The following is a 232,989-nucleotide window of genomic DNA, read 5'->3' on the forward strand; positions in this document are numbered from 1 at the left end:
AGGTAAAGAAATGTGAAGTGTTGATTTTAGAACTCAACCAGAGGGACAGTATTGATCACACATCGAAAGAATTGCTCACTGCATGGGTTAGGGGAACTTAGCTAGGCAGGGAATGGGTGATTCCAATACAGTCTAATTATACCAAGTATGTGATGCAGGAGCCCCCCTGTGTCTATCTAATTCAGACAACAATTTTAAATTTTGCATACTAGTCACGACAATGATTCCTCAGAGGAATGTAGCAACAGCCAAGTTAATGGCCCCAAGCTGCACAGGCCTTTTGGGAGGGCGGGGTGTTGGTAGAAGTAGATTTGTGGTCGGAGATTTGGTAAGGAGGCAGGTGGAGTCATAGTTGTTGCCTCTGTGACACTAAAGTCAAGCATATTACCATGCTGCTATATCTTCTGCTAATGCACTGGAACAGGGGACTGAGGACATCATTCTGCACCCAATCTGCCTGGAGGCACTTAGGTATGCTGCTGACATCATTGATCTCAGTCTATTGAACACCCTCCAATCAGTTGCTCAAAACACCCACTCTGCAACACATTTGCCACCTCTCTGGTTTCCCCACTCACTACCTCCTGGGCTACCCCACAAGGGAGGACATTCTTCTCACACCCACCTTATGAAGTCCCCTCAAGTCTTGTATATTCCACCTGTAATTCTCCTGAACTCCAATACAAACCTGGCCTATCTGACCTAACCTCATTGGATGATTCCCGCAGTTCAGGCACCAGTCAAGGGAACCTTCACTAAATTGCTTCAACCACATTTATAGCATTTCTCAAATAAAGAGACTTATAACTGCACACAATACTCGAGATGTGATCTCACTAATACATTGTACAATTGTAGTCAGATATCCATACTTTTATATTCCATTCCCTTTGCAAAAAGGAACACTCTCTTTCTCTTCCTAATCACTAATGCCATTTAATGTCACGGAGGTGTTAGTTGGATTCACTCTTTTTTAAAGATGGTCATTACCTGGCACTTGAGTGATTTGAACGTTACTTTCCACTTACCAGTCCAAACCTGAATATTAACCAGATCTTGCTGTTTATCAAGATGGACTGCTTTCAATGAGGGGATTTGTGCAAAGATCAATCATCCCCATTTCTGTTCTTATGATGGAGGGAAGACCATTGATGAAGCAACTGAAGATGTTTGGGTCTAGTACACTACCCTGAGGAACACCTGTAGAGATGTCCTGGACCTCAGATAATTGACCTCCAACAACCACAACATTCTTCTTTTTTGAGTCCAACCAGTGGATATTTCCCCTGATTCCCACTGACTTCAGTCTTGCTTAGGTTTCTTGATGCCACACTTGATCAGATCATTAGCACCATTCAACATGTTCTGTTTGTTTATGTTTGGATCAAGGTTGAATGAGATCAGGTGCTGAATGGCCTTGGTAGATCCCAACCACATCACCAATGCGCAAATTTGTAAGGGCCTCATGACAGCACTACCAGCATACCCTGCTGATGATTGAGAGGAGGCTCACACAGTGACAAGTGACCAGATTGGATTTATCCTGCTTTTTGTGCTTTTTCACATTATTTTGTGGATGCCAGTTTTGTAGCTATGCTGGGACAGCATTCCAAGGGACTTTAGCAGTTCTGGAATATAAGACTTCATTACAAGGACAAGGATGTTATCATGTTCCATAGCCTTTCGACTTTTCTTCATGCTATGCAGAGTCACACTGATACAGACCATTTGACTCAACAGATTTCTGCTGTTATTTAGCTCCATACTGACCTCCTTACTCCCAACTCAACTTACCCTCCCAGCATTTGCTTCTTGTCTGTTCTCACTCCAATTCTCATGTGGCGATCTAGCTACTCCTTAAATGTTTCTTCAATATACACCTCTTTGGGAATAAATTCCACATTTTCACAACTCTGTGAAAAAATGTTTCTTCTGAATTTCTTACGAGATGTATAGGGATTTTCTTTTTCTTGATAGCCCATATCACTGGATTCAAACACAACCAGAAAATTCATCTCCCTATGTACTATTCAACCTCCTGTATTTTCACATTCACGGAGTAAAAAGCCACTGGTGATGCAGCCTTTCCCTATTTGATAGTTTACAAATTTGTTATTGTTAGTGAACATGATAACATTTGTTCAAAGCGAATGATTTTAAGTATCCTACGTGCCCACAAAGTAATTACCGTTGTTTAAATATTAGCAATATTAACTCTCATGCCTCCTGGAAATAGGTAACACTCTCAAAATACAGTGAAATCCACATAAAAACAAGTCAGGTGTGAAACCTTAACTCATGGCTAGCTATTGTCCTCAGAAGTGATGGTGTTCTGTCACTAGCAGCTGCTCCAGCTCCCAGTTTCACTCTTGTTAGAGGCTTCAAACTGCTCAGATTGACACCTCAAAGACAATCCTTGAGAGTTGCTCCCTGCAACGAGATTCAAACTCTAAATTTACCCAGTAAACCATCTTGGACCCTGATGACAAACTTCATCCCTCTTCTGACAGACTGTTGAGATGATGGTAGATTTATCAGCTTTTGCTCCCAAGTTCAGAATGGCACAGATAATTTGCAATAACTGTGACAGACATTTCAGAGCTCAGGTAGCATGCTTGCTATCTCTGCTTGGACAGATTCCAAGATGATTTTTGAACCATGATTGTATCAAATGGCATTGCAGGCTCCAGGGGCTGAATTGCCTACTCTTGATTCTAGTTCTTATGACATTCCTTCTTCATCCTTTTTAACAGGTCCATCCGTGCAGCATTCCCCATCCCAAATGATAGCCAAGAAAATAAATTATTTTTCTTCATTCATGATGGCGTTGCTGGCTGTAGCACTTATTGCCCAACCCTAATTGTTCAAAGGGCAGTTGAGAGTCACCCACCTTGCTGTTGGTCTGGAGTCACATGTAGGCCAGACCAGTTAAAGAGAGCTGTTTCCTTCCTTAAAGAACATCAGTGAGCCAAATGGGTTTTTCTGACAGCTGACAATGGTTTTGTGGTAGAATGCTAATTTTAGATTTTTACTGAATTCAAATTCCACCATCCATCATGGCGGGATTTAAACCTGTGTCCTCAGAACATTACCGAAATCTCTGGATTAATAGTCCAGAGTGCTTCCCGGTATTCTTGTTGTGTACAAAATAGTGCATTTCCTGCACTTCATGAGGTACTTAATTGGCTGTGAAATGTTTTGAAATGGTCTCAACTGGTGAATTAGAATCATAGCTTTATGCAGCATCGAAACAGACCCTTGGATCCAACTTGTCCATGCCAACCAGATATCCCAAATTAATCTAGTCCCATATGCCAGCGCTCGGCCCATATCCCTCTAAACCCTTCCTATTCATAAACCCATCTAGATGCCTTTTAAATGTTGTAATTGTACCAGCCTCCACCACTTCTTCTGGCAGCTCATTCCATACACGTACCACCCTCTGTGTGAGAAAGTTGCCCCTTAGGTCTCTTTTATATCTTTCCCCTCTCACCCTGAACCTGTGCCCTTTAGTTCTGGACTCCCCGACCCCAGGGAAAAGACCTCGTCTATTCACCCTCCCGCCCCCACCATGATTTTATAAAGCTTTATGAGGTTACCCCTCAGCCTCTGATGGTCCAGGGAAAACAGTTCCAGCCTATTCAATCTCCCAATATCGCTCAAACCCTGCAACCCTCGTAACGTCCTTGTAAATGTTTTGTGAACCTTTTCAAGTTTCACAACATCCTTCGTCCAGCAGGGAGTCCAGAATTGCATGCAGCATTCTAAAAGTGGCTGAAACCAATGTCCTATAGAGCTACAACGTGACCTCCCAACTCCTCTTCTCAATGCACTGACGAGAAAGGAAAGCATAGCAAATGTCTTCTTCACTATCCTGTTTCCCTGAGACTCTACTTTCAAGGAACTATTAACCTCCACTCCAAGGTCTCTTTGTTCAGCAACACTCTCCAGGACCTTACCATTAAGTGTATACGTCCTACCCTGATTTGCCTTTCCAAAATGCAGCACCTCACATTGATTGAAATTAAACTTCATCTGCCACTCCTCAGCCCATTGACCCATCTGATCAATATCCCGCTGAATTCTGAGGTAACTTTCTTCACAGTCCACTGCATCTCCAGTTTTGATGTCATCTGCAAACTTAATAACCATACCACTTATGTTCACACCCAAATCATTTATATAAATGACAAAAAGCAGTGGACAACATCGATCCTTGTGACACACCGTTGGTCACAAGCCTCCAGAATGAAAAGCAACCCTCCACCACCATCCTCTGCCTTCTCCCTTTGAGCCAGTGCAAGTGGAAGCTCATTGTTTACCATTGCTCTCTTTGATGCAGCCTGTGTTTGTAGGTAATTTATTCGAACAGAGGGAGAAGTAATGCAATGTGTGCTGAAACAGTAAACATTTGTAACCAGTAAACTGCTATAATGAATGTCAGCTAAGCTGTCGATGATGTTGAAGGGCCTCCTCCAGACTTAGGAGGCAAACAGCTCACTGCTCTTGGTGAATGGACTACAACAAAACCTGGTTTGGTGAGTCTAGATAGGCACTATCTTCAAATCTTCACACGTGGAAATTGACCCAGTGATTTTTGTATGTTCTTGGAAACCATTGTGAAGTGGTAGAAAGATTTGAAGGCTGTTTTTTCTCGTAGTCAGTTACTCTGGTTAGGGGATGACATCTGTTATGCTGAGATGGCTGATGAGACCACTGTGTACACTGCAGAATCTCCCAGAGGTCAGGTCAATCTTGAAAGAGTTAAATTAGTTGTTTGAAGGTTTGTTCGGTCTTGCCTCTGCACGCCCTTTAAAAAGTCTCTTGTGTGTTTGATGCCTTTTGAATGAACCTTCTCATTTTAGACAGTTACAGGTCATGAAGTTTGGTGTATATTTTCACAAATAACTCAGATAGTATCAGTGCATTGCCAGTCATTTCACATTATCACCAGATGCAAAATTGCCTAAAGTGTAGGATTAAATCTTTTCACAACAATTTTGTGACACTGATTAGCATCTGTCTGTTGTTTAGTCTTTCCCCTTCACTTTCAATTTGGATGTGGTTTTACAAATAGTATTCTTGATCACCCAAACTTTTGCTTCCCAGTCAGTGCAGCCTCTCCAGCAGTGTACCTTCCCTCAACACTGACTTTCTGGCAGTGCAGCTTTCTCTCAGTTCTGCACCGGAAGCATTCCTGTTTATCTAGAAAAACGCAGTATGCAGACAGTAGGGGAGGATCTTACATTGAGTCGCTTTGGAAGGAGCATGTATGAACTTGGACATCTTGTTGTCTGCATTTAAATGAGGACTGGCTAAAAAAGCAGGCCAACCCTTTCACAGGTCCTGCTGCACATATTCCTTGGGATAGCCTGTCCCCATCTGAGAGTTTAAATTCACCCAATTGTGTGTTTATAAAGCAGTCTTCATCTTAACAAAGTTTGCAGTTTGTATCTGACCTCCCACGCATTGCTGTGGTAGCTCATGTGATTTATGGGATTCCTTGCTTCAATATCTACATTTTTATCAGACAGTGTAGATATTAAAGCAGGAAAAGAAGCCAAAGGCAGGCTCACCAATCTCTCACAAACTGCCTGACTTACAAATAACCCTGAGCATATGCTCATAGCTTGCCTCAACCGGGGTTTTGAGAATCTTCAGTTACCAGGATATTTTCTGTGAAAACAACAATATGCATTTTTGTAGCAGCTTTAACATGCTAAACTATCTAATGGTGCTTTATAAATGCAATTAAGAAGTGAATTTGAGTGAGTCTAAGAGACAGTAGGACAAGGTTTATTAGTGAGTACAATGGATTCTTTCTTGATTATATGTTTTTGGAGATAGGTCTCTTGATTAAGCTTAAAATATAAGCCATAGCTATTAATTTAACCTGGGGCAGTGTTTGTAGAGGAATAAGACGGTGCTGTTTTCTGGGTCTGCAGATTGTGAAGGAGCAAAAATGGCCTTTGCAGTGATATGTACTTCTTGTCAGATGTGGCAGTTTAAAGAGAGTTTAAGGGTTACTGCGGATTATATCTGCCATAAATGCTGTTGGATGCATATCTTATCAGATCGAGTGGATCGGTTGGAGAGACAGATAGAAGCGATGAGGAATTTGCAACAGCAACAGTATGTGATGGATGGCAGTTATAGGAAGAAGGGAAAGTCTCAGGTACAGTCACACAGATGGGTTAACTCCAGGAAGGGTAAGAGAGGTAGGCACCTAATGCAGGAGGCTTTTGTGGATACACCCATTTCAAACAGGTATGCTGTTTTGCAAAATGTAGGGGGTGATGGATTCTCAGGGGAACATAACACGAACAGCCAAGTTTCTGGTATTGAGACTGGCTCTAATGCAACGAGGGGTACGTCGGCTTCCAAGAGATCAATTGTGTTAGGGGATTCTGTAGTCCGAGGTACAGACAGATGTTTCTGTGGCCATCAGAGAAAAAGCTGAATGGTGTGTTGTTTCCCTGGTGCCAGGATCAAACATTTCTCAGAGAGGGTGCAGAATGTTCTCACGGGGGAGAGGGGCCAGCAGGAGGTCATTGTCCACATTGGAACCAACGACATTGGAAGGGAAAAGGTTGAGATTCTGAAGGGAGATTACAGAGAGTTAGGCAGAAATTTAAAAAGGAGGTCCTCAAGGGTAGTAATATCTGGATTACTCCCAGTGCTACGAGCTAGTGAGGGCAGCAATAGGAGGTTAGAGCAGATGAATGCATGGCTGAGGAGCTGGTGTATGGGAGAAGGATTCACATTTTTGGATCATTGGAATATGTTTTGGGGTAGAAGTGACCTGTACAAGAAGGACAGATTTCACCTAAATTGGAAGGGGACTAATATACTGACAGGAAATTTGCTAGAACTGCTCAGGAGGATTTAAATTAGTAAGGTGGGGGGATGGGACCCAGGGAGTTAGTGAGGAAAGAGATCAATCTGAGACGGGTATCAGCTGAGAACAGACGCGAGTCAAACAGTCAGGGCAGGCAGGGCAAATGTAGGACTAATAAATTAAACTGCATTTATTTTAATGCAAGGGGCCTAACAGTGAAGGCAGATGAACTCAGGGCATGGTTAGGAACATGGGACTGGGATATCATCGCAATTACAGAATCATGGCTCAGGGATAGACAGGACTGCAACTTAATACTCCAGGATACAAATGCTACAGGATGGATAGAAAGGGAGGCAAGAGAGGAGGAGGAGTGGTGTTTTTGATAAGGGATAACATTACAGCTGTACTGAGGGAGGATATTCCCGGAAATACAGGGAAGTTATTTGGGTGGAACTGAGAAGTAAGAAAGGGATGATCACCTTATTGGGATTGTATTATAAACCCCCCAATAGTCAGAGGGAAATTGAGAAACAAACTTGTAAGGAGATCTTAGCTACCTGTAAGAATAATAGGTTGGTTAAGGTCGGGGATTTTAACTTTCCAAACATCGACTGGGACTGCCATAGTCTTAAAGGTTTAGATAGAAAGGAATTTCTTAAGTGTGTACAAGACAATTTTCTGATTCAGTTATGTGGATGTACCTACTAGAGAAGGTGCAAAACTTGACCTACTCTTGGGAAATAAGGCAGGGCACGTGACTGTGGTGTCAGTGGGGGAGCACTTTGGGGCCAACGACTATAATTCTATTTGTTTCAAAATAGTGATGGAAAAGGAAAGACCAGATCTAAAAGTTGAAGTTCTAAATTGGAGAAAGGCCAATTTTGACGGTATTAGGCAAGAACTTTGAAAAGCTGATTGGAGGCACATGTTCGCAGGTAAAGGGACGGCTGGAAAATGGGAAGCCTTCAGAAATGAGAGAACAAGAATCCAGAGAAAGTGTATTCCTGTCAGCGTGAAGGGAAGGCTGGTAGGTATGGAGGATGCTGGATGACTAAAGAAATTAGGGTTGGTTAAGAAAAAGAAGGAAGCATATGTCAGGTATAGGCAGGAGAGATTGAGTGAATCCTTAGAAGAGTATAAAGAAAGTAGGAATGTACTTAAGAGGGAAATCAGGAGGGCAAAAAGGGGACATGAGATTGGCAAATAGAATTAAGGAGAATCCAAAGGGTTTTTACAAATATATTAAGGACAAAAGGGTAACTAAGGAGAGAATAGGGCCCCTCAAAGATCAGCAAGGCGGCCTTTGTGTGGTGCTTCAGAAAATGGGGGAGATGCTGAACAAGTATTTTGCATCAGTATTTACCGTGGAAAAGGATATGGAAGATATAGACTGCAGGGAAATAGATGGTGATACCTTCCAAAATGTCCAGATTACAGAGGAGGAAGTGCTGGATGTCTCGAAACACGTAAAGATGGATAAATCCCCAGGACCTGATCAGGTGTACCCGAGAACTCTGTGGAAAGCGAAAGAAGTGATTGCTGGGCCACTTGCTGAGATATTTGTATCATCACAGTCACAGATGAGGTGCTGGAAGACTGGAGGTTGGCAAACATGGTGCCACTGTTTAAGAAGGGCGGTAAAGACAAGCCAGGGAACTATAGACGGGTGAGCCTGACCTCGGTGGTGGGCAAGTTGTTGGAAGGAATCCTGAGGGACAGGATGTACATGTATTTGGAAAGGCAAGGACTGATTAGGGGTAGTCAACATGGCTTTGTGTGTGGGAAATCATGTCTCACAAACTTGATTGAATTTTTTGAAGAAGTAACAAAGAGGATTGATGAGGGCAGAGCAGTAGATGTGATCTATATGGACTTCAGTAAGGCATTTGATAAGGTTCCCCTTGGGAGACTGATTAGCAAGGTTAAATCTCATGGAATACAAGGAGAACGAACTATTTGGATGCAGAACTGGCTCAAAGGTAGAAGACAGAGGGTGGTGGTAGAGGATTGTTTTTCAGACTGGAAGCCTGTGACCAGTGGAGTGCCACAAGGATCGGGGCTGGGTCCTCTACTTTTTGTCATTTACATAAATTATTTGGATGCGAGCATAAGAGGTACAGTTAGTAAGTTTGCAGATGGCACCAAAATTATAGGTGTAGTGGACAGCGAAGAGGGTTACCTCAGATTACAACAGGATCTGGACCAGATGGGCCAATGGGCTGAGAAGTGGCAGATGGAGTTTAATTCAGATAAATGCGAGGTGCTGCATTTTGGGAAAGCAAATCTTAGCAGGACTTATACACTTAATGGTGAGGTCCTAGGGAGTGTTGCTGAACAAAGAGACCTTGGAGTGCAGGTTCATAGCTCCTTGAAAGTGGAGTCGCAGGTAGATAGGATAGTGAAGAAGGTGTTTGGTATGCTTTCCTTTATTGGTCAGAATATTGAGAACAGGAGTTGGGAGGTCATGTTGCAGCTGTACAGGACATTAATTAGGCCACTGTTGGACTACTGCGTGCAGTTCTGGTCTCCTTCCTATCAGAAAGATGTTGTGAAACTTGAAAGGATTCAGAAAAGATTTACAAGGATGTTGCCAGGGTTGGAGGATTTGAGCTACAGGGAGAGGCTGAACAGGCTGGGGCTGTTTTCCCTGGAGCATCGGAGGCTGAGGGGTGACCTTATAGAGGTTTACAAAATTATGAGGGGCTGGAGAGGATAAATAGGCAAAGTCTTTTCCCTGGGGTCGGGGAGTCCAGAACTCGGGGGCATAGGTTTAGAGTGAGAGGGGAAAGACATAATAGAGACCTCAGGGGCAACTTTTTCACGCAGAGGGTGTTTACGGGTATGGAATGAGCTGCCAGAGGATGTGGTGGAGGCTGGTACAATTGCAACATTTAAGAGGCATTTGGTTGGGTATATGAATAGGAAGAGTTTAGAGGGATATGGGCTGGGTGCTGGCAGATGGGACTAAATTGGGTTGGGATATCTGGTCGGCATGGACGGGTTGGACCGAAGGGTCTGTTTCCATGCTGTACATCTCTATGACTCTATGACTCTAAGTAAATGAAAGGTCAGTGAGTAATGTCTGTGCTGCTAAATAAGGGGACTAGCAGGAATGGCAATGCAGGGACAGCAATGTTCCTCCTGCATGATGTTTGAGGTGAAGGATGCTATTAGTGTCCCAGCCAAGTACATTTGCAGCAAGTGCACCCAATTCTACCTCCTCCAAGACTGTGTTTGGGAACTGGAGCGGGAGCTGGATGAGCTTCGGATCATTTGGGAGGCAGAGGCTGTGATAGGTAAGAGTTACAGGGAAGTAGTTACTCCTAGGCACGAAGAAAGCTGGGTAACTGTTCGAAGGGAGAAAAAACAGTCAGTGGAAAGATCCCCTGTGGTCGTTCCCCCGAAAAGCATGTGTACCGTTTTGGATACTGTTGAGGGGAACAACTTACCAGGGATATGCAGTGGGGCCCAGGTCTCTGGCACAGAGTCTGTCCCTGTTGCACAGAAGGGAAGGAGGGAAAGGAGGAGAGTGTTAATCTTTGGGGACTTGACAGTTAGAGGCTCAGATAGGTTTGTTGGGAACGAACGAGATTCACGGTTGGTGTGTTGCCTCCAAGGTTTCAGGGTCCGTGATTAGATTAGATTACTTACAGTGTGGAAACAGGTCCTTCGGCCCAACAAGTCCACACCGACCCGCCGAAGTGCAACCCACCCATACCCCTACATACACCCCTTACCTAACACTATGGGCAATTTAGCATGGCCAATTCACCTGACCCGCACATCTTTGGACTGTGGGAGGAAACCGGAGCACCCGAAGGAAACCCACGCAGACACGGGGAGAACGTGCAAACTCCACACAGAGTCGCCTGAGTCAGGAATTGAACCCGGGTCTCAGGCGCTGTGAGGCAGCAGTGCTAACCACTTGTGCCACCGTGCCACCCAATGTCTCGAATCATATCTTTGGGGTCCTGAAGGGAGAGGGTGACCAGCCTCAAGTCATTGTCCATGTAGGTACCAACGACATGGACAGAAAAACGGATAGGGATGTAAGGCAGGATTTCAGAGAGCTAGGGTGGAAGCTGAGAGCTAGAACAAACAGAGTTGTTACCTCTGGTTTGTCACCTGTGCCATGTGATAGCAAGGCAAGGAATAGGGAGAGATATCAGCTGAACACGTGGCTGCAGAGATGGTGCAGGGGGGAGGGTTTCAGGTTCTTGGATAATCGGGGCTCATCCTGGGGAAGGTGGGACCTTTACAAACAGGACGGTCTTTACTTGAGCCAGAGGGCTACTAATATCCTGGGTGGGAAATTTGCTGGTGCTATTCGGGTGGGTTTAATCTAGCTCAGCAGGGGGATGGGAACCGCAGGTGTAGTTGCAGTGCACAGGAGGATGAGAGTAGGGAGGGCATGGACAGGATTTCAGGGTCACAGGAATGTGCTGGCAGACAGTGAAGTCGTTTGAAGTGTGTTTATTTCAACACTAGAAGTATCCAAAATCAGGTTGGTGAGCTTGCAGCACGGATAGGTACCTGGGACTTCGATGTTGTGGCCATTTCGGAGACATGGATAGAGCAGGGTGAGGAATGAATGATGCAGAATCCAGGGTTTAGATCTTTCATTAAGAACAGGGAAGGCAGTAAAAGAGGGGGAGGTGTGACCTTGTTAGTCAAGGATAGTATAACGGTGGCTGAGAGAACTTTTGATGAAGACTCGTCTACTCAGGTTGGGTTAGAAACAGGAGAGGAGAGGTCACACTGCTGGGAGTTTTTTATAGGCCTCCGCAGAGTTCCAGGGAGGTGGAAGAGAGGATGAGCAAAATTATTCTGGGTAGGAGTGAAAGGAACAGGGTGGTCATTATGGGGTCTTTTACTTGCCCGACATTGACTGGAATGCTATAACTCTAGTACGTCGGATGGATCAGTTTTTGTCCAATATGTACAGGAGGGTTTCCTGACACAGTATGTCGAAGGGCCGACAAGAGGGGAGGCCACACTGGATCTGGTGCTTGGTAATGAACCAGGCCAGGTGTTTGATTTAGTTGTGGGTGAGCACTTTGAAGAGAGTGACCATAATTCAATGACGTTTAGTTTAGCGATGGAAAGAGATAGGTACATGCCACAGGTCAAGGGTTATCAATGGGGCTAGGGCAATTATAATGCAATTAGGCAAGAATTAGGATGTATAGAATGGGGTAGCAAAATGTAGGGGATGCAGACAATGGAAATGTGGAGCATGTTGGGTATTGGGTCCTTCATCCTGGTGAGTTGTTGTCTGAGAGTGGCTGTTGGTTTGTGTGCTGTTATGAGTCCTCATGGTCGCAGTAGCCTGGCTGTCAGTTTGGAAATGCTCCTGATGTATGGTAGTGTGGCTAGTCCTTTGGGCTGTGGCATGTCCTCATTCCGTTGTCTTTCCCTTAGGCATCTGTTGATGAAATTGCGCGGGAATATATTCACCATTCTCAGATAACAACTCAGCAGAACGAAGGACCCAATACACAGCATGATCAAAACCAATGTCGTGTACAAAATCCCATGCAAGGACTGCACAAAACACTACATAAGACAGACAGGAAGACAGCTAACGATCCGCATCCATGAACACCAACTAGCCACGTAACGACACGACCACTACTAGCCACTACTAAGCTATCCTTAGTAGCCACACACGCAGATGACAAGCAACATGAATTCGACTGGGACAACACCACTATTATAAGACAAGCCAAACAGAGAACAGCCAGGGAATTCCTAGAGGCATGGCACTCATCCACAGATTCAATCAATAGGTACATCGACCTGGACCCAATAAACCGGCCACTGCAACGGACAGCTGGAACTGACAACCGGAGGCGGCAGATTCAAACCACCACAAATGCCGGAGGAAACATCACAGAAGCGCTTCACAGGAGGCTCCCAAGCACTGAGGATGTCACCTAGACAGGGGACGAAACGTGTGTATGGAATGAGCTGCCAGTGAAAGTGGTGGAGGCTGGTACAATTGCAACATTTAAAAGGCATTTGGATGGATATATGAATAGGAAGAGTTTAGAGGGATATGGGGCGGGTGCTGGCAGATGGGACTAGATTGGGTTGGGATATCTGGTCGGCATGAACAGGATGGACCGAAGGGTCTGTTTCCATGCTGTACATCTCTATGACTCTCTGACTCTATGACATGCATCAGGAAAGACCGGGTTTGATTAGGAGCAGACAGCATGGCTTTGTGAGTAGGAGATCACGCCTCACAAAATTGTTGGAGTTCTTTGATGAAGTGACCAGGAAGGTTGATGAGGGCAGAGTGGTAGACATAGTCTATATGGATTTCCGTAAGGCCTTTGATAAGGTTACACATGGTAGCCTGCTCTGGAAGGTTAGATCACATGGAATCCAGAGGGGGCTGGCAAATTGGATACAGAGTTGGCTTGGTGATAGGGAGCAGAGGGTAATAGCAGAAGGATACTTGTCAGACTGGTAGCCTGTGACTGGCGGAGTGCTTCAGAGTTCCGTGCTGGGCCCTTTGCTAAATGTTATCTATATCAATGTATCGGATAAGAACATACAAGGCATGATTAGTATGTTTGCAGATGACGTCAAAATAGGCAATATCATGGACAGTGAGGTAAGTTGTCAGTAATTGCAGCAGGACTTTGATCAGCTGGAGAAGTGGGCCGAGAATGATAAATGGAGTTTAATACAGATAAGTGTAAGGTCTTGCATTTTGGAAAGTCAAATCAAGTTAGGAGTTTCATGATGAATGGTAGGGCCTTAAGGAGTGCAGTGGAACAGAGGGACCTTGGAGTTCAGGTGCATGGTTCTCTCCAAGTGGAGTCCCAGGTAGACAGGGCAGTGAAGAAGGCTTTTGGCACACTCGCCTTCATCAATCAGGGCACTGTGTATAGACATTGGGAAGTCATGTTGCAGTTGTACAGGATATTGGTGAGGCCACACTTGGAGTATTGTGTTCACTTTTGGTCACCTTGCTGCAGGAAGGATGTTATTAAACTGGAAAGGAGTGCAGAGGAAATTTACAAGGATGTTGCCTGGAGTCAATGGTCTGAGTTATAGGGAGAGGTTGGACAGGCCAGGACATCTTTCTGTAGAGCGTAGGAGACTGGGGGTTGGGCGGGGACACACCTTTTTGAGGTGTTCCAGATCATGAGAGGCATGGATAGGGTGAATGCACTCAGTCTTTTTCCCAGGGTTGGGAATTGAGGACCAGAGGGCATTATTTTAAAGTTAGAGGGGAAAGAATAAAAGGGAACCTGAGGGGCGACATTTTTACACAGAGGGCTGCCAGAGGAAGTGGTTGAGGTGGATACATGAACAGCTTTTAAGTCATTTGGACAGATATATGGATGAGATTAGGTGGGTTAGCGTGAACAGACATTTAGGTTGGCATGGACCAGTTTAGGCCGAAGTCTCCCTGCTGTATGACACTAGACTCAAAGACCCTGGGTCTTACAGCATCTCTAGAGAGGGAATAAAAGAATGAACATTTCCCGTCAATTACTTCTTATTCGATAGTGTCTGGATTTGTCACTCAAGAAATGCAATTTCTGTCTTTCAGTTGGGTACCCTTAATTTGCATCCATTTACATCCACTAACGTTGATTATTTAACTGTGACTGTGTAATGACCTCAGCCACATGCTTGGTTCCATTTAGAGTTTCGATCAAGATCAGACGCATATCAAACTCCAGTAAAATAAAAACAAAATACTGTGGATACAGTGGCTTAAGGTGAAAGGGGAAAGATTTAAAAGAAACCTTAGGGCAACGTTTTCACCCAGAGGGTGGTGCGCATATGGGATGAGCTGCCAGAAGAAGTGGTGGAGGCTAGTACAATTGCAATGTTAAAAGGACATCGGGATGGGTATATGAATAGGAAGGGTTTAGAGGGATATGGGCCAAGTGCTGGCAAATAGGACTAGATTAGGTTGGGATATCTGGGCAGCATGAGTGAGGTGGAGTGAAGGGTCTATGCATCTCTATGACTCGATGACTGGCATATAAAACAGAAAATGCTGGAGAAACAAAGTTAGCATTTTGGGTCCAGTGACTTTTTCAGACTATTTCTGAGGAAGAGTCATAGGGGATTGGAAACGTTGACTTTGTTTCTCGCTCCACAGCTACTGCCAGACTTCTCCAGCACTTTATTTTATTTTTGTAAAACTCCGACTGCAAGGGCAGTTTTAGCTTCTACCATCCCCAATGCTACCTCTTCAATTCTCCTCCACAATCCAAACCTGACACAACACCGTTCTCTATCCTTGTCAACTCAATCCTTTCCTGTGCCACCGCACTCTGCTGGCGCCCACTCCCCTTCCATCACTCTCTGAGCCAGCTTTGGAGTTGGCAGAGGGAAAGATTATAATTTCCTGACCAATTCCTGGGATCAGGAACTGGTCAACAAGAGCATTTTTTATATAAAAAAGAAGAAGCAACATTTTGGCATGTGTTTGAGGAAGTAAAAGGTGACTGTTTTAATTCTGCTTGCTTGGTGATTGATGTGTGGTGCCACTTTCATCGATCAGAATGCAGAGCTTTTGTTGTGAGGCTTATCAACTGTTTCAGCAGACATGCAGGCTCCGGCACACAGATATCAGGGCAGCGATCACCTTCCAAGTCTGTGACCTCGTTTTGGAAAGACACCTCGGGGCTCTGACTGACTCGATAGGCATTGTTTGTACCTCCACACATCTTACACTGGCTGTATGAGAGGACAGCCTCTATGTAGCAGATCAACAGGTAATTGTAGCGTGGCAGATTATTGACTACATTCCATGCAACTCAGTGCCAGAGAATAGATTGATAAAGACAAGACCTTCTGTTCTCTTCAGTCTTGTTTTTCTCATACCTTAGTGAGTTTAGCCAGTAACTGTATTCCTGCAGGCTGCTAAGTCTTAGAGATAGGATGAGATTACCTTTCTGAATAATGATGGTTCCATACTGATAAAGGCAGTACCATGATCTCCCACCTCCAACCGACCCTCATTTGACCAAACAGCTTCATAACTTTTCTCATTACTAAATGAAAGTGTCAAACAGCTGAGAAAAAGGATACTTTCTCCTCAGCTTTTGCCTTGATGCTTTCAGCAAGTTAATCTCTAATGCCTTGGGACATCAGGACAATCTCAGAATATTGGTGACCCTCAGCAGAATCCTGGCACACAGAGATGGATTTGTTCTCAAGTGAACGACTGCTATTATGTGTTGTTTTGTCACTAAATGCAATCAACTCGAGTGTACACCTCAATTGTACAAATGTCAAAAGTGTAGACATCTGTCAGCACTCTGCCTTGCAAAAGCTTAGGAAGCTTAATTGACAGAAGGGTGAGTGTTATTTAGCAGACATAACACAACAAAGTGAGGCTGTAAATGCTTAATGATGGTCTTTGAAACCTTCTGACGTAGCTCTGTCAGCACCTCTTGTTGCAGTGAAGTGAAATCTCTCTTTTATTATGTACACAGTACATCAAACATCCTGTTGTACAGAGCAAATTGGCAGAAAAATAAACTTGCACCAAATCGGGCGCGTGCTTTTTAAAGGGGATACACCACCACATCAGCACTGCAAGTGACTTTTGAATTTGAAATAAAGCAAGGACACATTGCTCTGGGTTATAGCAGCTTAAGAACAGGAATAAATTGCATTTCCATAGCACCTCAAAACATCCTAAGCACTTTATGGCCGATTAAGTTCATTTTGGAGTCGGGTCACCATTGCAACAGAAGAAATGCAGCAGCATATTTATGGATAGCAAGATGCCACAATCAGCAGTGTGATTGTGACCAGGCTGTTATTTGTCTTTGTGATGTTGGTTGAGGGATGAACATTGAACAGGAAATTGGGGTGAACACTACTGCTGTTGATAATTTGATTAGATTAGATTAGACTTACAGTGTGGAAACAGGCCCTTCGGCCCAACAAGTCCACACCAACCCGCCGAAGCGCAACCCACCCATACCCCTACATTTACCCCTTACCTAACACTACGGGCAATTTAGCACGGCCAATTCACCTGACCTGCACATCTTTGGACTGTGGGAGGAAACCGGAGCACCCGGAGGAAACCCACGCAGACACGGGGAGAACGTGCAAACTCCACACAGTCTGTCGCCTGAGTCGGGAATTGAACCCGGGTCTCAGGCACTGTGAGGCAGCAGTGCTAACCACTGTGCCACCGTGCCGCCCACGGTGGATTAGTTTACAACTGCTTTGTTTAAAATTGTTCATCAGCATCTGTTCCTGATCATTTTACTGCCCTTCAGAAAGAGGAGCACATTGATTAGAGTCCATTTGGGCACCCTACCAGGACTCTGACAGCCATGCTGTCGAGTTGGGCTCGTGCAAAGCTTTTGCTGGGCGCCAAGCAGAATATTTAGAATCTCAACATTTGTTGAGTTGATAGAAGCTGTGCATTATTGTCAACTCAATTAGTCTAGTAGCAAGTTTTTCTTTGAGTCTGAACAAAACAGATGATATTTATGGAAGCTTGCTGCGCATGAATGGACTGGTAATATTAAAGCAACCATGACACTTCAAAGAATTTTATTAGCTAGAAAACTCTTTTCTGCTTCCTGAAGTCATTAGTGGTTCTATATAAATGCACATCTTTCTTTTGGAGCACAACGACTCCAAGAAATGCTGCGTCCTTCTCTCTGCTCGCCAGCACCACCACCAGTCTTGAAAAGGGATTATTTGGTCTCTGGGTTAGCTCACCCACTTTCCCAGCTAAGAATATCACTCGGGGCACTCACTTTCAGCAAACACAATGGCCACCTCACCATGCTGCATTTCTGGAGACAGCCTCTATCAACAGACCCTGCCTATTCACAAAGCTATGGCTGTGGGTTAGTTGACAGCTTTGAAGAGGCCTGGGCAAGTGCAAGCATGTGAGAGAGGTTGTTTACTGTGGTCTTGTGAGATGAATGCAGATGTGAGAAATCCGTGAAGGGCCGGTTTCACAACCATCCGTGTAGGCTGCTCATTATAATCCTGGCTGCACAGGTGATGTTTGAAATCCTGGGAGTTACTTAGTGTCTATCTGTCATTTCAACAAGTAAGGAACAAATAAAGATTACACTTTAATCCTATAAAGGCAGTAAACTATTACAAGTCAATCATATTATGAAAGCTTTTTGATTTCATTCAACAAAAGTCCAAGAAGAAAGCAGTCTTTCTGATTAAACTGACAAGGTTTTGAAATCTCCTGTCTCATAAATTTTCGAAACAAAGACTTGTATTGATGGAGAGTCTCAGGAACATGCCAAAGTGCCTCACTAGCAAAGATTTAATGGCATGGAACTGCTACAAGGGCAAATGAATGGCTATTGCAAGATGCCAAAAGGCAGCACTGATTATGGTCAAGGTTAAGGAATACATATTGGCCAGTGCACAGGGAACAACTTCCTTTTTGTTCAAATCGAGTTGTTGGATCCTTATATTCACCCGAAAAAGGAATGGTTTAACCTTTCAAACAAGATATAGTTTCTGCTATTGTGCACCACTCTTCAGTATACCCCACATCCCCCCACCCCCACAAACCTCTGCAGTGCAATGGTCCCTGAATATTGCATGCCCTTCCCCATATTGCATCTGTCCCTCAATATAGCCCCTTTCCTATGGTACAGTGAATTGAATGCATGATTTTCTGACTCTGGGACCAATACTTGCACTGAGCCACAGATAGCAACATACAATTCCTCTGTATATGAGTCATTAGCTTGTGTTAATTATTTGGCAGGAAAGTGGATCAGATACGACACAGCACAAAAAACTCAACTCAATCAATCATTAAAGTTCTTTTTGTTCTTGTTAACAAGCTAATAGAGAGTGAGAGAAAAAAAACAACATTGGAACACCTCAAGCACTTTTTAATTCATCTTATTTGTAATGGTAAATGATTAGCTGCCAGGGAATTTTGTTTTGGCTTTACAAACTCACAATCTCATTTTTTACCTTAACAAATCAGTAACTCATGAATTCATCAGTGTAATTGCTTGAAGATACTGGAGGGGATTAGCTTGCAGAGGAGATTGCAGAACATGGGTCTGCTCAGAAAAGGTCCAAATACAACTACTCATGCAGTAATAATAAGGCCAATTTTTGGGAAGAATTTCTCTTACTCCTACATGTGGTTCTGTTGAAATTTAGGAGAGATTTGCAGGCCTGTCAAGCTCACATGCTGCTTTGAACTCTGGCTGCAATGTCAAGGGAGGGTATCAGCCATAACTCAGCTCTGATGTTTATTATGCAGGAACAGGGGCCAGAGAGCATGTGCCATTGGGGGGATGGAGCTGTGTTTGAAGTTTGAACTCATGGTGATACCAGATACCTTTCCAAAGCTGAGTGGGTAAGTTCACTTATAGGCGTGCTTTTGTCTTCTGATCCCACTTATTACTAATTACTCTGTCACAATGTCGGTTATTCCTCTTATTTTGTTTTTAAATTAGAATCCCCAGGTAGTTTGCCTGCATATTTCTAATGCTTTCTAAATTGCTCCATCCAACTTCATACACCTCCCGTGCCCTCCAGCCATTTATGACTCAGATGTTCAGGGGACCACATACCAGTGTGGGGTTATTGTACCTGGGAGGAACCAGAGCCAATCTAATGTAAATCTAATTCAGGCATAAGGGCATGAATCTTTTTTGCATTTTGTAGTATTTCTTTAGATTATGAATATTGCTAGCAAGGCTGGTATTTATTTCTCGTCTTTATTGCCCTTGCAGAGAAGCTGCAAGGTGACTTTCTTCTTGAAGACTTGAGTGACATCTCAGGCAGGGCTTGAAGTTGCAGCAACATAAGGTGACACAGGAGTCAAAGCAATAATGAGCTGATTACCTTACCTTCTAAATTCAGAGGATTAGATATAACTTCAACAGATCAGAGAGCGTAATGGAGAAAATGTAGAGAACCACCAGGAGACGCAGAGAGTTCTTCAAAAAGTAGGTCTTTTATTTGCAAACAAAAAACCATGACACTGAGAAAGCAGATTCTCAAATGCCCCCGAACCTCAGGGTCCATGATTTTTCATTTTTTTTTATCATGTTTCTGTTAGCTTATCAGCAAGTACCAAAGTACCTTACTGTAGCTACACAATAAACCAGTGATGTTAGTTCCCATTGTCTCTTTACTTGATGTTATTCTAATGTCACGGTTAGATATTTAGTGTCAGCTTTTGTAACAATTGTCTTTCATTCCAGACCATACTTAATATTTTCCTAATTTCATGATTAGATATTTATTGTCATGTGCCAAATATTTATGGTTCCAGTCTTGTTATAATGATACTCAGCAGATGAGGCTAATTTTACTAATTGTGTTTTCTCATCTCACCATCGTGACCTTTCAGCCTCACCCTACTCTGCTCACTGGTGTAAGAGCATTCCACTATTCTTACCCCATCTTTCCTTCCATAGACCCCTTGCAACAGATCACCATGCCTTAACCCTTCCCTTGCTTTCATGCTCTTTATTTTCCATAAGAGCTACCAAAGAAGACTCCAACCAGCTGCTCATTGCCACGATGCCCTCAGTGTCCCATAGTTTACCATCAGGTTTCTGATCAAAAGCAATGCAGGAGCCAAGATATATTGGAGCTCAGGCCATTAAACAGAATTGTATAGTTCACATGGTTCAGTGTATTTCACTGTGCAAGTTTTTGTGGGAGTTGTCCAAGACACTCCACTCCCCTTATCTGAGCACAACTTTCCTTTTTAACCATCACTCGCTCACGTTTCGAAAGTTACCATCGCACCTGTTTCTGCCATCCTTTCAGACAATGAAGTCCAGTTCTAAAGAATTTGCTTCATCCAAACATTTCCTCATCTTCTCAATTTCTTAGACCGACCATGCTGTTCAGTTACATCATGGTTGATCTGCCTGATGTGCGTTGAAGCACCTTGTCCCTGAATAACTATACGTGACAAAAAAATGGTCATACGTTGAGAAATCCAAGTGCACCCAGCATCCATAGCCTTTTAATTCTCCAGAGAAAGAGACTATTCCAAAGAAAGTAGCTTGAACTTATACACTGGCTTTAGCAGACTAAACATGCCTTTTAGTGGATACACTGAAACAAAATTTGACACTGCTCTACAAAGGAGATATTAGGAAAAATGTCCAAAAGCTTCATCAAAGAAGTTTTTTGGACTGGCTTAAAGAAGGGAAGAAAAGTGAAAACATTTTGACAGTGAATTGCAGAACTTTGGGCCCAGTCAGTTCAATGCATAGCTACAAGTGTTGGAGTATTTAAAATGGTGAAGCTCACAAGGTCAGAAATGGAAGAGTGTAAATGTTGCAGATTTCAACACTAGGAAAGGATCATGGAGTTTTTTAGCATGAGAATGAGATTTGATAATCGCAACATTGCTAGATGAAGACTCAGTGAGAGCAAAAGGGTCATGGATGGAAGGTTAAGCAGAAAAGATGTCTCTGCTTATGTTTTCCAAGAAGCTCTTAGTAGATTAAGCTTCTCAGAGTAAGATTTGAACTTATTATCCTTAGTTGCTTGCTTGCAGTCATTAGTCTAGATTAGAGTGGTGCTGGAAAGGCACAGCAGGTCAGGCAGCATCCGAGGATCAAGAAAATCGATGTTTCGGGCAAAAGCCCTTCATCAGGGATGAAGACATGGAGCCTCTGGGGTGCCTTCATCCCTGATGAAGTGCTTTTGCCGGAAACGTCAATTTTCCTGCTCCTCGATTGCTGCCTGACCTGCTGTGCTTTTCCAGCACCACTCTAATCTGGACTCTGATCTCCAGCATCTGCAGTCGTCACGTTTGCCTGCTTGCAGTCATGACACTGTTTCATAGTATATTGACTATTAGGGTAAATATGAACTGTCAAATTATAACTTGCATCTTCTGATTGTAATATCTGAGACTTTTCATGGACTAAAACTTTATTCAAAAGGAATAAACTTTGAAGCACTGGTGGTATGGTCCGTTATTTATATGTGTGTTTAGGTTTCCTTGGGTTGGTGACGGATTGCCTGTGGTGACGTCATTTCCTGTAGTGATGTAATTTCCTGTTCTTTTTCTCAGGGGGTAAATGGGATCCACATCAATATGTTTGTTGATAGAGTTCCAGTTGGAATGACACGCTTCCAGGAATTCTCAGGCGTGTCATGTTTGGCTTGTCCCAGGCTGGATGTATTGTCCCAGGCGTAGTGGTGTCCTTCCTTATCTGTATATTAGGATGCTAGTGAGAGTGGTTTATGTCTTTTTGTGGCTAGTTGATGTTCATGTATCCTGGTGGCCAGTTTTCTGCCTGTTTGTCCTATGTGGCGTTTGTTACAGTCCTTGCAAGGCATTTTGTAAATGACATTAGTTTTGCTTGTTGTCTGTATAGGGTCTTTCAAGTTCATTAGCTGCTGTTTTACTGAGTTGGTGGGTTTGTGGCATCATGGCAGCCTACAAACCCATCAATAAAAATCAGGCCATACTACCAGTTCTTCACCAGAGGCTCACTGATGATGTTACCTTGTATGGCGATGAAACATCTGAAAACAAACTTCCCAGCTCACGAGCAAACTTACATCCAGATACCAGTTAACAATTAAACAACTATAGTCTTAGATTTGACACTGAACTGATCAGACTTTGATCTGTGTACCAGATCCATTTAAACTTATCACTGTGTTTGTGCACATGTTTGCTGCCACATTGTTATTACTCTTTTTTGGGGTTAGTAGGGTACACAATTCATCCCCTTTCATTAAACAAACATTAGTCATTGGCTCCTTCATTTTCTTGTGAACTAGGATTTAATTGTAGTATGATAGCAGTATGACAGACAGAAATAAAAATATTTGTTGTGACCAGAAGAGAGGAGTTTAAAAAGAAAGGATCTGATTCCTCCTTTTTGATTGTAACAGTGTGCCTGTTTGTACATGGGCCATCACCAGCTGTACAGGATCAGGTATACTTGACTGTGAGCAAGAATATTACATCCAGATGTGCTCCAGGTGTTTCTTATTTACAACGCTTGTCTGTGAAGCAGTAGCCTCCGGCATGAGCCTGAGATTTACAGATTAAACACAGCATAGAGGTGTTTATATTCTGAAATGCAGAGTGCGCAGAATCACAACAACAGGAAAACCTTACCAGAACTTCTCCTGTCTGACTTCTTCAGCTCACTTTCAAGGAATTTGAAAGGGGAGGAAAGCAGTGAATTAATTCGAAAGAGTTATATCTCGCCAAAATTAGATGGGACTCAAACAAACACGTTTAATGTTATTCATTTCTCTGTCACTTTTGGTTGCATGTCATTTATCCGCTCCATCTGCGTAAATCATAAAGAAGCTTCAAAATGAAGGATCTTACGGGACAACAGCCAGTTGGACCTTTGTGTGAATGATGTCAATGAGCCATCCAATTAATCCCATTCTTTTCCCACTGCTGTCCAGCATTTATTTACAGCAAGTCTGACTTCCAAGTGGAGCAATACAGAGTGAAAGACTTCAGACTTAAAAGGAATTCATCCATATGGTAGACCTACCGGGGAAAACCACATTGGTCAGGTCTCTGGCACTGAGCCTGGTTCTGTGGCTCAGAAGGGAAATGGGGAAAATAAGAGAGCAATAGTGATAGGAGATTCAATGGTGAGGGGAACAGACAGGAGATTCTGTGGCCTTGAACGAGACTCCTGGCAGGTATGTTGCCTCTTGTGTGTCAGGTCAGGAATGGCTCAGATCGAGCCTACAGGTGAGCAGCCAGAAGTCGTGGTACACATCGGTACCAATGACATTGCTTGGAAAAGGGATGGGGACTTGAAAAGTCAATATAGGGAGTTAGGTTGGAAGCTAGAAAGCAGGACAAACAGAGTAGTAATCTCAAGATTGCTACTGGTGCCATGGGCTAGTGAGGCTAGGAACAGAGAGCGAGTGCAGATGAACATGAGGCTGCAGAGTTGGTTTAGGAGGGAGGCTTCAGATACGAGCATCATTGGGATACCTTCTGGGGAAGGTGGGATCTTTACAAGGAGGACGGGTTGCACCTGAACTGGAGGGGCACCAATATCCGAGGCAGAAGGTTTGTGAGACCTCTGCGGAGGGTTTAAACTAGTTAGGCAGAGGGGTTGGGAACCAGAGCTAGGGATCAGAGGATGGGGTAGCTAGTGAACAGGCAGATACAGCGTGCAGAGAATCTGTGAAGAAGGCTAGACAGTTGATAGGGCAAAGTTGCAGTCAGTGTGATGGGTGTCAATTTTAACACAAAAAATGTCAGGAAAAACGGGGAGGGACTTAGAGCATGGATCAGTTGTGGCCATTGTGGAGACTTGGGTATCACAGGGGGCAGGAATGATTGTTGAATGTTCCGGGGTTTAAATTCAAAAGTAATAGGGAGGGAGGTTAAAAAAGGTGGGGGAGTGGCATTGCTAATCAGCGATAGTATCACAACTGCAGGAAGGGAGGTCATCAAGGAGAGTTTTTCTAGAGAGTCACTGTGGGTGGGAGTCAGAAACAGGAAAGGCGCTGTCACTTTATTGGGAGTTTTCTATTGAACCCTCAATAGCAACAGAGACATGGAGGAGCAGTCTGGGAGGCAGATTTTGGAATGGTGCAGAAATAACAGGGTTGTTGTCATATCACACTTTCCTAATATTGATTGGAACCTCCTTAGTTCAAATACTTTGGGTGGAGCAGTTCTTGCCAGGTATGTCTAGGAAGGGCTCCTGACTCGGTAGATAGGCCGACGAGAGGGGAGGCCATGATTGCATTTGGTACTTGGCAACAAACCAGGTCAGGTGTCAGATCTCTCGGTGAGAGAGCATTTCAGTGATAGTGATCACAACTCCCTGACTCTTACTATCGTCATGGAGAGGCATAGGAGAAGACAGTATGGGAAAGTATTGTGGTGGGGGGATTACAATCCTATTAGGCAGGAACAGTGGAGCATAAATTGCAAACAGATATTCTCAGAGAAAGGTAGGACAGAAATGTGGAGGTTGCTTCAGGAGCACTTGCTGCAACTGCTGGATAGGTATGTCCCACTGAGACAAGGAAGGGATGGTAGGGTGAAGGATACTTGGGTGACAAGAGATATGGAACTTCTAGTCAGGAGGAAGAAAGAAGCTTACTTAAGGCTGAGGAGGAAAGGATCAGTCAGGGCTCTGGACAGTTGCAAGGGAGTCCGAAAGGAACTGAAGAGTGGATTTAGGAGAGCGAGAAGGGGGCATGAAAGAACTTTAGCAGGTAGGAAAACCCCAAGGCCTTCTACACTTATGTGATGAAAAAGAGGATGGCCAGAGTGAGGTTAGGGCGAATCAGAGATAGTGGAAGGAACTTGCACCTGGAGTCAGAGAAGGTAACAGAGGTCCTTGAGGAATATTTTGCTTCAGTATTCATTACTGAGAGGGACCTTGTCATTTGTGAGGACAGTGTGGAACAGGCTGATCTACTCGAACAGGTTGATGTTAAGAAAGAGGATGTGCTGGAAATTTTGAAAAACATGAGGCTAGCTAAGTCCCTTGGGCCAGACGGGATGTACCCAGGAAATGAGGGAAGAGATTGCTGCGCCTGTGGCAATGATCTTTACGTTCTCACTGTCCACTGGAGTAGTGCCAGATGATTGGAGGGTGGCAAATGTTATTCCTTTATTCAAGAAAGGGAATGGGAATAGGGAATTACAGACCAGTCAGTCTTCTGTCTGTCTTGATTAGAGTGATGCTGGAAAAGCACAGAAGGTCAGGCAGCATCTGAAGAGCAAGAAAATTGATGTTTCGGGCAAAAGCCTTTGGTTGGCATTATTGGAGAGGATTCTGAGATACAGGATTTGTTATTGCTTGGAAAACCATAGCTCGAATTGAGGTAGTCAACATGGCTTTGTGAGGGGCAGGTCATGCCTTAGAAGCCTTACTGAATTCTGTATGGATGTGACAAAACACAATGATGAAGGTAAAGCAGTGGCTGTGATGTACATGGATTTTAGCAAGGTGTGTGATAAGGTCGCCCATGGTAGGCTTATTCAGAAAGTAAGGAGACGTGAGGTACATGAAAATTTGGCTGTCTGGATACAGAATTGGCTGGCCCATAGAAGACAGAAGGTGGTAGTAGGTGGGAAGTATTCAGTCTGGAGCTCAGTGACCAGTGGTGTTCCACAGGGATCTGTTCTGGGACCTCTGCTCTTTGTGATTTTTACAACTAACTTGGACAAGGAAGTGGAAGGTTGGGTTAGTAAGTTTGCCAATGACACCAAGGTTGGTGGAGTGGTGGATAGTGTCGAGGACTGTTGTAGGTTGCAACAGGACATTGACAGGGTGCAGAACTGACTTGATAAGTGGCAGATGGAGTTCAAACTGGAAAAGTGTGGAGTGATTCATCTTGGAAGATCAAATTTGAATGGAGAATACAGGGTTAAAGGCCGGATTCTTGGCAGTGTAGAGGAACAGAGGGATCTTGGGCTCCATGTCCGTAGATCCCACAAAGTTGCCACTCAAGTTGATAGGATTGTTAAGAAGGCATATGGTGCGTTTGATTTCATTAGCAGAGTGGTTGAGTTTAAGAGCCATGAGGTTATGCTGCAGCTCCGAGAACCGTGGTTAGGCCACGCTTGAAATATTGTGTTCAGTTCTGGTTGCCTCATTATAGGAAGGATGTGGAAGCTTTAGAAAGGGTGCTGTCTGGACCGGAGAGCATGTCTTTTGAAGAATGGTTGAGGGAGCTAGGGCTTTTCTCATTGGAGTGAACAAAGATGAGAAGTGACTCAATTGAGGTGCACAAGATGATAAGGGGTATAGATAGAGTGAATAGTCAGGGACATTTTCCCAGAGCAGAAATGGCAATCCCAAGGGGGCAAACATTTTAAGGTGATTGGAGGGAAGTTCAGGGGAGATGTCAGAGGTTAGTTCTTTACACACAGGTGTCTGCACGGAATGCACTGCCAGCAGTGGTAGCAGAGTCAAACATATTAGGAACATTTAAGTGACTCTTGGATAGTCACATGGATGATAATAAATTGAAGACTATGTAGGGTTAGTCTGATCTTAGAATAGGATAAAAGGTCATCACAACATCAAGAGCCGAAAGGCCTCTACTGCATTATACTGTTCTATGTTCTGTGTTCTAAAAGCTGGAATATGAAATGTTCTGTCAGTAATTTTAGGTAAATATGTTTTTTTTTAATCTAATTCTTGTAACGCAAGGACTGCTGACAATGTCAACATTTATTGTTTCATCCAAGTTGCCCTGAGAACGTGGTGTTGTGACTCTTACCTCATCTGTGGTAGTCTTCGGTACATCTTAGTGACTTGTTCGGCCATTTCACAGAACAAATGAGAGTCAGCTATGTAGGTGCAAAATTGGAGTTTTGTATAGGCCCAGACTGCTCAAGGATTGGCAGATAACTTTTCTGAAAGGGCATAAGGTACAGTTGAGCTCTTTTACAAAATGAAGAATTTCCATGGTGCTAATTTTGCACAATATCATCCTTTCAAAGAGGCAATCCACTCCACAGACAATTCTTCATGCAAATATTTCCATGTCTGACTGTCAGTTTTAACTCTGCTTTGCACAGTTCTGAATTGGCTTTCTTTTAATTAGTGTTAATGTGTTCTGAACAAGTAATTTTATCTTGGGATGAACATTATTTCTCATGAGGACAATAACACTAATGATAGATGGATGGTTTCTTGCCAAATTTCAGTGGCTTTATTTTCATTGACAGTGAGATCCCAATATATTTCTTGCACATGTGTGTATTACACGATTCTTCTCTTGAGATAAACATAGTCATAGAGCCAGACAGCATGGAAACAGACCCTTCAGTCCTACTCATCTATGCTGACCACGTTTCCCAAACTAAACAAGTTCCACTTGCCTGTGTTTGGCCCATATCCTTCTCAACCTTTCCTTTTCATGTACCTGTCCAAATGTCTTTTAAGTGTTCTAACTGTACCTGTATCTACTCCAAAGGGTAACAAGGGAGAGAATAGGACCCCTCAAAGATCAGCAAGGCGGCCTTTGTGTGGATCCGCAGAAAATGGGGGAGATACTAACTGAGTTTTTTGCATCAGTATTTACTGTGGAAAAGGAAATGGAAGATATAGACTGTAGGAGAATAGATTGTGACATTTTGCAAGATGTCCAGATTACAGAGGAGGAAGTGCTGGATGTCTTGAAATGGGTAAAGATGGATAAATCCCCAAGACTTGATCAGGTGTACCTGAGAACTCTGTGGGAAGTTAGAGAAGTGATTGTTGGGCCTCTTACTGAGATATTTGTATCATCGATAGTCACAGGTGAGATGGCGGAAGACTGGAGGTTGGCAAACGTGGTGCCACTGTTTAAGAAGGGCGGTAAAGACAAGCCAGGGAACTATAGATTGGTGAGCCTGACCTCGGTGGTGGACAAGTTGTTGGAGGGAATCCTGAGGAACAGGATGTACATGTATTTGGAAAGGCAAGGACTGATTAGGGATAGTCAACATGGCTTTGTGCGTGGGAAATCATGTCTCACAAACATGATTGAGTTTTTTGAAGAAGTAACAAAGAGGATTGATGAGGGCAGAGCGGTAGATGTGATCCAAATGGACTTCAGTAAGGTGTTCGACAAGGTTCCCCATGGGAGACTGGTCAGCAAGGTTAGATCTCATTGAGTACAGGGAGAACTAGCCATTTGGATATAGAACTGGCTCAAAGGTAGAAGACAGAGGGTGGTGGTGGAAGATTGTTTTTCAGACTGGAGGCCTGTGACCAGTGGAGCGCCACAAGGATCGGGGCTGGGTCCTCGACTTTGCAGCATTTATATAAATGATTTGGATGAGAGCATAAGAGGTACAGTTAGTAAGTTTGCAGGTGACACCAAAATTGGAGGTGCAGTGGACAGCGAAGAGGGTAACCTCACATTACAACAGGATCTTGATCAAATGGGCCAATGGGCTGAGAAGTAGCAGATGGAGTTTAATTCAGATAAATGCGAGGTGCTGCATTTTGGGAAAGCAAATCTTAGCAGGACTTATATACTTAATGGTAAGGTCCTAGGGAGTGTTGCTGAACAAAGAGACCTTGGAGTGCAGGTTCATAGATCCTTGAAAGTGGAGTCGCAGGTAGATAGGATAGTGAAGAAGGCGTTTGGTATGCTTTCCTTTATTGGTCAGAGTATTGAGTACAGGAGTTGGGAGGTCATGTTGAGGCTGTACAGGACATTGGTTAAGCAACTGTTGGAATATTATGTGCAATTCTGGTCTCCTTCCTATCGGAAAGATGTTGTGAAACTTGAAAGGGTTCAGAAAAATTTCCAAGGATGTTGCTAAGGTTGAAGAATTTGAGATATAGGGAGAGGCTGAAGAGGCTGGGGCTGTTTTCCCTGAAGTGTCAGAGGCTGAGGAGTGACCTTATAGAGGTTTACAAAATTATGAGTGGCATGGATAGGATAAATAGGCAAAGTCTTTCCCCTGGGGTCAGGGATTCCAGAACGAGAGGGTATAGATTTAAGGTGAGAGGGGAAAGATATAAAAGGGACCTAAGCGGCAATGTTTTCACACAGAAAGTGGTACGGGTATGGAATGAGCTGCCAGAGGAAGTGGTGGAGGCTGGTACAATTGCAACATTTAAAAGACATCTGGATGGGTATATGAATAGGAAGAATTTAGAGGGATATGGGCCGGGTGCTGGCAGATGGGACTAGATTGGGTTGGGATATCTGGTCGGCATGGTCAGGTTGGACCGAAGGGTCTGTTTCCATGCTGTACATCTCTATGACTCTATATGACACAATATTTCACCATGCCTTTGCAGATCAACACAGATTTCATGGGCACTGTAGATTGAGAGCAATTATTGGAGGGTAAATCTATGTCTGGCATGTGGGAGGCTTTTAAATGCCAGTTGATTAAAGAGCAGGACATGCATGTCTCTGCAAAACATGAGGATAGGGATGGCAGACTTCAGGAACTACGGATGACAAGGGAAATTGTAAGCTTGAGTCAAAAGAAAAAAGGAAGCTGACGCTAGGTCTCAGCACCTACAAACTGATGGAGCTCTTGTGGGGTATAGAGAAATGAGAAAGGAGCTTAAATATGGAATTTGGAAGGCTAAAAGGGGCCATGAAATGTCTTCAGCAAACAGGTTCAAGGAGAATCTCAGTTTTTTTTATGCATATATCAGAAGAAAGAGGGTAGCAAGGGAAAAAGTAGGCCCACTCAGGGACAAAGGAAGGAAGTAATGTGTGGAGCCATAGTAAAAGTGTGAGAGATCCTTAAGAAGTACTTTACATCAGTATTCACCAAAGAGAGAAGGTCATGACTGGTATTGAGATCAGGGATGAATACTCTAAAAATGTCAATATATTAAAGAAGGAACTTTTAGATGTCCTAAATTACATTAAGGTAAACAAGTCCCCTGAGCCAGTTGGGATCTGTCCCAAGTTACTGCGAGAGGCAAGGGAAGAAATAACTGGGACATTAGCAGGTATCTTCACATCTTCATTGACAACAGGTGAGGTTCCAGAGGACTGGAGATTAGCTAATGTTGTTCCTTTGTTTAAGAAAGGAAGCAGAGATAATCCAGGAAATTGTAGGCCACTGAGTCTGATTATGTGGTAGGGAAGCTCGAGGAGAAGATACTAAGGCTGAAAATGTGTTGCTGGAAAAGCGTAGCAGGCCAGGCAGCATCCAAAGAGCAGGAGAATTGACATTTCAGGCATGAGCCCTTCTTCAGGATACTAAGGGACAAGATATGTGCACATATGGAAGAAATTGGACTAGTTCGTGACAGGCAGCATGGTTTTGTATGAGCAACCAACCTGGTTGAATTTTTTTGAAGTGGTGACAAAGATAATTGATGAGGGAAGGGCTGTGGATATAATTTATATGGACTTTAGTAAGGTGTTTGATCAAGTCCCATATGGCAGAGTGGTACAGAAACTAAAGTCACACGGGATTCAGGGTGGTCTGGCTAGATGGAAACAAAATTGGCTTGGTCACAGAAGACAGAGGATAGTGGTGGAAGGGTGTCTTTCACAATGGAGACCGGTACCTGGTGGTGTTCCATAGGGGTCAGTTTTCGGTCCTCTGTTGTTTGTTGTGTATAGAAATTATCTGGAGGAAAATGTGAGTGTCTGATTCATAAATTTTCAGATGACACGAAGATTAGTGGAGTTGTTGATAGTGCCGATGATTGTGAAAGGATACAAGAGAATATAGATTGGCAGCTTGCACACAGAAATGGCAGATGGAGTTTAATCCAGGCAAATGCAAGGTGATTCAGTTTGGATGATCAAATTGAAGTTTGAATTCTCCTGTAAATGCAGAACCCTTGGGAACGTGAACATGCAGACGGACCTGAACATGCAGGTCCACGGTTCCCTAAAAGTGGCAACCCAAGTGGCCAAGGTGATGAAGAAAGCAGACAGCATGCTTGCCTTCATCGGCCAGGGCATGGATACAAGAGTTGGCAAACCATGTTGCAGCGATATAAAGGTCCAAGAGTGTGGTGCTGAAAAAACACAGCCAGTCAGGCAGCATCTGAGGGATAGGAGAGTTGATGTTTTCGGCATAAGCCCTTCATCAGCAATGAGGATCTGATCTCCAGCATCTGCAGTCCTCACTTCCTCCTGCGGCTATATAAAACCCTTGTGAGGCCGCATTTGGAGTATTGTGTGCAGTTTTGGTCACCACACAACAAGACAGATGTGGTAGCTTTGGAGAGAGTATAGAGAAGATTCACAAGGATGTTGCCTTCTCGAGGACATTGGGTTTGAGGAAAGGTTAAACAGATGAGGATTGTGTTCACTGGAAAGATAGCGGCTGAGAGGAGACCTGTTAAAGGTCTACAGAGTTATGAAAGGCATAGATGGGGTGAATAGTCAGAGGCTTTTTCCCAGGGTTTAAGTTTCAATTACAAGGGGGCAGAAGTTCAAGATGAGAAGTGGAATGGTTAAGGGAGATGTGCGAGGGAAGTTTTTCATGCAGAGAGTGGCAAGTGTCTGGAACACACTGCCAGAAGAGGTAATGGAAGCAGATACATCGGTGACATTGAAGAGGCATCTGGATGGTTACATGAATCAGGAGGGAATACAGACCCAATCTTTTAGCTTAGTTAGGGTTTGGTGATCGTCACAGACTTAGAGGGCTGAAGGGCCTGTTCCTGTGCTGTACTTCTCTTTATTCTTCGTTCTTAACTGCTTAAAAAGTTCCCAGTCTCATTGTAATTGTAAAGATCAGACAGGTCGAAGATCGAAGTAAGTAAATAAAGAAGTGTTGTCAGAATTTTATTGGTTAATGGTGAGAGAAACACAAAAATGGTTGCAGTAGATCTGCTGCCAGACCCATATGTAATTATCATGAAAAGTTCACTCTAGAGCAGTTTCACCAGATCTTTGGTCATCTCTGGATTCCTCAGCTATAGTTTCTTCACCAGATTTTTGGTCTTCTTTTGATTGTCTGCTCTTGTTTTCGCTATTAGATTGTGTTATCTCTAATTGTCCAGTGACAATTTCTTCATGTATTGAATCTCTTTCGAAGCTTCCAGCTGTGGTCTCTTTGTCAGGATTTGGTGGCACCTCAAACAGTCTCACCAATGAGGTTTCACTGGATTTTGACACATCCTTTGATCGCTCAATTGCTGTCATGTTAACAGATTTAGTTTTGTCCTTTGGATGCACGTGCAATTCAGTCGTTCTTTTGAAATGTTTCCACTGGTCAATCACAGCCCTTTCCAAAGTTTTTAACCTGTTTTTGGAGGCACTACTGCCTTCGAAAACTCTTTCTGTGCTCAAAATGTGCCTGTCCTCAATTGGTTTCTCCTCATCTTTGACGAATCTATTCTCATTCTCAGACTCATGACCATCCTTTGGAATCTTTGTGAATCTCATGGAACTTTTTCTGGTCAATGTGTGCAATGGAATAAACTTGGAAGAGTAATTTCTGTGACAGTAGGTGGAAGTAGCCATGGTTTGTGTGTCGTGGAAGGGCACAGTGCACATGATAAAGTCCGTCATATTAAGTTCAAATAAAGGGGAGGGATTTGTGATGACAAATCTGGAAGAGAATAGCACAAATCACTTAGAATCAGAATGATGCAATACAACTGGAGATTATTCAGCCTGCTGAACGTGTGCTGGCTCTTGTTCAGGCTGAAAATGTGTTGCTGGAAAAGTGCAGCAGGTCAGGCAGCATCCAAGGAACAGGAGATTCGACGTTTCAGGTATAAGCCCTTCTTCAGGAGATTCCTGAAGAAGGGCTTATGCCCGAAACGTCGAATCTCCTGTTCCTTGGATGCTGCCTGACCTGCTGTGCTTTTCCAGCAACACATTTTTCAGCTATGATCTTCAGCATCTGCAGTCCTCACTTTCTCCTCTTGTTTAGGCTGTACAATCTGTCCCATTTTATTGCCCCTTCCCAAAGCCCAACACGTTTCCTTTTAAATTATTCACCTCATTCGCTTTTGAATGTTATTTTTGATTGTTTTTTGCACTTTCTTTAAAACAGCTCACGCCAACTTCGCTCACAGAGCCAAAAGTGGCAAATTGAAGCAGTGGAATTTGGTGCCATGGTTTGGTTATCTGTCCAAAAACCTTTCTTTGGCTTGTTTTTGTTTTACACTCCTGTGGAGAACTTGAGGATATTTCTTTTCTTGAAAGATATCAAACTAATGTGTGCAGTTCACTTCCGATGAGACTTTACCCAGAAGGAAAAGCCAGTAATAATACTTGGAAATGGACATCCTGGTCATCCCAGGTTTCCAATTTTTAGAATATAAGACAAGGTGGACCAGTATGTTTTACTGGATTTTCTTCCTGAACCATAAAGATTCCACAGCATCATTCTGCAGAAGGGCAGTGGGATTATATCCAGTGTCCTGGCCTCAACTAGCCTCACCAACGAAGTAGATCATTTGGCCATTGGATCAGTGTTTATGTCTGTAGCTATGTTTGATTGTTTGTCACAACGTCTGTGTCACAACAATGATTTTGTATTAACTCAGCTGCCCGAGATGCAAAAGAATTGCAAATGTTTCTTTTTTTTAGGTTAATCCTGACTGATGTTTTGAGTCAGTGCAACAGACTGATGTATGTAACTGGTACATGCAACTGAGGTAAGTGACTAAATAATTTATTTTTCATAGTGGCGTCAGTCAGTGTAGTGTTGATGAGCACAAAAGCAATTCAGTTTTCCTTGCACTAAATCATGGTGCCTAACAGAACATATGAGTGACGTCTGAATTACGTTAATGGCTCAGGCAAACGCCACCTCCCATAATACTCCACTAGGGAGTCTCGGTGAAGTTCTCAGCTCCCTGGAGTGGACCATGCAATCCATCAGCTTCTTAGCTTAGGCATTACCCACATGAGTGAAGTTGACAGTGAGATGTTCATTCTGGCTTCCATGCTTTAGCAAGGGGATTTTGGCCTTAATTTGGGTATAAAGTATATCCAGCTGAATGATACAGGTCTAAAGGGTGAGGTTATAGGATTGTTTGTTTAAATTAGACTTGTATTGCCCTGAGCATAGATTATAGAGTGCACTAATTCCAGTGTTTAATTTTAATAAAAAGTTTTTAATTTCACCTCATTTTCTCATCAACCTGTTCAAAGATGTTATTGCACAGGTTGAACTTCAACCTGAGTATCCTAGTCCAGAGGTAGGGACACAATCACCATGCCACAAGAGGGCCTCCAATTCCAGTGTGTTCATACAATTTAAGATATATGAGAGTACATGGAGGTAATTTACTTTGTCTTGTGCTGGAGGATGTTCAAAGCAAGCAAGAGTAACCATAAAATCGTAACTAAACCAGAAATTGCTGGAGAAAGTCAGCAAGTTTGGCACCATCTGTGCTGAGAAAGCAGAGTTAATGTTTCATGTCCGGTGACCCTTCTGCAGAATATTCCGATGACAAGTCGTTGGAATTGTACATTAATTCTGTTTTCTCTCCACAGATTGTTCAGCACTGGCAGTTCTTTGCTTTACCTTAAAGTTATAGTGTGCTCATTTGAGGACACAGTCAGCTCTGCTGTAACGGTTATGTTATTGTGTAATCTGGTGTTATAAGAAAATCTTCATAGCAGCACTATTTAAACTAATAGGGGCTGGAGTCATGTTAGAACTAAGACATGCATTGAAAGTTTGTGCTTTAGATACATAGTCCCCAATTCATCAATTGCATGTTATCAAAGTTGTGTGTTATCGCAGAGGACCTCTATTTTCATGCACAAAAGCTAGTGGAAATCCAGAACTCTCCTTCAAAAAGCTGTTAAGGTTGAGGACCAACTGAAAATGTCAAAAATGAGAGGGGTAGCTTTTTGTTGGATAAGGGGATTAAGTGTGACAGGTAAATGGGAGAATTACAATACCAATCAGTCCTTCAGGTTTTAAAAAAAATCATCTGTGGGTTGTAAGCGTCATTGGCTAACCAGCATTTATGGCCCATGTTGAGTTGCCTTTGAGAAGGTGGTGGTGACCTGCCTTCTTGAACTGATGCGGTCCACATGCTCTGAGTTGACCCACAATCCCATTAAGGAGGAAATTCCAAAATATTGACCCAGCGAGACACTGAAGGAATAGCAATATTTTTCCAAATCAGGATTGTGAGTGGCTTGAAGTGGAACTTGCTGCCCTTGTCCTCCTTGATGGAAGTGGTCATGGATTTGGAAGGTGCTGTCTCAGGATTTTTGCTGCATTTCTGCAGTGTGTCTTGTAGATCTGCTGCTGCTACTGAGCATAGCATTCTGAGTTATGATTTGGAGATGCCGGTGTTGGACTGGGATGTACAAAGTTAAAAATCACACAACACCAGGTTATAGTCCAACAGTCTAACTGGAAGCACGAGCTTTCAGAGCGACGCTCCTTCATCAGGTGTTAGGGGAGAACACAATTGTAAGACAGAATTTATAGCAAAAGTTTACAGTGTGATGTAACTGAAATTATACATTGAAAAATACCTAGATTGTTTGTTGAGTCTTTCATCTGTTGGAATACCATGATAGTTTCTCTTCTTTCATCTGTAAATCACAAAACCTTTTTATAAAAGTTACATTCTCAGGTTAACTGTAACAATTGGTGTTAGCCGGATAATATGTTGAAGGTGTTAGCCCCCTGTGTTCCCTGTCTGTGCCATAATGTTTAGACTGATTCTAAATAAAAATTGAGTTAACAGAGTCTTACATGAATTCATGCAGTTTTTAAGCAAAGTACAATGTAACTCTGCAAATACAAATTCACCCCACAAACGTATGTGTGTGTGTGTGTGTGTGTGTGTGTGTTCTTCGTGACCTGCAACACATTACCAATGAGGATGAGCACCTCGCCAAGACCTTCCCCACACCTCCACTGCTCGCCTTTAAACAACCGCCAAACCTCAAACAGATCATTGTTCGCAGCAAACTGCCCAGCTTTCAGGACAACTCCATACAACCCTGTCACGTTCGGTGCTGCAAGACATGTCAGAGTGTGGACATGGATACCACCATTACACTTGGGGACACCTCCCACCATGTACATGGCAGGTACTCATGTGACTCAGCCAACGTTGTCTATCTTATATGTTGCGGGCAAGGATGCCCTGAGGCATGGTACATTGGGGAAACTAAGCAAAGGCTACGGCACGGATGAATGGGGCGCCGCCCAGCAATCAACAGACAGGAGGGTTCCCTCCCTGTTGGGGAACACTTCAGCGGTCCAGGACATTCGACCTCAGACCTTCGGGTGACCATCCTCCAAGGCAGACTTCAGGACAGGCAGCAGCGAAAAATAGCCAAGCAGAGACTGATAGCTAAGTTCCGCACCCGTAGGGAGGGCCTCAACTGGGACCTTGGGTTCATGTCACATTACAGGTGATCACCATTGCACTACACACACACAGATACTCCACATACACACACACACACACACATATATATACGTTTGTGGGGTGAATTTGTACTTGCAGAGTTACATTGTACTTTGCTCAAAAACTGCATAAATTCATGTAAGACTCTGTTCACTCAATTTTTATTTAGAATCATTATGGCATAGGCAGAGAACACAGGGGGCTAACACTTTCAACATAGTATCTGGCTAACACCAATTGTTACAGTTAACCTGAGAATGTAACTTTTAAAAAAGGTTTTGTGATTTACAGATGAAAGAAGTCAAACTATCATGGTATTCGACAGATGATAGACTCAACAATCAAGGTATTTTTCAATGAATAATTTCAGTTAATCATACTGTAATCTTTTGCTGTAAATTCTGTTTTACAATTGTGTCCTCCACAACCACCTGATGAAGGAGTGTCACTTTGAAAGCTCGTGCTTCCAATTAGACTGTTGGACCATAACCTGGTATTGTGTGTTTTTTAACATTCTGAGTTGATTCACTGGAAATGCTGAGTTCTGTTTTGTTCCTATATTATGATATTCCTGTGACAAATGTCAACAAATTAAAATGCAGTGCTCAGTGCTCTGAATAGATGTGCTGCGTACATCAAAATTACACAATAATCAAAAGAATTACCGCTTCTTTGATTGCTTTTCTGGATCTTGCAATCGAAATATTCCAAAGCAAAGTATCCCATAAACATTCAGTGCTTTGCAAAACAGATCCATGTACCTTCCTCCATCCTAGTAAAACCAAAATATCTGTTACAGATGATAAAAACCATCTGATGATACATGAATAAAATGAACAAGGACAAATCATTACATTGCAATTGTAACCTATCTCGTGAAGTTCTTTTTCGCAGAACCTTGAAAGGTGAATGTTGGGACAACTGAAACAAGGTGTTGACCTTGTCTTTCACAGGCACACACACCATGCCTGCCTTAATGTCCCAGTAGCTCTCACATTGAAGTCTGCAAGCTTAACACAAGCCATGAAAAAATGTACTTACGTAGTCATAGAGATGTACAGCATGGAAACAGACCCTTCGATCCAACTCGTCTATAATGACCAGACATCCCAGATGAATCTATTCTCATGTGCCAGCACTTGACCTATATCCCTCCAAACACTTCCTATTCATTTATCCATCCAGATGCCTTGTAAATGTTGTAGTTGTACCAGGCTCCACCACATCTTCTGGCAGCTCATTCCGTACACATACAACCAACTGTGTGAAAAAGTTGCCCCTTAGGTCCCTTTTAAATCTTTCCCCTCTCATCCTAAACATATACCTCTAGTTCTGGACTCCCTCACATTAGGGAAAAGACCTTGTCTATTTAGCTTATCTATGCCCCTCATGATTTTACAAACATCTGTAAGGTTACCCCTCAGCCTGTGACACTCCAGGGAAAACAGCTCCAGTCTGTTCAGCCTCTCCCTGTAGCTCAAATCCTCCAACCCTGGCAACATCCTTGTAAATCTTTTCTGAACCCTTTCAAGTTTCACAACATCGTTCTGATAGGAAGGAGAGCAGAATTGCATGCAGTATTCCGAAAGTGGCCTAACCAATGTCTTGTACAGCCACAACATGACTTCCCAATTCCTATACTCGATATTCTGACCAATAAAGGAAAGCCTACCAAATGCCTTCTCCACTATCCTGTTCAACTGCGACTCTACTTTCAAGGAACCATGTTCTCTTTGTTCAGCAACAATTCCCTTACCATTAAGTGTATAAGACCTGTTCTGATCCTGCTGTAGTCTGCGGTAACCTTCTTCGCTGTCCACTACACCTCCAATTTTGGTGTCATCTGCAAACTTACTAACTACATCTTGTGTCCACATTCAAATCATTTATATAAATGATGAAAAACAATTGACCCAACACTGATCCTTATGGCACCCCACTGGTCACAGGCCTGAAAAGCAACCCTACACCAACACCCTATGTCTTCTACCTTTGATCCAAATGGCTAGCTCCAACTGTATTCCATATGATCTAACCTTGCTAGCCAGTCTACCATGAGTAACATTGTCAAACGCTTTACTGAAGCCTGTAGAGCCCTGCCCTCTTCAATCCTCTTCATTACTTCTTCAAAAAACTCAGTCATGGTAGTGAGACGTGATTTTCCACACACAAAGCCATGTTGGCTATCGCTCACCAGTCCTTGCATTTGATGGACAAGCTGCTGCTCTAAGCAGTCCCAGCTGATAGACAGAACATCCTTATCTTACTAAAAGCTTATCTTGACAAAGTCATTTACTGGTGTTGCCAAATTTTGTTGAATGTTTGAAACTTTCCTTATCCTAAGCACCCACCTTCACATTTCCAGCATTGATTCCTCGACAGTTCTACACTCAGACATAGCCACTATCTTTTACCATGGCCAGTTGAAAAGCAAGCCAACACTGTCAGTAAAATTATCTTACCTTTTTCATTAGCATTGTTTTTTGCAGCCAGTCCCACCCGCTCCTGATCCGTGTCATAACATGTAAGAATAGGTTGATTAAAAATATCTACACAAGTGATGAAATAAATGTATTATTTTGGGAAGTCTTCAAAGAGTCTGCAGATTGAGTAACTTTTTGAAGGCTCGTACTTGTCTTTGCAACCAATGTATTTATGTACATTGCGCAGTTAAGAGTCTGGTCACTGATGGCCTCCAGGATGATCAATTTATGAGACCTGGCAACAATAAAACCATTGAATGCCAAGGGAAGACTGTTGAGTTTCTCTGCCTGGACATAGGCAATTCTTGTATGGCCACTCTCAGACCCGGCCTGAATGATGTTAAGTTTTGCTGTATTTGGGCACAGACTACTTTCATGATCTGAGGACTGGAACTGGAACAGGGAAACCTGAAAGAATTCTGTCCAATGGTAGGGAGCAGAAGAGATATTTCCCAGATGAAACTGTAAAACAGTCCCAAAACAATCCATGAAGAAATTTGGGAGAAACATCTTCATACAGAGAGTGATGAGAATGTGTAGCTCACTACCACCTGAGATTCATAGAGGTATTTAAAGGAAGCAAAATAAATGCAGGATGGATAAAGAAATGGAAGGATGATGGTGTGGATCAGAGGAAACTGATCTAGATAATGAATGTCAGCTTGGGCCAATTGAGTGGATTGGACTATTTATGTACAATAAGTTCATTGACATCTTTTGTCTTTAATTGTGCCAATTTTTGTGATGGAGCACAACTTTGATGCTGCACTGAGATGCCATGTGAGCTGAGTTTGAATCTTCTGACTCAGTGGCTTGAGCCAGGAATCACAGCCCCTTTCACAGGTTGACAACCTTGGCACGTCCTTTTGACACAAGCAAAGAAGACTCAGACACTACCTAGTGTGGGATCGTGACAGATAACCTACAGCAAACTCTGCAAAGCGCTCGTCACACAGGGTGATTCGTGCTAGCTTGCAACGGTTCCGCTGCTCTGCTTTGTCCTGAGCATGGATGCTACCCCTCAGAGAGTCCTCATCAGCCAACTGTTCTTCGAGCTCCGGTGTCCCACCCCCAGTAACGAGGGTACGTATCAGCATCAGAATGTTGTCATTGAAGTATGTCTGGAAAGCAAAACATTACAGTTGCTTGTGAGGTTCATGGAAGACAGATTCATTTCTGATGAATCATGATTTTTCAAAATTTCTTCTGGCCAGTGTCTGACCTTGCTCCCTTTCATGCTTCAACACATTCAAACTCTGACACTCACTCCATCAAATTCCATCAACCTGTTCTCTTTGACCTGCATTTGTTCCCAATTCACCGAGACCTCTATTTTTAATCTTTCTTCCTTGTGTTCAAACCTTTCATGGCTTCAACCTTTTGCATCTCTGAAAACCTCTTAGCCCTCAAACCCTCAAACATTTCTGCACCACTCCATTTCTGATCTCTTAAGAATTCCCACTGTGGACCATTATTCCACTTGGCCTGGGCCCGAATCTCTCGAATTCTTTTCCTAAATCTCTTCATCTGTCTATCTCTCCTGCCAGCTTTCCTCTTTGATCAAACTATTAGTAACCTTTGTAATATCTCTTTTGGTGTGTTAGCTGTTTGAAGGCACAAAATAAATGCAAGTTGTGGTTAGATGAACTCTGATAATCAATTCTGTCCGGTTTCAAAAGGGCCTGAACGCAGGAGCTCCATTGCCACCTCTTTGAAAAATAATTTCAGGCATTTTTTTAAAATTTCACTTGTGGGTTGTGGGTGTCGCTGGCTGGAGATGGTGGTGCTGAGCTGCCTTCTTGAACTGCTGCAGTTTATGTGCTGCAGGTTGACCCACAATGCCCTTAGGGAGAGAATTCCAGGATTGTGACCAATCAACACTGAGGGAATGGCGATATATTTCTAAGTCAGGATGGTGAGTGGCCTGGAGTCAAACTTGAAGGGGATGATATTCCCATGTATGCCATGCCCATATTCTTCTAGAGGGTAGGGGTTGGGGGTGGGGGGAGTTGAAAGTTGCTGCCTCAGGATCTTTGGTGAAATTCTGCAGTGCATCTTGTAGATAGTACACACTGCTGTGACTGAGCATTGGTGGTGAAAGGATTGGCTGCTTATAGATGCAGTGTCAGTCAAGCAGGCTGCTTTTTCCAGGATGGTGTCAAGCTTTTTGCATGTTGTTGGAGCTGCACACATCCAGGCAAGTGGGCATAATCCATTACACTCCTGACTTGTGCCTTCTAGGTTTTGGGAGTTAGAAGGTGAATTACTCGTTGCAGTATTCTTAACCTCTGACCTGCTCTATTGCCATTGTATTTATGTAGGGAGTCCAGTTGAGTTTCTGGATGTTGAAAGACGGGGATTGTAACACAATTGAAAGTTAAGGATCAGTGGTTAGATTGTCTCTTATTGGAAATGGTCATTGCCTAATATTTGTGTGGCATGAATGTTACTTGCTACTTGTCAACCCAAGTCTGGATATTGTCCAGATCTTGTTCCATTTGAACATGGACTGCTTCAGTATCTGAGGAATCACAAATGGAGCTGAACTTTGTGCAATCATCAGCTAACACCCCCACTTTTGATCTTATAATGGAGGAAAGATCATTGAAGAATCAGCTGAAGATGGTTTAGTTGTAGAGTCATGGAGTCATGCAGCATGGAAACAGATGCTCCAGTCCAACCAGTCCATGCCAACCATAATCCCACCTGCCTGTACTTGGCCCATATAGCTCCAAACATTTCCTTTTCATGTACCTACCTAAATGTATTTGAAAAGTTAGCACCACCCTCAACCACTTCTTCCTCTGGAAGCTCATTCTGCACACAAACTACTCTCTGTATAAAAATATTGCTCCTCATACCTTTTTTAAAATCTTCCATTAAGTCACTGAAGTCCCCCTGCACCTCACAAATCTCATTCCTCACCTCCTTGCAATATTTTTAATGAACCTATTCAGACATATTACGACACTCCTCTAAAGCAGGTGAAACATGAACACAGGCATTCTAACCCAGAGGTCGAAATGGCACCATTATGCCACAACAGCCCACAACTCACTTCTCTTCTTATGTCCAAGATAAATTACTATCCCAACACCCCAATTATACCTCTGTCTTGCTGGTATAAAAGTCAACAGTTAGACTTATATTTTGAACTTGTTTTTAATGAGAGCTATCAGGATTTCCAAATCCAGGACAGATCTTTTAACCAACCAAATTTCACCTCAAGTGACGCCATTTGGATCCAATTCATTCAGGTTAATCTGTGCTGAGATCCCAATGACCTTGAAAAAGTATAAAGCAGTATCTCTTGAACTTACTGTGCACATCAAGGAATTCAAAATATTTGATGCAAACACACATCCACTGGCATATGGCTGTGTAAGGTAAAGATCCGTATTGGGATCATCGCGATCCTCCTGATCCAGAAAATGGACATTGGAATCGTGAACTGCAATTGAAAAGGAAGCTGAGAATAAAACAGTGTTTGTAGCAACTCTCAAATTCTTTGAAGAAATGTGAGAGGGAGAATAAGGTGCGTCTTGCAATTTCGGAAACCCAGCAGCCAAGGAGATAAATGATTCTGGAGGATCAGTTTCAATAACCTTAACAGAGGATTAAATATGAGATGCTGAACACAAAGGGATGCAGTGGCATAGTGGGAGTGTTAATGGACCAGTAATCCAGAGGCCCAGCTAATGCTCTGAGGAGATCGGGTTGAATTAAATTTGAAATTCACTAACCCGCAATTAAAAGTAGTTGAGGGATGACCATGAATTGCATATTATAACAGCCCTGATTCATTAAGTCCTTTCGGGAAGGAAATACTGCCTGAACTGATGTCAGTGTAACTCCAGCCACACGACCATGAAGTCCCTGAAATGGCTGAGTCTGCCATTTAATTGTACCGAACCATTACAGTGTTTCATGGAAAGAGTACAACCAGGCACATGTTCAGCATCAAACAACTCACCAGAAACGACAACAGCACACTTAGCCTGTCAACCCTGTAAAGGTCTCCTTACCTGGGCAGGATGAGATGGAAGACTTGTGTTCGATTTGGGAGAGCTGTGTCACAGACTGTCAAGCAATGGCCTAACATAGTCATATTCACAGAATCAAATCTTCCAGATAATGTAACATCAGCAATGCTGCCTCAGTGGTGTATAGTCAGGAGGGAGTTGCCCTGGGAATCCTCAGTATTGACTCCAGATCCCATAAAGCCTCATGGAAATCTCCTGCTAATTGACACAGACATCTTCCCCTTGGCTGATGAATTAGTTGACTTACATTTTGAAGCACATTGGGAGGGCACAGTGATGGCCATAAGAGCACTGAATGTATTCTGGGTGGGTGATTTCAACGTTCATTGCGAATTGTGGTACAATTGCTGGCTAAGTCCTGAGGGTCTAACTCCCTGACTGGCCCAGTGCCAGGTAGTGAGGGAACCGATGAGTCGAAAAGGTTTTCTAACCGTGTCTGTCACCCCAGACTGGGTGTCCAAAGATCAGGCATTTGATTTTAAATGAGATACCTGACTATACCCTCACCATTCTACCCTGTAACAGACATGTCTGTCCATAACAGAATCAGTAGGAATGAAGTCCACAAAATGCTTGCAGAAACAAGGTCCTGCCTTCTCATTGTGAAAGTCCTCTGGCATGTGTGGCATTACCACATGTTAAATGGGACAGATTTCAAACAGATCTAGCAACTCAAGACTAGGCATCCGTTAGGCACGGCAGCCATCAACAGCAGAAACAGAATTGTACTCAATCACATTCTGTAACCTCACGCCCCGGCATATCATACCATTATCATTACGCCAGGGAATCAATCCTGGTTCAATGAAAAGTGCAGGAAGACATTGGTGGAGCAACACCAGGTTTGTCTGAAAATGGACTGAAAATGGTCCAGGTTTACTCACACAACATACCAAGCACTGCAAAAACAGCATGCAATGGACAAGGCAGAGCACCCTTACAACAATCAGATGACATCTAAGTTCTACAGTACTGTCACTTCAAGCCACAAATGGTGGTGGACAATTAAACAACACGTTGTAGGAGGAGGCTTCCCAAATATTCACATCCTCAATGATGAAGGAACCTAGCACATCATTGTCAAATAATAAGGCTGAAGCATTTTCCACAACCTTCAGCCAAAAGTACGCAGGAAGATGGAGATCAATCATCTCACATCCAGGACATTTCTGCTGAAGTTCATCAGGGTAGTGTTCTCAGACCAACCACCTTCAGCTACTTTATCAAAACCTTCCCTCCATCATAAGATCAGAAGTAGGAATATTTGCTGATGATTGCAAAATGTTCAACATCATTCCTGACTTCTCAGATACTCATGCAGTCTATGTCCAAATGCATCAAGACTTGAACACTGTTTAGGCTTGGGCTGCCAAGTGACAAGTAACTTCTGCCACACAAAGTCCAAACAATGACCACCTCCAGCAAGAAAGACAGCAACCAAAGCTCCTTGGCATACAATGGCAGTACCATCACTGAATTCCCCTACTATCAACATCCTGGAGATTTCCATTAACGAGAAAATGAACAGGATTAGCTACAAGAACAGGTCAGAGACTAGGAATTCTACAGAGAGTAACTCAACTCCTGACTTCTTGTCAACGATCCACAAGGCACAAGTTAGGAGTGTGATGGAATACTCCCCACTTGCCTGGATGGGTGCAGCTTCAATAACATAAGAAACTTAACAGCATCCGGGAAAAAGCATCCCTTTCATTAGCACCACACCCACAAACATCCACTCTCTCTACTACCAATAGTGGCACTAGTGTGTATCAAAAACAAGATGCACTGCAGAAATTTACCAGTTCTGTGACAACACCTTTGAAAACCACTTCCACTACCATCGAGAAAGACAAGGGCAGCCATACAGGGGAACACCACCAGTTGTAAGTTCATCTCTATTTATGCCTACTGCATTTTCTTGAATGCTGCAAAGACCAGGATCCACATATACATTGGCTGTGGGAAGTTGTGCCCCTTTCTTTTTCAAGATGCCTGTTTCTAGACTTTTGGTTGCAATTCACCTCCATGCGCCTGGTTTTTGGACATCTGATCCAGGGGTGTGTTGGGTCAGAAGACCTCCTCGATTCATGAATATTAATATTAATATTAATAGACCCAGGCAGTGAGCTATGGAAGGGACCGTAATTTCACACTGTTAGCCTTTTTCTGAGCTGTGCGTATGCCCTTGGAGAGGAAGCACACAATGTTCAGTGGCACACTTGAGGATTTTCAAGGGCATTGGGTACCACAGGGCCAGAAATGAAATCAAATTAAATTTTGATTTTGTAAGCTTTTCTTTATCTTTTTTTAAAATAAAGTGACAGTGCCCCCAAAAGGCTGCTTTGTTTTCTTCAATTTTTTGGTCATTCTGATATAATTTGGTGGATAAAGGTCAGTATCTCTCCAGAAAAGGAGTTGGATAGACAAAGGTTGGGAAGGTTAGGTTTAAATGACCACCTCAACAGCAATTGGAGGTGGACAATACATACTGGCTGAGCCAACAACTCCTCCATCGACCATCCACCTGAGAGGGATGTCTCATCTGACAAACGGAATCTCGGACAGTGAAGCACTGCCTCATAGCTTCACAGTTAATGTTAGCAGAAATAATCTGCTCAAGACTCTGGAGCGGGACTGTGACTCACAACCAACAGTGTCAAAGATGAAAGTATTACTCACAGAGCCACAGCTAAGACCACACAGCCTGTGCACTCATTTCATGCTTGTTTTAGAAACCTTGGGGTTTCAAAGTTTGCGCTCTGGGTTGAAGCCAGAGATTATTACTGGAGTGTAACTGCAGTCTGATTGTGATGAGAAATTTACAGATCACTTTAAACAGATTTTATAAAGACATAAGCATGTACCAAGTGCGGTGATGACAGGAATTCTGTAGTAATGCTTGTTCTCGACGGTCGATAAATCAGCACTTGGATGATCACTTCCTGTGAGACAATTGTTAATTGTAAGTAAAGTATTTTGGAACAAGTTATGATACAATGGTTTCTCAATGGCCTTGGTTTGAATACATGTCCCATAAAGATCACAGGTACACACAATGTTACTAACCAGTAAACACGAGGGGTAGGAATTGCCCAGTGGTTTCATGGTCCTTGCTGTCAAGCACAAACAGGGATGGTAAACCCATGCTGTGTGAGGACCAGTCACTTGCCAGTGATTTTCCTTAAATGGGCCATTAATGACCAGGGGACAGGCTCACCATCCTAATTCCAGATAAGTAAAGAAACTTTCTTCTCTCAATCATTCCATGGAATGTATTTACCACAGAGCACTGTCAAACTGAGTTGTTAAGTGTATTCAAACTGTCAGAAACAGAGTTTTCAACAGCAAGGGGATTAAGGGTTATGGGAAAAAGGCAAGAAATTGGAGTTGAGGATTATCAGATTTGCCATGATCTGTTGAAGGGTGGAGCAGATTTGATGGACTTATGGCGTTCAGGCCTCCCTCTGTTTCTCTGTCATGATTTTAAAAACGTTGGCTGGCTCTCAAGGTTAAACAGCCAATAAGAGGTTCTGTTACTTGAAAGCAGCAACAGAATGTAAGGCATTTAACAGATCCTCTAATAGCACAGAATTCCTTCAGGACTGACCCTCCGACAGTGCAGCACTCCCTCTGTACAGACCTTCCAGTAGTGCAGTGGTCGCTCGAAGTGGCACTCCCTCAGTTCTGACCTTGTGACAGCACAGCATGCTTTCAGGACTGACCCTGTGACAGTGCGGTGCTCCCTCAGTACTGACCTCCCCCCTTCCCGACTTACTCAGTGTTACACTCTGTACTAAGGCGGGCGTTTTTACCCAAGATCAACTTGGGAAAGGGGTGAACATCCTTGACCTCCTTTGTCAGAGAAGAGAGCACTGCCCATTTGATCATAATTAAAACATCTCATTATGTGATCTGAGTATCTGATCCTTGATTGAAAAGGAAAATCAAAATCATTGAGAATCTCACGGCTGTAGCCCACTGTCGGGTGTGTGATTGAACATGAACACCAAAGGATTGGTACCTAATTAACTGAGTTATCACTGGCTCATTTCTCAGTTGGCACACTTCCAGTGGCTGTCAGTTGTAGTGCATGTTAATTCATGTTTTGGTGTCTGATATTCTGTTCTACTCTTCTGGTTTGTACAATAAACACTGAGATAAGACAAGTCGAGTAATTAAGACTACAGAGTCTGATGTACAGAAAAGAAAGTCAACTCACATTTCATTTTGAACTGTCATCTCCTTATCATGGAGAAGTGTACATCTGAAGCCCTGTCATAATAGATTTGTCCTGATATCCACTCTCCTCCCTCTTACCTATTCTCATCATCCCCAGCCCTTCAATTTGGGGGTGTGCAGCATTTAATACCTGACTAGTTTCCAGCTTCAGATGCAGATCAGCCATGTTCTGATGCTGCACCAACCAGTGTTTTGGTCATTAAAGATTCCCAATGTTCAAATTGTGTTCTTTTGTGCATATGTCTTTTGTGCATATGGGCGGCACGGTGGCACAGTGGTTGGGCGGCACGGTGGCACAGTGGTTGGGCGGCACGGTGGCACAGTGGTTAGCACTGCTGCCTCACAGCGCCTGAAGACCCGGGTTCAATTCCCGACTCAGGCGACTGACTGTGTGGAGTTTGCACGTTCTCCCCGTGTCTGCGTGGGTTTCCTCCCACAGTCCAAAGATGTGCGGGTCAGGTGAATTGGCCATGCTAAATTGCCCATAGTGTTAGGTAAGGGGTAATGTAGGGGTATGGGTGGGTTTCGCTTCGGCGGGTCGGTGTGGACTTGTTGGGCCGAAGGGCCTGTTTCCACACTGTAAGTCTAATCTGTAAGTCTAATCTAATCTAATTTCCTTGCAGATTTGCTCCTTTATTTTTCTATCATTATCTGGAGACCTATTGAAGATCCCAAAGCTATGATCTTCCTTTCCTACCTTCTGAAATCTAGCAAAATGGATTCTGTCCTTGCCCAGCATGGGTCCCTCTCTTTTTCCAACATTGCAATGTCTTTGCTAATCAGTGCTGCTACACCATTTTTTTTCTGTGCTGTGTATCTTTTTGAAACACATTGTTTCTTGCAATATGAGGTGCCCAATTCTGTCTCTGCTTCACCTGTTTCCATTCTCTATATGAGGCTATTTGTGTTTGAAGTTCACAAATTGAACTCTGCAATTTGTCCAGTTACTTAAGTGCAATTGAAACCTATCTCTGTATTCATCATAGTCCTCCTTCATCTGTTCCAGTATGAAAAGTCTTACTTCCTTGCTGATGACTGTTCAATATTTTCACTTTATTAGCCTTATTCCTCTTTGCTAGCTTGTTATTCTCCGAATAATGTAGTTTAAACCACCCGTCACTCGGCGAGTTACTCCTGTTGTGATTGTAATGAGGTCAATCAGGTAGACCTCAAGATATGAGCTCCCTGTCCAATCTGGTCCAATCAGGGAGCCTTCGCTGACAGAGAAGAACAGGAGTGTTCGACATCCTGTTCACTCGTGAGAGCTGGTTCTGTGGAAGCCGGACCAGTGTCAAGGACTGTCCTTGTGCAAATAAAGGGTGACTTGGTGACAGCGTACTGGCCTCTGCTGAGTTATTTCAACTACATCAAGGTACTTTAATATCTCATAACTTAAAATTTCTTAAACATTCAGCTAGTAAGCAAAGGTACCTGCAGTAGATTCCGATAACATGTTACTGATGTCCATGGATTCTTCAAAAAGCATTGCCTTGAGATTGAGTGTTGCTAAGATACACTCCTTGTCTTCCAAGGTCTTCTCCTGCAAATTGGTCCGGTTTGATGAGATAATGACGGTCATGTCACAGGAACCGATGCCAACTGCTTTTAAATCAGCACGACATAATGGTGAGCCCTGTATCAAAGGCCATAAGGTGATGAGACATAATTTTTTTATCAATATTCAAAAATTCTAAAACACTGACTATGGTTGTTCTGACAACAAAATGCCAATGCAGCAAGTGAGAGAGAAAGTGTATATCTCTAAGTGTTTTCACGGCTAGTCAGATACTCTCATTTTTGTCCTGTCACAAACATGGCAGGTAATTTGCACAAAGGAAGACCCACAAATGGTAAAATAATAACAGGGTTAGCAATGAGTGACTGCTGCACTGTCACTGAATTATTTGAAAAGATGTACTGCACTGTCCAAAAGTCAGTACTGAGAGACTACTGCACCTTTGGATGTCAGATTGAGGCTGTGTTTATCCTCTGATGCACATTGGGACTGTGGGATAACCAGAAATCATTCATATACTCATTGCTGTTTATGGGAGCTTGCTGTAGACTAAATATCTGCTTTGACTGCTTCACAGTTTTGGCTTCAGTCTGGTTCAACTTTATTGATTGTAAAATGATTCAACCTGTCCCGAGGTTGTGAAAGATGTGGTGAAAATGCAAATTTTCGCTTTTTGAAAGCAATTGTTCTGAAATGATGTCATCAAATCTTAGGTCTTAATGCCCTGATCATCTGATTTGGAGATGATATTGTGGTCTGTATTTCATGTATCAATATCCCTCTCTGTCCTCACATGGGACATTCCATGTTGTTCAACCTGCTAAGGAATAAAAATGTCTCTTGCTCTTGCACTTACCGGTAAAATGAATATCTTGGGGAAGTTGCTGATGGTTGACCACTCCTGGCTTATGTAATCCAGAGAGCCCACAAACACAATGGCCTTGAGTTCATCGTAGGCGAAGCTGCTTGCTCGTAGAGGCATAACAAAGTTGCGCAGCCCTATCCCAGGGCACTGTGCTTCCCCGAAGATACAGACGATCACGTGTCTGGAGAGTCGCAGTCTCGTTGCCATTGCACGATTCTGTAAGTAGGAACATTGGGACAGGAGTTTATTTAAATGGATACTTCTTGTGACCAGGATCAAACCTGGAAAACTGGAGGAATCCATTCAAACACTCGAGTCTGTTATACAATAGATTAGCAGAAGATTGCACCTTAGTTTTACTTATTGCAGAAGACACTTAAACCTACCCAGAACTGGGCGCTAAGTGATAGCAGTGGTTACACATGTGGCAGTAAATGAAACAATAAAACAAAAATAATCATCAATATTTCAGAGAGCAGAATGTCCTGACTAACACCTCTCTCTCTACCAGGCTTAGGATGATTCTTCAGCCCATTGCTGTCTCTGGGTTTTTCTTCACACAGACTGGCAGCTATGTGTGTTTTGCAGCTACAAACGTCATATCAGAGACTAGAGAAGGGCATATGAAAGTCACTCAATGTGGCAACTAACAAAATGAAATCATCATTTTTGAAGGAGTTCCAAAATAGTTGATGAGGGAAGTGCGGTAGATGTTGTGTAATTACATTTTCAAACGCTTCAGTTCAAGGCTAATGGGGTCAGGCAGGAACAATGGGTTAAAACCACAGTCATTAAGGCCCTATGGGCTCATTGGGTAAAATAGCCTCCTTCAGTGCTGTTGCCATTCTTTTCTCAAGCACTGTGAACCTTTGAACCAAGCTACTATGCTGGACACCGATTCACCGAATTCATACAGATGCCAAAGCAGCTGTTTCTAGCTCGGCTGGAAGTCACTTTTTTTTAATAAGTGGATAGATACTACTGGGAGCCCATTGTCACAGTGGTTAGCTGCATTAGTCCCATCACCTTGATGAGTTGCAGAGGAATTGCCAAAATTGGCCAGGTTTTTCATCCGTTTGCTTCTCTACATGGAAGGAATTACATGGTTTTTATGTGAATTGAGATAGTGTGGTCAAAAATAGTGAAGGCTATATGGAACAGTCTAGAACAAGCAGAGATCAAATCTTTCCTGATGTGACATTATTCAGTCATAAAAAAGTTTCAATTTGTGGGCAAGTCCAAAACTAGAGGCTAGAAAAATATGTTAGGTGCAAAGAAATCCACTAAGTGGTAAGAATGTGGAACTCCTGACCACAAGGAGTGGTTGAGGTAAATAGCATCGATGCATTTAAAAGCAAGTTGTATAAACATAGAGGGAGCTAAGAAAGTTGGTGACAGGATATGGAGTATAAAAACTGGCACAGAACACTTGGACCATCTGACTGATTTCGGTGCTGTAAATTCTGTACAAATCCCTATCATTGGGACAGGGATTATCATTTCACAAGGAGATTGTGCTCCAAGATCATATGTCATGCCAGGAACTTAATGGAGCAGTGATTCTGACAGATCTTTTGATTGGAACTGTGGTGGAGGACTCAAGTACCTGACATTGAAGCCAAACCCGTGGGAGACACTGAGAGAGGATACAGAAACTGATATTACAGCTCTTTTGAGAACAGCAGCGCAAACCCGATTACCCACCAGTGTGACTTGATTGATGCCCTTTGGTGGGCACCAGTGGAACATACCAGTGGAATCCAATTTCACATTCTCTCTATTTAGCATTGCTTCAATCCTGTAAATAAAAATGCAACATTGGAAGAATAAAATGTTGTTTATCTCTATGTTCAGATTATGAAGGGAGATGAGCTTTGGCATTGAGGTATAGTCACTGGAGTGTGTCCTACCTTTGGAGAACTTAGCTGGTAACACCCACCATCTTTGTGAACCAGTGGTACGGATGTGGAGAGAAAAATAAGCGACAATATTTGGCTGCATAAAAATGTAGCCAAGGTGGCCAAATGCCTCTTTTAGCAGTTTGATATGTAAGCTTATTGGGTAGAAGAGAATAAGATTGTGGCACTGGACTCTTGTGTACTCCTTCCTGTCTTCCTGTGTTTATTCTCCCCGTGTCTGCGTGGGTTTCCTCCGGGTGCTCCGGTTTCCTCCCACAGTCCAAAGATGTGCAGGTCAGGTGAATTGGTCATGCTAAATTGTCCGTAGTGTTAGGTAAGGGGTAAATGTAGGGGTATGGGTGGGTTGCGCTTCGGCGGGTCGGTGTGGACTTGTTGGGCCGAAGGGCCTGTTTCCACACTGTAAGTAATCTAATCTAATCTAATCTAATCTTGGCTGGTAATTTGGTGTGATGCGCTGAGAGTATTACACACCCAGAAGGAGGTCATTTGACTCATTATCTGCTTGAGCGATCCAATTGTCCTGCATCCTCACCCTTTATTTGATCCAACAACAACTTGCATTTAAGTAATGTCTACAAGATGGAAGAAAATGCAGCTGTGCTTCACAGAAACATTTCCTGACAGAATTTGATCCAAATCCCGGAGGTGGCCATGGGCATTCAGATGGAGTGCCAACCAGACATCCCAGTCACCGTCCATTTTAATTTCCCTTCCCACTCCTCCAACATGACCATCATTGGCCTCCTCCATTGCCACAATCCACCACATTCCAAATTGGAGGAACAACACCTCATCTTCCACCTGGACAGCCTATAGCCCAGAGGACTCAACTAACCTCTCTTCCCATCCCCCGACTCCCTTCTCAGCCCCTCCCCCTCCCTCATTCCTCTCATAGATCCTTCCTTCCAGCCACCAACCGGATTCATTCCTCCCATTGACCAATCAGGCCGTACACTCTACCTGTGTTTACCTATCCCTACCTCACCACTCCGCCCCTCTCCCCACCTGAACCTAGAAGGCTCGTTCATAAAGTCAGGAAATATGGGATACAGGGAGATTTGGCTACCTGGATTCAGAATTGGCTGGCTGGTCAGTGGTGAATGGTGACCTGCAGAGCTCTGTACTTGGGCCTCTGCTTTTTGTAGTTTTTATAAATGACTTGGATGAGGAGGTTGAGGGGTGGGTTAGTAAATTTGCAGATGACACAAAGGTTGGAGGTGTCGTCAATATTGCAGGCTGCAGCGTGACATAGACAGGATGCAGAGCTGGGCTGAGAAATGGCAGATGGAGTTTAACCTGGATAAATGCATTTTGGAAGGTCAAGCTCGAATGCTGAATATAGGATTAAAGACAGGATTCTTGGCAGTGTGGAGGAACAGAGGGATCTGGCTGTGCAAGTACATAGATCCTTCAAAGTTGCCACCCAAGTGGATAGAGTTGTTAAGAAAGCATATGGTGTTTTGGCTTTCATTAACAGGGGGATTGAGTTTAAGAGCTGCGAGATTTTGCTGCAGCTCTACAAGTCCCTGGTGAGACCACACTTGGAATATTGTATCCAGTTCTGGTCGCCCTACTATAGGAAAGATACAGACCCTTTGGAGAGGGTGCAAAGAAGGTTTAGCAGGATGCTGCCTGGACTGGAGGGTTTGCTTTCTGAAGAAAGGTTGAATAAGCTCGGACTTTTCTCTCTGGAGAGGAGGAGGAAGGGAGGAAACCTGATCGAGATATACAGGATAATGAGTGGAATAGATAGAGTCAATAGCCAGAGACTTTTCCCCAGGGCAGGATTGACTGGTAGTGGAGTCATAGTTTGAAGATATTAGGAGGAAGGTATAAAGGAGACGTCAGAGGTAGGTTCTTTACACAGAGAGTTGTTAATGTATGGAATGTGTTACCAGCTGTGGTGGTGGAAGCGTAGTCATTGAGGACATTTAAGCAACTGCTGGACATGTACATGGATAGCAGTGAGTTGAGGGGTGCGTAGATTAAGTTATTATATTTTACATTAGGATTAAATCTCGGCACATCGTAGGCTGTACTTTTCTATGTTCTATGTTCAAAACTCCCTCCCCCACTTTATCTGCAGCTCCCCTTACTTCCACCCCAAGTCCTGAAGAAGGGTTACAGTCAAAACGTTGATTTCTCAACCTCCTGACGCTGCCTGGCTTGCTGTGTTCTTCCAACCTCCTGCTTTGTCTATCACTAAACCGTTGAAGGCAAGAGAAGGTCAGGTGAACAAAAGCTTGCTCAAAGAGATAGATTTCACAGACTATTTCGGAGGAGATGAGAAAAGTATCAAGCAGGGTTAATCAGAAGGAAATTTTAGAATTCAGATCCAGGCAGCTGTTGTATCAAGTAATCTTTCTCAAAGAGCCCATGTCAAAGTTGCACTAAGCTGCACCCACCTTGACAAAATATTTTGATCGTGAGTCAGACAGTATAGCACAAGTTCCTGATGGAGACAAATACTGTGTATCATCTTTGGCTCCTGACAATTTTAAGAAATTATGTCGAACTAGTCAGTGTAATTTGTGCCCAATTGCTATCATGCAATAAACTACTTATATTTACAAAAGACAAATCTCTCTTCCCATGAAGCCTCACCAGTGGCCTCTACTTGACCAGTAATAATGAGACAGGCTCTTAACCTCAGTGTTGAAAGGAGGATTGAATGCACAATTTTGTCCTGTGTCTGTTTTTTCTGCTTACTGCTGTGGGAAGAGAAAAGAGCAAGATTGCTTCTCAGCCTTATCGGACAACGGTTTGGCTGACATACAGATTATTGACTAGCTGGCTGGCTGACTGCATGGAGAAGAGAAAGGGACTTTGATGCTTGACTGCTTGCTGGCTAGGAGACTCAGCTTCAGGAGGAGCTGCTTAAACAAGTGATGAGTGAGTTTTGTTTTAACTGCTGTTTTCTGCTGGGCTGCTAACTCCTTTGACTATTGTTAGATTTGAAGGAGAGAGGAAAGGTGAAATAACTGTACCAGTACCCCGTAACCAACTCACCCTTATTTACATGTGCACTGTGCATGGGCTGTTACCAGCTAGCTCAAAGCCAGTCCCTTGACTGAAGAGACCTTCTGAATCTCCTGTTTATATCTGTCAGACTGGGCTCCCTGATTAGTCCAGGTTAACAAACCCAATCAAGTTTCTCACATTCAGTAAGATCCACCTGACCCTGGTTCTAGTCACTACTGAAGGACTAAGGAACGTATCATCTTGAGAGCTACTATTGCCTTTGCTGTGCTGAGTCCAAACAGAGAGAGAAAGAGAGAGATTGAATATCGAGTGGTGGCTGCTTTGTGGACTTCATTTTTGGTTCTTTTGATTTCATTGGTTGCTGCTCCCATCTGAAATGGGGGACTGAGAAATGAACTACAAGATCCTAGGCTAGGGGCAGATGTTTGAGGGTGTGAGCTCCCATTTGAAGAAAATCCTGATCTGCTGAGTTCCATTGAAGATCCTGACTTCCCACTTTCCATATCGAGGAACAGCTGAAACAATTGACCATTGGAAGGTTATGAAGGAGTGTGTTTCTGTTTCTTTTGCTGTGTCTATTGAAGAGTGGTCCCCACTCTGCCAACAGGGGAAGAACAACAACACACACACTGCAGATTGATACAAAACCTACACCCTGCCTGTGCTTAATTTGATCTCTCCCTCTCTCTCTATTGGAAACGAGCTCTTATAACATTACATCTGTGGTCTCCACACCTCCTTCATAATTAATTTAGAATGAAACAAGGGGTGGCAACAATATTTTCACCATCAGTGTGGCTGACCATCACTGATGTAAGAATACTTCAGTGGCTCCTGTGACCTGATCACAGAAGCATTGGGTGAAGAGCTACACCCAATGCAGTAAGTCTTCCACCAAGTCAGCCAGCCAGTCAGGCAATCAGGGAAACTGTCAGGAGCCAGAGATGACATGTCTTCTTCTGGGACACTAGGCAAGCAGTAAGTCACTACCAAGGTTCTGAGTCTCCTGCTTTTGTGTGGTTTATTCACGGGATGTGACTGTTGGGTCAGAATTTATTGCCCAGAGAGTAGGTAAGATGCGGGGTAGATCCATGTTGTTGTGGGTCTGGAGTCACATGTAGGTCTGACCAAGTAAAACTGGCAGATTTCCTTCACTAAAGGACTTGAGTGAACCAGATGGATTTCCACAACAACTGACAGTGGCTGCATGCTGTCAATCAGGTTAACTTTCCATTGCAACTTTTGAAATGAATTCAAACTTCACCATGTGCCATGCTGAATGGCTGGGTCAAAATCTTGGATTTCTCTCTCTCAAGGCATTGTGGGTTAACTGTGGACTACAGCAGAAAATGAAGGGCAACTCAAGGATAATAACTTTTGGTCCAGCCAGCAACGCCCACATTCCACAAATGAATTTTTAAAAAATGGGATAACACTTTGTGTCTCCAGAACATTAATCTGGGGTTTGGATGAACTAGTCTAGTGGCATTACTATGATGCCAGCAGTTTCCTTCGGACTTAGTGACTTCAGTCAGGTGTTGGTCTGCTTTTGAACCTGTGGCAATACTTTTCCATGAGCTCTCTGGAAGACGGTATACCCTGGTGATGTATTTCTTGTTCAGCAAAGATTGTAAAGGTCAGACAGCAAATACAGTCCACTCAGTTTGACCTTAATTGTGGATAAACTTCAAGAATAAATTGGTGTAGAATGAACAGTCACATGAAAAATTGTGGGTTGATTCAGAAGACTCTGGAAGGATTTGTTAAGCTAAAGTAGTTCCTTATGAATTTGCTGGAGTTTTTGGAAGTGGTATCAGAAGGGATTGATGAGGGGAAGGCTGTTGATCTGGCCTTCCAGCAGGTGTTCAATACTGTGCTGCATTGCAATGAAGAAAGTTATAGGAGGTGGAATAAAAGGAACAGTAGCAATATGGATACAAAATTAACTGTGCTATGGGACACAGAAATATGCTAAAGTGGTGTTTCCGGAGCTGGAGGAAGTTTCTACTGGAATTCCCCAGGTTTTTAGGAACTGTAAATTTCCTGATATACATAAATGATCCAGATCTTGGTGTGTTGGGGACAAATTCAAAGGCAGTGAACCCAGGAAAATTGTAAATAATGAGAAGCGCAGTGTTGAACTTCTAAAGGACATTGACATCTTGGTGGAGTGGACAGATAGGTGTTGATCAAGTTCAGTGCAGAGAAGGGTGAGAGGGTGATCTTGGACTGAGAGAGCACAGTTGTTGGGTAAGCTAGTGTAAATATCTATTTTGTACAAATCTAAATTGTAACTTGTTGCTGGCATGAAATGTAAAACAGGGTGGCTGGAAGATGGTGTGTCGGTCAGTGTACAGTGCCGTGGTCAAAGACATTCAGAGGCTCAAGACTGTGGTGCTTGCCCCGAGGGTACTCATGGGGTTGAGACACTGAAATGTTCAGATAGAACTGACCCCTGTTCAGATAGAATTTACCATTGGCCTTGGGGACTGAAGCCTTCCTTGGGGAGCCACAACACAGTTTGAACCAGCTCGAAGAATCTACATCTGTGCCCTTCTGTTTGGCATGGAGGGGTTTCCAGTCCACTCATGCGCCCTTCACTTCCTTGAGAAGAAAGTGAGGACTGCAGATGCTGGAGATCAGAGCTGAAAATGTGTTGCTGGAAAAGCGCAGCAGGTCAGGCAGCATCCTGAAGAAGGGGTCATGCCTGAAACGTCGAATTCCTGAAGAAGGGCTCATGCCCGAAGTCGACATTCCTGAAGAAGGGCTCATGCCCAAAACGTCGACTCTCCTGCTCCTCGGATGCTGCTTGACCTGCTGCGCTTTTCCAGCAACACATTTTCAGCCCTTCACTTCCTTACCTTGATACACTCTCCAGATACACTCTGGCATCCATGTGCTGTCTAGTCATGGTGGAAGTCCCCAGTAGAAAGTGCTCTATCTGGGCGTCCTCACCCTTCCCATTAGGGATCTGGTCTCCAGCAACTCTGTGCAACTCTTGATTAAGGCCTGACATTTTTAAGGCCTCAAGGAGCCAGTCACCTTAAGTCATTTCTTCAATATTTAACAGGAGTCCTTCTAAATCTCTAGTGCACTTAAGCCTCCTGGTCCTGATCTTTAGACACATCATGTGGAGTGGGTAGGAAAATGGAAGGTCCTTTTCATGGCCTGACCAAGCTATTCCTTAACAGGTCCAGGCTGTGAAGGGAGCTGTTGCACACAGTCAACTGCCTGATAGATGCCCATGGTTATATCTGTGCCCAGGCACCCTTAGAGGGGGAGTGCGCCATGCCTAATGGTATATTTCAGGAATACCATGACCAGAGGGCACCAGATGGGGAGTGGACTGTGATCTCACACCCTCCACTCACCAAAAAATGCAATCTTAATTTAACCTTGCACATTTCCTTTATGATATTATCGCTTAGGAGCTATCAATCGAAAGGTTAATCAACTTGTTCATGAGTTATATTAAAACAGTAGAAGCAGGATTGATATCAGTACTGCATGTCAATCACACTGAGCCCACTGCAATACCAGCTGAAGGCATGAAAACAACGGGAAGGATGAAAGAAGTCTGGGATTTTCAAGCGGCCAAAGTTAGAGAGATGCAAATTGTCTCAGAAGGCTCTCTCTCCCAGCCCTCTCGCCTTTAGCTCTCAGTGAAAGTTAGTTTTGGTCAGACTGATATCAGTCCTTTCCATTAGAATCCTACAGCACATGATCAGTTACTCGATGACCTCTGATCTCAGATCTACACTGAGTTTACAGTCAGGTCAATTTGATCTCATAGATAAAGTCACTGCTGCTATTTGTTTCCCCACTTTGTGGAAATTGTTATTTTTGGCACAAGGTCTTTATTATGACAAGCTTACATTTTCCCAGTTGACTAAACAGAGCTGGTGTTACTCCTGCCTGATACCAACAGCAATAATTGAGATGCAGGCCCAGCTTAAATGAGGCAAAAAAATGTTTTCAAAGTGCAAGTGCCTGACGTGCACAGAAACACTAATTTGAAGGCGATCTTGCTTCACTTCAAGTCTGTTCAGCTGCTTAGTCACAAATCTCTTGAGCGTGAGCCAGCAGGGCTTGTTTTGATGCTGAACTCCACCTTGTCCCCTTAATGCCTCAACCAGATTTATATTTAACCTTCCATCCTTTGAAGGAGAGAGGAGTGTTTCTGTTTTTAAGATTATTAACTTTCCATGCCATGAGAGGGCTCGGGAGGTATGCTGACAAGCTCTGATCTCCAGAACTGGCTTTGGGCCCATGACTTTCCCTTTGCTTAATTAAATGAAGGCTCTGGGTAATGAATCAGCTCAAGTCAGGCTGCTCAAATCCTTGCATTCAGTAAACAAACAAAATCATCTTGTGAGGAAAGGGTCATTGGGAGTCAGGATCTTTGACTATTTGTTGGCAGTTCTGATCATGGACTAGCATTCAGCCTCTCCAGTCTGATCAGTTTTCCTTGCATCCAACTTCCTGCATGTACAAACAGTAACTTTGTAAAGCTGTTGGGATAGATTGATAAAACTGTTTTAATTGTATCCACTAAAGGCAAGCACAGCCTTTGTAAATCGCTGGTCAGCTCATGAGTTGGCCAAGTCCAGTTGTTCGCAGCACACTTTAGAAATATCAGGTCCTTGGAGAAGATGCGAAGGAGATGACTTGAATTTTCTCACAAGAATTATGGTCTTCAGTTACATGGAGAGGCTGAGGAATCTGGGATCATTCTCCTTTAGGTCGAGGAGAAAATCAGATTGATAGGGCTTATGGAGAGGCAAGTGAGGCCAGGGATGGATTTGAATTCTAATACGGAGACCTTTGTGAAATGGTAATGTGTTGGACAAGGAAGCTGACAGTATCAGAGCGTTGTGAGTCATTGATGATTAAAATTTTAATGAACTCCAGCTGATGTCTGATCCAGTCAGGATGACGGAAAATCAATGCAAAGCAGCGAAGGGAGGGAAAAGTTACGGACTCAAGTGTATCAGCTGCTAATGTTTCAGCCAGTGATTAATGGACACCTACATTAAAACATTGAACTGGTGAGCAAGGTTGTCTTATCAAAGTTCTTGAGTAATTTGCTGTATCACAAATCAATTAGCAGGCAATTCATTTCCAAAAGGCTCCGGTAACATGTACAGAGCAGCTGTCAAGATGGAGACAGTTAGCTGCTAAGCCAGGAGATGGAGTGAAAGAGACATCCGAAATATGCTTTGTGTGAGAGCACTTCATCACCTGGAGCTTCTGTCATCCTGCCTTTTGCCAAGTTTAGAAGAAACACTCATGATCCTGCTCACCAGACCCGCGCCAAAGATACTTTTGTCGCTTTGGATTCTGAAACTGAAGAAATCCACTGATAAATAAGAGAACAAAGAAACGGGATTAGACAGGCAGAAGAGCTGGCTCAAACTGGATGGACACAATTGCTTGCTTCTGTGCATATGTGTCCCCAGGGTTGGCAGGCTGGACACATTAGTTGAGGAGTGATCGAATCAAGCTGTTTGAGATGTTAAGCATGGCAGTTCTATTCTCGGCTTACATGACCTACTCCAGGAAGAGTACAACTCTGGTACAAAAGCCTACTATAATCTAAAGCAGCCTGATTAGATTAGATTAGATTACTTACAGTGTGGAAACAGGCCCTTCGGCCCAACAAGTCCACACCGACCCGCCGAAGCGCAACCCACCCATACCCCTACATTTACCCCTTACTTAACACTACGGGCAATTTAGCATGGCCAATTCACCTGACCCACACATCTTTGTGACTGCGGGAGGAAACCGGAGCACCCGGAGGAAACCCACGCAGACACGGGGAGAACGTGCAAACTCCACACAGTCAGTCGCCTGAGGCAGGAATTGAACGCAGGTCCCTGGCGCTGTGCGGCAGCAGTGCTAACCACTGTGCCACCGTGCCGCCCCAAAGCAGATCTAGTTTTCTCCACAAGCTGAGTATGATGCGAATATGTTGATCAGAATCCAAATGAAATGGAAGCTGAGGCTGTGATTTGGGATTAAAAAATGAGGTCTGCAGATGCTGGAGATCACAGCTGCAAATGTGTTGCTGGTCAAAGCACAGCAGGCCAGGCAGCATCTCAGGAATAGAGAATTCGACGTTTCGAGCATAAGCCCTTCATCAGGAATGTGATTTGGGATTCTCCATCCACTGAGATAGAATTGCCTACACTTGACTCATGTGCAGAAAAACATTAGGAGTTGGGAGAGATCAAATACCTCTGCTGATGGGACATTGTTTCCAGGGCAAGGACTGAAACCACGGGTTCTGATACTGCACTTGGCTCCTTCCAATCACTGGCCAAATTATACCTCACTCGGTTGGTCTTGATTACTTTCATAATATCCATCAAAGGCTCCTTCATGTAAAGGCCAACACAGTCCAAATGTCTTGCATGTGGGTTTCTGATCGCACTGATTAGCTGAACATACTCAAGGAACTGAATAGAGAAAGTGGGAAAATGGCCTTGATCTCCTTAGAGCAGACTGAGAAAGAAATTAGAATCCCTGTGTGAAAACAGGCCCTTCTGCCCAACAGGTCCACACTGATCCTCCAAAGAGTATCCCACCCAAACCCATTCCCCTATATTTACCCCTGACTCATGCACCTAACCTACACATCCCTGAACACTGTGGGCAAGTTAGCACAGCCAATTCACCAAACCTGCGCATCTTTGGATAGTGGGAGGAAGCCCATGCAGACACGGGGAGAATGTGCTAACTCCACACAGACAGTCACACAAGGCTGCAATTGAACCTGGGTCCCTGGCGTTGTGAAGCAGTAGTGCTAACCACTGAGCCACTGTGCCACCCCCTTTTTTACAGTGTGCAAGCAGGCCATTTGGCCTATACCAACCTTCTGAAGAGCACCCACCTAGACCAATTTACCCCTGACTAATCCACCTAATCTACATCCCTGAACACTATGGGCAATTTAGCATGGCCAACCCATTCCTAACGTGCACATCTTTGGATTGTGGGAGGAAATCCACACAGACACTGGGAGAATGTGGAAACTCCACACAGACAGTCACCTGAGGCTGGAATCAAACCCGGGTCCCTGGCAACGTGAGGCAGGAGTGCTAACTACTGGGCCACCGTGGCAGTGGAATGGAGGTGTTTAACATTCTAACAGATCATGAAACTGCTTTCTTGTTGAAACAACAAGGACAAACTTGATGGCCTGAATGGCCTCCTTCCTGAGCTGAAATATGCTTTTTATTATTTATTAATGGGATGTAGGCATTATTGGCTGGTCCAGGATTAATTGTGCATTCCCAGTTGCCCTTAAGAAGGTGGAGCTACAGTCCATGTGCTGTAGGCAGACTCAGATTTAAGGAAGGGCACTGATAAGAAGTGACCATGGAAGATTCAGGGGAGAAGTCGGCACAGTCACCATAACTGCTTGATGCATAACATGGGGACTATCATGGCTGCTGCACTTTGTCACATCACAAACCTTTGGACAGACCTGATTGATAAGTAGTTGTCAGGTGATTGGTTTTTTTCTTACTTACAATTGCCATTAACTTTTTCAAACATGTAATGTTTTAGAATAGTGAGATTTAGGCTTGTGGATAAGTAGTTATCAAGTTGTTTCTCAAGTAATGTATTTGGTGTGCATTATTCTTTGGTAAGGATCTAACACTAGAGTTAGCTGTAAATTTATTTCGATGATAAGAGTGCCCGCTTCCTAACAGCCACCGGGTGACAGAGGAGCTGATAGGTGGAAAATCAACATGGTTGTTGTGGGTAATTTTGATCTCCTGTGTGTTAACTGGGACTCCCTTAATGCCAGGGGCTTGGACTGGGCAGAATTTGTTAGGCACATCCATGAGGGGTTCTTGAATTAATACGTAAATAGTCCAACTACAGAAGAGGCCGTACTAGACCTGGGACTGGGGAATGAGCTAGCCAGGTAATCAAAGTTTCAGTGGGGTAGCATTATGTGTACAGGGATCACAATTCAATAAGATTGAGGGTGGCTGTTTGAGGAAAAATCCACATTTTGTGTAAAAATCTTGAAAAGACCAGTTCATTACAGTTCAGGACTAGTATGCGCCCATGAAAATTAAGGGTAGCATGGCAAGATTGGGGCACAGAGTATAAAAATGGGCAAATTGCATTGCAGTTGTATAGAACTTTAGTCAGGCCAAAATTGGAATATTGCATACGCTTCCAGTTGCCACACTACCAGGAGGATGTGGAGGCTTTGGAGAAGGTCCAAGCTTGGTTTACCTGGTTTTGGAATGACCAAATATTGCCTGGTTTGGATGGTATTAGCTATGAGGAGAGATTGATCAAACTGGGTTTGTTTTCACTTAAACACTTCAAACTGAGGAGTGACCTGATAGAAGTTTACAAAATTATAGAGGCATAGATCGAATGGATAATCAGAGTCTTTTTTTCCCAAGAGTAGAAATGTCAGTTACTAGAGGACACAGGTTTAAGGTAAAAGAGGCAAGTTTAATGGAGATATGAAATGTAAGGTTTTTTACACAAGTTGGTTAAGTGCGTAGAATGCACTCAGAGAGGAGATAGAGTCATAGAGATGTACACGATGGAAACAGACCCTTCCATCCAACCCGTCCTTGCCGACCAGATATCCCAACCCAATCTAGTCCCACGTGCCAGCATCCGGCCCATATCCCTCCAAACCCTTCTTATTCATATACCCATCCAAATGCCTCTTAAATGTTGCAATTTGTACCAGCCTCCACCAATTCCTCTGACAGCTCTTTTTTCCATACCCATCCCACTCTCTGCGTGAAAAAGTTATCCCTTAGGTTTCTTTTATGTCTTTCCCCTCTCACCCTAAACCTATGCCCTCTAGTTCTGGACTCCCTGACCCTAGGGAAAAGACTTTGCCTATTTACCCTATTCATGCCCCTCGTAATTTTGTAAACCTCTATAAGGTCACCCTTCAGCCTCCGATGTGGCTGAACCAATGTCTTATCCAACCGTAACATGACCTCCCAACTCCTGTACTCAATACTCTGACCAATAAAAGAAAGCATACCAAACGCCTTCTTCACTATCCTATCTACCTGCGACTCCACTTTCAAGCAGCTATGAACCTGCACCCCAAGGTCTCTTTGTTCAGCAACACTCCCTAGGACCTTACCTCGCATTTATCTGAATTAAACTCCATCTGCCACTTCTCAGCCCATTGGCCCATCTGGTCCAGAACCTGTTGTAATCTGAGGTAACCCTCTTCGCTGTCCACTACACCTCCAATTTTGGTGTTATCTGCAAACTTACTAACTGTACCTCTTATGCTCGCATCCAAATCATTTATGTAAATGACAAAAAGTAGAGGACCCAGTACCAATCCTTGTGGCGCTCCACTGGTCACAGGCCTCCAATCTGAAAAACAACCTTCCACCACCACCCTCTATCTCTACTTTTGAGCCAGTTCTGTTTCCAAATGGCTAGTTCTCCCTGTATTCCATGTGATCTAATCTTGCTAATCAGTCTCCCATGGGAAACCTTGTCGAACGCCTTACATCTACTGCTCTGCCCTCATCAATCCTCTTTGTTACTTCTTCAAAAAACTCAATCAAGTTTGTGAGACATGATTTCCCACACACAAAGCCATGTTGACTATCCCTAATCAGTCCTTGCCTTTCCAAATACATGTACATCCTGTCCCTCAGGATTCCCTCCAACAATATGCCCGCCACCGAGATCAGGCTCACCAGTCAATAGTTTCCTGACTTGTCCTTACCACCCTTCTTAAACAGTGGCACCACGTTAGCCAACCTTCAGTCTTCTGGCATCTCACCTGTGACTATCGATGATACAAATATCTCAGCAAGAGGCCCAACAATCACTTCTTCTAGCTTCCCACAGAGTTCTTGGGTACACCTGATCAGGTCCTGGAAATTTATCCATCTTTAACCATTTCAAGACATCTAGCACTTCCTCCTGTGTAATCTGGGCATTTTGCAAGATGTCACCATCTATTTCGTTACAGTCTATATTTTCCATGTCCTTTTCCACAGTAAATACTGATGCAAAATATTAATTTATTATCTCCCCCATTTTTTGTGGCTCCACACAAAGGCCGCCTTGCCTTTGAGGGGCCCTATTCTCTCCTTAGTTACCCTTTTGTCTTTAATATATTTGTAAAAACCCTTTGGATTCTCCTTAATTCTATTTGCCAAAGCTATCTCATGTCCCCGTTTTGCTGCCCTGATTTCCCTCTTAAGTAAACTCCTACTTCCTTTATACTCTTCTAAGGATTCACTCGATCTATCCTGTCTATACCTTACATATGCTTCCTTCTTTTTCTTAACCAAACCCTCAATTTCTTTAGTCATCCAGCATTCCCTATACCTACCAACCTTTCCTTTCATCCTAACAGGAATATACTTTTTCTGGATTCTCATTATCTCATTCCTGAAGATGATCGAAGCAGATACAATTCAGAGGTGTGCTGACAGATACATGAACTGACAGGGAATAGAGGGATACAGATCATGTAGAGGCAAAAGATTTTTACTTGAGAAAGGTGTCATATTGTTAGCACAGAATTAGTGGGCCAAAGGGCCTGTTCTTGCGCTATATTGTTGTTTGTTCTTTGTGTTCCAGGATTATGACCCGTTGACTTTAAAGGAACAGTGATATATTTCCAAGTAAGGATGGTGAGTGACGTAGAGGGGAAATTGTAAATGGTGGTATTTTCATGTACCTGCTGCCTATGTCCTTCTAGTGGTTGTGTGATTGGAAGGTGCGATCTGGAAACCTTGGTGAATATTTGTAGTGTTAATACCTCCTATTGCAAAACTCAGGGAATGCTGTGTTCTGAGAGGTGCCATCTTTGGAAGAAGATGTTAAACTTAAGGCCTAATCGTCCACCTTTCAATCCCTACTTCGTGTTCAGAGAACTACAGGCACATTCTTTTCAATATCTTGGTCAAAATTTATCCCTCAGGCAGTCGGAGATTTAGCTAGCTATGAACTTGCTTGCTTTGTGTGGGATCTTGCCATGCAGACACTGCCATATTTCTATATCACATCAGACATCACACTCCAAAGGATTTCATTGGCTGTAAAGTGATCAATTTGACAGTTGAACAAAACGTTTTTACTTTCACTCAGTCTGGCCCCACATGACGACTTGTTGTCAGACTCAAATCTCTACCATATGGAAGCAGGCCATTTGGCCCATTGCGTTCACACTAATCCTCTGAACAGCATTCCATCCAGAGTCCTGTATTTTACATGGCCAATCCACCTAACCTGCACATCTTTGGACTGTGGGGGGAAACCAGAGCACCCAGAGGAAACCCTCACGGACACGGGGAGAATGTGCAAACTCCACACAGACAATAGCCCGAGGATGGAGTTAAACTCGGGTCCCAGGTGCTGTGAGGCAGGAGTGCTAACAACTGAGCCACTGTGCCATCCGTTAAAACCTCCTGCACCCTCAAGACTCTGGTTCACCCATCCAGTCTCATACATCTCAAGTCACTGGTCTAGTTTGATGTCTGTACGTGCTCCCTCCTCAGTAAGCAGAGACGTTGTGCTCCATCTTCACCTTCACCTTTCCCTGATTGTACATCAAGGGTTTGTGCCAGCAGGACAGAAACACAGCTCTTGCTGTGAAGTCCAATCCTAACACTGGTCCTTGGCAGTCAAATCGCCCCAGGGCTTGAACTAGTTGAAAAACACGATGCCTTTATCCCCCATCTACCACCACCCCGCCCCCCCCCCTTCCTTTTATATGCTCGATTATCTACAGCCACAAATTTATTCAGTGTGAAAAATAACGCCACAGAGAAATGTTTGAAAGCGCTTCAAGGGGTTTCTGGGCTGCAAACCTTAGAAGGCAATCAATGCCATTGGATGATTTATTTTGTACTCCTAATCTTTTTACTGAGTCATCGCTCAGATGCTTCTTGGTGACAGATCTTAATAATAATGACCCCTGGAGCAAGTTATTGTATCAACTATAGAGATATTTATCAAAGTGTCAATCCAAGTAAATGAAATACCACAAGCAATAATGTTACATGTTTAAGGCAGCAATTGGTTACGAAATGCGATTTGCTCTGTCTCCTGTCTACTTTTTTGGAAGGCTGCACTGTGGACTCCTCATGTGATTTATTGAGATGGAAACTGAGACACATCTGCTCTTTCCCACCCTGTTCCACACAAACAAATAGTTGCATTTACAAAGAGCCTTTTGCAATCTCAGCTTGCCGCCAAGTATTTCACCATCAGTGAGGTTCTTTTGAAATGTTGTTGTGCCGGAAATAGGGGAGCCAAAAAGATCACATTAAGGCTTTCAAAACAGTGGATGATGGCTAGATCAACAATTTGTTCAGTGATATTGGTTGAGAGATAATATATTGATCAAAGTTTGTGCGAAGATTTGTAGCTCGGGTGCTCATTGTTGTGGTTCTGTTCACCGAGCTGGGAATTTGTGTTGCAGACGTTTCATCCCCTGTCTAGGTGACATCCTCAGTGTTTGGGAGCCTCCTGTGAAGCGCTTCTGTGATCTTTCCTCCGGCATTTATAGTGGTTTGTACCTGCCGCTTCCGGTTGTCAGTTCCAGCTGTCCACTGCAGTGGTCGGTATATTGGGTCCAGGTCGATGTGCTTGTTTGAATCTGTAGATGAGTGCCATGCCTCTAGGAATTCCCTGGCTGTTCTCTGTTTGGCTTGTCCTATATTGGTAGTGTTGTCCCCCATGACAAGCAACATGAGTTTGACTGGGACAACACTACTATTATAGGACAAGCCAAACAGAGAACAGTCAGGGAATTCCTAAAGGCATGGCACTCATCAAGATTCAATCAATAAGCGCATCGATGTGGACCCAATATACCGGCCACTGCAGCGGACAACTGGAACTGACAACCGGAAGCGGCAGGTACAAACCACTATAAATGCTGGAGGAAAGATCAAAGCTTCACAGGAGGCTCCCAAACACTGAGTATGTCACCTAGACAGAGGACGAAATGTCTGCAACACAAATTCCCAGCTCGGCGAACAGAACCACAATAATATATTGACCAGGACACTGCGGAAAATTCTTCTGCTTTTCTTAGAAGTAATGCCCTGAGTGTTTTGGGGTCTTTTGCCCATAAAGGGACGTATGGGACCAGCCAGACAGCATCTTGAACAGCACAATATTAGAATCATAGAATCCCTAGAGTGCAGAAAGAGTCCATTTGGCCCATCAAGTCTGTACCAACACTCTAAAAAGCATCCAACCCAGACCCAGACCCTATCTCCATAATCTCATATTTACTATGATGAATCCACCAAACCTGCACCCTCGATAGCTCTTGAATACAAGATCTTTGAATTCGAAGGCAAGTGTGTTTCCTAGTGAGCCACAGTTGAATGGCCACCCTGCTATGTTCCAGCCAGCAAGCAAGCATGCAGTTGGTAGTATTAGTAATATGCTAAGAACATTACTTTGAATCCCACCAGGGCAGATGACACTAACTGAATTCAGTAAAAAGCTGCAATAAAACAGTGACCATGTAACCATTGTTGCAAGCACCTATCGGTTCACTAACGTCCTTTAAGGAAGGAAATCTGCCTTCTTTGTCCAGTCTGCCAACACGTAACTCCAGACCAAAACAATGTGGTGGACTGTTTACTGCCCTCTGGGTAACTAGGGATGGGAAAGAAATGTTAGTCCTGCCAGCAATGCCCACATCCCATGAATAAATAAAATTAATCTCTGCAGGATCTGCCACCATTCCTCTTCCATCCAATGATATTTTTATGACCATTCCTGAACATGCCAGAGGTGCTTTCTTTTAAATTACTCATTGAATCACTGCCACCTCTTTCCCTGTAGATCAAAAAGATCCCATTGCTAAGGACGGGAACGAGACAATATTCTTTTTGGAACCAACAGGAAGCATTCTTGTTTCTTGAACCTCGTCTTTGGGAAGTACTGAGGTTGCAAAATATGTCTTTGAAACACGGGTCCTTCTTGAAAAATATTGTACAGTTACCTGGCTGTGCTTTGTGTTATTGTGCTGCAGTCCATTTTGCTTATCATAATTTTTCAAATAAATGTGTCACAATGCTGTAGCATTGGTTGCATTAGTTGTATGTTTCTAAATTATTGGATTCTGGCGAAGTACCGGAAGACTGAAATACTGCCAGTGTGACGCTCCTGTTCAAAAAGGAAGGCAGGCATAAGGAGGAGAACTATCAGCTGATGAGCCTAACATCTATTGTTGGAAAAATGTTAGAATCAATTATTAAGGAATGAGTAGCAGCACATTTAGAAATTCACATCTAATCAAGCAGTCAGCATGGCTTCGTGATAAGGGAAATCATATCTGACTGAACTCTAGGGTTTTTCAAGCAAGTCTGAACAAGACTAAATAGGGGGGATCCAATCGATATGCTGTCAATGGACTTCTAGAAGGAGTTCGACAGAGTACCTCACAAAAGGTTAAGTCATGGTAAGAGCTCACAGTGTTAGAGGAAGTGCATTGACATGGACAGAGAATTAGCTCATGGGCAGTAAACAGTGAGTGGGGATAAATGTTTTCTTTTTCAGGTTGGTGACCTGTGACCACTGGGGTTCCACAGGGATCAGTGCTGGAACCACAACTGTTTACAGTACATATTGTTTGGAGGAAGGAAGAGAACGTACTGCAGCCAAATTTCCAGATGACACAAGAATACATGGAAAGGCAGGTTGCGAGAAGGATTCAAACAGTTCACAGAGAGAGATTGATAGATTAAGTAAGTGGACAAAAAGTTGGCAAATGGAGTATAGCATGGAAGTTCTTCATTTTGAGAGAGAGAACAGTATTATTGAGATGGAGAAAAGCTGTAGAAAGCTACAACCTAAGGGACATGTGGGGATATATCCACAAAACATTGCAGCAGGTAATCGGGAAAGCTCATGGAATATTGGGCCTTTCATAATAATTCTCTTTAATAATTTACTCACAAGCATTCCAGAGAACATCGAACACGGAGGGTGGAGTATAAGAGTCGGGAAGTCTAACTGCAACCTTGTAAGGTCCTGGGGAGACTACATTTGGATTACTGTGAGCTGTTTTGACCCCTTGTTTAAGGAAAGATATCATTGCAATGGGGAAGGTCCAGAGAAGATTCACAAAGCTAATCCCTGGTATGGAGGGATGATGTTATCAGCAAAGGTGAAACAGGTTAGGATCTTACTCATTGCAGTGTAGAAGAGTGAGAGATGATCTAATTGAAGCATATAGAATTCTTCAGGGGCTTGTTGAGAGGATGTCCCCCCTCATGGGAGAGTATCAGACCAAAGGACACACTCTCAGAATAAAGGGGCACCAATTGAAAACTGAGGTGAGGAGGCATTTCTTCTCTCAGTGGGTTGTGAGTCTTTGAAACTCCTTGTCACAGAGAGTTGTGGGGGAGAATGATAGAACATAGAACAATACAGCGCAGGACAGGTCCTTCAGCCCTCGATGTTGCACCAACAAGTGAACTATTCTAAGCTTGTCCCCCTACACTATCCCAAAATTATCCATGTGTTTAGCCAAGGATTGTTTAAATCTCCCTAATGTGAGTTGACTACATTAGCAGGTGGGGCATTCCACACCCTTACCACTCTCTGCGTAAAGAACCTGCCTCTGACATCTGTCTTAAAATAATCACCCCTCAAAATCTATCACCCCTCAATTTGTAGATTTGTAGTTATAGTCCCCTCGTACAAGCTGACGTCATCATCCTCGGAAATATCCTATCTAATCCTCTGATCATCTTGTATGTCTCTATCAAATCCCCCCTTAGCCGCCTTCTTTCCAATGGGAACAGACCCAAGTCTCTCAGCTTTTCCTCATAAGACCTTCCCTCCAGACCAGGCAACGTCCTCGTAAATCTCCTCTGCTCCTTTTCCAATGCTTCCACATCCTTCCCAAAATATGGGGACCAGAACTGTGCACAATATTCCAAGTGTGGCTGCACCAGCGTTTTGTATAGTTGCAGCATGATATTGCGGCTACGAATGAAACCTAACACACCGTATGCCTTCTTAACAGCACTGTCCACCTGGGTGTCTTTCTGTATATTTAAGGCTGAGATGGATAAATTCTTGATCAGTCGGAGAATCAACGTTTCTGAGGAAAATGCTGGAAAGTGACTGTGAGGAGTGCCAGATCAGCCATGGTCCAATGAATAGAGAAGCAGGGCATGAGGGGCCAAACAGCCTGCCCCATTCCTATTTTTTGTGGTCTCATTCTCCTGCCAGTGACATAGAAAACAGGACCAGGAGGAGACCATTCAGCCCTTTGAGTGTGCTCCACCAATCAATATGATCATGACTGATCATCCAACCAGTAACTTCATTCCTGTTTTCTCCCCCATACCCTTCGATCCCTTTAGCCCCAAAAACTATATCTATGTTCCTGCTTGAAAGAAAATCAACGTTTTAGCTTTAACTGCTTTTGAGTTTATTCTTCTCTGGATGAAGACTCACTTGTATCCCACAGTTCCTGAGTTTCTAGGCCTTTTCAAACAATTCTGCTTCCAAAATCATTGCCAGTTGTACTATTTTACAACAAATAAATCGATCTTGGCTGTGCCAGGGCTGTTTTCTTTGGATAAGAGAAGATTGAGAATAATCTGGTGCAAAAATTTGCGTAATCTTAAGTGGAAAAACCCTGTCTCCTGACCTTTTGACAGAGGGCAGTGAAATAACTCCACAGAGGCCAGTATCTCATCATCAAGTCACTCTTTATTTACACGTGGACAGTTCTCGACACTGATACGGCTCCCTCAGAGCCAGCTCTCAAAGTGAACAGGATGCCTAACACTCCTGTTCTTAAATGACAGCCAAGGCTCCCTGATTGGATCACGTTAACATCCCCAAACAGGGAGCTTATATTCTATGAGGTCTACATGGCTGACCTTTTTACAATCACTACATCAAAGTCACTGATGAAACAGCTGAAGATAGTTGGACTGAGGTCATTCCCCAGAGAAACTCTTGCAGCGATGTCCTGGAGCTGAGATAACTGACCTCCATCAACCACAGCCATCTCACTATATTCCAGGTATGACTGCAACCAGTGAAGAACTCCTCCCCTCAGTCCACCAAATCCAATTTTGCTCAGGCTCCCTAAAACTACAAGCGGTCAGTTGCTACATAGAGTCTGCTCAGTATGTCACATACCTGCGGACCATTACAGGTAGTTGTTTTTTAATAGTTAATTGGATGTAGGCGTTGCAGGTTTGGCCAGCATGAATTGTAAAGTCCCAATCATCCTGAGGGCAGCTAAGAGCTAATTATGTTGTGGTGATGGCAGATTTCCATCCTTAAAGGATGTGAACCAGATGGTTGCATGGTTGCCATTAGGCTTATTTTTAAGCAACATTTTTGTGGTTTCTTATTTAAGCTTTTTTTTGTTATTCTTATTGCTTCACCATTAGACATGGTTATATTTGAGCCTTTGTCTCCAGGAGATTATCCTGGTATTCTACCTTCCTAATCAAGTGACACTACATTGTAACAGTCCATTGCTTGTGCAGTATCCAATGTCTTCAACTACTTCTGGCTATCACATAAAATGAATCACTTTGATTGAAAGCTGGCCATGGTGATGCTGGGGACCTCTGGAGGAGGTTGAAATGGATCATCCACTCAGGACTTCTGACTGAAGATTAATGCAAGTAGTTCAGACTTATCTTTTGCACTGATGTGCTGAGAATGGCGATATCGTGACATCTTCACTTCCTATTAATTGTTTAATTGCTCACCATCATTCACATTTGGATGAGGCAGGACAGTAGAATTTACATCTGACCTGGTTGTGGAATTGCTTAACTCGGTCTACCATTTGCTGTTCCAGTTGTTTGGCAGCTTGACTAGGTTGATAGCTCACCTTTAGGTGTATATGGGACTGACCTTGACATGCCCACCTGCCACAGTCTTCATTGACCAGGCTTGATCCCCTTGTTTTATGGTGAAAGTAAAGTGAGGATATGCTGATGCTATGAGGTTATAGGTTGTCGTTGAATATAATTCTGCTTGCTGATGACTCATAACGTCTCATGGTTACCCAGTTTACATTGGGTAGATTTGTTTGAAATCTATCCCATTTAGCACAGTGATAATGCCATTCAACATGATGAAGGGTATCTCTTAATGTGAAAATGGTATTTCATCTCCACAAGGATCTGCAGTGGTCACTCCAACCAATACTTTCAGACCTGGTCTAGCAGCTAGGACCTTTAAGATTTTGACAGCTTGGTGGTAAGGAGCCACTCTTGCTCTCACTACCAGAATACATTCTATGACCTTGCCACTATCAGTGCATCCAAATAGTTTTCAACATGGAAAAGTCTTCATGGAAGTGACTGACCCATTGTCTGTAAGGTATGTTTCAGTGAGTATGACTAATCTTTGGGATAGCGCTCCCACTTATTGGCACAAGCCCTGGGTGTTCATGTGGAGGTTGACAATGCTGAGTTTTCCATTGTGATTTCTGCTAATGCTGAATGGATATAGAATAGAGTCATAGACTTGTATAGAATGGAAACAGACCCTTCGATCCGACTCAACCATGCCAACTAGATATCCTAAATTAATCTAGTCCCATTTGGCCCATATTCCTCTAAACCCTTGTAATTGTATCAGTCTTCACAATTTCCTCTGGTGGCTCATTCCATGCACACACCACCCTCTACTTGAAAATGTTGCTCCTCAGGTCCCTGTAAATCTTTCCCCTCTTCCATTAAACCTATTACCCTCTAATTTTGGAGTCCCTCACCTCAGGGAAAAGACCGTTCACTCTATTAATGCCCCTCATGATTTTTATTCATTGCTTTCTTTTCAAATTTGTTGTAGTTTTGACACAACAGAGCAATTTGCTGTCATCCATGTTGTTATAGGTCTTAAGTCCTTGGAAGGCTAGCCCAGGGAAGGATATCAGATCTCCTTCGCTAAAAGACGTTAGTGACCAAATGGGTTTTCATGACCATCGAGAATGGTCAACTGGTTGAGATTAAACTAGCTTTTGACTCTTTTGCACAGTTCCAACCTCTGATTCTCCCGAAGGAGGCAAGTTCCTTATATCATCATTTCCTCTGTGAGAGAAATCATTCATTGAGTTTTAAATTCCACCAGCTTCCATGTGGACTTTGAACTCATGTCCCTCGATTATTAGCTCCGGCCTCTGCATTACTAGTCCATTGATAATGCCACCACCCTACCACCTCCCCTTCTTCATCCTGCCTTTCCTCTGTGTTCGAAAGCTAAAAGATTAGATTACTTACAGTGTGGAAACAGGCCCTTCGGCCCAACAAGTCCACACCGACCTGCCGAAGCGCAACCCACCCATACCCCTACATACACCCCTTACCTAACACTACGGGCAATTTAGCATGGCCAATTCACCTGACCCACACATCTTTGGACTGTGGGAGGAAACCGGAGCACCCGGAGGAAACCCATGCAGACACGGGGAGAACGTGCAAACTCCACACAGTCAGTCGCCTGAGTCAGGAATTGAACCCGGGTCTCAGGCGCTGTGAGGCAGCAGTGCTAACCACTGTGCCACCGTGCCGCCCGTAACTGAATGGGTCGGTAAAATGATGAGGAAAGGATGAGTCTAGTAGTTCCTCCTGCAAAAAATAGCCTTCATAACTCATTCACCTGCTTAAAAAAACATGCATCTTCATCTTTCACTGATGACTTATTTGTATTTAGTAAGCCAAGTGATTCTCATCTTTCAGAGCTTCGAACCTCATATTGAGCAATAAATCAGCTATAATTGCAGTATCCTCCAACTCGCTTTAAGGGATGAGGCCTAATTTGGAATGGTCAATGGCCAATTCCCAGGAGTTAGGCGAGCAATATATCAACAAGGATATATTGGCCTTGGAGGTGGTGTTATGCAGATTCACCAGAATAAGACTGGGATATCTTCAGCTCAGAGCTTATGAGCTGGAGACTGAAATATGACACTGATATACGTCAGGGACAGAGTAAGTTTCCTTGTTTCTTTGTATCAGAAGGTGGTTAAACCTTTCAGGATTGGGTCTTCTAATTTAATCTATGATCCGTGACAGAAAAGTGTGGCTGAAATGAAGACAGATGAGGGGTCAGAAGTGTGGGATCTGCATCCTTTGCAATTGTCCAACAGGTTTCAGGTTATTTGAGCTTGCTTGGATGAGCTTGAAGGCTGCAGGATGAATGGATCAATTAACAGACCATGGTTCAGGAGGCCATTCACGTGGGTGAAGCAAGAAGGAATACAGTAGAAATCCAGGACAGTGTATGGAGGGGTGAAGGTACTGTTCTCTGCAGCAAAGAGCAAGATTCCAAACACTCTTGTTGCCTGCTCAGTTCCAGAGATCAGGACTGGAAAGGAACTGACAGTGGGAGGGGGAGGATCCAGTCATCGTATTCCATATCGGTCCTTCCTTGGAAAGGCTGGGAAACACTTCGGCCGTCCGGGACATTCAGCCTCGGACCTTCAGGTGACCATCCTCCAAGGCGGACTTCGGGACAGGCAACAACACAAAGTGGCCAAGCAGAGGCTGATAGCTAAGCTTGATACCCATGAGCATGATCTCAACCGGTACCTTGGGTTCACGTCACACTACAGTATACTGCGCTATACACTTTTCCTCACACGCATACTTACATACTCACGCACAAACACAGACCCTTGCTCATACACAAGCTCTCTCTCATATGCACACACATACATGCCCCCACACTTGCACGCATGCACACACCCTTTCACAGGCTTATACTTCATCACATCCATAATTTACCGAGCGTTCACACACGCAAACACACACTTGTGCACACACTCACTCTATCTCTCTCTCTCTCTCTCTCTCTTCTGCATGCATATAAATCTATGGGGTGAATCTGTATTTGCAGATACATTCTATTTTGCTCAAAAAATACACAATCTGCAGATAGTCAATGCAGGCATTCAATCCATTTAGTATTTGGTAAATTCCATTTTGGAAATAGAACCAGTTTGATTCAAGATTGGGATACCGAGAGAATGTGACTTAAATGAAGTTCTGGGATTTACATATTAAAGAACTGAAGCCAGCAAACCCATTCTAAAACATGAAAAACTTAACAATCTAGGTTGTTCAATGTGTCATTTCAGCTGCATGATACTGTAAACCTTTGCCATAAATTCTGTGTCATATGGTCCTGCTCCACAATCACCTGATGAAGAAGCAGCATTTCGAAAACTAGTGCTTCCAAATAAACCTGTTGGACTATAACCTGGTGTTGTGTGATTTTTAACTCAGTATAAGGAGATAATATCAAATTAAGAAGCAGCACCACAAACATAATATTTGTTTGATGTAAAAGGATGGAAAGGGAAGTGATGGCTATTATCATAGGACTAATAATCCATAAATCCAGGTTCTGGAGACCTGGGTTTAAATCCGAGCATGCCAGATGGTGGAATTTGAATGCAATAAAAATCTGGATTTAAGAGTCTAATGATGATCAATGCCAATTGTCAGCAAAAACCCAAGTGGTTAACCAATGTTCTTTAGGGAAGGAAATCCGATGACCTTCCCTGGTCGGGCCTACATATGATTCCAGACCCACAACAATGTGGTTGACTGTCAACTGTCCTCAAGGCAATTAGAGGATGGGCAATAAATGCTGGCCCAGCCAGTGACACCCTCATCCTATGGGTGAACAGTAATAAGTGACTTGAGCCAGCAGAGTAATTCGCAGATGATGGAAGAAATTGGTCCATTGCTCAAAGATTGGTTTGGCAGAAGTGGTTCCATTTCATGGGGGACTGACACCAGTTTTGCTGAAAGGGGGACTGTCCTGCTGGGTCCGTCTGAACTGTCCTTGAGTTGATGTTTGTACTGTTGATAGTCTGTACAATAGGGAATAAGAGAAACATTTAAACTAAATAGTGCAGCAAAGAATTAAGTTTGGGTATGGTGCCATTTTAGGAACAAGTACCAAGGTACAAATCTTAGACACTGAAGAGGAATAAAAAGAAAAGTAATTGCATTACTTTCACATTACAGTGTTTAAAGAATAAGATAAAAATAAGATGTAGTTGGAGGATTAATGTTCCAGTCGGATAAAAAAAAATAAAACGAAAAGGAACATTGTGCAAGTTCAAGGGAAGAAGGCAGAATGGCATTAAATGGGCAGCTCTTTTGGAGAACTGAAGCAGGCAAATGGGACTGAAAGGCCTCTTTCTTTGCCATAACAATTCTGCGATTCTGTATACAGGTGGTCAATGGAGATTAAGGAAGCTTCAAACAATGTAGCCGAGGAGAGATTGAAATGACATGGCTATTTACTGCAGAGAGAATGAGGAGATGTAGTCAGGTGGATGTGGAGCTGGGATTCCCAGGAAGAAGGGGGAGAAGAGCTAAAACCACATGAAAATATGCGGTGATTTTGCAGCAGCCCAATTGGGAGATGAATGGCTGAGTAACAGGAATTTGAGTATTTAACCAGAATTGTAGGGACCCCAGCTGAAACAGAAGCCAAAGGAAGGAAAACTGTTGAATATAGAGCACCCTTAAGATTAGATTGTTGATGTTATCCAGGTCTCAGGTTCCCAATAACCTTTCGTGTCCTGATTCTGATGGAGCCAAAACTCTCAGTTTGTGGGCACAGGTTTGAACTTCCCCTTTGCGAGGAGAGTGCGAGTACAAGAGGGATTGGGGAAGGAGAGTGGGAGGGACAGACTGGACAGAGTGATGATAGTAAAAGATTGGGGATAGTGGCAGGAGAGATTGGAGAAGAGAAGGAAAGAATTTAAGCTGTGGTGGGGGCGAGGAAGGGGTGCTGGGGCAGTTTGTTTCCTTTCCAAGCTGTTTTTTTTTGTTTCTGTTCCTGATGAAATGTTTTTTAAGCTTCCATGAACGTGTTCCAAATAATCTGTCATCGCTGGCAGGCACCGTTGTAAATTCTATTAGTTAGGGATATTTGACATCAAACCTATTGTAAGCTTGTCATGAAAAATACTGTTTACAATGGATTGTGGCAGGACTGCTGTCTGCAATGTGAGCTGACGACTAAACAATAAGCAGATTCAATATGAAGTATTTCTGCACTCTATGTCAGTACTTAGGCAAATTATGGGCCTCACAGTTCTGGAGGATGAATAATCAGTGCCATACAACCCACTTCTTTATTTGAAAATGTGAATTAGGATGCCAGGGAACTAACAGATCATTTTGAAAGATTGTGTTCTGCAACAACTGGGCCCCAATGAGAAGCGATCTCAACTGTAACTTATGAAATTATAAGTTCAATTTCAACTTCTCAGGCTACATGACACAATTCAGGCAAAAAGTCTCAGTGCACTACTAAGGGAGCGCTGTAGTGTCAGAGTTGTTACTGAGGGAATGTTACATTGTGCGAGTGGTAGTTACTGAGAGAGTGCTACAGTGTCAGAGGGTCAATCCTCAGGAACGCCACACTGTCAGAGGGTCAATACTGAGGCAGCTGTATCCTGTCGAAGGATGAGTACTGAGGGAGTGCTGCACTGTCAGACGTAATGAATGATTAAATTCATAATTAGTTTTTTGTAGTCAGAATAATGGAAATGTATTCTGAATCTTCAGTTTCACAAATACTATCGGAAATAGTCACAAAATATTTAAAAACCACCTTTCAACTATTTGTAATCCATATTTCTATGAGCAAGTTATGGAAGCTTTCCTGTGTAAACATCACACTCTAAATATATTCACCTCCTTTGGGTAGAGCTGTTTCTCCTCAGTCTTGCCAAGTGTCACCCGTCAAATCTGACATACTTTCCTCCCTAAGTTGTTTCAAGTTTTACGTTTGTCTCATTATTTGAATTAAAACAAATTCAAAAGTAGGCACAGGAGTTGGTCAGATTTCCCAATCATGAAACAGGCATTGTTTCAGCATTGATGGGAGACATGCATTGGTAATCTGTCGAATCCCATTTACCAAAGACTCTGAAGGAGTGGCCTGGACAACTGAAAATTCTGATGGATCATTCCCTTCTGCCTGGGCCTCTCCAAAAGTCTCTCTTTAAATTAAACAATTCAGTGCCTTCCAAAGAAATCAAGTGAATAGTTACTCAGGAAATGTTAGTCAGTTTAAAAACACAGTCTAACTCCTAAGTAACTGTTCAACTGACCATATTCTTAACTCACACAGCAACAACTACACCTCCCCCAGACCCATTACATTCTCCAGTCCCACACCTGACACATCCGGTAGCAGACACACCCCACTCCTGTTCTGGACCTAACACCCTTTCACTGCTTCGGACCCAATGCATCCCTTCCCCACTTCATCCCTTGGAATCTGAAGACCTGTTATCCACCTTGGATTCAAAGCCCACACCTCCAGACCTGATTTTTCAAAATCTGACCTACTCAAAATACTGCACCATTTACCTGGTCCATTGCACCCTGCACCTTACCCCTAGCTACTTGACATCCTCACCACCTGATACCCTTCTCCTCATGGCACCCTGTCCCACCTGGCACTCTGTTTACTTACATGTCAACCTCCTCCAAGCTATCTGGCATCCAACTTCCCAGGCACCCAGCTAGCAAACTGCTGAGATTGCCACTCCTTGGAAAATCTGTCCCAGGATATCCGAATTCAGATGAATGGCTGAAGATTAGTTCACTTCTCTGTGCTTTGATTTTTAAGCCCTCCTCAAATGTCTTCAGATCGTGGCATGAGTCCTCCGCTGGTAAACTCAAGGAAAGTCAATGTGCCAATGATCAAATGGATAGACAGATATTTAGGTTTGAGTGCCTCATAGACAGGTTTTTTTTGTTTTGTCATGGGTCCTGGCAGAAATATAACTTGGTGCCACAGAAAATAAATCTCAGTGTATCTGAACATTATCATCACTACCTGTGTCTATAAGCTGGAGATCAAAGCACAAACAGGTAAATTCAGACCAAGTCAGAGGGATCTATGCCCTGAGTTGTGGGGTGGACAACAGTGGTATCGGATTGTGAGGCTGGGTATCTGGCTTACTTTTCAAGTGATGCGCCCTGCCTTGGCAGCACTCCCAACGACTGGCTTCGGATCACAGAATAATGAAGCTTTTCATTGTCGTGTGCTAGAAAGGAATAGAAAGGCTGAAGAGAATCATGAAGCCAACAGAAGACCGAAGCTTTAGAACCAAGAACAAAGAAAATTACAGCATAGGAACAGGCCCTTCAAGCCTGCACCAATCCATATCCTCTATCTGAACCTGCGCCTATTTTCTAAGGATCTGTATCCCTTTGCTTCCTGCTCATTCATGTATCTGTCCAGATACATCTTAAATGATGATATCGTTCCCGCACCTACCACTTCCACTGGCAACGCTTTCCAGGCCCCCACCACCCTCTGTGTAAAGAACTTACCACACATATCTCCCCTAAACATTTTCCCTCTCACCTTGAACACGTCACCCCTAGTAATTGAGTCCCCCACTCTGGGGAAAAAGCTTCTTGCTCTCCACCCTGTCCATGCCTCTCATGATTTTGTTGACCTCAATCAGGTCTCCCCGCATCCTCCATCTTTCTAATGAAAATAATCCTAATCTACTCAATCTCTCTTCATAGTTAGCACCCTCCATACCAGGCGACATCCTGGTGAACCTCCTCTGCACCCTCTCCAAAGCATCCACATCATTTTGGTAATGTGGCAACCAAAACTGTACGTAGTGTTCCAAATGTGGCCAAACCAAAGTCCTATACAACTGTAACATGACCTGCCAACCCTTGTATTCAGTATCCCGTCCAATGGAGGAAAGCATGTGTATGCCTCCTTGACCACTTTACTGACCTGCATTGCCACTTTCAGGGAACAACGGACCTGAATGCCCATATCTCTGTGTATGTCAACTTTCCCCAGGACTTTTCCATTTACTGTATAGTTTGCTCTTGAATTGGGTCTTCCAAAATGCATCACTTCGCATTTGTCTGGATTGAACTCCATCTGCCGTTTCTCTGGCTAACTCTCCAATCTATCTATATTCTGCCGTATTCTCTGACAGTCCCCTTCACTATCTGCTACTCTACCAATCTTCATATCATCTAATCAGGCAACCGATACCTTCCTCCAAATCATTTATATACATATATCACAAACAACAGGCGCCCCAGCACGGATTCCTGTGGAACACCACTGGTCACAGGTCTCCATTTTGAGTAGCTGTCTTTTCGGTTTACTAATCAACCCTTTTTTCCACATTTGCTGAAATCCCAACTGCTTCTAACTCTCAGTTTTCTGGCCAGTTTGAATGGCCTTTCCTTGGACCTAATTTATCCCTTGTCGAAATACCTTTCCTGTTTTATTTTGTGCCAGTTAATGCAATTCACCATCGCATTCTTAATGGCAAATAGTGATGTGCTACAAATGCTGGCCCAGCCAGTGAACCACATCCCATGACTGAATTCGAAGAAAACTCTTTGGGAAGTTACAGCATGGTTTATTTTCAGAGTTCAAAGTTCCCTCAACACTAGCTGGTCGAATGTTCCCAAGGCCAGAACCTCAGCAGTCAGGTACATAGTAAAACCTATTCTACTCCTTTACATTGAAAGTAAACTGAAAGTAAAGCTTCCTCAATAATGTCCCTCTCAGACACTCCCAGGACAGGGACAGCATGGCGTTTGATACAGAATAAAACTCCTTCTATTCTTCTTAAACTGAACTTAAAGTTCTACTCTTTTCCTTCTGAAATGAAACTCTCTCGAATTGTTCCCATCAAACACTGGCAAGGCAGATTCGGCATGGGATTGAGAAAGCTCACTGTAGACTAACTAATTAAATACTCCTCAACAGAAATTGGATTTCACAACATGTGGAGCTCACGCCCAGGATGCACAAAGCTGAACTCACAGTCACTCAGGAACAGGATGTAAAAGAATCAAGTTCTTTTATTTCCAACGACCTGATTCCAGCATATTTTACTGTCCAGTTACCTAAGGGTTGTTCCACTACAGAGTGTACTACTTGCTGAATGAACTACACAAACATGTCAATGCAAAACCTTGACTTCCCGCAAACCTGAAGAACAAAGGCAGCAGATGCGTAGCAACACCATACTATCTAAGTTTCTCATTAAGTCAGCCCTTCCAAAAACTTTTCTATTTCTTCGCTAAACAAACTTCAGTGACTAAGAAAGCTGACACTCTTATGGCAATGGTTTCTCAGTTTACACGGGCTCAACAATTGTTGAAAATGTGTTGCTGGTTAAAGCTCTGATCTCCAGCATCTGCAGACCTCACTTTCTACTCAACAATTGTTAGCCATTTCTTCAAAAGGAAGTAAGCTTGTGTTTGATGTGAATTCATTCATGAAGCCGTAACAATGATGAGCATCAGAAACATAGTATTGTGGATGATGACCAGCCAGGCCTTAAACCTGGTAAGAAAGAAAAGCTTCCTGATCCACTTTCATGTGTTTGGAAGCTGGAGGGACCACATATTAAGCACATGTCAATCAACCTCAGTTCACCACAGCAATGAGTGACTTGCCCATTTCCAAAGCAACTTGGCAACCGAATGAAGGGACCAGAAATGATGTGCCCACAAATCCCTCTTATGTAGCTCACCAAGATGATCTATAAGAGCTTCCCCAGATTAGCCAGTAATAAGTCTTTCTAAAACAAGAAGTTATGACATGCAATCCCTCTCAACTGCATTGCAAGACAAACATTCCACTGTGAATACATCACACCCTGAATTTTGGGTTGGGAGGGGAGGAGTGGGTTTCATAGAGTGAGGAAAATAATGTAAGTCTCAAACTGGTTACTAATAAATAAGAAAGAATGATTTGATAGCAGCGGTCAATGAACACTGCATAGCATAGAATCATAGTGTGGAAAGAGGTCATTCAGCCTATTGAGTCTGCACCAACTCTCCGAAGAGCATCCCACCAGACCCAGCCTCCCAGCCTAACCCTGTAACTCCACCTGAGGTTTTCACCATGGCCAATGCACCTAACCTGCACATCTTTGGACTGTGGAAGAAAACAGGAGCACCAAGAGGAAACCCAGACAGACAAAGCTGGAATCAAACCCAGGTCCCTGGCACTGTGAGATAGGAGTTCTAACCACTGAGCTACTGTGCTGCCCTGCAAAGAATCTATTTCTGTATGTTTGACTCTATGACTCTAATTACTTTCATATCGTCTGTGACACTAACCCACATACCCAGACAAACTTCCACTCCTAAACACCCATTCATCCTCACACACACTCAATACTTAGAATTCTCAATGCTAAAACAGAAGATCCTAGGGTCAAATCCCATTCCAGAAACGTGAGCACATTATCCATGCTGACACTTCCAGTGTAATACCGATGGAGTCACACTTTCAATGACCCAGTGTTAGTAACGCCTAGAATCACCTAGTAACAAGTTAGTAACGCCTATGACCAGACAAATCAGATGCCAGACTGGAACGTAGCTTGACATTGCCGAGTTGTTGCTCTTCCTAGAATCTCTCCAGACTTACATTGGCTGTACTGTTTCATATATGTTCATAGAGTCACAGAAGATAGGAGGAGGCCATTCAACCCTGAGAGCTTGGCTCACCATTCATCATGATCATGGTTGATCGTCCAACCCAATAATCTAATCCTGCTATCTCACCATAACTGTTGATCCCATTCACTCCAAGTGTTACATCTGGCCACCTGTTGAATACATTCAATGTTTTGACCTCAACTACTTCCTATGATAATGAATTCCACAGGCTCACCACTGTTTGGGTGAAGAAATGTCTCCCATCTCTGTCCTAAATGAATCCCCAGACTGTGACTCCTGATGGACACACCCACCATCGGGAATGTCCTGCCTGCATCTACCCTGTCGAGGCCTGTTCAAATTTTACAGGTCTCTGTGAAATCCCTCCTCATTCATCCAAACTCCAGCATAAATAACCCTAACTTAGTCAGTCTTTCCTCATACGTGTCTGCAGTTAATCAGTATTCAATTAGCTGTGAAGCACTCTGAGGCATTGTAATGATGCAGTTAGAAATACTCACTTCTTTTGCATCCACACTTCTTAATTCGCCTGGGGTCAACAATATCTTGATGACATTCAGTGCAGTATATATTTGCTCTGTGGATGTGAATAATCAATGCATTAAGCTATGGATGAATACTTCAAACTCCATTTAACAATCCAAAATGACTGTGACCAGAGGAAGTGGACAAGTAAAGAGAGTGGTCCATTGAACTTCTCCCAGAAAGCATTTTGAAATTTGCACGAACCATACTCTGGATCATTGATAGCATTGCATTCATAGCTCTGAGTTAAAAGATTGCAAGGTTGAGTTACACTTTGGGCACTTTCGCAGATATGGTCTAGACTGAGAATCCCCTTACCATAAAAATACACCTCTTAGTTTTGAACACACCCACCTGAGGGAAATGACCCTTGCTATTCACCATATCTATGCCCCTCATAATTTTATGAACCTCTGTAAGGTCACCCTCAAACTCCTCCACTCCAGTGGAAAAATTCCAAGCCTATTTTTATAACTCAAACTCTCCATTTCCAGCAACATCTCATACGTCTTTCTGAAACCTCACCAATTTAATAGATAGAGCCATGGATAGTGTTGTAGAACAGAGAGACCAAGGCGTTCAGGCATATAATTATTTGAAATCTGCATCACTGGCATTCATGGTGGATAAGAAGGCACTTGGAATGCTTGCCTTCATTACTCAGACCTTTGAGTATAGGAGTTGGGACACCATGTTGAGGTTATACAGGACATGGGTGAGGCTTCTTCTGGACTTAGTGCAGTTCTTGTCGCCCTGCTATAGGAAGGATATAAGTCCTCATTGATATAAATTGTAAAAGATTGAGCTAAGGGAATCATGGGTTAGAGGACATTGATGAGAATGTAAAATTCAAAACGCAAACAGATTGGCCATGATCTTATTGAATGGCAGAGCAAGCTTAAGGGCCAAATGATCTTTTTCTACTCCAAATTCAAATGCTTGGATGTATTGAGAGAGAGCAGCATTGTTGGAGGTTGATTTTGGGGGGATTGCTCCACTGTCAACGATTAGCATTGAGGGAACACTGTTCTCAAAGGTTCAACTCTGATGGAGCACGACAAGGTCAGAGAGTCAGTGACAAGGGTGCACTGACTGCATATTGTGGGAATTGGTACTGAGGGACAGCTGTCCTGTTGGAAGGTCAGTGCTGAGGAAGAGATGGTACTGAGAATCTGACAGTTTTCTGATTGAATTACACTGTAATACTGTTTTGATATTGGGATAAGTACAGGAAGTATGACAATATGGTGAAGATTAGTGGGAAGCCAGAGGATTGGGAAGCTTTCAAAAACCAGCAGAATGGGAGAAGATGAAATGTCAGGTCAAGCTAGCTTGTTATATAAATGAAGATTGCAAGAGGTTTTTCAGATATATAACAGATAAGAGAGGCAAGAGTGGATATGGGCTTGCAAAAAAATGAGGCTGGAGAATGAGTAATGGGGATCAAAGAAATGGTGATGGAACTGAAAAGGTATTTTATATCACTCAGTGGAAAACATCAGCAGTATGCCAGAACTTCAAGAAGGTCAGAAGGCAGAGGTGAACGTAATGACCATCACTAAAGGAAGGTGCTGGAAAAGCTGAAACATCTCATCGACTCACAGAGATGTACAGCATGGAAACAGACCCTTTAGTCCAACCCGTCCATGCTGATCAGATGTCCCAACCCAATCTAGTCCCACCAGCCAGCACCCGGCCCACATCTTTCCTATTCATATATCCATTCAGATGCCTTTTAAATGTTGTAATTATACCAGCCTCCACCACTTCCTCTGGCAGCTCATTACATACACGTACCACCCTCTGTGTGAAAAAGTTGCTCTTTAGGTCTCTTTTATATCTTTCCCCTCTCACCCTAAACCTATGCTCTCTAGTTGTGGATTCCCCCACCCCAGGGAAAAGACTTTGTCTATTTACCCTATCCATGCCCCTCATAATTTTGTAAATGTCTCCCAATCTTCATGAGCTTCTGAAAGAAGCTTACTAACCTTGTTTTTATAAGTACATATGCATAATTTTGATTCAAATGTTAATTATCCATATTCAGCTCAATTTCTGCCTTTGGTTAGAAAGATGGTTCAAATTGGTATGATGATGGTCAAACATTTCAAAACAAATCTTATAGAACATAGAACATTACAGCGCAGTAGAGGCCCTTCGGCCCTCAATGTTGCGCCGACCAGTCGTAATAATCTGAAGCCCATCTAACCTACACTATTCCATGTACGTCCATATGCTTGTCCAATGACGACTTAAATGCACTTAAATTTGGCGAATCTACTACCGTTGCAGGCAAAGCATTCCATACTCTTATTACTCTCTGAGTAAAGAAACTACCTCTGACATCTATCCTATATCTATCTCCCCTCAATTTAAAGCTATGCCCCCTCATGCTCACCGTCCCCATACTTGGAAAAAGGCTTTCCCTGTCCACCCTATCTAACCCTCTGATTATCTTATATGTCTCTATTAAGTCACCTCTCAACCTTCTTCTTTCTAACGAGAACAGCCTCAAGGCCTTCAGCCTTTCCTCGTAAGACCTTCCCTTCATACCACGCAACATCCTAGTAAATCTCCTCTGCACTCTTTCCAAAGCTTTAACATCCTTCTTATAATGTAGTGACCAGAACTGTACACAATACTCCAAGTGTGGCCGTACCAGAGTTTTGTACAGCTGCAGCAAAACCTCATGGTTTCAGAACTCGATCCCTCTATTAGTAAAAGCTAAAACACTGTATGCCTTCTTAACAACCCTGTCAACCTGGGTGGCAACTTTCAAGGATCTGTGTACATGGACACCGAGATCCCTCTGCTCATCTACACTACCAAGAATCTTACCATTAGCCCAGTACTTTCCATTCCGGTTACTCCGACCAAAGTGAATCACCTCACACTTGTCCGCATTAAACTCCATTTGCCACCTCTCAGCCCGGCTCTGCAGCTTATCTATGTCTCTCTATAACCTACATCATCCTTCATCACTATGCACAACTCCACCACCCTTAGTGTCATCTGCAAATTTACTAACCCACCTTTCTACACCCTGATCCAGGTCATTTATAAAAATGACAAACAGCAGTGGACTCAACACCGACCCTTGCAGTACATCACTAGAAACTGGACTCCAGGATGAACATTTCCCTTCAACCACCACCCTCTGTGTTCTTTCAGCAAGCCAATTACTGATCCAAACTGCTATATCTCCCACAATCCCATTCCTCCACATTTTGTATAATAGCCTACTGTGGGGAACCTTATTAAACGCCTTGCTGAAATCCATACACACCACATCAATTGGTTTGGTCACTTTCTCAAAGAACTCAATAAGGTTTGTGAGGCATGACCTACCCTTCACAATACCGTGCTGACTATCCCTAATCAAATTATTCTTTTCTAGATGATTATAAATCCTATCTCTTACAACCTTTTCCCACACTTTACCAACAACTGAAGTAAGGCTTACTGGTCTATAATTACCAGGGTTGTCACTACTCCCCTTCTTGAACAGGGGAACCACATTTGCTATCCTCCAGTCTTCTGGCACTATTCCTGTAAACAATGACGATTTAAAGATCAATGCTAAAGGCTCAGCAATCTCCTCCCTGGCTTTCCAGAGGACCCTAGGATAAATCCCATCCGGCCCAGGGGACTTATCTATTTTCACACTGTGCAGGATTTCTAATACCTCTTCCTTGTAAACCTTAATCCCACCTAGTCTAGTAGCCTGTATCTCAGTATTCTCCTCGACAACATTGTCGTTTTCTAGAGTGAATACTGTCGAAAATATTCATTTAGTACTTCCCCTATCTCCTCTGACTCCACACACAACTTCCCACTACTATCCTTGATTGGCCCTAATCTTACTCTTGTCGTTCTTTTATTCCTTAAATACCTATAGAAAGTCTTAGGGTTTACCCTGATCCTTTTTTTTAGATTACTTACAGTGTGGAAACAGGCCCTTCGGCCCAACAAGTCCACACCGACCCGCCGAAGCGCAACCCACCCATACCCCTACATTTACCCCTTACCTAACACTACGGGCAATTTAGCATGGCCAATTCACCTGGCCCGCACATCTTTGGACTGTGGGAGGAAACTGGAGCACCCGGAGGAAACCCACGCAGACACGGGGAGAACTTGCAAACTCCACACAGTCTGTTGCCTGAGTCAGGAATTGAACCCAGGTATCAGGCGCTGTGAGGCAGCAGTGCTAATCACTGTACCACCGTGCCGCCCATCCTATCTGCCAATAACTTCTCATGTCTCCTCCTGGCTCTTCTGAGCTCTCTCTTTAGGTCTTTCCTGGCTACCTTGTAACCCTCAAGCACCCTAACTGAGCCTTCACATCTCATCCTAACATAAACCTTCTTCTTCCTCTTGACCAGAGATTCCACTTCCTTCACAAACCACGGCTCCCGCGCTCTACAGCTTCCTCCCTGCCTGACAGGTACATACTTATCTAGGACACACAGGAGCATTTCCTTGAATGAGCTCCACATTTCTAATGTGCCCATCCCTTGCAGTTTCCTTCCCCATCCTATGCTTCCTAAATCTTACCTAATCGCATCATAATTGCCTTTCCCCCAGCTGTAACTCTTGCTTAATGGTATACACCTAACCCTTTCTATCACTAAAGTAAACATAACAGAATTGTGATTGCTATCACCAAAGTGCTCACCTACTTCCAAGTCTAACACCTGGCTGGGCTCATTACCCAGTACCAAATCTAATGTAGCTTCGCCCCTTGTTGGCCTGTCTACATACTGTGTCAGGAAGCCCTGCTGCACACATTGGACAAAAACTGACCCATCTATAGTACTCATACTATAGTGTTCCCAGTCAATATTTGGAAAGTTGAAGTCCCCCATGACAACTATCCTGTCTCTCTCTCACTCCTATCGAGAATCATCTTTGCCATCCTTTCCACTACATCACTGGAACTATTTGGAGTAATTACTTTGATTTATTAAATACTATTTGATGCAAATTTCAAAAATAACAAACTTTGACTAATGAAGCTGCAATAAAATTCAATAAAAAGTATTCCATATCAGTTGCATTTTTTTTCCTGCATAAGCAACTCTGTCAATTTCCTATTCATCTTGGAATTACTTGAGCTTCATGAAAGCATGTTAGAAGGAATGCGATTGATAGTTCCTAATTATATTTAGGAGAAAAGATATTATAATCCTTCACTTACAATTTGATAGTTGGATAACCTCATACTCCAAACTGTGAGACAACACCTGCATAAACTGGTGAAGGATAAATTATCCACACCAGATGGATTTCACCCCAGGGTTCTGAAGGCAATAGTTAAAACTATGGAGGCATTGATGTGATCCTTCAGGATTTCTTGGAGTTTGGGAGAGTCCCAGAGGACAGGAAAATGGCTAATATCGCACCCAAGGAAGGCAGAAGACAGGAAACTACAGGCCAATAAGTGTGACCTCGATCATTGGAAAGATTTTACTGTCCATGATTAAGGAAATGCGTAGTAAAGTTCTGCTGAGTTAGCACGGATTCATTAAGGGTGATCACACCTGATAAATCTCTTAGACCATAAGACCACAAGATTTCATAGCAGAATTAGGTTATTCTATTGAGTCGGTTTCTTCATTCTAGCATGGCTGATTGATGTTTCTCAAGCCCATTCTCCTTCCTTCTCCTCATTACCATTGAACCTCTTACTCATCAAAGAATTCTTTGAGGAGGTAACGAGCAAGTTAGCCAAAGGAGGGCCGGTGGATGTGATCTATTTGGCAGGAGAAGGTGCCACACAGGAAGCTGCTAATTAAAATGGAGGCAGAGAGTGGGGATACAAGGATCTTTTTCAGGATGGCAGCTGGTGACTAGTGAAGTTCTGCAGGGATCAGTGATGGGACCCCAACTACAAATTAATGACCAGGACAAAGGAACTGAGGCTATTGTCATCAGATTTGCAGATGACCCAAAGATAGATAGCAGAACAGGTAGTGTTATGGAAGTGGAGTGCTTGCAGGAGGAGTTGGACAGGCTAGGAGAGTGGGCAAAGAAGTGGCCAATGGAATACAGTGCGGGAAAATGAGAGGTTATGCTCTTTGTTCAGAAGAATCAAGGAGTAGACTTTTTTTTAAATGTGGAAAGGCTTTCTAAATCTGAACCTGAAAGGGATTTGAGAGTCTTAGTTCAGGATTCTCTCAACATGCAGGTTCAGTTGGCAGCTAGGAAGGCAAATGTAGTCATCGAATCCTGATAGTGTGGAAGCAAGCCATTCGACCCATCAATCCAAACCAACCCTCTGAAGAGCATCCCACCCAGACAGACTTCCTTACCTATTTTTTAATTTCCCATAGCTAATCAACCTAGCCTGCATATCCTCGGACACGAGAGGGCAATTTAGCATGGCTAATTCACCTAATCTGCACATCTTTGGACGTGGGAGCAAAGTGCACCACCCAAGGGAAACCTATGCAAACACTACACAGACAGTCACCTGAGGGTGAAATGGAACCCAAGTCCCTGGCATTATGAGGCAGCCATGCTAACCACTGATGCTGTGGTTAGTTTTCATTTGGAGAGGGTTTGAGTACAAGAGTAGGAATATACTGCTAAGGCTATATAAGATTCTTGTCAGATTGCATACGGAATAATGTGAGCACTTTTGGGCCCCTTATCTCAGAAAGGATGTGCTGGTTTTGGAGAGGAACCAGAGGATGTTTACAAAAATGATCCTGGAGATGAAGTGCTTGTCATAAGAGGCATGGTTATGACTCTGGGTCTGTACTGGATGGAGTTTAGATGGATGAGGGGGGGAATCTAATCAAAGCTTGCAGAATATTGAGAGGCCTGAACAGAATGGACATGGAGAAGATGTTTCCACCAGCAGGAGAGACGGGGACAGCCTCAGATTGACACTCTATAACTAAGATAAGGAAGAGCTTCTTCAGCCAAAGGGTGTTGAATCTGTGGAACTGATTGCCATAGAAGGCTGTGGAGACCAAGTCATTGAGTGTATTTAAGATAGAGATAGCTGAGTTTTTGACTAGAAGGAGATCGAGATTTATGAGGAGAAGCTGGAGAATGGGATTGAGAAACATATCAGCTATGATCGAATGGTGGAGATGACTCACTGGGCAAAATTGCCTAATTCTGCTCCTATACCTTATATATGTACTAGCTACTGCATTGAAATCTAATCTATAGAACTAAGTTTACAACAGTTTTTGTATCATTAAAAGGCTTGCAACTTACATACATTTCCTGAAAGTACCAACAATATTTCTTGTTACATTCCACATTTATGAATATGACACTTTAGATGCGTCACATAGCTAATTACGACCACCAAGTGACTTGTTCATTTGTGGAAATTACCTTTGTACAAGGGTACGTTTCTTGGCAATGAAGAACCCGAGAGTATGTTCCTGAATCAGAATGCTAGGATCTGGGTTGATCAGTATACTGGAGAAGGAGAGAAAGTAGGACATGAGTACATGAATGATGTCAGTGTGGGCTTACAAATTTTCATATACAACTTAAACATTAATGTGCACGCTTCCATATGCATACACACCAACTGACAACAACAACTTGCATTTATATACAGGTTGTTCTGCTATAACACGTGTTTCATCAGCGTAAATTGGCTATAACGAGATTGATGAATTGTGGATGTTTTTGGATAACGTGAACTTTCTAATGAATGGGTGTAGCGAATTTCTATGAGTGATCTTCTGCAGCATGATTTTCTATAGCGGTTTTCCACAGTGCGAGGTTGCAATGGAACACAACTGTCACATTATAGCAGAACAACCTGTGGTACCTTGAATGCAATGGATCAATTTGATTAAGAGTATTCTTGATTCAAATACTGATGGATATAACCCTGCTTCTCCTGTCTCCCATTCTGGTTAGAGTGCAGCCTCTGAGTTAGAAATGCAATGAAATTGCCTGGATGTGTACAGCACCAACAATACTCAACAAGCCTGCCACTATCCAGGACAATACAGTCTACTTGAGTAGCACTCCATCCACCACCTTCAACACTCATTCCCTTCAGTGAATGCACACTGGCAGGATTGTGTACCCTCTACAAGATGCATTACTGCAGTTCCACAAGGCTCCCTACACAGCACAATCGAATCCCTCAAAATGTACCATCTGGAAGGACAACAATAGCATGCACAAGGAAACATCACTATTTGCAAATTCCCCTCCAAGTCATACATCATCCTATAAGGGTGTGAAACACTTCAACAAGAAACGTTAGCACCTAGCAACATGATTGATGAATTGTGAAAAGTTGGATAACAGGAGCTTTCTGCTGAATAGGTATAGTGATTTTCTAATGGCGATCTTCGACAGTGTGATTTTCTGTACTGGTCTTCCATAGCGCGAACAGGAATATTAAACATAAAATGTATTTTAACAGTATCAAAAATAATTAAATAAACATTAGGAACTTAAGGTTATAAGTTTGAAAGATTTATGGACTAAATTCAAATTCTACCCTTAACTTCCCCAAAGAGTTTCCCTATTTTCTGAAATCATGAAGGTTAATTCACTTTTCCTGGGCTTAATCAAAGAAGTGCCACAGCCCTTCTCAATTCACTTTAATTCTCCCCAGTACTCCAGCTTTTCTTCTTAGTACAAATTATGTTGGATCCTTCCATTAAGTTCTGAGTAAGTGATCCTTCAATTTTTCTTTATCAGTCTCAGTTCACTTAATTCTTGTCCTGGCTTTTTGCTTTTTGCCAGTCTATTCCCGTACCTTCTGTAAAGTTGTTTCCAAGTTAACAGTTCAAGCTGACTGCATTTTATGACAAAGCTGAATGAGTTTTAATGTCAATTGTTTTTCCACAAACTCCAACCTAGAGTAAACCTTCCAGTTGCTTTTCCTTCTTGAAATCCAAACAGAAAAATAGCCACATTTACATTCCACATAGGGATCCGTTATATTAATATGTTTCCTGCTTGAAATATTCGCCCAATTGACAAGCATTTATTTTCTTTCGCTCTCGTCAATCTGTGAGCCTATACGCGACCAAATCTGCAACTGTTTCAGGTTTACTCTTGAATTGAATTGTTGTTGTTTCTGTCTGTAAACACACACATAAAACAACAGGACCATCTAAGTAAAGCTTCACTCTAAATCACGATTTCTGTCACAACATGGCATGCTTTCGAATTTCCTGAAACAAAGTAATTTTGCCTTCAACATAACGCTTTGATTTTGTAACCCATATGAATAATGTATATTTTCAATGGATGTATTCCTTCTCGCCAGACTCCCTGGCTTCATTATAAGGTTAGAGCAGCATTCATTCATTGTTCTAGCTATTTTTCACATCAGCTTTAACCTTACACAACTATCATGGTCTGCCTCTTAAGGGTAATAAACCCAGGCATGTTCGAATTGCACCTGTTCAGGGTCGCTCAGTTTGTCAATCAAATTTCACTTCATTTTTCATTTCACACTTTGAGCTTCAAACTAAAATTTATATTCCTGAAGCTAACAGTTACTTTCTAAAATATATAAAGCATGAATGAGATATTTGCAACATTCCTGATTTTTGTTTTGTTCATCCATGGGATATGGGCAATGCTGGCAAGGCCAACATTTATTGCTCTTGGGAGGTTTGATATATCCACAATGCTATCAGGTAGTTCCAGGATTTTAATCAGGTGACAGTAAAAGAATGGCAATGAATTTCCAGATCAGATGTGTGACTTGGAGGGGAATTTGTCAGACGTGGTCTTCCCATGTATCTGCTGAACTTGCCCTTTCAGATAGCAGATTTCTTGTGTTTGGAAGGTGAGGTCAAAGGAGCCTATGTCACCAGAGTAGTGATCCATATGCCCAGGCAAATGCATTGGTGACATGGGTTCAGAGCTCACCATCAAAGATGGGCAGAAATTAAATTGCAGACATCATGTGCTCAATGGCTCCTATATTTTATCATCTTTGTTGAGTTATTACAATGCATTGTGTAAATGGTGCACATTCATGCCATTGTGTGTGTCAGTGATAATGGATGTGTGAATGTTGAAGTTCGTTGATAGTGTGCCAAACAAGCAGCTGCTTTATCCTGGATGGCGTCAAGCTTCTTAAGTATTGTTGGAGCTGTTAGTTCAGTTCAGTTTCTGCCAATGGTAACTCCCAGGATTTTGATAGTGGAGAAGTCAGTGATGGCAATGGCTATTGAATATCAAATGGCATTAGTTAGATTCTCATTTGTTGAAGGTGGCCATTGCCTGACACATCAATGTTACTTGTCGTGTGCTCGCACATCCCTGGATATCGTCCAGGTCTTGCTACATTTGGACATACCTGAGGAGTCATGAATGGTGCTGGACATTGTGCAATCATCAGCAAACATCCCAAATTCTGACCTTTTAGTGGAGGCAAGATTAATGATGAAGCAGCTGAAGATGGTTGAACTGTATGGCAGTTCCTGCCACTGTCAGTGGGTGAAAATCCTGGAACTCTCTTCTGAGCAGCATTGAGGGTGTTTTACACCACATGGACAACGACAATTAAGGAAGGTTTAAGGTGCAGCTCACCATCACCTTTTAGAGATGGGAAATATATATTGACAACATTCACACCCTGACAATGATGAAAAAGAAATGTACAGAGCGAAACTTTCACAAGATATTCTGTTTGCAACTTCTCATGTCTCTTTTGATGTTTTATTTGCTTGTATTCTGTCCCTGTTTGATGTTCTGAGAATGTAACCCAAACATTTACATGAGTTTGAATGGTAATATGAGTATCAAATAAAGCAAGTTCGTTTAGCACATGATTTTCAAGAATAAACTCTATGATAATCAGGAGCAATCTGTACCTGATGTTGTCTGAGCTGGTCCTATATTGAATGGCTATCAATAGAAGCTTTAGCTGAACATAGCACACCCTGGGGAGAGGCAAGTGCAGAGACAGAAGTGGTTAAACATTGAATAGTGAATCACCGCAGTCAATAGAATAGCCTTAAAAAAATCATTTTCTACATGGATTTCCAATTTATATCCTTATTTCAGCATACCACAATCAATCACATATTTTAGTCACTTTAAGCTTCTTTGCTGTTCCCATGGAGTTGTCAATTACAGAATGAAGCCATTGACCTATTGGTCCTGTACTCCCTCTTTAAACAACATGTCCTCCTTCCTCTTCGTCATACTCTGCCTACCTTTCAATTATTTTCCCAAATTTATCCGTAATCTGAATCAATCTAAATTCTTTGGGAAATTATGGTGAATGTAAATTGGAGAAGAGAATGTTTGAAAATGTATGCCACAGCAGGTGGTGGAATTTGAATTCAGTCAAAATCTTGAATTAAGAGTCTAATGCTGACCATGTATCCATTGTGGATTGTTGGGAGAATCCCATCTGGTTTACTCATGTCCTTTAGGAAAGGAAACTGTTATCCTTACCTGGTCTGGCTGACATGTAACTCCAGGCACCACAACAATTTGGTTGACTCTTAAGTACCCTCTGGGCAACTGGGGATGGGCAATAAATGCTGGCCTAACCAGAAACTCCCACATCCCATGAATGAATAAAACAAAAGAAGTCTTCCCAATCCCATTCATTCTCTTGCACTTTGTCGCCCCCCCCCCCCACCCCACCCTCCTCTGTAGATGCTGTGAATGTACTCCTTCTGCTTCCATACATCATCTCAGGATGAAAAGCTTCTGCTGGTTCCAATATAACAGCTGAAGGGGCTGAATGGCCACATCTAGTTTGTATAAACTCATTGATAGTGGCACTGCCACAATTCTCCAAACCCCGTCTCATTGCTAGCATCACCATCCTTTTCCTTGGTTCTGAAACTAAACCAACAAACTTGGTGTCATAGTTTACTGCAGTGAGCTCCAAGCCACGTTTTTCCACTACAATTACATGTTTTCCACCTCTGTGACATAACCAACATCACCCTCTCTCACTTCACTTGCTGCATAACTCCACATCTGTGCCCTGCAGGCTTGACCATTCCAGTGCCCTCCAGCTGGCTGTCCACTCTGGCAACTCAAATTCATTCAAATCTTTGTACAAAATCCTTCACCCATCACTCCATATTCACCGACATTCACAAGTTTTGGCTCCAGAATAGGTTCTGCTTCAATTTTAAATTTCTACTATTTGCTTTCTAACCTCCTTCATAGACTGTCCCTTCCCTATCTCTTTGACCTCTTTGAATTCCAAAACACTTGCAAGATCCTGGCAACTTTGATCTTTTGAGCTTGTCTGATTTTAAATCTCTGATAAACATTTTAAGATTGGCTTGTGTATTCGAAGTGCTGTTGTCCTGCTCAATACCTGCTGGTGGCAGTGCAGGATCAGAAATCTATAACTAAGCCAATGTCACCACTACAAGGCTGTATGTTGTATTGCATTTAGCTTGGAAAAGGAACATTGGCAGGAAACTAAGGTCATGACAAATTCACCTTAATTTTGAGCCTGGGTTTGCACAACAAAGGAAGCTCAGAAGAACGGAGGGACAAAAGGACACCATGTGGCAAGCTGATTCAGTGTTAGCAATGCTGCCTTACACTACCAGGGGCCTGGGTTCAATTCCAGCTTTGGGTGAACGTGTGGGGGTTTTCTGCTCTCCTTGTGTGTGTGGCTTTCCTCCGGGTGCTCTGGCTTCCCCCCACAGTCCAAAGAAGTGCAGATTAGGTGAATTGGCTGTGGGAAATTGTTTGTGGTGTTTCGGGATGTGTCGGTGTTTCGGGATATGTCGGCTGTAAATGCAGGGATGACATGATGAGGTGCTTTTTGGAGGTCCGGCATGGATTCACCTGTTTCCACACTGTAGGCATTCTGTGATTTGCATTTGATAGTATTCAGATCCCTGGAGGTGATAGGACAGGTTAATGGGGTCTCTCGGAAAACATACAACATACTTGCCTTTATCAGTTGTGGTGTAAATTATGAGACCAGGGAGATTACGTTGGAGCTGTACAGGACTTGAGTTCGGTCACCTTACTATAGGAAGGATTCGATTGCACTGGAGGGGGTGAATAGGAGATTTACCTGGAATGCAGCATTTCTGCTGGATAAGCATGAGTTGTTTTCTTTGGAGCAGAGAAGATTGAGAGGGGACCTGATAGAGATGTATAAGATTATGAGGGGCATGGACAGGGTGAATAGAACAAAGAACATTACAGCACAGGAACAGGCTCTTCGGCCCTCCAAACCTGCATCGATCCAGATTCTCTATCTAAACCTGTCACCTATTTTCCAAGGATCTGTGTCCCTCTGCTCCCTGCCCATTCACCTATCTGTCTAGATACATCTTAAATGATGCTATCGTGCCTGCCTTTACCAGCTGTGCTGACAACATGTTCCAGGTACCCACCACCTTCTGCATAAAGAACTTCCCACACATATCTTCGTGAGACTTTTCCCTGTCTATACCTCTCATGATTTTGTAGACCTCAATCAGGTCTCCCCTTGACCTCAGTCTTTCTAATGAAAATAAACCTAACCTACTCAACCTCTCTTCATAGGTAGCACCTTCCATACCAGGCAACATTCTCGTAAACCTTCTCTGCACCCTCTCCAAAGCGTTCACATCGTTTTGGTGATGTGGCGACCAGAACAGTATGCAGTATTCCAAATGTGGCTGAACCAAAGACCTATACAACTGTAACATGACCTGCCAACTCTTGTACTCAATACCCCGTCCAATGAAGGACAGCATGCCATATGCCTTCTTGACTACTCTATTGACCTGCATTGCCACCTTCAGGGTACAATGGACCCGAACACCCAGATCTCTCTATACATCAATTTTCCCCAGGGCTTTTCATATACTGTATAGTTCGCTCTTGAATTTGATCTTCCAAAATTCATCACCTCGCATTGCCTGATTGAACTCCATCTGCCATTTCTCTGCCCAACTCTCCTATCTATCTATATTCTGCTGCATTCTCTGAAAGTCCCCTTCATTATCTGGTACTCCACCAATCTTAGTGTCGTCTGCATTAAACCATCGATACCTTCCTCCAAATCAATTACGTACATCACAAACAACAGTGATCCCAGCATGGATCGCTGTTTGAACACAGTGGTCACAGTTCTCCATTTTGAGTAACTCCCTTCCACTACTACTCTCCGTCTCTTGTTGCCCAGCCAGTTCTTTATCATCTCGCTAGTACATCCTGGACCCCATGCGACATCACTTTCTCATTCAGCCCACCATGGGGAACCTTATCAAATGCCTTACTGAAGACTATTTTTATGACATCTACAGCCCTTCCCTCATCAATCAACTTTGTCACTTCCTCAGAGAAAGTAGCTGTTCCCCTTAGTTGAAGGATCAATAACAAGGGGCCATCATTTTAAAGTGAAAAGCAGGAAGCTTGAGGGAATTTGAGGAAAGCATTTTTAACCAGTGGTGAACACACCGCCTGGGAGAGTAGTTGAGGTGGAAAACGTCATAACCTTGAAAAAGTACTTAGACAAGTGCTTGAAGTGTCATAACATTCACGGCTATGGGCCTAGTGCAGGAAAATGGGCCTAGTGTAGGTCACGGTATATTTTTGATTGGATAGACTCAGTGGGCCAAAGGACCTCTCCTGCATTGTATGATTCTAAGAACAAAGGTGATCACAGTGATTTCAGGGTGCCTTATCCCTGGACGGTAATGATCCTGCAGCCACAAGGCAGTATCCCTAGTTTTACAACTGTGAATGTTTCAACTGTGGACTCGACTTCTTCCTGATGTTTCTAATTTGTTTGGTTGATCTCAGCATGGTGGACGCTGTAGTTGCTCAGTGTAGTTTCTGGAGAGCAATGAGAAAGTCATTGAGGCACACCACTGCCCGGTTCCCATTCTAGATTCACAGCCCTTTGGAGACAGAAGGGTGAGAGTCAATTCAAGAAGAAACTTGGTACTGTCATGATGGCAAAATGTCCAAAGCACTTTGTGACCAGTGAGGTCCTTTGAAAATGTAGACAAGTCACTATTGTAATGTTGGAAATGGAAGAACTAATTTGCACACAGCAAGTTCCCACTAATGTCATAATAATCAGATTATCTTATTTTTATTGAGGGATATTTTTTGGCCATCTCATCAGAGAAGATTCCCCTGACATCCTTGCATTACTGTCATAAAATATTTCCCAACTGCCTGAGATGGCATCCATTTCCTTATTCCTGAATCAAATTGCCAGCGTTAATGACCGACATTATGATTGTACCTTTATGCCAGTGAGATGTTGCATTGACAGGACAGTTAGATTGCAGTGTGATATGTTCAGATACACTGTACCCATTCATAGTGTGGAATCTGGAATCTACAATGCAAGCATAAACTTCAGGAGAGAACACATGAACTTAACTGGAGATTGAATTCAGTTTCTGAGCGACCTTGAACCTGAGCAGTGCCATTAGAAATTCACCAGGCTTGAGATCATCTTGTTACAATGGGAGAGGGTGATTGAAAGGTAGCCCTCTCGGTATAATGTGAAACGTGAGCAGGAAGTGTCAGCAAGTTGTTTGGGGGACATTCCCCCTCCCTCCCACTCCCAAATTATGGCTGCAACAATGTTGGGAAGTCACTCACTCGCACACAGAATTAAAGGGCATGCCGACGAAGCTGTCAGACAGAAACTCGGTGTAAATCTCCTGGCTGAGTCCTTCTTTGTAGATTTCGAGCCAGTTTCCAGTTTTATGCTACAAATGGCAAAAGCACTTATAAGCAACAGGAAAATTCAAGAGAGAAGCAAGTTCCAGGACAAAAAATACAACATTTGTGAGTGAATTCAGAGTGAATTCTCAAACTGATACTCCCACTGCAAATTTATCTTTGTAGAAAAGGATTATTCCCAATGAGACGTGTTTAAGTAGCTCATGGTTTCAAAGACTCACTCACTGGTAACTGTTCATAAGTCTTTCAAGCTAACCCACCAAAAGGATGGCAGCTGGTGACTAGTGGAGTTCCACTGGGATCAGTGTTTGGAACACAACTATTCATGTTCTACATTAACAAACTGAACAAAGTGGATCCATCTCAGCCTCTGCCAGTGGTCCCAAGTCTCGCAGGTCCCAATCTTCAGTCAATTTGATTCACTCTGCGTGATTATCAAGAAATGGTTGGAAACACTATGAACCCTGACAACATTCCAACAATAGTACTGAAGTCTTGTGCTCTAGAATTTGACACTCCCCTAGCCAAGCTCTTCCAGTAAGTGTAGTTACAGCACTGGCATCTATCCGACAATATGGAACATTGACCAGGTATGTCCTGAACACAAAAAGGACAAATCTAAACCAGATTAGCATTTATTTTGAGAGGGCTAATATACATTAACTGAGATGACGTGCTGAGGCTGTAGAAGGCTCTGATCAGAATGCATTTGGAATATTATGATCAGTTTTGGGCCTCATATCTAAGGAAGGATGCACTGGCTTTATAGGGGATCCAGAGGAGGCTTACAACAACAATCCTAGAGATGATGGGGTTTTCATATGAGGAGCAATTGAGGACTCTGGATCCGTACAGGATAGAGTTCAGAAGGATGAGGGGGAATCTGATTGATTGGATTAGATTACTTAGATTACTTACAGTGGGAAACAGGTCCTTCGGTCCAACAAGTCCACACCGACCCGCCGAAGTGCAACCCACCCAGACCCATTCCCCTGCATTTACCCTTTCACCTAACACTACGGGCAATTTAGCATGGCCAATTTACCTAACCTGCACATTTTTGGACTGTAGGAGGAAACCGGAGCACCCGGAGGAAACCCACGCAGACACGGGGAGAACGTGCAAACTCCACACAGACAGTCGCCTGGGGCAGGCATTGAACCCGGGTCCTTGGCGCTGTGCCACCATGCCGCCCACAATAATGACAGAATACTGAGAAGCCAAAATAGAATGGAGACGATGTCTCCACCAGTAGGAGATACAAGGACTCTGAGGGCCTCAGAGTGAAAGGATAGTGCTTTACAACTGAGATAAGGAAGAATTTCTTCAGCCAGAGGGTGGTGAATCTGTGGAACAAAGTGCTGTGGAGGCCAAGCTACTTAGTGTATTTAAGACAGATAGATAGGTCCTTGATTGGTAAGGGATCAAGGATTACAGAGGGAAGGCAGTAGAATGGGGTTGAGAAACATATCAGCCATAATCAAATGGCAGAACAAATTTGATGGACTGAATGGTCTAATTCTGCTCCTCTTTATGGTCTTACAATGTAAAACGGACTCAATGCTCTGATATCAAAGCTGCTCCGAGCAAATAGCTGGGGAACTTGAAGAGAAGATTTATGGTTACGTTTTCCCTCTTTGCTGTGGGGTTTTCTCAGTTGTTTTTCTCTCTGTCAGGCATTGGGATGGCTGCAGAGAGGGTTAAGGAATGTCTTGTCTGAACGCTCTGATTCTTATTGAGGAGGGGTGTTGTTGTATTGAAGGCAGTTCAGAGGAGGTTCACTAAATTGATTTCAAAGATGAGGGTTTAACTTATGAGCAGGAATTGAGTAGTTTAGGCCTTTGGTCTGGAACTTTGAAGAAATAGAGGCTATCTAATTGTGGTATATAAGACACTAAAGGGGATTGACAATGTAGATGTAGAAAGAATGTCTCTTCATGTAGGAAAGTCATAGAGATATACAGCACAGAAACAGATCCTTCAGCATAGCGCATCCATGCCAACCAGATATCCCAACCCAATCTAGTCCCATTTACCAGCACTTGGCCCATATCCCTCTAATCCCGTCCTATTCATATATCCATCCAGATGCCTTTTAAGTGTTGCAATTGTACCAGCCTCCACCACTTCCTCTGGCAGCTCATTCCATATACGTACCACCCTCTGTGTGAAAAAGTTGCCCCTTAGGTCTCTTTTATATCTTTCCCCTCTCACCTTAAGCTCTCTAGTTCTGAACCCCCACCCAGAGCAAAGAGCTTGTCTATTTACTCTCTCCATGCCCCTCATGATTTCATAAACAAGAGAAACAATGAGAATGTCCCCAGGTAGAGAAGTTATAGTTTTAAAACAAAGATGAGGAGAAATTCCTTCTCCCAATGGATTGTGAATCTGTGGATTTCACTATCCCAGAATGTGATGGAAGCCAGGAAATGGAGTTCTTTTTATTGTAAGTACTCAGTATAGCTCCAACCAATGGAGTTTTATTTCCCCTGATTCCCCTTAACTGCGATTCTTGGTTGTGCATGGGATAGAGCCCTGACCTGATGCTCTCACTTTGAGCTGGAGTTTGTTGCATCAGCAAATACTGTCAGTGGTTTTTCTCTGCCCTCAAGCCCTCCCATGGTCATTCTGTACAGGCTGAGATGATAATTGCGCATCCTGACAACTGTCTCTCGAATTTTATTCATTCAGCTCAACACCTCACCCACAAGTCTCACTAGCTGTTCAGGGGAAGATTAGATTTGCATCTACTGGCCACTCTTGCTTACCGCTTCTTGGGTGTTCTTGACAAAGAGATTGGCCAAAAGCGTGGAGAAGCCTGGGACGATGCAGTTCTGAGCAATAAATCCCATTTTCAACTCCGACAAGCAGATCACACTATCTCTCCTCTTCATGTCCCAGCTGGGGATGTTCTGCAGGTAGGCCTGTTATTATCACAAATCTCAATGACACAAGTACAAAAACATACTTATACAGCACTGATACAAGGTGGGTGAGATGGCATCTAGGGATATGGTTAAAAAAATAGTTGTTGGAGTTGAAGGATCTTGTCAATAAAGTGGGAAATGAAGGTCAAGATGGGAAGGTGGGAATTTGTTCATTTATTATTTTATTTCTCATACATATGAATGCAGAATCCTGAAATACTTTTGAGACAGAGGAAGATAACATTTTGATGACCAAGGTGATGAAAGATTGTCGGGTATATGCAGGAATGCAGAGTTGAGTTTAAAATCAGATCAGCTATAATCTTATTGAATGGCAGACCAGGCTTAAAGGGCTGAGTGGCCTATTTTTGTTCTTTGTTTGTGTGTAGGTTTTTACTTATGTTCAGGAAATGTGGCCGTTGCTGGCTGGGCTAACATTTATTACATCATTCCTGATGAAGGGCTTTTGCCCGAAATGTTGATTTTCCTGCTCCTCGGATGCTGCCTGACCTGCTGTGCTTTTCCAGCTCCACTCTAATCTAGACTCTGATCTCCAGCATCTGCAGACCTCACTTTTGCATTACATTTATTACATGACCGTTACTGGCTGGACTAACATTTATCACATTGATTGACCTAGAATAGGTAGTGGTGAACTGCTGTAGTCCATGCAGTGCTGGTGTACCCATAGTTCTGTTAGAGAGGCAGTTTCAGGATCTTGACCCAGTGACATTCAAAGAATGGCAATATATTTCCAAGGAGAAAGTGAGGACTGCAGATGCTGGAGATCAGAGCTGAAAATGTGTTGCTGGAAAAGCGCAGCAGGTCAGGCAGCATCCAAGGATTAGGAGAATCGACGTTTTGGGCATGAGCCCTTCTTCAGGACTCATGAAGAAGAGCTCATGCCCGAAACGTCAATTCTCCTGCTCCTTGGATTCTGCCTGACCTGCTGCGCTTTTCCAGCAACACATTTTCAGCAATATATTTCCAAGTCAGGATGCCAAGTAGCTTGAAGGGGAACTTGCAGAGGGTTGTGTTCCATGTATCTGCTGCTCTTGTCCTTCTCAATGATAGAGGATCCAGGTTTGGAAGATGCTGTCAAAGGAACCTTGGTGACTTACTGCAATGCATCTTGTAGATGGTACACACTGCTGCCGCTAGGTGGTGATGGTGGAGGAGTGAAGCTCTGTGGATATGATGCCAGTGAGTGGATTGCTTTATTCCACAAGGCATCAAGTTTCTTGAGTGGTCACAAAGCTGATTTCTTATTTCTCAAAGCTGTTCCTTTTCTCAAGGACACTGTGCCCTTGATGTTTTTTCAGAGGTGTCATAAAACTCTCCCAGCACCAAGGTGATGAGTTTGGTACAGAAATGAAAAAGGCTTTTGAGAGGCCTTTTGTTTATAGGTAAACAGATGAGACTTCAGGCCAAAGTGGTTATGTTTTAGAAGTGACTGTATAATGAAAGGGGAGTGGTCAGTTCTCTAGCTGAGTAGTTCAGTCCAGAACTAGTTAGACGTTCAGCAGTGGACTCTGTGAACAGGCTGCAAAAACTCTCTCTCTCTCCTTCTGCCCTTCAAACTTCAACCTGTAAGCATTTGTTCCATTTTTTACTGGTTTTTTTTAAGGGGGTGTCCTTATTGGGACTATAATTAAGTCTAGTTTAGATAGACTGAGTTCTGTAAGGGTGCTTTATTCTGTTCTCTATGTTTCATTGTGTAATTTTGTGAATACATGTTTGTCTGTTATAAAACCTGGTAGTCAGCCTAGGTAATTTACTCCAGTTAGTTTTCACTGTACACTTACCAAAACAAATTGCAAAGTTATGGATGGCCTGCCCTGCTTAAAAATGTTTTGAGTGGTCTGGCCTAGTCCATAACAGAGTGTTGTTGGAACCCCACTTATCCAGGCTACTGGGGAGTATTCCATCATACTCCTGGCTTGTGTCCTGTAGATGGTGGACATGCTTTGGGGAGTCAGGAGGTGAGTTACTCACGCCAGGATTTCTGACTCTGATCTGCTATTGTAGCCATTGTGTTTAAGTGGCAAGTCAATTTTAGTTTTTGGTCACTGGTAGCCCTAGGGACTTGTTTAGTTGGTTCAGGAAAATGGCGGACAGTGGGTTACTGAGATTGAGCAATGTAAAATTTGCTGTGATACAAAGCTTTTTATGAAAGTAGGACATCCCAAAATGATTGAGGTACTTGCGATGTGTTGCCACTTTGAATAGGAAATGGCAAAATCACAAAAGGTTAAAGGACCGGTATGGTCAGGAGTGAGGGCTGTCGAGAAATACATGTTTGATGTCATGCTATTCGATTATTTACAAACACACAACAGGGCAGACAGATCCTCATTGTAATTATCTTATCTGAATGCCAATAGGAATGTAAACCTCGTTTGTGAACACAACTCCTTGGGAAACGATCTTCTACTTGTGAGCAGTTAACTCAGTTGGCTGGCTAGCTGGTTAATGATGAGGAGTGATGCTAACAGTGTGGATTCAATTCCTGCACCGGCTGAGGGTACCACGAAGGACTCTTGTTCTCAACTTCTCCCCTTTCCTGACGTGTGATGACCCTCAGGTCAAACCATTACCAGTCATGTGTCTCTCCAATGAGACAGCAGTTCTGATAGTCTGGTAGGATGTTGGTGACTTAATGTTTCACTACCTGAGGTACCAGAGTGGTCTTACTGAGGTATGTCTTAAACAGTGAGTTAGAGATCATGCAAAATGAGGCAAAATGGTGGGAGATTCCTGATTGTTCCCTTTTCCCAAAAATGATTTTGATTTTATAAGACATCACGCAATGTGTCAGGGTGAGACCACCAGAGTCAAATTCTCAGCCCTCCAGCAATGACCTGGCTTACCTTGCTGTGGTATTGCAGTACCTGGGCAATCACTCTTATTTCAGGACAGTACTGCTTGACAGCTATTGCCCTACAACCAGGAAGGAAAGAAAAATGTTATAAGCAGTTAAAGATTAAGACACTTGAGAGCTGTTAGACAAGTGGATCATTGCACATCCGTCAGGACACAGTTCCTGTTGGCAGTTTGGGATGAAGAGTTGGAGTGATTGTACTATGGGAAATAACCAACAGGATATGAAAGAGATAGACTTCTAAGAGAGAGTTCATGGAATAGAGAAAGGGAGTTCTGAGAATGAGGGGATGGGATTCAATGAGAGAGTTCGAGGAATAGAGGGATGTGGTTTGATGGGGACTGAAGGGATTGGCTTTGCTGATAGACATATCTGCTTTGAAGGATGGAATAGTCTTTTGTCATATCTTATTTTTCATATATTTCTCCATCAGCCAATAATGTATGACATTATTTGTGAAAATTGCTTGAGCAAGATGTTAAATTTCCCAATTGATCTGTCTTAGGGCTTTACATCTCCAGTCCTTCACCTGGAATGTCACAGCCTGTTTTTGGGTTGCAGGATATCAGTCCCTCATGAACTGTTGGCTGAATTTCCACTTGTGTCATTCATACAACCTGGTAACAACTGATGGGAGGAATCCACACCTCGTTTGTCCCTGAATGACTGAGCTATCTGAGCCACCTTGCCCCTGAAATCAGAATTGTGACTAGAACCCGAAAAAGCAGCTACTTTGAGGGAGAATTTGTACCTGACAGAGACGCGAATTATGATGACAACTGCTCAAATCAGAAAATGCAGATCACAGCCAAAGAAATGCACTTTGAAACTCATGGTGTAATGTAAATAATGCAGCTACCAATTTGTGCACAGCAAGTTCCCACCATAGCTGTGCGGTAATGACCAGAAAAAAATGTTATCTTGATGGTTATAGAGTCAGAGATGTACACGATGGAAACAGACCCTTCAGTCCAACCTGTCCATGCCGACCAGATATCCCAACCCAATCTAGTCCCACCTCCAGCACCTGTTCATATCCCTCCAAACCCTTCCTATTCATATACCCATCCAGATGCCTCTTAAATGTTGCAATTGTACCAGCCTCCACCACTTCCTCTGGCAGCTCATTCCATACACGTACCACCCTCTGCATGAAAAAGTTGCCCCTTGGGTCTCTTTTATATCTTTCCCCTCTCACCCTAAACATATGCCCTCAAATTCTGGACTCCTGACCCCAGGAAAAAGACATTGCCTATTTACCCTATCCATGCCCCTCATAATTTTGTAAACCTCTATAAGGTCACCCCTCAGCCTCTGACGTTTCAGGGAAAACAGCCCCAGCCTGTTCAGCCTCTCCCTATAGCTCAAATCCTCCAACCCTGGCAACATTCTTGTAAATCTTTTCTGAACCCTTTCAAGTCTCACAACTTCTATCTGATCGGAAGGAGACCAGAATTGCACGTAATATTCCAACAGTAGCCGAACCAATGTCCTGTACAGCTGCAACATGACCTCCCAACTCCTGTACTCAATACTCTGACCAATAAACGCCTTCTTCACTATCCTATCTACCTGTGAGTCCACTTTCAAGGAGCTATGAACCTGCACTCCAAGGTCACTTTGTTCAGCAACACTCCCTAGGACCTTCCTATTAAGTGTATAAGTCCTGCTAAGATTTGCTTTCCCAAAATGCAGCACCTTGCATTTATCTGAATTAAACTCCATCTGCCACTTCTCAGCCCATTGACCATCTGATCCAGATCCTGTTGGAATCTGAGGTAACCCTCTTTGCTGTCCACTACACCCCCAATTTTGGTGTCATCTGCAAACTCACTATCTGTACCTCTTATGCTCGCAGCCAAATCATTTATGTAAATGACAAAACGTAGAGGAACCAGCAACCAATCCTTGTGGCACTCCATTGGTCACAGGCCTCCAGTCTGAAAAACAACCCTCCACCACCACCCTCTGTCTTCTACCTTTGAGCCAGTTCTGTAACCAAATGGCTAGTTCTCCCTGTATTCTGTGAGATCTAACCTTGCTAATCAGTCTCCCATGGGGAACCTTGTCGAATGCCTTACGGAAGTCCATATAGATCACATCTACTGCTCTGCCCTCATCAATCCTCGTTGTTACTTCTTCAAAAAACTCAGTCAAGTTTGTGAGACATGATTTCCCACACACAAAGCCATGTTGACTATCCCTAATCAGTCCTTGCCTTTCCAAATACATGTACATCCTGTCCATCAGGGTTCCCTCCAACAATTTGCCCTCCACTAGGTCAGGCTCACCAGTCTATAGTTCCCTGGCTTGTCTTTATCGCCCTTCTTAAACAGTGGCACCAGGTTTGCCAACCTCCAGTCTTCTGGCACCTCACCTGTCACTATCATTGATACAAATTTCTCAGCAAGAGGTCCAGCAATCACTTCTCTAGCTTTCCACAGATATATTCATTATTGTCTAGGACACAAGAGAGAACTGCCTCGCTATTTTGCCAACAGTGTATGTGACTAAAATAGCCCATTGACCCAATTTATCAAGATCTTTGTGTAATCTTTGATAACCTTCAACACAATCCACGACACTAATTTTGGTGTCATGCATAAACTTATTAACCATGCCTCCTATATTCTCATCCAGATTTTTTCTATAAATGACAAACAAAAGTGGAGCCAGTACTAAGCCCTGGATAAGCTGGGAGACTTTTCCCAGAAACATAGAAGACTGATGGGGGAGCCTTATTGAGATTGTTAAAATCATTAGGGGTATAGATAAGGTGAATAGCAAGGGCCTTTTCCGTGGTTGGGAGAGTTCAAAACGAGAGGGTGTATTTTTAGGTGAGAGGAGAGAATTTTAAAAAGCACATGAGGGACAACTTTTTACACATAGTGATTCAAGTGTGGAATGAACTGCCAGAGAAAGTGGTGGATGCTGATACAGTTACAATGTTTAAAAGGTATTTGGAGAAGTACATAAATAGGAAAGCTTTGGAGGGAATGTGGTGCTGGAAAAGCACAGCAGGTCAGGCAGCACCTGAGGAGCAGGAGAATCGATGTTTCGGGCAAAAGCCCTCCATTCCTGATGAAGGCTTTTGCCCGAAACATCGATTCTCCTGCTCCTCAGGTGCTGCCTGACCTGCTGTGCTTTTCCAGCACCACAGTCTAGACTCTAATTTCCAGTATCTGCAGTCCTCACTTTCTCCCAGGTTTGGAAGGATACAGGCAGGTGGGACTAGTTTAATTTGGGATCATGTCAGCATCGTCGAGTTGAATTGAAGGGTCTGTTTTATGGCTCTACAAGTCTAATTCATGTGGAAAGATGGGCCCAGGATAAAATATAAGTCACATCAAAGATCAGCTCAGAGCAAACAGCAGGAATGCTTTTTTTTGGGAAATACATCTTTGGATGAGAGAAGAAACTACGGCCTTGCCCCATTGTTCACACAGAATCAAAAGATTCCATGACACCCTTCAAATGAAGACAGCAGAGCTCTCCCAGGCATCCTGACCAACAGTTCTTCCTCCACTAATTTTCATCAGAAATAATCTCACTGAGTTGGCTGAAATGTTTGGTACAGATTGTACTGCTGAGTAAAGCCATTACCTTCTGGTGATGTGCTCAGAGGAGTCAGGGTTCTGCATCAGTGCAGCTTGACCTGCCTTTCCACACCCAATTCCTACCTCATGATATTTGCAGAATCTTCCGCTTCAGGATTCAGGCAGTTTTTGTCTGCCAAAATTAGACAGGCATCTGCATTGTCTGGCTACAGAGGGAATAGAAAGAATTCATTCATACAAAATAGGAAATATAAATAGAACAAACTCTTTACTTCTTGTCATTGCCAAGAAATAATCATCATTTTCTTCCATCTCTTTCACGAAGCCATGCCGTTAAGAACTATTCCCTTAAAAATTATTGGAAATCTAAAATAGATGATCACATCGATCACATTTGTCTGAGAGTCCAATCAGATCCAGAGAGGCTTAAGCAACAAATGCATAATTTTCTTGCTCCAAATGTTCTCAGGAGCCATGATATCAAGGCACTACTTACGTTCATGCTCAGTAAATTCCTGTTGAGGAAGTATCTGACCTTGAAGCTCCAGCCATCATGGGGCAGGCTTGAGAAGTGAGACAATAAACTTTGGTGACCATTAATTTTGTTTTTCTGTTTGGACCGAGGGTACTGACCAAGAGGAGTAGGATTTGGCTACATTCTGTCAAAAATCAATGACCTTGCCAGACCACTCATCTCCTGGCTTATCTTTTCATGGCATTGTCCAGCATTGGGTTGGTAAAAGATTCGGCTACAAATGGAGGTTTAGGAGGAGGTGGACAATAAATTCACTGCTTTGGACAGTAACGAGCTTGTGCTTCAGAGGAAGAGGTGAGGTAAGGACCCTTTCACCAGGATCAGTATCATTTAAAGGAGCAGGTGAGGTGAGGACCCTTACAGAAAAGCATATAGACTGAGGGCTCTGAGCATGGACATGAATTTAGACAAGAACAATGGTGTTTAAGGGGGACTAAGGGGAAAGTAAACCAGAGATCCATATTCTGCTGACTGAGAGTATGCCTGGGGCCCTCAGACCAACGATTTGCACATCCTGTATGATTTGAGAAATCCTGGATGACCATGAACAGGAGGTAACTCTGGCTGGAGCACTCATTTAGCAGCTAGAGTGCATTTGACATGTTTCAGGATATGGTCATCCCACAGTTTAAGGAAGTATAGGGTAAACGCAGAGAGGGAATGGATTAGCGGCAGACAGAAGAAGGGGACCAGGCAGATTGTGAGGAAACCCCCTCACACAGTGTTTTTCAGCCTTAAAAAGTCAGAGTGAGAATTCTCTGTGAAGCCAGCCAGAACCAAGGCCATGGTAATGTGGGTGGCTTTAAAAACCACCACTGCCATTTGGGCAGATAGCTTTTTATGCTGCAGCTTGTTCGGGATGTGCCATATTTCAGTCCAACACAACAAACTGGATTTGCTTCTTGGAAATTTATTTAAGAGTGACTCAGTGGTTAGCACTGCTGCCTCACATTACCGGGGACCCGGGTTCAATTCCAGCCTCAGGCAACTGTCTGTGTGGAGTTTGCACATTCTCCCCGTGTCTATGTGGATTTCCTCCAGGTGCTCCAGTTTCCCTCCACAATCCAAAGATGTGCACGTTAGGCAAATTGGCCATGCTAAATTGTCCATAGTGTTCAGGGATGAGTAGATTAGGTGCATTGGTCAGGGGTAAGTGTAGAGTCATAGGGTAGGGGAATGGGTCTTGGTGGGTTACTCTTCAGAGGGTCGATGTGGACTTGTTGAGCTGAAGGGCCTGGTTCCCCACTGTAATCTAATCTAAAAAGTGGGAAAGGATGACAGCGGCAGAGAGTTTGTGAGTCAGAGGAGTACACAGGCATTTTCATGGTGTCGATGTAGCCCCAGGATGAGACATTGCCTCCTGGAGGCCAGGGTCAGGATATCATGGAATACCTGCTGGGCATTCTGAAAAGGGAGGTTGAACCAGCCCAAAATTGGACCAACAACTTCGGAAGAATGGGAAATAAGATCCTGCAAGCAGGCATTACGAGTTAGGTAAAAAATTTGAAAAAAAGGACTTCAGATAATAATGTTTATATTACTTTTGATGCCAAGCAGCAGTGAATATTGGAAGAGGGAGATATTGCTGAAGGGAGGGCCTTAGATTCCTCAGGCATTGAGATCGTTCTGGCAAAGGTGAGATCTTTACAAAATGGATGGGTTCCATCTGAACAGGACCTGGACCAACACCATGCGGAGGTTTGTTAACGCTGCTGGATGAATTTAAACTAGACTGCCAAGGGAACGATATCATGACAAGTAGTTCCAAGAGGAGAGAATCTGAGAAGGAATTAGATATTACATGCAAGTGAGTCTCAAAGGCAGAGGGGACATAGGTCAGATCAGAAAGGAGTGAGTTTAACAAAGTGAAATGGAGTATATTTTAATGCAAGGAACCTGAGGAATAAGACAGATGAGCTGAGCATACAGATAGGCACATGGGAGTATAGTATCAAAGATATAATTGAGATTTAGCTGAAAGTTCGGCAGGTTTGGCAATTCACTGTTCCTAATTATAGGGTATTCAGATGAGATAGAAAATGGAATAGAAGAGGAAAATTGCAATACTGATGAAGGAATTAATTATTGACAATTGATCAGTGGAGGAATCAAGGGTTATGGGGAAAAAGGTGAGAAAGTGGATGTGTGCTGTGCAGGAAAAGGCATGATCCTATTAAAAGGAGAAGGCTTGAAGGGCCAGAGGGCCTACTCCTGCACCTAGTTTTTATGTTCTTAACTGGGACAGATTTAAGGAGAAAAGGCAGGGAGGGAGCAAAATTCTTAAATTCCTTCCAAGAGAACATTTTTAGCCAGTACTTAGAGAGCCCAAAGAGGAGAGGGCCAGTTCTAGACTTAATCTTTGGAAATGAGCCCAGGCAGGTAGAACGTGAATCTGTAGGGGAGCAGTTTGGAGATAGTGACCATAACTCATATTTAGGATAGTATGGAAAAGGATAAGGATAGGCTGGCAATAAAAGTTCCCAAGTGGGGAAAGACTAATTTTACTAAGATCTTGACCCATGCGGTCTGGGAGTAGCCAGTTGTAGATAAAATTGTGTTAGAGCAGCAGGAGACATTCAAGGGTGAAAGACATAGAGTGGGACCTGGATTGATGAACCTGGGGTCATGGGACATAATGGTAGGGATTAAGAAACTGGAGAAGCCTGTGGCAGGTATAGAGAGCAGGGTCTCTGGAGGAGTATGAAAGGGCTAGGGGGAGCTTTAAAAAGAAATTAGGAAAGCAGACTGCAGGAGAAAGCACTGGCCGATAGAATGATCGAAAACTCAAGGATCTTTAAAAATATATAACAAGCCACTAAAAAGGTGACTGTAGGAGTGGCCCTCAGGATTTAAATACTGAAGGTTTGAAACTGATGCCTTTGTATTATCCAAAGGTTGTTACAGCTCTACTTTAATTCCTCATTCCTGGAAAAGATCGCTACTCAACAAAGAATAACTGCTGCCTTAAAGATCAAAGGTGTAGGACCCCAAAATGAATATGGCTAACCACAAAGCATTGCCAAGAGACCAGACAATGGGTGTGATGATTTCCTCAACAGAGTCACCTACAATGAGAAACCTGCAATGGGTACCTCAACATGCAATACTCTGTTGCAGTCAGGAGATCAGATAAGGGGATTTTTTTTCATGGTAGATTAATCCAAATAAATAGAGGAGTGGCAATTGAGTGCACTTCAGCCTCTGTCTTATCTCCTTAACACAAGCAGCATCTTAAAGTTCTTACCCGAATCCTGTCCAAATCACTGGGGCTGAGTACTGATCCTTGGAAAAACTTCATCTGAGTTGTGTGTCGTTTGAACAAGGCCTGAAGTTCAAGGCCAGGGTTAAAGCTATAAGGAAGCAAGGCAGGCATGTTTATTGAGAAGACATTTCTGTAAATCAAGATTAGATTGTCATGTGATTCCCAGTTTCCTGCTGAGTCCTCGCATACATGTGGAGGTAGCAGCATCTGTCATTTCATTCCCACAAATTGACCAAAGTGAAAATGAAGTCCTCTCTTTAAGAACGTAAGAAGTTGGAGCATAAGGAGGCCATTCAGCGCCTTGAGCCTGCTCTGCCATTTAATATGATCTCATCTCACCTCAACTCCACCTTCCTGCCTGGTCTCCATAACCCTTCAACCTATTATTAATTAAATACCTGGCTCTATAATTAGTGTCAATCAACCAGGTTCATTTCAAGCCTATAAGCAGCGGTAAGTTTAAAGTCTATCCAAGTGATTCTGCAGTTCAGATACATGGGCAGAGTTCTGGATCCTTCCCTTTTCATACTTTACCGGGGAGCATTTTCTGGCTGGGTTCGCATTTATTGTCCATGTGGTGGTGGTGTATTCCCTTTTTGAACCACTGTAACTCAAGTGGGAACTACACGTTGTTATGAAATTGAAAGCATGTACAGTACCTTTAAGAAAGAATGCTGTTTGAACTGAGAGCTTACAAGCCCCTGTGATAAGACTGGATGGCAGTCGCAGAGTGTACTGGAAAATTGAAAATATGTAACATTTGGCTGTGAAGTGGATACCTGAGTTGGTTGCTGTTTTGTACAATAATTCAAATTTAACCAATCAGTTTAAATTATGCCCCAGGATACTAAAACCCAATTGAGTTTGAATTTATTGTTTTGCCAACATTGAACCGATGCAACGATCTGATGTTAGAGATATAAGAATGCAACCATTTTGAAAATTGGAGACAGAGCAACGGCCATTGAGAGAGACTCAAGAAATGAGGAAGCACTCTCTATCAGAGGGACCTTTTCATATGAAACCTATTCACAATAAAGAGAAAGAAGACGACCCAGGGAGATCTTCAGCCGGAAGAAGACTGACACCGAAGATGCAATACTGATGAAGAAAATAACATCTCTAAATAGGGGAATTTGGGAGTTCCCTGTCACCTATGTTTTAACAGATTACAAGGTGAGGTGAGCTTTTCTGGGTGTTTGGTGTTAATTAACAGAGAGGTTCACCGCTGCATCATAACAATGCACAGCAAATGCAAGAAGTAGGAGCAGCTGAATATCAGACCATCAAGGCTGTTCGGCACATGTTATTCGGAAGAGAGTTTGGGTATTTTGACTGTGAGAAAGTGAAGGGGCAGTGATATGTTTCCAAGTCTGGATGGTGTCTGATTTGAAGGGGAACTTGAGGTGTGGTGTGCTTGTGCTCTTGCTGCCCTGATCTTTTCAAATGCTCAAGGACAGGGAATTTTTGTGAACAAAATTAGGTTTGACTGCTGGTTCAGTATTCGAATGATCGGGTCACATTTCCTATGGTAGTAACATCGGCTAAAGCAGCTCAAAATAAATTCTGTTTGCAGTGTCTTGTTAGCACTGATTCATGAATTCACTAATGTCCCCTGTCATCCGTCCATGTTCTGAACCATGTCAAAATAGTTGACACTTAACTTCCCTCTGAGTCAAGGATTATAAATGGGAGGAAAGTGAAGTTAAGGATCCAGTCAGATCAGCCATAGTGTTATTGAGTGGTAGATCAGGTTTGATGGGCTAAATAGCCATTTATGTTCCTGATTTTGATGTTTTGATGACCTTCAGTCAGATCCAGTATGGTTTGGGATGGGAAGTATTTTCCATCCTTACCATCAATGCCCCACATCATAAGAATTTTTCTTTTGAAATATATTTCAAATCTTACAAGGAAGCTTGGAAAAAGGGTACTTATCATCATTCAGAACTTACTTCTCCATAACTACAATGTCTGTTAAACTTTCCTCTCTTTCTTTACGAGTGAAATCCTTCAGAAAATCATGGATACTGTTCAGAGTAATGTGACCACAGACTATAACATATCTGCAACAGATCACACACAAAGGTAAAAGGCTTCACAATCACACGACACTTGAGCTGTAGGTCATTTCTTTGTTCTTTCTGAATCTGGTTTCGTCGTCACTCTCCCTTGGAGATTTTCCATGAATAGAACAACTGTTGGGGCAGCATGATGGCTCAGTGGTTAACATTGTTGCCTTACAGTGCCAGCGAGCCAGGTTCAATTCCAGACTTGGGCAACTGTCTGCGTGCGTTTCCTTCAGGAGGTCCGGTTTCCTCTCACAGTGTAGAGCTGTGTAGGTTAAGTGGATTAGCCATGGAGAATGTAGGGTTACAGGGATAGAGTATGGGGACAAGCCTGGGTGAGATGCTCAGAGTCGGTGTGGATGTATTGGGCCAGATAGCCTGTTTCTACACTGCAGGGATTCGATTCAATTCTAACTCTTACTGAATTCACTGGAGAGTAAAAGAGGCCAGCTCAGGAATGGACATAATAGACTGCACAAGAGGAAAACAAGGAGGCAGGAATAAAATCCCGGTGTTGAATCATCCTAGTTTTCATTTGCATGACATGTCAGCAGCTCATTGGGCGTGTGGTGGTGGGATTGGATATTCAAGACAGAAATGCTAAAGCATGTCTTCTTCTGCTTTGTTGTACCAATCATCTCTCACGAACTTAATCATCCATTGTAGTTCCTGTTCACCCAGAAAATGCTGCCCCACTGCATGTTTGGATTAGATTACTTGCAGTGTGGAAACAGGCCCTTCGGCCCAACAAGTCCACACCGACCCCCCCCCCCCCCCGCTCCCCCATTTACCCCTTCACCTAACACTACCACTATGGGCAATTTAACATGGCCAATTCACCTAACCTGCATATTTTTGGACTGTGGGAGGAAACCGGAGCACCCAGAGGAAACCCACGCAGACATGGCGGCTGCTGGTCTAGCGGTATGATTCATGCTTCGGGTGAATATCGAGGATGCAAGAGGTCATGGTTCAAGCCCTTGTTTGTTCAACTCGGTCTTTATTCATCTTCCTTCTTTATGGTCATTTTTCCTTCTTTATGGTCATTTAACTCCTTCTTTATGGTCATTTAAGCGGGCATTGGATAGGCATTTGGAAGTTATTGGGCTAGTATAGGTTAGGTAGGATTCGGTCGGCGCAACATCGAGGGCCGAAGGGCCTGTACTGCGCTGTATCCTTCTATGTTCTATGTTCTATGTTCTATGGGGAGAACGTGCAAACTCCACATAGACAGTTGCCTGAGGCGGGAATTGAACCCGGGTCTCTGGCACTGTGAGGTAACGGTGCTAACCATTGTGCCACCGTGCCGCCCATAAAAGGACAAAGGTAAACCACAGGTCATGGTAATAATGACACAATCAGTTGGCTCATTCTCTTTACATGCCACACCTCATCAGCGATTAGCGCCCCTGTTAACTGGAGAAATAAAGTGTATGGGTTAGTAGGAATTGAGATTTGAACAGTATGATGAGGAGTACTGAATTCCTGGCTCTGCACTGACCCTGGTTGTTGAAGATCTTTTAACTGATGATTCTCACTGGCAACCTCCCAGTGGCAACTTCTTCCCATTCTCAGTTATGATTTGCTGTTGTTTTGGGATACAAAATCTCAGCCAATCATACAAACGTTTGTGTGTGTGATATGCATGAAAAATATCTGGCCTGGTAAACTTTGATTGTGCTGATCACCCCTTCCTCTGACAGCCATGAAGAGGGAGATGGCATGGGGCAGGGAGATGACATTAGGCACATGAACACAATGATGGCCGCTGAGCCATCAGTTGGCCAACTTGCCACACAAGATGGTCGCCGGACCACAATATGGAGAGAGACAGCAGAGCAATTACAGACACTGCCTGGGGCCACCAGAATGCCAGCACAATGCACTCACAACCCAGCTGATTAGTTTAAGACGGGTGGGGGAGAGAATACACATGAGTAACAAATAATACCTGCCAAAATGTCTGGGTCCAGCCAACACTTCTTATATAAATGCTAACAGGTTGATACACACTCAATACAAAGTGCTAATGGCCAGGGCTGCAGGAATCGTCCTTTTCAGGAGGAGCCATTAGCGCCCATTACCACAGCAATGGACTTCTGTGCAGTCATTGAAACTGACAATGACCACATGGAAGTTAATGATGAAGGATTCTGGCCCGAAACGTCGAATTTCCTGTTCCTTGGATGCTGCCTAACCTGCTGTGCTTTAACCAGCAACACATTTTCAGCTCTGATCTCCAGGATCTGCAGACCTCACTTTTTACTCGAAGATTTTAACCTACTGCAAATCCTCTTGCAAGGATGCCTTCCTTGAAGAAGCTCTCTTCCTCCCTCTACAAGGATTTCAGTGAGTCTCTCTCTCTCACTGCACCCCCCAGGTCATCTCCTCTGCACAGAAGCTCTTCAGCCACGTTCTCAAACAGACTCGCTACCACAGCCACATCTCCTTCCTCAGCACCTGCCTACGGAACCGACTGATCCCACACGGACTCCGGACTACATTCCAACCAACAAAATTTGGACCCAACCAGGACAACCTGTACCTACAACAAATCCGAAGCCTCCAGCAACAGACCTCCCTCCGGATCCTCCGCTCCATCCTTGCAGCCATGCGTCGCTACCTACACTCCCTGCAATCAGCCCTACCCCAGCTCAGGACAACACTCTCACAGACCTGCAAAGGACCTCTTCTGTTCTTCATCTACAGAAGAATCCACACACTAAACAAACAGTTCTTCCTAGCCATATCAAAAATTAAAGACAGTAAGTACCGAAAACTTTCATGTACTTACCCCCACACTCGTGGTTCCTCAACTGTTCCAGAATCTTCTATCGGCCTGTCGGACCCCATTACACATGTGGCCGCTACAGCGCCCACAGCACCAACGGCCAACGACGACCGTGACGTCACTTCCGCCCCCACCGACCTCGCAGCCTCCGCGATCTCCGCCCAAACAACTGCCCCGACGACCACCGCACAGACTACCGCTTCCACGATCGCCAGGAAGATCACCGACGGACTCGCAACCCCCGCGGCTACCGGGAATGACAACGGCTCTTTCGTCGCCACAACCATTTCCGCCCCTTCGGCTGCCGGCGCCGCAGCCACTTCCGCCCCCACTGACATCACTAACCTGCATGACCGCAACGCATTCCTGATGAAGGGCTCTGGCCCGAAACGTCGAATTTCCTGTTCCTTGGATGCTGCCTAACCTGCTGTGCTTTAACCAGCAACACATTTTCAGCACATGGAAGTTAACAAATGCTGCACTGGAACTGACAAAGACTATATTGAAACTGTCAATGATTCTGCAATGATTGCCATAAACAAACCATGTTACAAAGAAAATAATCTCATCACTGACCTATTGTATCATAAGATGTATAAAAGTTTCTTGACATGTGCTCCGGGTTGAGCACAGCTGACCACTGTGCTGTTGGTGTCTCTCTCTCTCTCTCTCTCTCTCTCTCTCCCTGGAGCTCTGCTATTTCCTAGTGCAGTAAACTCTGTTGTTGAACCCTGACTGACTCTGAGGCTAGTAATTTTCCCAGCAATAGCCACAACAGTGTCACAGCAGCAGTCCCAGGATAGCCTGCAGGAACAGGAAGCCTGACTAATTTTATATCTCCCATTGATCAAATGACACCGAAACCTGCACTCCTTCGAAGTTTCAGCTGGATTTGGATGTCCCAGTAAATGTTTGCAGATAAATCAATAAAAAGACCAACATCATCAAGAAAAAGTGTGAAGAAAAGAGATGGTGAATACTCACTTTTTACCTGTGGAGTGGCTGTATTTCCCAGTATATTTCCGATGGCTCCCAATAATTTCTATAATCTCAGGGACATGACTCGCAAATAAGGCCTGTTAGTGTTGACAAAATTTTAAATGTTTAAATACTTTCATTTCAAAGCTGTCAGGCATTTCTGCAATTGTACCATATATAAACCAGAGGATATCACTCGCATTTTGCAGAGAAAGGATGGAAGAAAGATTTGCATTTCTGCGATGCCTTTCTTGACTGGGAGATCCCAAAGCATTCCATTGCCAATGGAGTACTTTTGACGTAATATTGCAGATAACGGAGCAGTGAATTTGCATACAGCAAGCTCCCACAAATCACAATGTGATAATGATCATTTAATCAGTTTTATGAATATTTATTAGATTAGATTACTTACAGTGTGGAAACAATCCCTTCGGCCCAACAAGTCCACACCGACCCACCGAAGCGCAACCCACCCATACCCCTACATTTACCCCTTCACCTAACACTACGGGCAATTTAGCATGGCCAATTCACCTGACCCGCACATCTTTGGACTGTGGGAGGAAACCGGAGCACCCGGAGGAAACCCACGCAGACACGGGGAGAACGTGCAAACTCCACACAGTCAGTCGCCTGAGTCGGGAATTGAACCCGGGTCTCAGGCGCTAACCACTGTGCTACCATGCCGCCCACCTACAAAGCACAACACAGATCATTGGTTAAAGGATATGTAATAATCAGCTAACCTAGAATAACTGTTCCCTGATACCTCTGATGGAGCTGATGTGGAGGTGCTGGTGTTGGACTGGGGTGGACAAGGTCAGAAATCACACGACAACAGGTTATAGTACAACAGGTTAATTTGAAATCGCAAGCTTTCGGAGCACTGCCCCTTTGTCAGGTAAAGTCCTTCAGCCTTGTGCTTCACTTTGTAGGCTGAGACTTGAATTGACAATCTTCAGGTTCTTTCCAGTCTACAGAACTGCAAGAGACCATTTACAGAGGAACCTCAATTATCCAGCATTCGATTAACCAAATTTTGGATGATTATCCGAACATGTCCTTTGGATTATCAAGGTTCCCCTGTAATCCAAAGGGTCTGTGTTGTTTATACTGCAATCCACATAAACCTTTCCCACCTCTGTCCGTCGTACACTTTCAGCATAACCATCTTTCCTTTTGTTACTTATGTGTTTATCAAGCATCATCTGAAAAGCATCTGTGCTGTTTACCTCAATGGGGAGGAAAGCAGCTACGGCTGCCGACTGAGAGCAATAGTGTGACACCAAGTTCAGTAATAATTGTCCCGTCAGACAGAGAGAAAAATGAATCCCATTAATCAGTGTTGGATTCACAATGCACATTTGAGGCGAGAGACGTTGACATCACAGACAGAGTAAAATAAAAGAATTGATTTACCAAGCCCAAAATGATGAAGAATACCATGAAGACCTGGCCGACTGTAGTTTTGACAATCAAGTCACCATATCCAACAGTAGACATGGTGACCATGAGGAGATAGACACACTGCCAGTAGGTTAAACTTTGTTCATTGGGTTCTGTGAGCCACGGGTCTCCTGAATTTTCAATCTTAAAACAAAGATCATAACAATTAATGACAGTCATGTAAGGAATTTCTTCAGATCAACATTCACGTTAGAGAAATATTATAACAAAGATGAACTCTTGGAGGTGAGTAAAATTACTCACAATATCCTTCAATCTTTAAATATGACCGCCTTCTTCACTCTTATTCTGTGAAGAATAACTGTCATCATGCCACAGGCAAGGCACCCACCTTCAATGGGACAGGGGCAAAGAATGCAAATGCAGAATGGGAAATCAAACCCCAGCTCTTCCTGAGGAGTACAAAACGACTGAACAATCTGCAACTGTTTCCAGTTTCCATGCTGAACAAGCTCAATCCCACGTGAGGCTCCACTTATTCTCACTGACTATTGCTTCTCCAACGCCTTATGCTCAAACTTTCTGTGGCCTCAATCTCTCCTCCCTCTCCCTTGAACCTGCTCCAGCCTTGTAACCCATCTCATCACACAACTTACTGATTCCAGAATCAAAGGGCAGAGCATAGGGCACTTTGCTGTGGAATTGTTAGAATTCTTACAATGTGGAAGCAGACCATTCAGACCACTGAGTCCACACCAACCCTCCAAAGAACATCCCATCCCTCGACCCTATCCCTGTAACCCTCCTTATACATCGCTAGTCCACAGAGCTTGCATATCCCTGGACTCTATTGGCTATTTAGCATGGCCAATCTATGCTAAACTGCACACCTGTGGGAAGAAACCCAGGCAGACATGGGGAGAATGTACCAACTCCACACAGAGGCAATTGCCTGAGGCTGGAACCGAACCCATGTCTCTGGCAGTAGTGCTAACCACCGAGCCACCGTGCTGTCCTTTGGTAAATTTCTCAGCTTCCCCCCTTTCTTCCTTTAAGTCTATCCTTAAAAGCAACCTTTTTTGATTCCTGTACTGATAACAACTTACAAATCTCACCTTCTTTGACTGACTGACAGACAATCTATTTCTTCTCGACCATGATCCACACAGATCCTCTTCCTATAGTTAAATGTAGATATCTTTGTTGCCAAGACCTATTGCCAAAAATGTATGACACGTAGCATTCTTGTGAAAATGACTGGATGCATATTAGTTTAAAGCGCTGAATTGCCAGATTGTGAACTTACTATGTGTATGAAGCCAGCAGCCGTGAACCATGTGCCCAGAAACACTGACAGCAGACTTGCCAATTTGATTTTTGAACTGCAGAGTTAAAAGATTCAGAAGAAAGTTGAATGGTGAGTAACAGAAATATAACACAATGCTTATCTATTTTCTCTGTCAAATGTTTCCCTCTTCTCCTCCAGAGGACTCAAGATTTAAACCTACAGGAGCTGGTTCAGCTCACTAGGCAGTGGTCTAACCTCTGCTTCCGAGGGCCATAGGTTTAATCTCCACTCCAGTTTGACTGAGGGAGTGCTGGTAATCATAGGTGCTGACCTTTCAATGCTGAACTGAAGCCCTGTTAATGCATTCATGTCTGATCTGGACCTGAAATACATTAGCCTCCTTAATTTGGACCCTCACCCAATAAACACCTAGATCCATCCAGAACATCTTCACATTACTTTGAGGATTGTGAAGAAATCAAATCTCTTAAGCTATCGTTTTGAATTCTTTTCATAGTTTCAGCACCACAAAAATATCACCTCTCTACCCTTTTTGCTCCAAACAATACTAGCCTAGGCAATGCAACTGGACAGAGAGTCACAGAGTTTTAGGCCCGTCATGTCTCTACTACTCATAACACACTATCTATTCTTGTTCCATTTTATCGCAATTGGGCCATACTCTATGGGCCAGTTGTGATAAAATGGAACAAGAGTAGATCATGCTTTATGAGTAGCAGAGACATGACGGGCCTAAAACTCTGTGACTCTCTGTCCAGTTTGCTCAACTCCAGATGTGGTCTGATCAAGGCTCTGAAGCATTGTACACTCCCCTTTGTGTTCCAAACTCAGTCAGTCAAAGTCTGGCATGTGCAGATTTTTTGTGAGTAATCAGTTAGGCCTTTCACACTAACATGAAACGTGACTGCAAAGACAAAGTAAGGATTCATCAGGCGATACTTGCAATCAGTATTTGACATCCTCTGGCAATCTAGTCATTGGATGACATCACTTTCCCAAGTTGATATCAATTTGACCAGTTACAGCTGAACTTACTTTCTCTTCAGAAGCCGGAGGTATTGTAGGATTTCAGGTAATTGCAGCAAGCGAAGAGACCTCATGAACCTCAAGCCTGGAAAAATAATGCAAAACAAAGCAATCACCCCAATCTGCTGAATTTTAAATGGCCGGCTTCCTTTGTGCCTGAAAGATTGAGATACCAGTCAGGGTGAACCAAAATGATAACTGACAGCTTGGGTTCATCAGGTTGAATGAAATCTGGATAGAAGCTGCCTGACATTTTCTGTTGTTAACTGACAAAAGAGCACATTAATTAAATTTCATTTTACAATTGACTATGGTAGGGATCTGAGATCTTGCCAGCCCAGCTCCTCTGATAGCTGCCAAGTTGGGTCAGCACTTCCAGTAGATGACATTCTTAGAGTTCTTTTCAGTTAGCAAAACTCCAGTGTCAAAAATATCATCTGTTGATTGAACAGGAGAGATGAGCTAGTGTTACCATGATAATTCAAACACAAGACAGACCATCAAGATCCAGGAGTGTTGCATCTGAACAAGGTGATAACAATCTGAGTCACTGCTCTCAGCCTGCTTTTCCAGAACTCCTAGTTTCCTCACAGTAGATTTCCAGAGTTTCCTGATTATTCCAGCAAAAAGTAACTACCTCTGGGTTATCGGAATAACAGGTGATTTCAGGAAATCATTAATGCGAAGAAGGCAACATCTGAATATTTTAAATCTGGGGTGATGGCTGCCCAAGAGGGAGTGAGAAAAAGTAAACCACCTTTCTATTTGCACACTCACCAATACAGTCCTTACGGAAATAGAGTGCGACGAAACCTGGAGGGATAGTGAAGAAGTCCACGATAGAGTTGAGCTCAAACCAGAACTGAAGCTTGTCTTGTGCTGCAATGAACTGTTGTGGATAGATAACAAACAGGTAACCTTCAGGCCAAAGTCTCCCGGTAACTGCCAGCTGGGGATCACTCAATCGTAACAAGAGGTAGGAGCATTGAATGCTGTCTCCCTCTCCCTAAGGATTATGGAGACTTATGATGGTTTTAGGGCTGGAAGAGCATGGTGAAAATCTGGAGGGATTTGTAAATAAGGTTTTCAACATCTTCAGGGTTAGCATTGAGCAGAAATTGAACTGGACTGGCCATATGTAAACTGTGGCTACAAGAGCAGGTTAGAGGCAGTGAGAACTCACCTCTGACTCATCAAAGCATGTTCAGCATCTGCAAGGCATAAGTCAGGCATGATGGAATACTCCCCACTTTCCTGGATGGATGCAGTTCAAACACACTCAAGGAGCTTGACCCATCCAAACAACGTAGTGTGTTTGACTGGCACCACACCCACTAACATTTACTGCCTCCATCTCATGCTCAGTAGTAGCAGTATGTACTGAGGTATCTTAGACAGCACCTTTAAAAAGCCTCAACCACTTCTATCCAGCAGGTAGGACAGCAGATACATTGGAGCACCTGTCCTAATAGATTCCCCTCCAAGCCACTCATCATCCTGACTTGGAAATATATCGCCATTCCATCAGTGCTGCTGAGTCAAAATTTTGGAACTCTTTCTCGAACGGCATTGTGTGTTCCCCTCCACCAAATCAAACTCAGCTGTTAAGAAGGCAGCTCACAACCACCTTCTCTCAAGCAATTAGAAATGGGCAATAAATGCTGACTACCCAGTGATGATGCCCACATCACATGAATTACTTTGTTAAAAAAAAGGAGGCATTTGTGGGCTGGGAATGTTAACCTCAGTGTTGTGCTCAAGTCTTTAGAGTGGGATTCCGTAATGTTTATAAGCGGTGACTCAGTGGGTAGTGGTCTCACCTCTGAGTTGCAATGAAAGTTGACTCTCCCCATTACAGTGTTGAGGGAATATCGCATTAGCAAATGCTGCCTTTCAGATGAGGAATGTTAACAACAGCTCTACTTGCTCTCTTACCCGCATACAAAAGGTTCCATGGCATTATGAGCAAAAGAGCAGGTAAGTTCTCCCTTTTGAATTGGCCAGTATTTATCCCTCCACCAACACCACAAAAGTATGTAACCAGGTTTTGATTGTGGGATTTTTGTTACGTGCAAACTGGGTGATCTTCAAAGTGTGCTTCATTGCAACTTGGGATGTCCTGACATTGAGAAGTATACACTGAAATGTGAGTCTTTCTTTTCAGGGGTGATAGTGCATTGAAATGAGACTGATTTCCACTTAGATTCAAATGATAGAAAATTACTTACACGCATTCCAAAGTAAAATAAAAAGAATGCATTAAAGCATAGATCAACCATCTGTAGAGTGCTCAGAACCACTTTTGTGCTTTCATTACTCCTGCAGAAAGGGAACAGCATGTTAATTTCATTGAATCAAAGCTCTGCTTCAAATTTTCTCTCCCCACAATTTCACTTAACTCTCTTTTTATCTACACCAAGAAGAATTTCACCAAGCATTCAACAAAATGGAAGGTTCCAGCATTTTGCTGTGAGATAAATAATTTTGACAGTTTCTTGAAAAGAGGAGGGAGAATTTGAGAGGACCTAATGTGAGATCACTTGTTCCGGGCTTGTTGAGAACATTATAAAAGTTTCAGAAGAGAAATAGTCTATTGACTTTGGGGTATTGGTAGTTTTTGCAGGGTACTATCTGGGACTAGAGATTTGAGTGGATGAAATAAAAACATAAATTGCAGGAAAAGCTCAGCAGGTCTGACAGCATCTGTGACAAGAAATCAGAGTTAACATTTCAGATCCAGTGACTCTTCCTCAGAACTGAAATGAAATATCTCTTTTGAATATGAATATATACCTGCCAATGGCAACCACTTTTAGGAAAGTGATTAATGTGGCAGGAGAGGATTCTGATGATTTAGAAAAGTGAACAGGATGAGTGAACAGAATGTCCACATCCAGCAGGTCAGCGTCAGCCTGATAACTAGACACAGATAATCCTCATTTTACTTAGCCCTTCCTTTCTTGAGTGAACTGTGAATCCGAATAGGAGTTCCCACAGGAAAACCGGAATTAGGTTCTTTATTGGAGCAGCCAGTGTTCAAGTTGAACTACTGAACACCAGTACTGTGCCCTCCTAGCTAAAATAACTTACTGACTACCACAGATACAGTGTACTTAGTGCTCCATAATCCATACCTATATTCATGAAGTGACATTTGTCGTTTTCAGTTTAAACAATGTTCAATGTAACATAGTATTGTTACACTTATCATTCCATTTCATGAAAAAGATCTACAATAATTCATTAAGAATGATCGTTTCTTTTGCTGAATCTTGTGAAATACCCCAAGTCACTAATGTTTGAGTCCTAAGGAGCATCCTGGTCTGATCGTTACTGATACCACATCTTCATCAAAGCACACTGCTGTTGCAACACTTCTGCCTCTGACTCATGCTGGGAGAGATTTACGAGGCTGCAAGCTACAAACATTCTTCCATTCATTTCTTTTTGCCTTTCAAAAAAGCTGTGAGGTTTCCACGTTCTACCAAGGGGAAGATGAGGCAACTATGGCTGACAAGTCCAGGCAGCATCCTGGTAAAACTCCTCTGTTCCATCTCTAAAGCTTCCACATCCTTCCTATAATGAGGCAACCAGAACTGAACACAATATGCCAAGCGTGGTCAAACCAGGACTCTAGAGAGCTGCAGCATAACTGCAATCCCCCTGCTAATGAAAGCCAACACACCACATGCCTTCTTAACAACCCTACCAACCCAGATGGCAACTTTGAATGATCTACGGATGTAGACCCCAAAATCCCTCTGTTCTTCCACACTGCCAAGAATCTTGCCTTTAACCCTTTCTTCTTCATTCCAAAGTGAATCTCTTCAACGTTGCCAGGGTGAACTCCATCTGCCACTTATCAGCCCAGCTCTGCATCCTGTCAATGTCCCGTTGCAACCTACAAAAGCAAAATACTGCAGACACTGGAAATTAGAATCAAACACAAAGAATTCTGGAGAAACTCTGCAGGATTGGCAGCACCTGTTAAGAGAGAGAAACAAAACTTAACCCTTTCAGTCCAATATATGTCATCAGAAGAAAAGCCAAATTGGACTGGAAATGTTACCTTTCTGGTCACCGATGCTGCCAGTCCTACGTAGTTTCTCCAGCATTCTCTTTATGTGTTTCATATTCTAGACTCATGGATTTGCATTGCACTATGGCCGATGGTGAAATTTGAATTCAGTAAAAATCTGGAATTAAAAGTATGCCTAATTGCGACCCTACAACCACTGTCAGTCATTGTGAAAAACAACCTGTTTCGTTAATGTCCTTTAGGGAAGGACAAAGTTAAAAATCACACAACACCAGGTTATAGTCCAACAGGTTTAATTGGAAGCACACTAGCATTCAGAGCGATGCTCCTTCATCAGGTGGTTGTGGAGGGCTCGATCGTAACACAGAATTTATAGCAACAATGTGCAGTGTGATGTAACTGAAATTATACATTGAAAAATTGATTGTCTGTTAAGCCTTTCATCTGTTAGAATACAGCGATAGTTTCACTTCTTTCAAGTGTAAATCACAAAACCCTTTTTAAAGTTGCATTCTCGGGTTAGCTACTAACAATGGTGATAGCTAGACAATATGTTGAAGGTGTTAGCCCCCTGTGTTCTCTGTCTATGACCTGATGTTTAGATTGATTCTAATCTAATAAATGAGATAACAGTGTTTTACATAAATTCCTGCAGTTTTTGAGCTCAGAGTTTTACATGAATGTATGCAGTTTTTGAGCAAAGTGCAATGTAACTCTGCAATACAACTTCACCACACTGCTAAACTGATAGCTAAGTTCGGTACCCATAGGGAGGGCCTCAACCGGGACCTTGGGTTCATGTCACATTACAGGTGATCACCATTGCACTACACACACACACACACACACACACACACACACACAGACTTTCACATACACACGGACACAGGTACACACAGACACCCACACACACCTTATAGACACACACACTCCCACGCTCACACATACACCCCCTCGCAGACCTAAGACACTCTGCACCCACTATACATACACACACACACACACACACACACATTCTCACACTCACAACCCCCACCCCAGACAGACACACACAGACAACAACCCACATGCACACATATATTTTGTGGGGTGAATTTGTATTGCAGAGTTACATTGCACTTTGCTCAAAAACTGCATACATTCATGTAGAACTCTGAGCTCAAAAACTGCAGGAATTTATGTAAAACACTGTTATCTCATTTATTAGATTAGAATCAATCTAAACATCAGGTCATAGACAGAGAACACAGGGGCTAACACCTTCAACATATTGTCTAGCTATCACCATTGTTAGTAGCTAACCCGAGAATGCAACTTTAAAAAGGGTTTTGTGATTTACACATGAAAGAAGGGAAACTATCACTGTATTCTAACAGATGAAAGGCTTAACAGACAATCAATTTTTCAATGTATAATTTCAGTTACATCACACTGCACATTGTTGCTATAAATTCTGTGTTACGATCGAGCCCTCCACAACCACCTGATGAAGGAGCGTCGCTCCGAAAGCTAGTGTGCTTCCAATTAAACCTGTTGGACTATAACCTGGTGTTGTGTGATTTTTAACTTTGTACACCCTAGTCCAATACTGGCATCTCCAAATCATGACTTTAGGGAAGGAAATCTTCTTAACTGGCCTAGCCTGGCCTACATGTGAGTTCAAACCCACAGCTATGCGTTCAACTCTGAACATTGGATGTGGGCAATACTTGCTGGCCTAGCTAGCTACAACCATATCCCATGAATTAATGTAAAAATGTAAATCTGGAAATATCAAAATAGTAGAAAGAAACAGGCCCTAAAAAATAAACAAATTCAAGTGACATAATGTTAAACGGAGCAATGTTAAATAAGGAGAACTGTTTTAACTCCTCCAATTTTTACTCAGATTATCTGGCACAAGACACTCTAAAATTAATAGTGGGTGAAGAACCCCAAGTTAGAATTCCATGAATTGCAAAAGGTTGTACAGCATCAGTCCATTCGAACAGTGATTAACAACCTTTGGGTACCTTGACCTCACATTGCCGCCTTCACATGTGTGGGGTTCAGTCCTATTTAAGGGATATCCTGTTGAACCATATGTGAGTGTGCACTTGCCTGTGAGACCAATCCTCACAAAGCCAACAGGGAGGCAATTATGCAAAGATAAGGGCTTGCGAAAACCTGTGCCACGTTGGCAGTATTGTGCAGATTGCAGTGAGCAAATAATTATGAGAGATGGGCATTGCCCTTTTAAAATGGCAAAGTCACCAAGTCTCCCAACGTCCTCATTAGGAAGCCCAGCAAGCACCAACAGCACTCTCTCAGTTTCTTTCTCCAATACAATACTTACTCTATTGAGGTGACGAAGTAGATGAAAAGGGAACCAAAGCTCAGTAAGAATACCATCATTACCTGTCAAAGAGACATGAGTCTCATTAGAAGGATAACTGTGAATTGATCTTGGGACCCACTTCCATGAACCTGGAAGGGTAATTGAAGGCAGAGGTTTGATGGAGCTCCACACTTGTTTCTCTATCAGACTAAACAGCCACTGCTGAAGCAAAAGTGGAATTTACCCACATTCACTCTTATCTTCTGAACACACACCCACCTTCCCCATTGCTCACCCGCTCTACCTGTCCCCCTCTTATTTTCCCTAGTCCACACACACTCTCTCCTACTTACACCCAAACTCACCATTCCTTATCCACTCAATCTGTTCCACAGTCTCACTCTCCACGCCCTTCCAATTTTCCCCATCTCAAACATAATCTCCCCATCCCACATATATTTCCCTGTCCCACACCCTGTCCCTCAAACCTCCACCTTGGAGCATTTGCAGGTCTTTTGAAGCTTAGTTGGTGTGACATTTGACCACTTAGTACATTGCACCCCAGCCTGATCGGATAATATGTTCCAGGCAGTTGCTGGTTAGTGTGATAATTATATATATCATGGTTAATTTTGGAACTCAGTTTCTAAAATTGAGGCAGATGAATTTTGATTTCAATTCTGTGAATGTAGCATATTTTTTAAAAGGCCAGAAACTTATTCAACCTATGAGAGTTTGCGAAGATATTTTCAGTTTTTAGAACTGGGAAGAAGTTTAGGTTAACAGTCCAAGAATGAGAATTGAAAGAAGTCATAAAACTGTCTCAACCATCCCAGAAGCAAGCCTGGACAGAGTCAGTTAAGTGTTGATATTTAAATTAGATTACTTACAGTGTGGAAACAGGCCCTCAGCACCAACAAGTCCACACCGACCCGCCAAAGCGCAACCCACGCATACCCCTACACCTAACAATTTAGCATGGCCAATTCACCTAACTTGCACATCTTTGTGACTGTGAGAGGAAACCGGAGCACCCGGAGGAAACCCACGCAGACACAGGGAGAACGTGCAAACTCCACACAGACAGTTGCCTGAGGCGGGAATTGAACACGAATCTCTGGCGCTGTGAGACAGCAGTACTAACCACTGTGCCACCGTGCCGCCCACAAAATCTGAGAGAAAATATCTCAGGTTACTGATCTGCTTCCTTGCCCAGAGTCCCAGAAATAGCTGGGAGTTTTATTTCCATCACAGTTTCATTTTTACAAAGCCCTGTTTGAAGTCTGATTTTAAGTCTTGGTGTCTCAGGTGAAACTTCTCATTCTTATTACTCACAAGCCCTTGGCCAATCAGAGACTGAGCTGATATCATTCGCTGAGCCCATTCCTGGACTGCGTGCATCAGATCGACATCCCTTACTTTTGAAGTTTCTGTGGCATTCAGGCGTGCAATCTCCTAAAACACAATGGGTATCAACAGGTGAAACAACACTTAGCATTCCCCATGGCACATGCAACTCCTGTAGATTTCCAAACACTTATTGGAAGAATTGTGTTAGTTTAGGAGTGCTGCAGCAATACTCGCAGATATTTGCATAACATGGTCCAACCACTTTTGGAAATATCCCAAGAAGAGCAGGCTAGGCTTGCCAACTGCAGTTGGTGCACTGTCCTCCATGAGTTCCTTCCTCCAAGTTCTCTGACCCCACATTCCCATTCTTGTTCGCTCAAGACATATTCTCATGGTGCCTTTCCTACCAGCTGCCAATCAGAAATTTGCATCAATGTTTTATAACTGACTGATCCATGGCTTTCAGGTAAACAGCTATTCTTCCCCCCAAGTCCAAGCCTTTCATAACTCAGATATAAGGGTGCTCTCAATCTTTTGCAATCGCAGTGTCTTCAACTGACCAGTGGCTTTTCTCCTGCATTTTGTTTGCTGCATTGTTCTGTAGATAAGCTTTTAATTTCTGGGGTCCTGGGTGATGGCAACCTGAGAGGACAGACATTGAAGTGCAATGTGCTGCAGGATGAGGAATGATTTCTATTTGTTTACTTTCCCTTTAATCGACACCAAACTGATTGTGCAGATCATGCATTTCACTGTTTTGGTCAATGGCATATCCTGTGACTTTACAAAGAGCTGTGTCCATACCTTCTTTTCCACCTTCCTATCAACAGTTAAATGCAAATGGATGTACTGTTGACCCAGCTCAAGCAAAATTCTTAAATTCCCCTGTTTCAGCCTTTTACTTCCTGGTTTCTATTTCTGACATTGTCTGTTTATATATTTGCCCCTCATTCTGACTGTCTTTCTTTGTCTCTATCGTTCTCCAACTGTCTATTTCCCTTCATTTTTCTGTCTCCCTTGTGCTCTAAACTTTAAGCTCACTTCCCTTTCTCTATTCGGTCTCTGTTCCTTCCTTTGTGTTTGACTCTGTCTGCTTCTAGCCATTTCTTTCTCCCTCTCTGTCCATTTCTCAGTCACATATTCACTCCCTTATCTCAGTCTGTTTCCTTCTCTCACTCACACTCTATCTGGCTCTCTCATTAGTTTAAGGGCCTGTTCCTGACTGTATGCAGTGGACATGTTTGTCGGTGTGGAGTTGTTGGGCCAAGGGGCCTGTTTCCACACTGTATGCAGTGGACATGTTTGTCGGTGTGGAGTTGTTGGGCCAAGGGGCCTGTTTCCACATTGTTGGGATTCTGTGCTTCATGCCACCAGACAATGGACACTGCCAAGAGCTGTTACCAGCCATTCACGCTGTACAGAAACTGGGGCAAGGTGGAACATTTGAGCAGCTACAAACAGTCCCTAGAATTCGATTATTCTGAGGTAGGCTTGTTATACGCAAGACAAATATTCTTGTATTACAGTAGCACATCCCAAAGCATGAAGTTTAACATTATAAATAACACCTTTGTGATTAACTCTAGTAAAACATAAATGGAGAGACAATATGAAATGAATGACACAATAAAAACATCTTTAAAGGGGATGCAGGAACCTGCGTGTATTTGTGCTTAAGTTCTTGAAGATAGCAGGATGGGTGGAGAGAGAAGTTCATAAAGCACACAATCTCTTCAGCTTTTTCTAATAGCAGCATAGAGCACAAGAGCAAAGCAGTGATGTTGAACTTGTTTAAGACACCAGTTCAGTCTCAGCCGGAGCTCTGTGTAGGGAAGGATGTGAAGACAATGGTGAGAGTGCAGAACAGAATGGTTCCAGAAGTGAGGAATCTCAGGTATGGAGACAGACTGGAGAAGATGAGACTTGGGAAGAATAGAAGTCTTCAAAATCATGAGAGGTCTGGGAAGAGTAAATATGGAGGAAATGTTCCCTCTGGTGAAAGGATTGAGGATGAGAGGGTGTAGATTTAAAGTAATTTGTAAAAGAAACAAAAGCCTTTTCATGATATAATTATTTAGCTTCCAAAATGCATTATCTTGAGAGGGTGGTGGCGGGTTCAGGTGAGACTTGCAAAAGGGAATTAGACAGTTCTTTGAATGTGCACAGTTACAGAGAGAAGGCAGGGAGAACTAAGTGGGATGCAGACTGTGAAAGCTGGGCAGATAGAATGGGCTGAATGGCCTCCTTTTGCACCCTATCAGTTCTGTGATTCCAGAGACCTGAGCACATAAAACAGGCTGACATTTCTGAGGGCGTTGAAAGGGGTGACTTTTCAATGAGATGTAAACCTGAGGCCCCCATTGCCTCTCACTTGGATGTAAGAATGTCCTGACACTGTTTCAAAAAAGAGTAGGGCGTTCTCCCTGCTGTCCTGGTCCATATTTATCCTGCAATCAAGGTCCCGAGGAAGCTCATGATCACATTGCTTGCGAGATGTCACACAGATTGGCTATCACCACACTGACTGTAGTTCAGAAGTATATATATAGGCTGTAATGCTGTTTGGAATATCCTGGGGTTGTGAAGGATGTTTGATAAACACAAGCTTGGTCATGGCAAACTATACCTCCGATGTCAATCCCTGAACTCGTTTCTCCAGCACAACGTTGCTGATCTGGTGCTTTCCAGTGATCGAGATTTCATGACTTTGTAACAAGCTTTTTCTTCTTGCCCACTAGTTCAAAGGAAAGAAAGGAAGAAATTAATTAAATTACTGACTTGAAAAAGTATTTCAGGATATAATCTCAGCCAATTTATACAGTCGTAGAGTCATACTGCTTGGAATCAGATACTTTTGCCCAACTTGTCCATTCCAATCAGGATTCCTAAGAACAAAGAACAAAGAAAACTTACAGCCCAGGAACAGGCCCTTCGGCCCTCTAAGTCTGAGCTGATCCTGTCTAAACCAGTCAGTCACTTCCTATGCATCTGTATCCCTCTGCTCCCCACCTACTCATGCATTTGTCCAGATGCATCTTAAATGAATTTACTGTGCCTGTCTCTACCACCTCTGCTGGCAACGTGTTCCAAACACCCACCACCCTCTGTGTGAAATACTTGCCGCGTGTATCCCCCCTTAAACTTTCCACCTCTCACCTTGAACTCGTGACCTCTCGTTATTGAATCCTTCACCCTGGGAAAAAGCTTGTCTCTATCCACCCTGTCTATATCCTTCATGATTTTGTAAACCTCAATCAGGTCCCCCCTCAATCTCCTTTTTTCTAGTGAAAATAAACCTAACCTACTCAACCTCTCTTCATAGCTAGCACCTTCCATACCAGGCCACATTCTCGTAAACCTTCTCTGCACCCTCTCCAAAATGTCCACATCCTGTTGGTAATGTGGCGACCAGGACAGTACACAGTATTCTAAATGCGGCCGAACCAACGTCCTGTATAATTTTAACATGACTTGCCAGCTCTTGTACTCAATACCCCGTCCAATGAAGGCAAGCATACCATATGCCTTCTTGACCACTCTGTCCACCTGTGCAGCAACCTTCAGGGTACAATGGACCTGCACTCCCAGATCTCTCTGCCCATCAATTTTTCCCAAGGCTCTTCCATTCATTGTATAATTCGCTCTAGAATTAGACTTGCCTAAATGCATCACCTCACATTTGTCTGGATTGAAATCCATCTGCCACTTTACCGCCCAATTCTCCAGTCTATGTATGTCCTCCTGTATTGTCTGACAGTGCCTTATGCTATCTGCTATTCCACCAATCTTTGTGTCATCTGCAAACTTGCTGATCATACCAACAGTGTCCTATTCCAGATCAGTTATGTATATTGCAAACAACAGTGGCCCCAATACTGACCCCTGTGGGATACCACTGGTCACCTTTCTCCATTTCGAGAAACTCCCTTCAACTACTACTCTCTGTCTCCTGTTGCTCAACCGGTTCTTTATCCACCTCGCGAGAACACCCTACACACCATGTGACTTCACTTTCTCCATTAGTCTACCATGGGGAACCTTATCAAATGCCTTACTAAAGTCCATGTATATGACATCAACAGCCCTTCCTTCATCTAACAAGTTGGTCAGTTCCTCGAAGAACTCTATTAAGTTGGTATGGCACGATCTCCCCCGCACAAAACCAAGTTGCCTATCACTGATAGGCTCATTCTTTTCAAATGTAAATAGATCCTATCTCTCAGTACCCTCTCCAGCAATATCCCTACCACCGATGTCAGGCTCACTGGTCTGTAGTTACCCAGAATATATCCCTACTGCCCTTCATGTACTGAACGACTCCCATTTGACTCTATCCCTCTAAATCTTTCCTATCAATGTAGTTGTCCAAATGTTTTTTTAAAATGTTGTAACAGTTTCTCTGGCAGCTTGTTCCGTATACGCATTACTCTTTGTGTGAAAAGGTGACCCCCCACCCAGGTCCCTTTTAAACCTTTCCCCCTTAACCTTAATCCTATGCTCTCTAGTTTTGGACTCTCCAACTGTTGGAGAAAGACTTTGGCGATTAAGCTTGTCTGTGCCCATCATGCTTTTATAATCCTCTATAAGGTCTGAGACATCCCCGTTTTCAGCCACACTAATTAGAAGCATATGGGTTCAAGTTCCGTCCCAGGGACAGCAGTGTGTAATCTATACTGAAAAACACTTCATTCTTGATGAAGCCTTTTGGGCTGCCCAAAGTCCTCATTTATCACAATCAATGCCTCCTGCCTAATCCTCAGCTTCAAACCCATCAGAGAGCACCACTACCTCAAGCAGGAAGGCAGTACACCACACATCTTCCCATGCCAAGATTTATTTCTTCTGCCGTCCTCTTGTGCTCCATCTCTTAACCTCCTGTTATCTCGGAGGTGGATGGACCTACTTCATTTCCCCAGGTGCAGAGATCATATCAGGCAGAAAATTATTGACCTCAATCCTCTTTCTCCATCTACTTTCAGAGATCTGTGGACATACACTCCAAGATTCCTCTGTAGCTCATCTCTGATCAGCATGCTCATGTTCATTGTGTTCTACTGACTTGGTTGCTCTCCCCAAATGTATGAGCTCACTCTTTTTCAGACTTAATACCACTTTTGCACTGACCTAACAACTGCACTGCGATCTAGCTCCATAACTTCATATGGAGTGCAGCCATGGTGTGGGCTGCCACATTAATCCATGAACAAAATCTACATAGATAGTTTGAGAAGTTACAGTGTTGTCTAAGTTCAAAGCTTCTCTTTTCTTTAAATGAGCAAACATTGCTTGGAACAAACTCAGCCAGCTGGACCTCAGAGAATCTGAGTTCCCTGTTTGGGGCTGTTAATCTGCTCCAATCAGGGAGCCCTGGCTGACAGGTAGAAACAGAAGTGTCAGAGATGGTGACACTGTGAGAGCTGAATCTGAATGAAGCAGTCTTAAAGTCAAGGACTGCTCATGTACAAATAAAAGTTTGTTTAGTGACGGACACCAGCCTCTTTGGAGTTATTTCAATCACAAGTCAGATGTTCCCTAATTTACCTTTGGTTTTTGTCCTCGAGTAAATCCAGATAATAGATCACAAGCAGTCCTCAGGCCTCTATAAATGAGGATGAACAGCATGCCTCCAATGAAGACGGTGAACGAGGAACCAATCGCACCCCACCACATGTCCTGGCTCATGATACGGCAGTTGTGGCTTGGCTTCCTGATGTCACTGTTGGTTTCACCGAAGTTGCTGAAGTTACCTTTTAAAAAGTTAATGTCACGTGATTTTCCCATTGTATTTGAGATTATCTTGTTGTTCTTAGTGTCCTCGCTGTGTTACTTTTCAGACTGATTGAGGTTATGAATGACCCCCATTGTGAGTCATTCTTAGAATCTTAGAATGTTACAACACAGGAAGGAGTCATTGGACCCAGTCTGTGCCTGTGTTGGCTTCTTGCTGCAGTTGTCCAACCTAGGTCCACACCCCAGCCTTTATTCCCCAAAGCTTTATAATTAGTTCTTTTCCAATACATTATCCATGGTGCTGCCTCCAGGTCTTAATGACCCTCTGTATGAAGTCAGAAGTCAGTTAACACCACGTTATAGTCCAATAGGTTTATTTGAAATCACAAGCTTTCAGAGAGTTGCTCCTTTGTCAGGTTTCCTGTGATCGCACTTTCCAGAAGAAATAGTTTCTGCCTACTTGCCTGAACAAAACCTTATTAATTTTGAAAATGGAATCAGGCCTCCTCTTAAATATCTTTGCTCCAAGGAGAATGATGGCAGGTTCTTCCATTCCTCCACATTACCAAATTCCTTCATCCCAGACATCATGCTGGGAAACATCAGTTGTTTCCTTCCTGATGTGTCTAAAATTGTGCAGAATACTCAAGCTGAGGCCTAATCAATGATTTGTAAATTTCAACTTCACCCTGTTGTTGACAAACAGAAGAATACATTGAGCATACAGACAAAGGAGAGCTATTCAGCCCTTTGAGCTGCTGTGCAATCTAATAAGATAATAATTGATCTGATTATAGCCCCAAAGCCACACTCACATCTATCCCTTGACTTGTACCCATCTCTGCCTTAAAAACATTTAGAGACTCTGCTTTCTCCATCTTATCAGAAACTCTCAGCATGGCACGGTGGCTCAATGCTTAGCACTGCTGCCTCATTGTACCAGGGACCTGGGTTCAATTCCACCCTGAGGCGGCTGTCTGAATGGATTTCTTCCTGGTGCTCCAGTTTCCTCCCACCAAAGATGTGGAGATTAAGTGGATTGGCCATGTAGTATCCAGGGATGCACAGGCTAGGTGGATTAACTGTGGGCAATGGAGGAATAGGGTAGGTTTGGGTGGGATGCTCTTCTGACAGTTGGTATGGACATAGACAAAATGTGGTGGTGCTGGAAAAGCACAGCAAGTCAGGCAGCATCCGAGGAGCAGAAAAATCGATGTTTCGGGCAAAAGCCCTTCATCAGGAACGGAGGCAGGGAACCTCCAGGGTGGAGAGATAAGTTGGGGGGGGTGGGGGAGAGAAAGTAGCAAAGAGTACAATATGTGAATGGGGGTGGGGATGGAGGTGATAGGTCGGAGGGGAGGGTGGACCGGATACCAATATGCTTCCCATTACAACATGTGCTTTTCTTTTCCACATTAATTTTAGATGTGGCATTTTATCAAATGCCTTCTGGAAATTAAAATACAACACGTGACTGGTTCCCCTTTATCCATGATTCATTGTTCCCTCAAATAACTCCAGTAGAGGATTCCTCTTTGACAAATGCTTGACTTTCTTGAACTTATCCAAATATCCTGCCATAACTTTAGTAAGAGCATGTAACCTTTTTCCAGTGACAGACATTAGGTTGACTTGCCTGTAGTTTCCAAATTTCTATCATTCTCCCTTTTTTAATAAAGGAGTTAAATTTGTTGTCTTTAAATCTTTTAGGACCTTCCTCAAATTTCAGGGGGTTTTGAAAAATTAAAACTGACCCATCAGCTATTTTATTGACCATTTCTTTTATGGCATTGGGATGGAGTCCATCAGGACCTTTGACTTGTCAGCCCAGAGATTCAACAATTTACTCAGTCCAACTTCTCTGGTGAATATGATCTTCCTGAGGGTGTCCATCCCTTCCATTTCCTCACTAATTCTGCTTTGGGGTTGTTGTCTCTATCCTAGTCCCCAGGATGTGAACAGGCTCTCTTCTGGAGTCTGTTTGCAAGTAGATTTGTATGCAAGTCGGACCACAATTTTTAAAAAATATATTCACTCACAGATATGGGCGTCTCTGTAATGACCAGCATTTATTGTCCACCCCTAAATGCCCAGAGGGCAGTTAAGAGTCACATGTAGGCTAGACCAGGTAAGGATGACAGATTTTTTTTTGCAGCAGAGAGCGGCGGGAGCTGGGCGGAAGTGAAGTTGGAGCGCAGAACCGATTGGGAAGGTAAGTGATTGTTATTTGAGTGGGTGTGTGCACGTTCAGCTACTGACAGAGCATATCGCAGCACTGAAAAAAGAACTCGAGGACCTTAGGCTCATCCGAGAGAATGAGATCTTTCTGGAGAGGACCTTCAGCGAGGTTATTACACCGACCATATCAGAAGAGAACAAAGGAGAGAAGACGATGAGGAAGGCAGAGAGGAGATAGGTGCAAGAGACCGCGGGAGAAGTACCTGTCTGGAACAAGTTGAATCTTTTGGAAACAGTAGAGACAGATGACACTGCCAGTCCGCAAGGCGGTCACGTCTGTCAATCAAAAGTTGGTGTGGAGGCAGAGCCGAGGAGTCAGACATCACACAGAGCCGTGGTGATAGGGGACTCCATAGTGAGAGGAACTGAACGAGATGTCTGTGGCAACAGGCGGGATTTAAGGATGGTGTGTTGCCTTCCTGGTGCCAGGATAAAGGACGTTGCGGACAGAGTGCAGGAGATCCTCAAGGGTGAAGGTGAAGAGCCAGAGGTGGTAGTACATGTTAGCACAAATTATGTCGGGAAGAAGAGGAGGAACATACTACAACGGGACTTCAGAGAACTAGGAAAAAAGCTGAAAAGCAGGACGTCCAGGGTGGTTATCTCCAGTTTGCTTCCAGTTCCTCGGGCTGGAGAGGCCAGGAACAGGGAGATAATGGACTTGACTGTGTAGCTGGGAAACTGGTGCAGAAAGCAAGGACTTAACTTCTTGGATCACTGGGGTATGTTTTGTGGTAAGCATAAATTACACAAAAGAGACGGTTTGCACCTTAATAGGTTGGAGACCAGCATTCTGGCAGGTAGGTTTGCTACTGCAACACAGCTACATTTAAACTAAATAGCGCGGGGAGGGGACAAACTGGAAGTTTAAGAAGGAAATTGAAGGGAAAGTTAGAACAAGGGAAGTCAAGAAAGACAACAGTATCAATGAAGCAGAAAACTCAAAAAGGGATCATGCCGTAAGGTTGATTGAAGTTGGGGTTGATAGGAAGGGTGAGGGCAGTAACAAATTAAAAATACTATATGTGAATGCACGAAGTATTAGAAATAAGATGGATGAGCTTGAGGCTCTTTTGGAAATTGGTAGCTATGATATTTTGGGGATAACTGAGACGTGGCTTCAAGTCGACAGGGACTGGAAAATAAATATTCAAGACTATACATGCTATCGTAAGGACAGAGTGACGGGCAGAGGGGGTGGGGTGGCCCTGTTGGTAAGGGATGATATTCAGTCCCTTGCGCAGGGGGACCTAGAATCAGGGGATGTAGAGTCAATATGGATAGAGCTGAGAAATTCTAAGGGTAGAAAGACCCTCTTGGGAGTTATCTACAGGCCCCCAAAACATTAGTAATGATGTAGGGTGTAAATTGAATAAGGAGCTGAAATTGGCCTGTCGCAAAGATGTTACTACAGTTGTTATGGGGGATTTTAACATGCAGGTAGACTGGGAGAATCAGGATGGTATTGGAACTCAAGAAAGAGACTTTGTGGAGTGCCTCAGAGATGGATTCTTAGAGCAGCTGGTGCTGGAGCCGACCAGGGAGAAGGCAATTCTGGATCTGGTATTGTGTAACGAACCAGAATTGATCAGAGACCTCAAAGTGAAGGAGCCATTAGGAGGTAGTGACCATAATACATTCAACTTCAATCTGCAATTTGAGAGGGAGAGGGTACAGTCGGAAGTGACAGTACTTCTGTTGAATAAAGGGAACTATGGAGCTATGAGGGAGGAGCTGGCCAAAGTTCAATGGTGCAATATCTTAGCAGGGATGACCGTGGAGGAACAATGGCGGATATTTCTGGATATAATGCATAAGTTGCAGGATCAGTTCATTCCTAAAAGGAAGAAAGATCCCAGGAGGAGGCAGGGGTGGCCATGGCTGCCGAGGGAAGTTAAGAAACATATAAAGTCAAAAGAGAAAAAGTATAACGTAGCAAAGATAAGTGGGAAAACTGAGGACTGGGAAGCTTTTAAAGAACAACAGAGGATTACTAAGAGGAAATACGCAGAGAAAAAATTAGGTATGAAGGTAAACTGGCCAAAAATATAAAGGAGGATAGTAAAAGCATTTTTTAGGTATGTGAAAGGCAAAAAAATGGTTAAGACTAAAATTGGGCCCTTGAAGACAGAAACAGGGGAATATATTACGGGGAACAAAGAAATGGCAGAAGAGTTGAATTGGTACTTCAGATCTGTGTTCACTGGGGAAGACACAAGCAATCTCCCAGAGGTAACAGTGGCTGAAGGACCTGAACTGAAGGGAATTTATATTTGCCAGAAATTGGTGTTGGAGAGACTGTTAGGTCTGCTGCCTGATAAGTCCCCGGGACCTGATGGTCTACATCCCAGGGTACTGAAGGAGGTGGCTCTAGAAATCACGCATGCGTTAGTGATTATTTTCCAGAGTTCGATAGATTCGGGATCAGTTCCTGCAGATTGGAGGGTGGCTAATGTTGTGCCACTTTTTAAAAAAGATGGGAGAGAGAAAGCAGGAAATTATAGACCAGTTAGTCTGACCTCAGTGGTGGGAAAGATGCTGGAGTCAATTATAAAGGATGAAATTACGACACATCTGGATAGTAGTAACAGGATAGGTCAGAGTCAGCATGGATTTATGAAGGGGAAATCATGCTTGACTAATCTTCTGGAATTTGTTGAGGATGTAACTCTGAAGATGGACAAGGGAGATCCAGTAGATGTAGTGTACCTGGACTTTCAGAAAGCTTTTGATAAAGTCCACATAGGAGGTTAATGAGCAAAATTAGGGCGCATGGTATTGGGGGCAAGCTACTAACTTGGATTGAAAGTTGGTTGGCTGATAGGAAACAAAGAGTAGTGATAAACAGCTCCCTTTCGGAATGGCAGGCAGTGACCAGTGGGGTACCGCAGGGATCAGTGCTGAGACAGCAGCTTTTTACAATATATATTAATGAGATAGAAGATGGTATTAATAGTAACATTAGCAAATTTTCTGATGATACAAAGCTGGGTGGCAGGGTGAAATGTGAGGAGGATGTTAGATTACAGGGTGACCTGGACAGGTTAGATGAGTGGACAGATGCTTGCCCCCAATGGCAGATGCAGTTTAATGTGGATAAATGTATAGTTATCCACTTTGGTGGCAAGAACAGGAAGGCAGATGACTACCTAAATGGAATCAATTTAGGTAAAGGGGCAGTACAGAGAGATCTGGGTGTTCTTGTACACCAGTCAATGAAGGCAAGCATGCAGGTACAGCAGGTAGTGAAGAAGGCTAATAGCATGCTGGCTTCATAACAAGAGAGATTGAGTATAGATGCAAAGAGGTGCTTCTGCAGCTGTACAGGGCCCAGGTGAGACCGCACCTGGAATATTGTGTGCAGTTCTGGTCTCCAAATTTGAGGGAAGACATTCTGGCTATTGAGGGAGTGCAGCGTAGGTTCACGAGGTCAGTTTCTGGAATGGCAGGACTATCTTATGTTGAAAGATTGGAGCGACTGGGCTTGTGTACCCTTGAGTTTAGAAGACTGAGAGGGGATCTGATTGAGACATATAAGATTATTAAAGGATTGGACACTCTGGAGGCAGGAAACATGTTTCCTCTGATGGGTGAGTCTCAAACCAGAGGACACAGCTTAAAAATAAGGGGTTAGGCCATTTAGGACAGAGATGAGGAGAAACTTCTTCACCCAGAGAGTGGTGGCTGTGTGGAATGCTCTGCCCCAGAGGGCAGTGGAGGCCCAGTCTCTGGATTCATTTAAGAAAGAGTTGGATAGAGCTCTCAAGGATAGTGGAATCAAGGGTTATGGAGATAAGGCAGGAACAGGATACTGATTAAGGATGATCAGCCATGATCATATTTAATGGTGGTGCAGGCTCGAAGGGCAGAATGGCCTACTCCTACACCTATTGTCTATTGTCTAACATCCTTCCCTAATGGGCATTAATGAACCAGACAGTTTTATTCCTAACAATTGATTCATGGTTATCGTTAGACTCTTAATTCCAGATTTTCATTGAGTTCAGATCTACCATCTGCCATGGCAAGATTTTGACCCAGGTCCCCAGAGTATTAGCAGAGTTTTTGGTTTCATAGTTTAGCAAGAATATCACCAGGCCATTGCCTTCCCCTTAAATGCAGGCCAATGTAAAGGAATTGTTCATAAAAACTGGAAATTTTCATATGTCGGGGCTTTAAAATTACACCCCTATACAGGATTGCACTTGTAAGTACAAGCTTTTGTATATTAGACAGTCGTCAATCAGGGACCTTGTGTTTCGTGAAAACTGATGTAAAATACCTGTTTGATTAGGTTGCCAGCTCTTCTTATTCCGCTATGAACTTTCCAAGCTCTCCTTTCCATAGGACCATTGATCACTTTGTTCACTCCTGCACGGGGTAAACTCTCTTGCTTAATTTAAAATCAGCAACACAGGAAAGATTTATCACGTGCAGCAATCTTTAAACATTTGAGTGGCCAAGAACTATTTAAAGTTAAAATTAACAGCCTTATTTCTTAAAGTATAACAGAGAATAACTAACTTACAACTATGTACAAGTCCTTACTCTAACCTATCTTTTATCTTCCCTTCTATAATACTAGTCTGATAAGACTCCCAATTAAGATTACCTAAACAAGATTTATTATCTCAAAACCAGGCAGCTTTCGGTTCTTCTATTTGGATCTTCTTGTGTCTTCTTTTCTTCTTCTTAGGGGTTTCTGCTTCACCGGTTTTTGGTCAAAAATGGTACCTTTTAAGAGAGCTATTTTTCAGGCAGTCTGTTTACATACTAAGCTTGGCAATTCTCCTCCAACCACAAGGGATGAATGCAGATTTCTCCAGCTTCCTCATTTCCCCTCCCGCCTTATCTCAGTCCCAACCCTCGGACTCAGCACCGCCTTCTTGACCTGCAATTTTCTTCCCGACCTCTCCGCCCCCACCCCCTCTCTGGCCTATTACCCCCACCTTATCCTGCTTCCACCTATCGCATTCCCAACGCCCCTCCCCTAAGTCCCTCCTCCCTACCTTTTATCTTAGCCTGCTTGGCACACCCTCCTCATTCCTGAAAAAGGGCTTATGCCCGAAACATCGATTCTCCTGCTCCTTGGATGCTGCCTGACCTGCTGTGCTTTTCCAGCAACACATTTTCAGCTTGGCAATTCTCCTCCCAACTGTTCAATTTTTCTCGGTTTTATACCCCAGAACATCGGATTATGTCATTGGCTTTTAAAATTATCAATATACTCAATTCAAACTGGATTGGAAATTGGTATTTTGGGGGGAATAATTTAAACTGATTGGCCTAATTTGAATCGTTTTTTTGTCGTTTCCAGGCAACTAGCTACCCGAGTAGTTGAAACACGTGTTACATTGTGTCTTATTGAGAATACTTGGTGCTGTCACTGCTAGCTTTTAACTTTCTTTAAAGATATAGATCACCTAAATCTTCACAACACTCTTGTAAGAACATTTACAGAATGTTTAAAAAAACACTTACAATCTTTTTATATTTCTCTAGCTTTCTCTCATGCTCAGCTTTTCAGTTCTTATTAGGCTATGTCATATTTTATGTTTTTTTTAATTTCTGTCCAATCTTGTAAGCTGCTAAATGAAAATGGAAAGAACTGAAGATGCTGGAAATCAGAAACAAAAATAGAGATTGCTGTAAAAGCTTTACAGGTCCGGCAGCATTTGTGGAGAGAGATCAAAGTTAACATTTCAGATCAAGTGACCTTTACTCAGAACCTTCTGTTTTTGTTTCTAACCTACTGCCTGTCTTCGTATATTAAATGTATTTTTTGTTTGTTTGATATAATTTTTAACATTTCTAATTACACCATGGATGATAGGTCTGCTCCTGAAATTTTTCTTACTTGTTGGAATCAATCTATTCAGTGTATTCAAAAATATCCTCTTAAATGTCTGTCACTGTAACTCTGTTAGCCTATCTTTTCACCTGATGTGCCTATTTATTTTCAGTTGAATAAATTTTCTTAAATGTTTTATGAACTTGAAGGAATGATGAATCTGCATGTCTACATTACTCAGTTTCTGCTTGAATATCACCATGTTTTTCCTTCCACAAAGTATCACTTCAGATTTCATTTTGCTAAAATGCATTTGGCATGCATCTGCCCTTTCACCGGTCTGTGTCTAACTGTCTTGTTCAATATTAACTACTTCACCGAGATTTTATCAGACCACAAATATTCAGCTTCAGGTCACATAAATGCAATCAGAAAAACAATAAACTTAATACTGATCGCTGGGAAACTGAACTACATCCTTTCCTGACAGTTGGAATGCCATCCAGTCAATGCCACTCTTTGGCACTCATTCTGTTTTATGAATCGATCTGTTATAGAGTTAATTTATCCAATCCCTTTTGAAAGTTTGTTTATGTACATCATCTGAATTCACTTCATTAACTCTTTCAGTTCTTTCATTGATTAACTCATGTAGCAAGATCAGACAAGATTGACCTTCTGTAAATCTCCTCTGCCTGTTCTTTACAGATATTGTACTAAGGTGAGAGACTCAGTAAATTGTGTATATACTCTCTAAGGTTTAGAGAATGGAAGCCAATCTCATTGGAATGTGCAGGTCCCTTTAAAATGTGTGTTTCATCAATGCAAATTTGCTGTAATACAACTGACAAATTGGGGATGCTCTTTTTACAGTGCAAATTGCTAAAATGTGTGTTGGTTTCTCAAGCACAGTTTTTCTATCATGTGGAGTTGCACAAGAACACAACCATTGCATTCTTGAAGAACTGACTGTACGAGAGTTCGCGGTGATGCTGCTCCTTTAACAAGCTTATGTTTTCCTTGTTTTTTTTATTCAGAGTGATCATAAAGTCAGAGGTTCTAAAATGTCTGGGTTGACCTGCTTGTGAATGGTTTTCAGTCCTTCTTTTAAAACACTGGTACGATGAAAGGGGAGTGGCCAGTTCTCCCAGCTCAGGGTTTGGTGAAGTTTGGTTTTAGCATGCAGTCAGTTTTTGAGGCTGCTGGTCAAAGAAACAGCTCTGTGCTGATCCTTTCTCTCTCTGACATCTCTCCGGTAATAACCTGTACTTGGTTTTACCTTTATGTGCTGAAAATGTGTTGCTGGAAAAGCGCAGCAGGTCAGGCAGCATCCAAGGAGCAGGAGAGTCAACGTTTCGGGCATGAGCCCTTCTTCAGCCCTTTGGGCTCGAGCCCAAAACGTCGATTCTCCTGCTCCTTGGATGCTGCCTGACCTGCTGCGCTTTTCCAGCAACACATTTTCAGCTCTGATCTTCAGCATCTGCAGTCCTCACTTTCTCCTACAAGATTTTTACCTTTGTGTGCCAAGCGGGTGTTTAGGGGGATGTTGCAAGTATTTGGAACAGCATCATTAGGTTGCAATAGAGTCAACTGGATTTTCAAATAGTTATGTTACTCTAAATTCAGTTTTCTTTTGTTTATGTGTAAAACACATTCTGTTTTGTTTGAAACTGAGTGTTTGCGTCAGCTGCATCACTCCTGGAATATCAACTCTACACCTGCTTCAGACAACTAGCAAAGTTAGGGTCTGGATAACTTTCTTGAAATGTTTTGACGGGGTCTGGCCTGGTCCATAACACAATGAAAAACTTTTGTTTGCGAGTAGTACAGGCAGATCATAATAAGCAAGGACCATACAGATCATAGCGTGTTTAGTCCAAAGATGTGCAGGTTAGGTGAATTGGCCATGCTAAATTGCCCATAATGTTGGGTGAAGGGGTAAATGTAGGGGAATGGGTCTGTGTGGGTTGCGCTTCGGTGGGTCATGTGGACTTGTTGAGCCGAAGGGCCTGTTTCCACACTGTAAGTAATCTAATCTAATTTAGACTGTGTGATGTATGCAGGTTCCACTGCACAGGAGATATGTAAAGCAAGATCAACAGTAATGAGAGGAACATTATTTGAAGTTAGAATGTCTAATAATGGCAGGGAAGAAGCTGCTCTTGAACCTTTTGGTTCGTGTGTTCAAGCTTCTGTATCTTCTGCCTAATGGATGCTGTGTGTAGGATGCTGCAGACAGCAAAGACCTGAAGAAATGTCATAGGTCTTCAAAAAAATTGTATCTTGTTTTATTTTCTTTGAAATGCATATATTTATTTGCTCTAAAAATATTGAGGCAAGTGAAAAATTACTATTTGACTGACAGTCAGCAATCATCCAGTCCAGTATCGAGAAGTTTGTTGATCTTCCAGTCAATGCTTTGATTTGACTTATTGCAGTCACGTGTACCTAAGTACAATGACAAGCTTTGTTTGCTAGCGTTACAGGCAGATTTTAGTATTATGATGTGGAGGTCGAACCCCTCTGTTAATTAAACGAGACACCCAGAAAATCTCACCTCACCTCATAATTTGTTAAAATACAGGTGACAGAGAACTCCTAAATTCCACTGTTTAAAGAAAAAAATATTTTCTTAACTCTAATAGTGAACACTAAACAACAACTATTTACAAATCCAAGCCCTACTTTTCTTAACTACTTACTATCTGATTCCAACTCTATAAAGATAATATACTGTTCCAATAACACATTTTTTAAACATAGTTAAAAATCACACAACACCAGGTTATAGTCCAACAGGTTTAGTTGGAATCACTAGCTTTCGGAGCGACGCTCCTTCATACATTAATTTAATTAACCTCAAAGCCACACAGTCTCTGGCTTCCTTGCCATCTTCCGTCTTCCGGCTGATGATCTCCCTGGGTCAGCTTCTTTCTTTTTACTGTGAGTACATTTCACCTGAAAAGGTATCTTTGATAGAGAGTGTTTTCTAATTTCTTTGAGAGCGAGATGTTCAATGGACAGTTAGCTCATTGGCTCTCCAGCAGTTGTTCACTGTTCAATAGCAGTTGCTCTCCCTCTAACGTTCAAAATACCGGGTTTATAATTTGATTGGTTTCTAGGTATTGAAACTATAAAATTCAAATTCCATTGACTTCTGGTATGCTGGGTATAATATAAACGAATTGGTTAAATTCAAATTGTTGTCAATACAACAACTAAACCTCAGGTATCCATTGAACAGCCAAATGTTACATTTGGAACAGCCCAATCTTTAGCTGGCAGCTGTGGCTGTATTTTAAATTCAGAAAAGCACTTTCTATCTTAAAGTGACCAGACATGCATTCAACTTGGCAACAATAGGAAGCAAGGACATCGAGATCAGAGGGTGCTTAGACAGAGTGAGGCATACAGGTTACACTGCACAGGGAGGGCACAATGCAAGATCAACATTAATGAGATGAACATTATTTAAAATGAAAGAGTCCATTCAGCAGACTAATAACGGCAGAGAAGAAGCTGTTCCTGAACCTATTGGTGTGTGGGTTCAAGCTTCTGTACCTTTTGCCTGATGGAAGAGGTTGTAGGAAAGCATGACTGGGATGTAATGGGTCTTTGATGATGTTGGCAGCCTTTCTGCAGCAATGAGCCGTGTAAATGGAGGCCATGTATGGAAGGTTGGCTTCTGTGATGGTCTGGGCTGTGCACACAAACTTCTGTAGTTTCTTACAGTCCTGGGCAGATCAGTTGTTGTAGCAGACCATTATGTACATGGACAGTATGCTTTCCATAGTGTGTCTCCGAATGTTGACAGGGGTCCTGATGGACGTGCCAAGTTTCCTGAGCCATCTGAGGAAGAAGAGGAAGAAGTTGTGTCTAATTCACCATTGCATCGACGTGGAAAGGTCTGGTCAGATTGTTGGTTATCATCACTCCTCGGAACTTGATGATCTCCACACCCTCAACCTCCGCTCTGTTGATGTAGATGCGAGCATGTTCTCATCCTTTCTTTCTGAAGTCAATGATCAGTTCCTTTGTTTTGCCAACATTGAGAGAGAGAGGTTTCCATCCTTGCCTCACACCAAGCCCTCTATCTGTTTCCTATATTCTGACTCATCACTGTTTGATATCCTGGATTCTGGATCAGTGGTGCTGGAAGAGCACAGCGGTTCAGGCAGCATCCAAAGTGCAACGAAATCAACATCGATCTCGCAGCACTTTGGATGCTGCCTGAACTGCTGTGCTCTTCCAGCACCACTGATCCAGAATCTGGTTTCCAGCATCTGCAGTCATTGTTTTTACCTTACTGTTTGATATCCATTCTACCATGTGCTGTCATCAGCAAACTTGAAGATGATATTCGTTTGGAATTTAGCTACACAGTTTTGGACGTACAGGGAGGACAGTAGGGGGCTGGGAGCACATCCTTGGGGGTCTCCAGTGTTGAGGATTATGGATGATAACAATGGATGGAGACAAGGAAGTGTGTGGATTGAGTGTGCACTGTGGGGAATGTGGGATGGTTGCGTGGCAGAAGGTTATGTACTACAATCTATGGGAATTGGGAATCTGTCAGAGAGGCTGCAAGCAGTAAATAAGGAGATGGTCAAAGAAAGATATTGGCATTGCTTTAAACTGGATGGGGGCAAGCGATCAACAAGCAAATCATGTGACCAATCTTCTTTCACCATAACAATTTATGATTAACTCGACAGGTGAAAGTCCACCTCTGTTCCAAGCCTCTATTTAGTTCCAGTGATTCTGAAAGAAACTGAGATTTTGAAGTCTAGGAAAACCAGGCTGATCTTTCATTGGTGAGGTTTGTGCTGGACAATCTGAGTGTTTTATGGCATACATTCTGTCAGCAGGTTCATTTGTAATCTAGTTGTGGTCTCAGCTTCACACTTCTGTCTAACTCTAACAAACCTTGACTCTCTTGTCTATGAAAAATCTGCACAACTCAAAATTGGCTTCATAGCAAGAGGCTGAGAGTGCTGGTCAAAGGGTGTTTTATGACTGGAGTTTAATTTAGATAAATGTGAGATGGTGCATTTTCATAAGACAAACCAGGGCAGGACTTTTCAGTTAATGGAAGAGCACTGGGGAATGTTGCCGGACAGAGAACCTAGGGATGCAGGTGTGTAGTTCCTTAAAAATAGAGTTGCAGGTAGACAGGGTGGTGAAGAAGGCATTTGGTATGCTTGCCTTCTTTGGTCAGAACATTGAGTACAGGAGTTAGGAGGTCATGTTGTGGCTGGACAAGACATTGATGAAGCCACTTTAGAATACTGCGTACAATTCTGGTTGCCCTTCTGCAGGAAAAATATTGTCAAACTCGAGAGGGTGCAGAAAAGATTTACAAAGATGTTACCAGAGTTGGAGAATTTGAGCTACAGGGAGAGGCTGAATGGGCTGGGGCTGTTTTTCCTGAACTATTGGAAGCTGAGGGGTGACCTTATAGAGGTTTATAAAATCATGAGGGGCATGGGTGGAGTGAATAGGCCAGAGTCTTTTTCCCAGGGGAAGGGAGGCTAAAACTAGGAAGCATAGGTTCAAAGTAAGGGCAGGACTTTTGGATGGAATTCAAGGTAAAGAATTTTCACCCAGAGGATGGTGGGTAACTCTCATTGCCTGAAAGACTGGTGAAGGCAGAAACATCACAATGTTAGAAATGTTTAGACGAATACTTAAAACGCAAAAACATACAAGACTATGGACTAAATGCGAGGAAATGGGATTCGAGTAGATTGGTGCTAGATGAACAGTGTGGTCATGATGGGCCAAAGGGATCACCTTTTGTGCTGTAAGACTCTGTGACTGTGTCTCAACCTTGACACTGAAAGGTAATTATCAACATTCCCTCAGAGTTTCATTGCATATGGCATGCCAACTTATCTGACATCTTAATTTTGTTGTGTGTGGCCCTGCGAGTGCACAGCTTAGCAGAAACATTGGACCTGCAGTGGTAATGTAGGAGCCACTTATGTACAGCAAGGTTGAACACACAACAATTGGGTGAAACTTTGTGAAGTGGTCTCCTGGCAGGTCTTGACCATATGGATCTGGTAGCTACAGCAATCACTGGCCAGAGTGAACATGGCCTCCTCTGGCCTTTGTCTGCCACTGTTAACAAAATGATCCTCTGTATCTGTTCAGACAACAGCCTGAACTGTCATTTTAGTTCAACACCATTGAATGGGACTCCCTCAACCTAGCTAACAGGACATTGTGGGACTTCAAAACAACAAATATGAGACAGAATAGAGCTGCGTTTGCCTGGAAAGTGTGGTTGGCCTTGGGGTAAGTACAAAGTGCCTGTGTCTTTCAGGAAAGTTGGTGAGCAGGAATTTCAGGAGTGGGATCAGACACTGCAATGGCCCACGAGAGGAAATCCCGCAGAATTGGAATCATTGGTTTCGGTCACTTAGGTAGGTCAAAAGAAAGATGTTTGCATTTTTAGACTATCCTTCACATTCTGAATTTCACTGTCAATGAAGCTGTCAAAGAATCATGTCAGTTAGTTTGAGCACAGCATGCTCCCAAAAACACAGAAGTAATAATGTTCAAAAAAGCTTTTTTCTTGTAATGTTAACGAAGGGATAAATATGAGTCAGGCAGGATACCAGGCAAGTTGCTCTTCAAAATAGTACTGTGGCGTCTTTTCTATTCATCCAAGCAGCAGATAGAGTCTCAGTGAAACAACTCATCCAAAATACATTACTTGTGACAGAGTCTGTTTTTTTTGGTTAGAGGAGGAAGACCGGGTGGGAGATGCTGCACGTGCAGTGTTTCAGGTTTAGCCACTGCCTGAATATATTAGCTCACTTACTCAGTAGTACCCATGTCCGCTTCCACTCACATCCAACCTTCACTCTGTTGATTCATGAGGTAAGTATTTTATATTAAAACGTCCCTTCCTGGCTGACCCCTGGCTCGCACTCTCTCAATTCCCGCTGCTGAAACAGCAATGTGATAATTCATATCTGCGTATGTAATGATGGCTCAAGGATCAATAAGTCCCCTGATAAATGGAACTACTCAATAGTGACTTTACAGTGAAATCTCTGAACAGCTGCTATTCAGGTGAAATCCAAAGGAAAAGACAGCAATGTTTAAAGTCTGGTTGAAGATTTGTAGCTTGGGTGTCCGTTGTTGTGGTTCTGTTCGCCGAGCTGGAAGTTTTTGCTGCAAACGTTTTGTTCCCTGGCTAGGGAACATCATCAGTGCTATTGGAGCCTCCTGTGAAGCGCTGCTTTGATGTTTCTTCCGGTATTTATAGTACACTACAGTACACCAGAACTGCGAAAAGAGGAAGAGGAACACCTATACAAGGCATTCGCCAAAAACGGATACCCACGCAACTTTATCACCAGATGCCTAAGAGATAGACCACGGAACGAGGACATGCCACAACTAAAAGGACTAGCCACACTACCATACGTCAGGAGCATCTCAGAACTGACAGCCAGACTACTGCGACCCTTAGGACTCATAACAGCACACAAGCCAACTTCCACACTCAGACAACAACTCACTAGAACAAAGGACCCAATAGCCAGCACGAGCCAAACTAACGTAGTTTACAAAATACCATGCAAGGACTGCACAAAACACTATATAGGACAAACAGGAAGACAGCTAACAATCCGCATCCATGGACATCAGCTAGCCACAAAACGACACGACCAGCTATCCCTAGTAGCCATACACTCAGACAACCAGGAACATGAATTTGACTGGGAAAACACTACCATCATAGGACAAGCCAGACAGAGAACAGCCAGGGAATTCCTAGAGGCATGGCATTCATCCACAAACTCCATTAACAGACACATAGACCTGGACCCCATATACAAACCACTACAGCTGAAACTGACACCCAGAAACGGCAAGAAGATCCATCAACAGACACATCAACCTGGACCCCACATACAAACTACTACAGCTGAAACTGACACCCGGAAGCGGCAAGAACAAACCACTATAAATACCGGAAGAAACATCAAAGCAGCGCTTCACAGGAGGCTCCAATAGCACTGATGATGTTCCCTAGCCAGGGAATGAAACGTTTGCAGCAAAAACTTCCAGCTCGGCGAGCAGAACCACAACAGACAGCAATGTGTATTGATATTGAAGAGGAGTAGAAAAGGTCGAAATCTTCACTTTTCTTCATTTGCAGGTCAGTACCTGACAGAAATGATTGAAGAAAAGGGGCATCTGTATGGCCTTGAACTAGCTTTTGTGTGGAACAGAAATCAGGAGAAGATGGAAGGGAAAGTTCGAAAGGAAATGCAGCTGGAGGATCTCAGCATGTTTATTGAGCGGTGAGTGAGCTCATTTTCATATGAAACAAATAATATAGTCCCGGAGTTATGTGGCCAGTTCTCTGCACATGCTTTCAGTAGGACATCTTAGACATTTACAGAATTTGCAAGAGATTCATGCAAATGAATGGGAGAGAGGGAGAAACAGAGGAGTTAAAAACATTGCATTAGCCAGATGGAAGTTGATAGAACACTGGGTGAGGAAGAGAAGGAGTTTTCTGTGAGTGGTGCTGGAAAAGCTAAGCATAGGAGCAGTACCTTCGAGCCATAGAATCATGCAGCATGGCCCACACTCGTCTGCGCCAATCAGGCATCCCAGTTTGATCTAGTTCCCTTTTCCAGAACCATATCCTCTTCATAAACCCTGCATATTCATGACTCCAGCCAGAGGCCTTTCAAATGCTGTAATTCACACTACACTCTGCATGAAAATGTTACCTCTCAGGTCCTTTTTAAATCTTTCCCCTCTCACTTTAAGCTGATACCCTCTAGTTTTGGGCTCCCCTACCCTGGGAAAAAGATCTTTGCTATTCACGCTATTCATGCCCCTCATGATTTTATGAACTTCTGTGAGGTTTCTATTAGGGAACTTTCAGGAACTATGAAACTGCACTCCAAGGTCTCTGTTCACCAGCACTCTCCAGGGCCTGACCATGAAGTGTAGAAGGTCCTGATGAAGGGCTTTTGCCCGAAACGTCGATTTCACTGCTCGTTGGATGCTGCCTAAACTGCTGTGCTCTTCCAGCACCACTGATCCATGAAGTGTAGAAGTCCTATCCTGGTTTACTTTTCCAAAGTGCAGCACCTCACATTTATCAAAATTAAACTCCATCTTCCATGCCTTACTGAAATCCATATGCACCACATCAACTGCTTTACCTTCAGCTACCTGTTTTGTCAAACGTGTTGACTATCCCTAAACAACTTATTCATCTCTAGATGATTATAAATCCCATCTCTTCTAACCCTTTCCAACACTTTACCCACAACCAAAGTAAAGCCCCGGTCCATAATTATCAGGGTTTTCTCTATTCCCCTACTTGAACAACGTTCAAGATTTGATAATATTTGCTATCCACCAGTCTTCTGGCACTTTTCCTGTTGACAATGATGACATAAAGATCAAGGTCAAAGACTCTGCAATCTCCTCCTTGGCTTCCCAGAGAATCCTAGGATAAATCCCATCTGGCCCAGGGGACTTATCTATTTCCATACTTTCCAGAATTGCCAACACCTCCTCCTTGTGAACCTCAGTCCCATCTAGTCTAGTCGCCTGTAGTCTCCTCCACAACATTGTCTTTTTCCAGTGTGGATACAGACAAAAAAAAATATTCATTTAGTGCTTCCCCTATCTTCTCTGACTCCCCACACAACTTCCCACTACTCTCCTTGATTGGCCCGAATCTTACCCTCGTCTTTCTTTTATTCCTGATATACCTATAGGAGGCTTTAGGGTTTTCCTTGATCCTATCTGCCAAAGACTTCTTTTCATGTCCCCTCCTGGCTCTCCTTCACTCTCTCTTTGGGTCTTTCCAGGCTAACTTGTAACTCTCAAGCACCCTAACTGAGCCTTCATATCTCATCCTAACATAAGCCACCTTCTTCCTCTTGACAAGAGCTTCAACTTCTTTATTAAACCACGGCTCCCTTGCTCGACAATGTCCTCCCTACCTGACAGGTACATAATTATCAAGGACCCATAGTAGCAATTCCTTGAAAAAGCTCCACATTTCAATTGTGTCCATGCTCTGCAGTTTCCTTCCCCATCCTGTGCATCCTAAATCTCACCTAATCGCATCATAATTGCCTTTCTCCCAGCAATAACCTTTGTCCCGCATTATATACTGATCCCTTTCCATCGCTAAAGTAAACATAACCGAATTGTGGTCACTATCACCAAAGTGCTTACCTACCTCCAAGTCTAACACCTGGCCAGGTTCATTACCCAGTACCAAATCCAATGTGGCTTCGCCCCTTGTTGGCCTGTCTACACACTGTGTCAGGAAACCCTCCTGCACACATTGGACAAAAACTGACCCATCTAAAGTACTCGAACTATGACAATTACCCCATGTCACTCTTGCTCCTATCGAGAATCATCTTCGCTATCCTTTCCTCTGCATCTCTGGAACTATTTGAAGGCCTATAGAAAGCTCCCAACAGGGTGACCTCTTCTTTCCTGTTTCTAACCTCAGCTCACACTACCTCAGTGGATGAGTCCTCAAATGTCCTTTCTGCCACTGTAATACTGTCCTTGACGAACAATGTGACACCCCCCCCCTTATCTTCTTTCCATTTCTTACTGAAATATCCAAATCCCCGAATCTGCAACAACCATTCCTGTCCCTGCTCTCCCCATGTCTCTGAAATGACCCCAACATTGAAATTCCAGGCACCAGCCGATGCTGCACCTTTTGCCGGATGCTCCTGGTGTTGAAGTAGAGACACTTCAAACCAACTCCTGGCTTGTCAGTGCATTCTTTCGACCTTGAAACCTTATTTCTGACCTCACCACTCTAACCTCCTATATACTGGAACTACACGTTAGGCTCCTATCCCACTGCTGAATTAGTTTAAACCCTCCCAAAGAGCATTAGCATATTTCCCCCCAAGGATATTGGTATCTTTCTGGTTCAGGTGAAGACCATCATATTTGTAGAGGTCCCACCTTCCTCAGAAAGAGCCCTAATTATCCAGGAATCTGAAATCCTCCCTCCTGCACCATCCCTGTAGCCCATGTATTCAACTCCTCTCTCTCCCTATTCCTGGCCTCTCGAGCACATGGCACGGGCAACAAAACAGAGATGACAACTCTGTTTGTTCTCGCTCTCAGTTTCCACCCTAGCTCCCTGAATTTAACTTTTTGATCAGTTCTATCTTTTTTCATCCTGAATATAAAACCAGTAGAATTGGACTGAGGGAGGCCCTGAGATGCTGAATGTACCTCCAGGCCAACCAAACAAGAGCATTCTCTTCTCAGTCCCCAGAAAAAGATGGGGCATGGGTGTCAATACCCACTACCTCGTTCTGATGGGAGTGATGTTGTGTTTCTCTCTGCCCTGGTCCAGGGTTCCTATCTGCACAATGAAGTTTCCCCTGTTAATGGGAAAAGCCAGTGATGAAGCAGTTTGCAGTTTGATGATTTTCCCATTTTTCCCTTGGATGACGGTTATTAGCTATTTCTTTTCCCCAGACGTGCTGACCTCATTGTGGAAGTAGCTCATCCTCAGATAATAAAGGATTACGGTGAAGAGTTTCTGAAACATGCGGATTTTATGGTATGTTTGCCTTTCCAGTTCGCCCAAATCTGTCGCTTGTGCCAATTGGACACAGACCAAAACTAGATCATTCTGTGACTGAAGGCCAGGCTGGGAAGGGAGATAGAATCATAGAATTTTACAGCACAGAAGGAGACCATTCAATCCATGGTGTCTGTACCAGGGCCCAAAAGAGTAACCCAGCTTATCTAACTCTCTAGCCCTGTCTCCGTAGCCCTCTAACTTCATCACTTTCAAATATATATTCCTCTCTCTTTTGAAACCTCTGGTAGAGTCCACCTCCACTACTCTCCCCAGCAGTGCATTCCAAATGCTGAGTAAAGAGGTTTCTCCTTATTTCACTCCTAGCTCTCTTGCTGACAGTCTTGAACCTGTGACCCCTAGTTACTGACACAAGATCATAAGACATAGGAGTGGAAGTTAGGCCACTCAGGCCATCAGATCTGCTGCACCACTCAATCATGGCTGATCATTTTCTCATCCTCATTCCCCCACCTTCTTCCTGTAACTCTTGATCCTCTTAAAAATCAAGAACCTATCTATCTCTCTCTTCAATACATTCAATGACCTGGCCTCCACAACCATATGTGGAAGTGAATTCCATAGATTCACCACTCTCTGGCTGAACACGTTTCTCCTTATTTCTGTTTGAAAATAACTTCCCTTTATTCTAAGGTCATGCCTTTAGGTCCTAGTCTCTCCTACTAATGGAGATATCTTCCCAACATCCACTCTGGCCAGGCCATTCTGTAAGTTTCAATTACATCCCCCCATCCTTCTAAACCCCATCGAGTGCAGGCCCAGAGTTCTCAAACGTTCCTCATATGTTCCTCATTCCTGGAACCAATCTCATGAACCTCCTCTCAACATACTCCAGTGACAGTCCATCTTTGCTGAGATATGGGGCCCAAAACTGCACACAATACTCCAAATGTGGTCTGACCAGAGCCTTACAGAACCTCAGAAGTACATCCCTGCTTTAATATTCAGAATATCCTTCTTCACTCTGTCAAAATTGTTCATAATTTTGAACACCTCAATAAAAATTTCTTAATTTGTTTACTAAATGCAGTTTAATAGAAAAAATATAATTCTTCTCTGTTTGCATCTCATTGAAAACCTTAGATCCCATTCCATAAAGAACAAGTCATGGATAACAACAACAGCTTAAAGGATCTTTAACAAAGAAACATTGCAAATCACTTAACAAGGGCAGGATCAAGAAAAGACATTGAATTAAAAATGGAGAAGTTCAGCAGGGCAACCCAACATGGTGGGAGTTTTCAAAGAGAAAAACAAGGTGAAGAGAAGAAGAAGCTTTCAGGGAGACAACTCCAGACAGTGCATTCAAAGGTGGCATGGCTGTCCATCGTACAGTGAGAGGGAGTAGGCCTCCTGAAGGCAAGAGCCTGTGTTTGATTCCCAGTGACACTGTTAACACCCCAGGGATTGGACTGAGGCTCCCTGTTGGATACTTTCAGCCATTACATGACAATGACCACCCCATTCAAATCAGACTAGTTCAACTTGAGGCCAAAGGGGTGACAGATTTGGCAAGTGATATCTTACTGCAGAGAGTAAATAGCGAATAATTGTTGTCCCAGTTCAGAATCTGTACTGACAGGGTATTTCCTGATTCTACTGGAGCAATGGGAATGCAACTTAAAAAGAATGTTTCCACCCTGGCAATTATGGGAACTGGGAATGTCACACAACAATTTTATCAGTGGGAAAATAACAACACACAGGAATTAGACAGATAGTGAACTGTGGTGCAGGCTCACCAAGCTGAGTGGTCTCATTCTGTACTCTAAATTCTATCTTTCAAGAACAAGACTTCAAAGAAAACAAGCTTGCACTTTCCAATCTCACAGACTAAATGATTAAAAAGACTCGCTTCTCGCCCAGGCACTGAGAAATTTCAACACATGAGAGACTATAGTTGGGATATTCCCACTTGGTGGGGTGTCCCAGGTGCCGATTGATTGCATTTCCCAATGCTTTCCACACTGAAATGATGCTTTATATCCCCACAGGTTGGTTCTCCAACTGCATTTGCTGAACTGGGACTCGATACTAAATGTCGAAAGGCGGCAAGCAGATATGGACACACCTTATACATACCCAGTGGGGCCCTCTGGGGGGCAGAGGATATCCAGAAAATGGCTGACAGAGGAACCCTGAAGGTGAGAGCACTTGTGGTCTACAGGAACTAGGTACTGTTTCTCAGTGGGGTCAAAGAACAGCTGACATTTGCTGATCTTTCTAAAGTGTTCCTGAGTCACTCAGAACTCCAGCAGCAGTTCTGATCACAGCAAGTTACAAGGTGTGAAGAATATCAGAGGGAACTGAAGGAACTAATTGGAAGATGGTAACAATCTGAACATAGAGATTCAGAGTAACGTGTGTTACATGTGGAGTGCGTGTGTGTAGAGGTGGACATTCAAAGGGACCTCTATGCCTGTTACATCATGTTTGTACTGCACTGAAGTAAAAGGATGGTTTGGCAGGTCGGAATGGGCAAGTCTAACTGGTGGTTGACCTTTGCCCACCCCTACAGGGTCTGAAGGTGACAATGTGCAAACATCCAGACAGCTTCAAACTGCGAGGTCACCTCCAGGAGCTGAAGGAAAGCATGAAGGGCCAGCGGGTTGTGCTGTACGATGGGCCAGTGAGGAACCTGTGTGACCTTGCACCGAACAATGTCAACACCATGGCTGCTGCAGCCATGGCTGGACACACTCTGGGCTTTGACCATGTGCAAGGAAGCCTGGTGGCTGATCCTGAGTAGGTACCTTTTGTGTTATCAAACATTCATTCCAAGACATGGGAGCCAATCGGAACTTTTAGAAAGACTCAGGGTTGTTGCTAATGAAGTAGGTTACACGGAAACAGCCAGAAGTTAGTCCTCAAAATAATAGGATTTGTACCATTATGAGCAGATAGTCAAATCTGAATGAATCTGTGGGATTCTTAACTATGGAAGAGATAATGAAGGTGGGTTGGTAAGTGTGTGCAATGCTGAGGGAGACACATTTTTAATCAATAAGGGTATCGAGGATTATCGGAAAAAGGTGGGAAACTGGAGTTGAGGATTATCAGATCAGCTGTGACCTCACTGAATGCAGAGCAGACTTGATGGGCTGAATGGCCTAATTCTGCTCCTATCTCTGATGGTATAAGTCTGACAAAACCTGGAACCAATACTTAAGGTCCGGAACAGGATACAGTTTTGAATATGATGCCTGACCTGAACTGGTCACTGTATTCAAAAGATTTTCAAATGTGTTTTGAATGAGTTTCTGTTATAAATTGAAATTTGCTGTCTGACTCCGCAGTCTATTGAATTTTCACCTTGTGGATATTGAAGTAACTGGTCCAGTAGACAAGTCCTCAGGCCATGAATTTACCGTCAAGACAAGCCGGAGGAACCCAGCCCCTGTGGGGGAAGTGACAGGCATGGCTACTTACACTTCATTCTGGAGTAGTGTGCTTAGTAAGTGCAAGATTGCAAATTACTCTCAGACCTTTGCTCAAACACAGGGCGAGCAGCTTCATGTCTCCTTAACTCTTTTACTAGCTTGTGGAAGACCTGATGTTCTGATAAAGTGTAAAGTGAGTCACATTTATGCAGTACATGCTCATACGTCAAAATATATCAAATTATATAACAGGCAATAAAGAACTTTTTGATTTGTAATGATTGTTTCATAAAAGTAAATACCTGATAAATGAACTTTCAGGATGTTAGATTTGGTACAAATTCCATGAAGGACTCAAAGAATCAGATTCTGTCTGAACTCTTAAAAATTGGACACTTGGTTTAAGAGAACAAAACGTGCAGAGCTCCAGGAAAAGAGTTGGTCAGTGCAGTGCCTGTTCTTTGTTTTCTCATTGAGCTGGCATGAGAATGACTGACCAAATTGTGTGTTGTAAGAACATAAGAACCAGGAGCAGGAGGAAGCCATCTGGCCCGTCGAGCCGAATCACCATTCAATAAGATTATGGCTTCAACTCCACTTATCCGCACTCTCACTGGAACCCTTAATTCCTTTCCTGTTCAAATATCTGGTGTCTTTGTCTTAAAAACATTCAAGAAGGTAGCCTCAACAGCTCCACTGGGCAGGGAATTCCACAGATTCACAACCCTTTGGGTGAAGAAGTTCCTTGACTTTCTACCAAAGTAATTACGAGTCCAGTCAGGCCTCCTCATTCTGAGAATTATTTGTCTGTAGATGACTTGTGTCTCCATGGGATGGTGCACTGTTTTGAGCAGATGCTGCCCTCTCCTGGATTTCTGTTGAGCTTACAACACTCAGGTTTTTAAACGCTATTTTTGGGAAATGTGAAATCAGAACACATTTTAAAAGAATTGTAGGAGACAGGATTCCGAGGAGATTTACCAGGATGTTTGCTGTGCTGGAGAGACTGTGCTATGAGGAAAGATTGGATTGTCTCGGATTGTTTCCCTTGGAGCAGCGGAGGTTGAAAGGGAACCTGATAGATGATAGAGTGAATGGGATGGTGCTTTTTCCATCAGGACAGGAGTCAGTAACCAAGGGCAAGGATTTAAGGAAAGAGATGGAAGGCTAAGAGGAGAGTTGAGGAGAAAAAAATCCCAGAGGATAGCAAGAGTCTGGAATTTGCTGCCTGAAAGAGTAGTCATTCAGAAACTCTATGAAAATGAAGCAGTGTACAGATTTTCACTTTTTGCTCTGGCAACTATGACAATAGGGGCCAAAACCTGATGAACATCATCAGGTCTTTGTTAGACACGATGGGCTAAATGGGAGAAAGTGAGGACTGCAGATGCTGGAGATCAGAGTCAAAAGATGTGGGTGCTGTAAAAGCACAGCAGATCAGGCAGCATCCGAGGAGCAGGAGAGTCGACGTTTCAAGCAGGAAGAATTCACCATCTCATCATTTCTGATGAAAAGGTCATGTTCGAAACATGGACTGTCCTGTTCTTCGGATTCTGCCTGATATGATGGGCTGAATGGCTTCCCTTTTGCTGTAAATGCTCTTTGAGTATTATAACTGGCGTGATTTATCGGTTGATGAAGAAAATAAATAGTTCGGAGGCTAAACGTAGGCGGAGTGAGAGCTGGCCAGAATTCAGCATCTTAGTTTGTTCCATGTCCATAAACCAAATTGAGGAGAGACTGGGGAGCCTAAAGGAATATACTGGTCCAAACATGGATTATTAAAAAGCATTCTTCCTCTTAGCCATTGTCATCTCTGAGCATGAACAGTAACGTAGCTTACTTGAAAATTGCACTTGAGTGATTATTTACTTTGATCTGTTTGTTGAATCACTAACATTTTCCACCCCCCCCCCCCCCCCCCCCCCCAACCCTTTCCTTAGACTGTAAAGGTCATGGAGGCAAACTCTTTCTTTGTTGAGGAGTCATCCAGTTTGGCTGTGCTGAGGAACAGAGCCATCCATTCAGATCCTCAGAGGTACAACTGTCTTGCAAAATTATAATAAACTGCATCTGCAAACTATTTTTCACTTTGTGTTTACTTAGATTTGTTGTACAGGAGCATATACATGAGTGAGTGGTCTCCCTGAGTTTGGTGAAACAATAGGGATTTGTCCTCAACTAGCTTGGAGATACTAGTCACTGTTGCAGGGGCCCAGGGATTTGAATTAAAAGCGATTCTCAGTGAGTTAAGCCATGAAACTAACATTGACTGTCATAATTTTGATAATGTCCTTGAGGGATAGAAATCTGCTGTCCTTACCCAATCTAGTTTACATGTCACTCCATGCCCACGGTAATGTGTTGACTTAATCTGTCCTCGGAAGGGATGTGATAGTGAGACTCTCAGGTAACTCCTCGGTGGGCTGAGGTAATGGAGCAATTTACAGGAGGGACAGAAACAGGTTCTAAAGGCTCAAAGGTAATCATTATAACTTTTGAAAACTGGGGCACGCTAGGCACATTATTGTTGACCTGTCATTGGTGACCACAGCTACTTTTCACTTGCATATTTGAGGTGGATTGCAAATGTTCCAGCTTCCAGCCTCCTAATAACCAAATAATAATATTTCTTGAGGAATGCGTTTTACTTAAGAAGCCAGGGATACCTGTCAACGAACAGAAAATGGTGCAAAGTCTCTCAGATATAATAATGCCCTGTCTAGATTAAGTTCTTGTGAGTCAAAGCTGAGATTCATGTCCATTCTGATTCATTAGTTCGGGGAATGGACAGACAGGCAGTTCTGTAGCGGCAGACGTGTCTGTTGAATGCCGTGTTGGCTCCCTGGATCCCCGGGTCCGGGATGTCACTGAGCAGCTGCAGGACATTTTGAAGGGGTGGGTGACAAAACGGAAGCCTGGTACACACCGATACCAATGATAAAGGCAGAATAAATGATGAGATCTTGCATGAAGAGTTTAGGGAGCCAGGCAGTGTATTAAAAATAGTATCTCAAACGGTGGAATCTTTGGATGCCACATATTAGTGAGGACAGAAATGGGACAATATGGCGAATAAATGCATTGCTCAAGAGTTTGTGCAGGAGAGGGGGTTTCAGATTCCTGAGTCACTGGGACTGTTTCTGGGGAAGATGGCACCCAAGCAGGTAGGATTGTCTACACCTGAACCAGAATGTGACCAACATCCTTATGGATGGGTTTCCTACTGCGAGGGGTTTTCAATAGTTTAACGGAGGAAGGGGACACAGAGAGTACATCCAATAGGGACACAGCTTAATTTAGTGAAGGAATCAAGGCAAGGAGAGTTCAGCTCTGTTGAGTTTCAAGGGAGTAAGGTGAGACAGATGGCCTCTACTTTAATGCTATGAGTATGATAGGTAACCATGATGTGGAGGTGGGTGGACAAAGTCAGAAGTCACACTACACCAGGTTATAGTCCAACAGATTTATTTGCAATCACAAGTTTTCGGAGCACTACTCCTTTGTCAGGTGAAGTGGAGGGAAGTGCAAGGCACAGAATTTATAGGCAGAAAGATCATTGCAAGATAATTCCAGGTAATTCAGAGTGTCAAAAGATAGTACAAGTGGTGTGAGTGGAGTGTCGATAGGCTGAATTAGATTAGATGGGATTGCAGTTGACAAAAAGGAGGTTTTAACAATTTTGGAAGATCTGAAAATAGGTAAGACCCCCTGGGCTGGATGGGATTTATCCTTGGATTCTCTGGAAAGCCAGGGAGGAGATTGCAGAGCCTTTGGCTTTGATCTTTATGTCATTATTGTCGACAGGAGTCATGCCAGAAGACTGAAGAATAGTAAATGTTGATGCCTTGTTTAAGAAGGGGAGTCAGAACAACCCTGGTAATTATAGGCCAGTGCACCTTACTTGGGTTGTCAGTAAGGTGTTGGTAAAGGTTATAAGAGTAGGATTTATAATCATCTGGAAATGAATAATTTGATGAGGAATTGTCAACATAGTTTTGTGAAGGGTAGGTCTTGCCTCACAAACCTTACTGAATTCAGCAAGAAGGTGACAAAACTGGTGGATGAAGGTAAAGTAGCTGATGTGGTGTATAGGGGCTTCAGTGAGGCATTTGACAAGGTTCCACACGGTAGGCTATTGCACAAAGTACGGAGTTTCGGGATTAAAGGTGATTTAGTGGTTTGGATCAGAAATTGGCTGGCTGAAAGAAGACAGAGGGTGGTGGTTGTTGGGAAATATTCATCCTGGAGCTCAGTGACCAGTGGTGTGCTGCAAGGATCTGTTTTGGGGCCACTGCTGTTTGCCATTTTTATAAATGATCACGAGGGCATAGAAGCAGAGGTTAGTAAATTTGCAGATGACACTAAGATGGGCAGAGTTGTGGATAGTGCCAAAAGATGTTGCAGGTTAAAGAGAGACATAGATAAGATGCAGAGCTGGGCTGAGAAGTGGCAAATGGAGTTTAATGCAGAAGAGTGTGAGGTGGTTCATTTTGGAAGAAGTAACAGGAATGCAGAGTACTGGGCTAATGGTAAGATTCTTGACAGTGTAGATGAACAGAGAGATCTTGGTGTCCAGGTGCATAAATCCCTCAAAGTTGCCACCCAGGTTGGTAGGGTTGTTAAGAAGGCGCATGGTGTTTTAAAGCGTTTATTGGAAGGGGGATTGAGTTTTGGAGGCACAAAGTCATGCTCCAGCTGTACAAGACACTGGTAAGGCCACACCTGGAGTGTTGTGTACAGTTCTGGTCACCATATTACAAAAAAAGTGTGGAAGCTTTGGAAAGGATGCAGGGAAGATTTGTTAGGTATGGAAGGAAGGTCTTAAGGGGAAAAGCTGAGGGAACTAAGGCTGTTTTCATTGGAGAGAAGAAGGTTGAGAGGTGACTTAATTGAGACGAATAGGATAATCAGAGGGTTAGATCGGGTGGACAGCGAGAGCCTTTTTCCTCGGATGGTGATAGCTAATACAAGGGGATATAGCTTTAAATTGACAGGTGATAGGTTTAGGACAGATATTAGGGGTAGTTCCCTTACTCAGAGAGTATTAGGGGCATGGAATGGCCTGCCTGCAGCAGTAGTAGATTTGCAGACGTTAAGGGCATTTAAATGGGCATTGGGCATACATATAGATAATAATGGAATAGTGTAGGTTAAATGGACATCAGATTAATTTCACGGGTCAGTGCAACATCAAGGACCGAAGGGCCTGTATTGTGCTGTAACATTCTATGTTCTATGAATAGCAAGTGAAGGGCTGACCTATGATCTGATTAATTGAGGTAGAGAGATAATTACATAAAATCAATAATAAGATGGTGATAGAGACAGACCAAATGGCTGGAATAACATGATATGTATAAGAGTCACATGATGAGGGTCTAACCAAAGTAACAAGTAACCCAAAACTGTACAAATTAATAAAGGTAGAGAGACCATAACAAGTTATCAAGGTGATGGTGTCAAGGAAGATTTTACAATCAAAGGATAGTTTGGTGGGGTTAAATGAAGTGCAACATGAACCCAAGATCATAGTTAAAACCTGAGATTTCAAATAAACCTGGTGGGCTATGACCTTGTGACTTCTGACTTTGTTATAGGCAAGACAGTTGAGTTAAGGGTGTGGATTGACACATGGAATTGTGATGTTGCCAACACAGAGACGAGGTTGAGGGTGGGGCAGGACTGTCAACTCAACATTCTAGGATGTAGGATCTTCAGGCAGGACAAGGGAGGATGTGAAAGAGAAGTTAATGTAGAGTCAGTTAGTGTCGAAATGGGAGATAGTATCTTGGAAGGGTCTTCAAATAAAACTTTGTGGGTCAATTTAGGAATAAAAAGGAAGCAGTCACATTATTGGGAGTGGGTTACAGTCAGGAGCCAATAGAGAAGCAGCTACATCAACATTTCATTGAGGTGTACAGTAGGGGATTTCAACTTCCCTAAAATTAATTGGGATAAAAATAATGTAAAGGGTTTAGAAGGGACAGATTTTTTGAAATGTCTTCAGGAGAGCTTTATATGTCAACATGTAGCCAATCCAACTAGGGATGGTGCAGTGCCAGACATTATTCTCTGGGGACTGAAGCCGGTGTTTGTAGTGGTCGTGGGGGAGCATTTTAGTATTAACAACCACAACACAATAAATTGTAAATTTGTTAAGGAAAAGGAAAAAGATGGTCTGCATTTCGGATTAGAGGGAGGCAAATTGTATTGAAATAAGGTAAGATCTAGCCAAAGTAGCTACCTGTGGGTAAACCTATACCAGTGGTGAAAATACAGGTCTAACATGTTCCCTTTCATGTGAAAATGCAACAGTAACAGATTCAGAGAACCCTGAATGTCTACGTTTATTCAGGACTCAATGAGAAGGAAAAGAAAGGCTTTTGACAGGCTCAAAGGAGCAATTCAATGGAGGCCCTAGTGGAGTATAGAAATTGCAGTGGCATTCATAAGAAAGCAATTAGGAGCATAAAAACACTGATGGGCAAGATTAGGGAGAATCCCAGGAGTTTCTACAAGTATCTCATGGGGACAAAGGATACCAGGGATAGAATAGGGCCCATGTGGGACCATGGTAACAAGGTGGGCATGGAACTAGAAGACTTAAGTGGGATATTAAATGAGCATTTCACATTTGTCTTCACTCGAGAGAAGAAGCATGTCGGTCCACAGTTCAAGAAGATGATGGACTGTGAGGTTCTTGAGCAGTTTGATAGAGGGAGTGAGGAGACATTGCAGGTTTTGGCAGGTTTAAAAATGGGCAATTGCGCAGGTCTGGATGAGTTGTATCGCAGACTGATATGGGAGATGAAAGAAGAAATTACAGAACCCTGACTGAAAATGTTAATTTCTCTCTGGCCACAGGATAAGAAGGATGGTTAATGTGGTTCCACTTTTTAAGAAGGGTGGTCGAGATAATACACGAGTGAGTCACACATCAATGCTAGGGAAACATGGAGAAAATCTGGAGGAAACATCTCTTCTCCATTTAGAGAGGCAAGATTTGATCAGGGATACTCCGCATGAATTTGTCAGAGGAAGTCATGTTGAATAATATTGATTGAATGTTTTTGATAAGGTGACCAGGTCTGTCGATGAGGTTAGTGCAATTGGTGTACTTTATGTAGATTTCGTTGAGGCCTTTGACAAGGTCTCACATGGAAGACTGATTAAAACAAAAATAAAAGCATATGGGATCCAGGGTACCTTGGCATTGAATCAAAACTTGGCTTCATGGCAGGAGGCAAAAGGTGGTAGTAAAAGGCTGTTTGTGTGACTGGAACCAGTATCTAGATGATATACCACAGGGATCAGTGCTAGGTCCATTACTGTTTGTGGGATTTCTAAATCATATAGATGAGAATGTAGAGGGGATGATACACAAGTTTATGAATGGCACAAAGTTTGGCTGGGTAGTTGACAGAGGAAGAAGGTCTCAGGTTACAGGAGGGTATCAATGGTCAGATGGGCAGATGGAATGTGAGGCTACTCCAATGCACTTCGGAAGACTTAACAAAACAAGAGAGTACTCAATGAATGGCAGGACACTAGAAAGCTCAGAGGAATAGGAATCTTGAGTTACCTGCCCACAAATCCATGAAGGTAGCAGGACTGGCTAACAATTTAGTTAAGAAGGCATACAGGACACTTGACAACCTTATCAACCTGGAGGGGGGGTTGGGGGGGGGGGCCACATTCAGGGATTCAATGGACACTGAGATCTCTCTGTTCATCTACACCACCAAGAATCTTTCCATTAGCCCAGTACTCTGTATTCCTGTTGCTCCTTCCCAAGTGAATCACCTCACACTTTTCCATATTAAAGTCCATTTGCTACCTCTGAGTTCAGCTCTGCAGCTTATCTATGTCCCCCAAAACTTACAACATACTTCGGCACTATCCACAATTCTACTGACCTTAGTGTCATTTGCAAATTTACTCCCTGAGAAGTGAGACATTGCTCTCACCCAATGCACTGACCCTTCTTGGCTTCTGCACTTTCCTACTTATTCACTGGGAACACTTCATCACATCTCCTGCTCATGTGTCACTCTTCATCATTGTAATCATACTGAATCCCTCCCTCATTTCAGGAAAAATTGGCTCATCCCCTAAAATGATGCCTGTACCACACTCTGACCGATCTAGCTGTAATCCTTGGACTGGTTGCACTTGACCTGCGAGACTGACCAAAGCCACATCTCTGACTTTTAACTAGGATGGATGATTTCAAGTCGAGGAGGCATACCTTTAACGTGAAAGGAAGAAGATTTAAAACAAAATATGAGAGGTAATTTTTTTTATACAGTGATTGGTGTGTGGAATGAACTGCCAGAGGAAGTGGTGGATGCAGGTACAGTCATAACATTTAATAAACATTTAGGAAAGTCCATGAATAAGAAATGTTGGAGGGATATGGACGAAACACAGGCAGATGTGATTAGTTTAGTTTGTGATTATGGTCAGAATGGAATGGTTAGACCAAAAAGTCTACTTCCGTGCTGAATGACTATGATTCAATGATTGTAGGACCCTTTCATTCCAATAAGGACCGTTCCCCTTTGAATTTCACTCATGGTGATTCGATTGAAGCACATGCTGCATACATTGCTGGCACAATCGGTCAGTGTGACATTGACATGGCACAGTGACATACAGCAACCTTTCCAACCTCTTGACTGCTTCAACCCATGAAAAGCTGTGTGCTTCTCTCTCTCGCAGCACTGAAAAGCAAAGACAACCACAAAGCCTAACAACCTCCCAAGGGCAAAGTAAGCACTACGACATGAAATGAAGAACGAGAATTTGCTTCCTGTACAAATCATGCAATGCATGCATCTGTCTGTGTGTATGCAGTGACCTGGCAGAATATGCAAGTCACAAGTACCACTGAACCCCACAGTGACGTTCTGACAGACTGAAGAGGTGTGAGAGCTGGTCTGCTGGCAGCCATGGTGAGGCTGCTCGTTTGCTGGTGCCTACTTGCATAGCCAAAGTGTCAAGGAGGACAGTGTCCACAGAGCAGCAGGGTGCTGTGGTGTAGTTATCTAAACCAAGAGGAGTTGCAAGCAGCAAGCTGCTGCCACTGCCACCCTGACGTTCATCTTGGGAATGAGACGGTCTCACTTCTCAGGGAAAGACAGGACAGTTGGGAGTGGAGTTGAAACAAGGTGGGAATGATTGGGTTAAGAAGTAATTCCAATACATAGAAGTAAAGTTGATTCTGCTTATCAGGGGACTTCTGAACTTGGCATTTAAACTGAAAGGGGACACTTGGAAATGTTTTCTTGATGTCAAGGTTGTGAATTTTACAATGTTGTCATGTTTTCCCAAGTTTCATATTATTGCCAAATGCACATGAGGGAATGGAGAATTCAACACAGTTTTTCAGTCGCTTGAGCATCTCAGTGGATGGCTCACAAGTCAGGGGAAGTAATGAGGGAGCACTCAGTTGTGTAAATCACGGTGAATATGCAAGAGGCATTCTCAACAGTCCTGCACACTTAGACTGGACATTAATGAGCGGACAGCAGCTCCATTTCTGAGAACACACAAAAACAATACCCTTGTTCCAAATAATTTTATTGTCAAGAGACAGTCTAAGAATAAGATGGACTTGAAGACCCTGCTCCAATTCAGAAACTATAATACAATGAACTTTTACCTCTGAATTTCAAAATCATGAGACAGAGGCAGAGATCAATCTCTGACTAAATGATGTTACAGTCAGAAGGATTTGTGATGAACAAAAACTTTCCACAAATGTGCTCATGAGAGAGAATTTAAGTTGCTTGCGATCATACAGGCCAAACAGCAGGTGGTGCCCACACTGTGAAGATTTGAAAATCAGACAACCTTCAGTGCAGTGAAGCACATCGCCACATTCTGGCACATACGCAACACAGGTATATCCCTCTTCCCATGCCAGCAATTTATTCCATCCTCTTCTTATCTATTGCCTGCACTAGTGCAATTGGTTGGGAGCAAACCAATTGAGAGAAAGGAAGGGAGAAGGCAATAACTTTGGAGAAAGTCTGACATCACTTAACAGCAAATAATTAACACTTAACAGCAATTTCTTTACTCAGCGAGTCGAGAGTTCATGGAATGCCCTGCCAGTAGCAGTGGTGGACTCTCCCTCTTTATGGGCATTTAAACGGGCATTGGATAGGCATATGGAAGATAGTGGGCTAGTGTAGGTTAGGTGGGCTTGGATTGGCGCAACATCGAGGGCCAAAGGGCCTGTACTGCGCTATGTTTTTCTATGTTCTATGTTCTAAGAAGCAATCACTTTTGTGAAATAGGAAACCAATTACAGCCAATTTGCATAAAGGAGGCACCATAAATGATAAATTGCCAAAGAATAGAAGGGGAGAAGGGAAAAGTAGTGGTGACTTCACTGGCCAAGTCAACCAGAGACAAGGCCTGGGGATGTACGTTCTCATCTCACCATACCAGCTGGTGGATTTTACATTCAGTGAATACATCTGGAAATAGAAAGCTGGTCTCAGTCAACTGATTACCATAAACTATCATTGATAGATTTTCAGAACAATCTAATTCATTAATGTCCTTTAAGGAAGGAAAGCTGCAGGTCTTGGTATGTGACTTCAGACCCAAAGCAATCAGTTTGACTCTCATCTGCCTTTCTCAGTTCAAAGTCAATATCCACATCCCTTTGAAGAATAAAGAAAGGATATTTGTTCCAATGATGTTAGATTAGGGAATAAATATTAATAGAGATTAGATATGTCTATCAATCATGCATTTAACCAATTGTGAGTTATTTTATTCACATCCAAACAAAATTATGTATCATTTGAAGTTTTCATTTTCATGTAAAATCTTCAAAAGTTCATGTGTTGTGAACAGTCTGCCTTGGGATTTGGGAATCATAATTGGTTTCAGAGTAGGGTTCTTTCACGCAGTGTATCAAAATCTTAAACATCACTTTTGTTTGACTCCAGACATTTTTACTAAATATATGCAAGGATTATTTACAGAGGAATTGTTGAATTTGGTTTGGGAGACTCTTTTCTGATTGTGTCGACTCAGTGGTCAAAGATCTCAACCTCTCTAGTTGTTGACCAATTAAAATCTCTTCAGTGCTTTTGTGTGAAGAAAGCACAGCTTCTTCCAAATTTCACACAGTTCAAAAGTGAGAGGTTTCTTCAACACTGAGGTGAGCTCTTGTTGGGTCAAACAATATCTCCACCAACCAAATGTGGCACAATTGGTCCACTTTAAAAGTTTCAAAAACTTCCCCAAAGTTCTGATGAGCACCAATATTTTGGGATCCTGCCAGACGAGAAACTGTGTACGGCGCACGGGCTGTCACATTGGGGATTACGGGATGCTTCCAGTGCAGCCCTTCAAAGTCTCCATCTGCATGTGCCTGGCTCTAACCCCATTCATCACAAACTCTGCTCTGGCTTAGTATCACAAGTCCTTGTGTCTCTTCGGCTGAAGGAATGACAACAGTTGGGAAGGTGGTGGAGGACAGTTATCATCACACCACAGCTCAAGTAGCTATAGTTTGTGGCCTGCATGGAAAGAGGACAGGGGTGGAGATGGGTACAGTCTGTGACGGAAAAGATTTTCGTAGTTCGTGCCCACAGCCAAGTGTTTGTACAGATCTAGAGGATGGCTAGGGGAACTTAGCACATGCTCCTGAATAGTTGGGATCATGAAGGAATTTATAGTTAGCCTGGGGATAAATGGTGAGTACAGGGTCGGGTTCTTCATACGACTCAAGTGATGAGCATAGTTGGCTGGCAAATATGCCCCTGCTCCCTCATACAAGGTAGAATCCTGAGATGTCACTGTTGTTGGCAGCCAAGTAGAAACTTCAGGTAATGAGGACTTCTGCTCATTGCTCATAACCTTACTATCACTGATCCTCTGGCCCTCCTTGGTATCTAGATGCTTGGTAACGTGTAAAGGAGAGACAATGCGAAGTTTCTTCCCATAAGCTGCATCCAACTCCTTCTGGCTTCTCTGTGTCGGCTGGGCAAGTTGACAGTTGGGAGGCCCACTCTTGGCATTGGTCAGTAGAACAGCACTCTTTGCTCGTTTGGCTGGAACTCGCCGAGGGAGGGTGACGCTCATGGGTGGGACCCAGCAGGCTTTGGGACGGACTTCAGAAGAGGACGGTGAAGTGTGGCCAGCGAATGGGCTCTTACTCAGTGGAAAGGTGGTGTTTTTGTTCTCAGTGACCCAGGAGAGCTGGGTCTGGGACGTGTTGGCTGTACTGGCACGTGGGAGGCTGAGGTCTGTAGGCTGATCATGTGGAACGAGTGTCCTGTCATAGTGCCTTGCTGTCTTGTATGATGCAGTTGGCAGCGTTGGGACCGCAGTGCTGTTCAACTCTCTGAAGCTTCTCTGATTAGAACAGCAGCCAAAAGGAGACCCTTTGCTGGGGTAATGGAGAAAGGGCTTCATTAGGCTGTGCATGTATGGGTTGCAACAAAAATTCCCGTAGCACTGAAGGGGGTGGGAATGCTCAACTGCCCTGCCTTTTTGATCCCGTTCTTCCTGTGGCCCTTGACCATCAGTAGAAGAGGAGATTTGATCTAAGGAGTAAAGCTGGTATTTGGCCAGATTATTGTTGAAGGACCACTCGGAGCGGTAATCTAGGTGGGCCTGCCTTGGGGGTTGAATGTGATGAATGACAGACGGTCTGTGAATGCTGGATTCTGGTGGGGAGCCAGACACTGGAGGCTCACTGCCCTGTACTGACTTGACTCCAGCCGAGGATGATGCGATGCCCACCGCATTAAAGCTGAGGGATGTTCCTTCACTGCCTTGTGCAAGGAATTTCTTCTTGGCCAAAGGTGACATTATCTCCTGATCTCTCTTGAGGCGCAGGATTGCCAGGTGGCTTTTATCTGCTTCAGGTGGCAATGACGTGGTAAGGCTGTCCTCACTGGCTGACAGTGCTGGAGCCTGGTATGAGCCAGTCCTCTCATCTTTACTAACAGCAGTGTGACCTCGAACTACCTCCTCTGACACATCAGCAGTGACGCAGTGTCCATTATGCTCCACAATCTTATTGCTCATCCCTGCCCTGGAAACCATTTCTGGTGAAGAATCCTTGGTAACCCAGAGCTCTTCAGAGATCCTATTCTGTGTGGATTTTTCATTGGCTCTTTTCGCATCTTGATTCGGAGACTTGTGCCCACAGCTATCCTGTGGCGTGAGTCTGTTTAGTGGCTGGTTGTTGGAGTCTTCACTCCCAGTTGTAGTGTTTTTCACTTGTGGCGACTGCTTGTCCACAGATGCATGCTTTTTCTTATCCCTTCCTATATCTTCAGAAACTACTTGGGGAACCATCTGTTTGGGAGATATAATGGTCAAATCTTTAGACACAAGGCTAAAGATGAACAGCTCAAGAAAAGGTGTTGGTGCAAGTCAAGCAGAAAAACTACCCCATGTAGCCCAAGAAATGGAAGAGGCTAATTTATCTCACATTGTATTTACTATCCAACTGAACAGGCACAGGCTGCTGTTACTGAGATTCGTCCCATCACACAATCTCTCACCCTATTACTTTCTTCCTTATTTCTTTATTGAACTTCTCCATAAATGTGTTTGTACCATTCTCCTGTGACAGTCAGTTTCACATTCTTTGGTTAGGACATTGGAATTTCCCATTGGACTTAGTTGTGGCCAGTTTATATTTATGGCCTCAATTCCTGGCCTCTCCTGTCAGTGAAAGTCTCCTATCTGTTCTGATAACAATCTCCTGTGGGGCAGGCAGCATTGTATCCTCCTGATACCGAGGCTATATGGATAAAACTGTGTTAGGAAAGATTTCACATTCTCTGGATTTTTGGTTAAGGGAGAATTTGATCCAGGGTGAAAGTGCCTGGACTAAGAGCTGGAAGGAAACTTTTTTTTGCTGAATGACATATCTCGGATGAGGGGAGAACAGCCCTAAGAATTTGAGCCATTCAGGTATAAAATGAGCAAACACTTGTACCTACAAACGTTTGGCTGAGGTTGGGAGCACCGTCATAAGTTGAAAAGTTTTAATGAATTTTAGATATGAAGAGACAGGAACCCAGGAGTAGGCCATTCAGCCTCTCCTACCTGTTCCACCATTCAGTGCCATCATGGCTCTAAGTGGGCTCTAACCAGGGTTTTATCAAACTGCAGCATTACTTCTGCATCTGTCCTGCAGGCTCAGGGCCAAAGGGGAGTATAAGAAATTCACAGCAGCCAGGATCTCATTGAAGACAAACAACTGATACCTGATCCTATTAATATTCACAAGTCTTGAGTTATTTGTGGTTCCTCTGTCATCATGTCAGATTCAAACTAAAGGCCTTTCAAACCAATGTTCAACCTTGCACTCTTCGTAGTGTAGTTGCAGCATCACTCTGGCCTCATTGGGTTTTGTGTCTCCAGTCTAGAACTGTTCTGTTATTAATGCTTTGCATCACTGAAAGTCACTGAAACTGATGAGCTTACCCTATCCGGCTCACTGCTCTGTTTCATGTTGTCCTTTGGTCGTTTCCGTTTGCTTCTTTCCTTCTGTTCAGTATTAGATCCTTTGCCTTCCTTGTTCTTCATGACGTTGTATGGTTTCCGAGGTTTGAAGGTTGGCAGTGGCTTGTCCTCTTCTCCCTTCATGTAACGCTCATACGGTAAAACCAGCCTACCAGAGAGAGAAAAGAGGAGGAGGATGAGAGAAGACTCCACATCACACCATAAGCGCATCCATCGTACGCCTGGCAGTGTCCCGTATCACACTATCTTTGAACTCTTCCAATCAAGGTAAAGCAGATTAGTTGAAAAACATTATAATGAGGTCAGCCAGGTGCACCTCATACAATCTGGAGCTGCCCAGTTTGGGCTGTTAATCTGGTCCGATCAGGAGGCCCTGGTGAACAAATGCAAACAGGACTGTCAGAGGTTCTATTAACTGTGAGAGCTAGCTCTGAGAAAGTTGAATCAATGTCAAGAATTCTCCACGTAGAAATATAGAGTGACTTGGTGACAGGATACTGGCCTCCGTGGAAATATTTCACTTCAGCAGAGTTCCTCTAGTGTCCTGGCCTACTCCAATAAGCACCGTGAATAAAAATCAGTCTCTACATTTGTTCACTTAGAATTTGAGATCTCGCGAGGTCACCAGGTCTCCCATCTGGATGGAACTAGCCAATCGAATGGCTGTAAAAGCATTCAAGACAGAATAGGAGGAATGATGATATGCTTGTAACTTCAGTGGTGGAGCAGTGTGGAGAAGGCTTTACATCAAAACAATTCTGCATAAACATAAACATTCTTCCACACGGTTCCCATCAAATGCTCCCAAAGCCTGGGCAGCATAGGTTTACGGACAGAGTAAAAGGTCTTTCTACACTGTTCCCATGACAAATACTCACTCCGCAGGGACAGCACCAGTATTCGTACTGAATAACGCTCCCTCCACAATGACCCTATCAAACACTCCCAGGACTGGGACAGCAGCAAGTTAGATATAGAGTAAAACTCTGTACATTATCCTAACTGGACCAAAAATCCAAATCGATCTGACCTTTGAAATTTGACTGGTTTCTTGATGCGAGTGTGTTTTGGATGCAACCATTTTCAGTTCTGGCATTGTGTAGTTTGACAGCAGAGGAATACTGTGAATTTTCAGTATTATAAATGGAAAGGACAATACAACCACATCAATAAGGAACAGTTGCTCATCTGAATTTCCATTAGTACCATTCAAATGAGATCTGAGGGTCAACCTTTTCACAGAGAGAGATTTGTATGTAGATTGAACTCCAGAGGAAGCGGTACAACATTTAACAGACATTTGGACAGGAACATAAATAGAGAAGGCTTAGAGGGTTAGGGGCTAAACACAGACAAATGGGACTTTGGTAAACTTGGTACAGATGGGTTGGACTGAAGAGCCTGTTTCTGTGTTGTATTACTGTATAAATGCTGAGAACAAACAGCCCCTTCAAGTGCTGCCCACAAAAAGGACTAGTGCCACCTACCTTTCGTAGTGCCGGCGGGTACACGTGGCAGCACTAGTACTCCCAGGGTTTCCACCCAGCTCGTCATAGATATTCTTCCAGAGGCGACTAGTTGTAACCTGCAATGACAAACCGTACAGGTAGTTAGCTAGTCGTTATGGTACAGGAGTAGCATCTCACAGCCTGTCAATTCAAACACCAGAACTCCAGGTTGATAATAAACAGTAGCCGACAACGCTGGTGGATTGCTGGCAGAACCAATGCCCTCCTTGTTGTGGAAGGGACCTTCTCCTCCCCAGTCCCTGTGCCTACACATAATTCAACTTGCAGCTGCAGTCCAGTGAATAAGCCTGGATCCATGGGTTCAAGTCCTACTTCAGAGGCCTGAAACTCCATCCAGTGAGCTGCAGAGTACCACAATAGTGGACTTTGTTATAATGCTCCATAATATATTTTTCTGATAATTAATTGAGAACACAAGTTACATGTTGAAGGAAAAATTGGTTTCAGTTTTAATTTCTGTGAAAATCTGACCATTCTAATCATTTTGAGCATTTACTTCAGACAGTATGTACAATAAGTCATGTGCTCACAGCAATATAACCAGTCACCTTAGAGACAATTGCTAAGATGTTTGCTAACTTGACTTTTATAATGTCCATAAAGAGAGCGGTCGAGACAGACAGAGAGAAAAAGGCTCGAGAAGAGAAGAAGTCTGTAACTGTAGATGCGCAGTCTCTAAGCAGTCCTGAGTTAGTTAGAAATCAGTGGAAAGAAATATCCAGGAGCAGATGACTGTGGAGGTGTCAGAAAGAGGAAAACAACGCAAGAGGCTTTTGAAAGCATCAGATAAGTGAGTTCATGTTAAGGAGTAATATAGTGGTTGTTTTGAAGGTACACAGAAACTAAAAAAATGTGTTGAGTGAATGAGAAATTTACTGTAAGGAAACCAATTACAGACATACCAACTGAACAAGAAGCTTCAGTGGTTTGAGTGTCTGTGAAGTTATTGCTGACGTAAAAGGGATCCTTTCTGATGCTTGCTGGGGATTGTTCCAATAGTTCTTGTGCAGCATTATATAATTTGTTGTTGTATCATACATGTTCAAGTGCTTTTGCTAAAAGTAAATTGGTAGACTCTCGAGAATATGTTCAGTGACTGACTTCCACTGTCAACATAAAACAATAAAATTTATGGTCTGACGAGCCATGTTTCACTCTGAGATCTAACTTGTCCAGTGTTACAGTCAGCTGGATCATGATATCTTGTTAACAAACATTTTCAGTTAAAGCACATCCCTCTGTATCTACTAACTAAGCTGCCATAATCGAACATCATCAAGGCAGTTCTCAAACAACATTTTGAATAGTGACTACGTAAGAGGCAAAGGTTAGATGTTTCATACAGAAACTTGGATATCAAGAGTTGTGTATCACTTGCCCTCTTGATAAACAAACCAATTTGCGGAAAGTTAACCAAAAGCGGGAAATTCATGACGGCAATATTGGTGGTGGAAGGTGGACCACATTGATACAGATTCTCTGTCGAATATTTTAGCAAGAAACCTGAACGTATCTATTTTTATCAAGCTTCTATACATGCGCACTTCCTGTTACAATGCCTATCTGCAGTCACTATTTCTTAGTAACACTTTCAATTCAAGATTTGACTGTTTGAATGGGAAGTCCCCCACTTGCATAACAACAATGAGCTGTCAACATTCAGAACTTTAGCCTGTAGGCGTCAGTGTTGCTTCCCCACGATGACTCCCAGTAGACTAAACTCCACCATCCACACCCATGAAGCCTCCTTCGCTCAGTAATATCCTATTTGTTTCAGCTTCCCATCAGTTCAACATTGCTATAACCTCCTTTGACCAACTCTTTGCGTCAGATCTACATTTGTCTCCTTCAGTTCATCTCACTTTCAGTTATCTGGAATGCCAGTCTTCACTTGGAACCCTAATTATTATGTACCATGAGCACTGTCATCAATGTTAGAGACTCCAAGGATGGAATCAGTCGTTAGAACAATTGTCTCTCTGCCTTCAGTTCAGAAAGGCCATCATTAAATTGTACCAATCCTGATATTGGGAGCTCTGGGAGCAATGTTGACTGTGCTATTTGATAAAGGAGAGTCCTTTCCCATAAAAAAGGCTTTTGGGACCCCCTCTCATTTTTTGGTTTGGAATGGAGAGTTGCAATTGAGAATTTAACTTTGAACTGCAGCATGTCTCCAAAAACAAGCGAACAAATGACTAGCTATTGAGAACTGGCTTGGAAAATAATGCAGGACTGTGCTGGCTATTAAATCATAGAGAATGTTCAAAAAGAATGAGAAAATAAAGAGTGGACTGGGGTTTTGGGCAGGAGGCAGTTTTGGTTTAGAAGTTTCCAGATTGGGATGCTGGTTTTGGTTTCTCTCTCTCTTGATATTGTCCAGTTTTGGCCTTGTTGAGTGTTCTGAGAAAAGAGCCCCAGTCTGTAAGAAATAAGTTGAAGTCTCCAAAATTTTGTGGAAACGATTTGCATTGACCAGTGACTTCAGAATTCAAGCAGAATGTACAATCCTATTACCTGTAATACAACCCATCATGCAAGGATTTCCTGAAGGTCTGGTATTCATCATTGAAATGGCTATTGAGGAGGAAAATTATTGTGCTTATATTTATTTAAAATTATCCCTTAACTTTGTCAGTGTGAGAGTGGGAATGTTTATGATTAAAGAAGATTGGATTTGGAACATAAATATTAATTAGATTGCCTTGTTGGACTTACATGTTCTGCTAAAGTTACATTCTTTTACAATAAACTGTTAATTTTTGTTGAAGCCATAAAATTGGTGCCCAGAATCTGTTACTTGTAAACTCTTGTTGGGAACAGTTAAGTAATTTTGAAAGGTCACTGAATGTTTTAATTTCACAGTGACACAAATGCAGTGATAGTGAGGCTGATTTGGTTTGGCTTGCTGTCCTTGTGTCATAACAAGGTGCCAAGGCAGGCCACATGATTCAATTCAGGGAAGGAAAGATGTGAAGAGATTGACCATTAAAAGACAAAACAAAAAATCATTCCTTTCATATCCCATATTATGTCAAAGTCTGAGAGGTTTTATAGAATATAGAACATAGAACATTACAGCACAGTACAGGCCCTTCGGCCTTCAATGTTGCGCCGATCTGTGGAACCAATCTGAAGCCCATCTAACCTACACTGTTCTATTCTCGTCCATATGTCTATCCAATGACCATTTAAATGCCCTTAAAGTTGACAAGTCTACCACTGTTTCAGGCAGTGCGTTCCAATCCCCTACTACTCTCTGAGTAAAGAAACTACCTCTGACATTCGTCCTATCTCCATCACCCCTCAATTTAAAGCCATATCCCCTTGTGCTAGCCATCCGAGGAAAAAGGTTCTCATTGCCCACCCTATCTAACCCTCTGATTATCTTATATGTTTCTATTAAGTCACCTCTCAACCTGTTTTCTCAACTAAAACTGCCTCAAGTCCCTCAGCCTTTCCTCATAAGACCTCCCCTCCATACCAGGCAACATCCTAGGAAATCTCTTCTGAACCCTTTCCAAAGCTTCCACATCCTTCCTATAATGTGGTGACCAGAACTGTACACAATACACCAAGTGCGGCTGATCAAATTTTTGTACAGCTTCAGCATGACCTCATGGCTCTGAAACTCAATCCCTCTACCAATAAAAGATAACCCACCGTATGCCTTCTTAACAACCCTGTCAACCTGGGTGACAACTTTCAGGGATCTATGTTCATTGACACCGAGATCTCAGCTCATCTGTGCTACCAAGAATCTTACCATTAGCCCAGTATTCAGTATTCCTGTTTCTCCCTCCAAAGTGAATCATCTCACACTTTTCCCCATTAAACTCCATTTGCCACCTCTCAGCCCTGCTGTGTAGCTTATCATGTCCCTCTGCAACCTACATTCTTTATCACTATCCACAACTCTACCAACCTTAGCGTAATCCGCAAATTTACTCACCCATCCTTCTCTGCCCTCATCCAGGTCATTTATAAAAATGGCCCCAAAACAGATCCTTGCGGTACCCACTAGCAACTGAACTCCAGGATGAATATTTCCCATCAACCACCACCCTCTGTCTTCTTTCAGCTAGTCAATTTGTTTTTGAAAATGTAGTCACTAATAGAACGCAGGAAAAGGGGACAGCAATTTACACATAGTGATGAGATAATAATCAGAGAGTCTGTCTTGGTGATATTTTTGACAGCTATGATGGAAGGGTTTGAAACTATGAGAAGTTTAAATCAATTGGATTGAAAAAACTTGCATTATCATGTACAGGTTTTAGGAATTAAGGACAAGATGTACAATAGCAAATGGAGGGGGAAATCCTTTCATTGAAAGGCGCTGATACTTGGCTGAAACAAAGAACATTAGCAGGTTTAACAAAGCACTAAAACAGATTCAAGTCACCAAATATAGTTTCCTCATTTCCCCTTCCCCCACCTCACCCTAGTTCCAAACTTCCAGCCCAGCACTGTCCCCATGACGTGTCCGGATTTGTCCTACCTGCCTATCTCCTTTTCCACCTATCCACTCCACCCTCTCCTCCCTGACCAATCACCTTTGTCACCACCCCCACCCTCCTCTAGCTTATCTCTCCACGCTTCAGGCTCACTGCCTTTACTCCTGATGAAGGGCTTTTGCCCAAAACATCGATTTCGCTGCACTTTGGATGCTGCCTGAACTGCTGTGCTCTTCCAGCACCACGAATCCTGAACCAAATATTGGACAGGCTGATTAGTAAAGTACTTCAGGATTACAAAGGTTTGGAAGACTAGATTGACCAAAGCTCTTTTACATGAACACTAAATTTAATAGCTAGCATATCTTCCCAGGTTGCAAGTCCTCAGTGCCCGGACGCCTGAATGGTGGCAGAGCCTGGTTTATGGTGAAGTGGTCATCAGACAAACTGAAGAGCAAATGCACAGATTTTGAATGGGACTCTCAGTGCCCACTATCTGTCACTGGTAATGATGACTTAGCTGGGATATTATTTTCTTGATGTAAGTCGGTTAGGATCAGACCCTCTACAGCATCCAAACTTTGTCTTTCCCAACACAACGCAAAGAATACAAGAAATCTTGACACCATTTAACAGGAGGCATATCACAATACTTTCTCATAGAGCATTGCTTGAGCAACGATTAACAAGTGGATATCAAGGGAACTGAGTTTCAGCATCTAACCCCCTGCTGTACCTGTCCTAGAAGCATTGCAGTTCCAAACAAGAAGTACAAAAATATTACCCTCGCTGTTCATGCCAGCACCACAAAAGGTGCATATCTGGAAGGTACACTCACATTGTCAGTGTTATTTTAAATCAGAGAGAAAGAGGTATATAGAGAGAGAGAGAGAGTTCAAGAGAGGATAAGCCAGTGAGAAAGAGAGAGAGAGAGCAAGTTGCAGCCTGGTTCTGAACTCCAACTCTCCAAAAGTGCCAGCGACAGCAGTTTCTTATTTTAATTCTTCAGCTCCACGCAGATGGTACAGCTGCCATGAATTATGCTTTTTCTGCAAATCTTACAGTGATCAGCTGCCGAGGGAGGGAAAAACCAGGAGACAGTAGCGACATTGTCCCCAGCTGCCTACATATAGCTCAGAAGATGCTGTAGCTGCAAAATGTCACCAATGTGCAGAGATTTACAGACTTTCTGAATTTATCTGGGACCCAGAGTTTTCTTCCAAAAACTGAATGAGAACTAGTTTGATCTGCTGTGCACAAAAAAAACCAGACAATATTGCCAAGAGGTCGACAGCATTGGATCTGAAGAACACCCTTCAGGTCCTCTGAAAGACACAAAGCCTCAATCAAAGGTACTCTCTCATGGTCCTCCTGTGGGTGTTTACATTGGTTTGATTGACAATATCAAGACTGCACTTGGCTCCCCAGCAATAGGTTCTGAGGCAGGGCCTGTAGAATCCTGATGAAGCGAAACTCCACAGCTTTTCTATTCCTTGAATCTGAACAGTCCGAATGGAGAGAAGCCTCAGTCCTGCCAAATCTGAATCTGATTTACAATGAGTTGGATTCTTGTAAGGGTTGCTCTTCGCCATCAGGAGCTATTGCTGCTAGTTCTAGACCAGGCGATCCCATTTTGTAAGCCTAATGCTTCAAAAAAATAATATATTGCTCACAATATGCTTTGGACTTGCTAATTCTTGGTAATTCCAAGATAAAGAATCCTGGGAATCAAAGCATGGATATGTACCCATGACCCAGAGGTCAAAGGCCAAGATTCTTGGAGTCCACTCAGCTCCAGGTTATTGAGAGGAACGTGCCAACCAATCAAGAAAGGAGGCATTTATGGCTCATGTTTTTACTGGATGGGAACTCAATCCCAGGAGAGACAGGGCAGCACTTAAAATCCTCACTTCAATCTTTTATTCAAAGAGCTCAGAACATTCTTTCCAGTATGTTGTCACACAGATTAGAGTTGCCAATTGTGGATGAATATATTCCAGGAGGGTTTTGTCACATGACTAAATGCCTTCAATGGCTAGCCCCCATGCTGTTTGCCTGAAACATCTGTCTGGAGATTACCACAGCAATCAGAAATGGAGTGACTGTCCCCTACCCAATTGGATGATTCTTCCACCTCTTCTTCCCTTCCCCAGCATTTTTATAATGAAAATTAAAAATGGACTGAATGGCCTCCTTCTGTAACAATTACATAATCCAGTGAAACCAAAAAAGCAAGAGGGTTTTTTTAGAAGCCCTCCCAATAATGTTGTGGAGGTTTATCTTTCTGGAGGATTGATAACATTAAGACAGAGGGTGAGAAGCATGATCAACATGAAAGGGCCTCAAGCAGGTGTCTCTGAAGCGACATGGTCTTCTGCTTTTGAAAATGCCCCAAAGATATAAAGAATTGAAAGAGTCAAGAAAAGACAAGATGGTCTATCAAGCATCATGGAGCATCAATCCTGGACTCTTCATTTCAACCCTCCCTCTCCTTTCCAACTCTCAGACAATCCGTTGTAAAAGATACAACAGAAAGATCTGAAGACATCCTCTCTGACCCTTGATCATAACTTGCCTTTGTTTCCTGGCATTTTATTTCAAGCAGTGAATTAAAAAGATGCATCCCATGTGAATGACACTGTCGGATAAACTCAAAATCTATTGTGTCTTAATTATTTTCAAGTTGGATGCATTTGGGTATAACACATTGCCTTAATTATTTTTCCACTTCCAACTGAATGAACGAATTTCCAAATGCTCCTCCCACTTGTCTCAGCTGTTGATATTTACTGTCAACTTAACAATATCTTCTCTAATCAGGAAGTTTGTACTTGACCTGGAAAGTTGCAGCTCATGCTCCCTGACTAAGCCACCATGGCAAGGTCAAAGTTCAATGTGACCAGTCAACAACTAGTTAATACCTCTTCAGCCTCTTCCTAAAGGTAGTCCTGACACCACTGTGACCTTGACCAGCAATTGACAAGGCAAAGAGGGAGGCTCCAAAATCACCTCAACCAGAATGGGGATTGAACCCCCATCCTGGACACTGCCCATGGCGTCGCAAGAGCTCTACCAACAACTAGTACTTGCATTCACGTAGAGCCCTTAAGCATCCCAAAACACTTCAGAGGAGTATTATTGGATCACATATGACACCGAGCCACACAAATCAACATGAGGTCAGGTGACCAAAAGCTTGAGCAAAGCATCTTAAGATTGGAGAGAGATGTAGTGATGTGGAGATGTTTAAGCAGAATATTGGACCTAAGATAACTGAATGCATAACTGTTATCACTGGAGTGAAGGAAGGCAGGGATCCACATCATACCATTTCAGTTTTGGGATCAACTCGACAGAGATTTTCTCAGTAAATCTTTCAGGACAATGAAATTCAAGATTTGATTGACATTGATCACGTCAGGAGCTGGTTAAACATTAACTGTCCAACAGGTTAACAGAACCAGTGGCGAATAGCTTAATGGAATTGAAAATGCGCAATGTCCTCATCTTTTTCCAGGGGACAGATAACCTTTAGTCAGTGCCGACTAGAAAGATTACTCACCGCTTCATAACCACCCAGCTTCTCAACTGCCTTGTAGAGTGTCAACAAGTTAACTGAGGGAAGAAAAACATTCACAATGTTAGCCAGATTTAAAATAAGATCCAATCCACTCAGGTAAAGTGCAAAGCTAGGAAACGTCACAGCCAGTTCACGGTCACCTTTGTCAGACAACCAAGTACAGTCCATGTAAAACTTGGCAGAGCTGAAAGACTCCAGAACTGATGGACTGGACCTCTCAAATAATGAGAATTTCGTGTCCCTCATATCCTGCTGTTCAGGATATATATGCCTATATCGACTAAACATGGAATATTCCCTGGAAATAGGGGTAAAAAGGGATAAGGTAATAAACATGACCATGAAAACAAATGTCATCTTTAGCTCTGTCATGGCAATCTTTTCTCGGAGTCAAACAGATGCAGGTTCTCCGGAAACACGTGCCCATAGTCAAGGCAAATGCTCCCTGCACGATGCGGAGGGTGGGTCAGGTGCCTTCTTTTTGAGAAGGCTTTGAATGGAGGTCCTGTTCCCCTCCCAGGATAGGAGTAAAAGATGCCAAGAAACCATTCAACAAAGAGCACTGGACTTTTCTTCATCCTTTCATCAACATTTAAAGCAGATTACCTGCTGTTATCAGATTTTTGTAAACAGGATTTTGTGGTGCACAAGTAAACTGCTGTTTTTCTTATATTAGAATAGTGATGATGTTCAAAAAGTACTTCCTTGGCTCTGAATGCTTACAGGAGGATGAAAATGGTATGGAATGTACACAAGTCTTTGATTTCATTGGGTTTGTGATGAAAGCATTGTTTATCAAGCGCAAAGGGATCTGATTCGATCTGCATGCTGCCCTTTCTCTATAGCATCTGAATCATGTCCAAATTTCAGCTTTAACAATGATGGTGAAACTTACCTTGCTTAAAGCCCAGGTGTGGAATTCTCTCGATGGGAGTGCCCCTCTCCTTCATAAACTCGTACAGATTGATGAGGAAGTTCTGCTGCCCGTTATCACCTTGCACCAGATCCTTCACCTCCAGGATTTCTCCATCCATTTCACTGTTTTCTGCCTGTCCAGTGGGAAGTTCCGTCAATTCACATTGCATCTGGACAGCAGAAAGAGCAGAAAGGGTGAGATCTCACTGCTGTCCTGGCAGAGCCTGCCTGTAGCAAGGAAAGATCACCAATGAAAGAATATCATCATCTCCAATCAGCTGATTTTATGTCGAGGATCCCTGAGCACTGAGTGAGTTCTCGGCTCCAAAGTAATCATACTGTTTCAGCTATATATCAAATCGAAGATCCACCTCACCACTGAGATGATCAGTTCTGGGTCTGTGGGCAGTCTGTACACATTCTGATCAACTGTACTTTCGTCATTCTCTTCCAACTGAGGGTGTCCAGCTACTACGGATGCTCAATGGAAGAAGGGAGAGAGAAGTCTAGTGGTTGTTAATGGAAGCCAGGAGCAGGTTTTTGGAACAACACCCACTTCTACCCCTGACTGTCAATCCAGCATGCCACCCTGGAGTCAGGATATTCAACCCTGTCACATAGGGGAAGGGAATGAGATTGATCAGTACAGTGTGTCAGGCCTAGGCCTTGCAGTCTGACCCACTTGCCTGCTCAAGGAATAAATAATATGCTTTTTATGAAGTCACAGACAACAGGGAAACAAATCTAAAAAGTTTCCATTCACATCTTGCCTGCTACATGTTTGGTTTCCGAACTTTTAAATTGATGCAGCATCAAATATTACCTCAAAAGTCAGGGAGACCACTGAAACTGCCTAGTCTTTCACATTATGCCTTCTTGAATTCCGTAGTTACATTTTGTGGTGAAAAACAAATATCTCTTTCACGTGTGTGATTACAGGAAATGCGATTGCTCTGCAGTAAATACCTCAGTGTGGTGATTTTTCCAAGTCAGCAGTGATAACGTCTGATGCAGCAAGATCTCGCTGTTACATGAGACAGGCTAACTCTTCGTTTGCAGAGACTTCCCTTTTTGAGAGACTGGGGGGGGGGGGCAGTGGGGGCTGCATTAGAATCGGAAAGATGGTAAGAAGACCACTTAGCTTTCAGTTCTTGGGAAAATGTTTCTGATTTGCCTTCTTGGCACAAACTGAATGCCAATCGATGGGTCAGTCAGTCAGTCACAGCAACAATCTGGGGTGCCTTTTCCAATTTTAGCCAAATCAAGCAGATCCCAATATTGTAAAACCTGCAGCCATTGACTTACACCTTTACTTTCCACAACCCTGTATCAATGCAACACTATTGCAAAGCTCAGCGTTCTCCTCATGATCCTACATCAATCTCAATCTAATCCCACTGCCTCATTCTCTTCCCGTAACCTCATACCTTTGTCTGCACAAATTGCCGGTTGTGCTTGAAATAATTATTAATTAGCCTTCAGTGTGGAAATAGTCCCTGCTTGAACATTATGTGTTTCAACATTTAGGAGGAAAGTAATTTTCAAAACCTTTCCTCACTCTCAGTGACAATTACCAATTCCTGCCTCCTGTTCACTGGCTCTCAAACAGAAGAAACCTTCCATTTACTTGACACTGAAACCCTAAACAACTCTAAACCTTTCAGTTAAATCTCATCTCCCTAAAACACCTTGGGCTCAGTCCAAATTGATCATTCGTCTCCACAATCCCCAACCTCACTCAACCTTTGCTCCATCTCCTCTAAACTTTATCCCTTGATCTCCTTCCAATCTTAACCTTTCTCTGTAACATTTCCACCTCAACACCCTGTCCCCGACCATGACCTCTTTCCATTTATTCCTATTTTCCCCACACCCCTGAAGGCAGAAAGAGACCAGTTCCTCAGAACCCTCAAAATGGAGGGGAGGAGCATGGCCTATGTTTGGAAGGGTCTCCTCACAACTCTGAAACTCTTAACACTCAACAGATCAGATTCGCTCACCTACAGTCTCAGTTCAAGATTTTGTCTCATTTGGCACAGAGAGAGAAACAGAGTTGGTTAGGTTACAATAGATGGCAAAACAAAAACCCAGGAAAAGAAGATTCACATTTTGGTGGAATGTGACCAAAGACAACCAAAGCATTTCACAGCCAGTTATCACAAAGGCTTGTATCTCATCAACAAATCATCCTTTATTTCCACATAGAGTGTCCTTGACACTGATCTAGCTCCCTCAGAGCCAGCTCCCAGAGTGAACAGAATCCCTGCCACTCCTGTTCTTATCTGTCAGCCAGGGCTCCCTGACTGTACCAGAGTAACAGCCCCAATAGGGAGTTCAGATTCTATGAGGCCAATCTGGCTGCCCTCATTCCAATCAATACAAAGGACTTTTATAGCTTTGTCACTGTTGTCATGTCGAGTAATGAAGCAGTCAGTTGAAAGTTGTGCAAAATAAAAGTTGGCTCTTTGCAGATATGAGGATGGAGGCAAGGCTGGAGCCTCACATATGTGCAAGACTTCATGCCCATGCAGAAAGGTTGTAAACTATTGTCACATCACTTCCTACTCAACAAACAAAAATTAATTCCACCCACTACTTCATTGAAAAAATACCAAATGCCAATCACCCTTCTTCCACTATCTACCACCAGAGAGAAACATAGACAGACATCCCACACACAGAAAAAAAGTCAGAGAAAAAGGCGTGCACACACACATAATGCCATCTGTTTACAGATATGATTATCTCAATGTCTCATTGTTAAATACATACTGTAGAATTTCCCTTTATTACTCATTTCCTCTTTGGAAAAAAAGAGATAAAACAACAGAAATAAAACAGTATTAGTTCTTAAATATATCCTGTTAAATACTGGACATATTCTGCATCTTTCTAAGTCTGAATACATAAGTATTCAGAATCACAACTGTCATTTAACTGGCATATACTCTTCTCGAAAACATAGCTCATTGATTGGAAATCAAAACTTTAGAGCTCGCAGCAGAAAGCACCTGATGGCTCTCTGACACTGTAACCAGTCCACTCAGCTCAAAAGAACTGTCTTCTCTGCATTTCCCTGGTTTGTGCTGCATTTGACCATGATTAATGATTCAGCCCATCTATCTGCTGAGCACAACGATTGAGAAGGTCATGGACTTCCAGCTGGAGCACGGATGCAATTTCAGTCTCTTATTCAGTAACCCTCTCCATTTTTCATCACAGAGTTTTCAGCACAGAAGCAGGTCATTCATTGAAGCTGGTCCATGCTGGGACTTATGCTGCTCACTAGCCGTCTCCTACTCTGCTTCACGTCACCAGAGGTTCAGTTCTCCAACTCTTTCCCCATCACTCTGAAATTTTGTCCCTTACAAGTTATCCATTTCATTCCCTTTTGAAAGGTGCTGGTGAATCTGCTTCAGCTGTCCGTGTAAACTGTGCATTTGTAAAAAACAAGTCACATTTCTCCTTCCATTTCTTTTGGCACTGAGCTTCTTTCTGTTTTCTCTGGTTATTCTTCCTACCAGTGGAAACAATTTCTCTTCATTGACTTACTGTGAAGCTCTGTATGATTCTGAACATCTCTGGTAAATATCCCCATAACCTTCTCAGTTTTAAGTACATTACTAATATCTCCGGGTATCCCTCATTCATGATGCTATTCTCGTCAATCTGCTCACAGCCTGTCCAAAATCTTGCTATTGGTTTGAAAGGTGTCATGTTCTGAATTGGACGCAATATTTCATCTGAATCCTAACCAATGACTTATCAGAATGGCTCTCAACCTTCGACATCCCCTCAGCCTAAAGAATGAACGTCAGACTCAAAATGTTAACTATGTTGTCTGTCCACAGATGCTGCTGATCAACAGAGTTTCTCCAGCAGTTTCTGTTTTGTTTGTTTCAAATCTCAAGCATATGCAAATCTTTGTTTTCGTTCAGTATTTGAGGTAAGCTTGGTTGGAGGGTCGAGCATAGAGTTGAAAAGAGTACAGCACCGGAACAGACCATTCAGCCCATTCTAATCTAATCCAGTCTGCCTATGAATGGTCCACGTCTCTCTATTCCCTGCCTGTTCATGTGTCTTTCTGAATGTCTCAAAAACAGTACTTGAACACAGCTGAGAATCCATTTTGTCAAAGTTTGTCACATATCTGAGGTAGCTTATCAATAGGTCAGCCCGGGTGGATAAACATTGAGAAATAAATATCGCAGATTTTCATAATCTCTTTCTTCACCAAACAAAGCAGCTCACAAATGTTTGTGCCCACTTCAAAACAGCTACACAGGTGTCATGATGCTAGTCAGCATGCAGATGGAAGAGGGGGTCTGCAAGTCACGGCAATCTCACCAATTCAAAAGCATGTCAGATGTGTCTTGGTGTGCCTTAGAATCAAAACTTGTGGATTTAATTCATTCCCAGCCCAGAGGCTTGAGTAAAAACTCTAAGCGAATACTCCCAGTCAATATGACAGTACAAAGGTTTAAACCAAAGACTTCCCAGACAACCAGAAAAGATCTCAAGGTGCAATATAAAGGGAGTTATCCTGGTCAATATTACACATAAACCAGTATTGATTGAGTCAGTGTTACATTGTTATTGCTGGGAACTTGCTGTGTACTACTTGGCTGTAATATTTCCAAATATTACAATGGTGACCAAACTTAAAAGCATACTTTATTTGCTATGTAGCGCTTTGGAATGACATGAAGCATGACAGGCACTGTAGCAATGCAACTCTGTTCTTTCTTGCTTTTTTGGATCTATTCCTTAGTTGGCGATCACACTGTCAGCAACAAGCTTCAGTTCAAATTCGATGTACTCTGTGTAATACACTCACACGCTCCAGAATGACTCCTCAGCATGATGTGAAATATTGTGGAAAATCAGTTCTATTCCTGACACAGCAGATCTAAAAATAAGTGAAAAGCAACAAGCTTCCTCTGTCATTGACTTTCTCTTAGCTGCTTATGTTGGCACAATTCTGCAATTATTTAAATTTTGCAAATCAGAAAGATTTTCACTGAGGGTGGAATCCTGAAAGTTAAGTTTTTGATCAGAGAAAGAATATGTACTTTCCCCATAGTAGGAAGGTCAAGGTCACAGGGCCACCAGGAAGGGACTGTATTGGCCAATGCTTGCCTCTTTTGCACTTCAGGGATACTTTACCAGAGGAACACAAGGCAATTCAATCAGAGTTTATCTTCATTGATCAATCTTTGCTTCATATACCACAATACCATCACCCAGCAAAAATATCACAGACTCTTAAAAGCTTCAGTTGTTCCCCTGGCATCCACAGCCTCTTGAAGTAGAGAGATTCAGATTTATATTAAGTCCTTGGGAGTTTACAGGAACAATGAGACAAGAGGTGCCTCGGTGTGTGTGAAACAGCGGTTCCACCTTGAGAGCTGACGACTGTAGCTCCTACCTTTCGGATTGGATGTTAAGCCAAGGCCTTGTCTGCCCTATCAGGTCAGTAGAAGAAACCTCTCACAAACATGATTTAAAAAGGAGGAAAAAGTTCTCTGTGGCCTTTAGCCTCTTATTTATCTTCATCCAACATTCCAAAATACACTTATTTATCGTCTATAGCACTGCTGTCTCTGGGATTGTGCTGTGCAATGATTGCCAACAGAGGCAGCACAGTGATTCAGTGGTAAGCACTGCTGCCTCATAGCAACAGGCACCTGGGTTCAATTCCAGCCTCGGACAACTGTCTGTGGAGTTTGCATATTCTCCCTATGTTTGCGTGGGTTTTCTCTGGGTGCTCTGGTTTCCTCCCACAATCCAAAGATGTGCAGGTGAGGTGAACTGGCCGTGTTAAATTGCCCACAGTGTAGAGGGTCGGTGTGGACTTGTTGAGCCAAATGGTCAGTTTCCATACTGTAGGGTCTCTGTGATTATGACAGTGACAACACTTCAGCAATAATGTGCTCAAAGATGAAGCATTTGGGAAGGCTGAGAAACTGTGAAAGGGGCTCTAGACATGTCAGCTGATAGCCACAAATCAGCGCTCTTGCATTTTCCTTATATTGGTCACTTAAACAGGAGCACAGTCTTTCTTTTAATTTGTTCATGCGATGTGAGCATTGCTGGCTGGGCCAGCACTTGTTACCCAACCCAAATTGCCCTTTGAGAAGCGTGCTGCCTTTTTGAAGCACTGCAGTCCATGGGCTATAGGGACACCCTGAGTGGTGTTGACCCAGCAATAGAGAAGGAACAGCAAAATAGTTACTAGACAGAATGGAGCGTGGCCTAGAGGGGAAATGAAAACTTGTGGTGGTGTTCCAATGTATCTGATTCCCTTGACCTTCTGGATGATAGATGTCATGGGTTTGAAAGGTGCTGTCAAAGAGCCTCAGTGAATTGGTGCAGTACATCTTGTCGTTTGTACACAGTGCATCTACCTATAGTTCTTAATCATTCTGTCCATCTCAGTTAAGTCACCCTTCAGCCTTTTCTGTTCTCAGGAAAACAACCCTGGCATATTTAATCTGTCCTCATAGCAGCAATTTTCACTCGCTGGCAAGATTCATCAAAGTTTTCTCAGTACTCCCACAAGAGCAGTACTGTTCAGGGCTATGTACCAAATTCCAGCTGTGCCACAACAACTATTTGATAACTTGCAGCATTCTATCCCTTTTCTTGTAGTCAATATTTCATCCAATAAAGAAAAGCCTTCCAAAAAGAAGAAAACGCAGTAAAACTTGCAAATGACACATACTAGTCCCACATATATACATCGACATTTGACCGCCATTATACTCATTTCAAAGTATTACTTTCTTTTAAATTGGCCTTTCCCAATGGGATATGCTTGGTTTACCATGTGATCCACCTGCCCTGCCACCTTCAGGAACTTGTGCATGTATTTCAAGGGCTGATGCTTGAAACTCCTGCCCCTCTGAAGCTGCCTGACTGGCTGTGCTTCACCACAGTCTCGACACTGTATTTCAAGGTCTCACTCCCTTTACCTCTCTTAGTGTCCTCCCATTTACTGTATATTCCCAACTTTTGTTGCTTCCCCAAATACACTCCCTCACACTTCTCTGGATTAAGTTCTATTTGTCACTATACCACCCACTCAGCTAAACCACTGATACCATTCTGCAGTCGTTAGCTATCCTGTTCACTGTTAAGCCAAGTTTTGTGTCATCTGCAAATTTCCTCTCACATGCAATCATGCCTCTCACATTGGAGTCTAAATCATTAATATAGCCAATATAAGCCCAGTGGAACACCACTGGAATCACTTTCCATTCATAAAACATTCATCAACAATCACCCTCTGTTTCCTCTCACTGAGCCAATTCTGGATCTAACTCATCAGAGATCCCTACATCCCTTGGAATTTAATTTTTCTGCCCAGCTTAGCATTTGAGACCATGTCAAACACCTTTCTGAAATTTGGGGAGACAACATCTGCTACAATATCCTCTTCAGTCTCATTGTTACATCCTCGACAGATTTGATTGACACTACTTTCCCTGAATAAATCCATTCTGGCTATCAGTGGTTAATATTTGCCTAAGTGGCAATTTATCCTGTCTTTCAGAATTGATTCCAATAACTTGTTCACCACTGAGGTCAGAGTCGAGAGTGTGTTGCTGGGAAAGTACAGCAAGTCTGGCAGCATCCGAGGAGCAGGGAAATCAACATTTCAGGCAGAAGCTCTTCATCAGGCTTATGCCCGAAACATCGATTCTCCTGCTCCTCGGATGCTGCCTGACCTGCTGTGCTTTCCCAGCAACACACTTTTGACTTTGTTGTCTAGCATCTGCAGTTCTCACTTCTCCACCTCTGAGGTCAGATTGACCAACATGTAATTGTTTGATCTATATACATAGTGGTACCATGTTTACAGTGGTACCTCACCTGTCTCATGCAAAAAATGGAACATGATCCTCAGAGCATCTTCTGTTTCCTCTAACAGCCTCAGGTCCAACCATATCCAGTTGAGGTGGTCAGACTCTCCAGGCCCTCCTTTCTCACTGCTTATTTCAGGTCTGAACATCTCAGAGTTGTCAGGTTTTGGAGTGATGGACCGGTGGATCAAAGTGACCTCCCAGATCTCCATGGTGTACTGTTCCCTCTTGCCCATGTGAGGCATGAAAAGAAAAAGCATTAATTCTGCAATGTCTGTACAACCATGCAGCCTAGACCACTCTTTTCAGGATCAATATAGGATCAACATGGAAACAAAAACATACAGTAAAACCACCCACAAGTGGTTTGTACTAAGTAGTTGTTTATCATTCTGTAAAACTTACCCCATTTCCCAGTATAGCAGGACTTCCCCTATGAATAGCACAAGGTGGTAATGATAATTCTCAAATACTGAAACTGCCTGGGATTTTTTTTCAAAACTTCTGTTCCTGAGAGTGTCTCATGTAAACATTACTAAATTGCTTTCCACTAGAATTTTATTACAGTGAACTGACCACACTTTCTATAAAAACACATAGATGGTGAAACAAAAATTCCCCTGTGGGGACTGAGTCACACACTGGACCAGCCTGCTTCCTGTATGTGTGTCTTCAGGAACATTGTTGGTGTGGGTATAGTGCATTACTGTCTCTTGTTAGCAGATGCAGGGGAGACGTTGAGCAACTGATAGGGTTGCAAGCAGATGCCTCATATTCCCCACTCTTGGCCTGGATGGGTCTCTGATCCCACGAGTCAATCCAAGAGAGTAGGGGAGTTGGCCTGGAGCCTATTAACTGAATGTATCACACAAGGTGAAGTGACACAGCCTCCCAGATTACACTGGTGATGGCATTCCCACATTAGTGACACGGGAGAGGTCAGTTATGGTGGTGCTCTCTTTCAGAATCCCTAGTCATTTCATATGCAAGCAAGCTGACCGGTGACATGATACCACACAGGGACCAACAAGGAAACACCTGAGTAGCTCCACACCAACACAAAATGACCAAGACCACTCAACTACATCTGGGGGAGATTGAGAACAGTCCTTCTTGATGCCTTCCATCCCTACCTTTTACACACCCTTGCCCTCTTTTCACAACTACAGGTTTCATCTCCACAGCAATTAGAAAAGACACAACTTCCCACCACCGTTTAATAGGTGATACTGGGAACACTGCTGATGATCTGGAGGCAAGATTTCATTATAACGAGACAAATTCCGCTTACAGTCACACGGATACAGTTATACAGATACAGAATCGTCCATAGACCCTTACTGCACAGTGCGACATGAAAACTTTCAACTCAGACAACTCTTAACATTCACCGAAGTTGCACATTTCCATTGATTCTCAGGAAGGCTTGTTCCATGTGCATTTACTCACTTGTGAAAGTTACCAGGCAGTAACCAGGTCCGACCCCCGGGACACATCGAGACAACTGCAGAAGCAGTGAATCACTGGAATAGAGCCGGGTGTTTGAATGGGGAGTTACCCTGCCGCAGTTGTTGAGGACAGACTGCTGCCGGTCAGTTGCACGGTTTGACTCACGGACACTGACCCATTTGCCAAGTGCAGACACTAGAGGAGATGGCTTCACTCTTCTCTCTCCGTTCACTGTCTGCTTGAGACCGTTCACCTGATGGTTGGGTGATCGGAGATCTGGTCCCGCCCTCTGCACGGCTCATTGGCTCAGGGACATGATATTTCCGAGCTCTAGTAGTTCCCACCCCTTCCTGAGAGAGCGGCTTGTTCAAATCCTCAGTGTCCTGGCTATACACCACTGCCGCATGTTTCCAAAAGGTTTTGCTGATTTCAGGGCAGCTCTGGCCGTGAGTCCGGATCAATATTTACCGATCGCCGGCTGAACAAAATAAAATCTGGTCGTTATCACCTTTTTTTCTTTCAGGGATCTCGCTGTGTAAATTGATACATCAGCAGTGTTTCCTACAAAGCACTTTGGAACGTCCTGAGGCTATGAAAGGCGCTATGGAAATGCAAAATCACTCTTGGTTTGATCAGAGTTGGATTTTGGCTGAACCCAGAACTCAGAGGCAGCAAGTTATTTATTTCTGCTAAGATTGTAATCCCAGCTTTGGAGTCACCAGCCAAAGGAAACATAGATACTAACCCTGTCACACACTTTAAGAATGTTGTACCTTTCAATCAGGTCACTTGTCATTCTTCAAAATCCAGGGAGAACAACTACATGCACCTCAATGTCTTCCTCGGAGACAATTCTGCACCGCACTGTCGGTAGGTCAGTACTGAGGCAAAAACTCTGCAGGCACCCTGCCTTCTATCCTGATGAAGGGCTTTTGCCCGAAACATCAATTCTCCTGCTCCTCAGATGCTACCTGACCTGCTGTGCTTTTCCAGCACCACTCTCTCGACTCTGATCTCCACTATCCGCTCACTTTCTCCCAGGACTGAGGGAGTGCCGCACTGTCTGAGGGTCAGCACTGAGTGTGCATCACATTGTCAGAGGGTCAGTCCTGGCATTGCACTGTCATGACAGTTTCTGATGCGCTGCTGTGAAACGAAAACAAGAATTGTTTATTTCCACAGATACTGCCAGGCGTGCTGAATATTTCCAGCACCTTTTTTTTCATTTCTGATATCTAATATCTGCAGCATTTTGTTTTGGTACATAAAGGTAACACTGAGAGCCAACAATTTGGAGGACAATTGGAACGATATACTTTATTGAAGTGGGAGTGGAATACAAGAATAAAAAGACTTTGCTAAGCTACAAATCATTAGGGCTTTGGATGAGACCATTCCTGGAGTACTGTGTAGAATTTTTGCATATTTAAGGATGCACTGGAAACAGTGTATTGGTTCAAATCAGAGGAAAAACAATGCACAGTGTTGGTTCACTTCTTTTGGCCAAGGGATGTCTTTTATCATGTGGTATGCATTCATTGTATGCTTGGATTCAGAACAGATTGCCTGAGGACAAGGCAGGGTCAAAAACTGTCTTCAGGCTTAGATGTCAAAGTAACACTCTTTGTACTACATTACTACACCAGGTTAGGGCCTTATAGTTCCATTTGGTAAGGACTAACCTATCTTCTTTGTGTCTTCATGCCTTGTGTTCCCAAAATTCAGCTCATTTGCAAGTATTTAACTCCATGCACGCTATAGCATTTGTACTCACTGATGTGCAGCTCTGTGATATCATTGCAAAATTGCTCTAGTGTCCTAAGGTCCTTGCACAACCAAATGAGAGGGTTGCCCTATGATTCGAGGCTGAGTAAATTGGACCTATTTGTTTTGAAGAATGAATCTTCCATCTGAATTCTCACTGTGAGAGTGCAGTCTCAGGCAGATTGGTTCCAGTGGAAGACACTGAACTGAGGAACTGCACTTTCATGGACTTCTGGCATAATTCTCTGAGCACTTTTCTGAGCAGCTGAGCTTTCTGTTCACACTGGCATCTTCCAATGTCCTTCAAAACAGTCAGTCTCCAGAAGTCATAGCCTGTCATCTGGTTGTCAATATTTGCTATCTTCATATCTCCTCTGTACGTGCTCTTGGAGTGGAGGTTTCAATGCCCTCAGGATGTGATTCAGTGGCCTATTGGACTGCCCTCTCCTTCCATAGTTAGAGACAAAAAAACTGCAAATGCTGGAATCGAAGGTAGACAAGCTGGAGGCTGGGAGAGCACAGCAAGCCAGGCAGCATCAGAAGGTGCAGAAGTCAAAGTTTCAGGTGTAATCCTTCTTCAGGACTGGTGATGGACGTAAGGGGAGATGCTAATAAAGTGAGGGGTGGTGGTGGTGAGGCAAGGATAAGTGAAGACAAGTAGAGGATACGACCTGGTTGGTCAATGGGAGGAATGAATCCAGACCAACCAGGTTGAACTCTCTACTTGTGTTCACATATTCCAACCTCACCACCAAACTCCCCCCCCTCCCCCGCTCCCATCCATCTGCAGCTACCCTACACCCACCCTCAGTCCTGAAGAAGGGTTAACCCCGAAATGTTGACTTCTCCACCTCCTGATGCTGCCGAGCTTGCTGTGTTCTGCCGGCCTCCCGCTTGTCTGCCCTCTCCTTCCAACAATAAAGAAGTTTATGCAGATGCTACAGGTCTGCTGGTTTCCCGTGCTAGAAGAGTTCAGGCAGTGCAGCGTCAGCACTTCGAAATTTATCCCTGGCAGGTGAGTCAATAGCCTTGTGGCCTCCTCTATATTGGGGAGACAGGCCACCTACTTGCAGAACGCTTCAGGGAACACCTCTGGGACGCCCGAACCAACCAACCCAACCACCCCGTGGCTCAACACTTTAACTCTCCCTCCCACTCCACCGAAGACATGCAGGTCCTTGGACTCCTCCATCGCCAGAACATAACAACACGACGGTTGGAGGAAGAGCGCCTCATCTTCCGCCTGGGAACCCTCCAGCCACAAGGGATGAACTCAGATTTCTCCAGTTTCCTCATTTCCCCTCCCCCCACCTTGTCTCAGTCGATTCCCTTGAACTCAGCACCGCCCTCCTAACTTGCAATCCTCTTCCTGACCTCTCCGCCCCCACCCCACTCCGGCCTATCACCCTCACCTTGACCTCCTTCCACCTATCACATCTCCATCGCCCCTCCCCCAAGTCCCTCCTCCCTACCTTTTATCTTAGCCTGCCTGGCACCCTCTCCTCATTCCTGATGAAGGGCTCTGGCCCGAAACATCGAATTTCCTATTCCTTGGATGCTGCCTAACCTGCTGTGCTTTCACCAGCAACACATTTTCAGCTCAGAGCTTCTGCAGAGTACAACTGAGATGAGAGCACACAGAAGAAATCGCATGAAGGTGGACTCAAGGAAGAGAAAGAGCACTAGGCAGAGTACAGGAGAGGGTATGGAGGAAACTGCAAGACAAAAGGGACAGAGGGCAGGTTGGGGTGGAGTGGGGTATATGTATGGAGGTAGGATCTGTATCGTTCAAAATACTTGAAATGCTATTGCTGCATCTCTGCAGTAGGACGGCAAGAAATCTCAGCATTAGTCTGCTGACAACGTCCCACTTCAACTTTTCGTGACTAATATCTAAACTTGAAAATTAACAGAATGGGGAATGAGCGACATCATTTCCACCGCAGCAACTTCCTAATATTGCTGCAAGACAAGAAATTATTTTTAAAAACAGGAACCATTTCAATTTAGCTTCACCCTTCTGATCATTCTGTTTGCTTTTACCGGAAACTCCTGACGTGAAGTGTGTATTTTTTTCTCTTCAAATATTTGACCTGCTTGCTGAGCAGACCCTGGAACAGATGCATAGACTTTTGTGTTATCCCAAGGGATTGTGACCCTCTGAAAATGCAGTAGGCACCACCACAGTTTCAACCACAATGTGTGAGGAGACAAGACAATCAATGCTCAGAAAAAGAACCAAACTGTAATTCAATTCTTTCACAACCAGATTCAATTCTCATTCTGTGTGGATGTTGCTGGAGGAGGCTGGCATTCCGGCCACTCAATCCAAAGTTTTATCTCTTTCATTAGTTTGAGGTGGCCATGAACTGCACCCCCCTCCAGCCCTTCTCTCTCTCAAATCCTCTTTCTCTCTGTCTCTATCTCTCCCTCTAAATTTCTGTCCTTTTCTGCCCTTCGGTACCGCTCAGTCTTTTTGTCCATGGCTGTATCTCCATCCCTTTCTGAATGATATTTTTGCCTGTTGTTTGTGCTGGACAGGTTGGGGTTGGGGCTTGGGTTGGGGTTTCCCCACTTCACTCCAGGAGCTCATACATTGCAAGAATGATAGTGAAAGTATTCATCGTGCCATTTCATACTCCATATGTCAGCAGCTAAAACCCACACCCAGGCTTCCTGCTTTCACCACATTGCCACACATTACGATCACCCAACTGACATTTCCAGCCTGTCTGAAAACTGCCAACAGTCCCAATATGTTGTGCGCTGGTTTGACCAACATCAACCTCGCTGCTACTTCTTCCAAAGGCCTGTGCCAATCTGGGATAACGGCCTAGTGACAACCTGCTCTGCATGAACTATCACCAACCAGTTCACAGGAAGCACAGTCATTCATCCAAGGAAAAGCAGCCTCTCCTGCTAGAGACCAAAACTATTCTGCTGTGTTGTCCCCAAACAACCTTTCAGCTCATTGCAGTGGGGGGATGTCAGTCTCAGCACAGACGATACTTAAGATCTGATATAATTATGAAAAGAAATTGTGCATTCCTATGGTACCTTTCACCATCTTGCAATGACCCAAAATACTTCACAGTCAGTGAAGTGAATTTGAGGTTCTTATTGTTATAAAGGCAACACAGCAAGCAAATTATGTGGAGCAAGATTCTGTAATCACAACGTAATGATAATGACTAATTAATCTGCTTTCCATGATGATGTCTGAAAGGTGTGCAATGGCTCTAGAACACCGGTAAGAACTCCTCTGTTCGGAGCAAATTCCTGCAGATGCTGCAATCTGTCCTGAGAAAAGGAAACACTGGAGATCCCAGCAGGTCAGACAGCATCCATGCAGCGAGAGAGCAAGCTAACGTTTCATCATTTCTGTCCACCTATTTTGTTTCGGTCTTCACGGTGGAAGACACAAGTAACAGAGCAATAATTGATGACGCAGAGGCTATGTCAGGCAAGGACCTAGACACGAACGTTATCACAAAAGAGGTGGTGTTGGGCAAGCTAATGGGGCTAAAGGTAAACAAGTCTCCTGGCCCTGATTAGATTGCATGGCAGAGGAAATAACAAAGGTCAGTGGACTCAAGTGGTTCTATCAGACAGCCAATGTGATGTCGCCGTTCAAAAAAAGGTCAATGAAGGCAGGTAATTACAGGCCTGTTAGCTTAACATCTGTAATGGGGAAAAGACTTGAATTTATCATTAAGGAAGAAACAGAAAGGCACCTGGATAGAAATTGTCCCATCGGGCAGATGCAGCATGAATTCATGAAAGGCAGGTCATGTTTAACCATTGGAATTCTTTGAGGACATGACAAGTGCGGTGGACAACAGGGAACTAGTGGATGGGGTGTATCTGGATTTCCAGAAGGCATTCAACAAGGTGCTGCAGAAAAGGCTGCTGTGTAACATGAAGGTGCAGACTGCTATGGGTAGTGTATCGACATGGATAGAAGATAGATTAACTGACAGAAAGCAAAGTGTGGGGATAAATGAGCGTTTTTCTGGTTGTTGATCAGTGGCGAGTGATGTGCCTTAGGGTATCAGTGTTGGGACTGCAAATGTTTCCAATTTACATCAATGATTTGGAGTTGGGGGCTAAGGATATTGTGTCAAAGTTCACAGATGACACAAAGATGAGTAGTAGATCAATGTGTGCAAAGGACACTGAAAGTTTGCAGAGGGTGATAACTAGGTTAAGTGAGTGGGCAAGGGTGTGGCAAATGTAATACAATGTTGGGAGATGCGAGGCCGTCCATTTTGGGAAGAATAACAGAAAAAATGAAGTATTATTTAATGGTGAAAGACTGCAGCATGCTGTTAGGCAGAGGGATCTGGGTGTCCTTGTTCATGAATCACAAAAAGTTGATTTGCAAGTAATTAAGATGGCAAACGGAATATTGTCCATCTTTGCCAGAGGAATGGAGTTTAAAAACAGGGAGGTTATGCTGCAGCTGTATAGGGTGCTGGTGAGGCCACACCTGGAGTGCTGTGTCCAATTTTGGTCTCCTTACTTGAGAAAGAATGTACTGGCAAAGGACGGGTTGGAGAAGAGGTTAACTGGTTTGATTCCAGAGTCGAGAGGTTGGCTTTTGAAGAGAGATTGATTAGACTGGGACTATATTCATTGAAATTTTACAGAATGAGATGCATTTAAAATTATGAAGAGAATAGATAAGATGGGGCTGTTTCCACTGACAGGTGAATCTAGAAATAGGAGGTATAGTCTCAAAATAAGTGAGGGGTGCAGATTTAGGACTGAGTTGAGGAGGATCTTCTTCACCCAAAGGGTTGTAAATCTGTGGAATTCCGCACCCAGTGAAGCAGTTGAGGCTACCTCAGTGAATTTTTTAAGGTAAACATGGATGGATTTTCAAACAGTAAGGGCATAGAGGGTTATGGCGAACGAGCGGGTAAGTGGAGCTGAGTCCGAGAAAAGATCAGCTATCAGCTTATTGAATTGCAGACTGGGCCTGACGGGCCAGATGGCCTATTCCTGCTCCTAGTTCTTATAATCTTGTGTTTCTTATGTTAAGACTGGTCCCAGTATGTGGAAAGAATGTGGGGTTTTTTTCTGGGCAAATGGCATTGGGAAAAAGATAAAAAGCAACAGTAATTCTCCTGAAAGCTTGTAGACCCGCAGTTGTTTTTCAGTTATTAGGAGTTTAATGTTTCCTGAGGCACCAAATACTAAAACCTTTCAAGAGTTGACAGATTTAGTTCAGGAATATTACGATTCTGAACCTCCATTAATTCTGAGATGCTGTCGGTTTTACTTGGCAGTTCAAGAACCATAATAAAGCACCTACTAGCTGAAATCCAACTGGACCTCAAACTAGCACTACAACTGGCTTTGTCATTAGAAAATGCGGTAAATTAAGCATGTATGCCGATGGATGTGGACACCCTCGTCTGGTTGACTGAGCTTGGGAGACACCACTTGCAAAATTGGTCATGAAGGAAACAAAAGGGCCATCACGACCAGATTTGAAACCTTTCTCGACAAGACCAGATCATCGCAGAGGATGAAGTTAAAAATCACACAACACCAGGTTATAGTCCAGGTTTATTTGGAAGCACTAGCTTCGAGGCACTGTCTCTTCATCAGGTGGTTGTGTAGAGGATAGCATTCTATTATGGCGATTGTCCCAAGCAAGGATCACTGCTAGATACTAGCTGATAAGCTCCAGGGAGTTGCTAAGAGGGAGGAGACTCCCCCCCCCCCCCCCCCAGGTTAAATCTGATCTTCCTGGACAGGAGGGGATAAGTGAAATGGCGTCTGGAATGCTAATGCCAGACACAACACTCCTCCAAGCGAGAGAGACAGTTTACTTCAAGGGACAAAGTGTGGTGCCGAAAATACACAAGTGGGTCTGCAATGGGGGGAGTTACTGCAGGACACCCAGGCTGACAGCAGTGAGAAATATGACTGGATGACTAATGAGCTTTGGAACAGCCTGCGCAGTATCGAGTGGGACCTGAAGGATCTGGATGAGACAACCAGCATAGTGTAATCAAATCCTCAGAAGTTCAAGATTGAGACTGCAGAACTTCAAGAGAGGAAAGTGTCTGTCATCATATTGACACAAACTGTGAAGGAAAGATCACATTACAAGTCCTTCCATTGTTGCGTTTGGAGAAAGGCAAAACCAACAGAGTCTGCTCGGGGCTATTGAGGATGAGCACTAGCCATGGACAGACCAGGAGCTGGTGAATGTCAACTCTCAGTGTGTTGAGGAGCGGACAGCCCAGCATTGGCTGATAATGGAACAGCAAGATGACCAACTGGATCTGGTTCTGGGAAGCAGTGAGGTCCTAAAAAACATGTCAACACTTATAGGTGATGAGTTGGAGGGACAGGCAGTGATACTCAATGAATTTTCCCACAAGTTGGACAGCACTCACTCCTGGCTTGACAACACAATGAAGTAATTGGCCAAGCTTTCTCACATAACCAGTGCTCGGTGTCAGTCTTGTGTCATTGTCGTTCTCCCCATCATCCTGATTGTGAGGCTCATCTTATTATTTATCCTCTGACCATTGATCCTGGGACGTTGAACTGTGAACCACTCAGGTTGCAGGAGACTAACAACAACTGGAGCTTTCATTGTGGGAAACAGCAGCAGCCGAAATTTCCTCGGAGCTGGAGTAGAGTTCTTCAAGTGACTAAACCTACTTGCTCTGAGGTTTGTTTTGGGCTGTATCCAATATGACTGAACCTGCCGCACATGTGTGGAGTCAGAGGAATGTAAAATACCTTTTTTTTACTTTTGGAATGGGTTAGCTTGCACCTATTAGAATGTTCATAGTGGACACTAAGTAGTTACTTTAGAATCAAAACAAAACCTAACCTCCTGCTTCATGGTTTATTCATAAATAACAGTTAACAGCAAACTCAGCTTCCTCCCACTGACAGTCAGAATCGATGCTCAGTTCAGCTGTATGAATGCTAAAGCATTGCAGCGTTCATGGAGAAGGTAATCTTTCAGCTAAGGAATGGGGGCAATGAGGGATTTCCCAGGCTTTGAGCAGGTCTTCAAATAGGTTGGAGTTTCAGTAACTCTCAGTTACCCCTATGAAAGAATTCCTGCAGTCTGTTTGGCATGTTGGCAAATACCCTTGCCAACTTTTATCGGTGCGCCATCGAGAGCATTCTGTCTGGATGTATCACTACCTGGTATGGCAACTGTGCCATTCAAGATCGGAGATGGTTGGAGAGAGTGGTGAACTCAGCCCGGACAATCACAAAGGCTAACCTCCCATCTACAGAATCCATCTACCAGGCCCGCTGTCAGGGAAAGGCTGCCAGCATTCTCAAAGATCCATCCCACCCTGGCAATGTTTTTCTACAACCTCTACCATCGGGGAGAAGGTACAGAAACCTGAACACACGCACCAGCCGGTTTCACAACAGTTTCTACCCTACTGTTGTTAGAATACTGACTGGATTCACAAACTGTTAACATTTGCCTGTTCCTGTGTTTCGGTTTTGCTGCTGTTTACATATTATGTACTATCTATGCTACCTAACTATGTGATCTGCCTGTATTGCTCACAAGACAAAGCTTTTCACTGTGCCTTGGTACATGTGACAATAAATTCAATTCAATTTAGTAGTTGTCTCAACACACAAACAGATTGTGGAAAAATGCTGTTATTTTATAGCGAGCAATATCTCAACTATGCCTCTTGAATTTTACTTCCCCAACCCCACTTGAGTCAGTCTTGCAGTTTGACTTGCACAGACATATCGCTGCTGTCTATTGCAACCCATCAAAACAATACCAGAAATAGGAACAGGAGTCGGCACTCAGTTCCTAAAGCATATGCTTGACCTCAAATACAATTTCCTGTCTTCTCCTCATTTCTCTTGCTTCCCTGAGTACCTATATAACTAACATCTCAGTTTCAGCATTCAACAATGAGCTTCCTCAGTTCTCTCAGATCGAGAATTCCAAGATTCACCAGATGGACCAGCCAGTGACTCCATGTCCTCTAAGTGAAAAAAGATCAAATGTTGCATTTGGAAAAGGGAAGTGGGGTGTGATCCTCAAGTTGGAATCTTAAACACAAAGGGGCAGCATGAACTCAGTGCTGAGTTCAAACAAAAGTCTGTTTTGGGTAACCCAGAGTACACAAGTCAGGAATTGATGGTGTAGATATAAACATGCTTCAAGGGTGGTCAAGATCTGATAATTATCATACTTTAACAGAAATGCTGTCAATTTTCTTTTGAGAAAGATGGCTTTGATTGATAGGTTTTGATTCACGTTTCAATTGAGTTCTTTGTTGACATTTTCCATGGGCCATCACTCGAACATAATGAATATTTGGCTGAATTTCAAAAGATACAGTTATCTCAACGAAAGTTTCTGAGTTCACAGTTTAAGTTCAACAGCTCAACGATGCTCTTAAAGGTTTAGCCATCTTTGATGTGAAAATTGAATAAAATTTTGTATGCTTTCAGAAGAGATTGCCCATATGCGATTTAGGGTGGAATCCCATATGGGTCTGAGCATTGTGGGCAATTCCAGGATGTGTGGTTAGAGACAATAAAACTACAGATGCTGAAATCCAAAATAGACAGGCAGGAGGCTGGAAGAACACAGCAAGCCAAGCAGCATCAGTCCCAAGGAAGGCTTACATCCGAAACATCGACTTCTCCACCTCCTAATGCTCCCTGGCTTGCAGTGTTCTTCCAGCCTCCTGCCAGGATGTGTGGCAGAATTGGGTGAAAATATGGCAAAGCCCATCTTGTGATGAGAAGCATATTTCTCCACCTTGTATGCTCTATAGGTAGTGTGATGTGATTCTCACAAGACTGTGATAAGTTGTCAGTTGTGCCTTGTTAAACCCCATTTTGATGGTACAAATTTCCTCATTAATATTTATCTTTCTACCTTGCCAAAATCAGGAGACAAGCTGAGCTTTGAGAAAATTTGACAAGAAATCAAGACTGTGCTCCCAGTGAATCCAGCTCTCTGATGAATTGGAAAGACCTTCATACTGAACACTAGGCATCATCATCTCAGGACGTCTTTTATGACCATTGACCACACATACCCCACATCCACACACATTGGCATTCAATATGTCCCAGCCTCAATAAACCCTCATGGTACATCCCCAAACCACTTAGAGTCCTCTTCTGCACCTCAGGCTGCACCAATAACTCTCATTGTAATGCTTCAGCAAAGACACTGTGCTCAGGGACACACACACACACACACCAGCTCATGGGCTGCACCAGGCTGTATCACCAGGCTCTTTACTCACTGTCATAGCATTCATTCACTCTGACCATACCCCGGTCCAGCAAATCTTGGCTTGCCTATTTGTACATCGATCTCTCAGCCAGAAACACCAGATGATTACTTCTGTCATGCCTTGCTATTTAGTATGAACACAACACTAGGAACTGTGTCATAATTATCAGTTGGACCTCAGTCCAGTCAAGAGGGATAGTCCTTACTGAGGAGATTCCAGAACAGTAAGTGAAGGGCAGCCTCCAATATGAGTTTAGGCCCGGTTCAAGGAGGTCAGTCAGGATTCTCTGCTGATAAAAGCTGATCATGCCACGTGTCTCCGGTCTTTCTGTCATAGTGTGGGATGTTTAGCTCCTGGAATGGTATTATGAGAGATAGAAGTGGGTGGTGCGGGTGCGGAGGTGTCCTGAGCTAGCGAGGAGGCAGCACAGAGGGGATAGCAGGGTTTGTGGTGTCAGGGCTTGGAATGAGTGAGAGAAGATGTTCAGGCAGTAGTGAGGGTGGTAGACCATGGGCCTTGGTAGGTATAGTAATAGTGATAGAATGAGTGAGATGTATCAGAGAGAAGATGGTGGGATTTATTCTGGAAAAGTGGTCCTGGAAGGACATTTACGTTTTTCCCACAGTGCTGGGCGTTCCTCCAGGTGGCTGAGACTTCTGTAAAACCTCTGAGCAGTCTGGGATGGTCTGGTGTTATAGCCACATTGCTGACACTGAGGGAAGAGGAAGTCCCATACTCCAGGAACATAGTCAAAAAGTGGGGCGCTGATTTCTCTCTGACTAGGAGAGTCTGTCAGGAGTAAATGTCAGGGAGTGCACAGGGCAGCTTCAGACTGACGTTGTTTGTCTGGACTTAGAAAACAGCACAGCATGTCAGTGAATTCTGGGATATTGGTTAGGTGGCGAATTGTTCTGTGAATGGTGCATGGTAAGATGGGGTGGAAATCAAAACTGAGGGACACCATTGGAGGCATGGTAGGTCATAAATGAGGTGAGTTTAATAAGATGCAGTTGGTTCTAATATAATACAATAGTTAATTTCTGGTGTGATCTCGAGTTATAAATAAATCACACAATAACCACCCTATTTAAACTAATGGGACTGGAATCACATTATAGTCAAGACACAAAAGGAAAGTTCACGTTCTACAAATAACGGTCTAAATTCTTCAGTCATGTTAAAGCCAATTTGCATGGAAGAAATACACATTTCTTGGCAGAACTGACTGTACAGTGAGTGAACTCACTCGGACTAGCAGCAACAAATCCTTCAAAAAACACAGTGCAACTCAGATTTAGCACAAAACAACAACATAAGGTTCAGCCGTTAGTCAGCTGAAGATTTATTTTCACTTATAAGTGTGGAAGGAGTGACAGCTACATGAAATAGTTCAAAGCATACTTTTACTTTGACTCTCGAGTTTTACTGGATGATAATTGCTGGATACTGGGAAGTGGTTTGAAAGAAATGAGGGGTCGTAAGTTGGCAGTGAGAGCTATGAGGAATAAACCTTCGGGAGCCCAACTAATCTTAACACACACAGGACAAGGTCCCAGAGAACCAGGCTAGGCCTCACCAGCAAAGCTTGGCACTGACCTCTCCCCAAATGTTGCCCACATGGTCCTTCTGGGTCATTGAGCCCAACTCCATCCTGGGCACACTCCACCTGAAGAAGAGTTGCACCCATAACGTGGACTTCTCCACCTCCTGATGCTGCCTGGCTTGCTGTGTTCTTCCAGCCTCCTGCCTGACTACTTTGGATTCCAGCATCTGCAGGTTTTCTTTGGATCTGAAGCAAGAACTCCCCTTTTTGGGAAGCTTTTCAAAGGAGGTGGGTTTGCAAGTCAGATAATCTTCTGATTCTGGAGACCCATTTCACAGCCAAAATGTGTCCCCACCTTGCTGTAGTTTCTGATGGGGGGGTTATAGCTGTTAAACCCCCGAACAATCTGACATGTCTCAACAGTACAACTCACAGCCAACCTTTAGCGAACTGAGTTCATCAGAACCTCACGTGTATGTATCTTAACTCACACCAAATCTAATTCACCCTTCCCTTTAAATTCATTGATCCACATTGACTCCCAGACTGCTATTGCTTTGGTTTGTTCATTGAGGAAGACGTGAATCTGCAATGGAGGTTCACTTAAGACCTTTTCTACATCTGGGAGATTGGACATAACCTGCGGATCGTTTCATAGAATATCTCTGGGACACCCTCACCAACCAACCCCACTGCCCCGTGCCTGAACACATCAACTCCCCCTTCCACTCCGCCAAGGATATGCAGGCCCTGGACCTCCTGTATTGTCAAACCCTTACCATCTGACACCTGGAGGAAGGACACCTCATCTTCTGCCTTGGGGCCCTGCAGCCACATGGGATAAATTATGGATTTCAACAATTTCCTCATTTCCGCTCCCCCCACATTATCCCAGTCCCAAGACCCCAACTCGGCACCACCCTCCTGAAAGGTCCATCACCTTTCTCATCTATCCATTCACCCTCCTCTCCAACCTGTCACCTTCTCTCATCTACCTATCACATTGTCAGCTACCTTCCCCCCAACCCTAAACCCCTCTCATTTATCTCTCAGCCGCCCAGCCCACAAGCTTCATTCCTGACGAAGAGCTTATGCCTGAAATGTCAATTCTCCTACTTCTAGGATGCTGCCTGACCTGCTGTGCTTTTCCAGCAACACAGTCTCAACTCTGACCTCGCTTTCTCCTTCAGATCTTCAGTAATCCTGGTGAAAGACAGGCAGTGACATGCAGAGATGTAAAATTGTTTTTGTCCCTGTGTAACCCCTGAACCATCAGGATCTAACCACCCACTAACCCCCCACACCAAGTTTAGCAGCAGAGCTCAGAATATGCTGGCCTGGTGAATTCAGTGTTTGACTTCAGTCGAGCCATCTCAGCATTCTGCATCATTGATGGATGTTTCAGCATATTGCAGCTGGTTCTTACTGCCTGGAATAGAACAGTAATTGCTGAGAGCAACTTTGATCATTTCAGGACTGCTACCTGTAAACAAGATACTCATTCTGCACTAAAGCCTCGCAAAAAATGGCTTCCAACAGCAAAATCCAGTACTTGCTATCATGAGCTAGAATTTCAATCAAAATGAAGGTGTTGCGTGCATATGTTGGTGTTTATGTTTGTGTGTGTGTGACTATGTGTGTGCATGTGTGTGTCAGAGTGGGTACTTGTGTGTGCACACGGCTGTAAGAGTATGCGTGAGTGTGAGAGAATGTGTGTATTGTGTGTATTTGAGAGCATGCGTATGCATATCCGTGACAACGTGCATGTGTCTGTGTGTGTGCGGCTGTTAAGAGTATGCGTGCATGTGAGAGAATGTGTGTGTGTCTGTGTATTTGTGTGGGATTCAGAGAGTGTTGGCCTAGATTTTGGTCTTAGGTCTCTGGAGTCAAAGCTGAACCATTGGGCCTGTGAGTCAGAGTTGACATATTGCCGTCACACCACGGCCAGCAGCCAGCTCCTGCCTGGAAGTCCCAGCCCCACTTTCAGAAGTGGGGAGTCTCTCAGCAGAGCAAGTTTCAATCCAAATGACTTGCCTTCTGATTTAATCGATAAATAGTGAAAAGATTTTGTCTGCAAACAATGGTCTGGAACTGCACATATCCCTCTGTTTACCCGTCCACCTACTTCCCCTCCACACTCTTTCTTCCACTTCTTTACCTCTTACACTCCCCTTTATTCATGACATGCTTATTCTTTCTGTTATTTTCGGGCTCCAACTCTCCTTGACTTTTTAGATCTGTCTGTGTATCTCCCTCTCGCTCCTTCCATCCCTTTGTCTGAGTCCCTTTCATTCCCTTCTGTGGCCCCTCTCTTCGACATTGAGAAGAAAATGTTTTGAGGCTTACCTCAGTCAGAGCTAGGATTTAGCATTTAAACTTGGTACAGTTGTTAATTGTAGCTGTAACTGGGCCTGTTGTGGCCTTTGACTAACAAACGGAAAACCCATGAACCGCCAACATTTCCAGCTCCGTTATTGTGGTTAATTTGACAGTGCGGCACAGAGAAATGAAATGTGTGAGACTCGGCAGCAATAATATTGAAAGTTTACTATCCTGTTCTTTACTTCTTTGTCCTTCAACAGCAGGTGAGATCTGTGCTCTCTGAAGTATATTATGGCTCCTGGTTTGAGAAGGTCTTCAGTTTTAAATTCTGAAACCTGTTTTCACACCAGCCTCATCAGCTCCTCCTGTTCTCTGTTGTCCAGCCCTACAAATCTCCGAGATTTACCTCTGTGTCCACCTCGTTCTCCCCTCCTTTGCATTATTGATTTTCATCATTCCATGACTGTTACCTGTGCCAGTGTTGTCAGCTCTCAAATTCCCTCCCTTCATCCCCATGCGTCTTCCACTTCTTTTAAGATATTCTTAAAAACTGTATCTTTGACCAAGCTTACAAGCATTTGTCTGTATATCCTTATGTGGTCCAATGCCAACTTTTCTTCAATATCACCATGACGCACCTTAACTAAATTAAAGGTGCTATTTAATTGCAGCTTCTAGAATCAACTCTCAATGTGGAAATTCACCTGAAAGGAGCCCCTTTTCCACAAAGTCCTGCTGTAAATTTGCACTGTTCCCTCCCTTACCTATTCTGGCTAATCCCCAGAATGCCAATGACCAACCAAGATTCAAAGTGCAGATGTGGAAAATATCTTGAAAGAAAGGCATAAAGAAGACATAGAAGTAGCAGAAATTTCTAATTGTGGATTTAATTATGAGTGTGTTTTAGACAATAAATGAGCTGTACCTGACTTAGCAGTTCTAAGGGTGTAAATCACAGCCAAAAAAGGGGGAACCATTTCAACAAATCAGCAGAAAGGGAAAACAAGCATTTCCACAGACACAAACAATGTATGTCTAATTTTACCTGGTACCCAGGGAGCTTGCTGTTCTGAGCACAGTTACTTATCAGTTCCAATTTGAACACAGCACACTCCATTTATCTTGGCTCATTTGCTATATCTATCTTTAACCTGTTAAACTCATCATCCCAAATGCAATAATCCACTTGTTCAAAAATACACCCTTTCACAGGTTGTTGGGTGCAAGGCAGTGGCCTCTATCTTTCCTGGCAATGTGATGTAGATGGGATAATTTGTGGTTGTGAGGTAAGTGGATGTTTTGTGACTCTGAGAGCAGTGCAATGTTTTGGGATAGTGCTTTCGATAGAATATACTGGAACTGGGATATTTGGGGACGATGGCCTGACGTTTGAGGCAGGTGGGAAGCGAAAGTGGTGGTGGAAACTCAAATCCAGAAGACTTACTGCCCTCAAGCATGGCATTTCCCTTTTGCCCTTGGTGCATTGGAATATGGGCAGGTCCTAATGTGCATATCAGTCGTTCACTTGTTAAAGTGTAGGTGCCTCAGGCAGATCTACCTTTCACAAGTGAAATGTTCCAAACACAGCTTGTATACCTTTGTTACAGTAGTGTGACAACATGGGGTAAATTTAATTTAAAATCAGCAACACAGAAAAGATTTATCCTAAGCAGCAATCTTTAAAGATTTGAGTGACCAAGAACTATTCAAAGTAAACATTAACAATTTTATTTCTTAAAGTATAACAGAATAATTAACTCACAAATATTTTCAAGTCCTTACTCTAACCTATCTTTTACCTTCCTTCTATAATACTAGTCTGATAAAACTCCCAATTAAGATTTACAAAACAAAACCACTTATCTCAAAACCAGGCAGCTTTCGGTTCTTCTATTTGGATCTTCCTGTGACTTAGTCTTCTTAGGGATTTCTGCTTCACAGGTTACTGATTGAAAATGGTACCTTTTAAGAGAGCTATTAACAGGCAGTCTGTTTACATGCTGGGCTTGGTAGTTCTCCTCTCAACTGTTCAATTTCCCCCGGTCTTATATCCTAGAGCATCCGATTGTGTCGTTGGCTTTTAAGATTGTCAATATACTCAATTCTAACTTGATTGAGATTTGGTATTTTTTGGGGTATAATTTAAACTAATTGGCCTAATTCTAATCTGTTGTTTGTCGTTTCCAGGCAACCACTGCCCCAGTAGCTGAAGCACATGTTACATTGTGTCTTACTGAGAACACTTAGGGCTGTCACTTATAGCTTTTAACTCTCTTAAAAGGTTTAGTACACCCACATCTTCATAACAATAGGAATAGGTCTACATTTGCCAGAATTCTTTGGGAAGGAGGCCTCTGGGATATGGTTCCGTGGCAGCTTTTGCAGAGGTCAGGTGCCCTTTGGGAGAGGTCAAGTGGCCTTCATTCATTGGAACTGTCAGGAGAACTGTGAAAATGGTCATAAAGGGAGCAGTCAAGCTTGCATCTAAAATTACTCTTTATGTATTTGGGAAAAAAGCTGTCTGCTCTCAAAAAAGAAAGCTTGTTGTTTCACTCTGTTGCTATAACCCTCCCTACCATGACCAGATTACTACATGGTGGATTTCACAACATTTTATTATCACAGCAGAGTGACTGCCAGTTTACATATTTGATAACAGCTCCACATAGTTTAAAAACTCTTTAAATTAGGACGATGATGTCCAATGCATTCTTATGAGGGATAAAAAAATGTTAAATGTAGTAAATAAGTTTTTAATCAGGAACCTAAAATCATCAATAGACACTGAAATATTTTGTACAATCTCAACATGGGTCTTGAGGTCCATCTGTTTACTGGTTTCCTGACATTGTATGAATGAGGACAAACGGAGGTGGATGGTAAATGTTAGCGTGAGTTAACATTGCATCAACACAGGGCTATTAAAGGCCACATAGAGTGGACAGAGGGCCATGAATTGGCATTGCAGATATGAGGACCGTGATAGTTGGAAAGGGAACAGGCTAACATGGAGGATATGTGGGGTCATTGAAGGCATCAGCTAGCATGGAGAGTGGATGCAGAGAGGTGGCACAATGAGGATGTGTAGGGGTTTGGTGAGAGGGATGAGAGTTCGAAGGCTCCTATTTTAATTTTTTTTGTTTCTTTTCATCATTTTGACAAAGTGCCAAAGCCACTGAGGTAAGCTTTCACAACACAGAATATCATTGTTTTGCTTCCAATACTTCCCAACATGACCTGTAGCCACTCTTTGATTTTCAATTACTTCAGGTTTGTCCACCAACTTTCAACTCTGGCAGTTTCGTATATTTAATGGGTAAATTGTTTAATTCTCTGTGTGAATGTTATACTCCAAATATGTATGAATCATGAATCATACAGTTATAAATGTGTAACAGGATGCTTTGTAAATGTCATTTACTGAGATATTCTGGTGAATGATTTTGATGGGATATTTTGGGTCTGTGAAATTTATTGCATACTTTGCAATATTATGCAATGGCACTTCCACTTGTTAGGCTTATGTTGAATTTAGGAATATGTCCCTTGGGTTGATGACTCTTAAAATATCCTGACATGCAATTGCAAATAATTTAGGAAAACAGCACAATTGTTAGAACTGTTGGGTAAGAATTGTAGATGTGAAACTTCAGTATTGAATCAAATTTACATTTCAAACTCTCAGTAATGACAGAATTCTGTCTTTGTGTGGAGAGAGTAAGGTTATCAGTTTCTCACTTTCGATTGATATCTCTCCCCTCCTCGCTATGTCCTTGGAAAGATTTTGTTTTTTTTAACAATTTGAGTTATTTAGCTGTTGGCTTTGAGATATATATATTTTGTACTTTGACAGCTTTGAAAATGGTCTATCAACTTTGAAAAAGATAGTCAATATTTTTTGGCATTAGCCTGCATCTTATTGAGCTGCACCATCAGCTTAGGCAGAAATCTGATCGCTGGTGCACTTAGGAGACTCAAGACTGAGCAATTCCCTCACTGAACAAGGGACAGCACTGAGCAGCTGCTGAATTATTATTCAGGCGAATCCCTGAATGGCAGCTACATTTCTGGAGAGTCAGGACTGATTCTTGCACTGACAAAGTTGTAGTCCTTTGGAATGTCAAAGTCCAGCCCTGCCTGCCAGTGTACAGAAACTATCACATAGCATTATTGAAGGAAGACCCAGAATACCAATAAAGGAGTACCAATATTAATCTCTCACCAACGTGACTACCATATTATTTGGCTGTTCAGCTCCTTACTGATAGCTAAGATCTGACGGTACATTAACGGGTTGTATTTACTGACAAAGCAGTGAGTGTATCTGAGAACATAATGCTGCAAAAACACAGTACTGCAGTCTCTGCAAGTCCGCATGAACCAGATCCTGATGAAAGATCATGGATGTGAAACTCTGGCTCTCGTTCTCTCCACATGGACAATGTCTAACCCATTGAATCTTTCGAGTGTTTTCTGGTTTTTGTTTCAGATAATGCCTTGTTAGTTGTGCATCTTCCTGCAGAATGAAAGACATGGAAGCTGGGCACATACAAGTTGCATTGTTCCTCCGTTTGTGTTCCAGAGGTGCAACTTGAGACTTGATCAAAATGACTCTGGTCCAAGGAGTGATGGGAATTGATGGTGGTGAAGGGAAAACAGTAAAACTGCCATTAAAGGTAAAAGTAGAGGGGGAAGTTCACTGCTGGTCATATCTGAACTGGTTGCTGATGAAAGATTAACAAACACTGCTGCTGAGATAAGCTCACAGGATGAATTGACTAAAATTCCACCTTGGTGAAATTTTTATTGCTTTTACCGTTTTCCCCAACATGAAAGAGTTAACAGTTAAACCACAGTAAATGTCCCATCACTCAGTTAAAGATTCTGTAATGACTCATGTCAACCCATTTCCTGTTCCTACAGGTCCAGCTGGTTTCTTTAGCAACCAACTTTTCAATTTTAATTTTTTTTGTTTCAATCTCTCTCAGAATCTGAAATATTAAAATCCGTTTCCCATCTTCACCATTGCACCACACTCTTTTGTAACCTTGGAATATTCTTCTGTCGATTCCCTTCAATCCCCTCAGCCAACCTTATGTTGTATCCAGCCTTGAGAATGAGCTGAGTTGGGGTCCGATCACGAACTCCCCTCTGACACTGGGGGGGAGCAAATTATTCTCTACTGGTGTTAATCCAGCTCCCTCACACTGTCATTCAGTAACCCCTCCTTCTTAATGGTGAAAGATTCCTTGAATGGTGTTTTATAATAATAAGACGAGCTCTTGTATTGTTTAGCTGAAAGTACCCAATGGGTTCATGAAGGTCTGATTGAAAGTAATACAAGAACAGTTTGATGTGACAAAAATGTATTAGCTTAATCCACTTAATGTACAGTCGAGGCATATAGAACATAAAACATAGAAAAGTACAGCACAGAACAAACTTGTAAGGAGATCTCAGCTATCTGCAAGAATGATAGGGTCGTTATGGTCAGGGATTTTAACTTTCCAAACATCGACTGAGACCGTCATAGTTTTAAAGGTTTAGATGGAGAGGAATTTGTTAAGTGTGTACAAGACAATTCAGTATGTGGATGTACCTACTAGAGAAGGTGCAAAACTTGACCTACTCTTGGGAAATAAGGCAGGGCACGTGACTGTGGTGTCAGTGGGGGAGCACTTTGGGGCCAACGACTATAATTCTATTTGTTTTAAAACAGTGATGGAAAAGGAAAGACCAGATCTAAAAGTTGAAGTTCTAAATTGGAGAAGGGCCAATTTTGACGGTATTAGGCAAGAACTTTGAAAAGCTGATTGGAGGCAGATGTTCGCAGGTAAAGGGACGGCTGGAAAATGGGAAGCCTTCAGAAAATGAGAGAACAAGAATCCAGAGAAAGTATATTCCTGTTAGGGTGAAAGAAAAGGCTGGTAGGTATAGGGAATGCTGGATGACTAAAGAAATTAAGGATTTGGTTAAGAAAAAGAAGGAAGCATATGTCAGGTATACACAGGATAGATCGAGTGAATCCTTAGAAGAGTATAAAGGAAGTAGGAGTAAACTTAAGAGGGAAATCAGGAGGACAAAACGGGGATGTGAGATAGCTTTGGCAAATAGAATTAAGGAGAACCAAAGGGTTTTTACAAATATACTAAGGACAAAAGGGTAACTAGGGAGAGAATAGGGCCCCTCAAAGATCAGCAAGGCAGCCTTTGTGTGGAGCCACAGAAAATGGGGGAGATATTAAATGAATATTTTGCATCAGTATTTACTGTGGAAAAGGATATGAAAGCTATAGACTGTAGGGAAATAGATGGTGACATCTTGCAAAATGTCCAGATTACAGAGGAGTAAGTGCTGGATGTCTTGAATGGTTAAAGATGGATAAATCCCCAGGACCTGATTAGGTGTATCTGAGAACTCTGTGGAAAGCGAGAGAAGTGATTGCTGGGCCACTTGCTGAGATATTTGTATCATCACAGTCACAGATGAGGCGCTGGAAGATTGGAGGTTGGCAAACGTGGTACCACTGTTTAAGAAGGGCGGTAAAGACAAGCCAGGGAACTATAGACCGATGAGCCTGACCTCGGTGGTGGACAAGTTGTTGGAAGGAATCCTGAGGGACAGGATGTACATGTATTTGGAAAGGCAAGGACTGATTAGGGATAGTCAACATGGCTTTGTGTGTGGGAAATCATGTCTCACAAACTTGATTGAATTTTTTGAAGAAGTAACAAAGAGGATTGATGAGGGCAGAGTGGTAGATGTGATCTATATGGACTTCAGTAAGGCGTTCGACAAGGTTCCCCTTGGGAGACTGATTAGCAAGGTTTGATATCATGGAATACAGGGAGAACGAGCTATTTGGATACAGAACTGGCTCAAAGGTAGAAGACAGAGGGTGGTGGTGGAGGATTGTTTTTCAGACTGGAAGCCTGAGACCAGTGGAGTGCCACAAGGAGCAGTGCTGGGTCCTCTACTTTTTGTCATTTACATAAATTATTTGGATGCGTGCATAAGAGGTACAGTTAGTAAGTTTGCAGATGACACCAAAATTGGAGGTGTAGTGGACAGCGAAGAGGGTTACCTCAGATTACAACAGGATCTGGACCAGATGGGCCAATGGGCTGAGAAGTGGCAGATGGAGTTTAATTCAGATAAATGCAAGGTTCTGCATTTTGGGAAAGCAAATCTTAGCAGGACTTATACACTTAATGGTAAGGTCCTAGAGAGTGTTTCTGAACAAAGAGACCTTGGAGTGCAGGTTCATAGCTCCTTGAAAGTAGAGTCAAAGGTAGATAGGATAGTGAAGAAGGCGTTTGGTATGCTTTCCTTTATTGGTCAGAGTATTGAGTACAGGAGTTGGGAGGTCATGTTGTGGCTGGACAGGACATTGGTTCAGCGTGCAATTCTGGTCTCCTTCCTATTGGAAAGATGTTGTGAAACTTGAAAGGGTTCAGAAAAGATTTACAAGGATGTTGCCAGAGTTGGAGGATTTGAGCTACAGGGAGAGGCTGAATAGGTTGGGGCTGTTTTCCCTGGAACGTTGGAGGCTGAGGGGTGACCTTATAGAGGTTTATACTCTCTGCCTTCTGTCAGCCAGCCAATTTTGAAGCCAGGTGGCCAAATCTCCCTGTATCCCATACTTCCTGACTTTATGAGTGGGCCTACCATGGGGAACCTTATCAAATGCCTTGCTGGAGTCCATATACACCACATCCACTGCTCGACTGTCGTTGACCTGGCTTGACACCTCCTCAAAGAACTCAATAAGGTTTGTGAGGCATGACCTGCCCCTCACAAAGCCATGCTGACTGCCTTTAATCACACTATGTTTTGCCAAATAGTCATACATCCTATCCCTCAGAATTATTTCCAAAACTTTGCAAATGCAACTAATGAGTGAATCTTTCATCTGAAACTACATAATATACATATATATTTATAACAAATGAGTCTCATACTGCCTTCTATCTGTCTGGGACTTCAGTGATGCTGTCACTCAGACCTCTATCTCCAATTCCATGGTACAGTTCCTGTGAACCACAAGCTGATGGTGTGAATCGAATGAGTGAGGCAATGTCCCTGTTATTAATACTATTCTGAATCTAAGGTTATATGCTGAACCCCCATTTTGTAATAAGTTCGGAACTTTTACAGCCATCAAAATAGATATAAAAAACAAGTCTAGGTGGCCCCATGTCAACCAGAAAAATAGATGATTTTCACTGTCTGTCAGGTCAAGCAATTCCCCCTGCCCCTGCCCCTGCCACTTCAGGCCTGTTTTTCATTTACATCTCCACTTGAGTTCAATGCTCATTGTCATGTCCAGGTAATCCTTAACAATGAACCGTGAATAGTCTGGTCTGAAAATATCGTTTTGGAGTCCACATGATAACTCTGCACTGCAGTCATTGACCCAAACTTGTCATGAAACTATATTAACCAAGACTGACAATTTGGGTCACTATCTCCTTCACTTTGTGGGATCTTATTGTATTTAAGTTTTAAGTTGGTAACTTTTAACTGGCAGCTGTGATGATATTTTAAGAAGTATCTAAATGGTTGCAAACTGCTGTGAAAAGTGAAGGGTGCTTTGGAAATAAATATTCTTTCTTCCACTCTGTCTTCCAGATGCCATACCCTGAGCAGGACATTGGTGCCCATTGTCAGCTGCAGGAGTCTTTTCTGCTGCCACTGTTGTTGATGTATGTTGGGTGGATTTTCACCTTGGCACTATACCAGTTTGGAGACAGTAAGGACTGCAGATGCTGGAAGCTGCTGTTCTGTGCCAGCAGTGTTATTTCCATTTCCAGCAAAAAGTTAAAAGCCCCAGCCCAAAGCTGGCTGCCCACTGGGCATTATGTTAGAATTGTCACACCCACTTACCCTTGATTCTTTCGGTTTGAAACATCGTTGCATCAGGAGCTGTTCAACAAGGCAGTTGGCATCTGAAGTCCATCTTTACCTGAAACACGATTGCTTTTATTAGACTCCTTTGGGCAAGTACGTTGAAAGTCTGTTGAGCAAGTTAGGACTTGCAATCAGCGTTAGCCAACAATATAGCTCACCTTCGTGTGTGCCCAGTGGCACAAGGATTTCAATATGCGTGTGTGTGTATGTAAGACCTCCGTGATAGAGGGCAGGAATGACAGAGAGGTTGTGGTGTCTATGTGCTTCATATCATAAAGTCTGGCATAAAAGGATTGGCTGATCTTCAGATATTAGACTGAGATGATGTCACTGAGTCATCTTCTGAGCACAGAGCTCTCCATTTGCACCTTCTGGAAGGAGAAACGTGAACATGTCTCATCCTGCTCCACAGTGCAAACCCTAGACTGGAAGATTATCTTGGAGGCCTCCAAGGCCAACAGCAAGACTTGCTAGCTCTTCACTACCTGGAGATCCTTTGTGACATTGATCCCTATTGACTGCAGCAGGACTAGGCTCTGCATGACTTTCTGAAGTTTGCACAGTTTCCCTATCTCTATCTTGAATCTGAACATCTTTAAGGATAAAGGACCCCTTGATGTTCACTCTGACTGTTTCCCACCAGTCTGTTGAGAGACTGAAAGAAGGGCTTCATGGTTCTCCAACCTGTGTAATCCCTTTTCAGCTCCTCAATGTTTTCTGGGGTCAACCATTTCACATTCAGCTTTCATGTTCCCTTTTCAACCCATGGGGTATCCTGCAGGTGACAGTTGACTAACAGGAGCAGTGATCAGAGAGGAACACCAGCTTGAATGTGCAGGATCTGGCCAAGAATGTGTGGGACACAATAGGAAATCTATCCTTGAGTGGATAGACCTGAGTGGCTGTGACCAGATGTATCTACTGTGTGCTCCATCTGCAGGGGTACTGAAAACATCATGCAGCTTGGTGTCTTTAACCATTTCCATTAGGTATCTGGATGTGGTGTCTAGTTTGCTACCGAGCCACATTGAGAATACATTTGAGGTCACCAGCCAGAATGACGAAGAACCACATGCTCCTCAGGGTACAATCGCCGACATGCAGGACAGGGGATGGACACTTGCCTCATCAGCCTGCAGCAGGAGAAGGCCTTTGACAGGAAATTTGGCACAGGACCAAAAGTTCTGTTCCCACACTGTACATCTTGTTGGCTCTATGACTGTAGATGTGGGATGTGCTCTCCAAATAAGCTTCAGGGAGGGAATCCACAATTGGATCAAACTGCTCTATACTAACATGGTTAGTACAAAGCTAAAAATGACACAACATCAGGTTATAGTCCAACAGATTTATTTGGAAGCACTAGCTTTCGGAGCGCTGCTCCTTCATCAGGTGATTGTGAAGAATAAGATTGTAAGACACAGAATTTATAACAAAAGTTTACAGTGTGATATAACTGAAATTATGCATTGAAAAAGACCTGGATTGTTTGTTAATTCTCTCATCTTTAGAATGATCATGTTGGTTTCAGTTCTTTCAACATGATACAGAAATCAGGGGATGAACGTATCTGGAGGATATCCCCAGAATCAATTCCTGAATGGTGATTAGAAGATGGAACTAGACCAACAGAAACACGTTGATGGGGTTCTGGGCAGGTAGGGATAGGGAAAAGGTCAATCCTTACCAGCAGGCAACAAGGAAGGTTTAGTAGCTTTCAGAAGGGAGAGATCAGGGCAGAACCTATTTGAGAAAGGACAGGCACATGAGTCAACCACTATCAGGAAAGTGAAAACGGACAGGGCTGACCATTTCTGAGACAGAGTGTGTGAACTACCTCATCCACAGCACTTCCCAAACTCTGAATCCTGATTCTAATGGAGAGACAGAAACCAGAAATGTGATTGCCACCATTGAGTGGTGGGAAACATTGGCAAGACATTGTCCCTGGTGCTGAAAAGAGAGTATCAGCTTCTCGCCACAATTGAGAGGCTGAGAGGTGATTGGAAATTGGACCTGAGGCAACGTTTTCTTGCAGAGATTTTAGGTGTTGGAGGTGATTTCTTCAAATTCCAGGAGCAGTAATTCCTGTTTTATATGATGTTGCCTTGTTTTGGAACTTTGGAGGAAAAAAAGTCAAAACAACAGAACTTTTAAAAGGAAGAAAGGCAGACAAAGAAAGCAAGCACATGGTCAGTATGGAGGAGAGACAGAAACCGAACTGACACAGCAGTGAATCTGCACAGTTTCTGCCTTTGCTGTTTGAGTCCATGTATCCCTGGACATCGGAGTGCATCAGGAAAAATTAACAAACAGAGAAATCCATAGCTGATCTTGGAAGAACCAACACAGGAACAGCTAAGTGTATAGTTTTTAACGTGTAACCTTGCTGAATGCTGGAAGTACTGAATAGAGTGGGTACTTTCTTGATGATATGTTTGATTGAACTCTGTCTCTTGATTATTTTTTTAAAAACATAAACCATGAGTACTAAGTTAGCCTGGAGCACTGTTTTGTAGAGCAAAAAGGCAGTGCTATTTTCTGGGTCTGTAGATTGTGAAGGTGCAAAGATGACCTTCAGTAGAGTGATATGCTCTTCCTGGTCAGATATGGGAGACTAGGCAGAGTTTTCATGTTACTGATGATTACATCTGCAGTAAATGTGTTTGGTTGTGAATCCTATCGGATCGCATGGATCAGTTGGAGCAACAGATAGAGGCAATGGGGAATTTACAAGAGCTCGGGATGTGATGGATGGTAGTTATGGGGGGGGAGAAAAACCACAGATATAGCCAGGTAGATGGGTCAACTCCAGGAAAGGTAGGAGAGGTAGACGGGTAGTACAGGAGTCTTCTGTGGCTATCCCCATTTCAAACAAGTATGCTGTTTTGGAAAATATAGGGGGTGATGGATTCTCAGGGGAATGTAGCACGAACAGCCAGGTTTCTGGTATTAAGGCTGGCTCTAATGCAATGATAGATATGTCAGGTTCCAAGTGATCGATTGCGACAGGGGCCTCTTAGAGGCACAGACAGATGTTTCTATGGCCAGCAGTGAAAAACCAGAATGGTGTATTGTCTCCCTGGTGCTGGGATCAAGGATGTCTCAGAGAGGGTGCAGAATGTTCTCAAAGGGGAGAGGAATCAGCAGGAGGTCATTGTACACATTGGAACTAATGACATAGGGAAGGAAAAGGATGAGATTCTGAAGGGAGAATATAGAAAGTTCAGCAGGAATTTAGAAAGATTCTCAAGGGTAGTGATGTCTAGATTACTCCCGGTGCTATGAGCTAGTGAGGACAGGAATAGGAGGATAGAGCAGATGAATGCATGGCTGAGGAGCTGGTGCACGAAAGAAGGGTTCGCATTTTAGATCATTGGAATCTCTTCTGGGGTGGAAGTGACCTGTACAAGAAGGATGGATTACACCTGAATTGGAAGGGAGATTTGCAAGAGGTTCTCGGGAGGATTTAGACTGATAAGGTGAGGTAGGGGTGGGGGGGCGTGTCCCAGGAAAATAGAGAGGAAATAGATCAATCTGAGACTGGTACAGTTGAGAACAGAAGCGAGTCAAACATTCAGGGTAGGAAGAGACAAAGCAGAGAATAAGGTAGGACTGAAAAATTAAACTGCATTTACTTCAATGCAAGAGGCCCAACAGAGAAGGCAGATGAACTCAAGGCATGGTTCGGAACATGAGACTGGGATAACATAGAAATTACATGGCTCAGGGATAGGCAGGACTGCAACTTAATGTTCCAGGATACAAATGCTACAGGAAGGATAGAAAGGGGGCAAGTGAGGAGGGGGAAGTGGCATTTTTTGATAAGGGATAGCGTTACAGCTGTGCTGAGGGAGGATATTCCCAGAAATACATCCAGGGACATTATTTGGGTAGAACTGAGAAATAAGAAAGAGATGATCACCTTATTGGGATTGTATTATAGAATCCCTCATAGTCAGTGGGAAATTGAGAAACAAATTTGTAAGGAGGTTTAAGTTATCTGTAAGAATAATAGGGTGGTTATGGTAGGGGATTTTATCTTTCCAGACAGAGACTGGGACTGTCATAGTTTTAAGGGTTTAGATGGAGCGGAATTTGTAAAGAGTGCTCAAGACACTTTTCTGATTCAGTATATGGGTGTACCTATGAGAGAAGGTGCAAAACTTGACCTACTCTTGGGAAATAAGGCAGGGCAGGTGACTGAGATGTCAGTGGGGAAGCACTTTGGAGCCAGTGACCATAATTCTATTAACTTTAAAACAGTGATGGAAAAGGATAGACCGCATCTAAAAGTTTAAGTACTAAGTAGGTGGAAGGCTAATTTTGATGGTATTAGGCAAGATCTTTCAGAAGTAGAGAGTGTGGTGCTGGAATAGCACAGCAAGTCAGGCAGCATCCAAAGAGCAGGAGAATAGGCATTTTGGGCATAAGACCTCCAGCATCTGCAGTCCTCACTTTCTCTCGTAAGAACTTTCAAAAGATGATTGGGAGCAGATGTTCAGAGGTAAAGGGATGACTGGAAAATGGAAAGCTTTCAAAAATGAGATAACAAGAGTCCGGAGACAGTATATTCCTGTTAGCATGAAAGGAAAGGCTGGATGACTAAAGAAATTGAGGTTTTGGTTAAGAAAAAGAAGGAAGCCTATGACAAGTATAGACAGCAGAGACTGAGTGAATCCTTAGAAGAATATAAAGGCAGTAGGAGTATACTTAAAAGGGAAATCAGGACAGCAAAAAGGGGACATGAGATAGCTGTGGCAGCTAGGGTTAAGGAAAATCTAAAGTGTTTTTATAAATACATTAAGGACAAAAGGCTAACCAGGGAGAGAATAGGGCCCCTCAAAGATCAGCAAGGCTGCCTTTGTTTAGAGCCACAGGAAATGGGGAAGATACTAAACAAGTACTTTGCATCAGTATTTACTGTGGAGAAGGACATGGGAGGTATCGAATGTGGGGAAATAGATGGTGACATCTTGAAAAATGTTCATATTACAGTGGAGGAGGTGCTAGATGTCTTGAAATGCATAAAAGTGGACAAATCCCTAGCACCTGATCAGATGTATCCTAAAATGCTGTGGGAAGCTAGGGAAGAGATTACTGGGCCCATTGCTGAGACATTTGTATCATTGATAGTCATAAGTGAGGTGCTGGAAGACTGGAGAGTGGCCAACATGGTGCCGCTACTTAAGAAAGGAGGGAGGGAAAAGCCAGGGAACTATCAACTGGTGAGCCTGTGGTGACATCGATGGTGGGCAAGTTGTTGGAAGAAATCCTGAGGGACAGATTTACATGTATTTGGAAAGGCAAGGATTGATTATGGACAGTCAACATGGCTTTGTGCATGGAAGGTCATGTCTCACAAACTTAATTTTTTGAAGAAGTAACAAAGGGGGCAGAGCAGTAGATGTGATCTATATGGACTTCAGTATGGCATTCGACAAGATTCCCCAAGGGAGACTGGTGAGCAAGGTTACATCACATGTAATACAGGGAGAACTAGACATTCGGCTCCAAGTTAGAAGACAGAGGATGGTGGTGGAGGGTTGCTTTTCAGCCTGGAGGACTGTGACCAGTACTTTGCCACAAGGATCGGTGCTGGGTCCACTGCTTTTCATCATTTATATGCATGATTTGCAAGTGAACATAGGAGATATAGTTAGTAAGTTTGCAGGTGACACCAAAATTGGAGGTATAGCAGATAGCGAAGAGGGTTATCTCAGATTACAACAGAATCTGGACCAGATGGGCCAATGGGCTGAGAAGTGGCAGATGGAGTTTGTTTCAGATCAATGTGAGGTGCTGCATATTGGAAAAGAAAATCAGACCAGGGCTTATACACTGAACTTAAAAACTGTGTTGCTGGAAAAGCGCAGCAGGTCAGGCAGCATCAAAGAAACAGGAAAATCGACGTTTCGAGCATAAGCCCTTCTTCAGGAAGCATCTTCAGTCCTCACTTTCTCCTTATTCGCTGAAAAATAAGGTCCTGGGGAGTGCTGCTGAACAAAGAGACCTTGGAGTGCAGGGTCATCGTTCCTTGCAAGTGGAGACGCAGGTAGATCGGATACTGAAGAAGGCGTGTGGTATGTTTTCCATTATTGGACATAGCATTGAGTACAGGAGTTGGGAGGTCATGTTGCAGCAGTACAGGACGTTGGTTAGGCCACTGTTGGAATGTTGTGTGCAATTCTGGTCTCCTTCCTATTGGAAAGATGTTGTGAAACTTGAAAGGGTTCAGAAAAGATTTACAAGGATGTTGCCAGGGATGGAGGGTTTGAGCTGTAGGAGAGGCTGAACAGGCTGGGGCTGTTTTCCCTGGAGCGTTGGAGGCTGAGGGGGTGACCTTATAGAATTTATAAAATCATAAGGGGCATGAACAGTCTAAACAGACAAGATCTTTTTCCTGGGGTGGGGAAGTCCAGAACTAAAGGGCACAGGTTCAGGGTGAGAGGGGAAAGATATAAAAGAGATCTAAGGGGCAACTTTCTCACACAGAGGGTGGTACGTGTATGGAATGAGCTGCCAGAGGAAGTGGTGAAGGCTGGTACAATTGCAACATTTAAAAGGTATCTGGATGGGTATACGAATAGGAAGGGTTTAGATGGATGTGGGCCGGGTGCTGGCAGATTAGGTTCAGATATCTGGTCGGCATGGACAAGTTGAAGAGTCTGTTTCCATGCTGTACATCTCTCTGTCTGAAAGAGGTGTCGCTGCTTTGGTGAAGCCCTTCAGCGAAGATGTTGGTGTGGTGATTCGAGTCTTGCCGACCTTTCAGTGGAGTGATTTCTGCACTTTCATATTTGAAAGTAGGTGCCAGAAGCCTGAACGTCATATTTCACTGCAATCCGGTAGGAGTTAAAATTGAGCTCCTCAAAGCTCATTGTTTCAATAAGTTACCAGCAGCAAGGCTGCACGAGTGCAAATGAATGTCAGAAGGAAGATGTCCAAGGGACAGGATAGAAATAAAGGCAATTGAAAATACACACAATCAATAGCTCAAGTTTTTGTTCCTCTCTGGGATTGTGTCACTTTTGAAGTGTCAAAAGTGATTGCAAAAGTGAAGTGTGGAAACTGTATTAAAAGCCACGTTCCCATATAAAGCCTGGCACGATGGTGAAATTGCAATGGTCACTTGAATATTAGTTTATCTGCAGATCGCACTGGCATCATCAGAGAAAGATCTGGCCACAAGTTCCTATGCATAGTCAAAAGAGAACTGCACCAGGAATCTTGTAATTTTGTACAGTTTCCAGTCCACACACCTCTATTTGAAGTTTCTCTTGAAAGAACTTGTGATTCATTTTTTGCAACAGTGCTTTTGTGACAGAACACAGTGTGAAACAGTAAACTTCAGAAACAGGAGCTTTGGAAAGTAAAACTGAAACTTGTGTGGGAGTAAAGTATATAGGAGAGAGACTGGCATTGTACAAACGAAAAGACCTCTTCATGACATCAGATACCATAACACGGTAAACCGACCTCAATATTCACTGAAACCTCTTCTGAAATTACTGAGCGATTTTATTATTGCATCCGTTCAGTTGTTGATGGAATATTGAGTGCTTTCTTTTAAGAAATATTCTGTTACATCAGGGCCAAATGGCTTATTTTGATTCTTAAAGTGCACGATTCTGTCCCTGCAAACGAGTGTGTGTTGCACAAAACCAGAAAACAAAACACAATAACAGGTAATTCAGCACAAACCACAGTCCTCCCACAGCTCATTAAGCTGTCCCCAGCTCCTCATTTTTGGTCTATCCCCCAATTCCAGACTTGGGGCAGTTTCAGGCATATTTTTGAAACTCAATTTTTAAATTCTGTTCATGATCAGACTGGGACTTCTCTCTCCAGCAATCAAGTCCCCAGGTTCCACATCACATAGTCAAGAGGTGTTGCTGAGGGAGGATTTATGATTTTTGCTCCAGTACATTCTGGAGTTGGTACATACTGCTGCCAGTGTGTGTTTGGAGCACTGAACACTTAAGGTAATGTGGATGAAGTACCAGAGAAGTGGGCTGCTTTGTTCTGGATGGTGTCAAGCTTCATGAGAGCTTCAAGTTGGAGTTGCACCCATCCAGGCAAGTGGGAAGTATCCCATCACACTCTGACTTGTACCTTGTTGATGGTTGGCAGGCTTTGAGAATAAAGGAAGTGAGCTACTCACTGCAGGGTCCTCAGCCTCTGACCTGATCTTGCAGCCACTGGTATTTATACAGCCAGCCCAGTTCAGTTTCTGGTTTATGGTAAACCCCCAGGAAGTTGATCCCGGGTGGTTCAGTAATGGTAATGCCATTGAATGATCGATCCTTGCGGTCAAAGTTGGTCATTGCCTGGCACTTGAATGGCACCAATGTTCCCAGCCCAAGCCAGAATGTTGTCCCAATCTGGCATAATTCCCTTTCCTAATGCCTGGAGACCTTTCTGTCCTTGGAAGATCATGATTGTGTTGAACTCCAGTGATGCAGACTGCTGTATTAGAAGTTAAAAATCACACAACACCAGGTTATAGTCCAACAGGTTTAATTGGAAGCACACTAGCTTTTGGAGTGCTGCTCCTTAATCCAACTTTGTACACCCTCAGTCCAACACTGGCACCTCCAAATCATGGGTGTATTAGAACAGTGACTACCTCAGGAAACATTTCATTAGCTAAAAAATGACCTTTGGGAATGTGCCAAAGCCATAGAAGTTTTTGTGCACTCTCCACCCTCCTGTTTGCTGACCTTATTGTAGACTGTTAAATTGGTGTCAGTGAACTCTCACGACCAAAACACTGTCACTGTGAGTGTTCTCGTCTAAAAATGGAATCACAGTGTTTCTGTCTCAGTCAGGCTGAACCAACTACAAAGCTGCTTCCTTCTCGGGGGCATCATGTCAATTTCTGGGTGTGAAGGGCATCAGGAGCAGTTCTTAATCTAAACATAAATCAGCCATTTAGGTATCCATTGTTATTCAGGCCTGGTTATCTGTCTCAACCTACACAAAGTCCTTCATTCAGACATACTGTGCACTATTTTTCAAATGCTCCCTCTCCAAATGGTGTACCATCTTTGACCTTTCATCATCGTCTCTTCCTTGGCATTCTACCTGTCTAAACTTGAAGGAATTTCATATTCATTCTGAGCTTTATGAGAGTGGAGTGGTATAGCATGGAGCAGTGTTTTTATCAAAATCTTATTCCTTTCCCCCATTACTGAAGAATAATACATTTTTCACAAGTCTTTGGAATTTCTGTGCTCCGTACCCTGACTTCTTGAGCATTGTTGATTGTAATCCCTCCACCATCAGTGAACAAGCCTTGAGCTCTCTATTCCTTGAGCTCTAAACTTCACTACGTAAACCTCACCATCTATGTCACCTTGTCACAGATGTTCTTTAAAACTCACTCTTCCGATCAGCTCTCAGTCAGTTATCCTCGTGTGGCTCCTTGTGAAGCTCAGTGTCACATTTTGTTTGAGAGCACTTGCTTCAAGGAGACGCCGTTTAAATATGAGCTGTTGTTTCATAAAGTTGTTAACTATTGGTTTTGTGTTCAAAGGTGACAGATTATTTGGATATAAGATGACTGAGATGGGAACTGTGTCACTGTGAGTAATTTGGTGTGTGTGATTTACAGTTAGAAGATCAAATGACAGGAATGAGCAAAGCGATTGTGCTGAGCAAACAGTAGGTTTTCAATTAATTTCAGGTAAAGACGTGCCTCTTCCAAATGTCAGTCAAATATTACCTGAGCCTTGGAAAAATCCTGCTGTGCTCTTATCCATCTCTCAGAAGGTACAGTTAACCAAGTGTCCTCAGTCCTTTTATCTCAGATGGACATAATCGATCCCATGGCAATACATGAAGGACATGGAGGTTTTCCCTGGTGAGCTGTTCATATTTGCCACTCAATGAACATTAAAAAGTTAACTAATCATTTATTTCCTCACTGTTTGTGGGTGCTTGCTGTTCTTGAACCGGTTGCCATGTTTGTGAAAAGTGTAACCACACTCTTAAGTACTTAATTAGTTGCAAATTACTTCAGAATTTCCTGTGGTCACATAAGATGCTATATCAATGCAATTCTTTCTTCCTTTTCCATACTAGCTGCCTTTTAACTGTGGGCTTTCAGGCAGCTGTGAGCAAACTGAAGTTCATTCAAAAAAAGAGAAAGTCAAGGAAGTATTGTTGAAATGTGGTCACTTTTTAAAATTTGTTGATGCGGCAAACAGTTTGCACACAGCAAACTCTGACAAAGGGAAGCAGGGTCATGACAAGGTATTGCACATTTATCATTTTGGTTGAGGGATCAATGTTGATCCCAGGGCACTGGGGAAAATTCCCATGCTCTTCATAGAACGTGTTTCACAACTTCCTGTGTTCTTGGGCTCATCAGAGCATGCTAGACCCATGTAACAATGACAGTCACCTGTCTTCGGAAACCAGTCAGTCACTCTCTTCGATCTTGCATTTGTCTTTGTGATTTGACTTGCGTCTAACCTCACTGCCAGATATTAGAGTTATAGAATCACAGAGATGTGCAGCACAAAAACAGATCCTTTTGTCCAACTTGTCTGTGACAATCAGAGATCCCAATCTGACCTAGTCCCACTGCCACCGTTTGGTCCATTTCCCTCTGAACCCTTCCAATTCATATGCCCATCCAAATCTTGTTTAAATGTTGTCATGGTACCCACCTCCACTTTTTCCCCTCGGTCTCGTTCCATACCTGCAACCTCTTCTCTATGAAAGATTTACTCTCTCAGGTCCTTTTTAAATCTTTCTCTTCTCACCTTTTATTAACATGAAATCTGCCCTGGAATACCTGGCTTAGCTGTTCCCTCAGTGACTTTGTTAGCATCCACATCTGCTTCAGTAACTTTCTCATTGGAAAGTCTATGTCCTGCTCATATTTATCGAAGATCACATTTCTCCATTTTTACTTCCTGTACTAATTATTTAATGAGCACTAAAACAGGGAAAGACCACCAGTTCATTGAGTCAGCTCTGCCATTCAGTTAGATAGTGGCTGGTGATGATCTCATTAGAAACAGGAGTGGCAGAAGGCCATTCAGCCCCTCAAGCTTGCATCACCATTCTATCAGAACATGGCCAATCTGCTCCAGGCTTCAATTCCTTTTTGGAGTTCCTCAGCCCTCAACTTCCCAATATTTCACAAATCTGTTTACCTGACCACTTTTGCACTTTATCCCTTGATACATGTGGCCTTGCAGCCACCCAGAAGTTCAAGGGCACTCAGCCTTGTGTCCAAGTAATTTCTCTGTGCTATCTGGGTCAATACTTTCCTCCTGAACTCCTGACTGGTGCATGTTGCAGTAATTACTGCATGTATGGCTGAGAAACAACTAACCTGACTTCAGACGAATATAAAAACGTGCCTTGCACAATTCAGCTTTACAGGTTACCTTGAACATTCCTGAAAACTTTTTCTAACTTAGATCACAACTAGTCCTAAATATTTGTAATCTCCTGGGGGGAAAGAGAGACTGAATGAGTTGTTTAATTATCATGACATGTTTTTGCTAGCCATAAGATTTTCCACCAGCTCTTGTTTTGTGTCAATTTATCAAGGTACTTTTTATTATTTTGACAAATATTTCATTCAAAAATGCCTTTCCCACTGAAATAAAGAGGCAAGCTTCCATTCTCAGAACTGCAAAACATGCAAGAAGGGGGAACCCCCTAAAATTTCAGCAACTGTTTCCAAAGGATTCCAGGAACTGTGCTGTGGTTTTTATGACGCAGTCCGATTCTGAGAGTACTGTTAGTTTCAAATATCTTCAAAATCACCCTGTGTTGCTCACAGAACTAATACCCAGCCCTTCAGAACTGTGGGAAGCTTTATTACCAAATCTCCTATCACGGTCGACAAATGCAACAGGTTGGACTTTGGGACTGAGAGCTTCTCTGGAGACAGAAACAGAGTTAACCTTGTGGCTCACCTTTGGAACTTGTCAATAAGGGTCATATTCGTTAACACGCACGCGCTCTCTCTCTCCACAGATACTGCAAGACCTGCTGAGTTTCTCCAACATTTTCTTGTTTTATTTCAAGTTTCTAATATCCTCAGTATTTTAGTTTTGTTCCAATTTTAAGATTGGAGTAAAAGACAGAGGATGCAGAGATCAACACTGAATTAGTGGCATGCAAAGATAGCTCCATGTCATTGATATTAGTTGGCCACTCAGCCTTTCATCACCTGAGATGTCAGCACTCATTCTGCACACAAGCCTCTCCTCACTAACCTCCTATCAATATATGCTTCAGTTCCTGAACTCTTGTGGAGCTATGGCAGTGTCCCTCCCTCTGAAGCAGGAGGGCCAGATTCAAGTCCCATTTATCCCTAAGGTGTTTTATACCATCTTTGAACGGATTGATTAGAAAACATTTATCCTCCAGTTTTTTTTGCTGCCTTGTATTGTATTTGTCTCGGTCTCATTTTCGGCCTATGTCCTCAACTTTCCCTAGCCCCCAGCTTCCTCCTGAGCTCTGAGAAAGGCTTAATGACTTGAAGTATTTCTCTTTACAGCTTTCCACCTGCCTTGCAGAGCTTCACTGTAATCTGATTATAGAGCTGCATTAGGGATATTGCTGCGCACACATGGCTACATGTTTCCAGCTGCAGCATGCCACTGGCAGCAGTTTGGGGTGGACGAAGATTAAATGATTAACCCCCCAAGCATATACCAAGTCTGAGTTGGCAAGTGTTATGCTGCAACAGTATCAGAAAACAACGGATCGAAGAAAGTTCTGGAATCATTCGTGAGGCATGCAGATGCTGCACTGAAGGAGCAGAATGAGGATTTCAATACAAGAGTGGGTTAGGAGGGCTGAATAATCTAAGATGGATTCTAAAATGACGTTCATGAACTCTTGGTTCAAATGGACTTCAGCAATTCAAGAGGGCAGCTCAGCACCATTTAACTCAAAGGCAATTTGAGTTGGGAAGTAAAGCCAACCAACTCCATAGCCAAAGTGAATAATCAAAATTGACAGCTATTTAACATTTTGATTAAGGCATGAAATTGTTTTGTCTTTAGAAAATAAAGGATCTGTATGGCTTTCATTTTTAAAGGGAATAAGAGACAAACAAATTAGGACCTATCCTGAAGGCTCTGTAACTGAATCTGAGCAAACACATACATTTGAAAATACAAACAGCACTCTTGCAAGGGAATTGTGTCATGACCTCTGTGTTGCACTAATGCAGAAATAAATTGTCTTTTTTTTCGTCCGCAGGGATCTTAGATGGGGCAGGGATTCTAATCAAATTCACATTGCAATTAATTACAGAGGAAGTGACAGTTACAGATTTCAAAAAGCAAAGCATGTTATGAATGCAAAAACAGAAAATGTTGAAAAGCTCAACAGGTCTGGTAGTACCTGTGCAGACAGTGAACCACTCAGTAGAAAGGATCTTAGACCATAAGACACAGGAGTGGAAGTAAGGCCATTCGGCCCATCGAGTCCACTCCGCCATTCAATCATGGCTGATGGGCATTTCAACTCCACTTGCCCGCATCCTCCCCGTAGCCCTTAATTCCTCGAGACATCAAGAATCTATCAATGTCTGCCTTGAAGACATTTAGCGTCCCGGCCTCCACTGCACTCTGCGGCAATGAATTCCACAGGCCCACCACTCTCTGGCTGAAGAAATGTCTCCACATTTCTGTTCTGAATTGATCCCCTCTAATTTTAAGGCTGTGTCCATGGGTCCTCGTCTAATGGAAAAAATTTCCTAGCATCCACCCTTTCCAACCCATGTATTAGCTTGTAAGTTTCTATTAAGTCTCCCCTTAATCTTGACTCAACCTAACAGACGGTTTCTCTGACTACAGATACTGCTTGAGTTGAACTGCTTTTTTGGTTTTATTTTTCATTTCCAGCACTGGCAGTAAAGTGCTTTTTGTTGTTCTGTTGATTGAGTTATTCAACAAGATCAGTGGTCACTTTTAAGGTTTAAAGCAACAGCCTTTCGCATTTTCTTCTTTTCTTAATAAAAACATTAAAGAATGAAGCTCTCTACAAATTTGCATGGTACTGGCTCTACTTGGAAACCTTTATCTCTGGCTTCAAACACCCTATTGCAAATCTACGAAACATGGTTTTGGATTCCAGTACACAGGCTGTGCAATGAGTTTGACAGAAACTTACTGTCCTTTTTCATCTTTTAAGTTTACATGGAGGTCAGAAGATGTAGTGAGAGTCTTCATTTGAATTGCACCTGTGGTTTCAGCTGAGGATTTTGCATACAGCTATCAGCTTTTAAGAACTGCAGTAGATATAATCTAAATCACAAAGACCACTGAACACAGTGCAAGTCGCAGCTGCTGCTACCCAATACGCACAGCTAGAATAAGCTCCTGCACAAACTAGGCACGAATGTAGCTTCAACACAAGGTGTAACTTTACAAACAGAACACCAAAAACAAACACTTCCAGTCTATCCTCACGAACCAGGTTTTTATTTCAGATTACCTGTCTCCAAAGTGCTGCAGAAACTGAGCAGGTCTGGCAGCATCAGGGAAGAGTAAGATTAACTGCATTCTTTTCTCTACAGGTGCTGTCAGACCTGTTCAGTTTCTCCAGCACTTCTTTGCATTTGGCATCATCCACCTTGCTACTTGCTTCTGACTGGCCTTGTGCTGCTCTCTTGTGCAGAGTTTGTGCATTACATGGGGACAGTCCATATTAGATTAGAGGTGATGTTGGAAGGATTAGAATGTATGAGGGTGGATGAATCTCCTGGCCCTGACCAAATATATCCAAGAACACTGCAAGAAGCTAGAGAAGAAATTACAGGCACCCTGGCTGATATTTTTGCATCATCAGTAGCCCTGGGTGAGGTCCCAAAAGACTGGAGTGTAGCAAACATTATGCCCTTATTCAAGAAGGACTACAAAGAAAAGCTTGGGAACAATAGACCAATCTGGGATAGGTCAGTTGCTTGAGAAGATTCGGAGGTATGGTATACATGCATTTGGAAAGACAGGGTTTGATTAGGAGTAGTCAGCATGGCTTTGTGAGTGGGAGATCATGCCTCACAAATTAATTTGAGTTCTTTGATGAAGTGATGAGAACAGGTTGGTAGACAGATTTGACTAAGACTTTTGATAAGGTTCAAGCAGGTCAGCTGCGCAGGAAGGTTACATTGCATGTAATCCGGGGAGAGCTGGCAAATTGGATACACTACTGGCTTGAGGGTAAGAAGCAGAGGGTAATAGTGGAAGGATGGTTGTTAAATTGGAGGTCTGTCAGTAGTGGAGTGCATCAGGGATTGGTGCTGGGCCCATTGCAGTTTGTTACCTTTATCAATGGTTTGGATGAGAGTGTACAAGGCATGATTAGTAAGTTTGCAGCAGATACTAAAATAGGCAGAATCATTGACAGTAAGGAAGGTTATCAGAATTTGCAGCAGGACCTTCTTTAGCTGGGGAAGTGGGCCGAGAAATTGTAAATGGAGTTTACCGTGAGAGGTATTGCATTTTGGCAAGTCAAATTAAGGTCAGAGTTTCATGTTGATGGATATTTTGGTCAGCATGGACCAGTTTGGACAAAGGGCTTGTCCCCATGCTATAGGACTCTATAACTCTATCAAGAGAGAAGCCAGCTAAAGTTCTGGGGGCTCGCGTTCAAATCCAATCACGACAGACAGTGGAAATTTTTTTAAAATGGAAGAGTCTAATGATAACCATGAAACCACAAGCAATTGTTGGAAAAATCAGTCCTTTAGGGAAGGAAATCTGCCACCATTAACTGATCCGGCCTTTGTGAGATTCCAAACCCACTGCAATGTGGTTGATCCTTAACTGCCCTCTCAGCAACTGGGGATGGGCAGTAAATGCTGGCCCAGCCAGCAATGCCCAAATCTTCTGAATGAATAATAATAAAAACAAAATCAGTTTGGAAAAGCCTCAGTAAACAAGACCTCAGAGTGTCTGCTTCCAAAAGTCAGGCTTTCCATTGGACACTGCCTGCCATAAGACGAAAGGGCACCTTGTTTAATTTCATGGGGAGGTGGTGTGCTGAAGAACTGCAACCAGCACAACTTCCTTTGCTGTAACATTTCAGGCCATCAGTGGGTAGGCCCATCAGCTCACAAGACCCAGTCTCTTTCCCATATGGAAGCACGGTGGCACAGTGGTTAGCACTGCTGCCTCACAGCGCCAGCGACCTGGGTTCAATTCCCGACTCAGGCGACTGACTGTGTGGAGTTTGCATGTTCTCCCCGGGTCTGCGTGGGTTTCCTCCCACAGTCCAAAGATGTGCGGGTCAGGTGAATTGGCTATGCTAAATTGCCCATAGTG

At 43.2% G+C, this 232,989-nt stretch overlaps 3 protein-coding genes and 1 pseudogene across 4 annotated transcripts; 2 read left to right on the forward strand and 2 right to left on the reverse strand.

The window, feature by feature from the left end:
• Positions 1-32,137: 32,137 nt before the first annotated feature.
• Positions 32,138-135,560, reverse strand: LOC132836919 (calcium-activated potassium channel subunit alpha-1-like). Its single transcript, XM_060856486.1, has 28 exons — positions 135,321-135,560; positions 132,406-132,513; positions 129,696-129,884; positions 128,448-128,509; positions 124,302-124,392; positions 122,851-122,962; positions 122,083-122,158; positions 121,045-121,120; positions 119,751-119,921; positions 118,335-118,426; positions 114,446-114,556; positions 112,473-112,578; positions 108,817-108,899; positions 105,126-105,195; positions 102,097-102,252; positions 99,245-99,354; positions 94,516-94,584; positions 91,043-91,129; positions 83,662-83,738; positions 79,656-79,740; positions 51,469-51,562; positions 49,756-49,980; positions 48,815-49,016; positions 46,009-46,086; positions 42,419-42,549; positions 40,025-40,219; positions 37,281-37,387; positions 32,138-32,825 (listed from the first exon to the last, which is right to left on the reverse strand). Exons 1-28 carry the CDS (start codon positions 135,558-135,560, stop codon positions 32,138-32,140), a joined length of 3,891 nt encoding a protein of 1,296 aa, XP_060712469.1.
• Positions 135,561-149,911: 14,351 nt separating this feature from the next.
• Positions 149,912-160,543, forward strand: aspdh (aspartate dehydrogenase domain containing). Its single transcript, XM_060856599.1, has 7 exons — positions 149,912-149,966; positions 151,718-151,862; positions 155,056-155,140; positions 157,177-157,326; positions 157,701-157,927; positions 158,479-158,636; positions 160,506-160,543. Exons 1-7 carry the CDS (start codon positions 149,912-149,914, stop codon positions 160,541-160,543), a joined length of 858 nt encoding a protein of 285 aa, XP_060712582.1.
• A 7,710-nt stretch (positions 160,544-168,253) lies between these two features.
• LOC132836883 (AT-rich interactive domain-containing protein 5B-like) lies at positions 168,254-193,087 on the reverse strand. Of its 2 annotated transcripts, none has more exons than XM_060856445.1 (6): positions 192,869-193,087; positions 183,535-183,724; positions 182,622-182,674; positions 174,564-174,661; positions 173,038-173,224; positions 168,254-171,897 (listed from the first exon to the last, which is right to left on the reverse strand). In XM_060856445.1, exons 2-6 carry the CDS (start codon positions 183,722-183,724, stop codon positions 170,095-170,097), a joined length of 2,331 nt encoding a protein of 776 aa, XP_060712428.1. In that variant the 5' UTR covers positions 192,869-193,087; the 3' UTR covers positions 168,254-170,094. The 2 variants fall into 2 exon arrangements, with proteins under 2 accessions (XP_060712428.1, XP_060712429.1); XM_060856446.1 differs by having other exon boundaries at positions 183,535-183,782.
• A 5,364-nt stretch (positions 193,088-198,451) lies between these two features.
• On the forward strand, positions 198,452-201,177 carry LOC132836920 (syntaxin-6-like; annotated as a pseudogene).
• Positions 201,178-232,989: the final 31,812 nt, after the last annotated feature.

This window comes from Hemiscyllium ocellatum, chromosome 48, assembly GCF_020745735.1.
Source record: "Hemiscyllium ocellatum isolate sHemOce1 chromosome 48, sHemOce1.pat.X.cur, whole genome shotgun sequence".
NCBI classification, from domain to species: domain Eukaryota; kingdom Metazoa; phylum Chordata; class Chondrichthyes; order Orectolobiformes; family Hemiscylliidae; genus Hemiscyllium; species Hemiscyllium ocellatum.

Excerpts from the sequence above, each read along its gene's own strand:
- LOC132836883 (XM_060856445.1), bottom strand. The coding sequence starts at position 183,724 with ATGCAATGTGAATTGACGGAACTTCCCACTGGACAGGCAGAAAACAGT. Across the intron at positions 173,225-174,563 it reads ACCCGCCGGCACTACGAAAG|GCTGGTTTTACCGTATGAGC; the intron begins GTAGGTGGCACT and ends TCTCTCTGGTAG. Across the intron at positions 171,898-173,037 it reads AGAGCAGTGAGCCGGATAGG|ATGGTTCCCCAAGTAGTTTC; the intron begins GTAAGCTCATCA and ends TCTCCCAAACAG.
- aspdh (XM_060856599.1), top strand. The coding sequence starts at position 149,912 with ATGGCCCACGAGAGGAAATCCCGCAGAATTGGAATCATTGGTTTCGGT. Across the intron at positions 157,928-158,478 it reads AGCCTGGTGGCTGATCCTGA|TCTATTGAATTTTCACCTTG; the intron begins GTAGGTACCTTT and ends CTGACTCCGCAG. Across the intron at positions 158,637-160,505 it reads ATTCTGGAGTAGTGTGCTTA|ACTGTAAAGGTCATGGAGGC; the intron begins GTAAGTGCAAGA and ends CCCTTTCCTTAG.
- LOC132836919 (XM_060856486.1), bottom strand. The coding sequence starts at position 135,560 with ATGGGAAAATCACGTGACATTAACTTTTTAAAAGGTAACTTCAGCAAC. Across the intron at positions 121,121-122,082 it reads CTCCGGCTTCTGAAGAGAAA|TTCAAAAATCAAATTGGCAA; the intron begins GTAAGTTCAGCT and ends TTAACTCTGCAG. Across the intron at positions 51,563-79,655 it reads CAGGGCGCATCACTTGAAAA|GATTGAAGCAATGCTAAATA; the intron begins GTAAGCCAGATA and ends TTTTATTTACAG.